The sequence below is a fragment of the Diadema antillarum genome, unplaced genomic scaffold, assembly GCF_040938485.1.
Source record: "Diadema antillarum isolate AM-2024a unplaced genomic scaffold, OU_Dant_1.0 scf00000011, whole genome shotgun sequence".
Lineage (NCBI taxonomy): Eukaryota > Metazoa > Echinodermata > Echinoidea > Diadematoida > Diadematidae > Diadema > Diadema antillarum.
This window is the reverse complement of record NW_027270900.1, coordinates 1,014,282-1,265,000: the sequence shown is the minus strand read 5'-3', so window position 1 is coordinate 1,265,000 and position 250,719 is coordinate 1,014,282. Positions and strand designations below refer to the sequence as shown.

The 250,719-nt window shown below is 38.5% G+C and overlaps 5 protein-coding genes across 6 annotated transcripts; 2 read left to right on the top strand and 3 right to left on the bottom strand.

Moving 5' to 3' along the window:
* Nucleotides 1-7,843: 7,843 nt before the first annotated feature.
* LOC139720541 (protein polybromo-1-like) lies at nt 7,844-60,861 on the bottom strand. The gene is made up of 37 exons (XM_071631897.1): nt 60,776-60,861; nt 59,991-60,146; nt 58,830-58,927; nt 56,895-57,042; nt 56,103-56,335; nt 54,756-54,948; nt 50,429-50,707; nt 49,180-49,367; nt 48,290-48,662; nt 47,098-47,262; nt 45,835-46,029; nt 45,032-45,163; nt 43,893-44,074; nt 42,721-42,889; nt 41,624-41,791; nt 40,906-41,120; nt 40,223-40,352; nt 39,389-39,547; nt 38,113-38,238; nt 37,182-37,243; nt 36,495-36,633; nt 36,048-36,227; nt 35,467-35,625; nt 34,594-34,751; nt 33,774-33,946; nt 32,904-33,331; nt 32,300-32,416; nt 28,901-29,183; nt 24,961-25,002; nt 21,506-21,560; nt 20,907-20,999; nt 19,877-20,109; nt 18,026-18,223; nt 15,169-15,252; nt 10,173-10,296; nt 9,262-9,489; nt 7,844-7,880 (listed from the first exon to the last, which is right to left on the bottom strand). Exons 2-37 carry the CDS (start codon nt 60,105-60,107, stop codon nt 7,844-7,846), a joined length of 6,063 nt encoding a protein of 2,020 aa, XP_071487998.1. The 5' UTR covers nt 60,108-60,146; nt 60,776-60,861.
* Nucleotides 60,862-64,724: 3,863 nt separating this feature from the next.
* On the top strand, nt 64,725-91,764 carry LOC139720663 (leukotriene A-4 hydrolase-like). Its single transcript, XM_071632021.1, has 17 exons — nt 64,725-64,912; nt 67,108-67,250; nt 67,838-67,958; nt 69,620-69,688; nt 70,082-70,239; nt 70,635-70,707; nt 71,335-71,475; nt 73,675-73,698; nt 74,345-74,527; nt 78,157-78,304; nt 82,224-82,324; nt 83,251-83,327; nt 84,849-84,903; nt 87,457-87,552; nt 88,513-88,595; nt 89,381-89,485; nt 91,383-91,764. Exons 1-17 carry the CDS (start codon nt 64,754-64,756, stop codon nt 91,501-91,503), a joined length of 1,857 nt encoding a protein of 618 aa, XP_071488122.1. The 5' UTR covers nt 64,725-64,753; the 3' UTR covers nt 91,504-91,764.
* A 5,209-nt stretch (nt 91,765-96,973) lies between these two features.
* Nucleotides 96,974-147,413, top strand: LOC139720653 (S-adenosylhomocysteine hydrolase-like protein 1). The gene is made up of 13 exons (XM_071632013.1): nt 96,974-97,200; nt 116,634-116,798; nt 119,797-119,884; nt 121,124-121,224; nt 132,029-132,226; nt 133,341-133,517; nt 136,450-136,649; nt 138,068-138,138; nt 140,498-140,592; nt 141,623-141,721; nt 145,047-145,194; nt 146,418-146,538; nt 147,178-147,413. Exons 1-13 carry the CDS (start codon nt 97,078-97,080, stop codon nt 147,182-147,184), a joined length of 1,593 nt encoding a protein of 530 aa, XP_071488114.1. The 5' UTR covers nt 96,974-97,077; the 3' UTR covers nt 147,185-147,413.
* A 9,359-nt stretch (nt 147,414-156,772) lies between these two features.
* Nucleotides 156,773-164,690, bottom strand: LOC139720643 (DNA-binding protein P3A2-like). Its single transcript, XM_071632003.1, has 8 exons — nt 164,414-164,690; nt 163,451-163,565; nt 162,914-163,040; nt 161,859-162,167; nt 160,183-160,437; nt 158,737-158,886; nt 158,236-158,347; nt 156,773-157,411 (listed from the first exon to the last, which is right to left on the bottom strand). The coding sequence occupies exons 1-8, from the start codon at nt 164,526-164,528 to the stop codon at nt 157,173-157,175; spliced, it is 1,422 nt and encodes a 473-aa protein (XP_071488104.1). The 5' UTR covers nt 164,529-164,690; the 3' UTR covers nt 156,773-157,172.
* A 26,598-nt stretch (nt 164,691-191,288) lies between these two features.
* Nucleotides 191,289-249,245, bottom strand: LOC139720628 (uncharacterized). 2 transcript variants are annotated; one of them, XM_071631986.1, is made up of 7 exons: nt 249,137-249,245; nt 234,607-234,664; nt 201,215-201,593; nt 196,300-196,369; nt 195,452-195,584; nt 193,095-193,254; nt 191,289-192,425 (listed from the first exon to the last, which is right to left on the bottom strand). In XM_071631986.1, the coding sequence occupies exons 2-7, from the start codon at nt 234,633-234,635 to the stop codon at nt 191,298-191,300; spliced, it is 1,899 nt and encodes a 632-aa protein (XP_071488087.1). In that variant the 5' UTR covers nt 234,636-234,664; nt 249,137-249,245; the 3' UTR covers nt 191,289-191,297. The 2 variants fall into 2 exon arrangements, with proteins under 2 accessions (XP_071488087.1, XP_071488093.1); XM_071631992.1 differs by lacking the exon at nt 249,137-249,245 and adding an exon at nt 236,914-237,059.
* Between the last annotated feature and the right edge of the window lie 1,474 nt (nt 249,246-250,719).

Genomic DNA, 250,719 nt, shown 5'->3' with positions numbered 1-250,719 from the left:
TTTAATTTGAATGTAGCGGCAACTGTTAATATTTGAATTTCGCGCCAACTGTTAAGGCGGGAAACTGGCTGACTGTGGGTACCATACATGTGTGAGTCTGGATGGGGAATTTCCATACATGTATGTATTGGCTGTAAGCAGCACAAAGTAATAATTGTGACTTAATTTGAATGTAGCGGCAACTGTTAATATTTGAATTCTGCGCCAACTTTTAAAGTGGAAAACTGCTTGACTGTGGTTAGGGAATTTATGTACATGTGCTGAGCCTGGCTGTACAATTATGTCCATTCGTGCTTGTATTGGCTTTCTAAGCAGACAGCTAAGAGTGGTGATTTAATTTTTATGTAGTGCCAACTGTATAATTTCGCGCCAACTGCAGAGGAAGGAAACTATGTTAGGGTTAGGGTTGGGCTTCGGTTAGGGTTAGGGTTAGGGTTTAGGGTTTGGGTTAAGGTTGGGGTAAGGGTTAGAGCGTTAGTGTTAGGGTAATGGGTTAGGGGTTAGGGGTTAGGGGTTAGGGGTTAGGGGTTAGGGGTTAGGGGTTAGGGGTTAGGGGTTAGGGGTTAGGGTTAGGGTTAGGGTTAGGGTTAGAGTTAGGGTTAGGGTTAGGGTTAGGGTTAGGGTTAGGGTTTAGGGTAAGGGTTAGGGTTAGGGTTAGGGTTAAGGTTAGGGTTAGGGGTTAGGGTTAGGGTTAGGGTTAGGGTTAGGGTTTAGGGTTTAGGGTTTAGGGTTAGGGTTAGGGTTAGGGTTAGGGGGTTAGGGTTAGGGTTATGGTTAGGGTTGGTAAGGGTTAGGGTTAGGGTTAGGGTTAAGGTTAGGGTTAGGGGTTAGGGTTAAGGTTAGGGTTAGGGGTTAGGGTTAGGGTTAGGGTTAGGGTTAGGGTTTAGGGTTTAGGGTTTAGGGTTAGGGTTAGGGTTAGGGTTAGGGGGTTAGGGTTAGGGTTATGGTTAGGGTTGGTTAGGGTTAGGGTTAGGGTTAGGGTTAGGGTTAGGGTTAGGGTTAGGGTTAGGGTTAGGGTTAGGGTTAGGGTTAGGGTTAGAGTTAGGGCATTTGCCAAGGATGAAAAGTGCTAGTTAAGAACCCAAATTTTGTGTATAGGTAGTACACCTGCTAGTTAGTAAATTCCCAAAATTTTGGACCTTAACTCCCATAACTTTTTTTTTGGCGCCATTTTGAATTTTTTTGGGAAAAATGCTAGGGTTAGTATTTTTTCAAAGAAATTTTTTTTTAAAAAATGCTTAGAATTGTCTGAAACGTGTAAAAAACACATTTTGGGAAAAAAATTTTCCATAGGTTTTGTACACAAATTTTTTTGTGGGAAAACCCCATAGGCTTAGTACATATGTACAAAGCCTATGGGATTTTCGGACTAGGGTTAGGGTTAGGGTTAGGGTTAGGGTTAGGGTTAGGGTTAGGGTTAGGGTTAGGGTTAGGGTTAGGGTTAGGGTTAGGGTTAGGGTTAGGGTTAGGGTTAGGGTTAGGGTTAGGGTTTGGGTTAGGGTTAGGGTTAGGGTTAGGGTTAGGGTTAGGGTTAGGGTTAGGGTTAGGGTTAGGGTTAGGGTTAGGGTTTGGGTTAGGGTTAGGGTTAGGGTTAGGGTTAGGGTTAGGGTTAGGGTTAGGGTTTAGGGTTTAGGGTTAGGGTTAGGGTTAGGGTTAGGGTTAGGGTTAGGGTTAGGGTTAGGGTTAGGGTTAGGGGGTTAGGGTTAGGGTTAGGGTTAGGGTTAGGGTTAGGGTTAGGGTTAGGGTTAGGGTTAGGGTTAGGGTTAGGGTTAGGGTTAGGGTTAGGGTTAGGGTTAGGGTTTGGTTAGGGTTAGGGTTAGGGTTAGGGTTAGAGTTAGGGGGTTTCACACTTGGTGACCTCAGAGTTAAGAACCCAAATTAATAGGATATATAGGCCTAGTAGAGATATAGATAATCCCAAAATATCAGATCTTAACTCCGCGTAGTCTTAGCTCCAGACCCTTCTAAAGTTACCATAGGTTTGTACACAAAAAGTATTTGAAAGCAGCTAGAAGCTAGACTAATGTTAGTTAAGGACTCAAACTCTCCCAAAAGTATGTTCCTGCTCTAAGGTCTTGTATTTGATAGTTTCAAAGTTTAACTCCCTTTAGTCTTTTCTCCAGACGCTTTTGAAGTTTCCAATTGCCTCCCATAGGTTTGTACATGGAACAGATATAAAAGCGGCTGGATGCAAGACTGATATTAGTTAAGGAATCAAACTTTTCTAAAAGTATATGATTTTCCCAAGGTTTATTATTTGTTAGTTTCAAAGTGTAAGTCTATTTAGTCTTAGCTCCAGACCCTTCTAAAGTTACCATATGTTTGTACATAGAAAATATATGAAAGCGGCTGGATGCAAGACTAATATTAGTAAAGGATCTAAACTTTCCCAAAAGTATGTGACTGCCCAAGATCTATTATTTGTTAGTTTCATAGTGTAACTCCATTTAGTCTTAGCTCTAGACCCTTCTAAAGTTACCATAGGTTTGTACATAGAATATATATGAAAGCGGCTGGATGCAAGAGTAATATCAGTTAAGAACTCAAACTTTTCCAAAAGTATGTGACTGGCCCAAAGTCTATTATTTGTTAGTTTCAAAGTTTAATTCCAATCAGTCTTGCTTCCAGACGTCTTTAAAGTTTTATGTACATTGGCTATGGAGAAGTCGAAAATTTTTCGAAGTCCAAAAAACCCATGGATAGACTTTGTACATGAAATTTTGAAGGCGGCTGGAAGGAAGACTAATCGTTGTTAAGCATTCATATTTAAGGGAAATATTAGGCCATGAGTAAATTCTTTATAATATGTGAATTTCAAAGTTCAATTCCAATTAGCCTTGCTTCCAGACGTCTTTAAAATTTCTTTTCATACCTCCCATCTGCTACTCAACAAAATGACAAATGAATACTTGCATTTTTTATTTGAACTTTAGAAACAATGATTAAATATGAATATTTACTCACAATGTCAATGATGGAGCCATCTGTCGCCACCTTCAGGATTGCAGTAACTCCTAGCATGTCCGCCTTCGGTTGGAACGCCCTTTCTTGTTTACGAAGGGTGTGTTGTAAGTCGCCATTCAACATTATCCATCCATCCATCATCGTCAGGTCGAGGCCGGAGTGTAGCTTCGAGGTAGTTTAGACAACGTGGCGGTTTACTTCCGTGAAATGGCTGAACTCGTTCTCACCCTATCGCATCCATGTTCAATTAAGGCGAATACATAGTTGTCTTCTCCTTCGGTCCCGATGACTCCCTAAAGAAATATGAGACACAAAAAATGGATTTGAATAAGTGGGATTAGAAACAAATTGTAATCATCGAAATAATCCAATTGAATCAATAAATCTGGTCAGTTTATCGCTTACTTCATCATACTTCGTCACGCTTCGTTATACTTTGTGATATTTTGACCTAATTCATTTTAAATTTGTGTCAATTTAGCAAAGATTTTTTCTTTTGTCTGATGCTATTTTACTGACGCAAAAGGGTAGTTAGGGATGGGATAACAATGTAGGTTGCAACATTTCAAGAACTCACTTCTATCCATTCGCCAAACGCTCTCCAAAATTCGCCGTTTGCCATGATTTGGTTGTGGTTGGTTTCTTTTATCACTTTTCCACCTCTTCTGACGTGGTGCAGTGTGTTACCCAAATGTTGTCGAGACCAAGGCCTTCGGCTATATTTAATACAAATAGAAAAAAAAAATAAGTGTAAAAAACGTGTAAACAACCATTAGAATTGTTTTTCCTATAGGTTTTTCACACATTTTCTCAGTTTGTTCCTTTGAATCTTTCTTTTTAGAAAATGTTGGAAAACAACTTTAAAGAATAATGTTAGTATGCACATGTATAAATTGCAATAATGCCCTCTTGTGGCAAGAAGAATGTAGTTTCTACCTCATATTGATATCAATAATTGTATTAATGTTCACCCCAAACACGTAATTTCATTTGAAAAAAGTACAATATCATACATTACCCGTGCACGGTTTCTCAACCAGGAACTTTTGGATTCCCCCACTGAAGGCAGCCAAAGGGTAGTTAGTGAGGACATAATGCGTTCAGATGATGATGACGATTGCTGTCCCACAAAAATACTTCTGCTTAAACTGAGCACTCATAACATTGTGATTTCCAATCAGGATGGCACTGTCGATATCCCTGTTGATGTAGATTCCCGCCATGTTGGTTTGAAATACTCTGAAATACAATTTGAATTCCAGTTATACTACTTCCAATTAGGATGAGACTTGGGTTTTGACTGGCTGATTGTGTTTGGGAATTGCCATACTTGTGCTGAGTCTGGCTGGGGAATTTCCATACTTTTATGTATTGGCTATCATGTAAGAAACACAGCTAGGACTTGTGATTTAATTTCAATGTAGCGCCAACTGTTAATACTTGAATTTCGCGCCAACTGTTAAGGCAGGAAACTGGCTGACTGTGGCAACCATACATGTGCTTAGTCTGGCTGGGGAATTTCCATACCTGTATGTATTGGCTATGTAAGCAGCACAACTAAGAATTGCGATTTAATTTGAATGTAGCGGCAACTGTTAATATTTGAATTCGCGCCAACTGTTAAGGCGGGAAACTGCTGACTGTGGGTACCATACATGTGTGAGTCTGGATGGGGAATTTCCATACATGTATGTATTGGCTGTAAGCAGCACAAAGTAATAATTGTGACTTAATTTGAATGTAGCGGCAACTGTTAATATTTGAATTCTGCGCCAACTTTTAAAGTGGAAAACTGCTTGACTGTGGTTAGGGAATTTATGTACATGTGCTGAGCCTGGCTGTACAATTATGTCCATTCGTGCTTGTATTGGCTTTCTAAGCAGACAGCTAAGAGTGGTGATTTAATTTTTATGTAGTGCCAACTGTATAATTTCGCGCCAACTGCAGAGGAAGGAAACTATGTTAGGGTTAGGGTTGGGCTTCGGTTAGGGTTAGGGTTAGGGTTTAGGGTTTGGGTTAAGGTTGGGGTAAGGGTTAGAGCGTTAGTGTTAGGGTAATGGGTTAGGGGTTAGGGGTTAGGGGTTAGGGGTTAGGGGTTAGGGTTAGGGGTTAGGGGTTAGGGTTAGGGTTAGGGTTAGGGTTAGGGTTAGGGTTAGGGTTAGGGTTAGGGTTTAGGGTAAGGGTTAGGGTTAGGGTTAGGGTTAAGGTTAGGGTTAGGGGTTAGGGTTAGGGTTAGGGTTAGGGTTAGGGTTTAGGGTTTAGGGTTTAGGGTTAGGGTTAGGGTTAGGGTTAGGGGGTTAGGGTTAGGGTTATGGTTAGGGTTGGTAAGGGTTAGGGTTAGGGTTAGGGTTAAGGTTAGGGTTAGGGGTTAGGGTTAAGGTTAGGGTTAGGGGTTAGGGTTAGGGTTAGGGTTAGGGTTAGGGTTTAGGGTTTAGGGTTTAGGGTTAGGGTTAGGGTTAGGGTTAGGGGGTTAGGGTTAGGGTTATGGTTAGGGTTGGTTAGGGTTAGGGTTAGGGTTAGGGTTAGGGTTAGGGTTAGGGTTAGGGTTAGGGTTAGAGTTAGGGCATTTGCCAAGGATGAAAAGTGCTAGTTAAGAACCCAAATTTTGTGTATAGGTAGTACACCTGCTAGTTAGTAATTCCCAAAATTTTGGACCTTAACTCCCATAACTTTTTTTTTGGCGCCATTTTGAATTTTTTTTGGAAAAATGCTAGGGTTAGTATTTTTCAAAGAAATTTTTTTTTAAAAAATGCTTAGAATTGTCTGAAACGTGTAAAAAACACATTTTGGGAAAAAAAATTTTCCATAGGTTACTTCTACACTACAAATGGCATTATGATAGCATTACAGTGACTATTTTCTCAAAAACAAAAACAAAGAAAAAAGAAAAAAACAACATATACAGAATGAGACACTACACAAAATCAATTGTATGTCATAAACAGTACCAAGGACACAATAATTAGATTCACTGTACATAACATAATGAAGAAAACAAACGATCAAACAAATTGAAAAGTAAAGCATATCGAGTTCAAGAAATTTCCCATCCTGAAATTTTCCCACTTTTCCCCCCTACATCAGGTGAGTTGAGTCTATTTCTGGTTGATTTCAGGAAATTCCTATCTCTGTGTCTATTTCTGGTCAGGATGTGGCTTTTTTTTGGACATGTTTCACAACAGATGTCAAACGTTGATTTCTGCATTCCTTGTCTGAATTTCCTGCAAAACTGACGTTAGTGAGCCAGATCTGGGGCGGTGATTTTTTTGTCTTGCCTGCAGGGGACGAGCGAGTGTGCAATTTTATCCTTTAGTACCAGACCTCAAATTGAAAACAAAAAAACAAAAAACAGAAAACAAAAACAAAAACAAAAACAAAAACAAAAACAAAACAAAACAAAACAGACAGACAGGAAAAAAAGTGCAACCCGGATAGGAATTGCAGTAAACTTCTAAAATTGCAGTAAACTTCTAAAAGGAAGAGCAAAAGTTATCTTTTGTCACAACATGCCTTGACTTGTGTAGTCATGATCACTGTCATGTATTTGTATCATCCATTCATACTCTGTAACAGCAACACAACAACAGTACAAGCTATCGTATTTCCCCTTAATTACCTCATTACGCAGTACAGAGTTTCAGCTTGAAATGACAGAAAGATGAATTTGAACAAAACAAATTTGGTCGATATGTGATGAAACTTCATATAACCATGTTTTAAAAAAAAAAAAAACCTGTAGCATACAAAGCAATATCACCATTAAGAAGTCTCTCTCACTGAGTTGGCGCACACGTGAGCAGGGAAGTTCTTAACAACCATATTCCTTTTGCTTTTGGTTTCATTTTGTCTACCGAGGGACTGAGAATCACAAACCACACATCTCTTCCGAAAATGACATGGAGACAGGTAGAAAGACTACCACTCTGGATTCAATAAAGTCAAATCTTATCTACCTATCAAGGCTTTATCACAGGGAAACACGAAGTGACCACTGTTAAAGGTGGCCACTATGGACAGTGTGGCCTGAGCTTGCAATTTTGTTAACCATTGTACGTAGGTGGCTGCTATTGACAGGTTAGTTGTGACACAGGTTTAACTGCACAACAGGAGAGGTACTCATCTTTCTTTTTATAAAAAGGAGAACCAGGTATCTAATCATGTATCAACATAGATAAAATGCAATATCAACATAAATTCAACAAAGGTTACATAATGGTACAAATCATTCCTATCTAGGAACTGATTTGTATTTTCAGCACAATTCATATTCAGGGCAGTCACACATTTGTACTTCCCATTACATATCATGCATATTTTCTGAGTGGAATGTTCAATACTTCTGAGCATTTTAATCACGTAAATCATAGAAACGTAGTTATCAACATGTAACGAAATTTTCTCGACTCATCACTTCGCGCCACTTTACGCATTGCACTGTGCGACAGTAAATGCGGCAGATTTCATCATTTATTTTGAGATGAATAGTGATTGCATTATCAAGGCTATCGACAACATCTAGACATTGAAAACCACAAAAGGTTCCGTAAGGCAAGCAGGGAGATACTTCTGTTCCACAAGCACCTCAATGGACACAAGCAAATCTCATATCAGTAGAGCTTTTTATATTTTTTCGTCAGGACGTAAAATGATACAAAAGATTTCTGGGAGCCTCTTGGAGAATCTGAGTGAATTGGTAACATAGTGTTTACTCTTCCACTCCCCAGCATTGAATAGTCCCATAAACTTGCGCTGAAGCAACTGACATTCCAGCTTTGAAAGCGCATGACAGGACAATCGAGGCAGGGGTGCTGTTTGAACGTTGCATTTCAGAAGATGGTGCTGAGATCTCTTCCTTGTACACGTGGAATGTCACCTGTCATCAAAGCGCAGGCTGTGCGCCCGTGTCCAGAGTTTGGCTGACAGGGAGAAAAACAAAACAATTCAACATAGAGCTTTCATTTTTTATCATGTCGTTGTCAATGTAGAATGTTGAGTAAGTGAAAGTCCTATTCTCATCTTGAGCACAAAGTACATGTAGTTGACTTCATACTCACTAGAAAGTACAGTGAAACAGTGCAAGCACTTTGCTGCATTTGAATATCGACTATTAAAATGTCTGTTTTAACAGAACATGCTTGCATGAAACTACATCATGTGCAACACTTAACTGCATATGAATACATTAATATGTTCAATTATTTGTACACACACAAAGAAAATGAAAGAGGAGAAGGAGAAGTGTGACAGCTAGCTAAATTCAATTTGGATGTGCTTCAGAAATACATCAGGATGATATTGAATTTGGTTTGGAAATAATAATTAATACAGAACATGAATAAAAAGACATCTCTTTTGGGTGCTAAATCAAGTTTCTGCATCATTTACATTTTTGTGCATGGCTAGCTACAGCTAATTAGGGCTCTACTTTCATGATGTCATATGAAGCTTTTCCCCTCCTCCCAAGAAGAAAAGAAAAATCAAATAAGTTTGGTGTACAAAATAACATTTAAAAAAATGAGTAGCATATTTCAGTGGGTAAAATGTGTGCTATCCTGCTTCACTGCATCACAAAAAATACAATTAAGAAACTCATGATTTATGATGGGGGGGGGGGGAACAAAAAGGAAGAAATTCTTGAAGTTACACTTCTGGAAGCTCAATACACAAAACTAGACAAATGGTCTCTAGTGAATACATTACATGCCTTTCACCATCTCACCATCTTGTTTCATATTCAAACAGATATTTTCTGTTTCCTGATTATCCAGCTATACAAATGAATATATGGAAACAGATATTTTCTATTTCCTGATTACCAAACTACATGACTGAATTATCTGTAAACGATCACATTTCTACAGCACAACAAACAAACAGGAAGCATCTAAATAGGACATTACCTTTTTTTTTTTTTTTTGACAACTGCAGTGAAATGAAAGATGCATATCAGCAGATTTAAGCAGATCAACCAAAAGGGCTTTACACATAAATTTGAATGCCATAAAGGCACATGTTGAGATGACTCACAAACTGACTGGAGTCTAAAATTTTCCCAACGACTTAAAGTTCCTGTACTGCAAGTATCAGGTCATGACTCTGACCTACGTCGATCTGTATTTTCTAAATGTCACCCACAGAGACACACAGACACACAGACAGACAGACAGACAGACAGACAGACAGACAGACAGACAGACACACACACACACACACACACACACACACACACACACACACACATACACATGAAATAACAAGGTCCTCCCAAAGCTGAGCAAGGGAACTCCGCACACTTACAACTGGAAAGCCTGTGGCATCACGAGCGAGTCGTTCAGCATGACGTCCCGCATCTTCCACAGGGCGTCCACAATGTCGCCCTCTTCTCCCAGCACGCCCTGGGCGAACCAGTGGCGGGGCAGGCGGGATTTCTGCTGCTCTGTCATGGCGACCGTCTCCTTGGCGGCCGTCAGGTTCTGCTTCCAGTCGCTGATGGTTTCCGACCTGTTGTTCAGGCCCTCGATGTACCTGAGAGGAGGATAAATAATGAGGAAGAAATTCGGTATCATTCTACAGGAATACAGAACCATGCTAAAGCTTTTTAAGATGAATCACAGTTTATATGTGACCGTACCCTTAGAGTTTACCTCGGGAGTCCTTTCATCATGATTAATTCCTTGCATTTTTAAAGCAATCTTGATAAGATTAAAAAATCGACAAGTTGAAGATTCACTGACCTTTTTTTGTCCTCCTTCAAAGTAACATAAACTTCTCAATATGCAAATGATATGCAAATGAGTGTAACACAGCAGAAAATTACACAAGGTTTACAAGAGGTGCTATCTTTTTATATCAGTAAGAAGAAAATAATTAGCAATCCCAGCACTTCCCTCTGAGTTTAATACATGCTCCATCATAATTGTTGTCATGACAACTCATGATGCTGTATCCCACTCTTCATTTCCCTTCATCCCTAATGGTCTCACCCTGCCAGTTCACACTGTTGACTGTAAGTTTGAATTATCACTTGATTTTTCATGTGGTCTACCCACGAGAGACTTGAGAATAAACATAGAATGAACACAAGATTAGAGTTTACGAACGTATAAAGCAGGGAGAAAGTCTGCATAGTCACGCTTTGAGGTTCATATTGCTCTTTCAGATGGGAAAAAAAAAGAAGAAGAAGAAGGAGAAGAAGACAGATGCCTCACTTGATGTATGCCTCGGAGTGCAGCAGTCGTTGTGTCTTGGGCGGGGCAGGAACGAACATGGGCTGGGGTGGGGCCAAGGGAGGGTACTGGGCGGGTATGCTCTGCTGTCCCTGAGGTACGCCACCTGATGGAAGAACAGACACACCCCATCCCAACAACACCATAAGTTAGGGTTTGTTTGTTTTTCCTGTACAGTAATGTTATGATGCAATATGTCAAAGGAATGTTGGGAAAAGACACAATCTGAAAAGAAACAGACCTTTAATACAGACAACGTTTGGGTTCCATTTCACAGAAAGTTGCTATGGTAGCCACTCTTGCTGCAATGACAAGTATCATAGTAATCCTGCTTCTGGATAAGCTGTTGCTGCAAGAAGTTGCCATCATTCTAGTACTGATTGCAGCTGACAGAAATGGTAGTTGAGTGACAACCAATCACCTGAAAGTGATGCAGCTGCTACTACTGTAACTGAAATTATTATTGGGTCTTGAAATAATGGTAAAATCCTCAATGGAATGAGCCCTCGGCGAAACATTCGAATAAATATTTGACATCTCTCATTCTTTAATGGTTTATGGTAGCACATGCTGTGCATGCCCTAGACATCTTCATATCTATACCAATGCAACCTTCCATCTCAAAACAGCAGAAAGTCATCAGATACACCTTTTTTGATGTGTATAAAGTTTGGACAACTTTTTAGAGAATAGACTTTTAGTTTTGATATCATGAATAGCTCATGAATCATCAAAATCATCAAAATTGGATGATATGAACAAACTGAAACAGTGACAGAAAATAAATGCTGCGACATTTCTACTTTTAAGAAAGGGCTCTGAATTTTAGGGTCTTTTGAATAGCAATGACTCACTCTCTATTGTGCGTACACACAATAAAAGGGGTTTAAATCGCCATAGCAACTGCTACAAGAGATTACCGGTATCTGTCTTTCGTAAAACTTGGCACACTCATCAAGTGAATTCTATAACTGGAAAGTATCAAAGTGGTTGCTTAGTTCTAATAGGATTTTGATCATGTAAAGAAAATCTGAGTAAAACAACATAAAAACAGAAAAGGAAATTGGCCACTGCAACACTTGACCGTCCCCCCCCCCCCCCCATAGCCTTCATTAAATTGTATGACACTGTAACTTACTACAATTCTCGCTATCGCCAATGACGTAAAAAGTACCCGGATGTGGCTTTTTCGTCAAGATTTAGTGCACTTGGTAGCAAGGGCACTTCCGGTGCGGGTCATAATTTGCACAACGCTAGCGTGCGCGTACGTGTACCTTACCTATAGCGCAGCGCCGACCACGGATACTAGTACAGTAGGCCGTTGTACCGCCCGAGCCAGTGAGTGGCCAGGCCTGTCATACTCGTACACTGTAGTCCCCGCCGCCGCCGGCCGGCCTTGCATTAGCATGCACCACTGCTGCACCCTGCGCATAAGCTAACACATACCGGTACGGCGTACATCACAGATCAGTCATCTCTGCATACCCTGAAAATATGCTGGAAAATATTCACCCACGTGGATATACAGTATATCGTCATGGAATGCCCATCTTTTTTTTTTATTTGTTCTCTGTCGAAATGTCGCAAACACAATCGGGAACGAACAGTGATCTCGAACTTATCCTGTCTCCGAAGCAATTTCTTCCAAGTAAGTACGTACAATGTACGTAGGCACTTTAGGCCTACTACCTAGTGCTACTATAATACTACCACTACTAGTAAGTCGCGCGTGCATGTACTGCGCTGTGGAGTCACCCGCAAACTTCACCCACGCGGCCACGTCACGTCTCGCATGCCAGTAAGGGTCCTATTTCTGCAGATTTTTTTCATTTATTGTCGTGCGAACAACACATGGCAGCTTCGCAGCAACAACCAATAGTCGTATTAACAGCAATTTCTTAAGAATGGAGAATTTTCAAATCATATTAAAGCTGTAATTCAAGTCGAGAAAACCGGAAGTACACGTAGAATACAGTCGGTTGTGTGTGTAAATAGCATTAGTCACGTATCACGCGCGTACGAACGGAAGTGACTTTGCTACCGGACTATCCCATAATGCACCGTAAATGACGCTTAAATCAACATCCGGGTACTTTTTACGTCATTGGCGATAGCGAGAATTACATGGTCTATTATCGCCTTAACACTGTTGAATATTACCACAAGATTTCTCTGGGATAACGAAACCTCGTATTTGTCATTTCTGTTGCTAGCTCTCTGGATGAAAGGAAAACTTACATCAAATTTCAATGCTTTCCACTGCTGTAAAGGAAGATTTACACTGTGGTGCCACCACTATAGATTATCGAATGCAAGGTGTTTGTTTATTTGTTTGTCTGTTTCACTTTTCCATCTGAGAAGATGGCTGGATAGCCCATATTCAGCTGCACTACACTGGTCTCCCATGGGGTCCAGCTGGATGTGAAGCAGGTATTACCCTTTCAGGGCTGATAAAGATTGCAACACTACAACAAATGCATTTCAGACATTGACTCTGCAGGATTATAAGCTCTGTGGTATCAAAAGCTTTGGGTATAGAGTGCAAGTTGGGTGTGCAATGCAGACACTAGCAAACATACATGTATGGTGTGCCTCCATCCCCATCTAAAAATATATATACCAGGTGATAACATTCTACAAGATAAAAGGAAAGGATGTCTGTTGGGATTTTTCCCAAAACAGAATAAGAAGACAAAGTGTGACAGACAGTCTTTCGTACATTTTTTCTTTCAGACACAGAAATTGTGCAACACACAAGTCAAATTCCACAGCAGATCATACGTTCAAGCCAATACAAGTCTTCGAAGCTCATCAAGGGGGGAAATAATTTTTAAAACCGACATATAAACAATCAAATTTCCTTCACGATGCACATACATGCAAATTAATTGGCCATAATGCACAGATGGCAATGCTCTCAAAGCTACAGTAGTAGCCTCGAGGTCTGGCAATGCGACAAACAGCAAAATTTTGACAAGTCCCAAGGTCTAACATCACATGAATACTAGTGTGAACTTCCAACTGCAGTGACCTTGTGTAAAGGCTCAGTCTGTCAAGTCTATGATATCATAGTCAGTCAAAAATCTTAGGACAGTTTCTCGCGATGCTGATTTTCACACAAAGGACTGTGTCTGGACCCAATATGAAGGGGAAAAAAAAAAGGTAGATACAAACAATTCAAGTAAATTGGAGAAATATGTTGAAGACGTGAGTCAGTTTTTTGAAACGTATCAACTGATATACAAAAATCAAGAAAAAAGAAAAAAGAAAAATTCAAACAAAAAAGTAACAGCTGAGGATAGGACACCCACACCCAATCACAGATCAGTGAACTTGTACCCGTGGGGCAGCTTAAATGAGAGCAGAAGGAAGAAGGCGGGGGGAGAGTTCTGCCCTCGTTTCAACTTTTTTGGCACTCCAAAGCTTGAGATAACATCAGCGATGACATTTCTCTTACTTAGTGATGTTCCGAACTACTTCAAATGATACAGTCGCAATGTTCATGTAACCTTGCTCTTTTTTTCTTATCATTTAATTATCAATTCATGAAATTCTTGTTTTTCCTTCATGACAGGTACCCTGTATATTCTATATATTACACAATTACATATCATATCATATATACAACCTGTAACATGATATACTGCCCCGTAATCCCATTTTCTGCACATTCTGCAAAGTTTCAGCTTTCTGACTTGGAACAAAGTTTCAAAAAAAAGAAGAAACAGAACAACAAAAAACTAGAAATGTCGCTATGCAACTGGTATGCCTCCGCCATAATGCATGATTTTCCTAATAGGTCTATAGTACATATGGACAATGTGAGATTACATTTTCACAAAATTGGAAAAATATTAAAATGACATGTTTGTCACAAATGTGTTGAATGTTCACCTTCCTTGACCTAGGTTTAATAGGATGAATAGGAGAGCATGTATTTGGGGATTTTAGAACTTTTACTTGACTTTGACCCTTTCATAAGTTTATGCATTGAGTAATTTTCAGTGTATGGAGAAAAAAGTGCAATTTCTGTATTGAATAGAAAATTGTTACCATTTTCATCTGGCCTTTGACCCTTGACCTTTGACCCTAAAATTCATAAGAGAATCACTGTCAGGCAAAACATGCATAAATATGTACTATTAAAGTTTCAAGATAACTTGAGCCACTTCCGAGATATGGAGGAAGAAGTTTAGCACTTTCACTTGATCTTTGACCTTTGACCTTTTTTGGCCAAAAAAAAAAAAACCTTCCCAGAGAATCTCTATTGGGTTATACATTGTACATGCATACACCAAGTTTTAAAAAAATAATCCTGCAGGCGTTGCATAAATATGAGGGAAATAGTAAAATTTTGAAGTGTTGCCCTTGACCTTGACCCCTGACCTTTGACTCCATGAACCCAAAATTCCCTAGATAATCACTGCCAGTCAGTACATGCATATATACTATGTTCCATGAAGATACTTTGTACCTTGAACTATTTCCACGATATGGAGAAAAAAGTGAAATTTTAACATTTTACTTGACCTTTTGACCTTTGACCTCATGACCCCAAACTTTCACCAGAGAATCTTAATTGGGTAATACATGTATACACTAAGTTTCAAGAAAATATCTTCAGGCAGTGCATGATATGGGGGAAATACTGGATTTTGAGCATTTGACCTTGACCTTTCGACCTTTGACCTTGCGCATGTGCACCCTAAAGTTGATAGGCACAACTTCACCCCCTAATATCCATACATTCCAAGTTCCATTAGGATACCGCAAAAGGTTTTTTATTTCAATACGCTGTCCACAAAATTCATTACGGACGGACGGACAGACGGAAGGACGGACAATCCGAAAACATAATGCCTCCGGCACCAATTCGTGGCGGAGGCATAAAAAAGATAGAGCAGAGGTGTTCCTCTCCGCCAGGACCTTTCAGAAAGCCGTAACCGGCAGCAAAAATTAAAAGGCTTGGACATCTCACCTTGACTATAGGCAGGGCTGTGGGCCCCAGCATGCGGACTCATTGCTTGCCCCCTAGCCATGCTGTACGGGCCTTGCATCATGCCTGACATAAACAACAACAACAGTGACATCAACAAACATAAGTCAACGATGCAGCAGAACAAGTGGTGGGGGGGGGGGGGGGGTGATGGTGGAAACAACATCAGTGTAATTTAAAAAAAAATGCACAATCATTCTTATTAGGATCACTATTTGGGGTTGCTTTGGAGAAACATGGAGCAACATATCACTTAAAAAAATATTCTATACACAACAAAACAAGTTTCAATCATTTTTGGACTGCACAGGGGATAGCACTGTTTATCAAATGACAGCATTAAACTTTTCATATATGCAGCTTAAAATTATCATACAAAATACTACATTTTAATCTCATATGAAGCATGTTTCAGGCTCTGAACTGACTGAAGAACAATTTCGTTGCTGCAGGGCTTACTGCAAGAGCAAGCTGACTGTAGAAGAATAAGAAACATCTTTTTAAATGATGCATTCTTTAAGTTTTTTATTAGAGTTCTTATTTTGATGTGACACAGTGACTGCGATACATATATGAAATACACATTATCACATCTTTTGGGTCTGTGAAGCGCAAGTGTTTGCAAAATTGCCTGAATGGATGTTAAGCCCTTTTAGGGTTAAGCCCCCCTAACTCTGATTTTCCAGGTCATTCACTACAGCATGTTAGGAACTTGTAAGAAAGAAAAATATGTCCAAAAACAGATGGAAGTTAAAGGCAAATATGAAGTTGGAATTATGCCTCATAGTAAATATGGATACAACATGAGCATTTCAGCTGTGTTAAAATGAGTTAGTTTGCTGTCTATGAACCCTGCTTCAAAACCAAAACCTAGTTGCAGGGAAGCTTAACAACAAGAACCCCCCCCCCCCCCCCCCCCCAAAAAAAAAAAAAAAAGAGATAATATCGAAAGCAGCCTCTTAATATTGGACAATACCACAAGCATGTTTATTAGAACTGCAGTCACAGCTTAATACTTGCATTTGGAGAAAAAAAAAATGCACATATGCACACACAAAAAACTAATATTACAGAAAAAATACTGCCTAAGCACTTACAACAGTTAACATAATTTTGTAAATTAGTTGCTCTACACAAAGCCACCATTTTGCTACAAGAGGTCATACTGTACACAGGGCGGAGTGGTACAACAATTATGCCAGCAGAGTTACAGAGTGGCTGGTGCATCATTCCATTCTATGTTACACAGTTTGGGGAAAACAACAAGCATATCCAGTACAATAACAAACTAAGCTTTGTGGGAGCACAAACCAATATCCTGCTAAACTTATCACGAACATATTAGAGTTTGTCCTTCTGGATATTCCTTATTTCTCTGGTAAGCAGATACATAAATAAAATAAACACACAAAAGCGAATATTTGGGTTTATCATGTACATCTTGAGAGAAGCCTCAAATTACTTTCTTGACAGCACAAGTAGTCGTCTGTATTCTCTCCAGAGTAAGATATCCCTCGATATCTCACAGGAATCATTTTCATTCAAATTGTGGCACAAAGGTAAAGAATGCAGCTGGATACAGACAATTTTTGGAGTACATTAAGCACAGCGATTGTGCCACTGATACAACAGAATTAAAACAACTGGGCTCACAGCACAAGCAGGCTCCTAATCGCTGAACCTGAACCACTTGACTCTGACTGATTTGAATTCATATGTCAAATACACACGAAAACAGAAAGAAATCAAAGTAATGGAAAGTTGTCTCAGTGATAAAGACTAAAACGTACTCTGCCTTAAACAGAAAAATATTTGGGATTTTCATATATTTTTGCCTGTGCATGTGTGTGTTTGTGTGTGTGACTAAAAAAGCATTATAAAGTAAATATTTAATAGATGAATTAAATTAGAACATAATTATACGTGTATAAACTTATTTGTATGTATGAACAAATAATAATTGCAACAAAGCTGTAGATGAAAACTAAACATCTTTCTATTTCTAAGAGAATTTGATGATAACTCTGCACCATTTAACGTGAGAAAGAAAGGATACTTTGCATCAAACTAAAATGAAATTTGGAAGCAGCTTTACATACGAACCCAAATATGGGAGTAAAACCACACAATATATTAACAGAATGATCAGAGGTCGAAATGAACACCTTGAAAACTCTCATTTATTAATTTCTTAAGCTTAAAGTTCTATCATTCTCCCAGGAAACAAAATATCAGTATAGCTTTTGACTAAGAAAACAAGTGAGCAAAGCATATATGTTACCTAAACAGCTACAATGATGAACTGCTCATACAAGAGAAAGTACTGGTCTAATAATGTCCAAACTATGATGAAAATGCATTAGTCACAGAAATTATTCCCATCAACTGCACAAACTACCCCCAGTCTCCCTGCATTTTCTGACTTGACAAAACTGTTTAACTACCTTTTTTTTCTTTTAAGACAAAATGACTGATTAAAGAGAAGAAAATAAATAAATGAATCACTGGTAAAAGAGCTGCCCCTCGCACACAGTTTATAATCTTTCAGAGTTAACATTTCAAGTTATGAAGATGCTGCTGCAGTTTAACTGTACCAAAATTATACCTTTTCACAAGTGATTGTCACAACAACATGTGCGCAAACACACACAAACACACACACACACACACACACACTCCAATGTATAAACCTCGAACTCTGTTGAAATGTTAGGAAAAAAATGAAGTCTGCATTCAAGTGAATGTGTGAATTAAAGATGAAACAGGAAGTTAGTGGTGACCCCTCACCCCCAGGGTTCAGAATGTGCCCTCCACCATGCATTGGTGCGCACACACTCACCCGGCTGCTGCTGATGAGGGGGGACCACGCCCATGTGGGGAGCGGGAGGGGGGTGCATGACGGATGAAGGGGGGTACGGCTGGCCCATGGGTGGGAGCATGCCGGGCTGGTAGGAGTGCATGCCCTGGTTGTAGGGGGAGCCATGGGGGCCGCCGTGAGGCACGGCTCCGCCGTACATGTCCCCCTGTATGGCATAGCCTGTGTCGGAGGAGGATGAGGTGTTCAAACTAACTCAAACAACAAAAACAAATTTAATACCCGTGGCTAACTCAAACAAAAACAACAAAAAATCTTTAATACCCATAGAAATATCCAGAGCTCTGCATACTGTCACTGGTAGCATATTCTATGAAGCCTTCCAATTTCCTCATAAAACTGCATTTTCTATCCATGATTTTGTCTCTCTTTCTTTAAAACACTTCCTTAATTGGATAATAAACAATTGGCACAATATGTCTGCATACAAAATGACAACAAAAAGCACAATATGACATTACATTAATCCCACCCATACTTCTTGGTTTTTTTCATTTTAAACACATTTAACTACCCTCTTCACACTTATCTACCCTCTGTTGATATGACTGATTTTTTTTTCCCTGAGTACTTAAAGGACAAGTTCACCTTCATAAACATAAGGATTGAGAGAATGCAACAATGTTAGTAGAACACATCAGTGAAAGTTTGAGGAAAATTGGACAATCGATGCAAAAGTTATGAATTTTTAAAATTTTTGTGTTGGAACCGCTGGATGAGGAGACTACTACAGCTTGTGAGTCATATGCGTACAACAGTATAAAGAAAATATAAAGAAAATTCAACATATTTTCACTTTTTTCACATAATAAAAGAGCACTTGACTTGGCTCCTTCTAAAGGCAGGGGGAATGATATTACCCATAACATTTGTCGGTAACGAGTCGGGGGAATGTGAACTTTTTTCATAAGATGAAATTTTGTGAAATTCTCTTTATATTTTCCTTATATTGTTGTACGCATGTGACATCTAAGTTATTCACACACTGCAGTAGTCTTCTCATCCAGCGGTTACTGCACAAAAACTTCAAAAATTCATAACTTTTGAACGGATTGTCCGATTTTCCTCAAACCTTCAATGATGTGTTCTACTAATATTGCTACATTCTCTCAATCCTTATGTTTATGAAGGTGAACTTGTCCTTTAAACTATGCAGAGCTCTGTTCCACAACTCAAAAGGGAAAAAATGACAACACAAAATATGTCAATAATTGAAAGCATTGGCAAAAACAAATGTATAAATAAAACAAAAAACAAAATCAAAAGTACAACAACCTTCAACATATACTTGCAAAGCTTAGTGTACATATTGGGAACAGAAATATGAATTTGGGATCAATAATCAATATCTCAAGTGTCGGGCGGTCATGCAATATCAGTGTTGAGGAATGCATGCAATTACAAGAGGCTGGCATATTAAACATCAAACATGCGCAATGAAAAAGAAACCACAAACAAATGATGTCATAACCTGTGTGTGTCATTTTACGACATCATTCAAAAATAGAAAGCATGCAAATGCATTATAAAGCAAAAGTAAATACTATCCATGCACAACCAAACATCAATTTCAATTCCCAATTTCTCCCAAACAAGAGGACAACCAATCATACCGACAATTTAGAACAGAAGCAAAAGTAACCCAGATGCAAAATTTTTTCAGTTCTTTTTTTCTTTTTTTGCAGTGAGATATGAGATATTTGCACATAAAATCCACTAACAAACAATGTTAACACATTCACACAACTTCACTGTGAGATCAGAAAAACAGATTTAAAAAAAAAACAAAAACAAATATATAGATATATATCACGCAGGTATGATATGCAAATGACACCCTGGGCTGTTTGCACAGCCTCCAAGAGATCTTGTGTAGACTTCTAACAAAAAGAGACATCTCTAAATTACCACCGTATGATTGGTTGATTTGTTGAGTTGCCATACCGACAGGAGTGGGCGGTCCCACCACGCCCATGACAGCACTGGAGCCGGGAGTGGAGGGCCTCACTGCGTTGGGCCCGTGAAGGGCCTCGCGGGAATAGTAATTCCTGGCACAAGAGAGACACAAAAGTATTAATTCTGAGATTTTCAAAACTGGAGAACATCAAACATCATAGTGACTCTCAAGCGTATCCCTGCACTCCCTACTAAAATTATGTGAAGCTAAAGCTTTGGAGTATCTTGAATCGAGAGAACTGGATATGCATGAACACAGGCCTTCAAACTTATCTCAGCAACCTACTGGAGTTCATAATTCTGGCACATTTGGCGAAAACTTCAGAATAATACCACATACTGCATTGAAGTTCCTAAAAATTTTCCTCATGGAGAGAAGTATCTAGCATCTGTAATGTGGACTGACAAAGGCCAAAGAAAGAGACTCATCCCAATATTAGAATGAATGAATGAATGGTCTGCAATTATAATTGGTATACATGTAGCTATAGTATAATGGAATGCTTGAAATTTGCATAAACATAAATTGAACAAATTGCTGATAAAGATGAGAACACAAAAGCCTGTATCCTATTAACAGTCTGGCACTGCAACTCCTCAGCAGCTTAATTGCCCTATGAGTCCATGACTGTCCATCTCAGAAATCACTGAAACTGCCCAAAGCATAGATAATTAGGTCATTGATAATGATATGGTTACACACAACTATATATACATGTGAGAATATAATATGTTTGAAGGGTACAGAATTACAAACATCATCATCAACAAACAACAACAACAACAACAACATAATATGGATGCGTAGCTGTTCAAAGAGCTGGACCAAGAAAATTAGCAACAGGAGACAGAGACCATATACACCCAAAGGCTTTTTTTTGCAGCTCACCTGGACAGCTGATGAGGGTAGATCATCCTAGCTGAATGCTTCATGTGAACCTCCTTGCAGTGTCTCACCAGGCGAGAGTAGACAGGGAAAGGTCTGAAACATAGAATAGTACCAGAAGACTTGAAAAATGAAATGGTCACAATTTGCTATGTGCCATGATCAGAGTTTATACTTTGTGATAAATTACTTGGAATCATTATCAAACATTTGGTTAGCTAGAAACGTTGATTCATTTGGGAGCATTTCCCTGTTTCCACAAAAGGTTATCTTCAAAGTGTTCAGACAAAATGGAAAGAGAATACCCTGTGCCTGTACCCCTGGACAAAATGCTTCATAACTAGCCTTGGCACATTTATAGACCAGCTAAAATGTCGAAACTACAACTGTTTTTCCTACAATGTAAAACTACGAATAAGGAGCCATAAGCTTGCATGTGAACATGACATTGACAATTTTCTTCATGTGATCTATGACCTCAAATGTCCTTCTTCTATTGACATCTTGTATGTTGGACATCTAGACCCTTTGAGCTCTAAGAGAAACAATCTAATAGCATCATAATGAAGTGTGACGCTGAAGTCACGACCTCCCAGGCTTACTGATTCTTCTTGAAGCGGGTACACGTCCTCCAACAGCAAAGGAAAGAATTTTCTCCTGGAAAGGGATAAGCATGAGAAAAAACAAAGCATGTATTACACACACAAAAGAAAGAGATGTAGAAAACGGTTGTCCAGTGACTAAAGTAAAGAGATGGTTCCCACATTCATTTCATTTGACCTTGCTATAGTTTGAGCGAATGACATTTTTTTTTTTGGGGGGGGGGGATTTTCCTAGTAATTGTATCATTTGTATACATTTGTAGTTGATCCTGTAGTATATTCATTTGAACAAGGCAGGCAATAAAGCTATCAAAACATAACAACCAAAATATTGAACATCATCTGACAAGTGTACAAGTTTCATAACACATTTTTCAAGCCACAATACAAGAAGACACTCAATGGACAAATGCATATAAGTTTAAGGGGAAAATAGAGGGACATAATGACACAATACCCTACATCTGATTTGAAAATCATTCAAATTTCAATGGTAGAAAGTGCGCAAGGTTGCTACAATATCCAGCCACATTCACAATGCATAAATCTAACCACATTTTTGGTCATAAGTGCACTTAAGACTCTAATAGCGACATTGTCCTTATAAATATATATATATATATATTTTTGCATCTACACCTGCCAAAAACACCAATTTTATCAGCACATTAGAAATACACTTGATGGGGGAATAATACAGTTACAAACATTTTCTCTAAAGTATGCCTTTAATGTAAAATCATGGTCAATGAAAAATCTCTTGCCAAGTGCCAAGATTATATGCTCTTAGAATTCATAGATTTTAGATTATTTACATTTGGGACACACACATTAGCTTCATTTGGTAAAGGTGGTGAAACCATTGATTTCTTTTTTTGCATGTACAATGAAATCATCATCTACTTTCAGCCAAAAGTTACTGCAGACCACTTTGCTCAAACAGATGAGTCAGAGAAACTCTATTCAGATCATAAAACATCGCTGACAAATATTCTTCATTATATTGGTGTTTTTGTTTGTTTGTTTTTTTTCGAGTAATCCACGTCCTACAAGTTTTGTTTTACAGTGGATTACTCTTTTCATTTGCCATATTTATTTGTCTTTTTGTTACAATTGCAAAGTGTGATTAACAGTTGAATTGATAAATGCATCATGTTGTATTATGTATTTCCTTTTATTGATGGAAATAAAACAATTGAACCGAATTATGACGACTTACATTACTCCTTTTACAGTCCTTGAAAAAGCAATATTTTTTTTCTTTTCAGCACAGGTGATGTATTGATTACTGCTAGCACATTTGAGGATAAGAGTTTGAAGATAAGCTGGAACATAAAGTAACAGTAGGCAGCATGTATACAGCAGGATGTTTCTTTTCAGACATACTTCTGCCTAGATCTTGAGGTGTACTGAACTGGGGTCTGTTCTGTCACGAGTTAAAATTAATCTCATTGATCAAAATTGATTCCATTTGCAAGTCTTTGGCAGTCCAGGTAATAAGGAAAGATCAAATCAAATTAACTCTTGATGAAACATAGGGCAGTTCAGATATCATGCTACACACGAGCATCATGATGCAATAATGACTTGGGTGTTTTATTGATACATGCCAAGCACACGTAAACAAAGAAATCATGAAATAAATGAATGATGATGACCAAAAAGAAAAAAAAGAACACACAATGACTTTATGGCTGTAACACACTGTACTCAGAAACAACAAAACAGCGAACTAAAATACACAAACACGTTTCACAAATTGCGGCAACTCCCTTGTTCGCATGGGATGATTACAGATTTACTGCAGACCCTGCTCAGAAACTGTGCATGAACAAATTAAGCATACAAAACCAAATATTCTACCTATTGTATTTAGGTGTGAGAACAAATATTTTATGAATAATCAACTCATAAATAGTTAGTGAGCAATAAGTGAAAGGAAAGTAAACATTCCACAGATGGTGTTGGTTATGCATTCATAATTTGTTAAATTGTGGTGAGATACAAGCTAAGTTCAGACAGCAATCCTTAATTTCGAGGATAGGCTAATGTAACTTTGAGGATAAGCTCGTAATTAAGTATGAGGCGCCAAGTGTCGTATGGTCTCTTTCGTCACCAAATCAGTCATTTCGTCACAAGATGACAATTTCGTCAACAGAATGACAATTTCACCAACAAAATTGTCATTTCTTGACGAAATGACTGATTTTGTGACAAAAGAGACCGCGCAAAACTTGTCGCCCAATACGTACCTTCGAGCTTATCCTCGAAGTTAGCTTCTTCTCGAAATTAAGGATTACCGTCTGAATGTAACTAATGCCTTCTGGTCATTCAAGTGTTTCATACTCCAGATGTCAGTAGGAATATGAGATTTGCTGATGAGGAATACATATTTAGTTCATCGTTATAAGAAAACACTTGACCTTGTGTCTTATTTCATTAGTTAGTTTGTTTTATATGAATAATACTCTTTGTTACAACACCAACCACTGAGGAGAAACTTAGACATTTTGAATTTTTTTCCCTTAATCCTCCGGCATTAGTTGTTGAGGAAGGTTTGCAATATCTATTCGTCAATCCTCAATGCTTTTTTTTTTAATTATTATTGGATGTTCCTGAAAATAACACAAAGAAAAGAGAAAGACAGAAAGAAAGAAAGAAAATATCTGCAGTATGCATCTGGGTTTATAATTCTTTGTAGTTGATTTTGACTTCCTTTAAGGGAGAATGTGCACCATATACATCATCAACAGTTACATGGAATGTTCGCTTTGTGTAATTACGGTACAGTTTTAACAGTGCCTATCTTACTGTAGTTACGGTCCTAACAGTGTCTATCTTGCCAGTGGTGTAAGCATTGGACAATAATCACACTAATTTTTCTGTTCTCCTCCACAAATGAAAGTAAAGGGGAACACATCCCAACCCAAAGGCTGTAAAGCCACCCTGAAGAATACTAAGCTCAGAGGGAGAGACGCTATCCAATGAAGTGAGAGCTGGTGATTCTGCTAACATTGGAATACTATATTGTTGTCTTTGGCAATCAAATGAGAAAATGATGGCTTGTTCTCCGCAATATTTGCTACACCAAGGACAAGGTGATGACAATGTTGGTCATTTCTGCACAGAGCAACATGAAGTAGAGGCAGTGCCATTTTTTTGCTTCATGATACACATGTAGGAAAGACAATGAAGAAGTCAGGTATGAGAGTTTTCTTGGGGTTTTTTACGATCGAAAGGCAGAAGGTAGAGTGTAGGAGGAAAGACACACACGCACACTCAAAATCAAGGTGTAACATAATCAATGCTTCATGAAGAGACTTTGGGGAAGGACAGAGAGAGTGAGAGGGGCATGCGAGGGTAACAGACACTACAAACGGTGCACACTTTGACTGAGGGTGCATGGGCGGTGCAACACTAAGAGACAGCAGGAGAGATGGGGGGACGAGACTCACGTTTGGTGGTGCCATCGGTGCCCTCCACGGTGGTGGTGGTGCCTAGTTCAAAACAACACAACGTCATAGTTAAAAGGTCGGCTGGGGGCTAACTTGCAAGTCAGCGCCCACCCCTTACTCCAATCCGCATTCATCTTGGGGGAAGGGCGCTCAGTGGTGAGATACCTCAACACCCAGGGCCATGGCTGCTATACGGAGCTGCGATCCACTCTCTGGTGTTGGGTGTGTGTCTTGGAACTCACAGACGTTAAAAGAGTTTAATCCTTTCAGTACCGGGACTTTGGACAGTGTGTACAACACTATGGGGTTTCATGTGCCAATCGGCATCCAAAGCACATTAAAGGTTAATGTGATGACATACACTGTACAGACACTGATCCTCTCATACAATCAACACCCAGAATCTACTATGCCTCTCACAAAGAAAGAAGATGGTAGTTTGTAGTCCACAGAAATACCAACAAGGTTCCATCTTGAAATAGCATGCACTTTGGGGCCATTACATGGGGGAACATAGGATTTTGGATACTTACATGCACGAGGGTGAGGGAAACTGGATAACAATGATACAGCAATGTATTTGGTACACCCTAGGTAAATCGGTTACCACTCTACCACACTGGAATTTATGGTACGCTCGCTAACCCTGCAGCAAATTTGGTGAAGGCTATTAAACAACGCATTTTGCAGAAAAAAAGACCAACACCCTCCTTTCCATTGGTTGCTGCTAGCAGTGTATCGCATGCACTGCAGGCTTCAATTCTTATTATTAAGACTTATCACCAAGAATACAGCAATGTGGCATTCAATTTGTAATGAGTTGCTGAATTTTTACTTCATTTGATTTTAATCATCACTCTAATCAATTTGTCACTTTCTTGTTGAAACAATAACAATGCCAGTTATTTAAAAAATAACAAAAACATGAGCAAAACTAGCAGAGTACTACTTCAACTATTATTATCAATAACTATAAAGATGGTGATGATGCTGATGAAATTAATATAAATAAAAACAAAAATAATGATACTACTACATCTACCATTACTTTTATTATCATTATTACTACTACTACAACAACAACAACTACTACTACTACTACTACTACTACTACTATGCTACTTCTACTACAACTACAATGTACTACTACTACTACTACTACTACTATGCTACTTCTACTACAACTACAATGTACTACTACTGCTACTACTACTACTACTGCTAATAATAATAATAATAATTATTATAATAATAATGATGATGATAGTAATAACAATAGTGATAATAATGATAACAAAATAACTGATAATGATACTGACAACATTTGTGTCAAAACTAATGATAACAATAATATTTGTATCTAGCTACAATATACTGGCTGATAGCAAACATTGCATGCCAACGCATCGCTTTCTAGGCTGGATTGGGGGAGGAAGAGGAGGAGGAGGAGGAGGAGGAGGAAGAGAAGGAAGAAGGAGGGAGGTCTGGAGGAGGAGGAGGAGGAGGGAGTCGAGGGAGAGGAGACGAGATGCACGGGACAGGTGACACGATGGTGTTTACCTGCTTGCTTACCAAGAGACTCTACAAAGGAGAATTCCATCATCACCCGATGGAGGTCGATGTCGGAGGAGAGTGAGGACAGACAAGAATACAGAATTTCCTTTGGTCATTCATTGCCACTCCCAAATCTCCTTGTCTCTCAAAACAATTCAACTTTAACACACTTCAGGGATCATATCCTAATATGGATTCTTTAAAGGGACTGTACAGTACTGGTTGAGGCGAGGATTCAGCTTGCAACATTTTGCGAGATATTTAGAAGCCAATTCTAAGAGAAATCAAAAGTTCATTTGATGAAAATCGGTTTTGAAATGACTGAGTTTTTTTACTTAAAAACAAGGAAACACAAAGAGATCCTAACAAAAGTCATGGCCTGTCAATTTTATTGGGATTGCGTTTTTGAATATCTCAGCCAATTCAAGGCCAATTTTCATCAAATGAATGTTGAATCCTTCTTGGAAATTACATGCTCTTTCATATTTCATACGAGTTTCTCACTATCTCACCAAAAAAAATGTTAGAAACCTGAATCCTCATCTCAACCAGTACTGTACAGTCCCTTTAATGTGCCAACATGGATGTATGGATGCACAAGAAGTCAAATTTACAACCAACTGGTGAGAAAAAAGTTTTGATGACTTGATACAGAATCTAACAGAAACAGGATAGTGTGAAAGAGATTGGTAGGTCTGTAAAATCTCATTATAAAATAATAGTTAGTAGCATTATTTTAAATTACACATATACCCTGACAGTGCGTGGAAGTTATGGATGTAAGTAGATTTTATCATCACAGTACTTCAAAGCACTGAACATGAAACATGAATTATCAAGCTGCTTGTTTGCTTGGTATAAAAAATATACATCATGTATATAGGGTATAAAGAGGCCCATAGTTTGCCCTGTGCTATATACTTGTACATGAACATGAGGACTTGAAATTGAGTATTGGATTTAAATAGAACTCTGATTAATAGATTGATAACTTTACAAAACAAGATATTAGCTCTAGCAGCCTTGGTGCTAATAATGGCATGCAAGAAAACAATAAACAAGGAGTGACGCATTAGGGGAATTACCAGTGTCAGTTAATCAAATGCATAAATTTTGCCTTGTTAAGGTGTATATGTGAAATAAAGATAAAGCGTTACTATAATCACCTATGTTTAAATTCACTTGCCCGCTTGCTAGGGGCTACTAAAACTGCTGAGCGGGTAAACTGAACAAGTGCTTCCCTGTTCAAAGCAAAAGAGTAAAATATCTTTTGCAATGCCTAAAAATGACGATGAAAAGTTTGTTTGGATGGCCATTATATAGCACATGTCTGATAGAATTCATTCATGTTATATACATCTACTTTACAAAATAAAGAGGCAAACATTATCCCTAAATATGAATGAAAGGTTATCGGAATCGAATTTGGAACTTTCGGGGTAAGTTAGAGGAAGATTTCTAAAAGGGGAATGTCAAACTTAACACATAAGGCTACTGGAGAAATCAAAACAGAAATAACTCTTCTTTTTTCTCCCTTTTAAAAGGAAGAATGCGAAAAAAAAAAGAAAACTGAGAACATGAAGGCATTATAAGAATAGTCTGACAGCTGGACACAGAGACAGACAGACAGACAGACAGACAGACAGACAGACAGACAGAGAGGGGAGGAGGAACAAAGTGATAGAAGAGGAGGAACAAAAAACCCAATATCTAATAAATAGATGAAAAGTTGGGTAGCCGAGACATAACTGGGGAGAACTGACAGCCACTCCAGCATACTAGTCTCAAATGAAAAACCTGAGAAGTGGTGAAATTCAGAGATTGATTTGTCAATGTTGACACCTGAATCCATTCAGATATACAGTGTATTTGGCCATCACTCTTTTCAATGGACTTCTCTTTAATAATACATCAAAGTGGAAAAAAAAAAAGTTTAACTGAATAATATCAATTTCTTCTTGAATGACTGCCTAGACCATGACATCTTGGAGTTCGACCCCGACAATCACCCTTCACCTCATATTGGGCCCAAATTAGTAAGCAGATTACCCTGTAGTACCCATTTACCATGAATAGCAAAAGTTGGACGAATACAGCGTATAAATCTATATCTAAAATAGTTATGGAACCGAAGAAGATTGAAATGGATGAGCGGACAGAGAGACTAAACAATATGAATATATAATGTCTCGGTGACCTTCGAGAAGGGCTGAACAGAAAATTGGGGGGGGGGGGGGAATTGTCAAGGGGAGACAAAATGAAGCTGTAGACTTCATCAGAGTAGAAAGGGAGAAAAAGAAGAGAAAAGATGGGAGTATAGAAAGGTCAGTTCAGACTTTCTGTCCCACTGACCAACAGTGGCCAAGCACACGCAGCCATCACTTACTCGCTGCCCTGAGGTGGCCGCTGTTCTCCACAACGTGGGATATCAAATCTTCTAGGTCCTCGTACATATAGTCGCAGCCGTCCCAGCCGCACTCGTAGACCTGGATCCCGTTGGGGTCCACAGCGGAGCCGTCCTTGCCAGCCTGGCCCGGGGTGGCTGGATCCTTGCCGGACTTGTCCTTGTCCTTGTCCTTGTCCACCTTGGGCACCTTGGGCATGCTGGCTGCGATCTGGGCCGCCTGTACCTCAAACCGTTTCCGCTCTGGCTTGGACAGCTTGCGCCACTGTGAGGTTTGCCAGGATACATCACAGGGTGGGACAAAATAAAAATTGTTTAAACTTACAGGTAAGACATCACATAGGCGTATGACACTGACAAGGAATATATAGCTCACAATGAGTATTATGTAATTATTTCTCTTTGTTATCTCATTTAAGAAAGTAATCTCATTGGAAATATGAAGAAAGCAAAAAATGAAACAGCCTATAATGCAACAAATGTGGTTTATGTGCTTGATAAGGCTGCAATATATCGTGCACACTTAATGCTTCACAGCACTTCATACAACATCAAACTTAATGTTTCATACAAAGCAGTGTATCTCCATGCTTAAAAGAGCTTGTAATGCAGAGTTCAAGCTCACAGACTTCCTGCATGGAAATTATTGATCAAAATTATTCTGTGCCTTTAACGTATTTGCCATGATGGCTCTTATGTTTTGGGAAGATCTAGTTACTGTGAAACGAGGAATGTTCGTGTGCATTTTAATTTTGCGAATTTCACGAGAGCCAAAATCCGCGAAATTAAAATGCATGCGAAAGTTCTTGTCTACACTATATGCATTGAATGTTAGAGGCAACTCACAAAAATTTCATGCCGCAAAAAAGGCCATCAGCTCCAATTCGCGAAAAATTTGATGCTGCGAAAATATCATGTTTTACAGTACTCAGTCTAACTTGGAGCATTAACATATATATCTTTCTCTAGTAAAGGTCTTCAATAACAAGTGCTGAAAATTCATTCAAACAGACCAGTATGCCTCAGGCATAACATTGACACAGCAAATCAACAATGTTGTTGTTGTTTTGTTTTTTTTAAAGCACAGTATCTTTCAGAATGCAAAAAATTCAATACGATACCCCATCTTAAGTCAGTCCTGGAAAATAAACATTTACAAAGTTTTATGATCAAACATGATTGGTGAGTGAGTGGGTAGCACCAAGTCATAGCCCATGCCAGATGCATCGCTGTATAGGAGAGGTGTTAAGTTTGACAGTGACAGTCAGCACCACAAGTTGCACACATAAGGCAAAATACAAAGCAAGATAATGGGCCCACGACACAATCACGTAGGTGGTACAAATGAAACCATGGTTTAAACCATGGACAAAAACCATAGAGCGCCAAGTGTCGTATGGAATATTTCGTTACGAAATCAGTCATTTCGTCGATGAAATGATTATTTTGTAACGACATGACAATATTTTGTAACTAAATGAACATTTCGTCCACGAAATGATAATTTCGTTAACGAAACAGTCATTTTGTCGACGAAATGACCAATTTCGTAACGAAATATTGCATGTGACACTTGGCGCTCCATGGTTTTTGTCCATGGTTTAAACCATGGTTTCATTTGTACCACCTTCGTGAATTCGGGCCAAAGAGTGAAGGAGTGAGAACAAAGAGACAAAGTGAGAGAAGGAAATGATGAAAATGAAGAAGAAACAGATGAAGAAGAAGAGATGGAGGAAAAGTGGAGGAAGAAGAAATGAAGGAGAAGGAGGAAGGAAAGAAGAAGAGAAAGGAATGGAGGAGGATTAGAGAAGAGAAAGAAAAAGAAGTAGAAGACAAGAAGAAGAAGAAGCAGAAGAAGAGGAAAAGGAGAAGAAGAAGGAAAAAAAGAAGAGAAAAAGAAGAAAAAGTAGTAAAGAAGGAGAAAAAGAAGGAGAAGAACAAGAAGAAATGAAGGAGGAAAAAGAGAGGAAGGAAAGATGAAGAAGAAATGGAGGAGGATAAATAGTGGAAGAGGATAAAGAAGAAGATGGTGATGAAGAAGGAGAAGAAGAAAACGAAGGAGAAGAAGGAAAAAGAAGAACAAGAACAAGAAGAAAAAGAAAAGGAAGAGGAGGAGAAGGACAGAAAAGAGAAAGAAGGCAATGAAAAAGAGATCCAACACTGAAAAACCTGCCATGATAGGGTCGGCACATATCACTGAGATCAAAAATCTGTGAGACTTTGACACTGAAGTTAGTTCCTACAACAGGTGCCTGTTAGCAATGCAGACTCTGGGCAGCAAATTACCAGTGTCCTGTTTAACTCTGTCTTCCCAACATCTCATTGCAGGAAATTAGGAAAAACTTAACAAGCATATTATCATAAGACAAGCAGAAAGTTGTTAGCTTGTGGCATCTGCCATTACTCTGTGCCTTCCTTGCTCTCAAACTCAGGACATGACAGAAAGCACAAACCTTTGCACAAGCAGTCTGGTAAATATTATACAATGCCACAACATTACAGAGTGAGGTTGGGTGCTTCAGAAGTGAGAATGAGTAATACTTTGATAATGCATATACACCAGTACTCTCACATAACACACACAAAATTGTGAGTGACACGTACTATCAGACTAAAGTTTGTTTGAATATGTTGTATCTTGAGGCTCCATTCATTACAAGTTGCATTCATGACATGTATAACGGCCAATATCACCATGAAAACAATGTTTGAGGCCTACCGAGATGAAAGTTAGTGAAAAGCGACATCACTGTGTAATTACATTGATGAAAGTATTGATACTGCTGCATCTCGTCTTAAAGGGACTGTCCAGCAGATTCTTTTCAACTTCTTTTGAAATCCATTCTTTTCAACATATGAACACATCATGCTACTCCAGGCATTTAGTTCAGGATGCCCACTAGTGACACGCTGAACTACAAAACTTTATCTTTCTCATAAATGGAATGAAAAAAAAAAATGCATCACAAAAAATGGCACCTTTGAAAGAATGGATGGGGTGAATGCCCCTAGTCAACATAAACACACATTAATCTGATATTACATGTCACCACAAGTTATGAAAGACCACATGCGTCAAATGTTATCCACACAAACACACATATATATAAGTCTCCATGAAAAGCCAACATTTAACAAGATACGGCCGTTACACATTGGTGCAGGCACAAGTACCTACACTCTTCAATCAGTTTGATTTCTTTCACACACACACACACACACACACAAATGTTGACAACTCCACAAAAACCTGTTGGTGCAAACTTTATTGGGGGTGTCCAGGTGTGTGAGAATTGAGCTAGCATTCCTCTCTTACAGTTAGTGGAAGGTGATGTGTTAGTGGGTGGCGTCCTACGTTAGTGTTAGACCTAATCATCTTACTTCTGAGCCAATAATTCTGCTGATGTCGCCAAATGTCATGTCGGGATTACTCTTCTTGCATGCTGCCCGATTCTCACTAGCAAACAAGATGAAAGCACTGGGAGGGCGGATGGGTTTCTGTAATAATCCACAAAAACAAAATCGTATAAACACTGCATGGTCTACATAATCTGTCAGATATGCCTCATATCACTTTTCTGCATCATTGTTGTTGTACTCAGTGCAATCACAAATTACCAAATGCAAAGACATTGAATGTTACTCTAGAGGTTACACTCTTTGTTTCCAGCGGTGCAACATGTTTTGGTTGTTCAGTATCAAATGTAGTAAGCCTTTTTTTTTTAATTTCCATTTCTATTTTGGATAACTTGCTGAGCTGAATGCAGCGGTTGTCACCTGAAGTGGTCAACATGGAGCGATGTGAATATTTTGCTAGAAACTACCAGGGATACAAACATTGGTACATTACCATAAATTATAGCTGTTGGTGGGGGAATGCTAAATACTGCACATGCAGTCTGACTAGATGTTGCAGATTTTGTTGGGCTTTTTTTTTCCTCAGGGATCAATTCATACGCCGGTATATTCCACTCTGCCACCTCACCTCTTCACCGTTCTTCCCCTTGGGTTTGCTCGTCTTCGGGGTGGAGATGCTGGACGTCGCCGAGGCAGTTTCGTCGACGTCGGAGAACTGCTCACCCATCTGCATGAGGGCGACCTCCTCCTCGGCCTTGAGGTCCTCCCCTTCCTCGTCGTCGAGCTCCAGCTCGATCGCCATCTCCATCTCCTCCTCCTTGCCATCGCTCTCCTCCTCCTCCTCCTCCTCCGTCTGGTCCAACTGCTCCTGGAGCAGCGGCGAGGGCTCCTTCACCGGGTTGATGGGCTTCTTGAAGAAGTAGATCTCGTCGTCGATCACCTTGTTGGCTACGTTGTGCCTCTTCAGGCCCTTGATCTTTCGCATGGACTGCTCCACTTCCTTGTACTGGGACTCGCACACGTAGACATGCTTCTCAGCGAACTCCGTCGGTCGGCCTTTCAGGGAACAAAAACAAGATAAAACAAAAATCGCATGGAAATCAGCAGAATATGAGATGACTCACAAAGAACCCCGAATTACCAGTAATAGCCAAAATTCCATTCTTCATGACATCGCAGAACAGTGCAAAAATCCAACTCTGGTTTAAAGAGAATGCAATAAATATCACACTCATCTTTTTATTTTTTCAATCAGTAATACAAACTATCATATTACTCAATGTTACATGACACAAACTACAATTGTGTGATATAATTTGAAATACAACTTAAGACAGCTCAAGTACAACATGTGAGCTAATTAAGTCAGTAGAGAGAGAGACAAAAATGAATTTGCACGAAATTAATTGCACAAAAACAAAAGCTCACACAGAACACACAACACACACACACAGAAATGCATCTCCTTGACCTACACCATCCCCAACAGAAAACTCACTTGCGATGTAGTCCTTGAAGAGCATGACGGAGCACTTGCCGAGCACCTGAGTGATGTGGTAGGAGGTTTCCATGGAGCTGAGGAAGATCTCGTTCTGGAAGAAGAGCCTGGTAGGAGGGTGGACAGTCTCCGATGGGTGGATGAAGACCGGGCCAAAGAAGTACAGGTCGCCACTGAACAGGATGGGGAGCACGTTTTTTATACAGATTTGACTTTTAGTTTCCCACGTCATTTGACTATGATGACATCTCCAGATACACAAATGTGGTACTTGAGAACTTTGGTAAGTCACTGCTCTCATTTCTTTCATCTCCCTAAGGTGCAATATTTCATAATATCTCTTTTATCATTGGGTAATGCTTTATTATGCCCTACCTACTTACAAGGTGGCCTCGGGCCTAAACACATGAATTCCTTATAATCTCTTGCACTGACTATACATAACATTTTTGTTCCTATTGTTGTCATCACACATTCCATAGTGTATCATCCTCATGGTCTTAGATAAAGTTTACAAACAAAACTTGGTGCACCACTAAAATTTCAGTACCAAATCGATACTTGGTAGTAATATCCAAACTTCTCATCAGCCTGAGAGAAAATGCCAAAAGTAAAAATTATTGTGGTCCAAGGTTTGAAACTAGACAAACTCGTCCACAGATAAAGACATCGGACCCCTCAAAGGCATTTACAGAGCAGAAAGACAACAAAACACAAGACATGAAAACATAATCGGAGGTGCAGCTACCAGGGTAAGGAAAAGAAAGGGGGGGGGGGAGGCAGAGGTGGTGATTAGGAAAGTTTTTTATATCAGCCTTACTTTCTGTCCTTCCAAATCTTGTCCATCTTGCAGATGTTGGGTCGGCCCTTGATGGCCTTGATGTAGACACAGTCGCCAAGCTTGAACCAGACGCTGTTCCAGCACACCTGCTCATAGTAGGTGAACCCTTCTTGGTTGGGCATGTCCTGCATGACTTCCTGCAGCACAGAGAACAAACAAACAGACATACAAACACAAACAAACAAAGTCAGGAGATGTGGGATTACTAGTGTGTGTGTGACTACTGATGTTGATCAACAGAAAAGCCCATAGTTTTTAACAGATTGACAATTTGCCCTTCATCGACATAAATAAGCACCAAGCTCTGTTATATAGCACTGTCAATCAGTTGCAATATAAATAACTCGACACAGGAAACTCACCAATTTTGAAAAAGTCCAAAGTTGTTGATGATAAATTCAATTCTATTGGAATGCATTACATATTGTACTGGGAGAAGACCCACCAGTGACATCCCAAATTTGATAAGACCCAATGTAATTCTCTTTTTGTGAGCACATGTCAAGGCACTCCACTATGTTTAATGTTTCTCACTTTGTACCTCTGGTACATACATATATCTACATAAGTATGTGCGTGTATGCAGTGTGCATATAAACATTTATTCGTTTGTAGTTTCTTCTTAAACTATCATGCACCAATCCCTTGCCTCTCCTTGACATTTTGTGATGCCATACATGCGAGGATAATGTGGCTTCAACGTGTTTGTGACATTTGAAGAAATAAGACTGCTTCTCATCCAGCCCTCATCCCTTTCTCAACTTTGTGGCTTCTGAAGCAGAATGAAGACTCTCTGGATGGTCGAGGTGATTGGCTACTCTGCCCAAAAAAGCCGCTGCTCCTCACACGTACCTCTCTCTCTTTGTCAAACACGGGCAGGCTCTCTGTGTCATCAAAGGTCTCCACCGGTTTATCAGGGGAGAATCCGGCAAAGACAGACGCAATCCTGACCTTCGACAGCGGTTCATCCCGGTTAAGGATCTTTGTTGCACCCGGCGGCACAGCCCAGATCTGAAGTTTTAGAACAACATACAAATAATCTTCTATGACAACAAAAGCAATAGTACACTTACACATTTTATATTTTTATCTGCTTTTTCTTCAGCTCTAAAGACACAGATTCTTCTAGTAAATTTGGTTTTGACTTTTGAGAAGTTTGGAAATGTTTATTGTTATCTTGAAACCTTATAATTTCTGTGAAGACATTACCTTGTACAGAGGACAGTATCTTAATGCAGCAGTTCTGAAGTAGTTATGATGAGCCAGTAAAACATATGACAATTTGTAAACTGACTCTTGAAATTAACATCAATTCTACAAGAGACCAGATATCTTATGTATTTGAAGTAACCGCAGAACTTCACAGTAAACTGAATTAGAGCAAAATCACAGAGAGAAATGATTGAAGAAAATTATAGAAGAAATATATTTACCTTGATCTTCTTGAAAGCCTTGGCCTTGGCAGAGTAGCGGGACTCGCAGACGAAGACGTCGTCCTCGTCGAAGCCTTCCGGCTTGTTCTTGAAGTAATCCCGGACAAACATGACGAAGCACTTACCCAGGACGTGCTGTGAGATCTTCACCTTGTTGTAGTAGTCACTTTTGAATACTTCCTGGAATGCAAAATGCAAAGAATTTTAAGTAATTTTTTTTCAGTCTTTTTCTTTTTGTTTCAATGAATTCCCCTGTCTCTTTTAATTGTCTGTTTAAAGTAGCATCATGTTACACACTTCACCAAAGAAAAGCAAAATGTCAGCATCAATCACATAGTTCAGAAATACATGGTACATAGTGTAAATCAAAATGAGCACAGTTTGGCAAATGTTAAGACTTAACCAGGAGAACATGATGCCAACGTTGCACTATGATGACAGCGTTACCTTCTCCAAGAATTTCCTGGTCGCCAGGTGGAAGGTCTCGTTGGGGCGGAGGAACCAGTTGCCGTGGAGCCACACCTCCCCGTCCGCATCCCTCCACAGCTTCTCAATGCACACGATGTGGTTCTTCAGCTGCTTCTCACTGCATGGTAATATTAACATCACGACACAGTGAGCACTTTGACTCGGCCATTCCTGGATGAGAATCTTTGTATAATCACAATGCTCAGACAAGGGACTTGGTGTAGTAATTTCAATTCTTTGCTTCTCATTTCGATGGCACGAATACATCGTTCACTGAACAGGTTTGATTTGCCATCGTCAAATGAATATCTTTGGTGGTGCACCATCATGGTTTCTTGTATCCTGTCATTCCTGTAAGTGATCACCTTATTGCTACCTTCTCACTTTCTGTAACAGAGACTTTTACATCATGAATGCAAAGCAGAATTAGTGCATGCATGCACTGGCATACTGCAGGAGGCAAACTTGAGTAAAATTCAATCAATGGCTCGAAGATCCCATGCCACAAACAACCTCAAACACTGGGGAGATAGCAAACACAGATACACTTTTCATTGTGATTACCATAAATTCACGGGGGCTATACTGGCCAGAAACCACAGTTAGACCACTACAATATGACTAAACAGGTCAAAAGTTTTGAACATGGGGTAAAATTCTGCTCACCTTGGCTCCACGTAGACAAAGTCTCCTACTCTGTAGGTCACTCCATTCACCATCAAACCATCGTCATTCTGGAAGGGACAAACATTCAAGAAGCATAAAGCACAAAACAAGAAGACAAGTTGATGCTGATATTCAAAACCCTTTGCCCTAAATAAATGATCAAAAGTGACTTGATTGCATATCACATCATTAAATCTACATTTTAAAAAAATCTCCTATGAAATATTTGTCATAAAGGGATTGCAATGACTGATTATGAAAGAGTGGAAATCTCTGACAGGGCACTTGGTTCCTCAAGGTACAAATGCAATAAATGTGCAATTCAAAGTATTTCTTGTTGCACCTCAGAGAGTAAAAGAGTCAAAACATATTAGGGTCGCACATTTTCTACATTTCACTCTTACTTGGGTTGATAACTAAATCTGCATGACAAAATAGTACAACATGCGAGTTTTGAAAAGTGACACTTATCCCATTACAACTGATATCTGTAGTACAAGGCTTCAGGGTGCACCACATATTCTTTGTTGGGTATGCATGTGGCCCTGAAAAGGGCCTATCCACTCCTGATGTTTCAGCAAGCATGTTTTTGCCGTTTTCACGAGAATGGCAAGATGGCTACGGCAAGAACGGCAAGGACATGCTTGCTGATACGTCAGGAGTGGGTAGGCCCTTTTTGAGGGCCACATACATACCCAAGAAAGATTATGTGCTGCACTGTAAAGCCTTCTACTACTAAATGTTTTACTGCCACAGAAACCTTCAAAGATTTTAACAAATATCTGGAAAAAAAAAATACTGATCGCAAGAACCAAACTGATGAAGATAAATTACACTTTAGGAAAAATCTTGAAGACACTAGCCAGGGAGTGAGGGTAGAGGAAGAAGGAAAGTAATAGATGGGAGGGAAATTAGTTTAGTTGGGTGTTATACTGTATTTCATCATCAGTGTGAGTCTTACATCATCTTTTTCACCATCTGTCTTGTCGTGTTGGTCATCCATACTGTGGTCCTTTTTGGCATCTTCCTCTTCCTTCTTCTCATTATCCTCCTTTATCTAGCACAAAAAGAGTTCCATCATTAATGGTTGCCAAGGTAACTTAAACCATCTCCATCTGAACTTATCCCTCTCCCATCTACAGCTTCAACATTAAGGAAGTAAGAGTGGAGAGCACTGGCATTTCTGCTGAGAATTCCCACATGCATTTCTGCTATGCCAAATACACTTTTCTTGTTAGCAGTTGGTGATTCAAAAATAAACATTGTCACGTCTGCCAACATTCCCACATCCAAATCAGGGAGATTCCACACAGCAATCAGGGAGATATCTGTGTGTTACATGCATTTCAATGAGCAAAAACAATTCCCAAATCAGGGAGATTTTAATGTTCTCTTATTCAGACATGAACAGATTTTGACATTTTCAAGGAGACTCCTGCAGAATCAGGGAGACTTGGCAGCTCTGCATTGTGTAATCACTGTGCTTCACCACATAACCACATCGAAGACCGGTAACAGTTGAGTTCTTCTGTCATTTTCTTCATGACGTTATGGGACTATAAGACCTTTACAACATATCATTACCTTTTGAATGATATGAAAAAACATCATCCACGTAGCACTCATTCTACTCCCTTGAAAATATCTGATCTTGGCAACCATTGCTTGGTGCAGTGACAAAACCACAACCTCAAGAAAATTACACTTTACTCTGGATTCTCATTTTACACACACGGGTGGAGTACGCATCAGAAATATAGTGTTGTCTTCATATGCTTGTGGTTACGCTTGAATCTTAAACCTTCTCACTAAAAGCCAGTCACCGCAGCATTATAGTATGATATTCACTGTAACAAAAACAATCCTACAGCAGTTACTCAACTAATGCAGAGTAACACACAAAAATATAAAATGTCTTTCTCAATCATGTATTCCTGTTGCAAAGGAGTCTCTCATTTACACTAAAGGTACTGTATATGTATGTTGCATCATTTTTATCCTAACTTTTGTAATCACTTAGGGACATTTATCCTTGTATGCTAGAGTATCTGTAGGCTCCACCCATCTACCAACTGAATTCCTTTGCTTGATCTATTGATCTATCAAGCTTTGGCATCCTTTGGTCAGTCTTTCCTTGCCTGTATTCCATCTGCCTACATCTGCAAATCTCTATACATCCGATGACAGGAATATTAGGTGTTGCGTACCTCTTTTGGCAGTTTCTCTTTCTTCTCTTCATCCAGGTCATTCTGGAGATGTCTGTGAGTGTAGCTGAGGGCGGGGGAGAGCAGGATCTCTCCATTTTTGCAGATCTCGTCTCGGATCTGAATGAAGAATCGCTGCAGCTCCACGGAATCTTCATAGACCTGAAAACAGAGAGAGAGAGATACTATGTATGTGGATAGATGAGACAAAGCTTGAGAGAGAGAGAGAGAGATATGTAGATAGATGAGACAAAGCTTGAGAGAGAGAGAGAGATATGTAGATACATGTAGAGGAGAGAAAGTGTGTGAGAGAGAGAGAGAGAGAGCACAGCTATACTTCATACAGTGATGAATGCAACATGCATCATCAAAACTACTGATGACGATTGAATCATTGGTCAAATCAAATTCTGTACTTTGAGATGTCTGATGATGGCTGCGCCCCCTTGTAACTACTGCCCATACAACAATGAATCTCTGTTTGGGTGGATTTGGCAACACCACACAGTTGTTTTGTATCACTCAATGCAATCTACATGTATTCTTGTTGTCACAGCAAAGACAACAGTTTGCATTGAAGTTGAGAATGGTGATGTCCAAATGTGCTACTCTTACACACTCATAAAACAATAATTTGCAAAGTAAAGCACTCCTCATCAAATGGAGGGGAGGCACCATAGTCATTATCCTATTCAATGCCACACACAGTGCCTAAACTTATTCACACACACGAGCACAGCATACAATCCAAGGGTGCATCAGGTCCCTCATTGTGTAGCTGATAAACACCGCCTCTAGCCCACAAAACAATTTTGACACAAGAAAGGAACTCATTACCTGCGAGTCCGTCCTGCTGAGAGCCCTGGCTCTCTCAAGAACTTCAAAGATGTGGTCCTGGAAGCAGTCCAGGCGCCGGTAGCAGCCGCGGTCCAGGTAGCGTCGGATAGTGTCTAAATCAAGTGGTTTTCTGGCAATTAATACAGAAAGCACGAATTGCATCATTTCCACCGGAAAATAACTGCAATGACTGCTGTCAAGTCAATTATCATAAGTGCAATATCATCAGAGAATTCAATTTTCAGCGGGTGCGCTTCTGCTTTTGAGGTCATTTTCACAAATCCTCCCACTCTCCAGCTGGACTTTGAAATTCTCCAGCTCTAGCTGTGTGTCTCCCATTTCAGATATATTTTCTCCAGCTTAAGATTTAGTTTTCTCCCGTCCAACTATAGATTTATCGTATATGTTCAAAAATACGGCTAAGACAGCTAGCACCAGAGAGCATCTACATGTATAACCCCTGACCTCGGGCCCTGGCCCAAGGATGTCACACTTCACTCCTGTTATATGCGCTCTGTGCATTTAATATTGTGTGCATGTTCATGTAATCAGTATCTTCAATTTGCTAAGGGGTCTAGGCGGGAGAATCTCCATTATAAGAGATGGTTAGGTTGGCATCTCTGTACTATAAAGGGTCATATCTGTAAACGGTATGCGACAATAGGAAATTCAAAAGTTCTTACTTCTGTCCATCAGCATTTCCATCCTTGTCCACAGGTATCTCTGCCAGTGAGTCGCTATAGCAACGGCCCTCCTCATCCTGGTGGTTGGCCACCGACACGAAGAGACTGGTCAGGATCTCTCGCACCAGTCCCTGGACATCGGGCACGCCGGACGCCTCGTCTCCCATCAACACCGTCTTGGTCTGCAGCAGGATGCGCTGCAGCGTCAGGGCATCCTGGGAGGATGGGAAGTGGAGGAGAAGATTGAGAGAGTTTGTAAAAATTCCTTGAATCACTGTCATCAACATTTAGCATTTCATCTACTACAGATGTTCTCCTCTGTAATGGCAGAGCTAAAGCATGCTATGGTCTAAATGTGATACTGTAAAACGAGAAATGTTCGTGTGCATTTTAATTTTGGCGAATTTCATGAGAGCCAAGATTCCCGAAATTAAAATGCCCGCGAAGGCTCTTGTCTACACTACATGCATTGAATGCCAGAGGCACTTCGTGAAAATATGTTATACAGTACAGTGCTCACCAGTTAATCAGGAACCACTTTACCAGGAACTCCACTTAAGTGAAAAAAAAAAATGTGATGTAAAAAATTTTTCACATGTTATTTCCACCACTTTATCAGAACCATAAATTACTTTATTGGGACAAATTCTGGCTGGAACACTTCCATTCCACACAACAGCAGCAGTCACAACCAAATATCACCAGAAGACGTACATACCTTGTAGATAAGCGAGTCAGGTTCGTTGAACTTGCAGGCATTGTCAAACATAAGGAGGAAGTCATTGACCATGTCCTCCAACTGGTCATAGCCCCTGGACAGGATCTTCTGCTGGATGCGCTGCATGTCCATTGGCCGCTTGATGACCTGGTAGTACTCAGGGTATTCCTGCATGGATACAAAGGGAGTTCAAAGGTCATTCAAGGCACAGGTCATACCATCTTGGCCCCACAAATTCACATCCAGACTGACTTTCATATTGTTTCATATATTTTGATCCTTGCCATATTATTGGCTGAAGAGAAACAGTCATCTGACAGATATACTCATGGAACATCAGCAAAACATGGTAGCCATTTTACTACACAGCATTTGATAACCCTTACAGGGGAATGAAACCCAAATACATGTATACATGTGGAATGAGTGAATGCAGCAATATTAGTAGACCACATCATCAAAGTCTGAGAAAAATCAGATAATCCGAGGAAAATCAGATAATCCATTCAAAAGTAATGAATTTATAAAGTATTGGTGCAGCCACCGCTGGATGAGAAGATGACTACAGTTTGTGATGTCATGTACGTGCAACAATATAATGAAAGCCTATACAGAGAATTCCACATGATGTAATTTTTTAATGAGAAGAAGACATCCCTTCAACTTGTTACTGACATATGTCTAGGGTAATATCATTCTATCACTTCTGAAGGAAGTAAGTGAAGTGCTCTTTCATTGTGCTAGAAAAGTGAAAGTATGTTATATTTTCTTCATATTTTCTTTATATCGTTGTCCATACACGACTTTACACAATGTTGTAGTCTTCTCATCCAGGAATGGCTGCACCAAAACTCTAAAAACTGATTACTCTTGAACAGATTATTCAATTTTCATCAAACTTTGCTGATGTGTTCGACAAATATTGTTGTATTCAGTTCACATACCTATTTTGGTTTCATTCTCATCTAAACCAGTCAGACCGCAGGAAGGTTCTTTTACTAATCTGGTACTGAATAGAATACGGGTTGAGAGTTTATTCTACAAATTTTTTGGGATATAATTAGGTGTTTTCCTCCTTTTAAACTCCAAACACTCACATTCTTCGAGGGTAGCCTAATGAAGGGTGGAGAGAGCTCCCTCCCGTGCTGGTCGGTGTAATCCTTGATGGCGTTGAAAAGGTCGTTGAGCTTCTGTGCCGTGGGACTGAGGGTTTTGGCCGGGGAACGCTTCACAGGCGTCTTCTTCTGGCTCTGGGACTTGGGCGTGCTCCGGCCGGAGTCTGCTACAGGATCAGCGCGGGGCAAACCAAAACCACAAGGGGAACAGCATAAAATCTCGGGCTACTAGTACTTCCAGTTGCATACTGAAATCATCTCAAAACTAACTGTGGTTACAGCTGGAAAATCTTGAGGCTGTGTAAAAACCTATCAGAGCATGACGTGACATTTCGATACAACACGAGTTGCTAACTCACATTTTCACATTCTCTAATACATACTTTAAAGGCATAATTTGCCATTTGCAGATGAAACAAAAACCCAGCATTAGTGCTTTAAAATAGTTCTGAAATGTGAGATGGGAATAGAAACAACCACTGTAAAAATTTGAATCAGCAAAATCGATGTTAAGTATTGTTAAATATAGAAAATGTGACCAATAGTTATACTAAAAATGTTTCCAGACTAAACTGTCTACAGTTACGGTTTATTGAGAAAAATATATTTTATGCTTTATTGCAAAAAATGTATTATGTTAGGATGTTTTGTGGTACAACATAAATACACATATGCATGAAATGAAATGTCTTGAACATTTTTTAAGTCACTGCTCCCAAAGGTAAACAGGACCTTTAATGATACACATCATTTTGTATCAACAATTGTGCAGTTGGCAAGAAACTTTAGCTGATGGCATAGGTCTTCACAGAAATTAGTTTCAGTGAACCAAGGCTCTCTAACACCAGTACAATGGTAAAAGCAGTGCATAATGCCACCATGCTAACCTGTTTACTAGCAGAGTGACTTATCATGAAACTACTGTCTACTTGTAAGACATTTCAAGTACGGTAAATCTAATCACGCACAGATCTTCGCTTTTGTAGCATATTGCATATATAATTTTGACCCTATTTTTTTTCCACATATCTTTTTTTCCCCACAAATTTTTCCCATATCAGAGGCCCTGTTTCATAGAATCATGTAACTATAATTTCTAAAAGTTAAACAGTAACTATACTAAAATTCAAGCATACAAAGTCTTGATTACAGACAGGACATTGGGGTTTCTCTTCTTACCTGGTGGCAGAAAGAAGCCCAATTCTTTGCACTTCTCACTTAGAATGGTCTCGAGGAGATTGGCGTCTTCATACACCATGGAACCCTCCTCGTTGTAGTGCCGGGCATTCTCGAACATCAGAGCAAAGTCCTTCATCAGGAAATCCTCTGTCGGGTACTGCAATTTTTAGTGGATCGAGATCAAAATTTTTCCAGTCTGATTCAATGAAATTATGCTTCCACCACCTTCCGTGACATACAAATTATCAGCAGGCAAAAATGGCATGGAAATACCACAAGATGGTCAGTATCATTAGGAGCAGGTAGAGTTTGTACAGGGGAGCTCAGAATACAAATGATCACTTTACAAATGGGCATAAGCAGGTAAGATTATTCAGGCAACTTAAACTACACCATTAGAAATAAAACACAGACCTAAAAAAAAAGAAGGAAAAAAAAAGAATTGGGATACCAAAGAGAACAATAGATAGATATTTAAAATCCTATGACATCCAATAGTCTGACATACATATGGAAATCCAACAAGACACAACAATCTTAACATAATCCTTTTCCTGAGTAACTTCCTTCATGCCTTACTTCCAACTATTTTGATTGACTCGCTGGGAATGTTACTTTATCATACAGATATATCACGAGATAACTAAAGAAATGATAGGGTTGCCCAGTCAAATGCAGAAGAGGGATGATGCAAAACTTCTCCATCCCTTGGATGACTGCCATGGAGGCCCTCACCTCCTCTGCTTCCACTTAGTCCTCCTCCTCCTCTTCCTCCCCCTCATCATCATCATCATCCATCATCATCATCATCATCATCCATCTTCATCATCATCCATCTCATCATCCTCATCATCATCATCATCATCACCATCATCACCATCATCAACATCATCATCAACCAATCATTATAATCATCATCACCATCAAAATCGTTGTCGTCAACATGATCATCCTCATCATCATCATCATCATCATCATCATCATCATCATCATCACCATCATCATCACCATCATCATCATCATCAACCAATCATTATAATCATCATCACCATCAAAATCGTTGTCGTCATCATGATCATCATGATCATCATCACTGCTAGAAGCCGACACTCACCCTGTCGTGCCTGATGTTGCCCTCGATGGTGCGCATGTCGATGGGTTCCGTGATGATGTGGTAGTAGTCGGGATACTCTTTCTTTGAAGGCTTCTCCATGAAGAGACCAATGGGGTTTCTTCCTGTCCCGTCCTGAGGAAAGAATGAGGCCCACTCACATCATAATACATTGATGCATCAAACACACTGAATATTGGCACAAAAACCCACTGCCTTTGATGAAGATTCTCAGAGACTGCAAAATTTTCTGCGGTTTACTTTTTGAATTACTGAACTTCACAATGACTTATCTGAACCTCTTATCATTTTGTCATGCTTCTTTTTATTCGTTGGTTTACATCTTCCAAAAACATATATACACACAGTCATGTACATATTCTCCATTATTTTAGTAACTTGAACATTTATCACTTAAAACATACTTTAAATACATTGATTCATATGCTCTGTAAGGCTATTTATTCATGAAATTACTCATGTTGAAAATGTAGAACATAAACAGCACAATTATTTATCAATTACATGTACTTTTATCTGAATCATACTTCGTAATTTGTATCTCGATGAATCTTAGAGGTACCTATTGAACAATGTACTTGGATTGGCATTATAGTATAGGATGATTACATGTTTTGTGTGTTTTGGAGTTTGCTTGCTTGTAATGTTGCACAGAAAGGTACAGGAAACTACTGCACGCAGATGATTCAATTCATAAAAACATTAGGTGAAGATTCATTTCTACGCCAAATGAAAGTGATCATGTATGTATGCTATGCCGTTAAAGATTTCTCCAAGTGGCTTGCCTGATATTGCACTAGAGTTTGGTAGAGCGTCATCATCTTGGTCTTGAGGGTAGACTCGGCATCGGATCTCCTCGACTTCCAGGGTGGCACCCCGCTCCTTCTCCGCCTTCCTCCCTTTTCACTTCCACTCTTCTCACTTCCTCCCTTCTCACTTCCTCCTTTCTCACTCCCTTCATCTTCACTCTCGTATTCCTTCTGGGGAGAAAAAGAACATATATTTATAAACACATCTATGTTATTATACCACATCCCGCTGATTTTTCTTGCAGGAGAACTGCAATCAATTCTTTCGGAATATCGTTTTGAATGCAAGGGTGTATGCTGCAACAATTTCACAACAAAGGCACGCTCACTATGAGTGTAAATTATATATAATGACTTCAGAGATTCCAAAATCTTACTTAGAAAAAATGCCATAACACAATCATTCTTCACAAAATCTCAAAAAAAAAAGACATAGACTACTTTCAAGGATGAATAGATCTACAAATCCCTAAGAGTTAAAGGAATGATAGTTCACAGTTCAAAGGTATTTTGAGGAAAAAACAGACACACACAAAGTTAGCTCTAAGCAGATGCTGTGCTTGGCAGGCTGTGACTAAGATTACCTGCAATAAGCACCGACTCTTGCATGATAGGCAGTAGTCAAATTTCATTATACTTTGTAACATCCTGATGACCACTGATTACACACACACACACACACATACACACACAAACACACAAGGAAGCACCTCAACATGTGATCGCTATCTTGAGACATGTAATCGCAAGTCAGCAAAATCTTTCATATGATAGTCAATATGTAACTATACACATGGAGAGCAATTATGCTAATCTCTTTCTTACCCATGGTTTCATGTACTGTACTCTTTAGATTTTCCTTTTATTCATTTTTTCATATAATAAGCGACATAAAACATTTTTTCATAGAATTTGAAGTATTCCCTATGACAAAGGAGCTCATTATTAACTGTCATGCCACTGTTTGCTCTAGACCAGCACATGCGACATGTACTATACATTACATCTTAACCCGTTGAGGACGGACTGATTTTGATACAACACTCATTTCCCATAGACACCTGCCCGAATATATACTCAAGACTCGTCCTCAACGGGTTAACAATATCAATTCCACACATACAGCGGGTATACTCTAAATGCCATACATGTATTACATGTATATCTAGGGAGTCTACTTTTTCCTCTCAAAATGTTATATATTTATACATTCTTTAATGACACTATTCTTTAACTTACCTTCACATCACTCTTGTCTAGTTCCTTCTTTTTGTGAAGCATAGCCCTGTGCAGCGTCTCGGCATCCTTGTAGAGCTGTGAGGCGGGTTCGTTGTACTGGAAGGCGTTCTTGAACACCAGCTCCAAGTCAGCACCGAGTTCATTCAGATTCTTGTACTTGTTGATCTGCCGCAAGATGGTCGACAAAACAACAAAATAAAGCACAAAAATTACAGAAACTCAATTCAGTTTTACTTCCTTTTCTTCTAATCTGCCCAATTGCCCTTGAAACAACAATCTTAAAGAGGGCTAGGAGGGATTTTAATAACAGGCGGAAATGGCACGCCAGAACTAGCTCGACACAAACAACTACAGTACTGGGGCAAGGTTTGAAGTGAAGATAGTAGTCAGGGTCACGGTAGCTTGAAGCATTGAACCTCAAAACATCCAGCAAAAACATAGGAAAAAAAGATTTATTTAAAATCTGTTTGAATTTTTGATGAGCACACTAGACTTGCGGTGGCATTGAAATTTGCCAGTGTATATTCACCCGTTCCTCCCACAATTTTCCGAGTGCCTTCAATGCCGCAAAACGAAATTCTTTTTGCAGGGCAAAAGAGAATGGACAGGTCGGTAATCCACCTGTGCGGTGGGCAGTCAAGCGGCACACGTACCCCCTTCCATGGTCAACTACATGTGCTATCGAACAGTGGAAATATCAACAAGGCGCAAGGTTATGAATAGAGCGTGCGCTGATGTGTTCACAAAGTCTTTTGTTATACACAAAAGATGCATCTAAACAGGGTCAGCGAAGTCAATTATCAACTGAGCTCAACCTTGATCGCTATGTACATCTTTACACCAGTTTTACAGCAAAGCAAGCACACTCACTACACTGGAAAAAAGACAAATAATACTGCGATAAATGCAATTTTCATACAGAAAGAAAACAGCTATCGATAGAAGAAACCCTAATCTTTCTAGTACAGCCATTTTTGTGGGCAGCATAACACAAATTAACATGAATTTAGGCCATGAATTCAGGCACTCCTGTCTACATTTTGGGAACCTGGTATACCAGGTTCCCATATAGAACGGGTCAATGTACACTGTGGCAACGGTTCTAGCATTGCCCACTATCATGGTCAGGAAGTGGAAGGGGGAGGGGAATAGATGGATCTACCAAGCTTGACAATTCCTGGTAGCAGCTGACCTTGAGTTTTGACCTGATCTTTGTCAGTGCCAGCGGCTTCTTGATCTCCCGGTAGTAGTCTGGGTAGATACGGCTGTTGGGCAGCCTCATGAAGGGTTCAGACAGCAGCTGGCCCAGCTGGTTGCGGAAGTGCAGCACAAAGTCGAAGAGGACGTGGCGCGGGTCGCCACTGTCAGCCGAGAAGCTGTCGTCGTCCTCGTCGTCCTCGTCGATGTTGAGGGAGCCGCTCGGAGTGGAGGTCAGGGAGGGGCTGAGCAGTCCGTGGGACGCCAGCGACGACCCGATGCTGATGGGAGTGTTTTTGACACTCTCCACGTAGCCTGCCAGGTTGAGGGCTTCGGTGATGGCTGACTGTGCGTGAGCTAGGGCTTGCCTGGAATAAGATTTGTTACGGATAAAATGAAGAGTTTGAAATGGGAACAGTTACAGCAAAACATACCAACAATATTTCAACCAGCAATATCAAGTGAGGAAAATCAGCTTTAAAAATACTTTTTTCGTCAAAAGAAGTCTACAAGCTTTATCGATTCCATCAATTATATAGAATAGATTGTGACTAACATTGATAAATCAGTGCATTTATTCTTTTTTCACTCACTTCAGCTCTAAACAAGAGGAACCAAAATCCCAACTGGAACTTCATAATCATATGCTCAGACTCCTTCATGATTGGTAAAGACCTAATAAAATTGCTGAATTTTTCACTTCCTAAAAGTGAGAATGCTTGCCATCTGCTAGCTAAACAGCTGAAGATGCCAACAACTGATCATGCAGCTTTTCATTTCACCGATTCCTCTCACATCCCTCACAACATAGCCAACATTTAACCCCTTAAAATAACTACGGCATTGGAGAAGCTACAAATGTACATATGTACAACCTCCACAAACCTTGCTTTACTCGCATGGTGGACATCCCTGCCCTGGCGCTCCAGCTCGGCTTTCTTGGCAACGATCACCTTCTTCAGCGTGACGGCATCCTTGTAGATCTGGGAGCCCGGCTCGTTGAACGTCTTGGCATTCTTCACCATCAAGGAGAGGTCTTTGTCTAGGTCTGCCAGGCGGTCATATTTCTTGTTCTGATTATCAGGTCACAAGCAAGAGAGGAGGTATTTGAAAGGAAACCATGCCATGATAAATCAAAGTATTGACGCTTCATGTACTGCTGTCTGTAGTCAGGCTGTCTGTAGTCAACTGCAGTCCTTTGCTGACATAGCTTAGTTCTCCTCAGGATTTTATAGAGACAGAATAATCAAACACAGCTTTGGTCAGGACTCTTCATGATGTTCCATAAACCATCTGTACAGTATGCCCCCCCCCCCCCAAAAAAAAAAAAAGAGAAAAAAACTACAATCGCATTTTCGCATCGATAACTTCCCAGTATGATTAAACTGTCTGAATGTTATTTCAGAGTCTTAAACTTCAACATCTTAGCTATATTTTTCCAGAAAACCCCATTCAATTTAGGTAAGTGGTCACAGAGAAATGTGGATCGTTGTAAAGCACATCATGGGTCTGATTCTTCCAAGTTTAGCATTTGGATGCATTTGGAACTGCATATTAATGTGGAACACAATAGACAGAACCTGGAGGAAAGGGATTCCTGACATGCTCTCTAAAAATCCTCATTTCTCTTTGACCACTGAAGCAAATCGGATGGGGTTTTCTGTACAATGTGGGTAATAAGTCATAGTTTCACATACTGACTTTGTATTTGGATTGATTCACTATTTTTCAAAGTTAACATTGTGGAGGGTCCCCTTGGAATCTTTGGGGAGACAGACGGTACATTATTATTTCACCATACAAGGACTACCCTTCAAACAACACAACTTTTAGTCTCCTCTGGTTGCCACAAGCTGACACTTACATTTACCAAAATTATTGATAATCTATTTTAAATGGACTATACATTTTTCAGTTTCATTTTCTATACACAAGGTCATGACGCGACACAATAAGAAAACTCATTGTAACTTTTGCAAAAGCCACATTAACACAAAACTTGTTATCCAACTGCAATGTCTTGTTCAGTTCAAAAGAGGAAAGCAACTATTGGGATGTAACACTAGAGAGGGTAATGGCTCAAATGGAATTTGTCATTTTCTGTTCAATTTCAGTCATCCGTCCTCATTCTCACCTTTATCTTGACAGCGATGTCACACAGGTCGATTGGATGATCGATGATCTCGTAGTAGGCAGGGAATTCGTGTTGCCGCGGCAGCTTGCGGAACATGAGACTGACGATGCGTCCCGTGACATCGCGGTGACCCATGACGGCGCTGAAGAGGATTTCCAAGGGGTCAGAGGGGTCGTCCACAATGTAGCCACTTTCCTCCACTGGACCCTGGGGGGCGGTGTTCACTTCGCTCCCTGCCCCACTGTCAGCCATGACTCCTCCACTCATGCCTGCACCCTCCTGTAAATAGAGAAACAACAATCAATATATATATCCAAGAGCAGCGCTGCAAATTGCAAATGTTTTCTTGGCAGTGCCTTTCCTCTACAGTAGTGTTTCACATTCACAAAGAACTTGTATCTTAGGTTTGAGTTTCTTCAGTTTGTCTCCCTCTATAAATGAATTTGTATATCCACAAATTTTCACTTGTAGAGGGAGACAAACTGAAGAAACTCAAACCTGAGCCTTCACCCCTCTGAATAATATCTTTCTTTCATTTAACTTGTATCTTAGTATTATAATCTGACATTTGTTGTGATGAGAGCTTGAGCTGAATCCCTCACAAGCTCAAAAAGCAGTAATAGGACGACTTAAGTTTTGCTGCGGGCAAACTACATGATACTACACACAATGTCAGCTCAAACACTGAACACATATTGGTCAAGACACAGTGCAGACGGTATAAGAGATTGGAAAGGCCGCAAAGAGCTGTCTACAAACTAAATACCACGAACTTTGATGAAAAAAAAAAATATGAACAGAATTTGAACAGTGTGGAAACATTAATTGCATACAAACATGGTGCAGCCATTGGAAGTATTTTAACTTTCAAATAAACTCTTTCTCTTCTCTACATCAAATTTCTCATCAGCAGTATGAAATACTAAGTTAAATTTGTCAATGGTGTGTACTGAAAAAAGTGCCAGAAGAGATGACAGAAAGCTTGGTTGGAATGTGCACAACTCTCTCTGGCGGACATACTTGGTGATTTGAGTGATGGCTAAAACTAGTGACGAAAGCTACATCGAATGCCAAACAGTCCAACATCAACACATTTAAACACAGCGTCACAGCTAACTACAGTCAACCTTACTTAAGTCGACCTCACATAAGTCGAATAATCACCTAAGTCACAGGTCTTTTCAAGTCCTCTTCTCTTTATATTCTATTGAACATATAAGTCAAATTTTCTGTAAGTCAAAGCCATTTCTTCAGTCCAAATAGATTTGACTTAGGTAAGGTTGACTGTACTTATTTTGTATCCATACATATGTCTGAAATCAAATCTTTTGGCTGGACAATGAATAGAGAAGGAATATTTCTTGCAGTGAGTCTTATCTTTGATATTCAGCGAGCAATAATATCTTTGGGGTTCTTTGCTTTCTTTCGGTACATAAAAAGGCAGCCATATGGAACAACAGTGACAAAAAACAGTATATTTAACACATACAAGGCAACACCAAAATATCTGATATACTGATATACAAGAAAATCATTTTGAAAAATAGCAATAAACTGCATGTAATAAATGTGTGTTCAACAGCTGAATACTGTATATGCCTTAAATTTCACGATGTTTTTATTTTCACGAGTTTCGTGAGTTAGGTGCTATTCACAAATTAAAAGACACTTGAAAATATTGACTCTGAGTCCGATATTTAATGTGATGTGCATGTATACATTTCTCTCTTCGGTACTTAACTCCACGATCACAAATTTAACCACTCCCAAAATCGCAATTTGCAAAAATTTAGACTCGCTAAATATATGGCGTATACAGTAAACTGTGATGTAACAGGGCTTGTTACATATTGGCAAAACATGGATTTTTTTTTCATAATTCATTGCAAAATTGTTTCCTTTTTTCACTTTTTCTTTGCAAATTCACTAAGCTAGGATTTTACAGCAGGTTGCGGTTAATCTTGAAGTATTCCCCAACGTAACATTACATGAAAATTCAATTAGTTTTCCTGCAGGGAGCAAAGTTTCCATTTCAACCAAAATTACCAAAGTGACAACATATTAGTTTTCAAAGCAGTACAAGACAAACATATTATTTTCAAAAAAGCAATGAAACATTGTTTGTTTTCATGCTATGAATTAAGATTCGCAGAATTACAAGAACCTTGGAGTGATAATGCAAGAAATAAAATGCCAGCGTTGAATGGTGATTATTAAGAGAAGCATGTTGCACTGTGACTAATGGACGAAGATACAAATTGCATTGCATATATCTTCGTACCACTGGCCATAAATAAGAAATGTCTGCAACAGTCTGAGAACTTGTGGAGCATTTTGCTTGTTTTTTCTACTAGGTCACTGTGACCAAAATATCTTCTACATGAATATTTCCTCAAGTGCATGCAACATTTACATTTACCTGTCTATATTAAAGTGAACTATGACTTGAACTATCCACAAGAATGTGACATTATTGCTACATCACAATTAGTGTCATTTTCTTTGTTACCACCCTGGATAAAAAAAAAAAAAAAAAAAGTTATCCTCACTTCTTGCCCACACATCCTCAATGATAAATTATCAGTAGTGACACTAAGTATTTAAAACTGTATAGCTACGTATCACAGAAGGCATAAAATCTTTACGGCATATTGGGGAAGACGCTTTCTCATAAGTGCACATGGGAATATGATTACAGCATAGATACTACAATAGGTTTAGGATCAAAGTGAGCGAGTAAGGCAAGTGTTTTGATGATTGACCATGAAGAGGGAAAGGAAGAAGTCTGCTTCATGTTATTGAGTACTGCATATCAAATCATGATGATTTATAGCCGTGCTTCTCCACTTTTTTTTTTCAACCCGAGGTCCACTTTGGCTCCTACAATTTTTTTTTTTTTTTTTGCCCAGTAAAATCAAATATGGATCTTTTTTACTTCACTTTTGGCTGACATCGTAGACCTGGTTGAGAAACGGGGATTTAAAGTATCATAACCGCAGTGATGTGAACACAAACTTCACACAGCTTTGTGCTACTTATCTTCTTTTTCAGTACCGGTATGACACTTTCTGAGGTAAATACAGTCTTACAGGTATTTCTCATCTTTTATTTATCTATTTTCTACCTTACTTTTCATAATGCAATGCATGTATCCCCACATCACAATAAGACAGTACAAAATCTCTTTAGAAATAGTGCTGGTTTAGATTTGACTTGCAATCACACACACAAAAAAAAATCATCAAAAAAATACTTTTGACTAAATGGAAAACATTTCTTTAATACATCAAATCACAATTTACAAAACTATTTGTTTACAATTGTCTTTTGTGTTAGTGTTTGCTTTTGGTTAATTGAGGTCGTTTGAGAAGCTGACCCTAAAGAAACTCATTTACTAATGCAAATGTTATTACACTATTATACATAGAGGCTGCATATGGTTGTTGTATTAAATGGAGCAATAGTGCATTGACTTTTTCATAGTGATATGAATGATGGACCGACAGCAGGTGGGGCTGAACTAAAAATGCCTAATAATGGATGGTTTTTCATTCTCTTTTGCTCTCTCTATTTATCCCGACTGCGTAAATCATTTGCCCATATAGCAGTGAGGAAAGGATCCACAACATTTAACAGGTAAATGCCACTGTACTTCATGTGCACCCAGAGAGTAGTAATAATTGCTGGTTTAGCGAGAATGTGGATTTGTTGCACCTTCGATTCATATGATTACATTTAGCCTGAACTAGCCGATGAAAAACAAATACATGCATTACATGACATGACATGAAATTTGGCATTCAAATCAAACTAAAAACAAAAAAATAGAACAATGACCCTTATAAAAGGGAGCAGCTCATTCTGCACCATCCTCAATTACATGCAGGGAGACAGGAACCATTAAGGGAGACACAACGCATAACACACAATTGGAACTTCTTCACATTCCACAGAACACTCCTTCCATATAAATCAGTAGTACCCTCCATTTGTATGGCATGAGAACACAGCATGAGAGGAGAGATGTAGGTATATGTTTGTTCGCTTGCTTTCTTTTTTTTAAGTGATTATCGGTAGCATTAGTGATATACCCAACGTCTCCAAAACATTAAGTTTGCACAAGAGATTTTGTCAATGCTCTGCCCCCTTAAAAATACATAATATTTGACAAAATACTTCAGCAGGTCAGTTTCATTTGATTGCCTTTGATTGCTTTCTTTTCTTCCACTTTTTTTTTTATACAAGACACAGCACAATGTACAGACATGGGTGACAACTTTAAATACAAAAAAAAACAATAAACAAATTAATGTGACTGATGTAATACCTGACCGGCAAACCTAGACTCATACCCAGCCACTTGGAAGGCTGGGATATGAGGCTGAGAGTACTCCCGTTTCTTTATGAGGATTATGGGTGCTTTCGGGGGCTCCACTGGTTTGTACGAGGTGTGGGGCCCCACACTGGCACTCAGCTGCTGGAGCTGAAAAAATGGTACAGGTGGTGGGTGACCCAGCAGAATTAGCAGTAAATGTGGCATGGAGAAATGTGGAAGAGAAATCATTCATTCATATTGTCATCAGGTGACAGATGCACGTTGCCATCTTTCGCTTCAACCTCACAAAGAATTAAAGCATGGCAGTACTTTGATTGTGGAAATAATTTGGTGTCATAGAACGCATTCTTTGCATTTATTTCAATTACAGAAATGGCTTTTAGTCTGCTCTTTACCGAAACATGACCATCAAATGCACCTCAAGTTCATCTCCAAGTTCTACTACACAAATTTGACCAGAATTAGATTGGCTTTAAGGAATTCCTTTTAAAACTCAAGACAATAAAAAGAATGTTGTTTCTCTTGACTCATCAGTTGTATGATGTTTCATTTCAATAAACGAAAAATCAAGACATATCATGGCATGCAAACCTTTCATAGCTAAGCTACAATAAACACTGTTATGTGAACAAATCACACTGGAATTTCACTCTCTAGATTAGTATCTAACGAGCAAAACGGAAGTTAATAGAAGCATCCCAAGGCACTGTTACTTCTTGAACTTTAATATGATTTCAAGAGGGAGCCAAGAATTGGGATTGGCAACATCACAGAAATAGTTGTACTTTACCTTACTGTGTGACTTCTTGACGTAATAAATATGCTGGCCACAAAATGAAAGAGGAACACTGACAAATGATGTGATGTTTAATGGTTCCTAACGGTTGCAGTCATCTCTAGCAAACCCTCCCAACTTCAACCAATTTTATTGAAAGATGACATTAGGTGTAAGGATGGCACAGATCAACATTTAGGTCAAACTACCTGCTACGTATAATTCATAATCAACAAAGGTATTATTTTTTCCCCCTTTTATTTCATTTGAATACCTTTCACATCCTCTCATTGCATTCACACAAATTGGTAGAAAATAAGATTTTGAGGATTTGGACTTATGTCTGGGAATTCGGTGTTATAATGACCCAAGGAGTCATCATTTCAAGCTGAAATCAACGGCTTTTTACTTGATACATTTATCATGTTTGGTATATTAGTGATTTTACTATTAACTTAAAGTATACACATACTATTAGCTCACAAAATTGTCCTGACCAGGAAATAAGAGCACACATATTTCTATCACAGACTCTACAAGTTTACAACAATCAGAACACAGACTCTCTCTCTAATGTCATTTTTCTCGAGTAAAGTGCAAAAGTGAACGGCAGATAATTTGGGGTTGCACCTTTTAGTAAACAACCGCCAACAAGCTGGTGTCTCTTTCTCACCTGCGGTTCTTCGACGGCTGGCGGAGGGTGTCTGCGGGCCTCCGCTTCCTCCAGTAGTTCTCGTCGTGACTGGAGGAAGACCGTCCAGAGCTCGTTGGCATCCCGGTATTCCTGCGAGTTTTTCTGTGGTTAAGAATACAATCACTCACTAAATCAAATGGTCTTCACATCATGAACACACTTTCTTTATGCTGTCCTTTAATATCTGAATTGTTAGGCAACTCTTCAACAACAACAACAACAAAAAGGTTCTATTTTTTTTTTCACTCCTCTGAATAATATCTTTCTTTCAGGTTCTATCACTTTTAACTATTAAAATCTACACCCAATAATGACTACTTCTTTAACAGCACACGACGTATGTACAAATCCTTGTATAATAAGGGTGAAATGAGAGTGCATCAGTCAATATTTTCAGCATTCTGAGTGCATCACTTTTGCTGCCATGAAGTATGTTTAGAGACAATGCATTTGAACTCAAATTGAGGTCTACTATACATGTAACTCTATCTTGCATTTTTGTAGTACTGCACCATGGCTTAAATCTCTGCATAGTACTAATCTGCCGTTGTCCTAATCAATACCAACAAAATTGCACGAGATACGAATCTTGCTCGAAATTTTTGGTTCATCACAGACAGAGGCTCAAAATTATGTCTAATCTGGGCCGACTTGATCTCACCTTGTAGTATGCCTGTGCATTATTCACCATCAGCTCCACATCACTGACCATGTCATCCACTGTATCGTACTCCTCAGTCTTGATCCGCTGCTGGATCTTCAGCATGTCGATGGGGTTGGAGACCACCTCATAGTACTCTGGAGCAGACCTATGCGTGGCAGAGAGGGGGTGATAAAAGTTATTCCATTTAGGGGTAGTAGGCTTCTATTGGTAAATAATCAATGCAGGGGGGGGGGGTTCTTACACAAATAAGAGCCAAGTGTAGCTTTCAATGATGACTCAGCTCCAACAAGACTTATTTAATTTATGCTCCAATACCATTTTTTCAGTAAAACCTTTGATTGACTGAGGAACTGGTAAAAAAAACACCTACATACTAGTAACCAAACTCTCAAGTACATGCATGTATGAAGGACTTGAAAATGCCTCAGATGAATAGATGAGAGGAAATTTGAGCAACAGATTCATTTATCAGTGTCATACCCACAGGCAGTCTGATTGAAAGCTGGCTTTGAGGAATGTATGCTTGTGTGGGGCATTGTGTATATAAGGTTTTACAGAACCAAAGAGGATCTTTACAGGCAAACTTGAAGCTGTTTTATACCAGACTCTTTCCCTCCTATTCTTGCACTGCACGCATGTTTCACAGTTGCACACTCTGTGCCTTTTTGTGTTTGTTTTTCATCACAATGAAAACTTTTAATTTCATTTTTTTTTCAAAATGAATGAAATGCCCCACAGGTCTACCTGGTATAAAGATACCTTGTACATGAACAGAGGCATTGCATTCATAGCTACTTTGTGATGTTAGGCATTTCAAAATATTTCGGAACCTACTGTAAAGATACAGAAAACTGCTTTAAAAACTTTGCAAGTTCACACCATGGTCCAGTTGGCTTTTGAAATAAAATAAATAGAAAACAAACTATTAGATCATGAGAGGTTTCATCAAAGTTGGACCTTAAGCAAGAAAATTACAGAATTTCACAGTTTTTTTTTTTCACCAAACACCAATATCAGTGACAACGTGGAGGCCATTTCAAACGTCAGCACAAACCTCACACTGATCTAAAATCTAAATGTGTGAATGTTCACTTACGTTCCCATTTGCCATGCAATTAATGTTTTTTTATGTTCTTATTCTAATATAACTATGCACCTCTTCTAATTTTTGTGTTGTTTTCATTAATCTGTGAAAAGGTGTAAAACTTTAAAATTCCATAACTTTCTTATTCTAGGTGAGATTTCTAATTACAAGTAAATTTCTACCTAGACCCTTTCTGTACCGGGGACTTTGGATACTGTAAAAGTGGTTTCTTTCGCGTACAGATACTTTCGTGGTTTCCATCAGTGCCGACTTTTTCGCGTGTGTTTAAATTCGTGGTCGGCAAAATCTGTGAATTCAGTTGGCAAAAACTGTTTTATTTTGCACATGAAAACCCAAACTATAATCCAACAATTCTTTTATCTATTAAATAGAAATTAAAAATAAATGCAGGCTTACCTGAAATCCCGTCTCTCGAGTACTGCATGACATGCTTGTACCTACATTGCGCGGTATCGCTGTGTGTGTGTTGACCATCAATACACTCAATGCGCGAAATCTTCATGTGTGCATGAACGCAATAGCGTTGTAACAAGCAACAGTGTTGTAACAGGCGGCGAGTTCAAAACATTTTCGCGTGATGTTAAATTCGCGGTACAACCTCAAAGCGCAAAAAGTGCGAAAATAAAACCACCGTGAAAGAAACCACTTTTACAGTAGTGTGTACAATGCTATTGTGTTTTCTGTGGTAATCGGTACTCAAAGCACACAAAATGTCTATGTTCACTTGATTTCACTTAAGGTGCTAAAAGTCAACTTGAACATGATGTGGGTCAGTACTTATAATTCACTAGATCCATCTACTGAGCTAATAATGAAACTTCACTTGCCTCCTCTTTGGTACTCGAATGAGAGGTTCACAAACTAGCCGTCCTTCTTCATTTTTGTGACTTCGGATAATTTCATAAAGCTCCTGTATGACTTCACCCTGTGAGGGAACAATCAAATAACACAAATTAACATTGCATAAACATATTTTCAGCATAAATATCATTATTCTCAAAAATTCAGAATGAAATGTTCATGAGCACTGACAAATGCATTCCACAAATACACCTCATTATTGTGGGGGAGGGGGGGGGGGTTTGAGAGAGAGAAAAAAAAATAAGACTATTTCAATTGTTTTCCTCTATGGCTTTCAAAATAAGCAAACAATTTGAACTATTCTACACATTTCCTTTTATTAGAAGACAGAGTGCTAGACACAACAAAACACCAGCCTGATGTTCATGATTTTCACAAATGAATTCACAGCAAATTTGCTCACGATTAACATTGACAAATGTGTTCAATGAATAAGCACTGTATTATTGAAAATTCAACAAATTGCACCTCAAGTCTTCTCTCTGGCCTACAAAAATAATTCAACAAGAAAAGTACACACTTCAAACACTTTGTTATATGCATGTCATACAGAATGACACGAAAGACAATATGTCAACAATTACCAATTACCACAATGATTGATGACAACAGACCTCGAGAAAAACAAAAGCGAACTAGTTTCTACAAATTCAACATAATTCTATTCATTGCATTTTCAAACCACAATGATTTAACAGCATCAGCTATTAAATGTTGTTGTTGCTGTTTTGGGTTTTTTTGACTTGAAGAAATAATGATACAATCAAATCTGTCTATAACAGCCACCCGAGGGAGACAAAAAAGTGGCAATTATAGACAGGTTCTTTAACATGCTTTTTCTCTCAGAGATATTTTTTTTTTAGTGGTCGTATATGGCAGGTAGCCACCATAGACAGGTGGTCGCTAAGACAAGTTTGACTGGATTATACTATGGGTAACTTTAAAGACACTGCAGTATGGTGATTTTCTTTGAATTCTGTTTTGATTGATCTACTTTCATTCCCATCTTAGGTTTTATTGGTTTATTGTGTGATACATACATACAACTGTAGTCAAACCCTTCTGGTAGTACAATGTGACACAAATGAGCAAACAAACAAAACCCAAGACACTGGTGGAACACGTACAACATCCTGGACATTTACGGATCTCTTTCTCCTCTTAATGGTCAGGGTTGTTGGTGACGTGTGAGGTTCATCGTCATCTCTTGCCTCCGAGGTTGTAGATCTGCGACGCTTGGACATCTTTGACCTACACCTTCTCTTACAATTGATGGCTGGAATCTGAAACAGAAAAAAAAAGAGGACTTTGCTAATTTTTATCACCCATCATCCCTGAAGTTAAAATCAACCAATTTCATTGCAACCAGACTTCAATTTAAGGACTGCACTAGCTTGTCGTCATCTGCTATTGCATGCAGTGTGCTGAGCAAAACACGACGTCATTGCTCATGACTGAGTATTGTTGAACGGTGGCAGTGCGAACCGCCGCGTAGCCATCATAGGCAAAGTGTTACGAGTCCGAGGTGACAAACATGATGACGATGTCATGAATCCAAAATCAATGCGATCAACGTGCGCTGCTTTGGGTTTTGGATCCCAATTGGAACAGCCGTGTAGCGACACTTGTGTATAGCGACAGGGCTGTGTATAGTTAGCCTGCTGCATGCTGCATGCCATGGCCAACGCCATAATAACGGTGATAACAAGCCACAATAGCGTTTCTAATATATGCAGGTACTAAGTAGTTCAGAGACACAAAATGCAATTCATGGGACTATGTAAACCTGCCACAACTAAACAATGCACAAAACGAAACGCAAACGAGTACGGTAAAATTACGAGGAGATATGATTACATACTGCTTTGAACAAAATTTTTGAGTTATGTTTACAGATTTCCATAATATTTACCTAATTCAAGGCAATCTGACTCCTATTTATGATGAATAGACTCTAGTTCTTGACAACACCGAATACTGAACAAAGACCCGCGATCCACGGAGCATCGGGGTATAAATGTTCCACCTAAAGCTGGCGCTATTGGGTGAATGTACAAAAAGGATGTCGATCGACCCCCTTTTCAGTCTCGGACGGATAAAACAAACACAAAGCTAGCCAGAATTTTCACTGGTTTTATGAAAAGTTAACCCAGATACAAATCGTAATGATCCACTCTGCTGCCCACTCTTCAAAATCATTTATTCGTCCATTAACCCACCAAGTGGCATGAACACATTGATGCCGTGTGCAATCGTATTGCCAAAGGTATTGGTATTTTTTTTTATCATCTGAGGCATTTCTCTAGATATATTCTGATTACGTTATATCATACTTTATTTATTTCCCATATCAATTATTGTGTCAGCTAGCTGTGCATGCGCTTTTGCGAATATTACACGTATGCACCATGGTGAACCAGTAAGAAGCGTGTCAAAGTGTCTCTCTATTTGTCTCCGATTTGTGTGCTGTGTGCGTGCATGAACATATGGCCTAGTCCAATGGAAATGATTTTTATAATTATGAAAAAATTGTTTTTATTACAGAAAAAAAGCTATTCGAATAATTTCCGATGTATCTTTTAATGCTCACACTTTACCTCTTTTTTTCTCATTTGAGGCTTTTTAATGTATATGATATTAATAGATATAATCTTGTGATTTTCATGTATATGTGTTCAAAAGGTTTATTACCCTGTAATATTTCTTCTAAATTTTTATTGAATAGTAATGTTTATGTTTATAACACCCGTCATGTTAATGATTATCATTTATGTTATGTGAGAACAAACATTTCTAAGAATACAGTTTTTATAAAGGTCCATTAATATGGACCGAAATACCATTTGATTTGAAAGTGAAACCGTCATTGAATAGTTTTAAAAGACGTTAAAATTTTTACTTTTGAATTCATATGAAGAGTTTGTTCGCAAAAACCGATAAGTCCATATTTACCAAATGGAGATATTTGCGATTATAGGACAAGAAAAATAAGGAGAATAATAAGAAAATTTTTGCTTCTTTTGACCATAACTTCAAAAATGTACCTTTATATGTAGTGACCAATATATCGTTTAAAAGGTATTATTTTGTACTTTATGGCAGAGACCGTACTTCAAAATCTTCAAAAATTGACTTATGGAATATCGGTTTTTGCAAACAAACTCTTCATATTCTCATTTAGAATGATTATTTCAATTGCACTTATATGTCTTTTAATCTGTTCTTTTATCTGTCCTTGTCTTTTCCTCTTTTAGTTCTATACTATACTCCCGATATATCGTACACCGTTTTTATGTTTTCTAGAGGTCAGCGATTCACAAGGCTTATTGCTCTTCTCTGCTGACCCCCCCCCCCCCCCATTCACATGAATTTATACATCGTTTTTGTTCTTGTTGTTGTTTTGTGTATGTGTGTGTATTTCTTTTGATATTCTTACATTTGTATCTAGTTGTTTTCAGTTTATGAATTGTTTGGTGATTTTATGTCGAATGGAAATAAACTTATTGGTGCGTTCAAGTCCAGGAAACCACATTTCGGCCGGGGGGGGGGGGGGGGGGGGGGGGGGGCTTGAGCCCCAACTTTTTTTTTTTGGCACAATATATAGGAAAACATTGGGTGTAACGGGGATCCAGTGTATCCACTTCGTCCCTCCCCCCCCCCCACACACACTTTTTTCTTTTACCCGGGAAGTGGCACCAGAAAAAAAAAATGTGGTTAATCTTCAAAGTTGCTGATTGAAAGTCGTACAAGAACGATTTTTATTTTGCCAGCTGATGAAACCTTGAAGTGGGAGTGCAGGATAAGGCTTTTTTTTTCTTGTCAGCTGAAGAATATATTTTTGCTTGTAAGCTGATGAAACTCGAAAGTGGCACCAGAAATAGATACTACCCCCCTCTTTTTATGTGGCGCCGTGTCTGTATAATATTCTGTACACATAAGGTGCCTTATGTTTTTATTATTGTTATTGTCTCTATCATCACAAAAGATATCTCTTGGAGATCAACGTCACGTCTTGTTCCATCCTGGAACCTCAGACTTCTGTACTCTTGTGAGATTCTTGCCTTCCTGAGTAACTGCTTTTTGAAGAGTCTGCACTCGGTCGGGCACATACCCAGATCGTCCAAGCAATTTCAGTCCTCCAACTACAATAGAGACTACCTTCGTTCCCATATTCCACAGTCGATCGGTGAAGACCTTTGATAAGCTCTTGCCCAGAATTAAATCCTGGTAACTGTTCTATCTTTTAATTCTCCTTCTCGTCTACTCCGCTGTTTCTAAGTACAGCGACATCGATGATGATGTACATCTACCGTCAAAATGAGCTAAGCGCCATTTTTAAGCATTTCAAAGTAAGTCCATCCATTAAATAGAGCAAAATTAAACCTTTCCGGTATTATATCTCACTGGTGACACAACAAGGAATATGTTATCATTAAAAATATTCTGTATTTTCTTATTATTTTCTTTGTTTTTTTAGCAGCTTTAATCACAAATATCTCAACTTATAACAAGAATGGAGTTAGCTCGTTTTGTGATAAAAATCTTCTCGCAAATCCCTGACCCAAAAGTACTTATCTTGCTCGAAACAATCATACATGGAACCTATTTCAGTTGGAATGTGGTTACGATCAAACAAACTCTTTAAAAAGACCAAATTTATGTTATTTAGTAACATCATCGCCGCTACCACTTTACCTAATGATATGTGTTTTGACATAAAGTGTACCAGTTGAACTTATTCCTTGGTTTAATTACAGACCAAACTGCTCACTGAAATTCAATTGATATTATTAGTTATTTATAGGTAATTAGGTATTAAGGTATTCTGAGTGACATATTCTCTGTTCTCCCTCCCCCTCTCTCCCCCCGCTCCCCCTCTCCCTCTTTATCATAATTTAGTGTAACAATCTGCAGTTGACTTCATGATATAGTGCCTTTATTCTTCTGTTGTCAACTTATTACAAAATGGAGCAAGATATATGTTGTATATAACGGTGACACAACATTTTTGTTCACCGGACTGCGACAGTTGCTCCGGTCTAAGTTTCTGCAAGGACTTGGGGTTAGGTTAGGGTTGTGATAGGGTTTAAGGTTTAGTTTGATGTTATAATACTATGAATAGAGTTCGAGTTACAATATTGTAGGCAGACTATGTTTGGTTTAGCGTACAGATATTTTATAGGAGAAAATGTTGTATGAGTAAATATCATCATATGGAACCGCAACAAACGATCTCCCTGAAAGTGACACCACTGAGAGATATTATCATGGTAAGTTGAAATTGTGGATGTATTACTATAAATCCCTGTTGTTTCTGAAAGACAGGGTCAAAGAACAATGAAACAAATGGAATAATCAATCTACAAAGCACCCAATTGGTTTGAGAGCAGTATAACTCCGTATTAAATTCTGGACAATCGAGATCGATAGGGAGAGAAAGAGAGAGAGAAAAAAAATCCGTACCGGTAATCTATTTCGCCATGTAATCAACTTGGATCACATGACATATCCTCAATGATTATATTAGGGGGGTCAAGGTTCGATCAGGGAATATTGGTCCTCCTTGTCCTTGGTTGGATGATCACCAGCTGCTTTAATTGCAGTTCGATCTCAGTAAAATTATTTGGGCGTCACAATGTCATGAATGTGGAGTTTCGACTTTGATAAATATTCATGAGGGCAAGCGACCGCCTCTTCGCTCAGGCTACCGGCTCTCTGCACCCACCGCTCTCACGTGCTACCTCTGCACCCGGCACCACTCGTGCTTCCCCGCGATCGCCGCCGCGCTGCGCGGCTGCTTGACCATCACCATCCCTTATGATACCCACCGCCCACCCAGTGCGTGCGCTAATTCTACACTCTGCTGAAAGGGAAATGTGAATTCGTCAGAATGGCTGACAAACGAAGCGACCCAAATTCACTGTCCGATCCATCAAAGGTTACCACAAAACATCTATCAATTGAATGGAATGTGGATTTTAAGCGGAAGGTACTCACTGGATCTGTGAAACTGTCGCTGGATGTTCTCCAGGACGGTGTTTCCAGTGTGGTAAGTGTGTCAGAATTTAAGCAGTGCATATTTATGCACGTATGGGACTGAGCAATGTACAGCTTACAGGACAAAACAAAAAGGAAGTAATCTGCAATAAAACTTTGAAACTGATTCTAATCTCAATGAATGCGGTAAAAAGGAGGTTATTCAGGATTTGGCAATCCAAGGATGTAGGGGCCGCACACAGTTTTGACCTCAAAATGACTCAAGTCATATTGAGGTCAAAACTAAGCTAAACTGTGTGTGGCCTCTCTTATTGCAGGATGGGTGGGTCAATGCAACTTTGGCCATATGGATGAAATTATTGCATTCAACATCGCTGAGCGCATGCACAAATTATGAATGGCGGTTCAGGACTTTGAGATTTGCTTGCTAAATTACTGATCATATGAGTACATGCGTATTTCTGTCTGGGAGAGGCACACATTCTGCTGAAATTAGCTAGCAAATCCAATGAATCGCTACCAAAAGTAGGCCTGATCAGGGTATGCATGCTGGCTTTTGTAATGTCTATCGGAATGGACCCTGTACCTTGTACCTTGTAGTAGTTATCCCCAAAGACCTGTTGCTAGTAGCTCGACTTGTGATTAAATTTGATTCACGAAAGTTGCGTTTGATATTTGCATACAAAATCAAATGTCCTTTCAGCAATGGACAAGTGTTCAAATACAAAGTTGCTCACGATTTGGGGGACTTGCATTTGAATTTTTGAGTTCACGAAAGTAGGCTAAAGAGCGTAATAGATGCCAGCTTACTGTTAGAGTGGCTGGCTAATTTCAGAATTTCAGTAACGGTAAGTTTGTGTGAGTTCTGTAGGCATTACACAATATTTGTGGCAAATGTTACTAATACTCATTGCTGACTTTGGTTTGCAATGACATCTCTCAGAATTTGAAAAATGTCATGATACATTTCTGTAAGTGTAACCTAAAATGTTATTAAGTGCCATTTTCAGGTCAAATGGTGCATGGTCCCTAAACCCCTGGATTGCCCAGGATTTTATGTTGAATTTTGCCATGATGATTTGTCATCAAATCAAGTAAGGACATAAAACAAAATATGGACTTTGCTTCAGGTACTGATGGCTCACAAAATAGTGGTGGATCCTTTATTTTCTGATTGAGTTTGTATTTTGATTCATTTTGTTATTGTTATGAAATTGTAATTCTAAAGGCAATAGTTCTGTTTTGCTGTCTGAGGTCTCAGAAATTTCTCATGACTTCATTCATTCCAGACAGTTCACATGATATTCCTAAGTTAGCTACCGTACTGCTAAAGGGATGCTGGCTTTAGCATAAAGCTTCCTCCAACCCCAAATGGCAAAAGTACTAAATGAAGAACATTCTCTCGAACTATCCAATTTTGCAGAATGGATGATGTTTTTATCCAGCAGTTAAGCTGCATTGCAGGGCTGCCAGCTTTCTCACAATTAGTGTGAGACTCATACAATTCACCAAATTTTAACTGTCTCACTCTGACAAAAGAATTCTCACACTGAACCCCAAAAACAGAAATCAAAAAAAGAAAGAAAGAAAAAAAGAAAGATATGTCCCCTGAATCCCTGATAATCCAAGCATTCAACATGCCCAAGCCCAAACCTTTGAGACTTTTCTACAGGCACACTCTATGCATGTGTTGAAATCTTTACTGAAGTATGCACCAGAGTGCACCATCTAACTGTCAAAGCTCCCTCCAGTGGAAAGGGGGAGGGGGAGGGAGGTACTCTCCTTCCACACCATCCTCACCTCTCCCCCCCCCCCCCCCCCCCCCCCCCCCCCCCCAACCACCACCACCACGGTTGCTTCAATCCCTCGGGTTTGGTTCACTCCCTCACAATGTCTCAACCCAAACTCTCACTCAAGGTTGGCAGCCCTGCTGTATTGTGCATCTATGTGACTATTATGTACTACATGTATTACATTATATTTTTTAAGAGTGAAATGTGAGATACATATTTAGTAGTAAAATGTTCTTACATGTATATGAATGAGAGGAAAAGTCCATGACTGAAAATTGTAGGCGAATATTGCTGAAGCTGGAGAAATGTTGGATATTGTTTTGGACTAGAGTCTAGAGATGCTACCATGTAGGTAAGAATTGGGAGACCGTTTTGATCAAGTAGTGGCTGCAAATGCTGCAGTTCTGCTTCATTTACAATTCCATAATTAAATGAACCCACAACTATCTTACAGGTTTTAGATACAAGTGAAGAGCTGACAGTGTCAGAGGTTATCAATGATTCGTCAGGAGAGAAATTGACCTTTGAACTTAAGGAACCCATCGGTGCACTTGGCTCACCTCTGTCTATCAACTTACCATCATCTGCGCAAGCCAAGTAAGTACAGTAATCTGTGTGTGTAAAGAATGGTGCCCAGCTGGCATGTCACTAAGCACTCTGTAGGTCTAGTTCTTATGTGAGAAACAAATTTTGCTCTATTAATTGTTGCTGTTATTAAGTCATTCTTGAACCTATCACTTGTTTCTTTCCTCGTGAAAAATTATCTGGACTGGATCTGGATAGTTTCGTCAGCAAAATATCCTCTGCAGACACATCCATGCTAACTTCATGATGTGAGAAGTGCATTGCGTGTGGAACAACATAGCTGTATTGTTTTGACTTTAACGAAATATTTCCCAGAGGAATTGTTTACATAATTTGATGAGGGAAGATTGTTCCAGTCCCTTACAGTGGCTATGAAGAATGGATCTTGAAATTAAAACCTACATTGAAAGTAGTTTGATAGCGACTGACTTCTGAGGAATCTTTTATGCATTTGTGTCTAGAAATCTTAAAGTAAGTCTTGTGCCTTCAAATAAAACAAAATAAGTTGTCATCTCCAATTTTGCTCAACATATTTTTTTTCTTCAATCATTTCACTGCACTTGGAGATAACTAAGTGTCAACTTGATTTTACTTTCCAGGGGATCCCAAGTGTGTATCAAAGTCATCTATGAGACATCTTCCTCAGCGTCTGCTCTAGGATGGCTTGAACCCAGTCAGACTTCAGGCAAACAACATCCATACCTCTACAGCCAGTGTCAGGTTTGGTGCCTCCCTATCCAGTCTTTCTATTCATTTACCCTGTTGTATGATGCAGTTTGTCTAGAGCACATTTGTTATCATTTTAGCTTCACAGGTTTTGTGTTAATCAAATTTCACCTGTCTTGAGCAGTTTTCTCTGTCACTGTGCTACCCCAATAGTATAATGACTGCAGCAGGAAAGACTGAATGATGTTAAATTAGAATTCACTTTATCCACCCTTACCATTACTATCTCTGCGAGGGAGGGTATGTTCTTGTCAGGGTTTGTTTGTTTGTTTGGTGTTTTTTTTTTCATGATAACCCAAAAAGTTATTTATGGATTTGTATCAAACTTACAGGAAAGGTCAATAATGACACAAGGAAGAGGTAATTACATTTTGGTAGTGATCCTGGAATTTTTATGAAGTTTTGAAGGATTTCTTTAAATCTTTTGGTAAATAGGGTCAGTGAACTTTGGAGTTCAAGCTGCGCGTATTTGAGGTTTGCCTACGCACACTAAAGCGCATGCCATGTTCGAGGTGTCGCATTGCAGGAAGCTGATTATGAGGAGGTAAAAACAAGGCTTCTTTATCATTGGGAAAGTGGGCGATTTTCACCATGCATTTATGGGTAGAAATGAGCTGCTTGCGGGAGGTCTGCATTTTCCAAATGCTTTTCTAGTTTCAATATTGCTTTGCCTGCGCCGCCATAGATATTGATCGATTTAGAACTGATAGGAAAACCAAGGTCTATTGACTTTTCACACCTTTTCTCACACAAACCTAAATGGTTTCAATGTGATATAGGAGATTATTTATGCTCACGACATGGAAGTCAAACTGTCAAAGCTAGTGAGTTTCAGTCAGGACATTCTGGAGAAAAGAAATAGCACCTGCCTTGAAAATCTCGAAGAGACAATACTTTCTACTTTCCTGTGGTAGTGTTTGCCTCCAGGTCAATGAGATGGCCTTGGACAGAAAGAAACTATATTCGATTAAAATGGGAATTCAAGTCAGAAATAGACCAAAGCATTGACTTTGTTGTCATTATTTAAAATGATGAATTTGAATCCTTTATCACAAGCAACATGAAAACCCATTAAATGTATGATAGGTATGTTTACTGCTACTCCAACCACAGTTTTAGCTAAAATCGTACTAAAATAATGCTAGTACAATTTTACCCCAGGTGTGAATGTATAGTACTGGTAGGTAAATTTGCTGCTACTCCAACCACAGTTTTAGCTAAAATCTTACTAAAATAATGCTAGGACAATTTTTCCCCAGGTGTATTATGCTGGAACATGGCTTGACATTGGTAGTGGCCTGGTGGCCCGATGGCATGATGGCCCGGGCCACTAAAGATTGATGTCTGGGTGCCAAATTTATCTTTTTGTAGCCCGATCAGGCAACTAAGATTCAAAATAGATTGCTACCTTTACTCTTATTTCTGACTACTACATATCTTTTTCGGGCCATTCACATTTCAGATTAAAAGATTTTTGTGGCCCAAAACAGGCCACCGGACAAAATAGATAGTGTTGAGCCCTACTTGAAGTAATGCTGTAATCTGTGTAGAGCGTGGAATATGCTTACCACAACATAGAGTGGACAACATTGATTTTGTCAGATGATTGGTGTGCCTGAGTTAGCAACAGGTATTCTTTTCTCCCATTCCTACAGGCCATCCACGCTCGAAGTATTCTTCCATGCCAAGACAGTCCATCCGTCAAGGCAACCTATGATGCTAAGGTAATCAATCAAACAAATCAGACGACTGTTCCTTAACCACGCTGGGTCTTCTTGGTCAACTCAAATATTTTCACTGACCTTAATAACTTTGTAGAGGTCATCTGCATGATTGAAAACATGGGAGGTAATGAATTTGAACAATTTGAACAATTTTGATTCATGAAATGTAATTGTAAGTGCAGAGAGTCAGTGTAAAGCAATCTTTACTGCCTGTGTAATAAGACATGAAAAGAGCAATCTATACCATTGATTTAGCTACTAAATAATGATAGAAATAATTATAAGATTTTGCTAGCATATTGCTAGCATTCCTACGCATAGACGAATCTAGTTGGGTTTACGCTGCAAGTGTCTCTCACATGATTCTCATTTGTATGATGTGTTTATATGAAGGTGACAGTTCCCCGTGACCTGGTGTGTCTGATGAGTGCCTGTGGGGAAGGGGATGAGCCTTGCCCATCAGACAGTGCCTGCAAGATCTTTTCCTTCAAGCAGATGGTCCCCATGCCAAGCTATCTGATAGCTATTGTTGTTGGAGCACTGGAAAGCAGGTGAACTTCTTTGACGATATATATTCTTTCTTTTTTTACTCTAGTGATATAGCTTCCTAAACAATCTAGTATGCGGAGTGTCTTAATATTGGTCAGGATATTATGTCTGATTGTGCTCAAGATATGGGCTGATGGTCTTGATGGAAATACTGTGCTGTCAATTTTGTAGATCAACCTTATACATGTATAGTCACCCTATTTTCTGGTCATTCAGTGTTCTGTTGAATCAGAGTGTTATAGATTTGCTAACTTTGTATTCATATGTCTCCATTGAGAGACAGCCAATGTTGTTCATGTATCCTAGGACTCACAACAGATCAAGTGATATGTTTCTGCTGTTTTGTGAGAATCATGTCAATTTTGATGCTTGTTAACTTGTCCTTGTTGCACTCTAGAAAAATTGGTCCGCGTTCAAAAGTATGGTCTGAGAAGGAACTCATTGAGAAGTCTGCATACGAGTTTGCAGAGGTAAGCTACAGGTTGTGTTTTTTTTATATATTGTCTTTCTCCTTTCTCTTTTGAGTTCATTTTGAATACTCTATATTGCTCCAGAAAGCAAAGTATTGTCAATTGTAGGTTTTGTCAGGTATCTATGAGAGGTTACTTCAATTGTGAGACAAAAATTTATTACTTTTTCATGAGTCTCGAGGTTAACTCTTTTGTTACCAGAAATTTCCTATGGTGAGTCAAGAAAGTGTTTATAACACACATGTTCCATTATCAAGAGATGGCACATGTCCAGCAGTGATAACAAACTTTCATATATGCATAGTATGTGCACTTTCAGTTTCATAATCTGGGAGTATTATTTTAGTTTTTCATGAACTTAGTTCAACTTGGATATATTCACCATATTGGATTCTAGGTGTGGATTGAGTTAAGGCCATTTGTTCTGAAATCTGATTTAATAAAGTAACAGTACAAGGCATATTTGACCTGAACATAGAATGTGATTTTCATGACAGTTAGATGCGCATGCCATTGCATACCGTTGCTGTAACATCACACACATATTAGAATAAATAGTGATATCTTTATTTATTTACAACCTTAATCATGTGGAATGCATGAACTATGTTACATCTTCCTCTACAGACTGAAGAGATGTTGTCCACTGCAGAAGACCTGATGGGGCCCTATGTGTGGGGACAGTACGACCTGCTAATCCTACCCCAGTCATTCCCATATGGAGGAATGGAGAACCCCTGCCTCACTTTTGTCACGCCCACTCTGCTGGTGAGGAAAATATTACTTTGTCCATCTATTCTTCTTTTGACTGAACTATATCCGTTGAAAAGTTTGGGTTTGCTTGTCATGTGCATTGGCAAGGATCATGTAACATGTTCTGTGCTGTGTTTATCAGTGTAACTTCTTCACACAGAATTCCTGACACTTGCCTGGTCAATGAATTGTGATGATGAAACGATGGTGCCTGTTGCTTAAAACTTTTTTACAGGAGAAAACTAACACTATCTTTGACACATTTTCCCCCCTCTGTTAAAGTCAGTGGCAGAATCATACTTACCTGAGGTCTCAGGTTGAAAGTTGTATGCAACAGATCCCTGGTACTTTTTATTGTGTAACAAACAGTATCCTTCCTATGAGACCTTGGCATTGTGCAGCTGCATGGCTTTGTTTATTACCTCCGCCAAGGGAGGAGGTTTTATGTTTTCATTACTATTGGTTTGTGTGTTTGTGTATTAGTTTGTCCGTGTGCAAAACAACTCAAAAAGTAGTTAACGGATTGGGATGAAACTTGCAGGAAAGGTTGAAAATGACACAAGTAACAAACGATTAACTTTTGTCAGTGATCCGAGAATTTTGGGGGAATTTATGAAGGATTTTTGATAGTTTGGCAGGTAGGGTCAATGAACTTGGGAGTTCAGGCTGCACGTACTTGAGGTTTGCATGCACGCACTAAAGTGCGTGCTTTAGTTTCTGCTAGGGCGAGGCGCGTTGTCCAGCTGAGGGTTTATGACGTAACAAAGGCTTCTATATTGGGAAATTGGGCGGCTTTCAGCACACAATGCTAGTAGTACGTTTGGGTGGATATCACTGATCTCTGTGGAAGAACAAGATCAGTGGTGGGAATGCGCTGCATCCCTGGCGGAGGTCAGAGTGCTTCTCTAGTCTTAAGTTGCAGCCAAGTTCATGGGGAGAATCATCCCAAAGCTGATATGTTTTTTGCTCCACAAGGTTTCGCAAAAGTGAATTTGCACCTGAATAATAGATGATTATACCCCCGCCAAACGAAGTTTGAAGGGGGTATATAGGAATCAGCGGACGGTCGGGCGGTCGGTCCGTTGCAAATCTTGCGTCGCGAACTACTTCCTCAGTTTTCAACCGATTCCCATAAAACTTGGCACAGATGTGTGCCTTGTGTTGTAGATGTGCAAGACGTATTTTTTGACAGTACCCAAAAGTACGTTGCCATGGTAACGGCATATTATGGGCAAAAATGGGTACAAATCTTGCGTCGCGAACTCCTCCCACAGTTTTTGATCAATTTTTATGAAATTAGGTACAGATGTTCATCTGAATATGTTAATGTGCAAGACACATATTTCCGCAGTGGCAAAAAGTGCGTTGCCATGGTAACAGCATGTTATTGGTAAAATATAGGGCAAAATGCTTCATGGCAAAACTGCTTCATCAGTGTTCTTCCAATTCTCAAGGAATTCATATTGAATGTTTGTCTTAGGATATAGGTCAGTATGACACATTTCTTGACAGTGACAAAAAGTATGTTGCCATGGTAACAGCTCACATATTATGAGCCAAAATGATGGAAAATTTTGTGTTGCAAACTACTTCCTCAGTTTTTGCCCAATTTCCATGAAACTTGGTACAGATGTGTGCCTTTGGTTGTAGATGTGCAAGACGCATTTTTCGACAGTACCCGAAAGTACGTTGCCATGGTAACGGCATATTAATGGCAGAAGATCAAGGAAAGATCTTGCGGATTTAACTACTTCCTCAGTTTTTTGACCAAAGCTTATGAAATGTTGTTTTGACCAAAGCTTATGAAATGTTGTTTGGCGGGGGTATAACCAGTCGCTGTAGCGACATTTCTAGTTTCAATGAACATAATTTGACACTTGTCTCATGAAAACCTAACCAGTGTGATGATATCCACATAAATTCATAACAATTGAAAATCAATCACTGTTAATGGATCAAAGCCATGACTTTTCACTTGCATATTTTCTTTTGTTATGTCATTCATTTCTTTGTTTTTCTTTCTGCGTTCTTATGATACAAATTATGATAAATGAAATAAGTGCAAGCAGAGTAAATAACAGAAACAATAAATTAAAATCAGTCAATTTTGAGCAGCAAAGGTCTATGCTGCTCTTTGCTAAACTGATTTTCAGCAAGTGCAGGTATGTCATGCGATGTTGTTGTTCATTTTTTTCCTCACTTTCTTTCCTACAGGCAGGAGACAGATCACTGGCAAATGTGAGTATTCTGCCCATTGCTTAGTTTTGAAAAATTATGATCAATAAAGTTGGATTTTCTTTATACTTGGCCTCATCAATTATACACTTTGAAAACGAAAAATTTATATCTTTTATGACTGATTATAGACTGCTTGTGAGTAGATGGAAGTTTGGTTGCATTACCCTGTAGGCTTTCGCTCTGTATTATCAAGCATTGAACATGACTGTAAGCCTGGTGTCTGATTTCACTGAATAACTGGCTGTCTACTGAACAAACTTGAAATTCATCAAAGGCCCTGGGCTTATGCTATTGTGTGTCACCTGAAACAATGAAGATTTTATTATTCTCTCCTGATGAGAAGTCGGCCTTCTATGAATTTCGCTGGCACTGAATTACCTGAAAATAAAGCTCTCTCATAAATATGATACATAGCTATGTAACATCTAAGTCCATAATCATACATTTTGGCAGGATAGCACTTCTGCTATTAAATGGATCTATCAAAAAGTTCCAGTATAGCTTTTTATGTGTGCATTCCAATGTCTTGCAGTGTTGCTTTAGAATCCTCTTTGTGTTACATACACAGCCAATACTGCAGTGTTTGAAGAAGCAATGTGAAAATGTTACAAGGACTGGTATCCTATTTCGATTGCTATTTGCGCAGGTTGTGGCACACGAGATTGCCCACAGCTGGACGGGAAACCTGGTCACCAACTGCAGCTGGGAGCACTTCTGGCTCAACGAGGGCTTCACCGTCTTCGTGGAGAGGAAGATTTTGGGCCGGATGCAGGGGGAGAAGGCGAGACACTTTGCCTTCATCGGTGGCACCAAGGAACTCCTCAATGCAGTGAGTTTCCGTCCAACTCTTAACAAGTTGAGAATGTTGAGGGCGCTATTGATCTGCCCATTGAGAATGACAGGGGTGTGTTGTCACTGGTCTAAATTTGTAGTGTTAATGCCCTTATCAATTTCATGGGAAAGATTGAGAATGCCTTTATCACTCCCTGTATAGGATTAAAAAAAAGAGGAATATTATTTGTCTTTGTTCATCGTAATCATGACATAGACCTGTTTACTGTGTCATTAGTAAAGAGGAAACATGTTAATCAATGGCTGATCATAGACTTTTATTATTGATAAGGCTGGTTATGGTCTAGGCAATTTTCCTGATGATATTTGTCAGTAACGAAAAACTTGAACCGATGAACCTTAAAGGCAGAACTATCTGACTACCCCGGGCTGTACATGAATTAAAACAAGAAAAAAAAAAATATGTAGACCTTGTATCTGCAGCCCCATCTCTCTGGAACGCTCTTCCACTGAGGATCCGATCAGCAGAGACCATTGAAACATTTAAAAAGCTTTTGAAATCACATATGTTCGCATCTTGTTTCGATTGAATTTTCAATGAATTGTTCATTGGTGTGTATATCTCTACCTATCTCTTTCTTCTTTTTCAACCTTCTTATGTACAATTATGACTATGATGTATGCTATTCTTTTCATAATTACGTCCCTCTGCGCCTCAGAATAGGATACTAGATCGAAGGCGCATTGCAAATGCTGTACTTATTATTATCATTCATTCTGCTTTACCAAAATTTTCATGCAATCATGTACATAGTGATTCTATCAATGATCAGTTCTGCTTAACTACATCACTGATGCACCACTTTTAATATGTCATTGATATTATCATATTTGTTACTTCAATTTACTGTTTGAATCACAATTGATGAGGTGCTCTACAAGTGCAGGTGTTGGTTTAATTGTGGAAAGACTATCTCATTAAGCACTGTTGCCTCAAGTCTAGTGGAACAATGTGTTACTTTGTGAGAAGTCTGTTCAAAGTGCCATGAGATTTCAAATTGTTTGGTTTCCCATCAGTCCCATATCTAGTTTTCTCTTCAATGATCACCAAACTGCAAGTGTGTATAAAGATATAGATATCGAGTATAAAAATCAAGGACCATGGTATGTGTAATATGTTTTACATTGGGAAGCCCAATTAGAGCTGCACCAAGGAATATCCCACAGTGTCATCATGCATGCAGGTTTTGCTTTTGAAACCCCAATAATCCATAACATACGGTATATGATGTATTGAATTGCTATTCAAGCAAGCATTTCATTCTTTAAATTCATAAGTTATACCCCGGTCACACAGCACTCCACGTCTGAATCACGTACAAAAAGTTATGACAATCTGGTGGACGTGGTCGTAAGTAGTAATTTTTTGGTCAATTTTGGTTTGGCCGTGCTTTGTACGGGTATGGCCGTTGGCGGCTGTCCACTGCTGAAGCACTGCCTAAGCACGGCTAACCACATCCAGCCACGTGTATGTACCACAAAAATCAATTTGTCAGTGATAAGCCGCTTAACACACGCTATTTCCAGTGATACCAACGCGTAACACGCGTCAGATGACAGTGCACTGCCCGCTAAATTTTCGCGTCTTACTGCGTCTCCCCAAGTTTTAATCACGGCCGGAACACGGATTATCACGTGTGTTTCACGTGTATCGCATGTCTTTACCACATGTGTCACCCGTGGTTGTCCACGGAGTAAAATTTTGAGCTGTTCAAAACTTTTTACCGCGTCCGACGCCATTCAGATTTTTCCCCGCGTCCTGCAATGTCTATAAATCGACCGTAGCTCGTCTTAACCCTAAAAAGGCCGGGGGCCCCCCCCCTCGACGTTCCGCGCGATGTATCGCTATCGCGAAAAGCTATCGCCGCGACGTTTCATGACTTTTTTCTTTCGAGTCTCCCGCATTTTTTGACACCAAATTTGCGATGCCCGGGCGCGCGGTTCCAAAGTTGCGCATAAATATGTACGTGCATGTCAGACCAAAAACGTGAATTCATGTACAATTTCAATGCAAATTGTGCTTACAGGCAAATTTCATAAAAGCATCATTATTTTGGTGTTTTATTGATTAAAATCAAGTAATAACATATATTCTTGTTCGGAACAATGTCGCTGATAAATTTCATTGAAAAAACAATGAAAAACATAAAGTCGAACAAACAAAGAAATACATAAGAAATTCAAAAAACAATAAAATACTTAAGAAATTTTTTCTGATGGCACAATTTTTTTCTCTTACATTTGCTAAGGACACTAAAAAGAATATTTACACAAAAAATATGCCTGTTTTAAGCTTTATTTAGTGATTTACACCAAATTGTCTGATTTCATGCATCATTATGCATAAATTAGCATAATTGCATAAATTAGCATAAATGACAATTAACTTCATGGTACTTTAGATTACGTCATAGGCAATGTGTGGGCCAATTTTCGTTGCGGTGGACGGCTGAGATCTGGAGGGGGGGGGGGCCTGGGAGGCCCCCCCCCCCTTTTCTCTTACATTTGCTAACGACACTAAAAAGAATATTTACACAAAAAATGTGCCTGTTTTAAAGGGTGTGTACAGTTCTGGTCGGGGTGAGGATTTAGCTTTTAACATTTTGTGAGATATTCAGAAACCACTCTATGAGATGTCAAAGAGCATGCAGTTCTAAGGGGTATCAAAAGTTTATTTGATGAAAATCGGTTTTGAAATGGCTGAGATCTCCAAAAACAAGGTGAAACAAAGAGATCCTAATAAAGGTGGGGCATGTCGCCTTTTATTATTATCACTTTTGGGGATATCTCAGCCATTTGAAAACCAATTTTCATCAAATAAACGTTGAATCCTTCTTAAAATCACATGCTCTTTCATATTTCATAAGAGGTTTCTCATTATCTCACTGAGGAATGTTCAAAACATGAATCCCACCTCAACCAGTACTGTACAGTCCCTTTAAGCTTTATTTAGTGATTTACACCAAATTGTCTGATTTCATGCATCATTATGCATAAATTAGCATAATTTAGTATAAATGACAATTTAAAAAAAAATTAACTTCATGGTACTTTAGATTACGTCATAGGCAATGTGTGGGCCAATTTTCGTTGCGGTCGACGGCAGAGATCTGGAGGGGGGCCCCCCCCCCCGGCCCTATCATCTACCTAAATAGCCCGGCCTAGTTAGGGTTAAACTCGACATCAATGCGAACAACATCGTCTGCTTCACGGGAGACCTCTTTTAGATGGGTTTTGGCCGTGATTAAGCCGTAAAGCGCTGTGTGACCGGGGCTTTAGCATAACATTCGCTACTTGCTTTATCTGTACATTAGGTGATGGATTATGGCTTTGAGCACAAGTTCACCCAGCTCATTCCGCCCCTAGAGGGCGGCATTGATCCAGATGACGCTTACTGTAGGGTTCCCTATGAAAAGGGCTCCTGCTTTCTTTTCTACCTGGAATCACTCATAGGCGTCAAGGGTAAGAAGCTGAAATGGCCGATGTGCATGTTGAATAGCCTGCACACTAACCAGCAGCACTGTCATCTTGGTGATAAGCCATTTCATCATAACTACAATCCAATTCTGTCTTGTTATCATTTTACTTACTGTACTTGTATATCAGGTGATGAAGTATGGCTTTGAGCACAAGTTCACCCAGCTCATTCCACCCCTAGAGGGCGGTATTGATCCAGATGACGCGTTCAGTAGCATTCCCTATGAAAAGGGCTCCTGCTTCCTTTTCTACCTCGAATCACTCATAGGCGTCCAGGGTAAGAAGCTAAAATGGCCGATGTGCATTCAGCCTGCCACACTAACCAGCAGCACTGCCATCCTGGTGATAAGCCATTTCATCATAACTACAATCCAGTTCTGTCTTACCATCATTTTGGTCTCTTGAAGATAACCAAACATTGGTCTTCCATCAATTGTCTCTTTTTTGACTTTGCTCATCCCCCCTGTGGTCACGCTCCATTACTAACAGATTTGTAGATGTCCTCTAGTCTTAACCCAAGCTGCTCGTAGCAGTGTAAAGGTGGATATTTTCGCATGACTAATTTTTCGCGCTTGGCTGGGTAAGAAGAGTTTTGCCTGTTTTTAATTCCGCGGAATCCAGACATCATGCACAGGAACATGTGGCAAGCAAAAATGTTTGTGTGCTTTTATTTTTGCGCTAGTTTCTGTTTGCGTGAAATGCGCAAAAATGTCCACTTTTACAGTGCTCGGTACTTTGACCATTCCACATCGACAATCACAATTTTCCAACTTCATTTCTGCAAGACCCCAATCACAGATCCAATCAAGTCGTATCAACAAAGAATAGTGTTTAGTTTAATGACAAGTGTATTGATACCGGTAAACTGTGCCGATACTGCTGAATTAATGGGTGTGTAGAAATGGATGGCACAAAGTCATGTGACCACCAGGGTTTGTGAAAATGTGTCAGAATTGTGATTTTCATGTTGAAATGGCTTATCACTTTGACTGCAGCAGTTGATATTCTTCTCATTGAGATACTAATGCTTTCCTTGATTTGGTGTTTCATATGCTAATTTGTGTTGTCGTTGCATGTTTATACTTCTGTTGCCTTGATAGATGGAGAAATTCGCAGACAGCCCTCAATTCACTCAATTGATTGTGCCACTAGAGGGCGGTATAGACCCCGATGACGCACTTTCCACAATAGCGTATGAGAAAGGTTCCAGTTTCTTGTTCTATCTGGAGAGTTTGGTCGGATTGGCTGGTGGGTTTTCATTCTTATAGAGGTTCAAACAGCTAAAGGAAGTTGACAGAAAATATTGCATTTTCACATGTCCTTTCTGAACGATGTTTACATGGTTCTAGGATTTTGATTTTTAAAGATTTTCAAGTCATTTTAAGGATACATGTTGAGAATATTCTGTGAATTCTTGTCACCATTTCATGCCAATCTTTATCACATCATTCAAATTATGAGTGGAAAATTATAAATTGATCAATTAAAAGATTGGTAGATATTTATTTCAAAAATGTAAGCCAATAACCCTTAAGCCACAAACTAACTCACTAAATTTGTCTTTGATCAGCATGGTAAGTTTTGTGAAGTGGCAATGCTAGTATCAGTGAGCTTGGCAGATTTTGCTGCAGGAGAATACCGTACTTGAGGACAGTGTTTGCTTTCCTTTGCCCATGTAACATTGTTCCTTGTGTTTGTGTTTCTTGAAAACCTTGAAAACCTGTGCTATTAGACATTAAAGGGACTGTACAGTACTGGTTGAGATGGGGATTCAGGTTTATGACATTAAAAAGTGAGATAAGGAGAAACCTCTTATGAGATATTAAAGAGCGTGTAATCTTAAAAAGGATTCAATGTTTATTTGATGAAAATTGGTTTTCAAATGGCTGAGATATCCAAAAAGGTGATAATAATAAAAGGCGACAGGCCATGCCTTTTGCTAGGATCTCTTTGTTTCACCTTAATTTTGGATATCTCAGCCATTTCAAAACCGATTTTCATCAAATAAACTTTTGATACCCCTTAGAATTGCATGCTCTTTGACGTCTCATAGAGTAGTTTCTGAATATCTCGCAAAACATTAAAAGCTATATCCTCACCTCAACCAGAACTGTACACACCCTTTAAATGATTGATTCGTGTTAAGGACTAAATCTCAAAGAGAAAATCATATAACAATATTTTTATTATGATACGGCTGTTGATTCTATGTTGACATTGGTATGATTGTAAATGTCATATCACTTTCGTGACTATGCTGAAATTTTTGCTTATCAGCTGTGCATGCTCCTCTAAATTGAAATACAGCGTATTTGTGTAGATAGATGCCTCTTCAATGATTTAAAACATGTCCTCAGCAAATGTATATGCAATTATTAATTACTAAATCAATTTACATGGCGTTATATAATAAGAACCTGATGTTAAGCACCTGGTATGCTGAAAGGCCCCAAGCTGTCATATGCCAATATATTTTGATGGTTCAGGTTGTAATATAGAATAAAGAAATTTCATTATTGCTATAGGGCATGCAATTAATTCAATGTAATCATATTTGTTTAGTATACAGAATACAATTTCTTCCAAACCCAACAAAAATTTGTCATGTCATAATTCAGGTTGGTAAACTGTAAATTTGTTACATAGACAAGCTATGTTAGGAATGACATTTGATAGGAATTATGTTAACTTAGGGAAATCTTGTAAGTAGCGTGAGCTCCTTTCCCAGTATATTAGCACGTTGCAAATCCTGTTGGAAATCTGCACTCTAACATTGTTGATCTGCATCTATATTCTTATGTGGTTTTTGGTACGCTGGCAACATTAACCCAAATGCAAAGTAATTGATATTTGCCATTGCAAGATTAGAAAATGTGGATACAGTCAATATCCAACAATGATATATTAATTGCTTTGGTATATTCATATCTAATTTAGGGATTGGGAAATGTACAGATTCATTGTCTTCATTGTAATTGTTTGGTAAATGTCCATGTTTTAATCTCTCAATATCTTACTCTTTCCAATTCCATGAATTAATCAGTGTGAAGAATGATTATAAATGTGGAAAAGCAAGATACAAATGACCAAACTGTCAGACATTATTGTAGATTTAAGACAAAAACATGTGGAAGAGAATGAAGTCTGCCTTACTGTACCTGACATGCCAAATTCTCTCCAATTAAAATTTATTCAAGTCTGTAGAAGGTGATAAAGGGCCAGAGAAGAAAATTATAAACCCCAACATCAAGAGGTTCAAAAGCTGTTGCCCAAAAACAAAAACAAACTAATGAACCCAAAACAAAACCCCCAGATGGTGATATATGGTTTTCTTTCCAGACATTTTCACTTTATTAAACAGTAAACAAGGTTTGCAATATCATGATGAACTTAACACGATTTTGTCCTGTAATGTTCAAGTGCAAATAAACTGTGCTCAATCATCCTTCCACAATTACCCCTTCCAATTGAACCAGAAGAGATCACTCAAAAGAATACATTTTGGAAATAGCCCCATTTTTTCTGACCAGTATTGTCTATTTTATGATGAGATCAGTAATTATGATACATCTTATTAAAGGACAAATCCACCTTCATATACATAAGGATTGAGAGAATGCAGCAATATTAGTAGAACACATCAGTGAAAGTTTGAGGAAAATTGGACAATCCATTCAAAAGTTACGAAGATTTTAAGTATCTGCGCAGTCACTGCTGGAAGAGAAGACTACTACAGTGTATGATGTCACATGCGTACAACTGTATAGGGAAAATAAAAAGAGAATTTCACAAAACTTTACTTTTTGAATAAAGTGCACATTTCTTCGACTTGCTATATATATATGGTATATATATGGTATATATTCCCCCTGCCTTCTGAAAGAGAGAAGTCTAGTGTTCTTTTATTATGCTAGAAAAATGGAAATATGTTGAATTTTCTTTATTCTTTCCTTATATCATTGTACTCATGTGACATCACGAGCTATACTAGTCTTTTCATCCAGCCGTGACTGAGCAGAAACTTCAAAAATTCGTAACTTCTTAATGGATTGTCCAATTTTCCTCAAACTCTGACTGATGTGTTCTACTAATATTGCTGCATTCACTCAATCCACATGTCTATGAGGGTGAACATAGGGTCTTGATTTGGTGGCATCATCTAACCATATTATGTATTGTAATCATTCATTTTGCAGAGTTTGAAGCATTCCTGAAATCCTACATTGAAAAATTCAAGTACAAGACTCTGCCTACCCAGGACTGGAAGGACTACCTCTTAGAATACTTCCAGGAACAGGTATTCTTGTGCAAGTCTTGTTGCAAGACTACCTCTCAGCTCTTTGCTTTTGCAGTTTGAAAAATGTAAAGCTGTATTCGAAGAGAATTGACAATGTTTCTGGCGTACATATTCACTTTGAATGGAAAATGCCATAAGATTAAGCAACATTAACAATAGCTTTTGCAATATTTGTAGACGACTAATGTAAGTATGTGCATGTTACTGTAAAAGTGGCTTCTTTCGCGTACAGAAACTTTCACGGTTTCCATCGGTGCCGACTTTTTCGCGTGTGTTTAAATTCGCGGTCGGTAATGATAGCGTTGGAACAAGCGACGAGTTCAAAACATTTTCGCGTGATGTTAAATGAAGCGCGAAAATAAAACCACCACGAAAGAAACCACTTTTACAGTAGGTACCGAAAAATAATGACAAGCTCTGCTAGATGATTTATTACTCATATTTCATCTTTATCATGATCTATATCACCCACAACATTTTTTCTACCTAATTATCATTACTTGGTTTAGAAATGTTAAGTGATGATAATTTAGAATTATTAAGGGGACGAGAAATGATGAGCTGTGTATCACATAAATTATGTACTTTTATGTTATCATTTCCTTGTTTCCATACCAAGTAATGGAATACATACTCGTAGTAGACAAACACATATGTGTATTGTCTATTTTGCGCTTTATGGGCTGCATCTGTCTTGGGTCAGGACAAATGAAATGATATGTCATCATTAGTTTGCACTTATTTTTTTTTTTTGTGGGGGATTCTTTTTATTGTTTGCTGAGATGAAGATAGATTTTTATCATAAATGTGTATATTGGTGTCATGCTGGTTTGAAGTGGGATAAATTGCATTCAGCTTGTATGACTTGTGTATGTGCCAATTTTGGTTGCAGCAGTTATTTGTTTTGTCCCTTGTCCCTATACTAGGCTACTGCTGGTGTGTTTGACTGTGTAGAGTGGGACAAATGGTTCTTTGCTCCTGGAATGCCACCTGTCACACCAAAGTAAGTACCGGAACTCTGAAATCTTCTCTTTTTCTGTTCTTCATCTTTTATTCTTTTTGTCCTCATCCTCCTTGTTTGAGATCATTATATTCTTTGTTCTTTGCTGTTTTTTGAAAGATTTACAGAACAAAGAATGGTGAAACTTAAAGGCAGTAATGTGTCATGAGCATTTCTTCTTACACCTACTCTTTAGCTGCTGCTTGTGCGTGCGTGTGCTTGCTGTCAAAGATTAAAGCATATCTCTTCTCATATGCAGGCAGTTAATGAATAGAAAGAGACTTGGTGATCTATTATACAAATATCGACTGCTGCAGAGGGAGATGGTAAAACTATTTGCACCGAGGTGATGTCTCAACAGTGCTATGTCCCGAGACGAAGTCGAGGGACATGGCACTGTTGAGACATCACCGAGGTCAAATAGTTTTACCATGGCCCGAAAGAAAGCAGTCGATATTTGTTTTATATCCCTCTCGAGCATTTTACTAGAGTAATGACGGTTCCCTTTTGGAAAAGTGTGCAGGTTTCGTGAACGATAAATCTAACGTTAGGCTGTAGCAGTGCAGCAGCAGTGCGTGCAGCGCGTAGCGAACGACACCGCTGCGCTGTTGTTGATTCCTACACACGAGCTACACTACAGCGTGCAAAACTCCGAAAGATCGAGGAGGTCCAGGACTACGTTAGAAGTAGGCCTAAAGCGGCTTCGTTACCCAGATCATCTTCAAAATCGGTTTTAGTTTATTCCTAATTCGTACCTGATATGGTGTCCTCCTGCGATCATTCTTCCGTTACTGGAAGCAGTCACTTTGTCAATTGAGCTGAATGCATTGATCACGTATCACACGTCCACACGTTACACACCGACCGGTACCCACGCCATCGCACCACACAGATTTCTGTAATGCTGTCGCACATCACATGTCACACCGCGCGCTCTCTTAGCGCTAGCTAGCTAGCTACAAGCCACAGGACTGTCGCTCAAAAGTATCGCTACTACGCGCACTGCGTACATTCTTAAGTGAGAAATGTAGATATCGATCACACGATCACGATGGGTGCAAATCGTGGATTCCCAAAAGTACTATATCACGCTGGCTAGTAACCAATTGCACCGCATCCAGCTGCTCGTAGCTAGCTAGTAAAACTACACCATGTTCGTGCTCTGTACAATCCTATGGCAAGAAGCTTTACATGAGGGATATAATATGATCTATCGTATGTAAGATCATATTTTTCCAAATAACAATTTAGTTGTCCTCATCAAACAGCTCTTTCTTAGGAGACTCTGACCCTCTTTATACAGTGAACTCCCGTTATAATGAAGTCCTCAGGACCGGCATTTTTCTTTCGTTATATCGAAATTTCATTGTAACCGAACAAATAAACAATAAAAATACACAGAGTGGATAATGGCTGTGGTCTGAATTTTTATTTTGTTATAACCGTGTTCATTATACTGGGAATGCATTGTGTCTCACACATCTTCATGTTTCGTGTTTGTTTGTTTGGTTTTTTTTTTACTAGGTATGACACAACCTTGAGTGACATGTGCACCGAGTTGTGCAAGAGATGGGCTGAGGTAAGGAGGCAGTGAAATGAACACATTAGACGGGGCTCGGATTAGATGTGTGAAAAATTGCAGTATCAAAAGTGGCTTTGGTTGATTTTACTAAATGCTGTGAAATCAATGCTGGTATCATAACTCTAGAAAGATGACAAGTTTCCAATTTCCAAATGTTCGGAGATACAGCTGGCCAACCAGTGTTTGATGCAAGCCCCTCTAAGCTACTGTAAACATAAATATTTTCATGCGATGAATTTTTCGCACTGGGGGGTTCAAAAACATATTCGCTGGTTCTTGAATTTGCACTGTACAATTGTTACCTGACTCAAAATGTGGTGATAAAATTGTGAAGATATTTTTGCACTTTTTATGCCTCCGCCACGAAGTGGTGCCGGAGGCATTATGTTTTCGGGTTGTCCGTCCGTCCGTCCGTCCGTACGTCGTAGCGTCCGTCCGTCCGTCCGTCCGCTTTCGTTTACGCGATAACTTGAGTAATATTTACTGGAATTTTACCAAACTTGGTCCAAGTATGAAGTATGATGGGGCAATTATTTGATTAGATATTGGGTGAAATCAGCTAAAGGTCAAATGTCAAAGGTCAAGGTCAAATCATGAAATTGTATCCGTTTAAGCGATAACTCAAGACTGGATGGAGCAAATTTTACCAAACTTGGTCCAAGTATGAAGTATGATAGGGCAATTATTTGATAAGATTTTGGGTGAAATCAGCTAAAGGTCAAAGGTCAAGGTCAAATCATGAAATTGTATCCGTTTACGCGATAACTCAAGACTGGATAGAGCAAATTTCACCAATCTTTGTTGGAGGATGATGTGTGATGGGGCAATTACTTGATTAGTTTTTCAGTGAAATCGGACAGAGGTCAAAGGTCAAATATCAAGGTCAAATCCTAAAATTTATCTGTTTACGTGATAACTCAAAACTGGGTGAAGCAGCTTTCACCAAACTTGGTCCAAGTATGATGTATGATGGGACAATTAGTTGAGTAGACTTTCGTGACATTGGCAAGAGGTCAAAGGTCAAAAGGTCAAGGTCAAATGCTACAAGTGTTGCAATTTCCCCCATTTCTATGCAATGCCCAAAGATATTTTCTTGAAACTTGGTGTGGACATGCACTACTGCGTAAAGATTCTCCAGAGAGAGTTTCATGTCATAAGGTCAAAGGTCAAAAGGTCAAAGGTTAGGTGAAAATGTTGCAATATCACTTTTCTCGCAAATGGTTCAATGTATCTTTGTGGAACTTGGTACATACGCATGTACTGACTGGCAGGGATTATCTAGGGAATTTAGGGGTCATGGGTCAATAGTCAGGGGTCAAAGGTCAAGGTCAACTCCTCAAAATTTTACTATTTCCCTCATATACTAGTATATGCAATGCTTGCATTATTAGTTTCAAAACTTAATACATGCATTACCTAATGGAGATTCTCTGGGAAATTTCCAGCTAGAAGGTCAAAGGTCAAAGGTTAAGGGTCAAAGGCCAGGTTTCAATACCCCTCCTCCGAAAAAAAAAAAAATCTATTTTGTACTGTCATTACACTCTTTCTTCATACTTTGGAAATTACTCAATGCATAAACTTATAAAAAGGTCTATCAGAATTCAAATAAAAATTCTCAATTCCCCAAATATGTGTACCTGCACTCTTAGAAAATTATACCACACCCAGTTCAAGACATTTCTGACAAACTTGTCATTTCAATATTTTGCCAGTTATGTGAAACTGTCATGGATCACACATTGTGAAGACATTGTACTTTACGCCTATTGGGAGAATCATGCATTATTGCGGAGGCATCAGTCGCCATAGCGACATTTCTAGTTTGAATTTGCACTAACCAGAGGTAGTGCAAAATATGCAAAGATTAAGATGTGCCAAAAAATTCTGCATTTACGGTAATGCACAGTGTGTCTTGTTAAAGTTATGTTGACATGCTATCTGCTAATTGTTACAAATAAAGTGTAAGATGTTTGCTTTTATATCCATGTTGCATTTTTCTTTTGAAACCATGTTTATTATCCTTGTTTTGCCACACACTGCTGCACTGTATGGGGCTGTGTGCTTAGAAGAACAGTCTATTTTAGTTGTAAAATCTACAAACAGATTCAGCTCAAGACTATTTTTAACAGAAATCGTGTGGTGAAAAAGTAGGAATGCAAATAATGTATTCCCTTGATAATTGTTGAGCAATGTGCTTTTTCTTTATCCTGTGATTTGTAGTTATTTTTTCTGGGGGTAGAGGCAAGTGTTGTAATTGTTGTATCTTCATTTATTATTTCTATGCCTATATGTATGGTGTGTGATTATTCACTCCTGTCACATCATGAATAGGGTGTATGTGTTTTTTTTTTTCTCTCTTTTTTGGGGGGATGGGGGTACACTAAGGTTGTGCATTGTACCTGTAGAGTATGAATCTGATGCAGATTTTCTTGACTGCAAAAGGTCATCTGAGCTGTCTTTTAGAAGTCTCAGATAACTATCAACACAATGTTGTATATACGTGTATATGATGACATGTCCCCTTTATTGAATATCTGCATTGCTTCCCAGGCATCTGAAGGTGATTTTGGACAATTCTCATCTGATGACCTAACATCGATGTCATCCTCCCAGGTTCAGGAATTTCTTGCTCAGCTTCTCCATGAGGTTAGTCTGGGGAAAAGTGTACCTTTGAAAACAGAAGTATATAATATACAAATATTCAGTGTCTATTAAAGTTATGGTTACTAAGTTGCAAGTTTAACCGTTCTATTTAAAGACACAAGTTTATAAAGTGGAGTTGAATGGGACGGTTAAACTTGCACCGAATGTAATATTCGAATCGTCGCATGAGTGATAAAACATTGAATATTTGTATAGTAAAACACACAATATAGGCCTTGTCTAGACCCAAATAGATCTAACATTAAGCCTATCTAGAGGGATGACTAACAGTAAAGCCCAGAACTTGTTCTGGCCCTAAGTTTTAAACAGGTGTGTATATGCATTAATGCTTTACGATACACAAGTTCAGTGTGTCCTAGGATTTATTCCATGGCTGACTCGCTTGATTTACTGTTCAATAGATGTCTACTGCACTGCCATTAAGAGTGAGCGTGGGACAGTAGCTGATTCTTCTGAATGTCATGTGACCCTCATTCATCCAATCAGATGGCAAGGATCTATACATGTGTAGTGTTGTATAAAATGAATGAATCTAAAGATTGTATTATGTTTACCTCATCTAAAGGACAACAAAATACAGTAAGCATTTATGCTATTCATACTAGTGCTGTCCTTTCAAAGTAAGAGGAGCAAAGACAGGAGCCTCTTATTGGATAAATGTTAACATGTGTGCAAAAGAATTAAAATGTACAACGCAGTGACAGAAACAATGAGCATTAACTCCTTGTGTTTGTATGTGTGCATACATGTACCTGTTTTAAGTAGTCGGGTAGTGGATTTGGAAATTTTGAACTTTTTTACTGTGTAGCTTTTCAGTTGGAAAAACGTTGATTGGCATTGCTGCTTCTTTCCACATGTGTGAACTGTACTGTAATTAACTGTTATCATGCAATTTATGACATTTCTCTTTATCCTCCCCCCCCCCCCCCCCCCCCCCAACAGAAACCACTGACTGCCAAACATATTCATGCAATGCAGGCAGTGTATAACCTGGACCAGAACCTCAACTCTGAAATCAGATTTAGGTAAGAGAAAAGTATCCCGAATATTCCCTGCTGTCATTTCAACTGCTACCATGTGTAAAAAAAAATGTTATATGTGGTAGTCTAGCCATGTGTCCTCAGTGCTAAATTCATTGCACCAAAGTACATTGACAGCATAGAAATTTGCAAATTATCAGTCAATCTATGTTCAAATAGTTACTTTACTGTAGAATCTAGGAATCTTATATGTAATTAATTTTTGCTCTGTAAATTGTCATGATGATAAAAACTCTAGGTCAGTGCAAACCATTTGAATACAGGATTTTACTAAAGGTTGCGGTATAGCTATTTTTTTATTTAAAAAAAGATAGAAACTTTGAAGGTAATACTTGTGGTGTGTGAAACATTCTAAGACTTTGCAAAGCAAAGTCACCATCTTTTCATGGTAGAAAGTGCCCTGTAAAAACTCCAATTGACAATGTTATTGTTATCATAATTAGTGTTGTTGTTGGTATTATTAAATTTCATTCTCAAATGTGGTGAATTGATGACTAATTCAGTTAGTGTGGCAGATGCGAAGTTATTCATTTGTAATCACAATTAGCATTCAGGTCACAAGTTTCACATCACTGATAGTGGGAGATGCCCTGGACATATTGTAAAAAGACTATTTTAAGTTTGTATGTTTGTGTTAAAATGCAAGTCTTGCCTGCCGTCTTGTCCCAAATTTAGCTTGTGCTATTCTGTTACCTGTAGGTGTAATGCTCAGTACTTTAAAAATGCTGGAAAGTGACAGTGATGTGCACATCAAAATGATTTGGTTCTAGATGGCTGAGACTGAAGCTTCGGGCTGGTGATGAGTCTGGCATTGAGGGCGCCCTTCAAATGGCTGCGGAGACTGGTCGAATGAAGTTCACTCGTGTCCTTTACAGGTGAGAATATATCTTGATGTAGTAACCATTTTCAAAAGTTCAAGCTATTCAACATACTTTTGAAGGTAGTTTTCTGTGCCAAACCTTCTAAATTCCATGTGTTTTCTTGTAAGGTCGTAAAAGTGGCAAAGCAGCAGAATTTGGGGAGAAAAGCCAACAAGCAAATCCTGATTGAAACAGGGTACTGTTGTTTCATATTAGATGTATCTACAGTGAGCTGTTGTTTTTTTATGCCTCCGCAACGAAGTGGCCGGAGGCATTATGTTTTCGGGTCGTCCGTCCGTCCGTCCGTCCGTCCGTCCGTCCGTCCGTCCGTCCGTCCGTCCGTCCGTCCGTACGTCCGTACGTCCGTCCGTCCCGTTTTGTTTTTGTCGATATCTCAAGAACCGTGTGGTGGTTTTACATCAAACTTGGTATGAGGGTATATCCTTGGGGGATAATACTTTGTGTGGTTTTTAGGGTCACAGGGTCAAAGGTCAAAGGTCACAGGTTTATTTTGTGAATTTTTTTTTTTTGAAATTTCATGTTTTTCTCCATATCTCGCAAATGGTTCAAGGTATCTTCATGGAACTTAGTATATATGCTTGTACCGATGGGCAGTGATTATCTAGGGAAGTTGGGGGTCATGGGTCAAAGGTCAGGGGGTCAAAGGTCAAGGTCAACTCCTCAAAATATCACTACTTTCCTTAAAATGCAATATGCCTGAAGGTTTTTTTTTTTTAAACTTGATGTATGGCATGTATTACCCAATATATATTTTTGGGGAAGTTTCTTGCCAAAAGGTCAAAGGTCAAAAGGTAAAAGATCAAGTGAAAGTGCTAAAACTTTTTCCTCCATATCTCGAAAGTAACTCAAGGTATCATCATGAAACTTACATATTTATGCATGTTCAACCTAACAGTGATTCTCTTTGGAAGTGTGAGGTCAAAGGTCAAAGGCCAGGTTTAGATAATGCTATTTTCCCATTTGATACTGAAATTATACTTTATCTCAATACCTTGAAAATTACTCAATGCATAAACTTATAAAAGGGTCAAAAGTCAAGTAAAAATCATCAGTTCCCCAAATACCTGCACTCTGACATTTTAATCATTCATCCAATTGAACCTAGTTCTAGGAAAGTGAACATTCAGCACATTTGTGTCAAACCTGTCATTTTAATATTTTGCCAATTGTGTGAAACTGTCATCACACTTTGTCAAGACATTGTACTATAGACCTATTAGGAGAACCATGCATTATGGCGGAGGCATATCAGTAGCCGTAGCGATATATCTAGTTTTTTAATGACATACGTGCTTACAAGTATTTTACAGCAATAGGATGCTGCTTGCTCAGAGCAACAAAAAACTAATTTCTGGGTAAGTGCAAGAAATGGCTATTTGTTGTTAAAAGTGTGTAGCCCTTTCCATTTTGCCGATTGGATGTGAGAAACATTGTTAGCACACATGAGCCAAAGGCTCAAGCGAGCTTTTGCATTCATTCATCGTCCATTCATTGTTCATTTATTTTTCATTGTCCGACATGCGTCGTCTGTTGTCTATCATTCTGTTAAAACATTATCATAGTTATCAGAGTGAATTCCCTGGAGTGTGTTTGAGGGTTCCATGTCATTTGCTCCTGTGCCAATTGCTCCCATGAAATACATGTATCTGCATGCTAAGCCAAACATGAATTCAACCCACAAACATAAGCCTATCCCTAATACTGATCGTCACATTACACAAAATCTACAATCCTATCGAGAACCTAAGCCTTACTCTAACTTCTTGGAGAAAATAAGACCGGAGCAATTGTGGCAGGAACAAATGTTGTGTCACCGTGTTTGCGATGTTGAAAAATGCAGCCAAGTTCAGAACTTGTTATTAAACAAGGTCAAATGATCTCTACCTTGCAGGGACTTGTACGCCATTCCCGATGCACGGCAGAGAGCCATTGACACATTCCTGGAAAACAGGGGCACCATGCACCCCATCACAGCCAAGACAGTGGCCAGAGACCTACACCTTGAGGGTTAACAGACCAGGCAGCTTGATCACTCCATGTGGCTCCACACGCATATCTCCTTTTAGTTACATAGTCTTCATTTTTGGCTTCAATTTTCATTTATATGACTATTGATCAAATTGACAAGCAAAATCAATGATAACTGATTTTTTTTTTTTCATGATGAGAGGTGATGTTGCAATAGGATGTTAGTGCATCAGCTTTATGGATAACATTTGAGGAGATTACTAACTTTTTGCTTTCATTTTTCACTTCTGTACATGGCAATAGTAGTGAGGATTCGCAGTGATATGTAGTCACATGTTTTCATCTGTGCGTCAAGTATTTTACCTTCACTTAGCTCATTTTATGATCAATTTTTCTTGCGTGAAGTGTTCATAGAACGCAGAGACCGTTCTGAAACACTTTTCATAAGACATTTAAAAAGAAATGTTTCTCGCACTACATTTGATGCCTCGTTGTATGTTAGTACTGTAGACGTGATCACGAATATTGGATCAGGAATATCAGACACATCTCTAAACTGATAGGTAGACAGTACAGTTACACAATGAAAAGCATTTTTGAATGTGATTTTACGCTTTATTTTCCTTGCCAGTATAAGCCATTTGAAAAAGCTTAGCTCTCACTTAAAATAGGAGTGGTATTTGTGTAATAATGCCATGTCATTATATTTTGTCATTTTGCTTTTGCAGAAAGAGGCCATTCATAGTATGGATGATAATGAAACAAACAATCATAAGCCTTCCTTTCCAGTCATAAGGAGTTAAACCAACTACTGTAAAAGTGGATAGTTTTGCTTGAGTAATATTTCATGCTCGTGAGGATAAGACGAGTTTCGTGTGTTTTTAATTCCGCGGAATCAAGACGTGAACTACTGGAACATACTGTATTGCAAGCAAAAATAATTGTGTGCTTTTATTTTCGTGCAAATTTCTGGTTGCATGAAATGTGTGAAAATTTCAATACCGCAAAAATGTTACAGTATATGAACTAACATTGCAGAAATGTGTCATGCTCTTTTCACCAGTTTAGAGGTAGTCTTCATTGTATTGTTTGACTTCCTGCGTGACATATTACATTTATGTAATATGCTTATGTGCATTGCAATAACCATCCCTGACGTGATGTGAATATCCACAGATAAGTTTATTTTTTGACCTGTCTCATCTGAACTTGTTCAAAGCAAAATCCATGCTAGTGATGACATACTAACATGTGTTATGTAGTTCATCCCTATTATCAAAGAACCAAGGACTGTGGAGATGGAAGTGTTGATGAATGCTGGCCACTTCCTAGCTTTGGAAGCAGGGAGTGATATATGAAATATGCACTTTGAATTCAAAGATTGTTGAATATTTAACAAAGTGTCACTTGGTTCTTACGGCAGGTCTCTACTTGCCTGTTCTCGTCTACGTTCAGCTGCAAATTCTGTGAAATAAGAATACTATGCAAAATAATGTGGAGGCAGGGACTACACTTGATTGCAGAGGTGCTACAATCACATTAATGATATTTGATGTTGATTTGATATAAATCTTCCGTACAACTGTAAATGGTCATGCCTGTCATCTGACACAAGCTCCAATGTCTGAACCATACAACAATTGTAGTTTTGTTTTCCCACAGCAGAGACGCCACAATACTCAGTCACTGTTGGTGGTACAAACGATAACTTCAGATTTGTAGTTCTTGCTTGTTAACTCTATCTTAACCCGTCGAGGGCGGACTGATTTTGCTACAACATGCATTTCCCATAGACACCTGCCCGAGTATACTGGGGACTCGTCCTCAGCGGGTTAAGGCGCTAATCCCATCTGTTCCATACAATAAGCCTTAAAGGACAAGTTCACCTTCATAAACATAAGGATTGAGAGAATGCAACAATATCAGTAAAACACATTAGTGATAGTTTGAGGAAAATTGGACAATCGATGCAAGAGTTATGAATTTTTAAAATTTTTGTGTTGGAACCGCTGGATGAGGAGACTACTACAGCTTGTGAGTCATATGCGTACAACAGTATAAAGAAAATGTAAAAGAAAATTCAACATATTTTCACTTTTTTTTGCATAATAAAAGAGCACTTGACTTACCTCTTTCTAAAGGCAGGGGGAATAATATTACCCATAACATTTTGTCGGTAACGAGTCAGGGGAATGTGTACTTTTTTCAAAAGAGGGAATTTTGTGAAATTCTTTTTATATTTTCCTTATATTGTTGTACGCATGTGACATCTAAGTTATTCATACACTGCAGTAGTCTTCTCATCCAGCGGTTACTGCACAAAAACTTCAAAAATTCATAACTTTTGAACGGATTGTCTGATTTTCCTCAAACTTTCAATGATGTGCTCTACTAATATTGCTACATTTTCTCAATCCTTATGTTTATGAAGGTGAACTTGTCCTTTAAGTGGTGAAGAAGCAAACTCAAGTGATAGTTGTGTGTATTGTTTATACATGTACCATTGTGATGGGGTTGTGGTTCTGTAATTTCATGTAGATAAATCAAAAGACTTTTTCAGGTTTATCATAATTTAGATGAGATTGGTGAAATGCACATATTAATGTTAATTTTGAGACAGGATGAACTTTTTTTTTAATCAAAACGAAGAAAGCTTCAGGGGAGGTGTATAGCAAATCCCCATAGGCATTATGTGTACCACCATACTTTTATATGCACACCTTTCAAAGTCTGAGATAATTGTTCTGTATTGATGACATAAGGCATCAGCATTATAGTCCTCTGATTCTCACCAAATACTGATGACCAGCAAAACTAGCAACTGATATTTGAAGTGAGATCATGTAAGAGAACTTCCAGTTGGTTAGATAAGATATGATTCGATCATTGTACAAAAATTACAGTTTAACAATGAATCATGCACTGTTCTGTGCCAGACACACTGGCCAGTGCTTAATACACAACTGTCATGATCTTGAAATATTGCTCCAACTGTTGGGATGTGGCACAAGCAATAGCAAAATGTAGAATAGCTGACTGTCGAGGGCACTGCAAAAGTGTTTCCTGTTAGGAGCAGAGAGAAAAATATCAGAATGAGGAAAGCATGCTTCAATGCCAGTTTTGATGTCTTAGAGTCATATGTGACATTCAATTCGTAAGGAAAGTGTGATGACATTGCAGCAATTACCAATACATACCTCATTAGGTCAAATAATGTTTCCTTGGAAGGTCAAATCCTAGGACCAGTTAGTATCAAATCTAGTGTTTAAGCTGTGAAGATATACAATGTAACATGTAGTGGCTCACCACATTACTTTGATAATCATGTAAGAAGATTGGCAAGACTAAACCCTGTGTAATAAAGAGTTTGAGGGTGATATCAGCCATATCTCTGATGATAACCATTTGCTGAAGAACAACAACAAATACTGACAGCTTTCTAGGACTTTTCTTATAGAATACAAGACCCTGCTATCTTTTAGCATGTTGCTTCTTTGCCAAAAGAGATTTTGGTCCGCACAATAATTGTTTACATAAGTGATAACTCATGGTCATGTTACTTAGAAGAGTATTTTCATGTGCCCAAATGGTTGTAGCATGACTTCTTTTTTTTTCAATTTATGAACCAAATATGCAAAAGCTCCTATTTACTGGTCATAAGTGATGAGGTAAATGTCATGTTTTAGATTTATAACAGCCTATTTCTGTGCAAGACTTCCACCATGTTGTGCAATTCTTTGCAGAGTTTTAAGTGTGACCTCTGTTCTTTGCAAAAATATGACTTGAGTACAGTTGACATCACTTGCTCTTTCAGTCAGTGCCTCATAACACCATTTTGCTTTTATTCTTAATTTGAAGGAGATATGGACTTTTTGATGGGAAAATAAAAGAGATATGTTTTTTTTTTTTCAAAATCAAATGTTTTTGTGCAAGGTCAATTTCCCATTGAAACTCTGTTGGTCACGAATAAATAAGTTTCTGCATCGTTTCAGATGCAAGACGTTACATCTTATTATTGTTTCTCTGTCTCTGTCTCTCTCTCTCTCTCTCTCTTATTTATACCCATGGTGTGCACTTGTTCATGATTATGATACAATAGTATGAGGCCTTTGTTGTTGTTTTTGTGTATATGATTTCTTGACATACTTTTAAGTAGATACTTGGATCGGAGAGTAAATTTGAAATGTATGACAGTGTGTCCCCGGTATGCAATAGACAACTGGCTCATGGCTTTCATCAGCTCTACCGAGGAGGTTCAAGAGATTGAGTCATAACAATCTTGTTCCCTTTGATCCCATCTTTGTTGCCACCACTCAAAATTATTTGAAGTATGTGCCAAACTAGAGCTGCCCCACAGATATGAAGACAATTGATCCGTGTAATATTGCATAAAGACCAGCCACTCTCTAAAGGAAGATCTTTTTGTTTTTATGATAGAAATTACTTTTCATTTCTTATAATAGAAGAGTGGTACGTACTGGTAAAGACACAGGGATGCGTGAATAAAAGATTGTGTAAATATGAAATAAAAATAAAAATTACTTAGTTTTACTTGTCTTTACACTAATCTGACATTTCAATGAATAAAGAACTTCTACTTGTATAGATTATACCATATCGGGTTTATTTGTTGGAAGTGATCGGGAAAATAACATGATCAACTTTTCAGTGAAGGCACAGTTTCATATCTTTTTACAACATACAGCTCCGATTTACCCTATGGCACATATTTCTGGATGGGATATACTTTGTTTTGTATGCTTTATCATTAGGTGATAGATAAGCAAAATATAGCCAACATTAGCACTCAAAATAATCTTCAGATTGCTCAGAAAGGCAACAGCGTTGAACCTCGACCATCAATGGCACAAATGCCCCTGTGGAATTCTTTTGTGCATATCCATAGAAAACTGACAACTGAATAATTACAGCCAGCTGGAACTCCATCTCTTTAACCTCCTTGATTGCACAGATGTAGAATGTTGCGTAGTAGAATGGAAGGAAAGGGTTCAACCCCGGCTGCCTATTCGCCCGTGCTCCTGTTGCCTAGGATTTAGCATTAAATTGACCGCCTTTCAGAACTTTTCGCCAATGAAACAAGTTTTGTGTATGCTGCTACTCTGTCATTGGTCAGTCGATAAAAGCGTCAGCATTGCGTCGGTTGTCAATCTGTTGCATTATTCATTACGATTAGGTCGTCCTGCGGTCAATGGTTTCGAGCGTACAACGAGCAAGTTATCGCGATCCAGCTTTTACCACGACACGGTCCACGCGATTTTTGGGTGAACGTGCGAAGAGCATGTGTGGGAGACCGATATCAGCTGTAGCACTGCGTTGTAGCTCCCTAATTTACTATTCGGCGACCGGTGCGGTATACGGTAGACATCCGTTGCATTCATTGTGTGTATCAATATCGTAAGAACTCGTGCCAAGTGCGTAGCGAGAAGGTCCATGCGTTCTCTACAAATCGGGACGTGCTACAGCATTGCCCAACATAGCTGTTAGATATCAGCTTGTATCAATAAATCTACTGTATTCTAAACATCGGACTGGTGTGGCATTTTTGCCCGATTCTGAACTGTAATTGTGAATTAGGTGTACATTTTCCCAAGAGAAATATGGCTGATGCGGGAGCGAGTACCTCTGGCTCGAGTGGTAACAGTGGTGGTAATGGCAAGGTGTCCGAGCGCTCGCGTGCCGATTCGAAGCCCTTGCATCCTGAGACTGTATCAAGGGAAAGGGTAAGTATGAACCTCTTAACTTCCCACCTCCCTGGTATGAAGTAACGACTAAACGGTTAGAAGCAAGATTTGTATTTAGTAGAATCTAAATAGTTGTAGAATAAGAGGAAATTTATTTGCAGATAAAGGATTGTCAGCAATGACATGATAATACTCGTGAAGCAAGGTAAAGAAAATTATATAGCCAAAGGTTACTGATGACTGAGATTGTGAGAAATTTGTGCATCTGGAACTTCAACAGTGGCAATGAGTAAGTCTGCGTCTGTCCTGGCATACTATTCATTATTCAGATGTACAATGTACATGTAGCCTATGGAGACACAGATGCTACCTGTAGCTGTACCACCAATTCATCAGGGCCAGCTCAGGGGGGTTCCTGCTCATAAGGATCCCTCCTCGTGAGCATGGCCGTGCTTGTCACGAGGCCCTCAGATCGGGGCGAGATACTCGTGATGCCCCCTGCCCTGGTCACTTATCATCCATCTCACATCTAACGCTAAATTATGTCGCAAGTTTGCAAGGTGATATTTTTGTTACACACACGTCCACTCTCGATGATAAAAAGAAAAATTTTGTTGGGCTTTTTGACGAAAATTCAGTTTTAATCAACTAATGTGACCTACTGAAACATGGGTGCTAACCGTTACTAACCGTTAGCAGGTTCCCTCAATGCAGGGCTGCTGCACCTATCGGCCTGATCAGGCTTGAAATTTTTGGTACTTTTTTTCTGCAGCTCTTGCCTCTCCATGCACGAACCGGCCCCATGAAAGTGAAGTCTGACATTTTGCAAATATTCGTAATGAATAAAGAGAAAAGTAAAGGCAGAACTAACGTGATCTTATGTGCAGATCTATTCAAAATTACTATTTCACACTGATAGAGGAGGGTACTTGAATTTGTCAGCAAACTAATCACTTTGTAGATATTACGGGTTCACTTTCTTTGTGAATTTCCATGTCCCGTGGCATCCAGCGCAGACACCGTGCAAGCTGTACAATAAAACACTGTTCACAGAAATCTCCTCCTGTGCGTGCACATGCACAAGCTTGATCTGCAAATCCCACAGCTTGCATTGCTTGCATGCTGTCTCTGCTGGATGCAGCGGGATGCTAGCATTGTGAAATATCGACGTTGACTTCCATGTTATGCAAAAGTACTTGCTCTTTCAAGCGATTGCGGCATTTAATACTGCTTCCATAATCTGAAGCTAGTATTATAGACATCTTCTGTTATGCAGCTTATCTTTCGAGTAAACAGGAGCTAAAAATCAATGATTAAGTATAAATGATTTGACAGCAAGGTGAAATAGAACTAGTATCAACTACAATGAAATTGCCACTTGTTATAAAGATTGTTAAGAATAATGTTCAGGTAAAACTGATAATTCAGCCTTTAATGATCTTGCAATGTGAAAATTACAATTCTCACCATTCTCTTCCACGCTATGCACTTTAATGGCACTTGATGGCGCTCGTGTACGGCTACCAAACCGTATTGCGAAAACTGCATCCTATAGGCTCTGCGGCTCTGTGTGGGTGTGCGCCTCACAGGCAGCCCCAATGAATCCGCTCCACTACTTGTGACTCTTTACTTGGTTATTTCTACTGATCACCTTGTACCAGGCCCAACAGTGTATCCGTGGCATCCATCTGCATTGGTTTGTTGGTTTGTTTGTTTGTTTGTGTGCACAAGGAACAGATGATGACACTTTTGTAGCGATCGAAGAATTTTTATGGATTTTTGAAGGTTTTTTTAAAATCATTTTGCAGATAGGGTCAATAATGAACTTGGGAATTCAAGCTGCGCGTATTTGAGGTTTGCATGTATACGCGCTCTAAAATGCGTGCTTTGCTTGGGGCGAGGTGCCGTGCAGCTGGAAGCTGATAACATACATTGTAAACAGAAGACTTCTATATATATTGGGAAATCAGACGATTTTCAGGATGTGTGTATGGGTGGAAATTAGCTGCTTGGCGGAGATCTGTGCTCTCAGAGTGCTTTTCTAGTTATTCATCTAATCTCATGGGCACTCAAGTGTAGAAAACAATCAGTCTGACATTAGTAGACCTTGTGCAATTTCCTTTCTCTCATACTGTATGTCGAGGGTTGTGCCAATACTGGTGATGTAATTGGCATCTTGCCTCCAACTAATTTCTGTTAGCCTTATGTGTTTAATATTAGATTTGTCTTGGGAGCATGGTGGTATACAGTAGTAGATTAGGACCCTAGACTCACAGGGGATCCTGAACTTGATCCCTGTATACTGTTTACATCCTTTGTCAAGATGTTGACCAATAAAATTTTTGATCCACAACTTCAAATAGTACCCTGTACGTAATTCTAATGCAAATAGTGTGTCTTCTTGGCAGAGCAGTACCTACACAGGGGGGCATAAGAGGCTGCCCTGGCTGTACTGAACTGTCGCAATATGCATAGCTGCCAACTGTAGGAGGCACTCTGAAACATTGTACCATACCTCTTCATGTGCTGACAAGAGAATAAAACTTTCCTGATCTGGAAATTATTTCCATCCATTTCTAAGATCATGTACATGTATACTAGTCACACACAAGTACATGTAACACAAAATGTGACAAGTTTGTACTGATACTCGTTATGGTACAATGTATATACAATGTATATATCCCTCTACACACAAAAGATGAGTCTGTGCATTTATCCGAGAGTGGGAGATGGTTTGAATGAAAGTAATGAAATACAGGTATGAGTAGGAGTTCGACAAAACAAGCAAAGAGTAGAGCTACAGAGTATAAAAAAAAACAAGTAAAACATCAACATTTCACATAATAGACAATATCTTTGACACCTTAAAAATGCCATGTACATTGTACCTGCAATTCTCATATCCCCTATGGCTTTGATAAGAAACAAAAGTCCTCATAATAGTTTGCAGAAAAAAACAAAACAAAGAATTCTCTTGAACTGTTTTGTCAAAAGGGTGAGTAATAAAGTGTCTATACTGTTCTGTCTTGATGAGAGGTAAGAAATAAAATTTTATTGAGAAATGTGAAATCAGAGACTTTACACACAGACACATGGAGAATATATCGGATACGACTGTGAGTGCACTTCACAGGGCAAAGACTACTACTCTGACACATTGATAGCATGCCTTATCAGATGACTTCCTAACAATCAAATTGTCGTTAAACTATTATCAAGCATGCCTCGGGAAGAGAGCGGCTCAAATGTTCACTGATGCTTATTTAATGATTCATTATGTTCACACATGTGGATGTCTTTAAAACATGTTCTTTAACAACTCAGAGGGTACCTTGGAGGATGGTTCATGTACATTGTAGTTTAAAGCACGCTACAATTGTAAAGGTCTTCGGCTTACCATTTGCTTGTAGTATGCATACCAGTCATTTGCCAACTTTGGATTAAATGACATGTTTTTACAAGTAAGACGGAACAAAGATGGCTTTATTGAATACTCTCTCTCGTTTTTCAATTTCCCCACAAGTATCCCTTCTTGTTCTATATAATATGTTTGTTTCAGATTATGTGTAAAGCTGTTCAGCCAAAAAAGAAAAATACCAAACAATCAGAACAAAAAAAACCACCCAAAAAACAATAGAATGTATGTCATACGTGATCATTCAACACTGTTGATGTAAACATGTTTTATGCTATAATCCAAAAGATAAAGTTTCTTCATAACAGATTTGTCAGTGAACTGAAAAACCTTAGCTGGAGATACAGTGAATATCAAACTGCCTTCAGATTTTAAGGAGTGGCAGTCTTCAACAGATATTCTCATTCTCATATTTAGGAATGCTCCTGACGTTGAAATATGACATTCCTATGGCAGTGAAGACTAACCAAGCATCAAGCTTTCAGTGTTTCCTTTTGCTGACATTTTTTTTTTACACATGTCTCAAGCATTCAAAGAAAGTCATCTTTTCTCGAAAATAAAGGAGATTCTTTCATTCTTAACGACACTGCCTCCATACCACATTATGGATGTAACACGCTACAGATATTATAGTGGAGATTTTGTTGTATGTGTGCATGTGACAGAAATTCAGAGGGCTTACAATGGAACTGACTCTCCATCTTTTTTTTTAGTACCGTCCCGCAAGTATTTCTTTGCAAGTGCATATTCACAGTATTGAATTATACATTGTAGTAGCAGTATGCCTCACTTGCAGTAGGAATGAAATGAGGCAGGAAATAGCAATAGTAATAGTATTGAAGGCAGGTCCTTTCTGAATGACTGTGAGCCTATCCTACACAGATCCCTGGCTCTAAGCCAGGGCAGGGAGGCTCTAAGCCAGGGCAGGGAGGCCCCTGCACTTCCAACCCACCTCGTTTAGCTTAAAGCTGCAGTCTCGTGCGTCTGTGCAGACAAGATTAACAGTATGTGAGAAAACTACAATTAAAACCCAAACATGAACAATCCTTGCCTGAATATGTCCAACGTAACCACATAACAGAAGTGGTAATGTCTATCTTGCCTATCCTTGTTCATGTTGCTAGCCAGCATTATACAGTAATTATCTATTTTGGAAACTTGTACCAATAACTATTCCCCGCAAACTTTGGGTAGTTTTCCCTTGAGATGCTTTTTATGCCTCCGCCGGAAGGGTGCCAGAGGTGTTATTATTTTGTATGACTGTGCTTCAGTTATAGCAATTCTATAGCTAGAGGGATTACAGTCACAGAAGAAAAAAAATTAACAAAGATGTGTGCTTTTTAGTGACAGTATTTATTTTGTGATCATGTTATCTGAGACCTCACGCTGTATGATATAAGCAAGAAATATCTTGTATCTGGATAGGAAATAATTTTAGGACCAATATCGCATCACTAAATGTTACAAAAGAGCTACACACCTACTGGTGCTGCCTAGCATACATGTATAATGGCCTTCTATGATTTTTGCCATATAGACATAATGCATAATTAGCTGTCTAAACTAAAAAAAAGAGTAAATCTTGTCTCTGCTGATGCGTTAATCGATGTTGTTTCCTTTTGCCATTGGAAGACCTCAAAATGGGCGTTAGAGTTCATACACAGAAACAGCACAGGATCACATATGAGTGTAATCAAACAAAGTGTAAAGGGTGATGCGGTAGAACATAGGAGGCTATCAAATGATATAGCTATCACTAAATTTTTGAGGAGCTTAGTATTCAAGTCACTTCCCATTTTCTACCATGTTCTCAAGCAAGGCATGGTGCACATGCTCATGGCCATTGTACACATGTACACATACAAATTACACCAGTACTGCTCACCTGACACTGAACTAACATTGACTAAAGTGAAAGCAAGACCCACAGATGTAGTTGCAGGTTTCAGGAATACCAACATATCGTAATGTCTTTATTTTATCTTTTTAATTATTATCAATGTGAACAAGAAAAAAAATCTATTTTAAATACTAATGCAATGTATACATTACACATAGGAATGGCACAGCACAGCACAACAAAGAAAGGAAAATGCTTCATACTGATATGGGCTGGCAAGAGCAATATGAACTTCTGCTTGTTTTGTTTTGTTTTGTTTTGTTTTTTAAGGACAAATTGGCTAGAACCGTGGGTGCGGTTGGCTGCATTTATAAACAACTTTCATGTTTAAATTGCGTTTTAGTACCCACTATCAAAACGCCTTTGCATTCTCGAGTTGTTGTTTTTCTTGCGTCTGGTCGCGAGTCCATTTGGAGGCCTGTCACTGTGCAGCTCCATTGCTAATTTTAATTCAAGGAGGGAAGATGCGTAGTTGGCAGGGGTTGGCGTGGGGAGGTCTGAGCTATAAAGGGATTTCAAAACAACTTTGTATTTATCATATGTTTCTGGCTCAAACGTGTTTACGATAGCCCTTTTCATGGCATTTCAGAAATGCATTTCTAACCCCATAATCAAAACAGCTTTGTGTTTATCAACTGCCCCAAACTCCCTGAAAGTTGTTTGGAAACCTCAATTCTACACCAGAATTGACATGGGTGCAATAAATACATGTACACTGACAAGTGCAGTGCAAGGAATTTGCTTTATTGAGCAACCCTCCCCAAGAACAGATTTGGGTCAGTTCCTGTCAAAACAAGGTTTTGAAAGCATTACTTAGGCTTTCGGTCTGCTTACAAGTACAGTGTACAGGTGTGTTAAGCATTGAAGAAAAACAGTAATAACACTCGATGATCTAAATATACATTGTATATATTTTCATCAACTTCGCTGGAGAGGAGCTGAGAGGTTTCTAATCCATGTGGCACTGAATCACACAGCATGTTCTATGTTTGTGAAAGGATGGACGCCTTAGCTTTGCAATCATGTGGGGCCTGAGAAACTTTTGTTTTCTCTATTTCCTTGTAATTCCCACAGACCCTTTTGAAATGTTTTTTACAATGCCGTGAAAATACATGTAGCATATACATGTATATATTGAATGGTTTATTGCCACTTGGTCAAATATCAGATGGTCTACTTCCCAGTTTGTCTGACACCACTACGGCTAAACTTATCTGGTCTACTATCAATTTCGTCTAATGCCCGTTTGGTCTAATCCTCACTTGGTCTAATGTCCAGTTTGGCTAATTATCATATCTAATGACCAGCTGTTGTTATTGCAATTTTTACTCTGGATTTTTCCCATATTGTCTAATAAACTGGGAGTATTAGACGAAATGGACATTGCCCATCTGGAAGTAGACCGACTAATAGATAATGAGGCTAAGTGGCAATTGGGCTAAATGGTCGTTAGACGAACTGGTTGTAGATGAAACAGGGTAAGACCAGGGAGGTGGAAGAGAGACAAGACCATGTGGGTTGAGACTAAATGGCCATAATAGACAAAGTGGGAATAGACGAAGTGATAAATCACGTATTGAACTACACAAGTAGTGAAACCAAACAGGGGAAGGAAGAGAAATCTAGATCATGAAAATGTGTGTACCGAGATAAGCAAGCAAAATAGTGTGTCATACACGGGACAGACAGATGCATCCATTGATATTATAAATGGAGAGAGAGATCTGTACCATACGAGGCACACTGTACATGTCCATTATATTTGGTGTTGTAGGTGGGTAGGTACTACATGTAAGTGGGGAAAGAGAACACATTTGGTGTGGGGGAATAAGCCTCTGTGTATGTGTATGTCGTCCTTTTGTGTGCATTTTCATTTCGCAAATTTCAGGAGAGCCAAGATTTGCAAAATTAAAATGCATGCAAAGTTCTTGTATACACTATATGCATTGAATGCCTGTGGCGATTCATGAAAATTTCATGCTGCGAAAGAAAGCTGTTGTCTCTAACACGCGAAAATTTCAAGCTGTGAAAATATCGTGCTTTACAGTACTCTTCCAGAAAGCTTCCTCTTACCCCGTTGAGAGTCCCCCTGTCTTGGAGGACCTCAGGAAGACACCCACAAGACATGCCAGATGAAAACAAGTGTTTTTTGTTAATACTAACTCAGCGGGGATAAGAGAGACCCCGTTTAGAGTTCCCTGGTTGTCCAGTGTAAAGTCGGCATGCTTATACGCTTCTATGGAAACCAGTGGGCGGGCGTTTCTCCTTGAGACAGGTGGCAGTTTCTCGTGGGCACATATGTGCACTCCGCCACAAACAGTTCCGGTCACCAGAAGTGTGTGCCATGTTCATGCCTGTTCACGCCAAGATTGTTTGGAGTCCCCCTGTCTGGCATGAACACAACACAACCTCTAGTTTTGAATGAATTAACATACTTTCCAGTTAATCGGGTACTCCGCTTTTTAATAATGGGGTAAAAATTGCTCTGCCAGACACTACCCGAATAAGCACAGAGTACTGTACTCAGCAATACCCTTGCTCACACAGAATCCCTAACCTACGCCTCAATATTTGTGTATGAGGGTGTGTTTGTGTGTGTGTGTGTGTGTGTGTGTGTGTTACCTTTGATTTCTTATGGCATGGAAAAGACCGTATAAAGAGAAATATTATGTATCAAGATTATGAGTTTGGGGGTTTAAGAATGACGAACTTTCGGTTATTTGTTAAGGCACAACGTATTATGTGGCTAAAACGCCTTCTACATGTATATGGAGAAGAAGAAGTTGGGTGGAAATTATTTTTTGACTTCTGTTTTAGTACAGTAGGAGGTAGATTCCTGTTTATGTGTGACTGTGATTCATCTATCATGACAGATAATGTACTACCTTTTTATTCGGAAATATTGAAGGTTTGGCTCGATATCTATAAATATAGGCACTTGGAAAATGAGGTTGTAAATCCAATAATATTTAATAATAGGAGTGTACGCATAGCAGGTAGGATGTTTTTTCATAGAGATTTATTTGATGCAGGAATAATTACAATACAAGATATATTAGATAACGGTCATTTGAGATCTCAGTCACATTTTCAAAGTTTGGGTCTTGGTTTTAAGGTAGAAGAATTGCTTAAACTGAATGATATATTTAATGCTATACCCCAGAAATGGAAGGACTCTATGAGAGCAGGTACACTTCAGCAAGTTGATTCCACAAACTTTGACTTAAAATTGATTTTTTTTCTGGTCAGAGAGTAAATTTGCAAGTTTTAAAATCGAGAAAAATATATGAGGCTATGGTGGAAGATTTACAGTCATCTTATGTTTTACAAATTAAAGATGACCACAGTAGCTATGATTATACAAACAAAGAAATAAAAGATCTTTTTATTAAACTGAGTAAGTGTACATTGATAAGAAAATATAGAGAATTTCAATTTATGATGTTACATGGCGTAGTTTACACTAAGGAGCGTTTAATGAAGTTTGGTTTTGTAACAGACAGCCTTTGTTCCTTCTGCCAACATGAGCCTGAAACTTATCTGCACTTATTTACACTGTGTTAAAGTGAAACCGTTATGGGAAATCATAATTAATCATTTTGATATAAATGAGTTAAGGAATATGGATTGGAGAGATATATTTGGGGGAATCTTGGGTTATTCAAATAGATCAAAATGTGTAAATACTTTGATTATCTTAATAAAATACATTATTTTAAAATCTAGAACGGGAAATAAGTTACCCACTGGAGAAAAGATGCAAAAGATTATTGTTGAATTAATAAATGAGGAAAAAATCCTTGCAACCAAGGCTGGGAAGCTATATGTACATTTACAAAAATGGGAATATTTTGAGACTTCGTTGAATAAACCAGTCTGAAGCTACGTGCAACGTCTGTGACTTTTATGAAAATAGTAATGTTTCCATAGTATTCCACTCTTTCTTTTCTTCATTTTTTTTTTTGTGTTTGTGTGTTGCATGTGTACAGATAGGGGTGGGGGAGGAAACAGGAAGGGAGGGAACTGGTGGGGGTGGTCATAGGGACTCAGGAAGGGATATGAGTTAGTAGGTGGGCGGGTATTGGTTGATAAATAATATGGTTCCATTATTTATTACTGTATAATTTTGCTGCATAATTCATTTGGATGATTATTAAGATTAATGCTAGAAGAATTGAATTATCACTGTTAAATTTAAGCAATTTTTTTTGAGAGCATATAGGGGAAGTGACTGTATGTAAATTGATAATTGTTCATGAAAATGTAATTTTTGTTATGTCATTATGTACAGCAATAGCAAATTTGCTATTATGATCACAAATGTATATTTTCGTCATTTCAATTGTAGCAAATGAAAATTGTTATTTTTTTTTCTATTACTTTGAATGGAACAGAATAAACATCGTTGAAAAAAAAAAAAAAAAAGTGTGTGTGTGTGTGTGTGTGTATGACAAAATGGGTAAGTTTATATCCAAGAGGAAATGCGCCATACTGGAAGCCTCCGCAATTAAACACATGTTGTACTTGATACAAACTACACATAGAATGAAACATTTTATTGGACTCTTGTATTTTTTTATTTGGGTTTGTCAGAAATCATATATATTGTTTTATGGTCATAAAAGGCGGTTCCTCTTGAAGCACAACAAGCATATTTGTTCAAGTCCCCCATCCTGCTTTGCCAACAAAAAGCCAGCTGTCTATTTAATGTGCTATATAAAGAGTCCTACTGTCGTCATTGGTAACAAATTGGGAAGGAGGGGGGGGGGGGAGATCCTTAAAGAAAAAAAAATTAACCAGATTTATTATGATTTAATGGAATGTTTACTTTAGATTAGCTGAATACACAGATTTTCTTTACTGCCAAGTTTACCTGGATGAGCCAAATAAAAAAGAAGCAAACGCACACACACACGATGAACAATTGTCAATATTAACTCTCAGCACATGCAGGACTTGCTTGATTGTATTTTTATTTGTTGAACCTTATCATTTATGATTTGTTGTAAAGTCTAAATGATTATATTGTATTGGAATTGACACATCTCTTCTTTTGAGACCTCGAATGAAAGAAAAAAGTGGCATGGTACAGGGTTGTCTTGTCTTTTTCTTTTTGTGCTTCTCCAAAACTGATCATAAGAAGACGTGAAGTGATGACATTATTGCTTCATCAATTTGCAAAATGTAACTTTGACCAATGTCATATTTCATGAGAAATATGAAACTTGTAAAATTCCATAACTTCCATGTGTTAGAAATTTATCCAAGTTCAATATTTCAAAAACTTCTACAACTCTGTGTGTTAAAATCTAAATTTTCACAGTCAGCTTGAACCAAGGCATTTCACTTTTTGGCGCAGAGTGACCATGGGCAACGTGGAATTTGTAGAACTGTGCATTATACAGTAGCCCGAAAAAATCTGAAGCCACACTATGATTTTGTTTTTCTTGAACATTTTGGAAATCGGCAACCTGATGATGACAGTGACCAAAACTGTCTGTGATGTCGTCGTAAGAGGGCTCCATTCCTGGTGCGTGCCGCAAGCCAAGGACAGCTTTGGGATAGATGGTAATTGACTATTTCTGCGGTCCCTCTGTGTTCGGCAGGGGAACGTTGAATGTGCGGGTGAGCATGTTGTCCAAACCACACACGTCCTGAAACGCCTGGTCTGCGCCATCTGGCACAAAGTTCCATACAGGATACACAGACGTCTACAGTTTGCACTGTAGACATGACTCTCTTTTAAAGATACAACATACACTGTAAATAATGTGCAAATGTATGGTGATTCAGGCAGATAAACATACGAAGTACTGTATGTGCCATGTTGTTCCATCCTACCAGTCTCCTTTATAAAAAAACAAACAAATAAACAAACTTAGAAGAAATCTGAAAAAATCCAGAAATTTAAGAAGAAGAAGCCATGAATAGATGCATCTGTAAGACAGATGGCTAGATAAAGTGAATGCATACATGAATGAATGAATAATAAACTGGATGTTATTGTAATGAATAAAATGAGTAAAATGGGGATATGCTTGAAATGCAGACTGAGGTGAAATTCAAATCTCATATTGCTGAAAGACATTGTTAGCTTGAGCAACATACATTGTAGTTTTGTTGTAGCACACATTGCAGGATTTCCAAAATTTTCATGTTACATTTTAGTAGACCAGGGCACCATTTCATAAAAGATGCTAGGATGGCAACTCTTGCTAGAACGGCAACTCCCAGTAGCAACAGCCAATCAGGAAGCTGGATTCTTGTCATTACTATGACAATTGCCATTCCAGCAAGAGTTGTATCGTATCAACTCTTTATGAAATGGGACCCAGGTGTTCTTGGCAGAAACTGGATGACATCTATTTTATTTTATCTATTATTACCTCTGCCAAGGGAGGAGGTTACAATGTATGTTTTCATCGGCGTTGGTTTGTTTGATGGTTTGTTTGTCTGTGTGCAAAATAAATCAAAAAGTTATGAATGGATTTGGCTGAAACTTACAGGAAAGGTTAAGAATGACACAAGGAACAGATGATTAAATTTTGGTTGGGATCCTGAAATTTTTATGGATTTTATGAAGGATTATTAAAATTTTAGCAGGTAGTGTCAAGGCCTCTGGGAGTTCAAGCTCCGCATTTTTTGAGGTTTGAATATGCGCACTAAAGTGCGTTCTCTAGTTTCTGCTAGGACGAGGCATGCTGCACAGCTGGAAGTTGATATAACAAAAGGCTTCTATATTGGGAAATCGGGCGATTTGCAGCATAAATGCACATATGGGTGGAAATCACTGATCTCTATGGTAGAGCAAGATCAGTGGTGGAAATGAGCTGCTTGGTGAAGGTCTGCACTCTCAGAGTGCTTCTCTAGTTTTGACTTTATTTGTCATGGGAGGTGGCATTTGATGAAATTAAAGTATTTGCAGAAGAACACTGATAACTAATAAACAAAGTAAAAAAAAAAATCAATATCTTGTATCCTATTGAAAGCTTTGCACCATTACAAATGATTCTACAGCAAAATGCCTCCCTCCCATGACATGCAGTATGCGCACGTGCGTCGACCCAAACTGATATTCAGAGAATCAAAGCCGTAGGACAATTGTTGCATAGACGTGTGGTGCGTAGGATTACACGTTGCTGGGAGTGTTGTGCGTCATGAAAGGTATGCGACACTTGTCTCGCGAGTCACGTTTGAGAAGGATCTCATTCAAAGGCAGCATCTCCTTTCAAGTAATATTTGATATGTGCCCGAGGGCGATTTTATGGCTCTGTTGTCCATACCTCTTTTGTCTGATTCTCTGCCTGCCCCTATAAATCCCCTTGTTGTCATAGACTTATTAATTAATTTCCTGTTATTGCCTCCAGACTGAACCTTCTACAGAATGGCAGAAATTGGGGACAGGCTCTCCTGGAGAATCCACAAGAAAGCTGTGTTCACACATGCACAAATCACTTATTTGATTCAATACGTTCCTCGCACAGAAATGGTATTTTAAGGCAGCATTACATGATGATGAAGAGGTACCATATAGAATGATGTTACAGTATTGCTGTGGAAAAGGCAGACATGTTAGTGAAGAAACAAGAACTAATTGATCAAAAGTTTGTAGTTTTCATCTTTAGTATCAGCCTTGCAATTACTTGCGTGAAAAAGAACTTTTACACTCTGAAAGTGCTATTTTGCTTTCCTTCTGAGTTTCGTGAGCACAAACCATGACTGGGAGAGCATTCATGAAGTTTGGAAGGATGTGAATTGGGTTGTGATTTAATGGCCAAATTATCTCATGATCGGCAATCAACAAGTTCTGACGCACACATCCCTGATGAAGTAAAAGGTTGTCTGAGCAACGGTGGTAGGCAGAAATAACCACAACTCTTTCTGTTCCCCATTATGTGGGTTGTTCGCAAAGCAAGCACATCCTGCGCTGTCAGCACACAAAAACCATCATCACTGGCTTGCAGATCTATGCAGTCCGAAGATTATTGCAAGTATGCACTTAATGAGCTAGGTGAAATGTTCATCTGAAATTGCAGTCATTCATTGATTTTCGCTTTACGGTCATAGTCTTTATTCAATGCTGCTGATGATTCCATTGGTATTGAAAGTTCTATCCTTATCATTATTCCTTCAGTAGCGTGATATGACACTTTGAGTTTCTTTAAGTCTCTGTTTCTTTCTCCATATTGTTTAAAATAAATGAGTGATAGAGTAATGCTTTATTGCTGAATGTTATCTAATTACATGTACGTAGCATTATCATTGTAAGTCAAGTAATTACTGACTGATTTAAAACAAAAGAACCAAAGTAAAAAATACAACCCACTCAAGTTTACATAGAGAGGTAAACAGTGTACTCACTTTGCTGAAATTTTCTTTGTGCACCAGAGGGATTGTATACATATCATGAATAAGTATAATTCATGTCTTGAAAGACTAGAGAATGCATGGAAACCCTTAATTCTTTTTTTTTTTAATGTACCATATTTGTGTTCAAGTATTTTCAACTGAATTCTTTGACTTTTGGTCATGCTGCTGGATGAGAATATCATATCAACTGTCGTGTGCAGCCTATGGTGTGAGAAGTGTTGGTTAATGATTGTTGATACACTTTCTAGCATGTCTCCCACGATTCTTCTCCAACCCCCACCCCACCCCCATTCTCACACATACACCTACACAATGTTATTTTCTCATGTTGGAGCAGATTGACCTACTTTGATCTCTGCATTAATCATGCTATGATGGCATATAAAAACCTTGTAACGTGGATACTGCCATTGATATGAAAAAGAAAATAAAAAGAGAATGTGGTCAGTGTTGGCCATGCTCCTGTCATTATTGGTACCTTTGACTAAATGTAACAGAAGGTCAAAAGCTGTCAAGTGTGGCTTCCATGGCTCCTGAGATGTAATTTCACAGAGATCATTAAGGGGGAAAATGCTCCCGTCTCGAGTACTTCTCATGGAGCACATCCCGTCTGGGTGACGATAATCAGCCTGACATTCCCTGCCCTAGCCAGCTGGTGTTGTTCACTTCCTGTTTTGTAATCCCCGCATCTTTGAGATTGACGTGGGTTCCTGCGAGGGGCTCTCCTACATTTTACTGCTTCCATGTGGCACTGTCCCTCAGTCTCTTCCACGCTCGTCTTCCACTCGAGCAAAAGTTTTTAGCTGTGTGCGCAGCGAAGTAAAAAACACCTTTCTTCTCTGACAAGAATTTGGCGGGGCTGGAGATCTTTTGTACATTTTGCATTCAGTGAAATCTTGTGCTTTACCAGTGACTTCTTGCTCGCCAGTGACTCTGTCAATGCTAGGCTGATTCATAAATTCTGTTGAGATGGAGTCTACTCTCACCAAAGAAGATAGCAACAAGCTGTGTGCCAATGGTGAAGCAACAACAGTACAGGTACATCTTGCTGAAGCAGAGAGTAGCAAGATTCCAGAAGTCACCAAAGTCCCTCCCTGCACACCCGAGGTCAGTAAGAAGGCGGCAAATACAGAGTCCAGCGGCATCGACAAAGCCAGCACTGATGCCTCGCAGCTTGTGAGCACAGAGGCCCATAAGGATGCCAGTGCAGACGTTAATAAGAACACAAATACACAAGCTGGAACTGCCGCCTCTCCCGGGCCACCCAAAGCAGAGGAGACAAAAGTTGCGCAGGAAGGGAAGCCCGAGGTCCCCAAAGATGTGTCGCCAGAGATCACCAAAGATGTGAAGCCGGACATGTCTCAAGGCACCCAGCCAGAGGCTCCTAGAGACGCGAGACCGGATACAGCAGCAAAGGACGTCAAGCCAGATGTGCCAAAGGATGCGAGGGGAGATGCCCCAAAGGGAGATGCCCCAAAGGAAGATGCCCCAAAGGGAGATACCCCAAAGGGAGATACCCCAAAGGAAGATGTTCCCAAGACTGTTGGTCCCGCTGAGGGTGAGAATGAGAATGAGGAGGTTAGTTTGATGTTCTTGGATGTTGCTATCTTGGTTTAAGTATTTAATCCATCATTGGCCATGGCCAAATATGATGCAATTAGGATAACTTTTGCTTTGACTTAAGTACATAAAAATGAAAGTTTTTAGCATTGATACACAAATGTTACCAAGGAGGGAGTAACACATAATAACAGCCAATAGCTTCGAATTTTTCAGACATAATTTTCCCCAATAACAATTGTGTACAGTTGTAGTTTGCAGTACAGTGCACATTATTGAATGATAAATGTCATTGAAGGCGATAGAGTGATCAACTTAAAGGGATAGTACAGTATTGGTGGAGATGAGAATTGGGCTTTTAACTTTTTGCAAGATACCAAGAAAACACTTATCATATGGTACAGAGCATACCAGTTTAAGAGGAATTCAAAGTTTATTTGATGAAAATCGGGTTTGGAATAACTGAAACATCCAAAAACAAAGTAAAACAAAGCGATCGTAATAAAGTGTGGGTCCCTCACTTTATTAGAATCGCTCTTTCTTGGATATCTCAGCCATTCCAAAACCAATTGTCATCAAATAAACGTTGAATTCCTCATAGAATTACATGCTCTTTCATATTTTATAAGAGATTTCTCATTATCTCACCAAAAAATGTTAGAAACCTGAAATTATGTCTCAACCAGAACTGTACGATCCCTTTAACTTGTCACGCACATTTATTAAATTGATTTATTGAATTCTTTTGGCTTCTGCAAACCCACTATATAATGGCCTTCATCTGATATCTTTCTTATGAATACTGATATCTCATCGCAATATTTTCAGGCTTTGGAATTTGGTATTTTAAGATAACATTGAAGAGGTGTAAAATGTACAGTATTGTCTTCCAAAAATGATGAATTCTTTTTGTGTGATTTTATATTTAAATGGAGACAGCATTTGTTTATTTTTCTTACCAGAATGAATGCTGTGAGGCTTTATTAGATGTCATGATACAGGCATGATGATATTACAGTTACTGTAACAATGAGGGAGTTAAACCAATTAGATACAGTATACCCACAAAATGTTGTAAAATGCTCAAGTGTACCCTCAAACATTGCAGTACAGTCCTGAAAATCATGTTTATTGACTATGGTTATAATTAGGCCAGCACTGTTTTTTTTTTTTCTCTAGCTGTAATATGAGAGTGCTTGCGTTAAGTGTTGACTGCTCAAAGCTCTGACCATTCTTAAAGATGTTGCTGATCATGAAATATTATTTTTCACTATATTTGTTGTGAGTAAAAACAATCATAGATCATCTGTCAAGAAAACAAGGCAAAATGTGAAAGCAAATGTCTCTTCCTCTGTATTGCAGTGTGACAATGAATTTGCTTTTAAATTTTATGTTACTATGTAACAATTGTTTTGAGTTTCAGAAATTTCTTGAGTCGATTGATATTCTTGAAAATAACAGTGCGCTGATTTGTTGCTCGAAATATTACATTTCGTTGCAGAAATGGGTTGCATATTACCCTTGATGGGAAATTGCTATGTAGCTTTATCTCGAAAAGGGAAAATGCTTCTTTGTCATGTGGTATCAGTGGTTCTACATACAGTAGCCAGCTTTTTTTTTTTCTTTCTCATAAGTTCTCTCACTGGTCATATATATTTTGTGAGTGTGTGTGTGTGTGTGTGTGTGTGTGTGTGTGTGTAAAATGTAACACTATCAAAAATCCCACATGTATACCATTTATATACACCTGTCAATAGCGGCCACCCAAGGGAGACAAAAATAAAAAAATGACCGTTATAGACAGGTGGCCGCTATACACAGGTTCTTTAACAAGCTTTTTCTCACGGAGGGCATTGTTATCAGTGGTGGATTACGACAGGTGGTCACTACAGACAGGTTATCGCTATGACAGGTTTGACTGTATAGTGCTGTGTACTTCGCTATTCATATCAATGTTAGTAGCAGTGTGAGGACCTATATAAAATCAGAATTGTTCATTCTAGGTCTTCAAGAATACTGTATACGCTGTTATTTTCTTGTACAGATATTTTGTGAATGAGGAGGTCATGGACACTTTCGTGAGATGATGTTTTCGCAAATTGACACAGAGGTCTTCATAAGTACATTATTTGCTTAGCGCATGGTAACATTTTTGCGTGTTGTTAAATTCGCTGTCAAACTGTGGTTCGCGAAATTCACGAAAATTAAACCCTCGCGAAAACAACAGCTTTATACACAGTAGTGACTTGAGGTATAATGATGGCTTTTTCCTGAGCAAGAGGACATTGTCAATTTGTGGAGAGTCAACTAAATGTCTCTGTCGAGATTTGTGTCATGGTATAGCCAGTGACCGGCATGAAATGTTTGACTCCATACAGAATTGGTGTCCTACTTGAGACAAAATTTTACATTCAATATATAAAGCTATCTTTACAATATTGTAAAAATACAATAGCACTCTAATATTTTACAAGATTTATCTTCTCAATTGTTCTCTAAATGTCAGCCCCTATAGAAATACAGCTTGAAATTCTCTTACGAAACACATCACTCTGTAGAGTTTTATGGCACCATCACACAATTTACTGCATACACAGACTGTTGGATATTATGCAAAATATTGTACAATCCTTATATAATACCGAGGTGATGAAACTTTCAGAAGAAGAATATTCAGATTGGGAGAGCATGTTCCAGTTTAGAGTGAACCTCTTACTATCTTGCATTGAGATTATGACACACCATATACAATAGCGCACAGTATGACCAGTGAAATTAGTATTGCTCTGTGAAGTGTTGATAGGATTTCACTCTTGCTATTGCAGCCCCCCAGGGAAGAACACATACATGTGTATGTACCACATTATGTATCACACATATGAAATGTGAAAAACAGACCAGCTCAGAGGGCAGATTATGGATTGCTGAGAGGATTGAGGGAGTGTGTTCAGCGTATTATCCACTATGGCAGGTTCATCTCAAGTCTGGGTCGGCATGAGTTGTGTAAGAGAGAATTGCAGATCAGCTTATTTTCTTTTTTGTTTGTGATACAACCGTATGGAGGCAAAGGAATATTATGGCCTTTGACAAAGTATTCAGGACATGATTAATATACAGGTGTTTGAGAGAGAATATGAAACTTGCAAACACCCTCATGGAGAGAGAGAGAAAGAGAGAGAGAGGGATAGATGGCAGAGGGAAGAAAGACAGCAGGAATAGATGGTTGTAGACAGTTATCTATATTCAATACATGTTGGGATGTACATGTTGTTTGTATGTTTATGTGTACATGTGTCTTTCTCTTTTTTTTTTTCTTTTTTTTTGGGGGGGGGGGATATCTTGCCAGCAGGTTTTGAACCACATTTGTGATGAAAAACAGTACTCTCACTAATTATTACATAACACATAGAAAACTAAGATACCAAGGTGTAATTTCTGCATAATTCATGTGCACATGTATGGATTTCTTTCAGTCACATGGTTGCTCACTTAAGGTACAATATATATCATGCATATTTATCATGGGCTGTTTTTTCAAGGAGGAATATATTCATTGAGTGAGTTCTACATGTTTAGAGGCATACGGAAAGAGGACGGTTGTTTGTCCCAGTTCCTTGGAGATTGAGTAGATTTCGTCTCCCATGCCCCTCACTGTGGCCAGAAACCACTTTACTCTCGTTTCCTGCGTGTAGATACAGCAAACTACGGTGCAATGTTCTCTTGAACAAGGTGATGTATGCAGTCTGTATCATGTTGTTATGAAACAGATGAAATGTGCGCGTCTTCTGCTTCACAGGGAGCTGGAGGAGTGATGACCAAATTCTGTGAGCATGATGGATGGCCATGAACTATCATCTGCATCATACGATGAGGTCATTTTTGAATTGAATGTACATTCAAATTGACTGAGTGTAAGCTGTAGCCAAGTGTACTGCCAGTTCTCAAAATGTTTAGTAAAACTTTCCTAGACTTTTTATTTATATATGCTGTCACATTATTAGCACAATGACATTAAGTTGTGATGCCATTCATTGGTCGGAAAGGGTAAAAGTATGTAAGACATCTTTTGAAGGCACACTACGGTTGGACTTAAGCAGATGGATATGATAAAGTGCTTGCAGACCTGTAGGGCTGCAGAGATATCAAGGCAGACCACATCATTACGATAATCAATAAACATTGAATAACATATTCATCCCATGTTTTTGTTTGTGTGTGTTCCAGAAAATCACCTTCCAGACGGGGCCACCTCAGGCTGCAGCCGGCGGGAGGAGGTACAAGAGGCGCTCCCGCTCCCTCTCCCAGTCCTCCACCGACAGCAATACGTCGGAGTCCTACTCCAGCTACTCGGAGGATGAAGACGAGATATCTCCTCGAGTGAAGGAGCAGGTGAGTGGCAGGTCTTCCCTTTGGACCCAATTAGTGCCAGTGGGCCTCTCGCCCCTCCGCTAGTACCGACGCTCCTAAATGCGTGATATTTGGAAAGTCCATCCCAGATTGGAATATCTGAGAGGAGCAAGGGTGCTTGGTGGTTGTTTACATGGGTATCGTGTTGTGTTTCAGGAAATGTCTGCTCAAAAATTAGACAAGTTCACCAGAGATGCCAACTGTTACTCTTTTACATGTTTTGTACAGTCTTTTGCAAAAAAAACAACAACAACAAAATACTGCAGGTTTCATGGAAAAATCTGTTTTCCCTGACTACAAGTAATAAGTCTAATGCGTGAAAGGTGGAAATACTGTTTTTACACCAAAACATGCCTTTTTAGCCCGAGCAGAATATTGCAATGCTATTTACAATGTTGGCATCTGTGGTTTGTGCAGTGTTATGTCTACAGATACACATGTTTGGAATGTACATTACAAAAATCTTCCCATTGCTTTTGCAGAGCTATCAAGTTTCACACATTCTACTCGAGGATCCCTGAAAAAAAAAGACAAATGGATACATATAATTCGTATTTTTTTCCCTTCAAAAGAAGAGAATGTGGATACCTCCCTAATTTGGGAATTCCTTTCACCAATTGAGATGCATTTCACACACGAATATCTTCCTGATACTTGCAGAGTGTTGAACCCTCACCAATTTATATGTCAAAAGCCCAGCTCACAAATTCTTCTCAAACTGCATGGCGCATCATACAATATCATGATCATTATTGATAAGATTCTAAACGTTTCAGTATATGGGGAAAGCAAAATAAGCAAAGGCAATCATGCAAGTTTACTGCACGATTTGGCATTGTTATTTTGAGGCTGATGTCGTATAAGAAGGAAATGAGTTTTTGTTACACACATTGTGCTCCTTTGATATAGACTCTCTTTCCAAGCCAGCTACAATAACACCTACAGCAAAGGGGTACATGCTTGCACACACATTTCATGATGGGCTTTCTGCTGTCAGCTGTATAGTATTTCAAGATCAATCTCAGCTATGTGATATGAGAATACCTATAGGTGCCGCGCATGGAATACATCATGAGGGAGGTGGATGTTACTATCACCAAACATTCCCTCCCAGTGCCAGTAGAATGAATGGGATGGTCGTTATCTGCTCCTCTGTATTTCTCTTCCAATAAGATGCATTGGTATGGAGTACAGATTCACATGAGCCAATGATTCTGTGGTTGTCTGAGATCTTAGCTTTCTTCGTTTATCATTCCTCCAAGTATCTAATTTTTTGTTCTTTTTAGAGTTTTAACCTCGGAACAGTATTTGTTTTTAAGATAGTTTAGAGCTTATTAGTGTAGAACTGTGAGTTGATTATGTCTGGGGATTTTTTTTTTTTTAAATTTCTAATATCGCTTGTGTTTCCCTTGAATGCAGACACCTCCCAGAATCATTGAGACAAAGAAGTTTAGTTCAGCTGGAAAAGGTTATGAATTCAGCTCTTCAGTTGAATATTGCAGCTAATATTATATGTATTATATAAGACAACGACAAAAAGCACTCTTCCCTCCCTCCCTCCCTCCCCCCCCCCCCCCTGCATCTTGTGGTGGTATAGACTATTGTCTTTGAGTCATCGTCTGTGATGGTATTCCATATATTGCAAGGCTTTTCTACCCTTATGGCATCACACGTTCAGTGGTGGCAATTATAGTGCAGCACCTCGCCCTGAATCTGTTTAATCACGAAAAGTCAGTGTTGTGCCAGACGAGGCTTTGCAAGAAAGTAACGCCCGACGCAAATACATGTAGTTCTCACCCCCCCCCCCCCTTGGGTGTTCCACATTTACACATTGTATTCTGGCTCACCTTGGGCAGTGCTGCACGCATTTCATTTCTGCAGCATGCAAGTTCATAGCTCGCCTTCAGAATTGATATTCCCTGAACCTTACCCTTCTACCATACTATTCATAGGGAAGATGTTCTTCAATATAGAGCTCTGCATTATCACGATTTGGGATGGGGGTGGGGGAGTTAAGGGTATAGTGGTGGGACAGCGTTTTAGACTTAAATTCTGATGGCAGATAACTTTGTGACGTCTGCCAACTTTTTGTATAGCTATGTTTCCTGGCCCCGAGCCATGGCCTTGTGTTGCGGATTGTCAGGCTTGTTACCAACTACTGTGACTCAGTTTTGAATATCATCACATCGAGGGCACTAGCCTAGATTTTGAGGATCATAAAATTCTATATGTTTGATAAAGTCCACACTAGCACAAAAAGAGTGATTAGGAAATCATGCTGACTTTTCAATAATTTATCCATTTTTTTTTTTGTTAGTATTTGTGCCAGATTGTTGATGTATGTGCCATCATTCTGCTGAAGGTCGCAAGGTCTAAAGTCAAGTCAGATTCTAAAATTTCAGTACATGCAAGAACAATAATATCTTTGACTGCTATCTGTCTGAATACAGGCTATGAAAGGATGGTATGATAAGACAATGCATTGATTGGATTTGAGGCCAAAGCTTCTTGCAGGTCAGGGGTCAAAGGTTTTAGCAAATTAGTTCTCGACTGTCACAGTTTCAGCAATAACAACAGAGGGAATGTCAGTTACCATTGCCCTGTCAGCGGAAGGAAAAATTCAATTTGCTGTGTACCATAAGCTCATTGTACCACAGTCTGGAATCACTGGTAATGATGCTACAGTCCATGTTATTTTCCTTTACTGTCATACTCTGTTGGACAATCCCACCCTTTCATATTATTATTTAGGAAATAGGAATGGATTAGAAATCCAAACCAACAATCCTCGACAATTTACATCATTTTGTTTCAATATGTGTTGCTGCTGTATACTTAACAGAATAGATGGCACTACAGAGGCACAACAGAACACCACCTTTCTAGCTGGAGAGCTTACAATAACGCGTGTAATTCCTAAATGAATTTTGAATTGCTGGAAAATAACAACAAGTAAATGCCAACCTTTCTGACCTGGCAGAAAAACTCCAAGGGAAATTCCGACTTCTGCGTCAGGAATATCAAGAAGGCTGCCTTTGGTCGCCGAGAGATCGAGATCGCAGAGCAAGGTAGGTACTATAAATTATGTTATAAATGTGGGAGCCACTAATTTAATTAGTTAGGGAGACATGCATTTGGCAGGGGCTGCCATGAACTCTTCAACCTCCTCTGTTCTCAGAAGGCAGAGTGTATGCCATTTCGAGCTTGTAGATCGTTAATCCTACCAAAAATTTGCCACTGGTGTTGTAAGAATTGTGTGGTAATGAAATTCGGTTATGCTTGATAACACACTGTACAGCACATACAAGGTATGTTGTTTTCCCAAGGATACTCAACAAGAAACAATATATTCAAACAGGAAATGGCTATCCATACCTGTCTATGTCATGTTGGCATTTTATGCAGATGGGGAAAAAACAACAACAATAAAGCAACTGAAGCTAAAGCAACTTATCAATGTATTTGTCATGGAATGTGGCTAGTGCGTATCAGAAAGACAGTTTGCAGTAGGCTATGTCAGTGTAATCTGTTCATTTCTGTTTATGTTTGGTCTATCCCTGAGATGAGCTGTGAGTTTTTTGTCCATAAGCAGGTTACTATAATCAAATGCACTAGAAAAATGATGCAGAAAATGACATGAGAAATACAGTCAGACCTGGATTGATGGCAAATTACACTGATTTTCAGAATGCCACCTTTCCCCACCACATCAAAATCTACATCTTTGCATTACCAGAGTGTACTTCAACGATTTGAAAATTTGACCCAAGAAATATGTGTCATTGCTATTAGATATGAGTCTGGTCTAGTCTTTTAGTCTAGGACTCTTTCAACTTCACAGAGACTAGCAGTAACATACATGATGTCCTTTGGCCTGCAGAATATCTTTCCATCTTTTTTTAACTTCCACTTGATACCTTGGACTGTGGATACAGTGAAATAACACAAGTTCCTCTCGAGAAACTTGTGTGCATATATTTGTTTCCCAGATAAAATTGTGTTTCCCCTGGACACAGAGTATATCAAGAATCAACATCACCGGTGGCCACCAAATTGCAAAAAAAAAAAAGTTTATCTTTTGATGGCCTTATCGGGCAGATAAAATTCAAAGTGAATTTGATATCTACTCTTTTTCGGGCCACTACGTTTCTTTGTTGGGGCACAAAAAAAAAATTCATATTCGAAGATTTTAGCATCTCAAATGGGCCACCAAAGAAAGAAGTAAATGTCGAGCCATGGTATACCTGGATCTTGCGCATGATTTTATTTTTGTGTTTGTGTTATCATTTTTATTTCTTTCCTCTCAGAAATGCCAGGGTTAATGTTGCTGAGAAACAAGGTTGCTGGAGAGAAGCCACTCAAAGGAGCTAAGATCATTGGATGCACACATATCACAGCTCAGGCAGCGGTAAGATTCACAGTTTGCAAACTTTACACACACACACACACACACATATATATATATATATATAATATATATATATATCGTCGCTGGGGCAACAAGACCTCGTATCTACAAAATGTCAAATGTTCAGGAGAGCAAAAACACGTGGCAGCCAAAGCGCACTGTATCCAATGGGATAGACATTCCTTTGACATGCTGTGGTGGCTTCATTTTTGGGGTAAGACATGTAGGATTTGGACAGGACATCACTTAACTGATTTTCTGATCATTAATCCAAAAAAGTCATTTTCACCAAAATTGTAGATACAAGGTCCTGTCACCCCAGCGACGATATATATATATATATATATATATATATATATATTTTATTTATTTATTTATTTATTTATTTTTTTTTTTGGGGGGGGGGTTGTTTGCAGTGGTTGCATTCTTCGTTTGTCCATTTTCACTCTCACAGTTTCAAGCACTTTTTTATGATTGCGAGAGTACCCTTTTATCTACCAGGCTTTCCCAATTTCCCCCAAAGTGCATCTTCATATGTAATGGGCATACGCATACATGCATTGAATTCTCAGTCAACCTGTTCCTTTGTTTCATAAAGGATGTCCCAAGTGAGGGCAGTCGATGAAAAGAGCCGGAATTTTCCAAGTATATATGCACATTTGTTCATCTGCATGTATACTGTAATTTTTAGTGTCGTGAAGAAGAGAGACAGTGTTTGCGGGGTCTTCGTTAGTATTTGTTTCCTGCAAATGGCCACATACTGTAAATAAAGGTACATGTATGTTGTGCATGTCCTACCATTGCTAGGATGTTGTGTAGTAATTCAGCACATCACAGAAGTGATATCTCCTCCCACCTTATTTAATGGTATACCTTGAAATCAATATGCGTGTGTGAGACAGTTTTGACCGTGAATGACATCATTATAGTTTGGCAAGAGTGCCAACTTCTTGTGAGAGCTCTCATCGAGTGGGATTGTTGACTACAAAACCTTATAGTAGTGGTTTCTGTAGATGAGTTGAATGTGAGAATAGAGTCTAGATCTGCAGTGTCTTTTTAATACATGTTCCACATCATAATTAGTGAAAGACTGTATACAGCATGCATACTTTTTTCCCCTCTTTGTTTTTGCCTTTCAAATGGTAAGGGCTTAAAAGGATTGTGTAATACATATGTATATTTTGTCTCTTGTCTGTAGTTTATGAGGCCTGTAGTTAGCAGCCAGGCTGACTCCCTATGATTTTGTGATCTTACATGTATTTACTGGTACATACTGTATGTGATCCAATGAGATAGCAGAAGGCCTGGTAATGAATTTCGATATGGCCAGTTCATTGTTCCACTTTGTGCATATATATTCATGTAGGCAGAACAAGGTCATTTGCATTATCTGGCATGTTAGTTTTCAAATTCACTAAGATATTAAAGCATCTGTGATGTGATGATTATTCATGTAACCCATTTGAATGGTGCTTTGCTAGCACATTTCACCTGACAGCAAGCCTGGTATTTGGCAATATTAATCCAAAGAGCATGTTTATAATGCATTCAATACTAAACAATGAAATGGATGCCTACCAATGTGTCAATTGATGGGCCATTCTGGTCACCTGGTATATAACCAGTTCAGTCTTTGTTTAAACATTAATTCTGTAAATTATTACTTTGGGCAAGCTTATGGAGTACCTATTGCCAGTGTGCCTCTTTGTAAACAAGTGAAGTGCCTAACCAACTGAAAAAAAGAAAAGAGAAAGGTCATTTGTACTGATGTGCACATGAGCTAATTGTGAATTGGCTTATTGGAGCTTGTTATTAAACAGAGGCCATGACAACTTCTTCTTGATAATCGCTGATGTGAGATACTGTGGGAGATGCAGGCTTGTTCAAAGAATGTGGAGGATTATAAATCAACTCCCATTCCATAGGGTTCACTAAACTTTCCATGTGCACTTTGCTCTTTTCCAAACTTGTCATCATGCTTTTGTGTGATCTGTCTCATGGGCAGTTTAGTGAAGTGCTTAGGGGACAAACAGGTCACCCGTCTTTCTTTGATGACATAGTCGGGAGCTTTTGCCAGCGAGTGCCAGGGTATCGAAACCAGAAGGACACAGCTTATTTAACCCTCTCGACACTACGGCATCAAAATGCCATGGTTGAGATACAGAAACAGTTGGCTGTTGGTAATGACAGACTTAATGAGTGGGATTTCTGGGTCCCTGTTATTTGCAATTCCTCCCATCTCTAGTCGCCCACTCCGAAGCCTGAGTGATGAGGCCAGGATTTCACCTGCTGTTAGAACAGACTGGCTCTCCGGCTACCGTCAGGCTATCACAAATGCATAATGTAATTCCTCCGCAACCAGATTTTTCTGAATCTTTTCGCAAAGAAAGGACAAACTGTCGTGTGGAGGATTTACAATGATGGATACTCGCTTTATGCAAGACTTGATGCAGCTCGACATAATTTGACTTGAACGATTTCATTGAACCCCTCGTCCCATCGATTAAATGACATTTATTGGAAGGTACATGTACATTCTTTTCCCTTGACTTGTTTTAGTCCAACATAATATAGATTGTTAGAGATGAATGGGGGGGGGGGGGTGGCAATGTGATATGAGTGTATAAATGCATCTGATTAAACTTCACAGGTATCTCTATGTAATTTCGTGGTGGTGATTGTCACTCCAGTTGAGAGTGTTAAAGATGGCATCAAAGTGGTAATTTATGTAGCAAAGTGAAATTCATTCAGCAAAGAAAATTGTTCTGAATGAGCACAGGGATACTATAGAATGGCGGGGGTGGGAGGAGGGATGAAAATGATCAAGAAAGTTGAAAAAATAGATATATGTAAAAGCCAGAATATCATCTGGCATCAATACTGCAGGGAGCTCAATTTTTCTGTGCTGCTCACTCTATCACTCTATCTTGTGTATGTGCCAATCCTTATTTGCTTACTAATGCAATAGAGCCAAAATGTGATTTTTTTTTTTTTTTTTTGGGGGGGGGGGGGGAGGAGGGTAATTCTTGTGCCTGTATTAGATTTCCCCTGTCATTGATAATCTGACAGAATGATATGTTCTCTGTATTATATCTTGATTCCTATTGAAGAATTGAGCTTTTCCTTTGTCTTGAGATTGAAACAAGATATTTCATGAACTTATGCGTGAAGAGTAAGACCTACTGTAAAATGAGGAATGTTCGCTTGCATTTTAATTTTGCAAATTTCGTGAGAGCCAGAATTTGTGGAACTAAAATCTGCATGAAGTTCATTGTCTACGCTATAATGCATTGAATGCCAGAGCCAATTCACAAAAATTTCATGCTGCGAAAAAGGCTATTGGCTCCAATTCGCAAAAATTTCTTGCTGTGAAAATATCTTGCTTTACAGTAGTCTGTGATCAAAATTGTAAATCCCATGACTATCAAGAAATCTCTTTTTGTTGTGTTTTTCCTTTTTTTTTTTGTTTTGTTTTTTTTTGTTCAGATTCTTTTAGGGCAGTACAGAGTGTTGTGAGTTTATGGATCCTTTTGCCACTCATGGTACACATTTTGGACACACTGTCATGTTTTGTGAGACATACATGTAGGCTGAGTAAATGATGCCAAGTGCCTGCCATAGATTGAATTGTATGGAAATGAGGCAAACCTACCTATGGGGCAACCAATGCACATGAAGAACTCTAGAAATCAGTCATTACTGTATCCTAAACACATATTATGTCAGTCGTACAATTGCCATTGCCCAGAGCTATGGAAACTTGTGTAGTCTCCCAACAAATGATCAATGCATTTATACTATCATACAAAGGTGTCAATGGTTACCAAGATTTGCTGAGTATCTGGTTGGTGCAGTAATACTCGGTTCAAGTGTTATCACATCTGCAGGAAGTGATTTAATAGGCCTACTGTCTATTGATATCTTGTTCCATTGTCAACACAAAATTGTTTAACCCACATTCTGCCCCACTGGGTCATTCTGTGACAGATTAGACCACCGAATTGCTGAAAGGAAATTCTCATGCAGTTTCCTACAGACTCCATGTCTGCTTTGCATGGTTAAGGGTAAAATAAAAAAAATAAATTTTCTGTAGCAGTTTATAGAAGACTGTTTCTACAAAGGTGGTTTTATATTTGAATTCGTATATGATTGTCTGCAACTGAGCACATTGTACATTGTACCTGTTTGATATCGTAGGCCTACATTGTATTGAACTTATCTGAATGATCTTACGTTGCACATCTTATTTTATGCTGGACGATTAGTAATTTTTCCAATCATTTATAAACCAACTTTTAACTACTCAGAAATAGTTTAAGATTATTAAGTCTTGGGTTCACAGTGCAGGTTATCATAAGTTGTACACAGCTGTGCCATGCTGTAGCTTGCACTTGTGAATAGAATGATAACAGTAATGCATGTATGATTTTGATAAATATATTGACGTGTGATAAGATATCAGCTTATTGTTTGAGGTTTTCTGTTTTTACCCTGGACAAACATGATACCAATGCACATCCTAAGAGTAACAACTACCCGAAACGTGTAAACATACGTATAATACTTAGGGGTGACTGGCACTGTATGTAGGAGGTTAAAGGCATAATTTACCATTTGCAGATGAAACAATCCAGCATTAATGCTTTAAAATAGTTCTTAAATGTGAGTTAGGGATAGAAACAACCGTCACAAACATATGAATTGGTAAAATTGATGGTAAGTATTGTTGAATATACTAAATGTGAACAATAGTTATAATAAGAATGTTTCCAGACTAAACCGTCTACAGTTACAGTTTATAGAGAAAATACAGATACATCTCCTTATATTTTAGGCTTTATTGCAAAAATTTTATATGATACTATAGGATGTTTTGTTGTACAACAGACCTACGCAGATATGCATTGAATGTCATATCTTTAAACTTTTAAAAATCACTGTTCCCAAAGGTAAACAGTACCTTTAACTATACAAATCATGTAAGCTCTTTTGTCTTCAGTACAAATACGTGGTACATGGTACTGCTTGCCAGGATGAGACCAAACTTTACTGTGTTATCATTTCCACGAAATTCTGCTGTCACTTTGCTCTAAGTCCCAGTGTGGTGTATTGTAAAGCAGCTCCATATGAATTTGAAGAATGTTCTCTTTTCTTAAGATTGTGCCATGGAAAATTACACTTGAACCATACTCCAGCAGTGTCTGAACATTGGAATTGTTTTGACACCTATTTACAGTCAGCATATCTTTTGTGGATAAGACAAAACAGTAGTCCGTCAAATTATCCAAAATAGTAATTTGTTGGAACTACAAGTACTTTACATGATCTTAAACACATTTTTGTTATGTCCATCTTACCAGATCTGACAGTTATCTCTTTCTACGTATAATGCCTACAAGTATAAGTTGGTCCACCATGAGCACTGTCTCTATTGCTACCAAACACACAGCCCAGACTTAGTGTATATTGTACCAAGTTCATGGCTTTCAAGTTTACAGAATCCATCCTGCATCATTTGAATCTGGAGATGTAATGAAATAGAATGAAAGATCTATGATGTGGAAACAGAAGTGGTAGAGACTGGTATTACACCCCTACAACGTTGGAATCTGGAGCTGTAATGAAATAGAATGAATGATCCGTGTGGAAACAGAAGTGGTAGAGACTGGTGCAACATCCCTACATCATTAGAATCTGGAGCTGTAATGACATAGAATGAAGGATCCATGTGGAAACAGAAGTGGTAGAGACTGGTGCAACATCCCTGTACATGGCCAACCTGTCCTCAGCTTCCTCCCCACTAAAACACATTTATAGGACATTGGGGTAGGAAAAAAGTTAAAGCAGAAGCCAACAGATGGTGTGGTTGCCATGACAACATGCACATTTAGTGTGGAGGGTAATTCGCTTTGCTTACTTCCAACACAGGCAGCTCTTTGTCTCTTTGTTCCCTGTGTCCAGTGGTGGCAAACTCCCTTTAATAGGAATTCACCCCGCTGCTGTGTTCTCTGCATCTTGTGGTTTGGGCAGTAGGTTTGTGTGACTCCTGTGGAATCTGTGGTTTTTTAAGGCCAGTTTCGATTTCAAATGGCCACTGCTGTGCAGCCTTTTGATGCAGTTCTCTGAATGGTCAGATTAGTGGCAACTCATTTTCCATGACTAATGTTAACTCCAAACAATTTCCATGCACGTAAGAATTGAGACCTGAATTAGGGGAGCATATTCCAGTCCTCTTCATTCAGTGAGGAAAACAGTTAATTGGCAAATAAATGACATGTTGGATTTTGTGGTACAGGAATCATATTCAATCTTGGTGCATTCCAAGTTAGTGTTGCTGCCTTTTATTTTGTTTTGTTCGTCTAAAAAAAACAAGAAAACATTTATAATGAAGAGGATCTCCTTTAAGATTTGTAATGCCAGCTAAGTTTCTCTTTTCCTAAGATTGTCCTGTGCTGGTGAGTAATTGCCAAAGGGGGGGGGGGGGGGGGGGGGGTAATTGCCCTGATACGGCTAAGATGTTCATTCTGGGACCCTTTTGAAAATAACGTTTGTATTTCTTTTACCTGAATAAAAGATTTAATACTAGTAGTGACATGATGATAATGGCAAGGCCCTTCATAAGAGCAAAAGTAGGATTACATGTACGAAAATTAGCGGGATACAAATCTTGAGATTTTTGCCTGTGTAGACACAACAAATCCCACCAATTGACACAATCAACATCGCGCTGCAAATCCCACCAAATCTTGCACTTTTTTTCTGAATTATCATGATAATACGCCTTGCAGTGACCGTGTGAATGCTTGACCAAACAATCTTGAGATTTTATATCCCATCGTTCAAAATGCACATCACAACAGCACGTGCACCACACCACTGTGCCATACAACCAAGGGCGAAGAGAAGCTTGTGCAGTGAAGTGCACGTACTCTGTGTGCCAATTGGCGGGATATCTCTGTCTTGGAAAAAAAACTCAAGATTTGAATTGCGATCATTAAATCTAGCTATTTCTGTCCATGTGAGTGCTTGCAAAAATCTGGAGATAGGGATCGTGATCGTTATCCTGCTATTTTGTATGTGTGAATGCGGCTAAATCTACCATCTGTTACTCTGAAGAGGCTAGCCATCAGGTAAATAACAGAAATGGTAATGATAACAATAATGAAGATGATGATGATGCATGCAAGTCATGTTTGACAATGTTTTTTCTACACTCAAATTCCCAAGCTTGGTTATTGCAGACTGTACGTATTTATATTGCTAAGCCGCGATGCTGACAGAAGGTGACATGTGATACACGCATGCTGGCTCATCGCAATCCCAGCCTTGATTGGATTCCGGGCATACAAGCACCGCCGACTTCTTCATGAGCCCAATTTTGGAAACTTGAGCTGGAATTACAAATTTTAGCAAATCCCAGACGGATATTTGGAGAGTACCCCTGCGGGCGTGGTCTCGATATCGCAGCCAGGGGCTCACCCGGCCTGTCCTTCCCAACATGATTTGTTTGGATTTCCCACAAAAGGAGCCATCCCAGGCAATGCAGAGTAGAAGAAGGAATGAACTGTATGTCTATGCAGTTGTTATTGTTTTTAATTGTGAATGAAGGAAAGAGAATTAGTCTGTTTTGTTCAGCATTTGTAAGATTTGTAAAAAGTCCATTGTTATCATTTGTGAGAAATTAAGCGCGGCATGTGTTGTCTTTAGATTAGAGATGAGAGGAGGTCATCGTGCATTGGGCACGTTTGCTCATCATGTTGCACCAGAAGAGACAACAAAAATAGTGCATTGTCTGTCATGCAAACCTCAATTGTGTGGTCTGAGACAAGGGGGACTTTTAGAAATGTAATAAAGCTTTGTTTGTGTCTTCAAATGGCATGGATGGACTAGCGGATTAACAGCACACTGTGTCACGTCTGCAATGCCATTCTCACCTGTGGAATGAATGAAGGCCTGTCTTGTCAGTCATTGCTTAGTCAGAATGATGTCATGGAGTGACATGTCCTTATCTTGATTGATGGGGATCTACAAAGGAGACATGGTTTGAAACATGATTGTAAAGAGGACCACTTATAATGATATGATGTCAGCTGGAAGAAAATTGGGGGCGGGGGTGGTTGAAGATCAAAGATATGGCCGTCCTGGCTGATGTTGGGGTGTGACAGCATGTGTCCCTCCGTACCTGGTCCATGTATCTCTGTATTGCCCCCACTTGTCTGCTCTGCAAAATGATCTTCAAATAATCTCCATTTAAAACGTCCAATCAATTTATCTTTTGATAAAATGGGAATGTTGTAAAACTCTCGTTGTCCCTCTGTGAGAACAGGTTGACATTGTAAGAAACCTTTTGGTGCTTATTGTACATAAAAGGAGAATGAAACCCCAATGTGTGAATTGAGGAGATGCAGCAATTTATTTGAGAACTATGTTTTTTGCAATAAATTTTTTGAAATGAAATTCATTTCCAGCGCCATGAAAGTTACATTCAACACATTGCCATCCCCTGTGAAACCCAGGACAATTTTCCATATCTGCTTCTCAGTCTCAGTCTCATCCAAAATGATCCAAAATGTCTTCAGTATGATTGGACCCCCTCCCCTTTCTTTACTATGAACAAACAACAAGAACAAAGTGAACATTCAAATAAATGAGGAGTGATACTTTGTTATTTATTCAATTTGCTCTTGAACACATGAATAGGATAAGGTAAATACAACATTTTTTTGTGATTTTATAGATTACAAATCATCTTATATAATGGTAATTTGACATCCACGAATATCCTGTATTTGTCTGCAGCAAGTTCTTTATATACCGGTATTTTATATTTCTTCTTCTACATCTGGCCTACAAAAGCACATTCTTTGTTGGAACTTTTGATACACTGTCATTTCATTTGCTGCATAATTATGTCTGTGACGGCTTCTCTACTTGAGTACATATTGATCAGCAAGTGTGTATGCTTGGGCTGGCTTGTACACCAAAGAAACTTAGGATGATTATGTGACATATGTACATGTGCTTGAGACTGTTTTGACAGCAACCCAGGCATGCAGGGCTTTACTTGTCTCACCTGAGACATAGGAGACCTGCAAATGAAAGGATCAGAGGAATATTGAATCAGCCCCCAGACAGTTTCCCCTGGCTGGAGTGATATCAAAGCTAGATCAATGCTAGAGCGGGTAACTGGGGCTTTAGCCAGTGGCATAGTGTGGGACTAAATAAACCTGCTGCCGTGATGCGTTGACACATTTGTTTGGCGTTTCTTTCAGAAGCAAGCATTTCATAATATTTAAAGGGAGTAACCACACACCCCTCTTTAGCGAACACAGTCATTTGCTGCCAGGTTTTATTCTAAAGATGTCACTTTGTTTCAATGATTGAAGCATTTGATCAATATTCATAGCCTAAACTATCAGTGTCCTCAAAAATGTAATAGTGTTGGCTACGAGATTCAGTTCACATGATGTTTTTTTAAGTAATTTTCCTTTTGAAAGAAATCTTTCTGAAGTCGAGAAGTGTAAATGTTTACTGTTACAGGTAAGTGGAATCTTGTAGCCTGGTTTACAGTGTACCACATGAACTCACTGTTCATGCTGTCCTCCACTCTGCCCCCCCCCCCCCCCCTTTTTGTGTAGCAGTCGAGAGCCACTACCTTTAGAATTCTTCGTGGGGGTGACTTGCACTGTATAACTTCCTGTGCAGGTGTTTCTACCCAGATAATGTTTCTGGTCATATTGGATGTAGATTTGGGTCATTTGTTTATATGCCAACATCACCTCTCTTCCAATGTAATATACCTCTCTTCTCAAATTTTGATGGGAGTTCTTGCAAAATCTGCTTGCTTACGATATGTATGTCATGTATTATTTGACTGCTTCTCCTACTTAGACTTAAATGTGGCATCCTCTGCTCATTTGTCAGTCTATGTTTGAATCAAGAGAGCAACAAGTATTTCACTACTCGAGTTATGATCTAGATACAATGTGTACTTGCACTTTACTTTCCAGCGTCAGTTTTGTGCATCTGTGCCAGAAGCACTTTGTTTCCATCTGGCTGTCCATACCTGCATGTACTGTATTAGGTGACATAGAAATTAGGAATAATGTAGTTTGAATCAAAGGTGGAAACCAAGTATGAACTTGTGCCATGTTTTGTAAGCCCAGAAAGTACATTGTACTTTCAAATGAATTGGAACAACAAAAACAAAAGAGAATAGCCTTTACACATTGTGTTCAGATAATTTGGGGCAAGATGAAATGCAAGGTCGTGCATGTAGGTCATGGTCAAATTATAACAGACTAACTTGTGGTAACTTACACATGTACATAAGACTTGAAGCCTGGAATTCTTCTGTTTTAAGTCAGAGGTCAAAGGTCAAGATGAGACTTGAAGTATACATTATATATCACCTGCAGTAAACTTTGAAACCATTGCCAGCCAGCAATTGAGGAAAAAACTGATACAGTCTGTATGATTTCATGTTCTGCAAATGCATAAAAGTGATTTTCAGCATAATTATCATAGTTCAACTTTGTTGGCTCATAAACCCTTGTATTGTGTAGCCATATCTATGTATGTTTTCTTTTGTGTGGAGTTTGTGACATATTGATATATTATGGTAATCTTAAGTGATATTCAGAAATAGCATGTGATGGTAAGATGATATTCATTTGATGGGAGTCTACATTTACATTATGATAATATATTTTTGTGAAAGTGTCTTAGAGTATGACCATGTTGCTTTAAGGACTTCTGACATGTTTTTTTTTTTTTCTTTTAACTTTCTTTCTGCCTTCATTAGGTTCTGATAGAGACCCTGTCTGCCCTTGGAGCCAACGTGCGATGGTGCGCCTGCAACATCTACTCCACACAGAACGAGGTTGCCGCGGCGCTGGCGGAGGCAGGCTTCCCGGTGTTCGCCTGGCGTGGTGAGACGGAGGAGGACTTCTGGTGGTGTATCGAGAAATGCATCCTTGCGGATGGGTGGCAGGCCAACATGGTATGTGTAGTGAAAACAGCTTCTTGAGAGGAGGGGGGGGGGGGGGGGGGGGGCATGCATCATGCTGTGAAAGTGGATATTTTGTACAATTGATTGTGGGATTTTTCAATTTTTTTGTTTGTGCCCAGTAAAGTTTGATAACTAGACATATATACTCGTCTTTGATCTTACTTGCGTACAGTCAAGTATTCCATTACTGGTGATATGAATTTTTGTGTACAAAATGGGGTAAACAAAGTATTTGCATGGATTTATGTTAATTGTTGTGCTTGGTCACATGGATTTATGTTAATTGTTGTGCTTGGTCACATGGATTTATGTTGATTGTTGTACTAGGACACATTTTGTCAAGTGCATGAATATTTCCAAGCCATGAACAAGTACATGACAGTTCACCTTAGTTGCAGTTCAGTTATACCTTGTATTTTATGGACTGGTTTTATATATTAAAATCTATGAATCTATTCTTACCAGAGGACCCAGAAATGAACTTTTCTTCAGTACATTGTTAATAATGTATCAAAATTCATGGATATCTTTCCCTGAATAGTACAAGCTGCACAGGTTATCTGTTCAGAAACAAACCTTTATACAGAAGGTTACTGTATGTATGACTGCATTTTTGAAAAGGATAGGCTGCCAATTGGATTTGTCAATAGTTGCTGTATGACTGGCAAGCTTTGAAGAAACAAGGGATACAATTTGAGTTTGTAATGGAATCATGTGATTGGAGTGTGCAAAAAATTTAGATACTGGTATAATTCCTACACAAGAGAGAAGAAAGAGAGAGCAAAAGACACAGACAGGTAGACAGACAGACAGACAGGGGCAAATACAGACTATATATATCTTTGGGCATGTGTTATGGGGAACTTTGTGAACCCTTATATAGTAGAAGACAATATATTTTGTAGTACTTGTGGTGAAGGAGAGAAGTCTTGAAGGTTATTGTCCTACAGGGGATGTTCATTTTCAGAATGTTTGTCCTCTGAAGTAAAGCAGTAAGGACGGGAAGGGGTCAGTCCAAAGGGACCATTGAGAGTCTATTCAGAGGAAAGGTTTATGCCAACCAACCACAGCTCTCTCGCTAATCCTGCCATTTTGCCGCCTCCAGATCCTTGACGATGGCGGCGATGCGACCCACAGGATGTTGAAGAAGTGTCCGGAGACCTTTAAGCTGGTCAAGGGCATCGTGGAGGAGTCTGTCACGGGGGTCCATCGGCTCTACCAGCTCTCCAAGTCTGGCCGCCTCAGCATCCCTGCCGTAAACGTCAATGATTCTGTCACCAAGGTAACAAGAAGTGTGTGTCTACAGCGTGCAATATTTTTAAACCAGCTGTCAGAATTCACAAACTGGCTCCTTTACACTTTCTGCACACGTAAATCGGGAACAGACTTTTGATCCAACTGAGTGATGTTCAGGCCCCCATGGTCAGCTGTTTTGTAGCACCTCGAGCATCTCTTAATGATTAATTTATGGACAAAATGTCCTTTTGAAGGAATTTGCTGAATCTTGTATGCATAGAATGAGGCATCAAAAAGTGAGGAACAAGCTTTTCACAAACCATGAAAATCCTGCAGGATGTTTTTTGTTGTGTTTCAACTGTTTTGAGATGGAAGTTGATAGAGTCAAGTAGCACAGACAGGAGTTTGATATGTCACACGACTAAACCCGACAGACATTTAGCGCTAGATGTCAGAACAATCTCCATCAGTGCAAGAAAGACTTGATCTGCACCCCTCGGAGCTCCCATACATCAGCATCTAAATACTCCTCCGGGAATTAGGAGGCTCCGTTTCCATGGTAAATATTTCCTACTAGAGTTTCTGTCGTCAGGAAGTTCGTTATTTTTCCACGGTATTGCCGAAAGTGAGTCAGCGGGGGTTGCGTCTGGGTGAGAGATGTCCTCCGTTTCATTTTCTGGCTCGTCAAACCTACAAATTGGATGATAACATCTCTCCCTTTCCATAGTATCTGCACAGGAAATTGTATGGTTTGGTCGCATCAAGTCAAGTGATATGTCTTTGCTCTGCATGTCTCGGGGACAAAGTCAACTGAATTCCTCCCGTGTGCTCTTAAACTATCCTTTGTGGTCATATTTGGGAACTGTAACAAAAGAGCATGTACAAGATGAACAAGAAAGAAAAAAGAAAGGGAAAAAAAGAAACTTTATGGGTCAGTTTTGTTCTGAGTGCCCCTTAACTCTTATTCAGAATTAGTTACCAACGTTCCAGTTTGATTGGATGTTCTTTATTTGTTACAAAAGATTTCATGACAACAGTCTGCTGTGCTGTGTTTTGAATCACTTATTGAAAGAATTGATCAGCAGGGAGGGAGCATAATTTACAACAATAAGGAATTGGACGTAAGATATGACTCTGCCTGATGGACGTGGTATAATCGGTAGAAAGTGCTTGTAACCCTTTGTGTGTTTTTGAATACCGATTGGCACAGTAAACCTCATGGCTTTGTACACACTGTTTGAAGTCCCTGGCACCGAAAGGGTAAATATGTGCGTATGAGTAGAATACAAATTTTATACGAAATAGTAGAAAGAAGAGCATATTGCGCCATCCGGGCGTGGAGTTTTGAGAGGGATGTTGTTGTTCTCTGGTGAAGGAGATGGAAGCACTGAAGGGAGATAACTTCCTGTCAGTCAAATTCTGAAATGTCCGATGGCTTTAAAGGTTTTGACAGTGAGTCGAGGGTTGCTTTGCCATAATTCCCATCTCTGTCATCCTTGAAAGACGTCGGGAGCTTGACATTGGAGCGGTCGGAAACGAATTTGATCCCCATCTGAATCACTTCCCCCCCCACCCCCCTCCCGATGTCCCTCCTCATCTCCAGGGCAACAGTAACCATGAACTTTATGTCATGACAGTCCATGGAAGGCCCAGCCTGGATGCTGGCCAAGTTGATTGGACATGAGAGATGTTTGAGAGTCTTACACGTCCAGTTTGAGGCCCACTGAATATCAGATGACTTCAATATGTACCAATGAGTTTAGTCTTCAGTATTCATTTATTCAGACCTTGACCTCTTGTTTTTAATTTGTTTAGAATGATAGCTTGTGCATGGCATTGCTTAGTGCGATTAAACTATATGTCCAAGTGTGTAATGCAACAATGAAGGATCTGCACTTATTGTGAACTTTAACTTCAGCTATTGTTTCATTGTTTTCCGAAGTTGGATGTGTACAATTCGTGGGGTGCCCGTGCATTGGCCGCTAACGCAATACAATTTGTATTGCATTAGCGGCCAATGCACGGGCACCCGACGAATTGTAGATACTATCAGCCCCATTTACACAATCTATTGCAAGTTGGTTTTGTGTAATCCTCTGTTTTTCTTCTTCCATGTAGTGTCCAATGCTGGGCTACTTAAGGGATGGGTTATAATAAGGTTCTCGTCATATTTCTGTGTTCTATCCAGTTTTAATACCATTTAATTGTAAATTCGTCCATGCACTGTATCTGGTATCAGTTGAAGGCATTTTTGGTCAAATATGAGCAGGTGTAGTTTTGCAACCCCACCACTAAATCAGGGCACCGTTTCATCAAAGTTGTCAGCGCTGACAAGTTGTCAGTCTCTGACAATTACCATAGCAACAGTCAGTGACCGAGGCTTCTCAGCCAATCAAAACCAAAGATTTTACTGAAATTGTCAGAGGCTGACAACTTGTCAGCGCTGACTATATTGATGAAACACCCCCCAGGAGGACTTGCAGGTCCTTTGTCCTAAGTTAGGAACTGTCCTTATAAAAAAAGAGGTCAGAAATGTACAGGTAGTCATTCATATACAGCAGGAAGTTCAGTACATGATTCTATACATCACACACTTGATGTGCAGTCCTGCAAGAAATTTTAGTCTAATGTTGTTTATTCCTTCATACATGCAGTTACTGAGACTTGCTGGAGGAATGGAATGCTTCCTGCTACATTTTGTAGAATGTTTATTGAATGCTTCCGTATGGTAAGCTGAATTTTAAACGAAACATCTGTCTGTTAGATCTATTTGGTGAAAAGTATGTCCTATTTAACTGATGTCATCTTGTGAAAGTGATAAGTGATAATATGCCTTGGAAATGCTGCTGTTATATTGCCCCATTCTAGCAAGAGTTTCAGTTTATCTGTGTTTTGAACGAATGGCGATGGCTGTAATGTAATGTATAACTTCATGAAATCACCTGTCCCTACTGTATGCTATTCCCTTTTATCTTCAGGTCAAATTTGATAATCTGTACTGTTGTCGGGAGTCCATCCTCGACTCCCTCAAGCGTACCACCGACATCATGTTTGGCGGCAAGCAGGTGGTGGTCTGCGGCTACGGCGAGGTCGGGAAGGGCTGCTGCGCTGCCCTCAAGGGCCTAGGATCGATAGTGAGCGTGACGGAGATTGACCCCATCTGCGCCCTCCAGGCAGCGTGAGTTCTCTAGCTTGTAACAACCATGGGATGCAGTGTGTGTGTGTGTCTGCTGTTCCCAGCCTGTCTTCAGAATGTACACGCATGTAATAAAACCAGGAAGTGTAGATGGCATACACAGCCATTGATGCACACAGGGGACTGCATTGCTTAAAAGGTCTCCCCCTGGATTCCCAAATTTGATTCACCGTTGAGTACAAGTGTATTAGAAGAATCCATAAGGAAGGAAGGTGCACAGGAGATTGGAGGTTTACTTACTTACACAGTAGCTTTTGAGCTGAAGTTTCTAGGGTTAGATTCAATGTGTGTGTGCTGTTATGAAATCTCTTGAATGCAGAGTTGCCAAGTCTCGTGTGTTCTGGAGGAGACTACCTTAAAACTTTTTTTTTTCTGTCATGTCCTAACAATAGAATACCAAAACCTACTTGATTTTGGTATCATTTGGGCCTATTGAGCTGCATGGAATGCACAAGTATCTTCCTGATTGCTCTTTGAAATCTCCCTCATCTTGATCTAGGAGTGTTAGCAGCCCTGGGTATGAAGTCTAACAGACAGAGCCAAGAAGTGTTAAGTCATGTTGCTGCCCATTAGCAGGCACATGTTTTGCCTTCGTAGCACATGTTGGAAAATATTTCAAACCAAAAATGAAGTTATCAATTTATAAGACAGAGTTAGAAGATTCTTTGGAGTGTTGTTCATTTCCACATGTATGAAGTCAATGTATGAGGAGAACTGTGGTCTATGCCCTCACAAGATTTTGCTTTTGAAGAGATGTCTCGTGCAGTCCAAAATGATCTTTGTGTGTTTTCTGTGTGCTAACCTGATTATTCATTGAAAACATATTGTGTAGGGAATATTAGCTTTTAGAAAATATAGAGCAAAATGATGCCCTTGAGTCTGATTTACAGTTGTAGATAGAAAGACGCACCTCATGTAAGGCATTGCTCCCTTCGTGTGTATCAGCATTAGTGAACAACTGCCTTGACAATCAGTGTGATGGCATTTAAAAAATAGTACCATTCAGGGTTCACTACTAACTTTTTTCTCTGGTAGCCCATTTGAGTCATTAGAATTTTAAAGTCTGAAATTCATGTGGCCCGAAAAAGAAATGAAGTGGCCCAAAATAAAAGGAAACAAAGAATCCACTTTGAATTTTAAGTGGCCAATTGGGCCACCAAAAGGTAGCCTTTTCGGAAATTTGGTAGCCGGACATCAATATTTAGTGGCTCCAGGCCACCACTAATGTGTAGCCCTGCTATTGTTGGGTGTTATATTGCTTGAAAGGAAACTTGCTGGATGCAGACCTCATTTGATGAAGTTGATCTGTGCCAGTGTTTTGACATCATTGAAATGACAGATTCTAGTGAAGCTCTTCTCTAACATACATGTATCTTTTTGTTGTCTTTTCCACTATACAGCATGGATGGATTCCGAGTCGTGAGGATGGACGAAATCTTGAAGACTGTGGATGTATTGATCACTTGCACAGGTATGGGGAGGAAGTTCTTTCCATGTTCAGATACAGATGTGACAGTTTGCTTGGAATGTTCTCTGTATTCCAAGCAATTCACAGATACTCGCATGGCACCAACTATCTTACAAATTGTACTGTATCGCAGAGCTAGATTTCACAAGTCAATTGATGTTTTGTTTATATCGCTTTTGTTTTCCTTCCAAGCATTCCCCTTAGTTATCATGCATGCTGTAAGCGGGTTGATGCACACATTACTACTCATACAGCTTGTTGTGATGGTATAGTGTTTTATTGGTAAGCTTGATAATTCGATAGCATTGCCTGCAGACAAGAGGTTTTGGTTTCACAGCCCGATCCATCTCGTTCTGCAAATGTTGTTTGTTGGTATGGTGATCCTTCTGTTAGGAGGCAAAACACTCTATCCCTACCAATCCAACGTAGAGTGGAAATCCTCTGAGTGAAAGATTCGTAACTCATGCGTATACATTAACCCTGACTGCACTTTGTTCTACTGTGTCTGCTTGGGCACTTTCTTCACCAGATTGGCGGAGATTTCCTTAAGCTAACTGGCATTGAATAGAGATTACTTAATCCCCTTAATCTCTGTTGTGTCATCATGTAGTCTTCCTATTCGTCTGAGACATTGCTATGCCTGAGCGAGCCTGCCCGCTTACACTTAGTTCAGGTTTTGAGGAATTACCTGAAAACTGATGCACAAGCACAGCAAGTTACAACTATGTAAGTGCTTAGGCACATGAACAGTTCACCAGGTTGCTGGCCAAGTTGTCTGTTTCACACAGTCACATTTCTATAGATATAAGAGTGAAGCTGACCCCCCATGGTTAACCCCATGTGGCTTGTTACAATAAATGACATCACCCACTCCCGGTATACCATAGGACTGAAGAAGTTGTGATATTAATGAAAAGAGTAGCAGGAGCATTGCAAACTAAGGAACAAAGGTTGGTTACTTGCGACGGGAAAGGTTGCAGCAAACTCATAAATGGAAGCTAATGTTGTGTGCCTTTCTTTTGTGTCCTATGTTGATGCTCCATATCATTTATTGAGCTTTTTCCAATAACAGTTTATGAGGTAATCTGAAATTTATAGGCCCTAGAGACATACAATTTGGATGTGACTCATCGGATTAAAAGGAGCTACAACTTTGTTGGTACTTCAGTTGAGAGGGGAAAAAAATTATGTCAATAACCTTGTGTGTACATTGACTCTTTGTCACACTATCTGTATTGTTTTGATCACATTTATGAGTAGCAAACAGGGAGGAAGGAATTCTTCATCTGCTATTCATGGTTGAAAATGAAGCGTTCATTGAAATAAAGGTCCTCTTATTGGGGTTTAAATGGTTATTTGGAGGAGATGAGGTGTTCCCTGGGCTGTAATTCTGGAAACGCTTACAATCTAGACATTTTTTGTAGATTCATTCCTAATATATATATATACACCAGTATATATTTTAGGCAGATGGTTGTTCAGAAAATACGTGTTAGTGTTACTTTAGCGCATTTGTCATATTCTACCTAGATCCAAGTCAGATCAAAATTTTATGCAAAAGATTCTGCCAGTTAACCTTTATTCTAACAGGACTTACGAACTACAAACAATGCCCAGAATTAACATGAAAATGATTCAAAATTTGTGTAAATCCAAGTGTGCTACTGGGCGATGAAGACGCAATGGACGTGTCAGTACGTGCAGACGTAGTTATTAAAGTTGATTGAAATTTCTCTCAGAATACCACTTTGGGAAAAATGTTACATGCTTATTTGTGGAAAAAGTTTGTAACTGCATAGCTCAGGATACAGCAATTTGGAACTGAAAATTGTCTCTCATTTATAGACTCTGTATATCAAAGTCCATTCTAAGGCCCACATCATAGGGAGATATGCATTTATTGTAACCAGTTTCAACAGTTACAATGGCAGTGACTAAGACGCTTACTGCAGGTTGTCTGACTGCCTGCCATATTTTCTGCAATTACTACAATTTGCAATTGTTACAAAAATTGCCTCGTGAAACTGGACCCTGTAGTACATTTTGTGCCATTGCTTCTTTCACAAGTCAACATCTACTGTAAAACCAAAAACATTCACAGCATAAAACTTTCACGAATTGGAGCTGACTGCAGCCTTTTTCATCTCATGAAACTTTCGTGAATTTGCCTCTGGCAATCGATGCATTGTGTAGACCTTTCGCACACCTTTTTACTTTCACGAATCTTTGCTCCTTGCAAAATTCGCAAAAGTTTTGCGCACAAGAAAAGTTTCTGGTTTTATGGTAAATGCAGAATACGTCCTGGCCCAAGTGTTGTTCACCTCTCTTTATTCTTTCCCATTTTGCTTTTGAAAACTGATAGGAAACAAGAATGTGATACAGAGGCATCACTTAGATAGACTGAAGAACGGATGCATCGTCTGCAACATGGGCCATTCCAACACTGAGATTGACGTGGTAAGCCACCAGCTCACTACTCATTGCAAGACTTGTTATGCTACATGGATTATTCTTTGGCAAGAGGGGAAACCCGTCAGATATGATTCAGTTTTCACTCTCATTAAGGACAAAATTATGGTGAACTTAGTAAAATAGTGGTGATTGCCATCATGTGTAGAGCTTGACTTGGATGGCAGTGTGAAGACCAAGTTTTTGAGACTTCATATTTTTTTGAGTATTGTTGAGTTTAGCGCAACTGATTGACAAATTGCCCTTCATCGACATGAATAAACACTGATTATTCAATATTTGAGTACCGGTAAGAGCCATGATAAAATCATGGGCATACATACTTTGGGTGAGATGCCCATGATTTTTATCATGAGTATTACTCCAACACTGAATCATCCATTGTTACCTCCGCCAAGGGAGGAGGTTATGTTTTCATTACCATTGGTATGTTGGTTGGTTTGTTGGTTTGTTTGTCCGTGTTCAAAATTCCTCAAAAAGTTGTGAACGGATTTAGATGAAACTTTGCAGGACAGGTTGAGAATGACACAAGGAACAGAAGAATAAATTTTGGTAGTGATCCAGAATTTTTTGTGGATTTTATGACGGATTTTCGATATTTTGGCAGGTTGGGGCAAGGAACTTGGGAGGTCAAGCTGTGCATGTTTTAGGTTTTCATACGGGCACTAAAGTGGGTGCTCTAGTTTGCGCTAGGGCGAGGTGTGCCGTGCAGCTGAGGGTTGATGAAGTAACAAAAGGTTTCTATATTGGGAAATTGGGCGATTTTCAGCATGCATTAATACATATGGGTGGAAATCACTAATCTCTATGGAAGAACAAGATCATTGGTGAAAAATAGCTGCTTGGCAGACGTCTGCGCTCTCAGAGTGCTTCTCTAGTTTTTTGTTTGTTTTTTTTACTTTGATGAAGGGCAATTTGTCAATCGATAGCAAATAAGAACAACTTGAAGCAAGAATCCTTACCAGTAATATGAATTGTTGAGTTTGTCAGGTGTATTCCTTTTCTTCCTGACATACAGGAGAGTCTTCGTACCCCGGAGCTCGTCTGGGAGAGGGTGCGGGCTCAGGTGGATCATATCATCTGGCCAGACGGCAAACGCCTCTTGCTCCTGGCTGAGGTAAGTTCACAAGCATTTGCAGCAGCGTATCCTCATCTAACACCCCATCTTCTTATGTGACCTTTGCATCACAAAACGACCGAAAAGAAAAAAAAGATAGTGACCAGGTATGGATTTCGAGGTATGGAGAGACTGAAAAATCAGACTCCAAGCTTTAAAATGACCCATAACTCAATACAAATGGACTCTCCTTACCCATCCAAGTAATGGAAAGAAAGTACTGTAAAACCAGAAACATTCATGGCACAAAACTTTTGCAAAACCGAGCCGATGGCCCTTTTTCACGGCACAAAACTTTCATGAATCGCCACCGGCATTCAAGGCATTGTGTAGACAAACACGTGTGCATTTTGCTATCATGAATTTTGGCTCCTCACGAAATTCGCGAAAGTTTCATGCAGTCAAAAATTTCTGGTTTTACAGTATATCTACTTACAAAAGAAGCCTTGAAGTCTAGGGTTTATTCAAGCATTTAATCTCACCAGGTGGTTCTCTGTGCAATGAATGGGGGCAATAAACAGGATACCTTACTCTGTATTAACCTTTATAAGTGATTATTAACCTAAGCCGAAATTTTGCACACATTAAAAACAGTCTATTCATGACTAATGCCAACTTTCAACCGAAAAGGAATTATTAACCCTATAAAGCCCAAGGGGGGGCACATTGTGCCCCCCCTACCAGATTTTCGTTTGCCACTCCTTCGCCCTTAATCCGATTTCAACCAAATTTGGTGACTTTTCCTAAAATCTTATTGCGAACATTTTTATATATAATTTAGCTACATTTGATGTTGCTGGTTGCCATGGCAACCATAAACTGACAACCATGTCAGTCAGATTTTGGATCTTTTTTCTGTTCCCATTTCATTTAATAGCATTACAGTGTATGAAATGGGTGTTTCTTGGCTGAAATTTGTTGAAGGAGCAAAATTTGAAGTAATTATGGTCCTGGAAAGTTTTTCTTATTATTTCCTTTGTTTTTATGTGACAAAGGCATAAAACAATAGATATAATAGAGATAATTGAAAAATATAATATTTTCTAAAGATTGCCCTTATATTTTGAGTGATTTTGATTCCTTCACCCAAGTTATGCCTCTTATATCATTAGTTTATCATATTATCAATTTGCAATCTCAAAATTCCAGTATTATGCAAATATGAAATGTCAAAACTATACATGTACCCATCCCAAACATTTCATCTCAGGTCTCATAATGTATCACTATGTTGATATGAATAGTGCCCCCATGTGGTGACCTTGAGAAATTTCAACCATAACAAATAACAAAAGTCCACTTGCTTATCATTTGTGGCAAATATGAAAATGATTGGTCTATAATAAGACATATATAATGGGGATAAAGAAATTATACAGAAAAATCATGCTTTTAGCATATTTCCTATGTATTTCTTTATATTTTGGTTAATAGCGCCCTCCATGGATGACCTTGTGAAAATTCAAATGTACGGTCATGTAGATTATGAGTTACTCTACCCACGTGCCAAATATGACAATGATACATCAAATAATAAAAAAGTTATATAGGGGGGGCACAATGTGCCCCCCCTTGGGCCTGCGAGGGGTCAAAATAGCTTGGGCTTAATAGGGTTAAGACATATTTAATCACACAGACTGAAATAACATTTTTTTGAAGAACCACAGAAAAAGACAATTTCCCATTCATTTTATAGTCCCAAACTATAGAATTATGAAGAAGAAGAATTTCTCTTTTAGAAGATATAGAAAACTGAAAACTGACTAGGTTGACCCATTTCACCGATTTTGAGTATTTTTGTAAAATCAGGTCATGTGACTTTTTGTTGGGTTTTGTAATGCATGGTCACACTTGTACTGACTGTCTGTCAACTCAGTTCTTACTGGGCAAGCAGCTTGGACTAGCAGCCAGCATTAACCCGTTGAGGAGGGACTGATTTTGTTACAATACGCATTTCCTATAGACACCTGCCCGAGTATACTTGGGACTCATCCTCAGTGGGTTAATGTTGGTCAAGTCAAAGTCTCTGCGTGCATAGGGCTGGGTGAAGATTAGTTCATGAGTTACTGTGGGAGATGGTCGATTTATTACAAAGATACGCACTGACCATTTCTTTAGGGCAGCATGTGTTGATCCTGGCTTTGTCTTGGCTGAGGTTGCATTCTATTGAGATATTTTGTTCTTGACTCATCAAGATTAAATATGAAGATCTTATTACAGTGTCTGTACATTGGGACCTTTCATTCGGCATTCTACATTGCAAGTCCCCTCCTGCGTCCCTCGTACTTGGTACATGCACTATATCAGTGCTTTTGCACTAGAAGATGCACAAGTCTGGTAAAAAGTGACTTAACTAGCATCAGTGCCCCGTGACAGAGCTTGTGTGGCCTCATGTTAAATCCAAGCCTGTTGTGATTCTAGTCTCTTTCTTTTTTTTGTCCACTCAGAATACACCATAAGCTCCCCCTCACACAACCTCATTCTTTTAGCCTTGGCTTCAATGCAACACTGCAGATGAGACAATCGTATGCTTGCTTGATGCAGTCAACAAGCTGTTTTCTATCTTCATTTGAATGTAGCATTGGATTTGTTGGATCTGTTTCAATGATGAAGGCAAAGAGAGTCTCAACAGCATTTTGGCCCCACCAGAACACCTGTCTTCATCAGTGGATATTGATGGCTCATTTGTGAATCATAATGTTCATGTCATGGGTAGTATTGTATTTTACTGAATAGGGATAGACAAACGGATTACTCAAACAAAATCACAATAAAATTGAAGTTTGTATCAGTCTACAGGGCTTTCGTATTAAGCATACTTTTAAACTTACTTTGGCAGCCAACTTTCTGTAAAAACCGCCAGTCCATGTAGGCAATACATTTATTTCAGAGCATGTTACGTGTTGATTAACCTGTCTGTAGAGACCACTTGCCCATGAGCACCACTTTTTCTACCCCTCCATGGTTGGTCTTTTATGCACAGGTGACATTGTATTTTAACATCTTTCTCCAATGCTACTGTAAAACATGATATATTCGCAGCATGAATTTTTTCGCGAATTGGAGCCGACGGCCTTTTTTGCGGCATGAAATTTTCGCGAACTGCCACTGTCATGCAATGCATATAGTGTAGACAAGAACTTTCGCGTGCATTTTAATTTCACAAATCTTGGCTCTCGCGAAAGTCGCGAAATTAAAATGCACGTGAACATTCATTGTTTTACAGTATCTGTTTGTATCCATAGTCCTATTTATTCCCGCTATTTCTACATTTCAATGTGTTCGAGTTAAATCTGCACCTTCCGTGTGATCTTTCCGTTGTTAGGGGCGTTTGGTGAACCTCAGCTGCTCCACTGTTCCCTCGTTTGTGGTGTCGATTACAGCCTGCACCCAGGCACTGGCTCTCATCGAACTCTTCAATGCTCCTCCGGGGCGCTACAAGCAGGACGTTTACCTCTTGCCCAAGAAACTGGGTAGGTGTTAATAACATCAGTTCAGCTCTATTCCAATAACAATTACATCAGATGAAAGCAATGTTAAGGTACCATTTGAAAGAAGTGGTGTTGGGTGGCACCTTGAAAGGCAATGGCTTGTCTGGCAAGTTGTACTGTATGCGCCATATATTTAGCGAGTCTAAATTTTCACGAATCGGGACTACCCGACGATTTCGCGAGTAGTTAAATTCGCAATTGTGGAGTACTGTACTGACCGGAGAAATATATATAAGTGTGCGCCACATTCCTATTGGGATCAGAGTCATTATTTTGGCGTGTCTTTGATTTTCCGAATAGCACCTGACTCGCGAAATTCGCGAAAATAAAATATTTGGCGTATACTGTACCATGCTTGCCCATCCTTTGGTACGTATGAATGAAGGTTACATGGGTTTAACCCGTTGCATACAATAATGATGTTTGCCATGTGGTGACTGCATGGGAGAGTAAGATATCTTGAAGGCAATGTGTTAGCTTTCTATGAAACTGATGATTACAGTATGTGAAACATAAGACATATAAGATGTGAGTAAAAATAGACATACAAGGCAAGGTGTATCTAATATTCTTATATTCTCATATTTGTATTCACTCAATGCTGAAAGGTACAAATGTACACAGAACAGACTTATGTTTTCAGTCCATAAAATTGTGAGTTTTGATTGGGATACATGAGAATCATATGTGAACAATTCTGTGGCATAAGCTGACATGATCTCTTTTAAGTGAGAGAACGGACCACTAAAATGAATGCTTAGAAAACATCCGAGCAATCCTTTCTCATAATAAGACAAGTAACATCACTCTCAACAATTTTTTTTTCAATTAATGCAACTACAGTGTAGTTGGCATCATAATGTCTCATGTAGCTTTTTAATGCCTGCACTTTGATGATTAATTCATCATACTGCTCAAAAGACTAGGTATCCTTGAACTTAAAAAAGCGTGGTAATAACGTCAAGGAATTTATCACTGATAAGATAAGTGATGTATACATTGAAAATGTTCTTGCTGTATAATCAGTCACGCCTGTCCAGGCAAAGTTAGCAGTGCTCGAGACTCAGATTAACTCTGTCGTAACCTGTAGCACCTCTCTGTTCATGCCATTTTAGTGGCATCTTGAGATGGTGATTCGGAAGGGGTCAAATAACCCCCATTTCATGTGACATGTTCCACCTGTTTGACTCTTTGTATTTTCCCAGATGAGTATGTGGCCACTCTACACCTTCCATCATTTGACGCCCATCTCACCGAGCTCACGGATGAGCAGGCCTCCTACCTCGGACTCAACAAGAGTGGACCCTTTAAGCCCAACTACTACAGGTATCCCCAAATCATGAGTTGTTGATGGAAACCACAATGATAACGTGCCTCAAAACAGAATGTTGTGTAGAGTAGAATAAAGATAAATGGATAGATAGATAGATAGATAGATGATAGATAGAGATAGATAGGTGAAGATAGCTACAGATAGATAGATGGATAGAATGATAAATATGTCGATTTTATACAGTTGTACTTTTTAAAGGATCAACGTTATTTCTCATTAAATATCACCAAATTGAAATTTTTAAGACAGTCAGAAAGTTTCTCTAATACAAAAATATCATTGCTAACTCCCTCTGAATAGTACTTACTCCTCTGGAAATTAGATGTGAAATATTTGAGTATTTATAGTCTAAGATGAGCAGTTGGAAGGTTGTCAGGCACGGACAGTTAAATTACTAACTATACAGTCAAAATGGAAAATTAAACAGCTCACATACTGAAAATGGTCAGTATATTTTGCTGTCTGTACCTAGGCACTCACAATTTGGTAATTTTAGAGTACGAGAGTTTAATGTTAAATGTTGCATTTTAGTTCAATATGTTCCTCTTTTTTTCCCCCATTTATGGTATTTGATTGTGATATTGTCTTTGTTTTTGCTTTGTTTTGTTTTGTTTTGTTTTGTACCAATACAGATACTGAGGCATCATCTTGGCAAAAGTCTGGTCCTACCAGGTGCTGGTCAGTAGGGCATCACAACATGCATGGCCACTGTCCGCAGCTTCATGGGGAAGCAGTGGAGAGGTACAGGCAAGTTGGGAGGAGGGTATTCCCCAGTAACCATAGAAATATACCCACATTGAATATAGTCTGGTTTGAATGATGTAAAGTCTTTGAGTAGAGAACCCAGTATTATCATGTGATACACCATATGACTGAAAGTGGCTGTATGTATGTGGACGAAGGATGATATATATATATCTATAATCATTGTATTTCGGTAAGAAGAAAAATCAGATAAAATAAAATGTGTGTGAATTGATCCACGGAAATAAGAGTGGATGCAATTATTCATTGTGTCTGCCTCAGTGAGAAATGTGAAAGAAACTTCATAGCAATACTAAAATATACTTTGTTGTACATGTACATGTGAGAATTGATGATTAGAAAAGTAGATCATATATTGTGAAAAAAAGGAGAAAACAGAGTATAGAAGGGTAGTTTTGTATGCCTGTACATAGCTCCGAGAAGCTTATTCTTCATTGTGGTTTTTTGATGTTGTGCAAGTAGTTTGGGTTGACATAACATGTCAAGAGAACAATTAAGAAAATATTGACTTCTGATATCTTGTTGCAAACACAACTTGATCTTGTTATTAAGTGTGGTAGGCCTTCACCTTGCACTGATGCCGTAGTCAAATATGTGAGAAATATGTGACTGAGGTATTATTTTCCCTAATATGGATTATGTAGATTTATGTGAACATGTATGTATATGGCACAACATACGCTAAAAACAAGTTCCCAAGGAAATGCATTCTTTTTCTCTTTAAACTTAGTGGAAGTATCTGATATCAACCTTGTGTATCTGACAGTTTGTGTTCATGAGAATATTGAAATGAATGTATTATGTCAGCATAGGTTGTGTTGTTCTAGCATGTTCATGTATCAGTCAAGATTTAAATTCTATGGTAGATTAAGTAACTTTTGTCATTGAAGTTCACATACAAATATGAATAATCACAAATATAAAAGATATTAAAAGTGATATGGTGATATATTCATATAAATGTCAACCCTTCGCCTGTAGTAGATTCTTCCTAAATATTTTTGGCAATGAATTTGTAAACAATATTCTCAAGCATTCCGTTGATTTGAAGTGTTTTTCATTAAATTGATTGCAGATGGTATTTGACTGAAAAAACAAACAAACATACAAACAGTCTGCTAGGCCATACATTTAGGGGTTTACAATCATATAATCACATTTAGGGAAACTCTTTCCCTCTCTATATCTGTCCTTGCAAATGTGATCCAATGATACCTAGATGTATAATCGAGACCCTTTTTGATCATGTATGACTCTCAATAATTCTTATTGTATAGAGGACTGTTCTTGCTGGTTGGCGATGTTTTCAATACAGGTGTATTTTCTCCTTTGCAATGTCTTCATTGATGTTTACACTGTATAATGGGTGGAATGAATAGCTGCATTTTGTCAAAATGTTTACCATGCTACGTAGGGAAGTGCTCTGTCAAGTCTGATGTGGAAAGACCGTAAAAATATGAGTTATGTCGATGCAGAGTATAGAATACATCCCTTGGAAATGTAGTAGGTATATATTCCAAGTTTTGATAAATTAATCTGTGTGTATGTGTGTGTGCTATTTGCGTGCAGAATATTCATATTGTTTGTTTAAGCACAAGGAGCGTGCATCTATAGCTCAAAGTTCTGCTTGCACATGGCGTGAGTTCCTATTTGTAGGTGTTTCCCCTTCTGTAGGTTTCCATCATTCTGATTTGGCTAAGACAGGCTGTATGCTTTAATAAGTCACCTTGTGAACTGATGCTTTGAACACTGACTTATGAGCACAAGAATATGTGGTAACTCTAGCCAGTGTTACAGACTGTAGGTGCATATTATAGAGCATGAATTTTGCCTAACATATTAATAGGTTTAAAAAAAAAGAAGATCATAGATGACTATGACAATAAAAAATGTCTGTCTTTTAAGGTTTTTGAAGGATTTTTGTTATCCTGATTCACTTTCCTGTCATTTTCAGGTAGGAAGGCCACTGAATTTGGGTGAAAACATATATGTTCATGCGCTGATTTATGCAAGGAAAATCAAACAATATTGGGTTTTCCTGCCATGTTGTTTCTGTGATATGCTGTGTAATTCAAGCAGCCTTATGCAGTCCATCGAAGATCTGTCACCAACTTGGTGCAGCTGCTACACAACCCCTAGTGCATTCTACTTAATGTTGAAAACATTACCACTGAAATTCCATTAGAATCTGTGTTTCATGTAAGAGAAGATAAAGCACCCTATGATATGGCAACTTTTTCATTTCATTTCAGTATTAGCAAAGCTGCTGCTTGTGTATTGATTGACATATATTGATGTTTCTTTGTGAGTTCATATATACCACTGACTTTTCTTTATTTCTTGCCATCTTTGTGTCGGTTATGCTAATGAATATGATTATGTTGTTTCCTTTGCTGGACAATTATCCTGATGAAATCAGCTTCCCATTGTTCAAGAATCATCCATCTGTGTGCCCATACACACTTAGCTGGGAAACAGAAACTTCTGCATTTAGTGAACTTTTTGGCACAAATTGAACGTATGTAGGCCATTTAGTAATGAAATCTGCAGTCTCCAGTATTAAATATCATAGTGTAATATGAAGTGATTTTTGTTTCTATATTTTGAAATTGATGTTGAAGGCAGGAGACAGAAATTATTTTGTTTGTCGAGGAGAGATACTGTTAATGAAGTGTGTTTGCTTCCCTGTAATAATGCAATAGGGTATATGATATGATAGTTTTGTGTTTCTAGTCAAGAAACAGGGTTTGCTGGGCTGAAGTCATTCCACAATGCACTGCAAGATTTAGCAGGTGTTGGCTTCTTCTTTGTTGTGAATCCAAGGACATGTGGTTACACATAAAGTTGTGCAAATGTATAATGGACCTACTACACATGGACGCTCATTGCTCATTATTTCACGCACCCGTTTTCTGTTCAAAAGCGTGACAGTGATGTTATAAACATGCTTTCCTGCTTTGATCTCATCAGAACTGCTGACATCCAGCCTGGATAAAGACAACACAGTGCTTTGAGGAATAAAGTTTTTCTCACATTGTTTCAGAGTAAACATGGGTAGTGGTAGTAGATGGCATGTATGTCTTACCATCATGCAGCATTACATGCATGTCCACAAGAATTCACTTCAGTAATTACCGATTTTGTGACAAAAATTTTTTGCACGTTTTGAGGTTTGCTGCTCCCCATCACCCTTGTTTATTCAAAGGGAGTTAAATCTGAAAAGGCACCTCCGGCATATAAGACGGAAATTGCAATCATTATTGTCCAAACATCTGAATGTACTCATCAAGATACATATGATCAGGAGGCGGCAATGATAATGGATCAAAGGAAGACCTCTGTTCATAGTCCATAAGTATAGTAAGTCCAATGTTGTATAAAGCAGGTAAATTTTTTCACAGTGAGCAGTTTTTTTGATGTTTGTCATCAAATTTTTCGTCTGTTCGTTGTATATTAAGAGGAAATCTATGCTTTTTCGTAGTACAGTGGACTTCCGTTATAATGAAATCCTGGGGACCAGCAAATTTCTTTCGTTATACGTGTATCAAAATTTCGTTGTAACCCAACAAATAAACAACTAGAGAAGCACTCTGAGAGCGCACACCCTGCCAAGCATGCAGCTCATTTCCACCGCTGATCTTGTTCTTCCATAGAGAGATCAGTGATTTGCACCCATACGTACTTATAGCATTGTGTGCTGAAAGTAGCCTGATTTCCCAATATAGAAACCTTTTGTTACGTCGTAAACTTCCAGCTGCGTGGCGCGCCTCACCTTGGCAGAAACTAGAGCATGCACTTTAGTGCGCGCATGCAAACCTCAAATTCGCGCAGCCTGAACTGCCAAGTTCAATGACCCTACCTGCCACAATATCAGAAATCCTCCATAAATTCCCAAAAAATTCTCAGATCACTACCAAAATGTAATCATATGTTACTTGTATCATTCTAAACCATTCATGCAAGTTTCATCCAAATATGTTGACTACTTTTTGAGTTATTTTGCACAAGGACAAACAAACTAACAAACAAACAAACAAACCAACGGTAATGAAAACATAACCTCCTCCCTTGGCGGAGGTAATAAAAGAACGTAGAACCGATAATTTTGCGACCCAGATTTTTATTTCGTTGTAAACATTATTTCGTTGTAACCGTGTTCATTATAACAAGAGTGCACTGTATACGAGTGCCACGGGACACTCATACTTATAATTTCCAAGTCTGGCAGTACAGTTTATCGATGTCATTGGTGATTGTATTTTGCAAACTGGAATTTTTCTGTTGTGTAATTTGTGCAGCATTTATAAACTCAAAACTTGATAGTTACAGGGGGTCTGAAATTTCCATCATATTCCCATCCTCTCACCTGCTTAGCTACCGATGTTTGTTAATCTCAGTAGAGATGGCTGATTTCTCTGGAGGACCTTGAAAGTCATGTTTATAGTCTAGAAATTATCTTCCTCAATTCCATGCTCTTTCTGGTGTGCAAAGTTTGATTAAAATTCCTTCTTTTTTCCTCCCAAGTGGTGAAAGTTAAGAAAGGAAGAAATGGCTCATCTTGTTCATTTTTTTTTTGCAAGAGTAATCATTACATGCACACTTCTTCTTGGAATGCTATTGTAGAATCTTAGAATTAAGAACAACACTATTATAGAATCTCACAACAAAGAAAACTAAAAGTTATAGATGAAATAAGTGTCACTTTATGGAGCAGTAATGCTCTGTTTATGTCTGTTTGCTACCTATATTTGTACATGTTTGTGCTATCTGTCCAAACAGGAGTGTGCTGAAGGTATAACTAGCATCAGCATAAGAAGGTGCTCTTTTCTGTGATTACCTTTGGAGTAGACCTTATGGTGAACATATTTCGTCGCTGGGGTGACAAGACCTTGTATCTCAAATTTTGGTGAAAATGACTTTTTTGCATTAATGGTCAGATAAGCAGTTAAGTGATGTCCTGTCCAAATCCTAGCTGTCTTACACCAAAAATGAAGCCACCATGGCATGCCAAAGATAGGGCTCTCCCATTTGATATAGTGCTTTGACTGCCATGTTTTTTGGCTGTCCTGAACATTTGACATTTTGTAGATACGAGGTCTTGTCGCCCCAGCGACGATTTGTACTTCATTGTAAAAAAAAAAAATGTTTCTCTTCCAACACTATCGCACAAATAGGTCTGTATTCAAATCACATGTTGCCTCAGCTGTACCTCTTTTGGCCATGAACACTTTTTGGACTATTATAGCATTATGAAATAGCAGTTACGCCCCTGGAAATTACAATGTATTTTGTCCTGAACAAATTTTACATCTCGAATGTAAACATACAGTACACCTTGCCTCCAAAAAAACAAAACAAAGACAAATCTATTTGGACTGATGATATAGCTTTGACTTTGAGAAAATTCGACTTATGAGGGATTAAAATCAATAGAATGTAAAGAGGACTTGAAAAAAAAAAACCTTGTAACTTTGGCGATTATTCGTCTTATCTTCCTCGACTAAAGTAAAGTTGACTGTACATGTATTATGGAAGTTTTTTTTTTTTTTCAGGGTCTTCATTGGAGTATGCTGACTTACAGGTAGGTTTACAAATTGTGCAGGGATGATGACTACAATGTACAGTTGTATTGTAGTGGAGGCAAGAGATATTTTGGGAAGAACTGTTCCACATGTTCAGCAGGAACATAATTCATTTTTGCAGACTGCTAAGTGTGAAAATACATGTACCTGCAAACTTCCATTCCCATCAAGTAAAGGAAAATAGCAACATTAAGAATTTCTTGATACTGTAGTACATGTACTTTGAGCAAAGATTCTTTTTTTGTTGTTGAATAATTTCTTTAAGAAAAAGTGTACTGAAAGTTCAGATAAAGTGTATATACACTAATGTGCAAATCCCATGTGTGTTCCAGTGAGCTTTTCACCTGTGCCACATATAATTCTCTGAAGATAATATTGCTCATTCAAATATGAGTATGCTTATGATCCTGGGCCCTTTTTGGCATGTATGTTACCTAGTATTGATCTATGTTGTGAAAGCGCCACATTGCCTACCTGCTTTTCAGAATTGAGGTGTAAGAAAAAAAACTAAAGAAAGAAAAAAGGATGATGGCTATGTTACAATGTTTGTAAGGTAAGCCTAGTTTGTAAATGCAGTTTTTGCCAGATTGCATGTAAAGCCTGCTTTAACATCTGTTGAATGTGTTATGAAATACATGTATGTCGTAACTGCTTAAAAAGAAATACATTCTGCTGGAGAATCAGCGCAAATGTACAAGGTATGGAACAGTCCTTGTGTGAATTCTTTGCTTTCATGGAGTGAACCAGTTCAGCGTGAGCACGTCTTTCAATCAACACTGAATCCTTACTTGGGGGTCAACAGTGTACATCAATGCGCGTCTGTGTGCGTGCGCTCTTGTCTGTGGTGTGTGTGTATTGTGAGAGAAAGCATGTGAGCACAAGGGAAGGAAATTACAGTATTCTCCGCATAATCGGGTAGGCTCGAGCAGAACTTTTTTACCCAATTAAGCGGAGTACCCGATTAACAGAAGAACACGTCTCATTCACAATTGACACACACAACGTGTATGTACATTCATTGTTCACTGTACCAAACACCTACACTGTATGCTTAACACGCGTGCTTGCATGGCACATTTTACATACCTTACACTTGCTCAGTCACAAGCAATAATATACACTCTTTTTATGGACAAATATGTCTTCAGAAAACTTTGTCATTTGACTATAGACTCCTCGCTAACACACAGGCATTTTCCGAAATGAATATGTCTCTTTGCGTGCAATAGTCACGTAGAACGTCGGGTTACTTTTCGAGAAGTGACTGGGGAAAAGCAAAATTATGGAGCTGGTGCATGGCCTGATTTTTGTTGCAAACTTCTCGTATTGTGAATGTTGTTCCGGAGCAAGGGAGGAGCGCAAGTGTGTTCAACTCCTGTCTGTCTATGCTATTGCGAGTGCCAGCAACATGTGTAATGTTCGTTTAAGTGTGGCAAGTCGGTACTGGTACATGTGTTTCCATGTTTAATCACTCCCCAAATGATCGGTCTTCTTTGCAAATTAAGCAGAGAATGCGATTAGCCGTGGAAATAAAGTGTCATACACAGTATCTGCGATAAAATATAGGTAGAAATTAGATTAGAGGAAAATTATTTACCCATTTACAATTTTGTATGCGGAGAGGCAACCCGATTACCAGGTAATTTTAATGTGCGATAGAACTGATTTTGACATTACTACCAAATTAAACAGAGTACCCGTTTAAGCGATACCCGATTATGCGGAGAGTACTGTACTACCTTCAGTGAACACTGAAGCTCATTCTGTGTTTTGCAAATCTGGCTTCACTGAATTATTTCCTGCTTGGAGCAGCCCTTCACCAAGAGAAGTCTCAACCACAAGATTATGTCTCAAACCGCTGATAACAACTTACATGATGTAACAGAGACGGTACTGCAAGAAAGTAGGGGAAGTACATGTAGACATCTCAACTCGTAGGATAAAGAGCAATGCGTTTACATGTATCTCTCTTCTTTCTTTTTTTTTGGTGGATTTTAGTATTCAAGATGTGTTACAAGATCAGATGAATTTTGATAAATCACTCTTTCTGTTCTGTCAAAATGTTTTCAAATAAATAGTGATAATGAAAAAATTACTTCAAGCCATGCATTTTAACTGAATTCTAAAGCAATTGACCAACATCAAACACACACACACACAAAAAAAAATCATAATACATGTAATTGTAATGATAAACAACACATTGCATTGGTTCCTTTTGCATGGTTTTATGGCGAGCTTTTATTGTGCATAATATATTACCAGTACAAAAAAAAAAGAACAACCTGTGATCACAATACAAAATTCATTCATTTGCATAAGTCAACAAGTGCACTCCAACCTTCGAAGTATTACATAATTCTCTTATAGAATATTCTAGATAACACTTTTCTGTACAACATTTACAGATCACTCGACACAATTTATCTAGGCCGCAGAGTTTAAAGAACTCGTCAACACCCAAGACGATTTCATAAATGTGCAAAATCACTGTTTTGTTTTGTTTTGTTTTTTCAACACCCTACGTGCATCTTCATACAGTCCCTGACACGATTGATCTTAAAAGAGACAAGTAAATTGTCAAAAAAAGGATATCAAGCCGAAGAGGAACAACTAAAAACATGACATAAATCCCTGAATAGAACCAACAACAATTAAAGACATGTACCTACATGTACGTACTCCCTTATATGCATGGCGATCTTCCGGAAGAGGGGGAAAGCAGTTATCTTTACCTAGAACATGGTGCTAGAGCAACAATGAAAGATGATTTGACTCTTAGATTACAACTTTGATCATCATTTCTGGATGCAACCTGTACATAAAATACAATTTTAAATTAACTCTACCATCATCTGGCCTGCAGACCTGAGTTGGAAAACAAAACAATCTCTTCACACATTATTAAGGACCTGTAAGAATGCTACAATCACGACTCGTAGAAATTCCATATGTCAGAGGGATGTGGGAGTTACAAGTTCATTTCAAAATTTGTCAGCTTTTAGAGTAAAAATTGAAGTACAAGTGTTTATACATGAGCAAGTGTGAACAAATTTCTGCCTAACTACAACACTCTTTTCACAATAAGAGGGGCCCCGAGATAAAATGTTTTACACTTGGATATGAATTTAAAAAACAAACAAAACAAAAGCAGAAAGGCTTCAGTGATATTAACCACAGTCAACTCCAAGCAAGTCAATCTCTACAGGACTGCAGAAAATGCATTCACTTTGGCAATATTTGACTCACGTATGCAGATGAGAGGCTCTGCATATAATTTGGGACTTTTCATTTTCATCAATTAAGCCGATTACTCGACATACACGGCGTCGACTTTCGCAGAGTTGATTGGACTATAACATTGGTGCGACATACGAACATCCACAGATATTAGGACTGATGTAAAATCAAGAATAGAAAGGGAGGGTGGGACAAGGTGAATAGGATGAGTATCCAACCCAAATGGCAAGAACCACATACAATCTTATTAAAGTTACTCTCTTTTCTGCTTCGTTAAAACACCAATAACCCTTAAAAAATCAATCAATCAATTCACACTATGATTGACAACAATCATGAGCTATGCAAGATTTTCTGACAAATTCCTAAAGTGCAAATAATAACCGTCTTAACATGTGCTATCCCAACTGCTGTACATTGGGGGGGGGGGGGGGGGGGGGGGTGAGGTATCTCCCAAATGGTTGAATTGATTAAAACTTTAACTAATATCTGGCACCTGTAACTGTAAAATCATATAATGTATTGTAATGTACAATTGAGAGCTCAAGCACATATGTCTTCCAATATTTTTTTTTTATATCTCCCACAAACACAACGCATGCTCTCTCATTCTTTCCTTGTATGCACTCATACACACGGGCACTGTCAACCTGGTACCAGTTGGAATACAGAATAGTTAAGAAAGTTAAAAATTTGAGGATAATGCTCTCAGTCTTCTGCAACCTTGCAATGAGTTTGACACAAGGTAATGCTTACTCCTGATGCATTTTAAAAGCCATGACAAGGCCTTCGTTCATCGAACTTAAATGACACAAAAATGATAAAGGCTGAACACATTATATGAATGTGTTTAGCAGCAATCTTAAGCATCAGAATACAATACAGAGCAATTAATTCCTGATCTTGCATGAAGCAGTCACAGAGATAGAAGAGTGAGTGCTTTAGTTAAATCATAACCACCGTAACCACCCCCTTTCCTCTTGTACTTAGATCCTGCGACAGATAAAACCAGCTCATGTACACTGCCTATACATGCCCTGCTATGTTTGCTGGTCTTGAGGGACAGTGTTGACCACCACAGTGGCCACCTGAGACGTGATGGGTTGCGCCTGTGTGGCGATTGGCTGCCCTGCTTGGATGGCAGAGGCGTTTTTGATGGCTGTCATGGCAATGGGGGTACCCTGCTGCGCAGCGTGGGCCACATTGACGTTGGCAATCTGGATGGGCTGTCCGTCCCCTGTCACAACCGTCTGGTAAACCGATGCTGGAATGACGATTCCTGGAATGTGATGGCAGAAGTGGAAGAGGGTGGAATTTAAAAAAAGCGAAACTTTGGCAACGTTTGAAACATTTTGCAAAATTCATTAATTTCATTTCATCAAATCTTCAGTTTGCTTTCACAATCCGTCAGCTAGACATGCAATGCCTCTGCACAGAGCGCAATTTAAGTGGGCTATCATTTGTCACTTGAACTTGAAGGTAGTCTCGCCTTAACATTTCACACAAAAAATATACACAGCATGTCTCCTGTTTGTCTGGATATCACTTGTCTAGGGATCACTTCACACCAAGTCAAACTGCAGTCTTGTCACTATCTGAACAGCTGGCATATGGGATACATGATCAAGCGGCTTGTTCATTGTACCATTGTATCAGAGAGGGCAAGAGTTCTCTTCACAGAGTGAAACTCAGAAGGATCCACTAGTTGAATTCTCATCACATACATGGTCATTGAGCAAGGAAGTGTTTGTAACAATATAAATACTAAGTACCCTGAACCCCATTGCTGCTATCCTCTGCAGAGTTTAAAATGTATTTTTGACAACAAACCTCAGTTTGGTTTGAAAATGGGATTTCAACATACTAAGCACGTGAAATCCAGAAGTTTCATATGACACATAGCTATCCTGTACAAACAGAATTCATTTGTATGAAGAAAAGTATACTATGTATTACAGAAACATACACTTGGCAGCCCTATAATCCCAGTTGAGTGAGTGTAATTCACTATCATTACTGACATGACCTTATTTTTTTTTAATATAGCGACATGACATGTGCTAAAATTCCAGTGGCCATATAATAAGAACGTGGCATCTTTACCCTGAGCTGTACCATCTTGGACTGCTTGCAGTGAGCCATCACTTGAGAGTACGAACTGCGTGCCCTCAGCCAGCGCTGTCACAGTGTGGGTTCCTTCTGTGGTCAGCTCGCCCTAATGTTGTTGGGAACAATATACATTGAGACAAGGGGATTAAATATCAACAGAAATTACTCGGCAATGTCACAGATATCCCCTTTGATTGCTGCAACTTTTGGGATGAGTGATAAGATTAACAACAACCGAGTGTAAGCCATTCCTGCAGTATCTATCCTCCTTTATCATCCAGTCCATCCACTTCATAGATTGAATGGAATGTTATTGCTTGCAGAATGGCATGTCTTCAACTGGTCATGCAACTGCAGGTACTATGCAACACACCCTCTTCCACCCCCCCCCCCCAAAAAAAAAAAAAAATTCTTCAGATCCTCTTGTACACGTAGCTTAATCCATGTAGATCATATCTTGTACACATCCACACTGGTAGCAAAGGAGGTACATACCTCCGTGCCCTGAGCAGCAGCAGCCACCTCAGCCAGTGTCTGCACCGCCTGCGTGGCCTCTGCCTGCTGGTTGCCCAGGGGCTGCTGGATTTGCAGTGGCTGTAGCCGGACCTGCTGGATGGCCTGCAGGTTGGTCAGCTGCTGGACTTGCTGTGGTCCATCACAAAGACAGAAAGAGATAGGACTCAAAATTTGAATGTATATACCACATGCATGACCCCACCATTATCAATGTCACATTAAAAGACTCCATTCACTGAGCAAATATACTTTTGTCTTACAAAAGTATTCTTTGACGTGACTACACATTAGCAAGAAAAATTCATCAACCCTATATCTGTTATTTCTTGTTTAATTCTGGTTGAAAGTGGTCCTTTGTCTACATTGAGCTGTATCAATGGTGCTGCTCAACAACACTTTTAGACATGAAAATGAATGGAAATCCATCCAGTGCGGCTTTTGCTATCATAACACACATAATTAACGCTTATTTATAAGCATTACTTATTTTGCACATGCTCACAATAAAAAACTGGCCTCAATGCTGGCATGTTCCTCCCCTACTGACTATCAAGTAATATGCACACAACAAAGTTATTTCCCCACTTTTGTATATCTAGTGATTTCAACTGTTCACAGAATGCAACGCTATGTGACTCACCTACAGTCCTGATCATTTATCAAACAAAAAATAACAAATCCGTCCTGTGATAGATTCATGTTTGAAATGGTGTATCAGAGAGGGCAAGTGTTTTCCTCCTTACACATATTAAATGTATTCAGAAGGATCCACTAGTAGATAACATCATTCACACCAAAATAAGCTTTGTCTGTATCCCTCACCACGAAGAGTAATATGTGAGCCGGGGCATATCTGCCTTGTCAATACACACACTGTACATGAAAATGTGGACCTCACTCAAATGGCTGTGCTTTTATAGGATGAAAATATAAATATTGTAGATAGATCTCACTCTGTGACAAAGCATTCTTGGATAATGTATGTACTGCAAATTTTGACAGGACATTATGGACATCCACACAGCAGATGCACAAAAAACTTTTAAGTTTAATTAGGATAACTCAAAATATTTGTAAGTAATGCTGTCGAATAAAATTGATTGCGGCCAGGACGGACGGACAACCCAATGAGCCAGTTCGTAATTAGCTCAATTGCATGTTGGTACAAATGACCTTTCTTTTTTTCTCTGTTGGTGAGGCACTTCACTCTTATTCAAAGCAACATAGAGAACAACAAGAGAATAAACGAAAATTACATTTAAAAAGATTACACAAAAAAATAAGCCAATTTTCCTGGAGAAAATCATAGAATGCTTTCCAAAGACAATGAAAGTATAAATGTAAACAACCAAGTGAATGCATGGCAACTCTAAAATCATCGACCAGACAGAATGCCCGTATGATCACTGCCATGTATCAACATACCGTGACATCTGCGAGTGTTGCGACTGTGGCCCCCGTATCGACTTGGATGAGTGAGACAGTTCCGTCGGGGTTGTTGATCGTGTGGACTACAGCATGCGATGGGAGGAGAGTGGCTGTGGGCAACTGAGTCTGGTGGTTGGGGGTCGACTCCATCTCCTTGTTCTTGTCCTCCAGGAACTCTGGTAAGAGGTCATCACGCCCGTGATGCTTGTAGCAGTTGATAACGATGGTACGCAGTGCATGGGTCCATGATACCTGCAGTCAGCAGTAAATACAGACAATGGTCAAGTGGGCACATTACTCTCAAGTCTCCCAGGATTACCGATTGGCCACACCGCGAACCAACCAATTCAAAGTACAAAGGAAGGCAAACAGAGTAGTCTACTATAAGACTCACATATGGTCATATTCTTCATAAAACTAGTGCTCATTTTCAGCAGGTTCAAATCAATGCTAGCCTTCTAAGTTAGTGGCTAATAAATACAGAAGCTAGCAAACACTCTAGCCAGTTAGTGTGTAAACTATTCAATCAAATTTGATAGAAATAATTCAAACTGACATTGAATATCAATTTTTGTTTTGCTGAATATCAACCAAGGATGCAATGAACAGCCCATGGACAATCTGAGCACATTTACAGGTCACTACAGCTCCAAAAATGGGTTCAAAAGAGTCACAGTTGGTACAGAACTAAAGTCACAGTAAAAACTTGCATTTTAATGAATATAAGGAAACACAATCCCTTTTGTGATCTCTCTCACAAAGGTTGCAGCATTATTCCCTAGTTTAGCACAATGGTTCCTGCATGCACCTACAGCATTGCCGTTGTGGTCTTTTTTGTTGTTGCCTAATTTTTCACATCTGTAGTCTTCTTTTTGAAATGTATTGTTTTTTGACCACAAGAAGAAGCAGAAAAAAAGGAACAAAACCTGCAGCAAGAAGTGCTTAATAGACAGTAAGTGTTCCTTGGAGTGACACTGGCTAGTTTTGGCCAGCAGGTAAACCTGTAGGCTACGTTGTATGTCGACTGGTAGATTTGCTTTTTCCCTTCTTCTGAAGGGAAGCAGATCCTTATATTGAACTGACATACAAAATTCTGGCTAGCTGGACTCGTCAAAAGTAAAACCTACTGCACAGTCAATCGGGCTCAACCATGCAGAAAATAAGCAAAATCTTTGCTAACTGCAGCTATGTTGATAATCTGGTGCATCAGAGAGGGCAAGTGTTCTCCTCATGAAATGAGTTCAGAAGGATCCACTAGTTGTGTTAACATCATTTACACCAGATTGTCAATCATACCACAGGCACTACTAATGCTAAGCTCTCGTACCAGCCACAGTGCCAGCTTGTGGTAACCTGCACAGGTTACACTCAGAACACAACAAGAGATAGACTTCTTTGAATTCAATGGACTTTATGAACTTCTTTGTGTGGGGGAGATGTATTTTAAAAAAAAAAAAAAAAAAAAGAGAAGAGAATCTACATTTGTATATCACCTCAGGAATGGTCACTGAGAAGGTTAGTAAATTAACATTTAACCACACATGTCTCCATCAATTGTATGCAGAAAAGGAAAATAAGGAAATGACGGCATGGTTTAAAATGAAAAATCCCTCCTTCACTTCATCAGTACTGATGATAGCATGTTGATACAGCTCGTACAGTAAGTAACTCACTTTTCTCTTCTCATCCTCTGTGCGGACATCACTCCTGACGTTGGCCCAAGGCAGGTCTGACGGCCACCAGACTGGCCTACAGCTCTCCTTACCCCACCCTGGCTTCCCCCTGCCCGTTGAGTACTTCAGCATCAGTGGGATGAAGGCCCGCAGCTGGGCCTGGGTCATTTTGTTGACCGGTGTCGGGATGCCGTCTATCACAAGCGGTGGGAGTTCATACAGGTCAGAGTTATCGATGGTCTGCTGGGGTGCCCTCTGGGCTAAGGCACTGTCTAGGTCTTGAAGAATCAGGGTCTTCATGTTTCTCATCTGTCGAAAAGTGTCACAAATGAAGTAATATATCTCTGAAAGGGAACAGTACTCCAGAAATGAAGAAACACTGGCAGATGTGTCGTGGCAGAAGCATGCAAACTTGTGGGAAAGATGTTACACAACTAACAGGGGATAATTCTGCAGGAAACAATCTGCTTTATGTGGAATTGAATCTTAAAGACCCATGCTAACATTTGCAGATGAAAAAAGCAAAATAAAACAAAACCCAGCCTTAGTGATTCAAAAATGTTCTAAAATGTGAGTTTTGGGATAAGAACATATAAATATTAATCAGGATAACTACTGTTAGATATACAAAATGTGAATTATAGTTTTTTAAAAAAATAAAAAATTTCTAGAATAAACCGTCTACAGTTATAGGTTTAGTGAGATTAGAGTTGCCTCCTGATACTTGTGCCTTTATTGCAAAATTTTTGTTCAGTAAGGTGTGTTGTGATACAACTGAACTCTACAAATGCATCAAATGTGTTAATTTAAAAAAACTTTTCATCACTGCTCCAAACATTAAATAGTGGCTTTAATGAAAGGGACTTGCACTGTTACAAAATCTCAGATACTTTTGTTACCATACAAATACCAGGGTGTTTGTCCACAAATTATTTTTGATGCAGAATGTGCCACCTCAATACTTCTTCAATTTCACAAGGCATGTCAGTTGAAAATTCGTGCGACAACAGGAAAGCCCAATGGGCTTTTCTGAAAACACACAAGACTAAACTTACAATGTTTTCAAGGGGCGCAGCTCCAAAGACTTTGAAGTTGCCATCATGTTTGCCAGGGGTACAGGTCACGACGACAGCCTGCTGCCCAACTCGTGTCGCATACTCGTCAATTGTAGCTTTTAATTTCCTGCATCAGACACAGAACCAAGGATTTACATAGAAAATGAAAATTCTTCACATTATGATGATGATGATGATGATGATGATGAAACAACATTTATATAGCGCTATTTATCCGTAGAAACATTCAAAGGCGCCCGGCTCCCACAATGTGTCACAAATCATTTACAAAGTTGCTGGAAAAGATAAGTCTTCAGACATTACTGCATTTGAATGCTCTTAACCACATATCTACAAGACACGTAGGATATTAATCATATATCAATACAGACAATGACAAACAATTCATACAACAAACAGTGCACTCTTCACACAAATATGAATTGCCCTGTAGCAAAAGCAATTCATGCATTCAGCACACTACCAATACAAGCACTCGCTCCATTTTCACAAGTGTCCTCTCGTTTCAATACCCACCTGAGTAACCTTGTTTGCTGACGGCGGCGAATGGACGGATTGGTTTCAAACGAGTGTGGCCGCTTGCGTTTCTTCCCTGTAGCAATGGCTGCTGCAGCAGCTACACCAATTGGACCTACATTGTATACACATCGCATTCAATGCAGGAAGATATGCGAAGTATGATTTTAAGGTCAATTCATACTGCACTTTGCAACATAAGAACTTTGGGACAAAGTTGCGCAGTATCAAACAGCATTTGTAATCCTGATGGTGCTATTGACTAATACACATTACCATATTTTGCACATGCTGACAATGCTAGCATGTTCCTCTCCTTCTGACTAACTAAATATGCACAAAATAAAGTTATTTCCCCACGTTTGTGTATCTAGTGATTTCAAGTGCCCACCGAATGCAACGCTATGTGACTCACCTACAGTCCTGATCATTTATCATACAAAAAATAACACATCCGTCCTGTGGTAGATTCATGTTTGAAATGGTGTATCAGAGAGGGCAAGTGTTTTCCTCCTTACACATATTAAATGTATTCAGAAGGATCCACTAGTAGATAACATCATTCACACCAAAATAAGGGCATAACTGAATTGTCAATAAACATATTGTACATGAACATGTGGACCTCACTCCAAATGCTGTGCCTTTTATAGGATAAAAATAAAAATATTGTAGTCAGATCTCACTCTGTGACAAAGCATTCTTGGATAATGTATGCACCGCAAATTTTGGCAGGACATTATGGACATATCCACATAACAGATGCACACAAAGCTTTTAAGTTTTATTTGGATAACTGAAAATGTCTGTAAAGTTATGCTGTCAAATAAAATTGATTACGGCCAGGACGGACGGACAACCCTTAACATTATGCCTCTGCTGGTGACACTGCGTGGTGGAGGCATTAAAAACAAGAGCACAATGCATGTCATAACATGATTCAGATTGAACAAGTTGACCTACCAGCTGCAGCCAACTGTGCTGAGACGTCATCTGTCATGCTCGAGTTGAGCAGATCAGAGTCATCAAATGGAGTGTCTGGTGAGGACGGCTCGCTGATATCCTCGCTAATCATCATGGTGGCTCTCGTCTGGGGTCAGTCTCTCTGCCTGGAAAGAGTCGGATGGAAGAGGCATTGCATTCAATAGATCCTCTTGCAAAATGTACAAGTCTTCATAATGTTGTGCAAAGCATCAAGACATGCTCTTTGTCTTTGAGGATACAATTTTAAATCTTGTCAACTGGACAATGATTATCAAGAGTACTAAGATCACCATCCATTTTGTTTTTCTCCCTGTCAGCCAAACTCTGGACACGGGCGCACAGCCTGCGCTTTGATGACAGGTGACATTCCACGTGTACAAGGAAGAGATCTCAGCACCATCTTCTGAAATGCAACGTTCAAACAGCACCCCTGCCTCGATTGTCCTGTCATGCGCTTTCAAAGCTGGAATGTCAGTTGCTTCAGCGCAAGTTTATGGGACTATTCAATGCTGGGGAGTGGAAGAGTAAACACTATGTTACCAATTCACTCAGATTCTCCAAGAGGCTCCCAGAAATCTTTTGTATCATTTTACGTCCTGACGAAAAAATATAAAAAGCTCTACTGATATGAGATTTGCTTGTGTCCATTGAGGTGCTTGTGGAACAGAAGTATCTCCCTGCTTGCCTTACGGAACCTTTTGTGGTTTTCAATGTCTAGATGTTGTCGATAGCCTTGATAATGCAATCACTATTCATCTCAAAATAAATGATGAAATCTGCCGCATTTACTGTCGCACAGTGCAATGCGTAAAGTGGCGCGAAGTGATGAGTCGAGAAAATTTCGTTACATGTTGATAACTACGTTTCTATGATTTACGTGATTAAAATGCTCAGAAGTATTGAACATTCCACTCAGAAAATATGCATGATATGTAATGGGAAGTACAAATGTGTGACTGCCCTGAATATGAATTGTGCTGAAAATACAAATCAGTTCCTAGATAGGAATGATTTGTACCATTATGTAACCTTTGTTGAATTTATGTTGATATTGCATTTTATCTATGTTGATACATGATTAGATACCTGGTTCTCCTTTTTATAAAAAGAAAGATGAGTACCTCTCCTGTTGTGCAGTTAAACCTGTGTCACAACTAACCTGTCAATAGCAGCCACCTACGTACAATGGTTAACAAAATTGCAAGCTCAGGCCACACTGTCCATAGTGGCCACCTTTAACAGTGGTCACTTCGTGTTTCCCTGTGATAAAGCCTTGATAGGTAGATAAGATTTGACTTTATTGAATCCAGAGTGGTAGTCTTTCTACCTGTCTCCATGTCATTTTCGGAAGAGATGTGTGGTTTGTGATTCTCAGTCCCTCGGTAGACAAAATGAAACCAAAAGCAAAAGGAATATGGTTGTTAAGAACTTCCCTGCTCACGTGTGCGCCAACTCAGTGAGAGAGACTTCTTAATGGTGATATTGCTTTGTATGCTACAGGTTTTTTTTTTTTTTAAAACATGGTTATATGAAGTTTCATCACATATCGACCAAATTTGTTTTGTTCAAATTCATCTTTCTGTCATTTCAAGCTGAAACTCTGTACTGCGTAATGAGGTAATTAAGGGGAAATACGATAGCTTGTACTGTTGTTGTGTTGCTGTTACAGAGTATGAATGGATGATACAAATACATGACAGTGATCATGACTACACAAGTCAAGGCATGTTGTGACAAAAGATAACTTTTGCTCTTCCTTTTAGAAGTTTACTGCAATTTTAGAAGTTTACTGCAATTCCTATCCGGGTTGCACTTTTTTTCCTGTCTGTCTGTTTTGTTTTGTTTTGTTTTTGTTTTTGTTTTTGTTTTTGTTTTTGTTTTCTGTTTTTTGTTTTTTTGTTTTCAATTTGAGGTCTGGTACTAAAGGATAAAATTGCACACTCGCTCGTCCCCTGCAGGCAAGACAAAAAAATCACCGCCCCAGATCTGGCTCACTAACGTCAGTTTTGCAGGAAATTCAGACAAGGAATGCAGAAATCAACGTTTGACATCTGTTGTGAAACATGTCCAAAAAAAAGCCACATCCTGACCAGAAATAGACACAGAGATAGGAATTTCCTGAAATCAACCAGAAATAGACTCAACTCACCTGATGTAGGGGGGAAAAGTGGGAAAATTTCAGGATGGGAAATTTCTTGAACTCGATATGCTTTACTTTTCAATTTGTTTGATCGTTTGTTTTCTTCATTATGTTATGTACAGTGAATCTAATTATTGTGTCCTTGGTACTGTTTATGACATACAATTGATTTTGTGTAGTGTCTCATTCTGTATATGTTGTTTTTTTCTTTTTTCTTTGTTTTTGTTTTTGAGAAAATAGTCACTGTAATGCTATCATAATGCCATTTGTAGTGTAGAAGTACATTTGTAGAAAGGGGGATGTACTGTACTGTTGACATTACTTGGTGTTTCATTTAAATGTTGGCAAAATGAATTTATGCTCATAGAGTGTAATATGAGGAAGAAATTGCTAATTTACATGTACATGTTCAGTGGTGACAGCCATTAGTGCGTATGCAACTTTTCAGGACAGGAATGTGGTTTTTGTTCTTCTCATTTAAACTTTGATTCTACTAGCATGTCACGTGGGGACCAAATGACTTTGGGACTAGCTTTTGGATGCAAAAATAACCCTTTTGCCTTCAGCGTGTCTATGTTGTCAGTTGTCATAGTAATGGCCAATCAGCTTTCAGGACTTCAGCTTGTTGCCATGGTGATGGTAGTCATAGCAATTCAGTGTAGAAAGTCTCTTGTGCAACACATTCACAGGCTTGTTTCATGTTAAGTTCACATGTATTGGAAAAAAAAATGAAAAAAGATGATAGGTAGATGCATAGGTAAGACACATGAAATTTAGAATAATGAGGAGAAAAAAAAATCATGCCAAAGGTAGAATGTTTAGTGAATTCTTTAGGACATGTAAATAATTATACACAGAAGGGTGAATTTGCAGGTTGTAGACTGGTGGATATTTTTGTTATTTTGTACAGCTATTTATGAGCACCAAACCAGCTTTTTGTCATTGTTGCATCATTGTATCTCACAAGCCTTTGTTTTCTTTGTTTATATTATGAATGGTGCATATGTGTGTGTGTGTGTATTCAATAAAGTTTCAGCTCAGACAGCTCATGCGCGGAATTTTTGTGAATATTATGAAAGCGAGAATTTGTCTCAAAGTCTTTTGGGTCGATACAAGCATGTGGCATAAACAACATTGCAGCTGTAAATGTGTGGAGTTCTGTCTGTGATTGTGAAGTAGATTTGTGTGGGAAGTCGGGAGAATTGGGAAAGAAAGGAAACAAAACGAGTAAAAAAGCAGACAAACAGTAACACAAATTGTGCTCAAAACGTGTGGGCAGCCACTGGCATTGCCCTTTTGCCAACCTGCATGGTGTTTTTATGACGCAAGATGTATACAAGGATGAACAGAAGGATGTGTTTGACAATACCAGGATTGGTTGCAATGGTCTCGCATAATGGCTACGCAAAGGTCGATAATTTGATGTATGGAAGATTCTTGTTGAGCATGATAAAAGAAAGATAGCTGTGATTAATGGTACCATAATCATGCTTATTTTTCCAAAAAAAATATTTCAATTGCAACATCAAATAAACTTGAACTGTACAGTCATTTACATACATGCACGGACACGTGCATACACACACCCACACAATTTCTTTTAAGATGTCAATTCAGGCCCTTCATGAACAATAGGAAGAGAGAGAGAGAAAGGAAAGAGAGGGGGTGTGTTTGTGTGTATATTTGAGGTAAGAGAGTGCTCATGTCACACAAATAAAATGATAGTCCTTTTCATATGCCACTTGTCTCTCTGATAGAACATATGCACAGCACTGATTAGATCACAATATACTGAAATGTCAAGTTCAGGATATGATTCACTCATCACACGTGTTCTGTCAAAGCCTTGCACATGAATATTTTGATTCTTTCCTCTTTTTTTCTTTTTGACATATTCATAAAGACATGATTGTAAACTTGTTCTCACTGTCATGAATTTGTGACAACGTTATTCATAGACAAACTTGAATCAGTTTTATATCACAACTTTTTGTAAACAGATCGATCAACTATCCTTTGTGAATGATGCCTTTCTTAAAGGGACTGTACAGTACTGGTTGAGGTAGGGATTCATGTTTTGAACATTCCTAAGTGAGATAATGAGAAACCTCTTTTGAAATATGAAAGAGCATGTAATTTTAAAAAGGATTCAACGTTTATCTTATGAAAATTGGTTTTCAAATGGCTGAGATATCCCCAAAAAAAAGTGATAATAATTAAAGGTGACAGGCCATGCCTTTTATTAGGATCTCTTTGTTTCACCTTGTTTTTGGATATCTCAGCCATTTCATAACTGATTTTCATCAAATAAACTTTTGATACCCCTTAGAATTGCATGCTCCAGAGCTACCAAGTCTCGCGCATTCTGCGTGAGACTCGAGCATTTAGGGTCTGTCTCATGCATGGCACCCATTTTTCTCACGCATCGGGTGAAGTCTGCAATTTGGGCCAAAAATAAGGAGCATAATAGCTCAAAGGATTAAAGTGATAGTTGCAATTGAAGGTATATTTCTCCTTTGTCTTTCAAAATTAGTAAAAAATAGTCACTTAAGTATGCACCAGATCGCATCATTAAGAGCTAATGATTTAAAAAAGCTCCCTACGATGGACACCCCCCTCGTTAGGGCGCGCATGCGCGCAAGCGCCGAGATGCCGAGTCATGAAAATCTCACTCATAAAAGTTTTTTGAACTTGGCATCTCTGATGCTCTTTGCCATCTCATAGAGTGGTTTCTGAACATCTCACAAAATGTTCAATGCTAAATCTTCACCTCGACCAGAACTGTACACACCCTTTAACTTACATGAAATGAGGAAGAAAGAGATCTGTACAAAAAGTAAAAAAAAAAAGTACACAAAGTTGTTGGGAATTCTCATGTCCCCCAAAGTCTTACAGCTGGTGTTGGAAGATGTTGATTGGCAACAGAGTAGCATGTGTTAAGTTTTCAATCAAACTTGCTCGACTTTGCCAAGAAATGTTAATCTAGACCATATTTTCATTTCCCATTATTATCTCTTGTGTGTGTGTGTGGGTAGGGTGGGGGTGGGGATGTACTGTATGCTTCAGGATATCTATAATAGTTCGCCTCATGTAATTGTTGAGTTTCTTGTTTAAATTTTAGTTAATCATGTATCATGTATTTATTTCAATTTTAATGAGATAGACAAGCTATATGCAAAATTACTCACAAAAATATATCACAAATCATCACATTGACACATAAAAGTTCTAAAATGATACAGATATATGGAAAAGGGAGCTAGTAAAGATAATAAGTTGGATTGTGTTACCCCTCTTCCATTAAACAGTATGATAGCTGAAATATTCCATTAGTATGTTTAGGTTACGTTGAATGTGATGCGATGTGTAAGTAATCAAAGTCAACCTCAAAGATGTGTGTCTCGTAAGAGAGAGACCCATTCCATTTCCTTTTATCAAACATTCTCTGCTTTATGATCTCCTTGAGAATTTATGAGGTGCTTCTTCAGTAGATAGGAAAACACAATCCTATAGCCTCATGCTTCACTGAATATATTATTTGCATCACACTACCCTTCAAATCCAATGAAGGCTTGACAAATGTTATGAGACAGCAGAAAGAGAATTCAGAGAATGCAAGAAAAAAGAAGAAAAACAACTAAGGAATGCCTGTGGCCTCTTGGCTAGAGTTCATGCCCCCCAATTTTTCCCAAGATCTGTGTTTTCTTATGCAGTTCCCTCATCAGCAATCACTCGTGTTTGGATTAAGTGCACCGAGAGTAAACCCCAAGATTACAGTTTCCATATTTACCCACTGGTGTACTTCAGACTTCAGTGAAAGAGAGCAACATGACTAACAACTTCCTGAAATCATGTCGCATGAAGTGCCGAACACTCTATCATCACTCACTGTGCGGCGCTATATAACTTCATGGTTTGAATTGGGAGAACTGCCTGGCAAAATATGATTGATTCATAAATGTTCGTAAATGTCATTGAAAGTGTGCTGCGCACTTTATAAGGCAATGGAAGGTCATAGAAGGGATCTGGATAATGGTATTGAGAAATTTTTGAAATGAAAGAGCAGCCAGATAAAGGAGACTGCTCACGTCCAAATTCTGTGAATTGATACTTAGCAAAAAAATTGATAATAATAATTGTGATTTATGAAGAGTCCATTGTGTCCTTTGAGAAACACTATAGAGCAATAGATAATACAAGGTTCTTTTGTAGCCACGTGATTTTAATGGTTGAAAGCTTTTGAAAGTACCATAGTTAAGTGCAGCAATGTCAACAGGGTTTTGAGTTAGAAAAACAAAATCAAAACTATATGCAGACAAAAGCACTCTACTGTCATAAACCTGAGTTGAGAATGAATTGCTAGTGTATTGTGTGGCACATTATTCTCATATTCATTATATGAGGAAGTAAACAATAGCTATGGTTTACTACAGATATAGTGTTAAAAAAGTTGTAATCGTACCTTTATATTCACGACACTACCATGGTGTGTACATTACATGACTCATACAGGAATATAAAATCAATGTAATTTGACAAATGGATATTGTTTGAATTAAAAAATGTAGGGTTTAATTACATGTTTGATATATTACTTCCCATTGTCTTTTGTGTGATGGACATATATGATGGTCAGAGTCATAAGTTAACTGGCCTGTTCCCTGAGTTATGCAAGTAAGCGTCAACAACGACCGTAAGGATGAAAGAGATAAGCAGGAACAAAAAGACAAAGATGGAAAAGGGAAGAGAAAGAAAGGGAAAGGGAATTGAGGTGGAAAAAGGAAGAAGAAAGAAACCAGAAGAAGGGAGGAGGAAGGTAAAGGGGGTTGAGGAGGAGGGAAAGGAACATACAGTGGAGGGAAAGGAAAATTTGAAAATGAAAAAAAAAAAAAAACCCAAAGCAAAACAAGAAGGACTAGCTATTTCACCCAAAGTAGAGATTGGAAGGAATTTAGTGCACTAAAACTGATCTCATTGGTTTTTTTTTTTCTACTTAGGTTTTCATAAACAGGGTGCAGAATGTATTGCTTAAATGTATTGGTTTATATGACAGGATTTCCATTTGTAAAAGAATGTGTCATATCAGAGATACATATTGGCCTGTTAGAGATATCTGTGAAAGGATGAAATATGTAAAGAGAGAAAGATGCATGCAGACAGAGGATTTTTTTTGTGTGTGTAAAGAAAAACAGTTCCATCACTGTTGCTCCTGCGACAATTGCTTCCATGAAATATCTGCAGCTAAACCAAACATAAATTCTACTCACAATATAACCCTAATCCTCATCCTAATTCTATTAATCCTCATATCAAAGTAAACCTAAAACCCTACCCTAACTCTAACCCTAACCCTAACCCTAACCCTAACCCTAACCCTAACCCTCAGTCCTTGGAGAAAATAAAACTGGAGCCTTTGTCATAGGAGCAAATGTCATGTCACCAAATAAAACTAGAATTAGACTTATAATACACTCTAGAACAATCCACAAAGACAACCATTTCCATATCTACTTTATGCCCAGATAGACACAAACATTGGCAGATATCTTTATTCATCATCTTTTTGTGATATGTCAGTAAAATGATTCTAAGTTAGAAAGGCTGTGATATGTTTAGTATGGCTGTGTGAAAGATGATGGTACACAGAGTTTAAGACTATACCACCCATCACAGCGCATCTGTGAGAAGACAGATATTGCGTCTGCACATGAAATGCATTTCAACTCTTGGTTTACCATTTGCAGATGAAGCGAAAACCCAGCATTAGCGCTTCAAAATAGGTCTGAAATGTGAGTTAGAGACAAAAACAACCAATGTAAAAATTTGAACCAGTATAATCGATGTTAAGTATTACCAAATATACAAAATATGAACAATAGTTTTAATAAGAATGTTTCTAGACTAAACTGTGTACAGTTATACGTATGGTTTATTTAGAAAAAAAATCTCCTTAAATTTTAGGCTTTATTGCAAAAAAAATATATATACCTGGTATATATATATGGTAGGATGTTTTGTGATACAACTGACCTACACATATGCATCAAATGTGATGTCTTGAACATTTTTTAAATCACTGCTCCCAAAGGTAAACAAGACCTTTAAACCATTCTGTGCAGGAACCTGGTATGGCCTGCGTATTACGTCTTTGGGCATTTCAGAATTTAGTATGGAATGGGTTAATGTTGGATAAGACTGAAGGCCTCCAATAATAACAACTGATGCAGCTCTTTTGAGTAGAGGAGGAGTGGGTAGGTGGGGGTTTGCAGAGACTCCAACCCAAAGCACCTTCTGATCTGGAGATTCTCCCGCCTGAAACCCCTAGCAAACGGGAGACTCCAAGTTGATGTGTGCGAAGAGCGAAATTCCTAGGGTTCTAGATGCTCTCTGGTGCTATCTAAGGCTTATTTTTTTCAACATACAATAGCAATAAGTAAGAAATCCTTTCCAACGGGAGACACAGAGCCAGGGCGGGAGAAAATAAATCTCAAACGGGAGAACGGGAGACTTTGCAAAAATGGGTTTTCGGAGGGAGATCTCCCGTCGAAAACGGGAGAGTTGGAGTCTCTGGGTTTGCATGAGGATGGGGTGGGATGTGCAACAGATATAGACAAGAGGAATAGTCCAATTGAGCTATAACCTCCTAATCAGCCAAGGTTTGATCATTTGTGCCTTTACTGCATACCTCGTTTGTAAGGCAAAATGGTGGCAAGTTTGTGTGGAATTATTGCAAATTTAATACAAGAATGTACTGGCAGAAGATAATGAAGTTACTATATATATGATGTGCTAGATAGTATACCAAACATATCTCACTTACTAGCAGGCATAGGCCCTATTGATAAAGATTTCCATGTCTCTTCACATAGCTTAATTTCACACTCATATCAAAAGACTTAATTATTATGTGAACTGCAATGTAATAATACAATAAATCAAGTCGTCCTCATCAAATTTAATTGTCATGGCTGACATTTGACACATTCATAAAATTCAATTTCAGTAACTGATTCATGACCTTGGCATTAATTTGATGTAGTCTTGGACCGGTGCAAATCCGATGCAGATCATTCAGTATATCTGGATTTAGCCCACAGAGTATTATCTATGGAGTTTGTTCACTGCCAGTTTGATGTCTGAAATTAAAATATGCAACCAGCAGTCCTGAATGAGTTGTTTAGATAGTCTAACGCAAACCTGATCTCAGGAAATTGCATTGCTGTCAAGCAATATATTATGGTGCTCAAATCTTATAAGCTCATTTGTTGTTGTCATGGGTTGTTAATTGTTGTTCTTTTCCAATTCAATAAAATATTGCTGCTGTGAGTCAGACATCCACTAAAGTATAGCCAGGTGCCCGCACCTCGTCAGGGGCCCGAATACCGTCACCCCGCTTAAAATCGTTTTGAGCGCACTGAACAAAAATGTATGCCCGGGACTGTGTTCTGTACGCTTGAAACTTGGCAGGACTACCACAACCAAGCAAATTGTGGTGAAAACCGAACAGTTTTTCGCGAAAATCTGAAATTTTGATAGAGCTATAGGAATACGTGTTATATGTCACCCGCACGCATCTTTTACGTGTATGTCTATGGGAACATCACGGTCACCCGCACACGTCTTTTACGTGCTAAGTCTATGGGAGAGCGGGTGACGAGTTGCGGGCCCCTTCCTTAGCGCGCAACTTTTTCGCATCGTTCGCCTTTGACGACGATAGCTGCAAATTTTCAATATCGATCAGTGAACTTGTGATTCCATTGGAATTTTCAGTATTTTTCCTGTATGCGAGTTGGATTTCAAAGAATTTCAGTGGCGAAATGTGATTCAATTATGGGCAAACATTAACTATGATGAGGTGCGGGTCACCCAAGTATACTTGCAGTGTTTGACTAACCATCGCATAAAATCTTGGCCCCCCAAAATCATTACATAGTGAAACCTGAGTAATATTATTATCTCTGTGATGACTGAATGAATACATTATAGACATATTTTCCCTACCCACCCCCATTCCAACACCTCCTTGCCCTTAGAATTAGTGCCCACCAAACATCCAAACTTGTAAATTCTGCATCTAAAACAAAAACAAATTCCTGGTAACTAAAGATGCAATATGTTAAGAAATAGTGGAGTCTATTTTGTTTCCACACCTGCAATAAAACACACCATGACTATATCATGCCATCACTTTGACACTAACTGGGGTGGGGTGGGGTGTGGGGGCTGGGAGTGCTGGCTGAGGAAATATGAAGCCCCGTGAATGCACACACATTTACATCTAAATTAGATGTGTCAATACTTCACACTGCATACAGGATTAAACCTTCCCATATAATAATCATTGCATTTTAGATTTGGGACATACATTTCTGCAGATATGGCAAATTCTGTGGAATGCAGCTGTATGATGGCATTTGCTTGGTAAATACATTTACAACATGCCCTTTATCCATTGGTACTAGCTTTCTGCACAAAATTCTCCTCGGAGTGTACATTATGCAACAAGCACAACTAGCACAAGCCTGCCAAGCAGATAGAATTATGTTCATATACTCTCAACTGTTTACTTTTGATTGTGTGTATCTTGCAAAAAGTGATCGTGAGATATGTTGACATATGCAGATAAATGTAAGAATTGTAAAGCATGCAATTGTGACAGGAAGGGAAGCTACTTTATCAATAGTGGTAAAAAGGAGAGAATAGAACAAGGGATCAGTGCATGTATACATACATGTATTATGCAGCACTGTGTAATGTGCAATGCAGTATAGAGATATTAATGTCATTTGATTAGGACCACTGCAAGGGAAAAAAAAGATAATGTGACAGCTTCAACACTGCAATACTGACCACTATGAGACATCTATAGAATTTTTATGACTTTGGCTATCTTCTATAATCCTGAATTTCATTTCTTCAACATCAAGATACACATAAATACTTGAATGATGTGCCTTATTTGTGTCCGAATTCTAGATTTGTGCTTCTCAACCTTTTTCAACCCAAGGCCCACTTTGGCTCCTATACAAATGTTTTCCAGGCTCATAGTTAGATGAAACATGAATTAATTTTTGCATTTTATTTTTGGCCGACATCATGGCCCATTGGTTAAAAAGAAAAGTTCTAGATGATTTTACATCACACCTAGATCCTACAAGACCATATGCAATTGTAACAGGAACAAACCACTTTGTGGACATACTTAGAACTTTCACAACAAATCCTCAACATCCCTATAGAGATTGCCAACACTTTGCTCGTCCTATCGCATTGATTTAAGAATACAACATGCCATGTTGGCCGATACAGATGAGATGAACCTCAACAGGTGGATGCAGGTCGAGCGACTCAAAAGAGTTGGGGGCCATTCTGATGAGTCATTCATGTCATGGTAACAAAAATGATGATGTTGGTGACAATGATAATAAAGATGATGATGATGATAACTCTGATAAAAATGCTAAAATGGTGGTAGTAGTAGTAGTAGTAGTAGAAGTAGCTAGTAGTAGTAGTAGTTTTAGCAGCAGCAGTAGTTGTAGTAGTAGTAATGATATTTATAATAATGAAATAATAATAATAATAATAATGATGATAATACTACTACTGCTACTACTACTACTTCTACTACTACTACTACTACTACTAATAATAATAATAAGAAGAAGAACAACAACAACAACAATCATCATGATAATAATACATGGTTATAATAGTTTTAAGAAGAATGATGATAATGAATATCATTATCTTTAGATTATTATTATCAGTAGTAGTAGTATCATAATCATAATCATGATTATGATTATGATTACAAAGTATTATTATGCTCAGTCATAATAACAATATTCATGATAGCAAGTCTCATTCAAACCTTTGATGCTCTATTCAAGATATATGCAGTGCACAACTTTGTAATATGGTTGTTGGAGGCCTTCGTGCAAAAGATCAAATTCATAGGACTACTGTGAAGGATATATGGATCCCTTGAGTTTTCAGTTTACCTACTCAATCAAATATCTGTCAGAAGCTGAAGCGATTTTCTTGTTTTCAGTTTGTCTTTGTCACACCATATTGCTTATTAGAACACTTTGCCTATCTATTGGAAACCTTGGGCATAAGCTTTGAGGTTTCTACCAATGAACAACACAAATGGAAAGTGCTTTTTTTTTTGCCATCACAATCAAATCAAAACATTTCCTATTCATGTGTATCCAACAAAGTACAATTGTCTGGTGAAATAACCCATAATTTGCTAGTGCAAGAGCCGGCAAGCCAATTCTATGAAACTGAGAGCCGGTTCTATGGGCACTCATTTCTCTGCCACCACATGGGCAGCTGTTCAGGTGGTCCCTTGTATGGTATGAATATTCATGAGACCCCCAGGGAATGATAAGTCACCAATACATGGAGCGGACAATGAGACTGCTAATTTCTACTTCAGACTTCATTTTGTCTCGGTCTATCCATACCTCAGAGGAACTAATACCTTGGGGATAATGTCTCAATTTGCAAAACTAAACTCAAAACATATATATGTGTGTGTATATAATTATATGTAATAGATAAATATTTATGTTATAATCATAGACATATATATATATTGTAGTTGCTCCGCGTATTGGCAGTACTAGAAATAGCAATGATAATGTCACAACAGAGGAATGCATTGAATGCCAATCTTGATTTTAATTAAAAATCCGAATTTTCGGGGGTCCTCCCCCTTCGTCAGGGATGACAGTGCAAATAAATGGAAAAATTCATTCGCACTGTCATCCCTGACGAAGGGGGAGGACCCCCGAAAATTCGGATTTTTAATCAAAATCAAGATTGGCATTCAATGCATTCCTCTGTTGTGACATTATCATTGCTATATATATATATATACACATATATACCTATAATCATATCTTATATGTATATATAATACATATAAAACATGAACACACACAAACACACAAATACGTATACAACAATTGGCCAAGTTGGATTTTGGGTGTTACAAATAACATCTTGTGTGGGTTGCAAGTGAACTGCAAAGTTCAAGGTAGGATGCTTGGTTTATTGTGATTGCCAAAGGTCATGACATGTCAAAGGGCATTTGTAGAGGTCGTGTGTTTACATGTTTGAGCCTAGTCAGAGCTGAACGTTTGATTCAGCTGTCGCAGAGATAGAGAAAAGAGAGAAAAATGTGCTTTTCAGCCACAAAATATTAGAATATAGTTAACTGGAGAGAAATATGGCCCATTAGAATGGACAATACAGATTGGATCAGCTCCTTATGAGGGGAGTTTTTCACTCATTGTTGATTTTATATCTTTCATGTGTGAAGCATGTTGCTGGGATAATATCACCTACAAATCCATTCCAACTATTATACACAGATCTCAATGCCTCACCAGGACGGCTGATCAGCATGGAGTGAGCCCATGGCCTAAATAGACTGTGTGGGGATGACTCAGTTGGTAAATATAAACCAGTCGCTATGTATGATTTGCACTGTGCGCCTCGGAAAGTACACTTTCATCTTGGGGACATCCTCAGCATTCAAATAAATCTTGGGAACGATCCATGCACTAGCTTTGATGACAGGGGAGCTGGGCTGCTGGTAAACTTCTGAGTCTTTGTGGATGCTAAGTAAAGAGTTTATACACTGTACTTCAAAGTCTGCTGGAAATTGTTCAAGTTGGCCACTTAATAAAAATTGATGTCATTTTACAGGATGAACTTGAAGCTCACATGGGAGGAATTTGAACGTATCAATTACAAAATAGTGGTATATGATATGATTTATGTATGAACTGATTATATTTACATATACATACGTGTACATGCATACATATATACTGTAAAACCTCGTATGTTCGTATGCATTTTAATTTCGAAAGAGCCGAGATTCGTGAAATCAAAATGCACATGAAAGTTGTCTAGACCGTTTGCATTGAACAGAGACCCCAACCCCAAGCACCTTCTGATCTGGAGATTCTCCCGCCTGAAACCCCTAGCAAACGGGAGACCCAAGTTTATGTGTGCGAAGGGCGAAGTTCCTAGGGTTATAGATGCTCTCTGGTGCTATCTAAGGCGTATTTTTGCAACATACGATAGCAATAAGTCAGAAATCCTTTCCAACGGGAGACATTGAGCCAGGCCGGGAGAAATTAAATCTCAAACGGGAGAACGGGAGATTTTGCAAAAATGGGTTTTCGGCGGGAGATCTCCCGTCGAAAACGGGAGAGTTGGAGTCTCTGATTGAATGCCAGTGACACTTTACAAAAATTACATGCCGTGAAAACGGCCGTCGGCTTCAATTCGCGAAAATTTAGTGCAACAAAAAAAATCTTGCTTTACAGTACATACATACACATATATACATATATGTCTATTACATGTTATTATGTCATTATCAAAGGACAAGTTCACCTTAGTATATGTGTGGATTGAGCAAATGCAGTAATATTACTAGTACATATCAGACTGAGAAAGTTTGAAAAATGTGAAACATATGAAGAGAATTCCACTAACTTTTATTTCCTTTTGAAAAGTACACACTCCCTCAACTTGTTACTGACTTATGTTAAGGGTAATATTTTTCCCATTGCCTTCTGAAAGGGGTAAGTCAAATGTTCTTATCCGAGAAAAGTGAAGATATCTCGATTTTTTTTTCTTCATTCTAGTCTTCTCATCCAGCAATGCCAGCACTGAAACTTAAAGGTCCTGTTTACCTTTGGGAGCAGTGATCTTAAAAAATTTCAATTTATCATATTTGATGCATATGAGTAGGTCAGCTGTATAACAAAACATCCTATCATATAAAATTTTTGCAATAAATCCTGAAATATAAGGAGATATCACTGTTTTTCCCAATAAATCATGTCTGGAAACATTTTTACTATAACTATGGTTCACATTCTGTATATTCAACAATACTTAACATCAATTACACTGATTCAAATTCTTACATTGGTTGTTTCTATCCCTAACTCACATTTCAGAACTATTTTGAAGCACTAATGCTGGGTTTTTGTTTCATCTGCAAATGGTTATTAAATTATGCCTTTAAAAATTCATAGCTTTCGAACAGATAGTCCAATTTTCCTCAAACTTGAACTGATGTGTTCTTCTAATATTGCTGCATTCACTCAATCCACACACAACTTGTCCTTTAATCAATCAATCTATATCATGGTATATGATTGTCTATGATGCATCTGGCAGCCATGCACATAATCTAGTATAATGCATTTTGAGGTCTGTAAGGAGTTACATGGCTACTACCTTGATATGAATGAAAAAAAAAGTAATCTTTATTGATCAGTAAGACTATCCAAAACATGCTCATTGTTTTTTAAAGGGTGTCTACAGTTCTGGTTGAGGTGAAGATTTAGCTTTTAATGTTTTGCGAAGTATTCAGAAACCACTCTATGAGATGTCAAAGAGCATGTAATTCCAAGGGGTATCAAAAATTTATTTGATGAAAATCGGTTTTGAAATGGCTGAGATATCCAAAAACAAGGTGAAACAAAGAGATCCTAATAAAAGGCGTGGCCTGTCGCCTTTTATTATAATCACACTCTTGTATATCTCAACCATTTGAAAATCAATTTTCATCAAATAAACGTTGAATCCTTCTCAAAAGTAAATGCTCTTTCATATTTCATAAGAGGTTTCTCCTTATCTCACTTAGGAATGTTCAAAACATGAATCCCCACCTCAATTATAACTGTACAGTCCCTTTAAAGTGACTTGCGTATAAAAAAAAGAAATTTGATTTAATAAAAAGATGAACTGCGAGTAATAAGAACCATCTTCAAAAATTCACACACCCAAGCTCCCATCAACAATCATGACAGACAAACTGACATACAACAATTATATCACATCTTTTCCAAAGTCCACGGACATCTTTTCTCTTTTTATTTTCATATTGCTCAAACTGACACATATTCACATCACTGTTTTACAAATGACACCAGTTCATATTTCTAGCTAATCCTACCGACATTTCTCTTTTTGATATTCAGCTACCAAAGACACTAGCAATTAACAATCATCAATTCTCTGACAAGTGATCCTTCGTTTACATATCCAGAATGTGATTATCTGGAAATATCATTCCAAACATTTAAATGATCATCAAAATCTGCAGAAATCTCTGCTGTAACATAGTTAATCCACAGTCTACAATACTACATAATCACTAGAAAAATTCTCACTCTATCAAATCGTCTAAATTGTACAAAATCATTTATGTCTACAATTCATTCCAAAATGTTTCAGTTTGATTTCCGTGATTTGTACAAACATACATGTACACAGAACATATGACTCGGGGAGTACCGTTGTTCAGTTTGCGACAAGACTAATAAATACAGTACAGGTTTGGTCATGTTTGTAAGTCATTATTCTAGTAGGAATCTGTACATTTGAATTAAAAAAGAAGAAGAAATTAGTAAAAGTATTTTTGTGAAATTACTTTGAATATTACAGTACTCTGTCATGAGAATTTCACAACCACATTCTAAAATTACTGGGATGATGAGAGACAGAGTTAAGAAAAGAAAAGCAGCATATGGAGGCGTACCATCTGTCAAATATTATGTAAAAATTACGCTGATTAAAAGGTCATATTTGTTCATGATCAAAGCCACAACACACATTCACATTACAAATTCAGTCCAGAAAAGGTCAGCTGAAATATAAACAGTGCGTCAGAATGGCAAAGTGGTACAAAAATAAAAAGGACGCAAGTTGCTTCATCACAAGAGAATTAATCATGTAATCCAAAAAACAATCTTGGGTCTGCGTGAAAGCAGATTTTAAAATGCCAAAGTACCATCTATATTCATCGTTACCACAATAAGTGGGGGTTATATTCACTCTGAACAATATCATCCTATATAGGCTTATTGTATCTTGAATAAAAAAGTGATTAATGATTAAACAAGCATTATTCAATGCACTCTGTGCATCTAGTCACTGGAAAAATAGATGAAACAAGCCTATATCACACTGGCACTAAACAAAGACGCATAAAATTTGGTGAATCGAGAAATATCTGGCAACACACTTCGTTTGGCCCCATTTGTATTCCTACAATGTATTGCTCTCAATTACACACTCAAAATAGAGAAGATGAAAAAATGATCAAATTACTTCAAACAATGGTTAAAATCTACTGTATGTAAGACACTTAAAATCCCTCTCTTCATTTAAATATCAAACATCAATAAATATAAGTAGTTTACAACCATTGAAACTAAGACAAAAATACACCAAGAAAGTGAAGGAAAACCAAATAATGAGTGATACAAAATACATTTCTCAGCAGATGATTGTCCAGAATCTGTCATAACGTCTGGAGTGAGATTTGTGTGCTAGTATGTACATGATATTGGGAAATGTGAAGGGAACTTTGGCAGGGCTTTGTGCATTATCTTTGACTATAGCAGCCTACATGCATCTCCATCTCCAGTGATGGTTCAACTGTTGCGTGCGCACGGGGCGATATAATGGGCTTGCTTGGGGGGGGGGGGGGGGGTTCTTTATAAAAAAGAAAAGAAAAAAGGACTGATTCTGTGGTATTTCTTACTTCCCCCCCCCCCCACACACCCCACAAGGTTTAAATTCAAAGGAAGCTTCGCCTATGAGATGAATGCACATGGAAGAGATGGTATTGCACAAGTTTGAGACGACAGCTCTACGCATGACTGCCTACATAGCAGAGTAGTAATCCTTTTTTTTTCCCTTTACCTCGCTACACTGACAGAGCCATTGCCTAAATTGAATACAGCAATTTAAATCTCATAATCACATCTCATAACTATCGGAGTTGTTTACTAGCTGACAGATTTTGAGTATTGTAAATTGCAGGATATGTTGAGCACAACATACACAGCTACTGTTCAAATCCAGCAAAAAAAAAAAAATCATTTAGCAAAAATTGCATTTCACAAGGCAAAAAAAGAAGAAGAGCAAAATAAGATCAAATTCCAATGTTTGGTCAGATTTAAATGACACTGTAACTAATCAATTTATGAATCCATCAGTTATGATTGTATATGACAGCTAATAATGGATTTTAAAAAAAAAGCTAAGCCTTGAATATGCATAGATTTGTGTTTGTTTGGTTTTTTTTTTTTTTCAAATAGGACCCACCAGTACAAGTTCACACTTACACACGCAGGAAGATTAAAACTACACTTCCAAACCAATAACATATTGCACAGCTTGGGATGCCCAGTCTCTACTGTTAAATAGTTTTTCCTCATGAGAGAAAAAAAAAAGAAAACCAAAATTGAACAATGCAAATGACTGCTTTATAGAGATGATAGAAAATAGGGAGGGAATTTAAAGCACAATAACAAAGAGCACTAAAAAAAAATAGCAATAATAATGATGAGCTGAATATTAGCCATATCTTGCCACCATTTGTAGCGTTACATACAAACACATCGGACAAAAGCACTCCCTGCAACACATACACTGAAATATGTATGCTCTAATACAGTAATTCTGCATATACATGCAATGCACATTGTGGGGTGATATTTACACTGCGCAAATGCTATTAGGATGTCGGCACAAAAGGCTGGCTTTTCAGGTCTCTTGCGTCTAGAGGGAGAAGAAAAGGGGATGGGGGGGGGGGGGGGAGGAGGGGGGTCTTGGGAGAATAATAGCAGGCAAATAGAGGTCAAGCTATAGAAAACAGTCTGACCTCAGCCATGGAAACACACTACTAGAGTGAGAAGCCTTGTGAGGCAATAATCAAATATAATTTATGCACAAACAAGCAATTTGCTAGTTTAAATATTGGATATTATCCTTTCTCTCTGAACACCTCCCCCCCCCTTCCAACTCCAGAAGATGAGGAGATTTTGAGCAATCATATTATCTAAATATGAAAGAAAGTCACATCAAATGCCATTCAGTTCAAGAATGAGATGGTCAAAGCTATCACCCTTGATGATAGAAACATATGCGGTACAGAAATATTGCCTGTATGCAAGTCTTTAACAGATGGTTACTTAATGGTTGCATATGGTTTGCACAATGATCCAATGTTGCCAAAAGGAAAAAAAAAAACACTGAATGATGCCAAGCATAAAATATTGAACTCCTCGTCACTACATGCATGTTTTAAGATGGGGAATATGCCAATGTCTTCCATAAATTCACATGGTATCATTTTTCTGTCACCCGTTTCATATCAGTGCTTTCTCCCCAACCCAAAATTTTATCAAAGAATGTCAAGACCTTACTGTATGAACATCAGAACATTTGTCTGGGGCACTCTCCCTATCTCATATCCCAGTGACATTGATTTCCAACCAAATTGTAAAATTAACCTTCAAATATACATGATTCTGTCCAGAAACATGAAACAAATTATTCAGAACTGGAAAACAGGTCAGATTCCCCCCCCCCCCCCACATATTTTGCTGTCACAAACAAAGTAAAAAGAAAGAAAATATCTTCACAGCTCGATAGCATACCAAGGTGTTCACTTTCCCATGTTCTGAGTGTAGCCACACAACTCTACACACAAGCCAGTCACGAACTAGTTGAGATCCAGAGGTCCGATAGCGTTAAACCAGCGCGATTGTATATTTGAACTGTGAACCAATCATGCCGCACAACGATTTATTTCAAGCACAACATGCATGTTATTTGCCCACACTTTTCTTGGCAGCCCGGGCTTGCTCAGCCTTTCTATATTTGCCGCTAAAGGTCTGCAAACACGCCAGTCTTAAGCCTTTATCATGAACAGCACACAGACATTGCAACAATGGACAGACAGGAATTGGAAGGAATAGAAATATACTTGAGATGGTGTAATACAGCTCTGCTTCCATTCACAAACAAGATTCTATTTGCCTCCGTACATGTCCCTTGCATGAAGAAGTACCATACAGCACACTTGGAATACATTTCTTACATTTGAGCAAAAAACGAGGAGTTACAAAAAAATATGGTTAGAGAGGGAAAAAAAACCCTCTCACATATATGCATTCTCACAATAGCATGGATCTGCATCCATTGAAAATAACTTTCCCTTACAACCATCCATTCGTGAATGCTAACGATAGCAACCATCGCAAACATAGATACATAGAATATGCGGGGATCTTTTTCCTTAAATCAATTTAATGCATGAATGAGTCCATAGCGTATCCAGCTTCGAAAAAAACATTGTTGTGAGCAGTAACTATCTCTGCTCCGCTGATGGCTTATTAGGCACTCCGAGAGTCAATTTCTCTCTTAATAGCTGCCGTCAGTGAAACCTTATAAAGCCTTCATTATGACATTTGCAATTGAGTGCAAAATTTCCATGGCACCTCCCATGACCCCGTCCGTACACGACTGGCGCGCAGGCCCCCGTAGGTGAACAAAAGACCAGATTGAGCCGAAAGACTAAATGCAATTACATAGAGCTAACAAGGGGCAGACTCAATCTCTGCACACACAGCATCACTGTACACTGCCGTCCCCACACCCCCACACACAAGTGCGCTATGCCATACATGAACCCATTATGCCGTCTCAATGACGACATTCGTGAGTGTTTGGTTGGCGAAATTGAAATCATAATTGTGCAAATCTACGAGCATACACAGGCATTAGATGCTTCTACAGTGCCTTTTCTTTTCTCTCTCACTCTCACGCTCTCCCTCCTTCTCTCATCCCTACTCTCCACCTCTCTCTCTCTCTCTCCACTCTCTCTCTCTCTCTCTCCCTCTCCTTCTCTCTTACTCTTTCTTACTATTCTGATACAGTAGATAGCATTTATGATGATGCCGTGCACTGAATTGCCAGCTTTCAAAAAAATGTAATATCTCCCAATTTAAATCTCCAGAACCTCACTTGTAAGTGTCTCCATAGGGAGCACACATTCCACTGTGAAACAAGAAATTCCAGAACAATATTAAACCACAGTTTGGTCATTGTGCCTGGAAAGAAAAAAAAAAATGAAGGCAAGCACAGATTTATGACATCAGCGAATGGATTCATACGATACAAACAAATTACCAGACATATTCATTTCTATATAATGAGAAATAATTAGGCTGAAAAATGAGCAAATTCATAATGCAATATAATCAATGATATCATGTGCGCAGGAATAGTTCATATTATTGAGGCCAGAAGGTTGTTATGGGTAACAAACACTAAGAATCAGACAAAAAAAAAAAATTGATGTGCAATATAGCATACAAGTTCATGCGTTCATAGCAGGCTTACCAAAATAGTGCATACTTATGTATAAATTGAATGCCCACTTACTGGATTAAGAGAACCAGCAAATCATCCTATATTTTTATATAATGCCAACAACAGGTTGTCCAGAGAAAGAAATCTACTTGGATGAATACCACTTGTGGCCTACACTGTACATGTACACACATCTACCATGGTATCGACTACCATTCAAGGTGACATATCGTGACTAAAGAGGGCAGAACACAGTGGGGCAGTCTTGTCTGAACTCCACAAGCGAGGCAAACTTCAACGTATAATCGACAAATGACAACGTTTAACCGCTCGGCGTACAAGTTCTCCCCCGCCTGGCAGTAGGGCCCCAGCACGAAATTTTGACCCAAAATCGAATTTTGGTTTGAGACATAATTTGACAGAGTTTTGAAAGCTCTTTCATATGATGTAATCATCATTTTTGGGATGATTTTTTTCGAATGCGCAACCCTTAGGCCCTTCTGCTGGACAGGCGATGAAGTAATGATGTTTTGACAATAAGCGGCTGCAAGCAATGAGTTCCTTTGAACTAACATATTTCATGATCTGATGGCTGCCATTACACATTTCATTTACTCAAAGACATTTTGAGAGTGTGCAGTCTGCCAATCATGTACGGCAATCTGAATAGAAATATGCTAAGTACGACTTCTCGTTGTTGATACGATAACTGCAAAAGAGGAAAAATGGATCTACCTGTAACACGTGGCACTGCCTACTTGAATTGACAGGCATGTAGTGGGCTGTGGACGGGAAAGGATCCTCCTGTTATTAAAAAGCTGACAAATTTTGCAACTACACAACCATACATTCACTCTACATGACCCACACTAACTCAGGCAAGTCTCGGATATTACAGCGCATTCAATTTTTTCTCGCTAGCTCAAAAGAGGGATGACCTGAATCCACCAAAAACTTCCAAAGGGCTCAGGTAACCATGGTTACGAGTATGACGGGGTGTCACTTGTTGAGTTAGAGGAAGGTATTACTGGATACAGCTACTCTCTTCACACAATCTGACAATGTGAAAATTAGGTTTGCTGTATGACAGACTAGCATACAAATTGCATGCATATTCATGAGCCTGTAGTCCATCACACATCTATTAAAAACAACAGGAACAACAAGAGTATTGTGACCATGCAAACTTTACCAGCCTCTAATAATATCAAATTTCTGCAAATATTTAAGTTCCTTAGTCAATATGGCAGGATATGTGCCCTTTACACATGACAGGTAGCCAAAATGGGCATCAAATGGACATCCAGAATGGGTAGAATGCAGCATACATTATATAAATAGCACTTGGCTGCATATGTTTCGACTACAGTACATTACACAAAATATGGTTGCCTTTTTTTTTTTCACATGCTCCAGAGGGCCCTTGCATGTGACATCCTGAAAAGGTTACAGACTAGAATGGGAATATGTGAAACTGGCTGTAAAGAGTTTGCTGCAAGAAAGGCATCTGTGCATAGAGATGCAGTTATGAGGAATTACGACAACTTTGTTGGGAGGACGGGTCTACTATGATGAGCAAAAAAAAAAAAAAAAAAAAAAAAAAAAAACCACCTAAAACAAACAATACAGCAATACAAATCTGTGTGGTTTACATCTACGCCTCCAGGCAGTTAGTATGTTAACACGGCTTTCTGTCGCTTAATGTGCATGCAAAGGTATGCATACATGTCGAAGAGAGAGGGTTCTTAAAGAACATTTTTTTTTTTTTGTTGTTTTTTTTTTGCTTTTGTCTTTTTGTTTTTGAAGAGAGATCTATCTATAAAAGTATTACTTCCCCAACATAAAACTAACCTAATGAAAATAATGTTAGGGTCAGACCACTGAAAAAAGTTTTCGGGGGGGGGGGGAGGGGAGAGGGTGGCAAATGGTGACCACTCCCCAAACCCTCTTGCTACAAGTGTACTGATAAATTGTGTCTCTATTCATCATAAATAATCATTGTGAAGTCCAAATATGAGGGAGTTTTTATATGCTTATGAATAGCGATTGCTAGGAGCAAACATTGTTCTCATGTCAACATTGATCCGTTAAACAGTTATCATTACCATTTCATTTTCATCTTTCATTGTTGCTTTGGCACAAACAGATAGTAGAAATATGCTTGTTTCTAAATATCCCAAGAGATGCTATACTCGAAGCAATAAACCTGTACATGTAACCTGCAATACCCTGCCAACACCCATACAAAGGACCTGTCTTCCCTCAAACATTAAACACTCATGCTCAAATTCTTTCCAACCTCTTCATTCCCATAATCAACAAATCTCTCCCTTTTTCCCCCTACTTCCTTGAAACACCTTACATCCCGCCCATCTTATCGAATCTGTTACCCTGTACTATGCAAACATTGCACTCGCTTTGCATGAAGGAAAAATGCAAACACAATCAAAATGTGGCCACGCACATTCAATGCAGAATAAATACTTGGTAAAATGGCGCATCTGAAACATATACAATACCTTTTGACGTCTGAGGTAATTAAAGCAAGAAGGTCTGAATAAGAGGGATTTGGGCGGGCAGAATGAGGAAATTAACATACACACCAGCAAAATGCACAATACACTGAAACAAATTTTATGACTGTTTACTTTCTCTTTTAACTTTGGTGTGAAAGAAGAATAAACAGAAGGGGGAAGGGAGGAGGTACACTACAATATGACATTCAAGTTTACTGTAATGTTTCATAGCTGGAATATTAAACATCTTCATAACAAGCTAAAAATTTGAGGTAGCACAAAATAGCTATCATATAAGCAGCATATTAATGCAGTGAGGATCACACTGGACCCACCTTTATCAAGCTCTAGCAGTGTCTAGTAGCTGTACTTTGATATATTTTCGAGTGCGCCGCCATACACCGTGTCTAACGAATTTTTGCCATGCACAGTCACGACTACCTACAATGGCAAAACAAACATTTGTGTCAACCAGAGTGGAGCGATCATCCACATAAATACTTATGACGAACACTTCAATACATATTAATACTTTCATTATAATAATCACTCTCCAGAACAACTTTTCTGTCAAATGAAAAAAAAAAGAAGAGTATGATTGATGATATCTATTTACATAGCAGAAAATTAGAAGAGTGTCAAAACATTGAACAAATTGTAATAAGCTCGTGTTAAGTGGTATGTCCATGCAAGGAAATCACGTTTTTGAAGTTCATCAACAGGTGTACACGAAGCTTCAGTCAATATAAGCAGCTCTGTCCAATATCTCGGCAAAATGGTGGAGCAACATAGAAACAGACGTGTTATGGCACTAATGGCACAATGTTTAACTCTGTCGGACATACCTACAAACACAGTGAGGAAAATTATCTAACAGGCTTTCGACCCCGGAGAGGAAGGGGAGAAAAAAAAATCACCCTGGCAGAATTACCCTTAAGCAGCTACATCATACGGCATCATCGTAAGTAAAGATTAAAATCTACGCTGAGGCATCACAGTGCCATAGGGAGAATTTCACTTACATCCTAGGGTGGACAGCAGCCTCTCCAGTGGAGGAGAAACGAAGGTGGTCATGTCACTAAGAATGTGACGCACTCCTCTCACCTATCGGGCCCCATTACAAGACAGGGTTGTTACACCATCAATAAAAATCGACCACCGTCAATCTCCTCTGTCCATATTGGACTACACTTGAGTCATTTTTCCATTTCAGCGTCGAGTGCTAAGTGTTACTCATGGATTTTTCTGTCTTCGGTTTCATTCCGTTGCTTGTGTTGACTCATGAAAACTTCATCATTCATAGTATGTAGAAAGGAGAGGAAGAAAGTAAAATAGGAAGAGAAAAGGGAAAGAACAGACAGAATGTGTGACAGTGTGAGTGTTATTGTGAGAGGTTCACACTGTATTTGCATGTGTATTAGTCAGAAAAAAAAAAGTTTCCCTGTATGTATGCGTACAAGAGTGTGTGCTTGCAGATTGTGGCATAATGTGTAAGCAAATACTCAAGTAGCACAACAAGTTATTGACGAGAGCTGGAGAGTCAAAAGAAAAAAAAAAGACCACTCTTCAAGGTGTGCTTTAAAGCTTGCTCACCAAGTGAGCATTTGACCTCTCCCAGCCGGGTTCAAGTACGCGAGATGTCACAGGCTGCGAACTCACGTGACACAGGAATAACAAGCAACGCAAAGCAGCCCATGAGCACAATCAGGGCGGAATTTCACCGACTTCTTTGTGACGGCAAATGGAAACTCTTAGCTGTCTTGGACTTGGCACGAAGTGAAATGTTTGATGCAGTAATTAATGGCTACATCCACTGGAGTTAAAGTTTACGCAAGTAAATATCAATACTTTGCTTGGTCACACGAATTCATGGCAGTGATGGTGGCACTTCATAATACGTGCTGCTGAATCCAAACGCTCAGGGATGACACTTTTGATGTCAAGCTCAAGCTAGATAATTAGCCTACTGTATAAAAAGTGGATATTTTCGCGCGAGTTATTTTTCCCAGTCTGCTGAGTAAGATCAATTTTGCATGTTTTTGGATTCTGCAGAATCAAGACATTATATTGTTGTATATAAAACACGCAAAGATATTTGCATACATTTATTTCAGCACTAGTTTCTGGTCAGGTGAAATGCGAAAATATTTCCATGATGCAAAAATGTCCACTTTTACAGTATTAATTTGCAAGAAAGACATAACACCACGTGACCAAAGTTTTGAAATACAACTTGGCTATATTTTTGTTGTTTCTGTTTTATTTGCTGTTTTGTCAGAGCAAACTCTCAACATGGTTTATTCCCATGTATTTTGCCTGGCTCTGATTTGGTTTCAGCGAATTGACAGGGCTCTACTACGTCCCTGATTGATGAGTAATTACTGCCAGGGTACCGTGCAAACAGGAGTTGTATGAAACAATTTGACAACAGACAGAAAAAAACTCATGTTCTGCCAATCTGACAAAACACACACAAGGTGATGGGCATTTTGAGCTACCAATATAATCATCCCATAATTTGGGTATGACTACAAATCATTTGTAGCAAACGTTGCATAACTAAAAGAGGGTGATAATGCATTCATAATTGCTGGTCCTAGAGTGTATGGTGTTCGGATCATTCTTTTTAAATAAAAATGTCATTCATACGAGTGACCCGATTAACAATGATACTAATACTCTCCATGATTGACACACATATGTAACACTACAAAAGCAACACAACGCAAACAAATTTTGCAACACATGATTGTTTGGTACATACAATTCTTCAGCATATCTACTTTTTGAGATGATCTGTCCTTGTGCAAACAATAAGTCCATTATGTGAGTTAAGGAAAAACATGATTAACCTTGAGGGGGAAAAAGACAGAAAAAATTGGAAACATACTTTTGAACCATTGATGGAAAGGTTGTGTTCGTTTCAAAGGTTCATAAAATATCCTTTGCTTGGATTGTTAACTTTGGATTGGAGGGTTGGGAGTAGGGGTAGCTTACTGCTCTACATGGTCCCTCCCCCTGGGTTGGGGCCCTGTTGAGGGTAGCCTGGGTGGCCAGCTGCAGGCAAGTTTTGGTAGGAGGACTGGTTGAAGCCGGGCATCATCGGGTTGCTGGGGCTGGACCTCTCTTGCAACGATGGCATGGGGATGTTCTGGTGTTGCGACGGCTGCGGTGATGGCTGCTGCTGCGGCGGCGGTGGCTGGGCTGATGCTGAGGGCGCGGCAGGTGACTGAGATGGCGGCATGGGCGGCGACTGCTGCGGCTGACGTTGCTGAGGTGCGGGCGGAGGGCACTGGTTGTTGCTGAAAGGTTGGCTTTGTGGTGGCACTTGGCCGGGCGGTGTCGCTTGTCGCTGCTGTTGGAGGTTTCGTAATGCGGGCAGCATGCCCTGGTTATTGATAGACGGTATTTGGTCCAAGAAATCGTCCATGAGGTCCAGCATGCTGGGGTTGTGGACATGCTGCACATCATAGTGTCCGTAATTATGAGACAAGGGCTCCTGCTTAATAACAGACATACTCTGACCTGAATTCCAGCCAGATGAACATAACGTGTAGTCTCCGGCCTCCTGCTTCACGCTGAAAGAGTTCTCGGACCTCTGCATCGGGGTGAACCCCGCCCCGCCCACCCCCATCTGCTGGGGTGTGGGAGGGGACATGATCTGTGGTTGTGGCTGGGATATGTGGTGGTAGTAAGGCGGTGGATTTGATGGCATACATGGCCTGTCGATGCCCGGCTCCCTCTTGATCTCGACTCCCCCGTGCATGGGGTTGGGGAACCCGCAACCCCCCATACTGCCGTGGAATGCTCCGTCCACCGGTTCCGTCTTCACTCCCGGGTGGTGGGGGACCGGAGCTGGCGGGGGCAGCTGCTGCTGTGCTTGCGGCGGATGTTGCTGCTGTTGCATGTGCTGATCCGTCGGCTGCTGCTGTTGCTGTTGTTTCTTCTTACTCTTTGACTTGACGGGTGTGGGAGGCATCGTTTCAATCGGAGGTCTCCTGATCTCCGAGAGGGGAGTGCCTTTTAGTTTGTCCCTTAGTTCTTTCAGTGTGATGTAGAAGGGGACTTTGTCTTGGGCTCTCGGAAACTGAGAGCAACGTGCACTGGATGAAGGCATCACATAGACGACCTTCGGAAGCAAACAAGAGAGAAATATGATATACTCACTACCACATTATTGTAGAAATATCCAGCATCTCTGGTGGATATTTGGTACGCAAGTTAATTCTAAATGTCTGAAAGCAATGCCACCGATATTAAATTGTGATCACGTTTTTGATGAAGAAGTCTTTAACTGCGGCCTTGCCCGATTTCTCGACAAAATAAAAAATGCCAAATATGTCATCTGCATGTATAGAGTACTTCAATAATTTGACACTGAAGAGAGTTAAACTATATTCCAAGAAAAAGAAAAAAAAGAAAGCAAATAACAAGGTATAACACAGAAGCACATACAAATCCTTTGAGGAATTCGCTGGCACAGGCAAACATAATTTCTATTCATACGCCACCAGGGAAATACACAAAGTACGCAGTCAACATTACATTCTCCACACAAGCAAACAAATTCATACCCCACAATGAAGTAAGCAGTCATACAGGCATGAATCGAAAGAGGTAAAATCGGAAAGACCTCAATACATATTTCAAAAAATGATTTTAAATTCATAATTCTTTTTCCTTCTTTTATTCTATATTTCCTTGTTTTACTATTATTTTTTTTTTCTTGTAGAAAAAAAAAATGGAGTGCTTGTGGCATCTTGGACGTGAAGGTATGAAAAAAACTGCTGATACTCACTGTTTCTGTTCCAGGGATGGTTTCTGGCTGACGGCCGACTTCGAAATCCTTCTTACCACTGTAGATCTCATAGATGCCCTTGCCATTAAAACAAGCAATGAGTGGCCGGTACTTCTGAATCTTTTCGACGACAATCTTTGCCCCCTCTTTGATCTCTTTCCTGGGGTAAGACAGCACAGCCATCAGGGGTTAAAGGTCACACAATAACGTAAACAATGCGCTATAAAATTATGGGGGGGGGGGGTTTCAAACGGGGAGAAAGCTTGTGAGTGATTTCTTGCAATTTGGGGGCTTGACGTCTTCATACCCCACTTTGAAAGACATAAGTGTTTTTCTCAATTTTTTTTTTTTTTGATATTCAAAGAATGCTATAATTCTCAATCAAAATGCATTCTTGTTGAATCCTTACACATTCTCTTCAGTAATCTGCAGGGGTAATATTTAGAAATATTCAAATGGCTTTCAAACTACATGGCTACTGGTACTAGCTTTTGTATCAAAATTTCAATCAATTTTACATATAGGTATAGGAAAACTTTGGCAGAATCTGCTGATTATCATAATAGAATAGAATCCTTGCTCTCTTCTGACCAACTCTGGTCACCGTGAGCATGAGAATTTTATTCACACAAATCTCTACAAACGAGGACGTTTGATTGATGTGTGTGTGTGTGCATGTGTGTGTGTGTCTGTGTGTGTCTGTGTGTCTATGTGTGTGCGTGCACGCATTCACACAAGACAACATGTCGTATTGAGTTGAAAACATGTTTGTCTGCAGAATGTGACATGATGAATTATAGCTACACTCTTCATGGAAATAATATACTGCTAGCCAGATATTTACACACTTTACATGCCCATCAGCACGGAGGGGATCTCGTACGCAGAGCTATACACTCCAATTATGCATGCATCTCGAATACTGGGCCAATTAAGGTAATGGCATATATTTGATAATACAGATGTTTATAAACGATCAAGTGCGCCACTGCATAGCAGATCTACGGCTGTCACAATAAACACGCCACTGCCATTGCATTAAGGTGTTTGTGTTGCAGGAAACACTTTCAAACCGTTTACGTTCCTCATTTACGTTTTTCCTTTACGACAAGGAGCACAATGCATTTAAGTTGTGCAGACTGCACATTTATTGCATTTTAATTCTAATACTATGTGACAATTTATACCACTGTAAGCAACAGATGCACGTTGGCCCTTCAATCTGTTCCATTCAATCAACAAATATGTACACATGAAATGCTTGCAACATTATTCTAACTCTCAGAAGTGATATCCACCCAAAGTGTATTACATACAATGCACTAAAGAGCAGTGCTGTCAACCTTAGAAACAGCATTGTAATAATTGAAGACTGAAAAGGCATATTATTTCTGGTGAAAAACAGTATTTTTACCTTTCCTGCAATAGACATGAGTAATAGCATAATTTGGGAAAAACAGTATTTTCCATGACATCTGCAATATTTTCCGTAACATCTGCAGTATTTTTTGGCAAAAACAGTACAAAATATTGCACAAAAAATAACAGTTGATATGAAATCTCTGTTGCAACATGCAATCAATTTGCAACATGAAATCAATTAATAGATTATCAGAGTATCCTGAAACTTCAAAATATTACATGAGCATCAACAACTTATCACAATCAAAAGGAGTCATACTATTGAGAAGACCGTTCAGGGCAATGCTTTCCTTCATCTTCTTTTCATCTACTTCTAAAATTAATGAATTTCAATTCAGATCAGAAGAATGAAATTCCCCTTGTATGTGGGGGAAACAAGTTTTACTTCCTAAAAATAAAAGAAAAGTGCCATTAGAAAAACAAACAAAAAAAAAAAACCTTAAAGGGATAGTATAGTATTGGTGGAGATGAGAATTTGGCTATTAACTTTTTTTCAAGATACCAGGAAACCACTTACGAAATAGTACGTAGGATACCATTCTAAGAGGTATTCAAAGTTTATTTGACGAAAATCGATTTTGGTATGGCTGAGGCACCCAAAAACAAAGTAAACAAAGTGATCGTATTAAAAGGTGGGTCCAACCTTTCATTAGAATCACTCTTTTTTTGATATCTCAGCCATTTCAAAACCAATTTTCATCAAATAAATGCTGAATTCCTCTTAAAATTACATGCTCTTTCATGTTTCATAAAAGATTTCTCATTATCTCACCAAAAATGTTAGAAATCTGAAGTTAGGTCTCAACCGAAACTGTACAATCCCTTTAAAACAATAAGACTTCCTTTTTTGTGTGTGCATGCACTGGGAGTTTGTTTTTATTTTTTAGTTGTAATTTGGCTGAAATTTGATCCACATAATTACGTTGAGTGCTCACCTTTTAAGATCCGCACTGCCCCTTGTTGTCCTACCAACGATATTTGTGAAGCCCACGCCAAAGTCAGGTAACCTTACATCATCCATGCATGTCATTGGTTCCGGTACCAGGCCTGATAAGTATAGGCATTTCCCTGGAAGAAAATTGAGCGTGCCAAAAGTGGGTTATTAGAACAGATAAATTGGCCACACGGTTAACGCAAGCAAACTCAACGATTCATTAAAAACAATGCGGAACGAAGCACGGCCGACTTTCTTCTTGTCAAAGAGGCTGTGATCGATCTAAAAACACATCACTGTGTTCTGTTGGCATGCATAAAATAACCCTACTAATGATGAGAAGCTTAAAAACAAGCAAAGTACAACGCTTACACAGGTTTTTTTCCTTGCAACCAATACCAAGCATTTTAACAGAAGACGAATATCTATGATATGACTCTATAAATTAAGGTCTTGTTGGTATGAACTACTTCCCTTCAATATACTTGGGTCTGAATTCAAGACTCAAGACTAAAAGAGCAATTAACAAGCCAACCCACTTATCAAAATGACATGTAACATTAATCCATATTGTTTTGGGGGTGATCATACTGGCAATGAAAGGTTTTCAATCAGTTGACAATTTCTTCTCTACCTTGTGAACATTCATCTTGCTTTTAACATTCCATACAATAATTTCTGAGGCAGCCTATCCTACATGACGCAGCTTGCTCTTTTTCGACAAAAGAAGGAAATGAGGAACATCTGCACATAAGCACACATTCACAGTCCAAAATGTCACGTCATTGCCTACTCGCCCGGCAGCTATGAATGGCAAACCTGTGCCGGGCTGATATTAATGCGACTTACAGAAGTGGTTTCCAGGGCCCGCATAATGGTGGCCCTTGTACGCAGCCATCAGGCCCGGGTTGATACCAATCTATTCAGATGATGGAACAAAAAAAGAAGGTTGGGGATAAGGGTAAGGGGGTGGGGGGGGGGGGGAAAACAAACAATAATTCAATGTACATGACACATAACAACACTCAACAACATCATGTGGAATTTGAAACACTGGTCAATACCATACATACAGTACTGTAGACGGCATGCCTATCTTAAGTACACTGGAGCATGGGAGCAATATCCATAATATGCACAGATCTGTCATCATTTTGTCAGATGTAACCAACATTCAGTATGCAATCCTACTCCATGGAAATGCTTTTCCGAATGAATTACAAATTTGAATGAAAAAATACAACAACAACAACTACTACTACTACTACTATTACTACTACTACTACTACTACTTACATGTACTACAAAGTACTACTCACTAATACTACTATGAGTACTACTACTACTACTACTATTAATAATTCAAACACCACTTATAATAATAATAATAATAATAATAATAATAATAATAATAATAATAATAATAATAATAATAATAATAATAATATCAATAATAATAATGATGATACAACAATAACTAATACTGAGAACAAGAAGAAAAAGAAAAACAGGAAAAAGGACTTGTAAGACATAGTAGAAGCATGCTTTTGAATTTAGCATGACTTTTAAAATCTCACATTCAACCCATACAATGTATATAAAAAAACCCACAGAAATGCAAACAAATACATGTATACAGGATCAAATGCAACTGTTAAACTGAATCATTCTATAAATCAAGCCACAACTCTGCACTGAAACAGGATATGATAAGGCATTTAAGGTATCAAACAGATATTTGATGATTCTCAACATTCTATTCTAAAACATTATGTGAATATCAAAGCCAAAACATTGTTTACATATATAATGCAAGCAGAACTGTTGATTATTGCTCTAAAATGTACATGTACACGATTTTGTATGCATAAGAAATGGGTGAAAAATGTGGTAATACCACAATTTCAGTTGGGTAATGATGAAAATGTGAAATATTAGCCAAAAAGGTTTACCGAAAGTCCACAATCTCAGAGTTTATCCCATTGTGGTTGCAACGTAATTTTTCATAATCGAATATCGGTAATCAACAAATCGGGCCAGAGTGATATATATATCCATCGATCTTCCGCGCTAGCAAGCAGCTTGTTGAAAAATATGATTGCAAGGGCACGATCGATTGTCACATTACGTTCTACCTTCCCACAATGCTGAACTTGAGGTTAAAGGGAGGGCTCTTCCGGAATAAAAGTTGTGTACACTACATGTACAATCGAAATCATTCTACACTTTTGACCTTAAAACACTCCAAAACGACTCATCATCCTGGCAAATCGCATCAGCCCGGTAGGTTTCTTGGTACTCCCTTTTGATGTATTGGAAGCAAATTCCAAATGATGGAAGATGAATTTTGAGCCCTTCAGAGTACTATGTTTTGGCTTTTAGAAGTGCATCCATATCTTAAGGAATGTGAGCTTTTGGTTTCTTTTCTGACACACAACAAAGGTGAGTTCCGTCTGAAGTTTGCCTCTTAAAAAGTGGACTCTGTATGACATAAGAGCCAGGTGCCACATAGTGTCTCACAAATTGATGGAGAGCAGGGTGAAGAATGAATTCAGAACATAGTCCATGGGCCAGGCCAGATATTGGTACCACCTGAGGTGGCAAACCTTTTTGGTGTCATTTTGTTTGTCGGGCATAGATATGCTTATCAAGCTATGATAGCATTTCCAAATGAGTAGCTTAGTCATAATAAATGAATTTTTAACCAATTTGGTCTCGTTTTTATCTCCCTATACTTCTGAATCGAAACTAACCGCTTCACAAAGAAGAGCACTGTCTTCTGTATGTCCACAGGTGTTCTGTTGTAAACGTGGTGTGCTTAGTCTTTATTCAAGGCAGGGAAGGGAATATCCAAAGGTTATGATGTTCACAGGGCTTAGTCTTTACTCAAGACGGCGAAGGGAATATCCAAAGCTTATGATACAGTGTATAGCCCTTTATCTATAAAAAAAAAAGAAAAAAAGAAGCAATTCCTCGTGAATCTTACCGTATTTTTGAATTATTTATCATTTTCCGGTGAAAACGCTACGGTGAAAACGCTAATACCACGCCAATGTCGCTTTATTTCCATCCAACAATGAAAGATAATGCTAAAACAATGTACCGGTACACTACAATACATTATAATAAATAATATTGTAAATGAACAGAGTGATTTTTGTTTAAAACTGATGTATTTGTTGAGAGGGTAGTACAAAAACAGTATAGATAATCCCTTTTATTAGGGACTTTAGATATGATAACGGTACATTGTTCTAGATAAAGACTAAGCGCACTGCGTGACAGCTGTGGACATCATAACCCTTTGGATATTCCCTTCGCTGCCTTGAATAAAGACTAAGCGCACCGCATTTACAACAGAACAACTGTGGACATACAGAAGACAGTGCTCTTCTTTGTATAGCGGTTAGTTTCGATTCAGAAGTATAGGGATTTAAAAACGAGACCAAATTGGTTAAAAATTCATTTATAATGACTAAGCTACTCATTTGGAAATGCTATCATAGCTTGATACATAAGCATATCTATGCCCGACAAACAAAATGACACCAAAAAGGTTTTGCCACCTCAGGTGGTACCAATAACCCATTTGTCAGGTCTTGGCCCATGGACTAACAGCACAGAATTTTCAGTTGCTTCAGTCACATTGTTACAAGTATGTCTGCTGAATATTTTCTTTTTCTGTCCAGAATCACATACTTTTTTCTTTTTGCTTCTTTTTTTGGCTTCAAGGAGGAGTTACCTTCATATGAGGAGGGAAGCTGAAAGTACAATGGCTACTTCTGTCCCCTCAAGGTGGAATGAAAATAAACATCATTTGGGTCAAACTTTGAACTTCAGTGGCCTGCCTCCACAATGTACACTCTCTGAGTATGCCTTCTGTGTACCCACTATGCTCAACTTACATACAATGCAGGATACGAATATACAATGCTGGAAATTTACAATTAGGTACAGGTACACAACACTGACGCACATCTTTATTCTCCAAAAATGTATGAAGCGATAGCCCAAGTCAAATGGATAAATGCTATCAGAGAAGTATTGAGAATTTTTCAATGTGTCACATGGAAGGAAATTTGGTAATTAGGCAGTGAAATACACATACATGAAAAGATAAATGGATTAAGCATTCACAAGTAAGATCATTTTATCTTTAAAAAAGTTCCACCATCCTGTTGCATAAATGACATAGAATGACACCTTTGAATGCAGCACCTGCTGCTACCATGGCAACCATGAAAAAAAATGACTGGTGGGAATTGTCCTCTAGTTATTAAAGTATGCATTTCTTACAAAAAGAGTTAGAAGTAAATATCCTGTGAAATTGTAAGGAAGAAAATATGAGGCAAAAAAAAAAAGTATTCTACACCTTAATTTTTCTCAGCTCATTTTTTAAAGGTCAATACTGTGTGACCACAGGTAAGTTCTGCACAAACTAGACGATGTTGGGCTTTAGACCTGCAACGTTAACACTAAGATGATGGTAATTAGGCCCAAAAATGGTGTTCTGCACATACAAGAAACAGCCGATTCCATTGTCTAACTGGGGAGGCTGCGTGGTTTTTACGGCATTCGTGTCGGAAATCTAAAGTTCGCTATTATTACACTTGTAAAATAATTGTTTACTGCTTTGCTACAATTGTAGGTTATCTGAAAAAGGCTGACAAAAAAAAATTATGGCTGAAAGTAAATTGGTGTTATTTGGGGATTTAATGGTAGATGTTACCCTCTAGAAAGCAGTTTGGGGGATCAATGAGCAAGATACAATGTATGACAATGGACCAGTGAAAATTTGAATATGCAATATAATCAAAAGACAGGTGACAGATTGAGTAGTGTCTGGCGACCACACCAAAATACCTGTCTTGGTCAAATAATTGTTATTTCACTCACACACAATCTCTACATTATATACTATCATTAATCCCCATACACTAATTGCTTCTTACCTGTTTACAGCGCTTTTCATACTTTCTTTGGAAACTAAAACACAGCCTCTCTGGGGTATATTTTATGTCCAATGCTCAGCCGAATCTACATGCAATATCATGGGCACTGTGATAACGCATGTCATCATCGGACCAAATCATATGACATAAAGGTAAGTGAGGAGAGTGTGAAGGGAAATTTCAGACCAGTTAAAAGTTCGTCCAAAAAGAGAGAGAGTACATTTTTATAAGCACAACAGTGAAAATTTGATCAAAACCTGATCAAAAGTAAAGAGGTAAATAACTTTTAAAGATTTGCTAATTTTTGTAAAACAGTTCTCATACAGTTAATATGAATATGCAAATTTATGAGTGAGCTGATGAGGTCATCACCTCACAATTTGCCATCGTATGCAAGAGAATGATGAAAATTCTTCTGCTATAAAAGTGTAAAACACAATGTTATTCCTGGCTGATTAACTTCAAAATAATGATTATGCGGATATATTGGGATATGAAACTGGGGCACTATTGTGATTGAATAAAAAAGATCTGAAACTTTCAAGATTTTGTGTACACATTATATGACAAGTTGTGAGGTGATGACATCATCAATTCACTATATGTATCATATTGACAGTTCAAGGACTGTTTGTGAAACTGTTTGTGAAAATAACAAAACTTCACAATTTCATGACTTTCCTGTTTAAATCTTTATCCAATTCTGATCAAATTTTCACTGCTGTGCTGGTAAAGTGTTACTCTTTCTTTTCAGACCCAACTTTTAACTGGTCCGAGTATATATCTCCTTTAAAGTTTTAAGATGGACTTACAATGACAATGTCCAGGTTTTGCACCAGGATGTCCGGCAGTGTGCGCTTGACCACCTCCTCCTCGGGCATGCCGTTGAAACGGTCCACCTTGCGGCGGGGCTTCTTCTCCTTCAGCTTGTCCGTCAGCTTCTCCTGCTTCACCTTCTTGCTCACCTTCTGCTGCTCCGGGGGCGGGGTCTGGATGACCGGAGGAGGGGGCACGTAGTGGCCCCCTCCGTTGTAGGGCATGGCAGCCGGGTGGTGAGGGTGGTGGGGGTGGCTGTAGGGGTACGTGTCCGGCGGCTCGGCCTTGATAATGGGGTACGGCTGCTGGGGCTCTGGCTTGATGACCGGGTAGTCCTGAGGCTCAGATTTAATGATGGGATGACCAAACCCTCCACTGATGAGAGAAAAGAATATTCAAACATTGATCAATTCAATGATTCACATTTTTGAGACCATGCACTTGGTCTACCAAAATGTTGTTGCTGTTGTTTTGATAGAAAAAGAAAAGAAGAGAGAAAAAAGTCGGACCCTATTTAAAATAATTTGCCCCAGACAGTACTGACACTGACATACAAAATTGTAAGACGAAAATGAACGACAAAGAAAAAGTATCTACTGCAAATATCACAAAAAGCCTCATGTAATACATGCCAAACAAATGTTTGTCATTGTTGAAATTGTCCCACGTTTGCATGGAAAAAAAAAATTGATAAAAAAAAAGAACTTAACAGAGACAGTCATAGTGTTAAAAATATCCTTTGTCAATGGACAAGATGACCTGTACACCCGTATAATTCGGATCAGCAGTTTTGACTCTGCAACCCAGGTTATCATCATACCCTGGGTTACGCCATTGTATCGCGCCATCTTGTGTTCGTAAAGACGTACACTTACACACAGCTTTCACTCATGGAGGCCAAATTTGAGCGCAATTGGCAATACCGATCCAAATGCCAATTCATCCCTGTTATGACATGGTCACTGTTACAATTACAAAAATCATCATAAATTCATATATTTTTCCCCCAAAAAATACTATTTTTTAAACAGTAAATTACAAAGAGATGATATACATGTATATGCACAAACTTGGTCCATGATTACTTATCTTGTGTGTGGACAGATAATTCAGATTGTAGGGGGTACTAGTACTGTCGAGTGCTGTTGTTGAGCATTGCTGCTGAGCCATTATATGCATAAACTGCCTAGATGCTACCACTACTACCAGCTGTATTCTGGCAGGGCACTAAACATTATACATGTTCTGTATACTGTAAAACATGATATATTTGCGGCACGAAATTTTCGCGAATTGGAGCCGACGGCCTTTTTCATGGCAAGAAATTTTCGCGAATTGCCTCTTGCTTTCAATGCATATAGTGTAGATAAGAAATTTCGCATGCATTTTAATTTCGCGAATCTTGGCGCTCGCGAAATTCGCGAAATTAAAATGCACGTGAACATTTCTCGTTTTACAGTAGAAGCTTGTGCATAATCAGAGAGAGAGAAAAAAAAAATCAAATTGTGGGGTTTATTTGAAGTATTAACATTCACCTCATGTTGTGTTAAGGTAGCTAACACAACAAAACTATATTGCATAAAGCACTAAAAACAATTTTCACCCATTTTTGATAACCTAGGGTAAAGCGCTATAAAGTTTGTAATTTGACAAAATGGCAAAATTTTATTTGGAACACAAGGAAAATAAATAATGCATCATTTTTTGGGTTTTATCTCACCTATAGACAGCCAACTGTGTAAGCTTGAAATATTCTTTTCACTCAAATTCTGTATTCTTATTGCATTGTACCCACAGTCAAATTTCGGCTACAGTACACTGTACTGTATTAAGTTCAGCATAAGTTGAGACTACTAGCACTTGAGACTGGACGTTCACCATATGTTTTGTAGACTAACTCCTTGGAAATGCAGAGCAAATGTCATAGCATAGAGACTGCTTCCATATGAACAGTTACAGGCACTCTTAAAGGAACACTGTACTTGCTTACAACAGTTCAATGATGTTAAGTACAAAAATGTATCAATTTGTATAATGATAATGTGGTGTAGTTTTAACAAGTGCAACATATCACATCCTGTGGTAATGCATGACTTATGAGAATTTAAATACTGGCAGTATTCAAAATAACATTTCATATGTTTTTTTTTCTCTTTCTGCCCCTATACAATTCATTTTTAATGAAAGCATTACTTCATAACAATAGCTGACACATTTCTGAGAATGTGGTTTGCATAGAACTAGAAATACACTATATGATTCTAGAATGTACTTTATAGAATGTATCCTATGCAAATACACCAACCTATTTTGCAGTAGAACTGCACGCTAATGTTCTAAAGTATAACCTGTACAAACAATTGTATGCACTGCTCCCTTCTTTACATAGGACAGATGCTAAGTACTGTATCTTCAAAATGCTTTGCGCAACTATTTGGAAGTCACATACTAAATTTAATATTTTTAAAATTCCATGTTTATCAATTGTGTAATGTCAAAGGCATGTACCTCCTCTCTTCCGTATGTACAGTCAAACTCGGATACCTCGACGTCGGATAAGCCGAATATCACTTACCTCGGGGGCAAAATGAAAGTCCCGATTGTTCCTATGGAGTTTCCGTGTATTAAAATTCGCGTAGCTCGAAAAAGATAACTCGAAGTTCGGTTACCTCGAAGGGAAATCTAATGTCCCAATCTTAATTAACTTATTGTTTTTCCCAGCATGTTGCTCGAATCGAAATTGCAAACATCACTCAGCATCTCCGATTAAGCGCGCGTGGACAGCGAAGACATGTCCAAATGTTTTCACACTCGATTGTAAATATTCTGAGACCAGAACAATCGCGCGCCCAAGAAGAAATACCCGATACACAGCTGACAAGGAAAATCCCCAACACCTAATACCAACACACGTACATGGTATGCACAATAGCACCCGTGCCAATGGAGTGCTTTACGATAGCACTACGCGCTGCCTCATCATTTGCTTTTCTTTAACCACTGTGTTTTGATTTTTGATCGAGACAGTCATACCGTGCGCGTAGATTTCCCAACCGTCGGGGCGCACCTGCTTACGTTGACAGTTATATCTTTGCCATTAATCACGCTCCACTGTCAAAACATCAATCTCCCTCGTAGTGCCTTTTCTTAAACTATTTTTTTTTTGCCTTTCACGAAGTTTACTTCCCCGAGAACGCAAGCACTGAAACTTTTTTTTTTCCAGCAATGCGATTATGAAAATCTGGAAGTATAGGCCGATCACAATGAAGAATAGAATACACAGGGCTCCGCACTAAGTTTTATCGGGCCACCAATATCATTGATTTTTATTTTCTGGTGGTCGAAAGTAAAATCTGGCGACAAAAAAAAAATCAGGAAAAACATTAGAAAAACGAAATCGGTCCTACTAAATATAGACAAATTAATATGTAGCATTATTGAAGTGATACAGATGCCCATGTCTAAAACAAATGAATAGAAAATTCAATCATCTTACTCTGTGTTTAAAGATTTGACAAATAGGTGTAGAGATTATTATAAAAGTTGATGCCCATATATTGAGGTCAAAACTTACGTTTGAAATGAGAAAATGGGAGGATTTGCTGACATTTGTTAGCATCCGACATTTGTTTTAGCATTGTAAAATGCCGAAAGTTACCGTTATTCATTTTTAAATGTAAAAGCAAACAAGCGACATTCATTTTAGAATCTTACGGAGCTGAATACTATCCTAATCCATTTCCAAACGTGAAAGCAAACATCCGCTATTTGTTTTAGCATCTAACTGAGCAGATTAATACCATTAATCATTTCCAAATGATAAAGCAACAATCTGTTATTTATTTTTGCATCGTACGGAGCAGAATATTACCGTTATTCATTTCAAACATCCGACATTGATTTCATTATCGAACGGAGCCGAATGTTACTGCTGTCCACTTCCGAAAGTGAAATGAATCATCTGACAATTATTTTATCATCGCACGGAGCCGAATGTTACTGTTTTTCATTTTTGAACGTCAAGGCAGACATCAGACATTTTGGACCATGAAACGTATAGCTGAATGTTAGTGATATTTATTTCGAAATGTACCGTAGCAAATATCCAATATTTTTTAATCATCGTATGGGGCAGAATGTTACTGCAGTTCACTTCCAAAAAAATATGCCAAACGTAAAAGCAATCATTCGACATGATTGTATTTTAGCATCTTCCGGAGCTGAATGCTATTGACATTTACTTTCGAACGTAAAAGCACACATCCGGCATTTATTTTATCAGCGTACGGAGTTGAATATTATTGTTATTCACTTCAGAACATCAAAGCAAACATTCAACATTTATTTTAGCATCTTCCGGAGCTAAATGTTATTGCAATTTAGTTTCGAGCGTAAAAGCAAACATCCAGCATTTATTTCATCATTGTCAGGAGTTGAATATTATTGTTACTCTTTTCCGAACGTCAAAGCAAACATCAAACATTAATTTTACCATTAAACGCAGCTGAATGTTACTGTTATTTATTTCGAAATTTAAAAGCAAACATCATACAGTTATTTTAGCATCATATGGACATGATGGAGCAGAATATTACTGCTATTTTCTTCCGAACATAACAACGATCATCTGACATCTATTTTAGCATCTTCCGGAGCCGAATGCTATTGCTATTTACTTTCGAAAGTATAAGGAAACATCCGACATTTATTTAACCATCGTACGGAGTTGAATGTTATTGTTTTTCATTTCCGAACGTCATAGCAAAAATTCGACATTTATTTCAGCGTCTTCCGGAGCCGAATGTTATCCTTATCATTTCCGAACGCAAAACCAAATATCTAACATTAGTTTTAGCACCATACGGAGCTGAGTCTTATATCGTTATTCATTTCCAAAAGTATGAGCAAACATCCGACATTTATTTTAGTATCATACCGAGTCGAATATTACCGTCATTCATTTCCACAATTAAACGCAAACCTCTGACCTTTATTTTAGCATCTTACGTAGCCGATTGTTACCGCTGTTCATTTTCAAAAGTAAAGGCAAACATCCGACTTTTTTTTTTCTTTTTTTGGTGGCGCGATCGGGCCACCAAAATCTTTATTTCTGAAATTTTGATTTCATTTCCGATTTTCACTCAATTCATTCATATAAAAGTTGATTCAATTCAAATTGACAAGCATGCAAATAATCAATAGGCACTATAACAGACACCATGTTGAACATCGATAAACGTCGAACATCGATAAACATTGGATAAGTCGAAGAAAATTCGACGTACGCGTACCTCGAAATTCGCGTACGTCGAACCATTTTCTTCAGTCCCGACGAATTCGAGGTATCCGAGTTTGACTGTATTTAGAAGGGCCATGGAGTAACAATAGTGTCAATTTCATCACCACAAAATCAATCAATAACGATAACAATTTCCTTTTTCAGAGAAACCGGGTCACCGCGCTATTTCAGCCGACTGGCTGTCACACGCAACCATCTGTTTCGATGGGGAACCTTGGCGTAATTTGTTTAGCAATATTTGCTCTACTGCCACACTGCCTCTGACATTTTGTCAAATACAAATGCAAAAGGCATCTGCGACTGCACCATGTGTAGGGCCGACAACATGATGCACTTTGCAAACTACGGGAGAAATAGATAGTCGATAACATCGATGGTGGTGCAATGTGGACTGTTCGTGAAAAAAAGAGAAGCTCAGAGAAATTGAGCGTTTGATAGGTACTTTAAGATTCGTGGGCACATGCCTTAAACATCATACTCATTACTCGCATCCTCTGGGATCTGTGTGTCACAGTTTAGTCATATTCCTCTTTTTACTCAACATACTTCAAGATGTGTCACATATATATATATCTCTCTCTCTACACACACACACACACACAAACACACACACACACATATTTATCTATTCATTATATAGATAGATCTATAGATAGATAGATATCAAGATGAACCACAGATGAATGTATATGCACAGATCTTTGTATGAGTCAGATATTCTCAAAATGACTACTGTAAAACATATATTCGCGGCATCAAATTTTCGCAAATTGCAGCCAATGGCCTTTTTCGCGGCATGAAATTTTCGCGAATTGCCACCGGCATTCAATGCATACAGTGTAGACAAGAACTTTCACGTGCATTTTAATTTCGCGAATCTTGGTGCTCGCGAAATTCGCGAAATTAAAATGCATGTGAACATTCCTTGTTTTACAGTATCACTCATTCTCAAACTCTATGATCCCATTTGTATGCATTTTATGTACAATCACTTTGAAATACATTTTATCTCAAGTTCAATATCAATGACTCTACTTTTAACTTAAAAAGAAGTGGCTGAAATTTGTGTGAATATTTTACTATGATGCAAATTTCCATAAACTTCTGGTTACAGGGACTCTTTCTCATTCACTTGCTGAAGACAATGTGATGTAAAACAACCAAACATGGATATGGGACCAATTTGATCTTTGTTGTTGTTTTTTCTCATATATAAATAGTATCCTGTCAGTAATTCAATCATCAAAGTGTTTGCATTGCAATATTTTTTTTTGTCCTACTAGCCTGCATCAAATTCAAATTCATTTCACCTAAAAAGATTTGTCCAATAAACTAATAATTGATAAACCTATGAATTGTTGATTCAAGGGTTGTAAATAGTTTCAAAATGAATTGTTATCAAAATCATACTTCAATATGATATATACTTTTTTTCATGGAGGGAGGGAAGATATATCTTAAAAATATTTCTATGATACTTGCTGCTTTGCCATCAGCATTTTTCTTCTTCTCAACAAGTACAAGTATATGTTTTCCTTTCCATTTTGATTTCTTTCACTGTAACACAATTCTTTTTTTATGTGTCTACATCTTGTTACCTCGCCTGCTATCAATATATCATATCTCCTCCCTCTTTTTCTCTGTCTGTCCCTGTCTGTCTTTCTGTGACACTAGCTCTTGTCTATGACTATCTCTCCTCAATTTTCTGTCTCATTAATAATGAATTGGGGACAGAAATAGACTGGGCAGGAATCATTTCAGTGTTTGCCTTTCCTGTTAGTCACAGATGTTGAATCAACAATAGTTAAGCTCTTTAAGCGCTCAGTCTTTCCCCCACTACCTGTGTCTTCAACACTGCACGGAGTGACAGGCGGAATGACGACGACTTTCATGTGCATTAGCGCATGAACATGCAGAAAAGTGTAAGCTAGAGTGTGCGTGTACACGTCTGTTTGTCTGTCTGTTTGTGCGTGTGCTTCTGTCATCTTTACCACATTATGGGACAGGTGAATCCACTGCCCTCGGGGCTAACTGCGTCTCACAAAGTACAGCTTTTAATGAAGTGTCGGCACACTTTAACATCGCAGACAAGGTGTAATGTGTAGTAGCACTGAACTCTACAACAGTCCAAATGCCCAGTGGCCCAGGGCAAGTAAAATTTTACATTCAGGCAGGAAAAATGTATATTTCACTAACGGAGGAAAAAAAAGAAGGAAAGATGAATTAGCTGCCTGTATCAGACCAGCAAATGGATATGAAGATTACATTGTACTTCTTTCTTTCTCCATCCCCCCCCCCCCAACTATTCGGAAGATGCCCAGTATGTGATCTAACTAATACTGTAAATGCTCTTCAACATTAATATTAAAGTTCCCTCTGGCATATGTGCACATCTTGACATTTCATACAAGTTTGTTGTTCCTTATATGATAAACAATATGTCACACATTTCCTCATCAATACATTTGCCTGCCTCATATTCATGCGTGCTTACATTCTAACATTCTGTCTTGAAGGAACTACTGAAATATTTTGTTCGGGGCAGTCTGCTTGTGATTTGGGCATGCACTCTGTGTTGACTTTCCAAGATTCATTTGCTCAAATGAAGATATTAATTTTTACGCGCACAAATATACTGAAACGTACGAGAACTCTGAGGGGCCTTGTAGCATCACTCTTTTCCTACAGTCTTCTTGAGTCAATATATCGCATGATTATATACATTTTTGGTACAGTTTTGTGGCTGAGGCTGATGCTGAATTACACTATTACATATAAAACTGAACAAACAAAATCTAGCTGTCTGTACAACACACCAATACTAAACAGCAATGCACGGCAATAATCCTTCCAGCTTACCAAATTTTATAGATCACATGATGTCTAATTTTGAAAACAGCAAACGCCTCGGTCTGTATCTCAATTTTCTTTGAGTATTCAGTTTTCTTATCCTATGTTGTAGATGGTAATCTTTACTGCCAAACCTGCCTAATGCTATGGTAATCTTCTCATTATAAACCTTGGAGGTGTTAGATTAAATAAATTTTCTTTTGCAATAGGGCTTTTTACACTTGTGATTCTTAACCCCGGACTTTCTCTGACCCAGGACTATCGTTAGTCCCGTACCAATTTTTTCAGCTTTTTACACTCGCCAATTAGTCCCGTACTATCTCTTGTCCGGGGCTAAGGAGAAAACAGACCTTTTTACACTCGTATTTCTTAGCCCCGGACTTTCCAAACCACATGAATATTCATAATTACGCTGTGTACTGTACACGTACACGCACGCTGCGGCAGCACTTGATTGCCTCGTTTCTGATTGGTCAGTGAGGGTCGGACTTCGTCTCCGTCGCTTAGCCCAGGATTATTTTTTCGTTCTGTTTACACTCACTTGCTTGGCACCGCAATTGCGGTGCTAACCCCTGCTATTTTGCAGGGCCAGATAGTACCGTACTCTCGGTGGGGCTAGCCCACTTTGGCAAAAACGAGTGTAAACAGAAAGTGGGCTAAGGATAGTCCCGTACCAACGGTGGGGCTAAGGCCCCCCCTTAGCCCCACCGTTGGTCCGGGGCTAAGCAAAAATTTACAAGTGTAAAAAGCCCTTTAAATGACTGACACCAAAAGCTGTACATACAACACTCTTCTAATGAAAACCTGCATATTTGCATGTCCCATCCCATTAGACACAGAAGATAGTCGAACTGCTAACACCAGAATGATTTAGATGTACCGTATACAATACCACAAGTAAAGAAAATTTCAGTGTCAAATTCTGTTAATCAAATAAGAGGTTTATTTGAAAGAATGTTGTCATGTTTGTACTACTGTCATATAACTTCTAAGGGAAGCAAAGATGTTTTAATTCTGGATAAATTATACTGTGTATACCCTTTTTATAGTCATCTGTGCTACAGTACCTTGACTTATATGAAATAATTCAAATGTCTACTGATTTTGCAGTTGCATGGTTGAATAAATAATAACTAGCCTGATAACAGCCAAGCTTAAAAAAAGAAAGTGGACAAAAGAGTTACCACATTCAAGCTATGAACATCAAATCATACATTTGTTGTCATAATTAGTGCAACTGATATCAATCATCATTTGAATAACTGGAAACAGGGAAACTACAATTTGTAATAACATGGAAAGTATACTAAATCAAAGGAGGAAAATTAATCAAACTACTGTTTATTTCCACTCCAGTGAAATACATCATTCTACTCTGCTGCCTGTACAATAAAGAATCCATTTCCTATGATATTAGCCATTTAACACTGAATTTTATGGTTATTTGAATTATAAAGTGTATGGTTTAATCACAGTCACTGCATCATGAAAAACACAAGAACTCTATTTCTGCATACAGTAAGACATTCCAATGAAATAGCAGCTACATCATTCAAACCTTGTCATTCTTTGACAACGACATAATTTAAAAAATGAAAATACACAAAATGAAACTGCACAACATAAAGAGCAGCAATCAATTGTAATTGTACAATGCAGTGGGAAAAAAATGTTATCAATCAAACATGCAATTTCAATAACAGTTATTCACAGTGTAGTCAAATATAACAAACAGCAAGAATTCAACCTTGTATAATTCAATTCTCCAATCTTTCTTGGCAATAGGCACTTGTATGCAGAGCACTTTATTATGACAAATCTAATACATTCTTGTTCCCCTGTCTATTTTTACAAAGTCGAGGCCACCCATAAATCAAGTAATTTCAAATGCACAGTTATTGCACGAGAAAAATCAATAGCTAGTTGATGGATATTTTATGAGCAAGCCCAGAACAAGACAAAGGGAAGAGTGTTCACATACAAAATGACATACACTGTGGCAATGCCAAAATGAGCAAAATCCACGTGGAATGACAGCGAGAAATCAGGTGCACGTAGTCAGTTACCAGCAATGAAAATTAATTTGAATTCCTCCACAGAGAACCAAACTTGAATGTTTAAAAATGAAATATGTTTTGCTGCTAAATGCAGTGTATGATTTCTATACTATCTTGACTGTTATGTTACATGATATAATACAAATGATTACATCCATACAGTGTACATTACACACATACAACTTATTGCTCATTCATTTAATAATCTACATGATATACTGATGGTAGCAATGTCTTCATAAGAAATCCTCATGTTGCCACATGTACCTCATAATAGGAGAAGACTTGTCAGTGTGGGATGACATTTTGAGATAACATCTGAAATATATTATGTTTCTTGATCATTTCATCTCTTACGTTTTTAGATTAGATACATCACTGCCACAATTGGGGTAGAATAAAGTAAGTAGAGTCATATCAAACATACAAGTACTTATTTTGTAGTGTACACACATTCTGTGTTATTGATTGTCAGAAGATGACGGTTGCTAAAGTCAATCAACTACTATTCCAGTCAGGGTCATAATTAGCACTCATTTGGATGGTATACACCATCACCACTTACAAAATGTATGTTTTAGGCTTCCTGTGCAGATACTTCCTGCTTGCTTGTTTGTTTGTTTGTTTGTTTGTTTCATTTTCCACAGTCTGAGAAAATGGCAGGTATAGCCCATATTCAGCTTTACTAGCTGGTCTAGTTGGATGTGAGAGGGGACTACTTCACTGGGATTTATGCATTGTGCTCTTTGCGATGAATGAATGAAGCGGAATCTTTTATGAGCATGAGTTGTGACTCTTATACCTCTTTCAGTAACTCATGCATTTTTGGCCAGCTCCTGGCCTGAGCTAATTTGGCCCGCGCCAAGCAGTAAAAATTGCGTTCAGTAACTATAGCAGAGCCGCGCTACTTTTATGATGACCCATTCATGAACTCGGCCACGTAAGGGATATAACTACCATGGTAACTGAACGCGCACTCCGGCAGAGGGCATGGCCAGGTACTGTATAAGCCGAATATTTCGCGAAGTTTTTATTTTCGCGAATTTCGTGAGTCTGGTGCTATTCGCAAAATTAAAGACACGCGAAAATATAGACTCTGATCCCGACATGAATGTGATGCACGCGTGTACACTTATCCGTTCAGTACAGGACTTCATGATCGCGAATTTAACCACTCGCAAAATCGTTACGAAGTCCCGATTCGCAAAAATCTAGACTCGTGAAATGTATGATGTATACAGTATTTGTAACTTTTGGCCCAAGCCTGGCGCTGCTATCATTCATAAACTCTTTGATCGGCACCAGGCCCGCGCCTGACCCGCGCCTGTGGTGCTAGCTTCGGCAGCGCCAAAATAGCCCGCTCCTGGCGCGGGCCACTTTGGCCCAACCCATTCATAAACTCAAAATTGTATGACTTAGCTCGGGCCTGGCCCGAGCCAGAGGAGTTACTGAAAGGGGTATCTGACACACGGGACCTCCATTTTATGTCGTATCTGAGAGAGAGAGTGTTCTGCTTCTTACTACAAGGGACAATATGATTTCACACAACATTTCTCAGTTAGAGTCGGGAATCGAATCCAGGTCCTGTGGATCTGAAGGCAGACATGCTAGTACCGATTAAGCCAAGTCATCATCCTACACTGCATTCAGTGTAGTCAAAGAGTTACCATACAGATCACACGCATTAATGTGTCACAATTAACAGTTGTAATAAGCATGGCACCCGCAGTATAAAGGAACATTACAGAAGAATTAACCTTGATCAGACAGACATTTTGGCACACGGAAGTGAGGTGACGCTGACGTACAGATCAGGGGTATGTGTTTGAACACAATCCGACAGATAAATTTTACGAGCTGCGCATCTAATCTAATGGCAAATTCAATCACAATTTATATAGGAAAGTACAAAAACATTTCATGATCTGTGCATCTCAATGTGGCGTCACTTGTGTAGGTGCAGAGAACTTCCTTGTTACACACTGTGAACATCTTTTAAAAAATTTTTTAGCATAATGGAATAGCACTTGACTTACCACCTTCACAAACAGGGCGAATGATATTACCCACAACATAGGTCAGTAACAAATCACAGGAGCATAACTTATACTTTTCATTGAAAAATTAATGAAATTTGTTAAAATCTCTTTTTATTCTTCTTTACACTGTTCCACTATAAGTACCCTGTGATATCAACAATTGCTCTAAACTTTTTTTCTCAGCAATGACGGCGCAGGGATTTGACCAAAATTTTGAAGATTCATAACTTTGGAACAAATTGTCTGTTTTTCCTCACATTTCACTACTGTGATCTGCTGATATAACCAGAGGGGGAGGAGGGGTAACTTAGGTGGTTATTTTCTGAACTTAAAACACTGGCTAATAGAGGTATTTCACTCATGATTTAAATGCCCATGGTGGAGATCGATCGATGATCATTTGGTGACCAGCAAACAATGATTTTCTATAAAAAAAAGAACCCACCAAACCCTAAAATTTATGATTGATAATTTTAATGATGTGCTCTCAGTAAAGATTTTAATGCAAGATATAGGGCCTACATGGTAGGTTAAGATATCCATGATAAATTTTATTAATTAATTAATTAATTTTTTAAGAAGGGAGTGCAATGTATCGTACCGTAAAACGGGGTGAATAGGGACGGCGAGGTGAATAGGGACAAAACCGAGAAAAGTTTTTGGAATGTGCATGTTTCATATTTGCTTGAACTTTTTTTCCTACTTTTATCACAGGATGGAAGGACCATCCAACAGTGTCCAGAAAGTGGTCCTCCTGATGTGAAAAATTTTTTAAAGGGTACAGGAGGTCCAAATAAAAAGTTTTCAAAAAATCACAAAAAAATCAGGGCGGTCAAAACTTTTCTGCTCCTGTGGCCATTGATTAATGAAATTCGCTGAAAATGTTCATGGATCTAGCCTATTAGGTCCTACAACACACCTTTAAATATGAAATAATTATTCCTACAGGAATTTGTGACAGCACATTTTTTCTTCTCTTGGGCAAAAAATCAGTTAGACTGGGGTGAATAGGGACACCATGGTGTCGTTTGATTGGCCCTTTAAATTTTCTGTGTGATTAACTATTACAATGTCATAAATTGCTCTGAAATGTTTGTTATGTCCAGCTATTTCCAAAAGTGTGAATTTTTATTCTAAATCTCTTGACAAGAGAGCAATAAGATCTTTGGATATGTGGCTTCACTTTTGTATGCATAGATGAGAGTGAACTTTGCTGTCTTAACCCTAACTTGGGGAGGAAGGGTATGGGAACCCCGGCCCCACCCACCCTCTTGGGAATTTTTTTCACTGCCTAAGACAGGCTAGGACTTTTCCACTTGTATTTCATGACCCTTTTCTCTGTCTTCTGCATGTTTTAATGCCAATAACACATCTGTTTGGGTCAGACCCATACTATAGGTGCCAGCTTATAATTGTTGTAAGAACTCCCAAAATATCCCCGACATCATAAGAGTCAAGTTACACTGAATTTAGAGTGTATGAATAAGATTGTACATCATGATATGCCACTACAAGAAGAAGTGGGTTAATATTTGAGTGCAATTCAATGGATTAGTAAAGTTTTGACCTACTTTTCAATCTTAACCTTTGACCTGATGGGTCACATTTTTTCATATTAGCTAATATTGTTGGGCTGTTGCAATTTTTGTTAAAGATTGATTTATTAATGCAATAGATTGCTCTTAAATGTTTGTATATCATTTTTAAACTCTGTAGTTGTTCCCTTAATCCAATTCATTGGATGGATTGAAAAAAAAATGCCTCCAAACAGCTTTTTTTGGATCAAAAATAGTGTTGTCCCTGTTGACCCCAAATTTGGGGTCAATAGGGACAGCATCATTTTATCAAAAAACATACTTTTCTCCCAAATATTTTTTTTTTTTCACAATACCAAATTAAAGGTATTTTAGGTGGACATAAAATCCCCACATAAGATTGAGTCTCTGGGCTGCATGAAAAAAAATACAATCATAATAACTTTAAATTTGTCCCTATTCACCCCGTTTTACGGTATATCAAAGAGAACTGATGCATTTACAGTTGTATAACAGCACTATAAAAGCTACATACACATACCCATATCATATGCATGGATATTTGAGAGTGTATATCTGCATTTTAATGGCATTTCCTGACTTCTTGCCTTGCATGGCTACAATAGCTTGTACACATGATAGGCCTAATTCAGATATCACTTTAACACACAGAAAATCACTCACACAATCCACACACACACAATGCACACCGAGACTCGCTCAACACACACAAAACACCCATACACACAACAAAGGCCTGTACTCGCTAGCAAGCTTTGCCCTTGACATACAGCTACTGAATGCAATGTAAGAAATCACTGATGCACATTAAATGGGCCTTAATTATGTGGATCGTTCAGCTGGAAAATGGCAGAGCTGCTAATACAAAGGCCATTACATCCTGAACAAAGCTCATGATCGGTGCTCCACTAAAAACAGTAACAACCTTGAAGACAACGGTTACCTTGCATCACAAATTTATATTTGGACCATTCCACTTTCAAATGCCTGACTAGTACTTTGCATTCTACAGTCATTCACATACACTGTACATGTACATTATGCACTTGCAGCAACATACCTCGCATCCATATTGATGCAATTTGCCATAACCCTTTTAAGTCATATGAAAATTACTGAGATTTTCTAGCACATCTGACTAATACAAGAGTACCATCGGCATTCAAATCGTTCACTTCCGATCACTATACAATAGCTTCCTATGGAAGGGATGGCCCTGTGTATGTGCTTCAGAAGTAGACGTAATCGTATTAGCTAAGCATAAGTACATGTGTAGTTCAACATTCACATTTAAGTTGAAGTGACATTTGCCAGGCAGATCAGTACTGTAATGGCATACACCTGCAGAGAAAATCAATCGAACTTTTAACAACCCATCCAATATTTGTTCCCCATCTTGTGTAATACATTGTCTGATACATGCTCAATGTTTAACAAGATTTGAGACTGATCAATGAAGATGTCTTCTACAGTACAGAAAGAAGAGAAAGAAATTTGTCATGTTCTTTTGCATGTAATCCCCTCTTCCTCTCCCCCCCCCCAAAAAAAAAAATACAATTGAAGCAGATTGTTATCATTAGAATTGCTGGGTAACATTTCTCAGAAAACAAACAAACAAACAAACAAACACCCCAAAAGGCTGTCAGTGCGCATTATGAAGATATGAGAATACCAGCCCTTAGTCTTGATCACCGCAGCATATTCCTACAATGCATGGCATTCAAGAGTAATGTGCATTGCACTTTATTAAAGGGACTCGATCTACATTCACATTGGCCTGTATTCATGAAGGTGGTTCAAATTTAGTCCATGGTTTATGTACATTTCTTCTGCATAAATGTGCATGACAGATCACACACGCCAGCAAATGTCATATAATTGTAACTGTTTGTTGATGCTTGTTTATGAAAGGTATGTCTATTTCAAGCTTATTTTAATCCACGGACTACATTTAAACCATGGTTTTGATTTAAATTACCTTTGTGAATATTATGGGCCTATTTGTTCACGCTAACTTTGATGATCAGAATAAAGTAAAAATGAACAAACAAACACAATAACAGAAGATTGGAAATTTCATTTACAGCACATACACTACAATGAGAGTGTGACTGATGTCTGCAGTTTTTATGCTTTCATGAATACTGGTCACAGTCACATATATTTGATGCGGTAACGACACAGTCACCTATCAGCTCTCATATATAGTTTGCATTTTATGAAATAAAACTGAAATTTATTTCTTGCGAATAACTTAGTGATTAATTTGATGCGAAAGCTTTTAATAGAAAGTAAAGCCTTGACTTTTGTTTTGGACTGCTCAATTCAACTTTCATTATTGTTGACTGTACTCTTTAGCCAGCTTTATCATAGTGACGAGTTCTTTTCACAATAAAAAAATGATATACTCCTGGCTTTGCTTTCAATTCATTGTATCTTTTAAAGAGCAATGAAAAATTTAGGTAGGATGACAATTATTCTGTTGATATGACTATAGCTCAAGGAACCTTGAACTGTCCAACACAATAGAATGAGCAACATACATTGTATATATAAATATTTCTATTTGAAATGTTTGACACATTCCATCATATCATTAATTTCTATAAACACAATATTTGCAGGATGCTTTTTTTATGTTTATTCTCTACCTTTTATCAAATATGGAACCAGTTACCATTGCAAAATCTTATTCCATCTTCAAAAACTTTAGAAATGATCTATTATGTTATATACATTGTATATAAATATAATTATAAATATATTCTTGACACAAAAATGTACAGCAACAAAATTGAACAGGGATTATTCAGTTGTACACCTTACAATGAAGCAGCGGCGGCACTACAGCAAGAACTAATTGTATTACTGGGCTTGGACAGTTCACGCACATATTGAAATGTTTTCATAGCAGTGACGTGTATGACATTTTGCTCTGCGCGGGCAATCATTTCCAACACATCTGCATAAACAAACACTGCCTTAATACAATTAAATGATTCAAGTTGGGATCCCAGTGCCCCACTCTGCACACGCTCAGTAAATGCCATGTAGCATTTACTGTATTCCCTGCACATCCCAACAAACTGACTAGAGAGGCTCTCTGTTTTTGTCTTCCAGACATCTGATGACTTGATTGATGTCAGCTAAGGAACATTGCCGTCGGGAATGCAGAAACAGAATACATCCAGGCAATGAATGGAACAGTCAGATGGTACATTGTACACCCACGCTCGTGGAGAGTAGTAGAATTGAACTCACGCACTTTCATCAAACAAAATATATATTTCATTCCATATCTCTCTCTCTCTCTCTCTTTCTCTGATCTCCCTCTCTCCTTCTGCAGCTCTGAGCTGCATTAATGTTGATGGTCATACTGATATGCCTTAATTGTTTTAAAGGGATATTCACAGCAGGGGTAAAATTTCCATTTAAAAGAAGGCATCATGTTAACTCAATATACCTGCACATCAATACAAAAATCTGATCCTCAAGCGTTACTAGACAAATGACCGGAAAATTATGGCCACATCACAATCAACACATTGTGCTACAATGCTTTTTCATGGGCAATTCAAAGCAATCATCTGGGTCATGTGAGAACATATATATAATGCACTTCTTGTACTGTAAGGTACAATTGTACTTGTTTCCAAACTTGATTACAATTTGGTGATGAAGAATGTTAAGTACTCCTGTCTGCAAAGAAGCATCAGACTATACCTGTTGTTGATATCTATTCAAATACAACCAAAAATTACAGAAATGTGATAAGTTCAAAGTAATCATATCAAGTATAATAATCATATCAAGTATAAAATACATAATATGACTGTCTTAGTAATATCATTAATTATGCAACCTTTGAAATGATGATGAGATGCCTATGAGATGCCACGTTTCATTTAGGCTCTATATCACTTGATATCAAAGCATTAAACACCTTTCCTGATTTTTTGTCTCGTGTGCTTGCTATTTTTTCAGTTTCACCGGAGTCTTGCTACAGTCACACTATTTTCCTTTGAATTATGGAATAGCTCCCTCACTTGGGTTGAGTTAATTCCTTCATATACCCAAATGCACTGCAATGGGCATTTATGTCTTCCATTTTCTTTCATGAGTTCTTTTGGCACTACCGAAGAGATGGTGTACATTACAAACTCAGAACCTACCCAGCTGGCATGAAGTAGACACTTCACACGGCAGTGCTTCGTTCTGAGCACCCTAGCTGTTCCCTTTAACCCTGGCACGATGATTCATGTCTTAAGTAGTTCCAACAAGGCAGCAATAAGAAACCACAATTTTGGCTTGTTCACACTATAAGTAGTGCACCAATGACATCCGAAATCATGTATGTGTGCTGAAAGTAGTCCCTCATCCTAACACTTTCACTTTCATTCCATCCCCCCCACCTCCCCCCCCCCATCAATGGAATTATATTTCAGTATCACCTGCTAGCTATCACTCACCCTCAGAAAAAAGATCATATTGGTGATCATGCTGTGTTTTTTTTTAACAAAAACAAAATGGCAATGGCAATGGTTAAAACAACTTTCTCCTATTAAAACAATTGCTTGTCTGCAGATTGAATGACCAATTCCATGTAAATATCAATGATCAATCTGTACAATTCCTTGAAAATTGTCTATGCTCGTTGAAACTGATTCTCATTGCATTAAGAGGACTAAATTCTTTTTGAAAATCATTTTTATGTATGCCCAGTTTCATATATCACAATGTGCTGAATTTTGGTTAAAAAAATGCTAGCCATTTGTAAAAGTTCAACTTAAAAACTATGGCTCACAGAGCATAGCCCTAGCAAAGCCCCACAGTTTAGACTCACTATAAGTTCACATAAGCTTGAAGAGAATGCTATAATGCTGGTCTCTGAGTATGCAGAATGTTCAGAAAAGTTCAAAATCATTGTAAGATTGAAAGTACACAGAGTCTTGACAGAGCTTGTACGACACAAATGATCTAGATCTCAAGCAGTATGTTTCACTTCATGTGGTTCTTTCATTCACATCATCAGGATTTTCTCTTGCCAAGAGATCCTCAAGTAACAGAATGCCATGATTAATTTTATACATACTAATATCATTCCTATACTATCTCATGGAAGTATTCCATTTCATACTTTTCATCCAATGAAGGTCAGTCTTAACTTTCAAGGGTGCCAGTAGAATTCACAGATTTCAGGACACTATTCAAATGTTGATGCATGGAGTTGTTTAGTCAAACACAGTCAGGAGCAACTTAATGTTCTGAATGGATGGGTGGGGAGTGGGAGGGGGGGGGGGGGAGTGGAGGGAACAGGAGGGAGACAGTATCAATCTTCCTGCTCTTGGTAGGCTCTAGAAATTATAAAGATGAACCCAACCCTAGGATTTAGCTTTGCATTTGCTGTTTTTTTTCTTCTTCTGATTATTATTTCTTTTGGGGAAAAGTGCATGCGAGTGTGTGTGTGTGTGTGTGTGGGGGGGGGGGGGGGGTGCACCACCCTGTTCAAAGACCCATGATAGCTATCCACAGTAATACATAGTTCATACTTTATAGTTTAAGAATAAATTCAATAGTGATGTGCACACACTAAGTGAAGCCAGCATTACCCATTGGCATCCAATCATACATTCCCCCCTACTTGACAACACTCTATGTCCACTTATTGAACCTGACATCGACAATTTCAAGGCGTACGTACAAGTGAGAGTAATTTGACTGTATTCAGTGGCACAAAACTCACTGCCACAGAGTGCCACCCGGTATGGGTTTCCCCTCGAGCATCGCAGCGGTTACGTCCATCCAATACCTCGGGGCCAATCCATCTCTGGCTACATCATGCGTTCCAAACCAATCAATGCCAGTCATCTTTAGGGTCGGACCTGTTACCTTGGCTTTCTGGCGGCCATGATATGAACGCACAATTTGAATGTACTCCCGAACTATCAATTACACACGTCATTGCATGGCAATTTCATGTTCTCCGGTTTCTCTCTCCACAAGCCCCCCTAGCTGCCCCATCCCCCCCCCCCCACTCACACATGATGCAAAATTAATTTCCGTTCCGAGTACTATTAGTGGCAATTTCGTACACTGAACAGCCAACAACTGGGTTAATTGCGTCAGTGCATTATCTTTGATAATTTCATTTCATCACTTATTCATCGATTGAAGTAACTCTCTCGTGATTTTGCCGCAGCTCAACCCAGTACATGTATATGATTATCGCTTTGTTGCGCAGCGATGCTTTACTCGTAATGAAAGAAAAATGCCTTGCATGTTCCCTTTTGGCTAAAAATGCCTCTGCTCTGTGCATATAATGAAAGTGACACATTTTTTCTGCCACACAGAAGAATGCCCTGACTCAATCTACAAATTACATTAGTAGCAATATTTCTACAAGAACAACCTTCCTAGATTCCTGTACATTCACTTGTCTCTCCTGTTGTCATTTCTTTGGGTTGTTGAATCTCTTTGTTCTGGGTAACTCAATTACCTTACCTTTTAATTCTCTGTTGCAATCACACAATTTTGCTCTTAAACTGAACGTAAAAAGTGATATCTAATTTTCCACTGGTATATATTTTCAAAACACTTTTTTTTCCCCTCTCCACTTCACTAATTTCTTGAGACTTTAGAATCCCTTCGTTCTGGGCTTACCTCACTGTCTGAATTTTATAACGCAATCACATGCTGATTTTGCTCTTAAACCAACATAGTTGTGAAGAAGAGTTAAAAGGAATATTTTCCCAGCATCTGGTGTGTTTATCATGGCACTTACAACTTTCCATAACTCAAAGAGATTGATTGCTCTAGGGTTCAAACCCATTTTATGTATCTTTGTTGATGCTCACTAACACTGTTTGTGTATAGTAGGGTTGGAAAATCAGTTTGTAATCACAGAAGAGACTTTGTAAATAGGCATTTGATACAATGTATGTTTTGCTGCAAGCTGCATTAGGGCAAAGAGACAATTTATTTATTCATTTATTTAATTTTTTTTCCACGCAAGACAAAGAGGGGCCCCATTCCAGAGCATTGGATATGAAATGTTATACTACAAAACTATAAAAACAGTATATCCTTGCCGAGTATGACATCTGTTCTTGATCATACAAAAACTCCTACGTCAAACAATACATGGCATCATATGTAATGGAACACTGTAGGTCCCCGGACTCTGAAACAGAAATCAAATGAACATGGGTAGCAGACAAACAATGGACCTATTCACTAAATATTTTCAGAATTATTCATGGTTCAGCTTTTATGAGTTGCATCGATCTTATTTTTAGACAGATGGGTAACAGTTTCTGACTGTCATAAGTAACCTTTGTTACGATATGTTATACATGATTGTGTAAATCTGAATATTAGTAAACTGGTCTTTTCAACGGTACTATTTTGCACTTTATGATAAAACTAAATAGTGCCTAGGTGTGTCTACTAATCACAATATCTCAATGACTCAAGGTTTACTATACAAGTTGTGCTCATACAATAATCAATGCATTATGGTTATACCACTGAGATGTTAATTTATCGAATGCATGCACCTGACTTCTGATGATCAAACACATTATCACCATACAAAAGTGTACCTACGTACAGAATGCAAAAAAGGGGGGGGGGGGGAATGTGACTGCACAGTACCCTACAGATGTTGTACAATGTAGATCCTTACCAGCTCTTCTCATACACTGTAGCCTATCACACAGCAAGTGCTTCCAATCTCACAAATGTACAACTGTACATGTAATCACAATTCTGGAATGAGTTTCTCAAAGTGATTAGATCTATAATACTGTAAAACATGACATAATTGCGGCACAAAATATTTGCGAATTGGAGTCGACGGCCTTTTTCATGGCATGAAATTTTCGCAAATTGCCACTGCCATTCAGTGCATACAGTGGAGACAAGAACTTTTGTGTGCATTTTATTTTCACGAATCTTGGCGCTTGCGAAATTCGCGAAATCAAAATGCACGCGAACCTTCCTCATTTTACAGTATACAGAGTGTACAAGCACTGAAATGGATCTCTTTATGACTGCTAACTTCAAACATCATTTGGTACAATGACTGTGTCACAAGCCCTGTGGCCTGTCAATCAAACGAGCAACTCTCCTCAAACTGTGAAACATGCAAGACTACAATGTATGTTGGTGGATGCACCATACCTGCGCGTGTGGAAATGAATACAAGGTCAACATACATGTAGGCCTCATCTGCTCAATCCTGTATAAGATATAAGAGGTCAAACCAGACTACAAACAGTGTATCCACCTAGTCACTACTGTAGGATTAATTGAGCTAGGAAGTCACTTTTGGACCACTCTTGGCCAAACACGACTGAGGACAAGTCCTGCGTATACTCGGGCAGGGGTCTATACGAAATGCATGTATATTCTATCAAAATTAGTCCGTCCTCAACAGGTTAAAAGAGAAAATGTTTTTTTACGAAAAACAGATACGAAGTTAGCTGTCATATTTACACAAATAATCTCATGGGTAAGATGAAACATACAATTCTAAGCACACTTAAAAACAACTTTATTTGTACATTTCTGTACGTCTGAAAACTCTCAGTGTAAATTCATTGTTCTTTAAAGGCAAGCTTACTTGTGGGTCTTTGGAGATGCTGCTAAGAAAAAAAACAACCAAAAACAAACAAACAAACAAACAAACAAACAAACAAACAAACAAACAAAATGCTACTCATGAATATATAGGCCTACCTAGTTCCTTGATCATGGTATGTACAATGTACACAGTTACTGTTATCTCCACTATACACTTTCAGAAAAGGGCTATACCAGCTGAGGAAATACAATGTACTGTTGTACTTATACATGTAAGCCCCATAATGTGCATACAAGTAAGTTTTACAGGTTGCTGACTGGACCACAGAACATCAAAAACTCAGATGAAACTTTCACCTGATATTTTGGTATTGAATTCCACTAAAAACGGAACAAAATAACACACCCAACTCCTGTACCAACCCTCCCCCACTTTCAGTAATTCCCAACATCCCTACAAATAAAAAAGGAAAACACACCTGCCACCTATCATTCAATGCACGGAGCACCAATTTGAGATGACAATACAAATTTCACCCACTGCAAAATATCGAGGGGCATCTTACAGCAAATTACTGCACTGACCCTTTGTGTACATGGACAACACATACTGCACAGGCACATTAGGGACCAGAGCCTCCCCGAACCCATTCATACTGTATATATCACGGCATACGGGAGAGGATGAATGAAATGCACAAAGCAATTTTCCTGGGCAGGATCTTGTTAATTACCCTCGCTGCACTTGACACAGGGGAGAACAAAGGGGGTTAACAGGAATGGTGAAAATGAAATTTACCTGTACTCGCAGGCAAGGTAAATAGAAGCAGGTGTCCAAAGTTTAATTCCCTTCGTTGACACTGCATTTCTCTCATGTTATCTCCATCCCTCCCTCTCCCTCTCTCTTAAATTGACTCATCGCTTGCAGGATAAATGTGGCACTTCATTCTAAGCATGAATCTTTCCCAACTATAATCCAACATTTGCCATAGGGTCAAAGACTTTGAAGCTTCCCTCTTTTTTTTTTACGATGTTGTCTTTGCTTTTACAGATGCTGAACATTTTTTTTTTTTTTTTTGTAATAACTGATGACATAAAGGCACTCTTGCTTCAAATCTGCAGTATATCAACATAAAAGACATAAGTTCAGGGCATTACTTTGTCAAATCAAACATCATCAAGGAGGCTGATTTTGTGTAATTATGTTGGTACAGTGCATGTTCATAATCAATAAATACACATATATTTCTACAGCTATGACCATACTCAAATTAATGCTTTGTTTGAAAACAGACACACTGCATTAATCTACACTTGTTGCTACATTCTCCTATTTAAAGTGGGTTTTTTTAACCAGAAATAATTTTACAGCATTTTTTTGCCTAAATTAGAAAATGATCAAAACATCACAAGAACAGCACTTCAATATTTCATTTTTTTTTAAGGTAAAATAAAGTTTCTGTATTGAAAATTTGTTCACCAAACTGACTTCTGTTGGTTCGGGAACAGTCCATTTCATCAGTTCTCAGGGAAACATTTACCCTAGAAACTGGCAAAATTCAGCAAATAATTGAAATCCAAATGTGCCACATCCTGTACAGACACAGACATGCATAATGCAGGTGGAGCAAGGATCATTTCTTGGGCAACTTGAAAGGGATTACACTATACATCCTACATTGTATGTACCAACAGTCATTTGATTGTCAACAATTTGAATGTGATTTTCTTGTCCAGATTTGACTTCTTACAGCATTTATGGTTCTTCCATATAGTAATGAAAGAAAGACAAAGTTGTAACATTTTTCCCCACCAGTGGTTTGCCAAAGTATACTCAGAATGTAACACTTGTTCTCGAAAGGAAATTAGATAAAAACAGGGCACATCATCAGCTCACAGGAAATTGCCTGGACACTCTTTGGAAGGTTGCGATAAGGGATAGTGGACAAGAAGTCCAACAAAAAAATGTGAATCTCTGAACATGCCCATAGATAGAAATTCTACTGATTATATAGGCCCTATGCATGTCCACAGAAGGCAAAAAATATCCTATACTTTTTTTTCTTTATCAACAAAACCATATATTCAAATCAAATCTTGTTTTTCAGGAAAAAAAAATAATTTATACACCCTACAGTGAATACATGACATTTCATTACTGCTTTACACAGTTGCTTAATTCCCCCCCCCCCCCACCATATCTGAAATGACAACTAGGTCAGGCATCTCCGGTAACCCAGTTCCCATCGGCAATGAATGGTTTCATATCAAAGCTCAGCACCTGCAGGTTAACTTCTTTAACACACTTGTACTGTCAATGCAAACGCCTCGCAGTAGGTATGTACAGCATGCGCCGCAACCTAATTCAAGCTACCTAGCTCAGCACACCATTCAAGATGAAAAAAAGAAAAAAAAAAGAAAAAAGAAGAGTCTGAAAAACGGTTGTGTTGTTTTCCCAGCAACATTTCTATACCTTCATTCCATGTTTTCCTCGTCAAAAAACACACACATGCACCTTCACATAATACACTTCCATACATGCACCATACACAAATGTACACACATACAACCAATGTATACACATACTACATTGTATAGACACAATATGGTGCACTTTACATGCCCCACTGATGTGTGCACGTGCACACCAAGCTGTAGTGTGCTGATGAATGAGTCACAACATTTCGCATAAGATTATAAATTTGCCAGTCATTCATGAAAAAAGGTCACCGATTGGCCTCCTCCCATATTCAATTTCCTCCTCCAATCTGGTGCCACAGAAGGTGTCACACGACTATTATTCCAGCATTTAATGACTTTCACGGCATTTTCCTTGCGACATGAGAAAATCTCAAGTATTTCAATGCATGATGCACTTCATTTAGTGCGATGATATTTGCCTTTTTTAAAACAAGAGTTCTTGCTAATATATAAAAAGATATATTGATTAAAAAAGAAAGTCCAGTGAAATCATTTTTGCCAATTGAGTAATATCTAGAATTGTTTACAAATCTCTGAATTGTACCTTTAAGACAAAGTAACAAAAAAGGTAGAAGATGGGGCAGTCACCAATAAATTTCATAGCATCATCGACAGTAATGATGATTATTATTATAATTATGATACTTAATAATTATTAGGATAATAATAAAAAATTCTACCAATAACATTGTTTGTATAATTGTAGGGATATCTTCCAAGTCGAACAAAAATGTAATTATGTTGACATGTATGTAGGCTCAAATATGTGACTCTGCTATGTACTAGTATCACATGCTACTCCTGCATTATAATGATTCTGGAATCACTATGTTGATACAGGCACTGTACATACTCCATCACTGAAAGCAAAGCACCACGAAGAAACAGAACAAGCAACAAAAAATACAACTGCAATCAAGAAATCACATCTCTTTCATAACATATTCTTTTTAAATTTCATATCTTCTCTTTAAATAAAATCATGTTTCAGGAAGAAAACATTACATAGTAGCAGTACACAGTCTGATTTATTAACAATCTAGAAAGGTATATTTTGTGATTGGGGTCCAATACTTTTTGTCACCAAAACTACATTGTAGGTATAATCTCTGATAGAAGGATGGGCTAATTCTTGCAGGTGAACTACAGTACATGTGTCAGCGTCGTTTCTTGCTGTTTTTCCTTTTCTTTGAAAAGAAAAGAAAAAAATATCCATCCATGAAGACCAAGCCAGCACTCCTGGCAGCACGCGGGGCAATGATCCAATGAGAGTTGTTCAACCTTGTCATTATGGCGCTATACACTACACATGTACAACACTCGAGAAGATTAAAATATGTCTGGAATATCAGTTTCTCCGCGGTGGTATTGATTTTTGCCCATCTACTTACGCATTTTATCAATCAATATTGCTGAGGCACTCGTATTGTGATTTCTGTCCCTATTGCCTTTGAACTCATCCTGAGTGCTTCTCAGTGATAGCTTGATTGCACAAAGCCATACACCGCAAAACGCAGCACAAATTTTAGACGAGGAGCAAGGGGGGGGGGGAGAGAAATACAATATCTGAATTTTTAATACTGTGAAGTTGTACAATTTACCTATCATCATAGCTCTTTCTCTGAAACTACAAGTGTACATTAATTCTTCAAAGAATGATTCATGAAAGACAACTGATGGGGGGGGGGGGGGGCACTCAACAGTACAGGTGACTACTAAAATGAATACCCAGTAGTATTATTTGAACATTACTATTTCAATCTCATTCAGAGCAAACATTCTATTTGCCAATGAATGAGGCATATAATACAGCACGTGTCAGCTCACAAGGACGGATCCCAACCCGAAGAAACTAATCTGAACAATCAAGAAATTGCAATTATGCATTCAGTTGAGTATGACTAATAGATACCTGACGAATGAACCCCCCTTCCCCATGCCCACTCATTCCCCCCCCCCCCCCTTCCTTTGCAAGAGCGACTACAGAATCGGTACATTGGGGAACTTGTACTTGAGGTTGCTACAGCAAAAGCTGGTATACCTTCTGCATGATAACAAATCGATGAGGAAGAATTGAGATGAATGATACAGGTAAGCTAGCTTTCTCCCTACACGACGGCACACGTGACTTGTATCTCTGGTGATTATTGCATTTATTTGCCATAATTTCCCTTGGGTGTTGGATCATCGCGGGACCTCTTGATATCGATGAAACAGGAGCTTGTTTTAGACGAACAATAGTCGGAATATCAATCTCTGAAACTAATACAAGAGTGGATCATGCGGAGAGGGAATGCAAGTAAACTGCCAATGTTGGATAAATGTAAAAACAGCAAACCCTTAGTCTCACAAATCCCAGTCATACAGTCAAACTCAAACAATCGCCACAGCTTGCACTGTACTACAAATTCAGCAAAAATCTAAATCTCATATTATATCAGCAAAGAAGTTTATAAATGCGTACCTTGTACATGACTTCAGGAGGTTATGGGGAGAGTGACTTTTTCCCCAGTAATGCAATTAAATAATTGTATATTCTTTCATTTAATCAGAAACTCCAAGAATGTAAACTGCATCTTTTTTTTTTACACAAAATCTGTAGGATGAATATTCCTTTGTAAATTTGGTTGTAATCTACTTTTTAATAGAATTCCCATGACTATTCGACTGAGTCAGTCACAATCAAGGTGTCGCTAGAATATGGCAAAACAATTATTCAGATGCAGTGTGTACATGATGTATGTTGTTAGCAAATATACAGCATGTTCCAGCAACAAAATGCTCCAATGTCATCAATCAAAATAGGTCCTTCATCATTTTTTTAAATGAATTATTTAAGTAAATTGAAATTTTTCATCATTAGCTCTATTTTGACTGGCTAATGAAGGACCAACAGAAATATCTGTAATCACATATCACCAGCATGAAGGAACCACTATAGTATTGTTCAAACTTTCTTTTTCTATTAGAAATTACATTGTAGGCCTATTAAAATCTAAAAGCAACTTGCCATGTACATGGTTCATTTCGCTTATGGTCATCATCATCTTCTTCAGTGATTTCAGTGGGCTTTTTCTTTTTTCTTTTTTTTAAGAGGAAGGTTAAGGATCACTATGTAAAAGAATTGAAACAATGTTTTGAAGAATGAATTTTTTAAGTATGAAACTGTCACACACTAAGACCTGGAAATTGGCACTGCTACTGAAGTGCATGTACAGCACATTGTTTCAAGTCACACCTGAATACAGTATATGTTTTACATGAGTACGGTATGTGTCAGTTACAACACTGTGTAACTCACCAGAGTCAAGCATTATTTCCATTGCTGGTTACAGTTTGAAAACACTACTGTACACATTGAAGAGGGATCAGCAATTTGCTCATCAATTTTAGTGGTAGGACAGACTGTACATAAATTCCAAACTCAAAATTTGTATTCAGATATCCAACAATGCCATCACATTATGTGTTTCTGTGCAACCACTTTTAAAGCTAGGACTTTTGGGTATGACAGTTGTAAAACTAGAAATGTCGCTACAGCGACTGGTTATACCCCCGCCAAACAACATTTCATAAGCTTTGGTCAAAACAACATTTCAAAAGCTTTGGTCAAAAAACTGAGGAAGTAGTTAAATCCCCAAGATCTTTCCTTGATCTTCTGCCATTAATATGCCGTTACCATGGCAACGTACTTTCGGGTACTGTCGAAAAATGCGTCTTGCACATCTACAACCAAAGGCACACATCTGTACCAAGTTTCGTGGAAATTGGGCAAAAACTGAGGAAGTAGTTTGCAACACAAAATTTTCCATCATTTTGGCTCATAATATGTGAGCTGTTACCATGGCAACATACTTTTTGTCACTGTCAAGAAATGTGTCATGCTGACCTATATCCTAAGACAAACATTCAATATGAATTCCATGAGAATTGGAAGAACACTGATGAAGCAGTTTTGCCATGAAGCATTTTGCCCTATATTTTACCAATAACATGCCGTTACCATGGCAACGCACTTTTTGCCACTGCGGAAATATGTCTTGCACATTAACATATTCAGATGAACATCTGTACCTAATTTCATAAAAATTGATCAAAAACTGTGGGAGGAGTTCGCGACGCAAGATTTGTACACATTTTTGCCCATAATATGCCGTTACCATGGCAACGTACTTTTGGGTACTGTCAAAAAATACGTCTTGCACATCTACAACCCAAGGCACACATCTGTGCCAAGTTTTATGGGAATCGGTTGAAAACTGAGGAAGTAGTTCGCGACGCAAGATTTGCAACGGACCGACCGCCCGACCGCCCGACCGTCCGCTGATTCCTATATACCCCCTTCAAACTTCGTTTGGCGGGGGTATAATGACACAGTACTAGGTCTAATGTCCAGTAATACCAAAGAGGGGAGGGGCTGAGTGCATGAAGTATGATCTTATCTTTTTTTTTAAATTCAACATCATTTGTACACTTGGTACTCACTCTGTATAGAGTTTGATACTATGTACTCAGACACACACACACACACACACACACACACACACACACACACAGATTCATACATATCTATTAACAATGTGAAATGAATCAGTGAAATATCTTTAATGATGAAGAATAATTGTCTAATCAGGCTACTGTACTTGCAATAATCCTATAATACCAAGGTGAGTATCCCCACACCCCAAAGCTAATCCCAAGGCATGGTCCACCACCTCCCCCTGTCTTCCTGCTCCGCCCCTCCTCTCTCCATCTCGTCTCTTCCCCATCTCACTCCTCCTCCCCCATCTCAGTATTGACAACAAACAGCCAGCGAGTTGCTCAGGTAAGGCACCAAATTATCTGCGCAGCCAGAGAAGAGGCGCAGGAAACCCGATCAGTTGTCAAACAATGGGAAATAACCTGGTATGAGAAGGATGGGAGCACACACTCACACACATACTACACACAAGCATTACTCTGCCTGAACACCGGGGCAGAACAATCAGAGAAGAGCCCTCAAACACGGAAAATGGAAAATTGCTGGCTGCAAGAAATAATGAGATTTCAGCAGGTCCAGAACAGATTGGCCGATAAGTGGGCACTCTCGTGTAAGGCGATACTGATTCAATTTTGCGGACAAATTCTTCTGGATATTGGCTCAATTAATTTAGCATGCCCTTGCCTGATTAAAATAATTTGGAGGAATGTGCAAAATGCAAAAGAGAAAGGCTTTGCATTTGCGTGTGTGTCATAATGCAAATGACAGCATAGAACCATGTAGGCATGTAGTTCACACACGACATTTGCACCTGACTCAGGGGCAGGTCCCCTGAAAACACATACGAAGTGAACACATCAAAACGGAAGACCAACTTAAAGTCCCTGGTCCTCACTTGGACATCATTCAAGCATGGCCTTCAAACAGAAATCAACTCACTCTACTGCATATAACGTAAAAATAAAACGATATATATTTAATCTATGGTAAGGAAATTAACATGAGGTTGGGATATTACATTGTAGCATCAATCCAACAGAATGGTTTCACAGGATACAATGTGTACAATACCAATCTTTATGCATAGTTTAACCTTGCTCGCAGCTCAAGAGCAATGTCATTTGAGAAACAGACACTGTAAAAGTGGAGATTTCTGCAGTACAGCAATTTTCGAGCATTTCGCGAGACGTGAAATTACATTGTAATGCGAAAGTAAGGGTGCGCAAATTGTTCACTTGTTATGAGTTATGCTATATCTTTGATATCAAAAGAAGTAATGCAGGGATATGACTTTTATGTTATTTGTGGTTTTCTTCATTTTCCCTAGTCCTGTAGTGAGTGAATTTCGTGTTGTAATGCAGATCAGATACCTTTTACTGTAGTATGGATCATGCTGCCGAAGCCCTTAACTGATGTGGCTGCGGTCAGCTATTTGAAGTGCTAACTCAATTGTCGTGACCCTCCACAAACTTAAAGACACATGAAATTTAATCTTGTCATGAGAAGCACAAAAATCAGTTGTACATATTAAAATGTCTGTTTCTACTAAGTAATTTTCGGATAGGACTTTCTAGAACTTAAAAAAAAAGGCTCCTACTTTCAGAATATTTGCCATCTCTTTTTCAAAACTGAATTGTATACGTGTGGTACGACAAATTCATTCATGATTCTCTATCGATGATGACATCAGAGAGAACATTTTACACTCATCAGCTGGGGAAAGCTAGGGGAGCATTTTCCATTTCCCTTGAAAATATAATGCTATTTAAGTGAAAACAAGACAATTACCCTGAAATGTACCCCACACTTCTCATCACTTTGCATAATTTTGTTGATATTTCATCACTGAAAATCTGGTAGCACTCTGGCTTGCCACAAGTGTCCACTTCCGCCCCTGTGCACACCCATGCTGTGCATGTGACTTTGATGCATTGGATGAACCTCACTGACACTTCATGACAGCAGTTGCACAATGTGTAACCTGAACTTACAGTCAACCAAGGATCGCCTTCAGTGGAATACTGGTAATTTAAAGAAATGCAATTGCTATGCATTTTCATTACCAGTATTCAAAATTCTGAATGATGACTTGTGATTATTATACATGCATTCCTGGGGCTCTTGATTGGAAGACTGTACAACTCACAGATGCTTCAAAGACCTGAATGTAAAACAATACATTTCCCCATTGGAGAAAAATTGACTTTCATCTCTCTTTTTTTTTTTTTTTTTTTGACAGAGATTAATTGAAACGATTAATTGATATGATATTGACTTACCTGCATAAGTAAGTCCATTCTCATCAACTTGAAAATAATTCAACATTAAGATAATGATGTCTAAGCTTTCCAGGTACACTTAAAACAGAACAAAACTGCAAACTTACAACATTTTAGAAATATTGCGAATTTCTGGCACCTAGCTTAATGTGCACGAACAAGTCGAGATTCTTTGGCTGTGTGCATACTACTACTTTAGATCATGGATGATTAGCCGTACACAATTTGTTATGGGGATTCTCGAACATATCAGAGATGGCCAGCCTTCCTACACACTGTACTCCATGGTATTCCCATACTACCAGGTCTATAAAGTGAAAATATGTAGTACTTGTGCACCTGCAAAACCGTCGATTCTTGCTCTGATATGTACTTTAATATGTAAAAGAAATGTGTGAAAGAACACCGTGATAACAAAATTACTGATGAGTAATGACATAATATGCGAAATGTTAATCAAAAACGTTTGCCGGAAGTACTCAGTATCACAGCTTTCCTGATCGTGGTTGCTATGTGATGGTTTACATTCAATCACATCGATTACAATATATTGGGTCATAGCGGTAACCACTGCGCGCGAGAGTGAAATGCATACAGCTTGCTCTGCATGCGATTCAATACTACTGCTTGGACGTGATTCAATCATCACTGTACTCGCAGTGTTCTACAAACCCACTGCTGAATGGGGAGGGCGCTTCCAGAATAAAAGTCAGAAAACCAACTTTTATTATTTCATACTTTCGATCCCCAAATACTACAAAACAACTCGCTATACTGGCAAATTGCATCAGCCAGCCAAGTTTCTTGCTAGAATTGTCTGATATATTGCAAGCAAAGTCCAAATGGTGGAAGATGAAATTTGAGTCCTGCCGAGTGATACGTTCTAGCTCTAAAAGTCAAAGGCCAGCAAATGGTACTGAATCATACTTTGTACATCCACATCATAGAATCACAGGTGACAGTCACAAACAAGAAAGCAATATAAGCTATTAAATGTCCATTTCCCTCAGTGAGGCTGAATCACTCTTTAAATAATTTCCATACCACCTTCAAGTTGGCATTAATAAATTGATTAAAATCAGATGGAGAAAGTGGTTGAGAATTTATCAAAATCAGACAGAGGGCAGTTGTGGAATTTCGAAGTTTCCCTTATCTTTACAAATCAGTGATACTAGTTGCAACCACATTGCCAAATTGGCAGAGGTGATGATGTCATCACTGCACAAATCTCCAGAGAACTTTACAGAAACCCTTGCTAAATTTCCCTTTCTGACATGAAATCAGAATAAGATGTATTCTTTGCATGAAATTGGTGTGATCTTATGATAACCCAGCAACAATGATTTTTGTTGTTGTTGTTGTTGTTGTTTTAAGGTGGGTGGTGGGGGGGGGGGGGCAGGATTGATGAAAAACATGATTTCAATATTCTTGTAGTACAAACCCCTAGGAAGATTGTTGGGTGATGGCAACGTGTTCTCTTACGATTTGTGCGTACTCAGTAAAACTATGTGAAACTTTACAATTCCGTAACTATCCTATTTTACATCATAATATTATGATAAAGATTTCAACAATTCTGTTCATTTGATTGTTTGTGGTCTATTCATAAAGAGCCAATCTGAATATGCTGTGGAAGTGCACTCCAAATATGAATCCAAGTTTTCGAAATCACATCTGATGCTTTTATCTCACAAATTGACAATCCTCTCAGTGCATAAAAAATGGATGATACAGAGTCATCCAGCTCTCTCATTTGATACTTACTCATCAGCAGTGGCTCCATAATAATTCATAATTCCAATAAATCACTCGACAATCAGATCTGTATGCAAAGAGATGATGAAAAAAAGAGAGAGAGGTATATCATGAATACTGTTCTAATGAAACAGGTTAATGTTTCCTTGCATGCAAAAACTACAAACGGAGATTTAGAACAAATTCAGTTCTTAAAATGTCACATCAGCAATTGCATCAAGTAATAGTCATCTGACATTTCAATATAGGGTAATCACTTTGACAGAAGTTAAAGTGGCATGCTGTCGTTAGCACAAGATATATCTCAAGGTGGGATGAAAAATCGAAACAAACATTTCAAGCATATTATATACTAGGAGAAGGAAAGAACAGCTGTCCAACCAATTTACTCTAAATTGAATTGCTAATTATGGCCTCTAATTGTACTACTTTGGGATGCCTTGGTAATATATCTCATAAAAATATCTTCATTTTTATTTAAAGTGTAGAACTTTCGGATTATGATAAATTCTCTTCATGGTTATGCCAGGAAGGTACAACGCTTGTGATATGTATTTCAGTTTCTTTCTGGATGGAGAGGGTGGTGCAAATTATTTCAAAAGGTGAGTAATGTTCTCATCAATGAAAACAGCATAAAATGACATACCAAAAATAGCTATGTGCCATTGTACAATTTAGCTTTAAATACCTGGCTACAAGAACAGTAGAATTTACACTGACGCAAATTTCATAGCGGGGTACAAATCTTTAGATTTTTGCTCTTTCAGTGGACAAAAATCTCACAAAATAGTGCGATCACCATCGCGATCTACATCCCAGGAAATCTTACAATCATTTTGGAATTATTGTGAGAATTCGCACTGCAGTGTGTGTGAATGCTGGAGCAAAAAATCTCGATTTTTTTTATCTTGTCATTCACAACAAATAACACAATACATAGAGCACAAAACACAAGGGCAACGGTCACCATTTTGCTAGATTTCAGGATATGAGCAGGTGGTCAACAAATTTTTCGCGATCAGCAATATTTTTGCGTACAGATATTTTCGCGAATGAGGAGGTCATGGACATTTTCGTGAGATGTTGTTTTCGCGAATTGACACAGAGGCCTTCATAAGCACACTATTACATGTACAGTACCTTAGCGCATGGTGACATTTTCACACGTTGTTAAATTCGCGGTCGAACTGTGATTCGCGAAAATTAAACCCTCCCCAAAATATCAGCTTATACAGTAGATGACTGAGCTGTGATTTTATCAAATGTTGCATGCATGCATGTACAAGTGTACGCCAGTGAAGAACTTCCGTACACCAATACAATATATAGTCTCCTGCACAAAAGGATGCACAGAGTGCGCACTTCGATTCCTGTCATGTGATCCATGGTAGCTTTGATGGGCACTTACAACATCCAATTCAATATCTCCATCATCACCATCTCCCACATGTGCACCAATCACAGGGTGATTCATTTCTCTCTCTCGAGTGTTCTCTACCCCCCCCCCCCCCCCCATCTGCAGCTTTAGTGGTAGGTTGGATGCACATCACTGTATGATAAATCTTATAGATCTCTCTGTGAGGATGAATATTTAACCATAGTGATGGCTGCATAACGAGTGTCAAAAACAGTTTCCTCATTTCGAAGCAGATCAATCTCCACTTTGTAGAGACACATTAAAAAAAAAAATGCACACACAACACACAGAAAAGACATGGATGCCATCATACCATCATAATCATTAAGTAATAAAATCACACAGAAATGAAATCCATGCTTTTAATTGCAGCCTTGGGATGGACTTGACTGTACACTGTATATCGCTGAATACCAAATGTACAACGTGTACAAAGTAATGTCTTCTGCCACAGCAATTACAGTATAAAGAGCAAATGTATCTTTTGAGGTGCATTGATATGTAATACTACTAGACAATACACACAAAAACTGGGGAACATGCTTTGTTTGAATGCTGCTCACTTCTACTATTCCAGGCACTGCAGTATGAAATGTGTTGGTGCAAGATGATTTATCATCATGAACACTAGAGAGTGGTGCACTTTGTATTCCTCAAACTGCATTGAGCTCACATGTATGCAAATCAGAATCTCTCTCCCTCGAGTTTCCTCAGCGGCACCTGCACATACTGCCCTGAGAGCAGCGCCAGCTAACATTGTTAGAGCACGCCACACACTTGTACCCGCGATGAACGACAACACTGCGAGCCACACTCTTCCCACCTAAACAAATCACATTAAGCTGAATGATAGGGGGGATTTTCTGAATGGATGGATGATAAAATTTGGCACCTCTCACCTCTCGTCTCGCCCGAGACTGTACGTCTCCCACTCATGAATATGGCTCCAGCTCCGCAAATTTGTTGGTGATCAACAAAGGCTGGATATAATGTCTCATTCACTGGATTACGAGGGCTGCTATCAACTTTGTACGTACTCTCGACGATTCGCAAGAACAACTCTGAACAGCTGTTTCTCGTGTTCCAAAGGATGTACACTTTCTCACTTGAGAAGATGCAAGCCATGCATACAAAATTTTCCTCGAAGTGACTACCGGTATACATAATTTTGGGTGGAGTAAAACTTGTGTAATTGTAGATAAAGATTGCGTAATGCACTTTTTATAGCACTGGGGGGCATTTCATGAAGCATTTTGTCTGACAAAGTTGTCGGAAAAATTTGTTCTCAGCCAATCAGATGCAAGGATTTTAGTAGCTTGTAACAGTTTGTAAGAAAAATATCTGACCAAATCGCTTCATGAAATGCCCCCTGATCAACAATTTCTCTATGACAAGGGGTTGTAATAACAATGAAAACAATGCAAATCAATTCATCTCAATCTACTTTTCATTATTAAACACCACCAGGAATTTGCCATGCCATGACATCCAGCTCAGAGTAATGACAAAATTAAAAAAGTTTAAAGCACAGGCTCAAATTGAGAAAAGACATCCCACTTACAGTATACATCTTGTAGGGCCTACATTGTACTATCAACCATGCATACCATATCAAAATCTAAGAAATACACGGAAACTGAAAGAGCAAAAGATGTAAACCATGCAAAAATACTTTAAACGTTAATATGATAAATGCAAATACAGCTGTACTTATTTAAAAAAAAACACCAGCAAAACAAGAGTCTACACAAGTAAGGAAAAATTTGGACAAACACAACAATGTACATGATCTACTGCCACTAAGTGATCATCAATAGCATGGCAACTTTGGAGCATACACGTGTAAATACAGCTGTATTGTATATGGATCACAACATATCTCAAGCTTTTATTCTGATCATGGTGGTTTAGCTAAGATATTAGCAACAAATACTTTTGCTATCCTTTGACAAACACTGTATTAAATTCAGCTCTTTCTACATATATTTATCATTTTTATTAGTCATAGCTGGATCCAAGTCACTCAATTTTTACTTCTTTGTCTGTACACCATGTCATTGTCATTTATATTCATAGCATCAACATAGTCGAATATCTTCTTTTATTTGATTATCCTTTTTAATTTCAATCACTAACATGGAACATGTTAAAGGACATGTTCACCTTCATATACATGTGGATTGACAAAATGTGGCAATAGAAGTAGAAGACATCGGTGAAATATTGAGGAAAATCGGACAATCTGTTCAAAAGTTGTTGATTTTTTTAATGTTTCTGTGTAGTCACTGCTGGATGAGAAGACTACTACAGTTGATGATGTCACATGCATAGAATAATATAAGGAAAATATAAAAAGAATTCCACAAACTTTCATTTTTTGAAATTTCACATTCCCTCAAATTGTAACTGACATATGTTAAGGGTAATGTTACTCCTGCCTTCTGAAAGAGGAAAGTTATGTGCTGTTTTATAATGCAAGAAAAATGAAAATATGTTAAATTTTCTTTATATGTTCCGTATGTCATTCTATACACCACAAAATGTAGTAGTATTCTCATCCAGCAGTGACTGAGCAGAAACTTAAAAAACTCGTAACTTTTGAACAGATTGTCCGATTCTACTCAAACTTTTATTAATGTGTTCTACTAATATTGCTGAATTCTCTCAATCCACATGTTTATGAACATATATACATGTAGGTGAACTTGCCCTTAAAGATCTAGCACTGCCGAACAGACTTTCTCAACAGAGGTTTGCAAGAGACATGCAGTCAACATGTCTCTAGACAGAGCACTTGCATGAATTTGGTTTCACTTTTTTCCCAAACTGATAATTGGGAGCTGAAAATGTTCATTCAAAAGCCTGAATTAATTATGACGTGCTTCATTTTCAGGCATACTTGTACAAATTCATGACTAAGCAAAATCTACTTGTACACTACCTGCAGCTGTTCGTGTACAGTAACCCAGAAACCCAACTCCTAGTGGCAGACTTTTTATAAGTGAAGTTCATCATATCACAGCCTGTTCGTCACACTGAAAGGAGGCTGCAAGGAAGGCTGTTATTTGTTGCTATCACAATGTTCAGATGAGCTTAAAAGAATTAAGACAGGATTTAAAACTGATTTTAAGATTAATTTTACAGTACACATACAGTTGTATTACACTGAGTACAAGCTGTTCAAAAGGAATGGTAAGGAACATCACGTTATGCTGCACATACAGCTGTAGTGTGACAGAATGTAAATAGTACAAGTTATCTAGCCATGTTGAGACCCACATCCATCTGAAAAAGCAATATTGCCCGTTAAGTGAGTAATGCTCAAGAACAATACTTTTAAAGCATATATTCATGTAATAGGGTATACCTAAATTAGGACATTGTTTACTTACTTTTCACTAATACGATGATTTAAACACATTGTACACGATACTTGCAGAGATGCCAAGTTCCCCCAATTTTTATGAGTGAGATTTTCATGACTTGGCGTCTCGGCGCGCGCATGCGCACGAGCGAGGGAGCGAAGCAACCAAGCCAGGGGGTGGGGGGTGGGGGGAGGGTGTGGGAGGGGGGTGTCCCCCCTCGCACAGGAGGGAGCTTTTTCAGTTTTTAGCTCTTGATGGTGCGATCTAGTGCATACTTAAGTGACCATTTTTTACTTATTTTGAAAGACAAAAGGGAAATATACCTTCAATTGCAACTACCACTTTCATCCTTTGAGGTATGGTCCCATTGCGTGAGAAAATGGGTGCCATGCGTGATATCGTGAGACGGACCCTAAATGCGAGAGTCTCATGCAGAATGCGTGAGACTTGGTACACACTTGTGTAGCTCTGTACTTGCATACTTAATCATTCGAGTCATGGGGAAATGAAATGGAATAGGTGTGTGGAGATACACTGTATATCTTCCTCTGGGTCTCTGTTCCTTCTACAGCTGTAGCAACAGTCTTTTGGTTGATATACACTGTACCTTGTATTTTTGATCGACATTTAAATTATATCCAAAAGTTCTCATTTCTTTTTATTTGCAAGAGAATTTTTTTTTAAAATACTTTTACTCAGGTTTTGCAAAGAAAATGTAAAGAAAATCATCTGGCAGTCCATTTCGGGATAACAGAGAGGTCTAGAAAAACGATGGTTGGATAACTGAAGTCGGACTGCACATACACGTACGGTATAGTGTACATACCTCTATGCTACCAAACTGAAGGAAACTTATGGCAACTACTGTAAAATGAGGAATGTTCACATAATCTTTAATTTCGCAAATTTCGCTAGAGCCAAGATTCACAAAATTAAAGTGCAATTTTTGTCTACACATTATGAGTTGAATGCCAGTGACAAATCGCAAACTTGTCATACCATAAAAAAAGGCCACTGGCTCCAATTCACAAAAGTTCATGCCACAAAAATATCTTGCTTTACGGTAGGCCTACCATGTACATTTGTACACATTGGCAGAATTTGTTTGTTTGTGTGTGTGTGTGTGTTGGCAGTGATTATAGTACTAGGTGCGATGCTTCAAAAATTGCCCCGACTTATCATGCAACTTTGCCATGTATTCATGAAAACATTTGTGCAGCTACATCCAGGCAATGGCCAAATGACATTTCAATTTCATACGCTTTCCACAGAAAGATTCATGAAGCGTCTCTGCAAAGCCTGAACCATAAAATCAATCACATTTGTGACCCTTTTTTTTTATAAAGCCGAAATGGAAATTGTATTCTCCTCTGACATTCAAACCAGGCCAATACAAGTTTGATTATTGCTTTGTAATATTCATATATTATTTTCATGCAGAAAAGAATGGGACACATGAGCAAATTTTCATGATGGAACTATGCCTGCCAAGTATCTTCTCAGTCCTCCAATCACTCACATATTTGTTCACATTGCTGAAGAAAGGCTTGTTGTACAGGACTGATGATTTACAATAAAATTTCAACTTTTGCAAGGTTCAACTTAATGAACTCATTCTTCTACCTTAAATTGACTATTAAGCATACTGGGTACATACACAATATTGAAAAAAAAAATATTCACAAAAGATTGTTTGTGGATATTCTTCTTGTGACTATGGCACATAACAAGACTGTGAGAAACCTGACCAAATCGTGACATACACACTATTCCTGCCATCAAAATTGTTCTAACTCAAGTCGCAGATTTGGCCCATTATACAGGCATGTGTAACTTTTTTTGTGTATAGTGATCATAAAATCCTACTACAGATGTATGTTGCAAACATTCAGATTACAAACAAGAATTGGTTATTCATACTGTTAGTCTACATGATTTGAAAAAAAAAATCAAACACATCACTACAATGGTAACTATTGTTTAGAACACCCTGGCAAAAACAATTTTAAGTAAATCCCAAACACATCAATTAAATCTGTTTTAGATAAGTGCAGAGACTCCAACCCCGAGCACCTTCTGATCTGGAGATTCTCCCGCCTGCAACCCCTAGCAAATGGGAGATTCCAACTTGATGTACGCGAAGGGCAAAGTTCCTTGTGGCCGAGGTCCAGCTCTAGGGTTCTAGATGTTATCTTTTGCTATCTATTAAAGGCTTGTTTTACAACGTACAATGACACTAAGTAAGAAATCATTGCAAGCGGGAGAAATTAAATCTCAAGCGGGAGAACAGGAGATTTTGCAAAAATGGGCTTTCGGCGGGAGATCTCCCGTCGAAAGCGGGAGAGTTGGAGTCTCTGTAACTATGTACAGATAGGCACTATCTACATAAATGTCTGCTCACTACACTTTGCAGTTTGATCAAATATCAAGAAAGGAATAGAGGAAAATGATAGACCTACTGTTCTGAAAACTGACATATTTCAGCCCGAGGCAGGGCAATAGTCTGATGTAAGCAACCTCCCTGAAGTCTCCTTCTCAAATTCTCGACTCTCTCAAATCTACCTTTGACTAGACCATGCCTCCTACTACTGCCACATGTCATTATCTCTCTCTTCTCCGAATTAGGGCAATAGAATAAGATCTAGTTTCTCTCCAACAAAGAAAAGCCACAGTTCAGACTGGCTTGACCCTGAACCCTGCCCAGAAACGGTGTGTGGCCCTATGGCCTCAGAGTTCAGAACATGACCTTTTGACCTCTCCACCACAAATCTTTCAGGGGAGTCGGTCGTGGCATGCGTAAATTTGTGTGTTTAAGATATGATTGAAAAGTGCAAGCGACTGCCAGACTCATCGGCCAGCTGTGTGATTGTGGCTGACAGCCCCACTTCATGCTCAAAATGAAGGGACATTTAACGGGCTCCGCTTACTTAGTGCGCACAGATGCCGTCTGGCAGTACAAATTGCGTTGCACAGGCATCAAAAGAAGTATTTGATGCCCGTAGAACAATCAAAGTGACATATGATTTTATCATCCTTTGTCATTGATATGGCTGGTATATATAGTGATGTATATGAAATAGAAAGGACGGGTATGTATCTAACAAAGTGCATGTTGCATTGTTTCACACATGGACCAATGTGAATGTAGTTAACCAATATCTCGCACATATACAAGAGTCATATCTTACTGTATATGAGACAATATTCCATCCATTCCAAATCTTTAATGAATTTCCAAATACTAATTAACTAAAAAAGGGAAAAAAGCCTCACTTCTTGAAATCATTACATGTGTATGCATCCAGTTACTAAATTGCCATGGTCCAGCATTGATGTCTTAATAGGAAAGTGCTTATAATCACACTGTCTACCGGGTACTATGTAAATCACTGACCCCCAACATTACTTTCTATTATTTGTTAAACAGTTACCTAACAAGTTACATGAAATGATAACATCAGCACTACAACATTCTTAAAATAGGATTGTGGCTTCCACTGTATATCACTGGTTAGCAAAAAAAAAAACCCAACAAGAACAACAAATAAGAGAGAAAAGAATATGACATGTATATACTCTACAATTATGTACACTGCAAGAATTTCACAACTTTCTTGTTTTTCCTTATTACCCTAACCCTTATTACCATGCTTCTCTCACTGTCTCCTGGTAAAACTACAATGAAAGGTTGGATTTTCCACAAAGTCTTCCCTAGTTTTATTCTGCAGACCCATATTAAAAATGTATGTACTGTCTTTTCTGTAGCAAAATGCTCTAGAGAATGCATTGTCTTTCATAGAAAATGTGGATGTATAATAGGTAGGTTTAATTTGACTACTTATGGACTTTCACAAGGTCTAATGTGTTTTTTCTCCTTTATTTTTTTGTTTGTATCTAAAAAAATCTCAATCCTCCTTGCCTTCAAAGTTCACGCCTTTGTTCATGCTCCACTGCCTCCATTCCACCAATTTTTTTCTGTGCTGTCAATCCTTTACGGCAATTTTGGCTAGGTCTACAAATTGATAGCTTGAATTGCTTTATATTTTCATAATGTACAATGTACTGTACATATCTACATAAGAAGTTCAGCCATCTCCGAAATAAAATGGCGGATTGAATAGAAGAGCTGTCACAAACTGTAACAACAAATAGAATGTTGTGAAATCATGTTCCATGTGTTACATTCACTCTGGGACTGCATGTGCATACTGTCTTGAATCTCAATTTGAAAGGCATAATATTTGGGTAATACAAGTTATGTAGCATGAGTGGGTAATCACGAAAGAAAAGAAAGCATGGGTGCAGAGAGAAAATAAATTTTGTAGCTCTTTGGACACAGAGTAATGCATTGTGCAAACTCTGTTAACTTTTGTCTATTGAATGTTGAATTTCTGTACACCCCCCCCCCCCCTCCCCCCCTAAAAAAAAAATTAACCTTTCCCGAAAAATCACCAACCACTGTACATGAAGTCACACACTTACGAAACTGACATTGAGAACATACACACAAATCGGACCATTATGCAGAATTATCACTTAGCCTGAAAGTAATTTTGTCTGAATATCAAAGAATGCCCCTGCATTTGTGGGACCGACTCTCCGCTCTCAGCAGTAATACATATTGAGTATTCATGTACAAGTCACAGAATGACCCAAAAAGTGTAAATACAAAAGACTGTATGAAAATGCAAACAAGAGTTACCCACATATTTATTCCACAGCTTTGTGACTCATACTGGATATTTGCACATTGATACAATGTAGATGGAATTCTCTCAAAAGGCTGTGCAGCTGTATACTTCGTGGCTTCAATATTGATTCAAATATATTTAAAGGCAACATTTCTCCTTCATCCATTCAAATACTGTACAAACTTTGGGCTTTCATCACGCGGTCGTCAAATTGGTAAAGCCTAATAAACTTGCCAGGTAATTGAGAATGGTAAAACATAAATTGCTATTCTTTCTGCTCGCGTAACACTTAGGCCTATCTCTCTTTCGTTAAGATGGGTAAGTATGGTAAAACATAGTAAAACTACGGTACATCATGTGCATATCAACTGATATGCCATAATAGTCACTGTCTTACTTATCTTAAAATACAGCTGAATAACTACAGATTTACAACTCTAACAATAACTGATGTAGTTTGTGGATCAAAACAAACCCTGATAAACTACAATAACAACAAAAGAAGAAGAGCACTGGGTGTGTTGTTGGCTACAAAATGTTCCCCCATTACGTGCAGTAAGCCTTACTTCCTTTGTCTGAAATGTGAAGTGGCTGCACAGTACAGCAGCATGCATGAACCTGCTGTGATATCAGGAAATTCTCATCTTAGCAGCTGTTGCTAAGAGATATGTGAGTATCTTGAGTGTGCACTTTGGATCACAAATGACCTCCACGCAATGTTTCTCTCACAATTCTTCACAATTACAAAATTGTATGTCATGAGCTGAAACTTTGCTCAACCATAGACGGCATGGAAACGTACATATTCTATACTACAGTGTATGTGTGATTTCAAGAGAACTGCAAAATAGGTTGTTGTTTTTTTCAAGGAATTATACATTTGTTGGATAACATTGCTATTCAAATAAAATTGAGACTATCAAAACATACATGCAGGTACATGTAACATGAATTCCCAAAATCTAAATGCATACAAAAAAAAAAAAAAAAACCAAAAATGAAAAAATTAATATGCAAAAGTTCCATCAATTGAATGTTATAACATGTATAATTTCTGCAATGCCAAATGTTGTGTATTGTCTATTCAATATCAACTTTCTTTTTTTTTCAACATACCAATGGTATTGAATTATAAAGCAAACCAGAATCATTTCAGGGTGTGTTATGTAAACCAATGTTAACATCAACAACTACAACAGTCAGTAATTGTATACAGTGTACAAGGTATGTGTACAATTTGTAGGCCTAACAATTTAAGATACCATTTCAAATATAGGCCTTGGAGGCCAACAGAAACAATGACCAGAAAAAAAAAATGCTCCAGTGAATATACACATAACGGTCACCAACACAAAAATATTCACTGTGGTATTATTAGATCTAAATTACACAAATACTTTTATATTGCACTGCACCACCATCCACATGCATCAATGCTTCAGTGCACTTTTAACAGGTCAAATGCAGTGCACACTGCACTGTACAGGCACATTAGACCGCACTTTTGTCGTTGGCGGACAAGTGTATTCCATCAAGGTTCAATCAATTCCAGCTAAATGACCTTTTGCCTGTTTACAATGAAAACTTCATGAATAACTCATGGGAAGTGTATTGCACACGTGAAAAATCAACATAGGTCATCTTATCAAATCATCATAACTTACAGTATATCTGATTAAATGTAGATCCTGGTGTACATATTCATATGTCTACATAATATACAGTGTACACTGATGATAAATTTCCCAAACAACAACCTCAAAAAGAATATACACTGTAAGTGTTCTTCACAAATTCCCCCTTAAAAATGAAACTAACCACTACCAGCCCGCCCCCCCCCCCCCTCAAAAAAAAAAGGTTATCACTGGTCACAGTGGAAAATTCTGTGGCACATGTTACTACTTTGTATATATACCATTTAAATTTACCAGTAGTTCTCCATAATACAAATGTAAGTGTGACAATCAGAATATGCACCTGACAACATACTAACATTCTCACCTAATCTACCAGTGTCTGGAAGGGTCTTTCTCCCCTTGAATGGAAAAAAAAAGTTCCTCACAGATCAATTTTTATTCATTATGCCTCTACTATGATGAACTTTGTTGAGGAGCATGGAGGTTTTACAAAGGAAGAATGCTTGCTTTTAACCAAATGATGTGTAAAGCCTTTGCTTTGTTTATAAACATGGCAAGTAAAATATTCATTTTATTGTCAACTGTAGGTCTCAATGATTTATAAATCAAAATTCAAACTTAAAAAGTCAAGGAATGATGAAACTTGTATAACTCAGTATGTATTTATCAAACTCTATCTGCTGGCCACAAATACATACAATGTACCAGGTACCATGAATGAATTTCTACCAGTTACTGACACCAGTTTTCCCAATAATTAATTCTCTATTTTGAAACAGAAACTTAGGTGACCAGCTGAAACTGTGATGTGTGATTCAGTTCCCCACTCTTGAAAATGTCTATCACAGGTACTACAAATTTCAAAATGTATAATTTCACATGCTCATCCTTATGAAATGTTGCTGTCTTTGAAAATTTACACTTACTCGTTTACATGTTGCACAGCAAAATGTGACGTGCTCTTCAGGGGGTGGGCTTTCACAAGCCCAAGTTTATAAATATCTGTTTCATTTTTTTTTTCTTTCGGTGGGGGGTGGGGGGAGGGCACATTACAACTACAGCCTAATGATGAAGTAGCGTACCTCTTTATACACTGAATATATGATTCTTATCTCATTTTCATACGAAATTCCCTGAAAGTGCAGTTGCACTCCTCCATATCACATTTATTCAAGTCTCAAGTTGGCTTTAATGAACAAGGTCAAAGCAAACAAACAGAATATTACAGGTTTCATCAAAATTAGACCAGAAATAGAACAATTATGGAAATTTAAATTTCATATTACAATTGTATGTTCCCTGACCTTTCAAATTTTCACTTCATTTCCATTGTGGACTTGATTACTTCAGTAGAAAAATATTTCATCCTTTGCATAAATGTTACGGATTATCTCTATAAGAAAGCAAGACTTTTGGGGGGGGGGGGGGGTGGTTCAGTTGCCAAATCATCGACCAAACACATGATCTATGTCTTCACAGATGGGAGCATTGTGTGTTGATGATATCACTTCATCTTTAATTGTATACTTTTATTGTATCTTCAGGTGCTTGAGACTAACATCTTCATGGGTGTTTGCAGAAATCATCTTAACCCATTGAGGATGGACTGATTTTGCTACAACACATATTTCCCATATACACCTGCCCGAGTATACTCGGGGACTCGTCCTAAATGGGTTAAGGATTCTGTGACTCTCATAAAATTCTGACTTCTATGAAACATCTCCTTTATCTTATTTCTTTGATTTTACTCTATTCACTGAAGGTACAAACCTCATCTGGACATGGAGTGGAATTACACGCAGAAATCCTAGGACCTGTTTACCAAAGCAGTTTACCAAGCATTTAAAAAGCATTTGCTTTTTTTTTTTCTTTTTGGTCTTTTGAATGGCACAAAAACACTGTTTTTGTACATCAAGAAGCTGCTCTCTACTAAAAATAGCTTATTTTTCAACATAGGACTGGTTTTAGGTAATGGACAATTTTCTGTATAGTTTGCGTGATGAATTGTCAAGGTATGCTGGCTTCAGAGAGGATTCTGAACTATTGGATGAATGCGACAATTTCCCCTCAGCGATTGCTTGTTTGTTTGTTGTTGTTTTTTCTCTATCTCTCTCTCTTTGTCACTCTGGAATTGACAGAGTGAAGGAGAGAACAAACAATTATAACAACCCACCAGCCATGAAGGGGAAATTACCACATTTGTCTCACAGTTCAGGAGCATTGTGCAGATGCCTAGCTTGTACTAGTTGTATCGTGATGAAACATCAGAGGGGCTGGCTAATTTCAGCCAGATGATGTGCGTTCGCTGTGTATACACGTACATTCTTCTACGGTATGGGAAGCAGGAAGCAAATGGTGACTCAGTGATGTGATTTCTGGAGGCATCCAGCACTATCTGTGGCAATAATCTTATCATTTATACTCGTAGCCAAAGTTGGGTATGGCTTGCAATAACATTGTTGAGAAGCTCAAACATGTCAACTACATTTCTGCAACCTAAAATATCAAATGGTGTCATTATACGGTCATAACAGCATGAACAGTGAGTGGCATGGACCCTAAACCCCTGGATATTGCCTCAAGTTTGATTAAAACTCTATACTGCAGTGATGATATAGGGTTGCACAATAATGCATGAATTGCATTCACTGATCACATTCCTCATGCACCATCAACTTGAAGCACTATCAGTGACAGTAGATCCGAATTACACAGATCTAGACCTTTACAAAAACAGAATCAAACTTGAATTTGATAGTAATATTATTGGTGATTACTGAGGAGAAAATATTTTTCATCTTTTACAAATTAGAATTGAAAAGCTCACAATGGGACTGGTGGAGAAAGGAAATAAATTTTACTCCCCATATCCTATATGCACTGTTGGACTACACTACAGTTGTACATCCACGCACATTAGGATAGAAGTGAAACAATTACAATTTGAGTGGAATGATGTTGTGAACAAACATTTCAATCAGTTTGATGATCAACCTTTCCAAGAAAGTAAGTGACTATCAGCGTTTTCAACCTGTCAAGGGTTTGATACATTATGCATCAATTACCAATTTGCAGGCATAGATAACAAAGCCATGTGTTCGATCTTGCACAGTACAGAGACCTATTGCCACCGCAACGCACTTGTACCACCGGCGCGGCTTGGCCGCAGGGGCCACATAGCCCGATACCGCTGTACGTTCGTGGACGTTGCGGATATCAGCTAAAATGCTCGAGTACACAAGCTCTACGAAGACAGCGCACGCTGGCACTATGATACACGGCTAAGCTGCGGGGACCCATTGTATGCTTTCTCCGCTCGCAGCCGAGTCGCCCAGTTTCGTTCAACACTTTGTGTCCCGTGGGAATCTACACATTCTACCTCAAAATCGAGGAAAATTACTCGTATCATGTAAACTGTTACTTTACCTTCCTACTGCTGCTTGATCCAGAGGCAAATCAGTCCGTTACGTGAAGACAGAAGATATCGCGTACACGATTATAATTGCGATCTCTGTGATAACGTAGCAGCCATTTTTAAATATCCTTTCAGCATGTAAATTTGTGTTCAGAAGAACTTCACTGCCATTGGTCAATAAAACTGTGCACTGGGCTATTTCGCCAATAGGCTTTTGGAACAGATACATCCACTAGATGACTGACAATTAAAGTAATTATGCAAATTGCGAGAATAATAAAGCCCTATGGTGACACAATTATACATTCATTTCTCTTTATGGAAGTGGAAAGAAAGAAAGATTGTCTTTAAAAGCAAGAATGTGCATATATTCTACAAACTCATGTAAAATGACAGGAATTTATTAGGAATGAGCAGAGAAAGGGAGTTATTTCACTCAGACTGTTCTACACCGTAATGTACAAAATTAATATTTTCAGTTTTTCTCCTTTTTTTCGTTATTATTATTATTATTTGTACATTTATTTGTTTGTGTTTTTGTTTGTTTGTTTGTTGTTGTGTTTTTTTTTTGGGGGGGTGGGGCTGTTTGTGTCTTTCGTTAGTACTGTAGGCACTTATCATGTTCACTACACAAGTTCATTCTGAAAATCTTTGGTTAACTTTGGACAAATGGAAATGGGTCCGGTGATTGTGGGAAAAAAAACTAAAGAAAAACAAGAAACAAAAACAAGAACATACTTCTTTTAATTCCATGGCAAGAACAACGCATGAAGACAAGTGAGTGGAACTCTCAGAAGAAGCTCCTCCTTCCCTGCTATGTCGTCCCCATTACTACATTGTACAATCTAGAATCATAATCACCCTCCACCACCACCATTACTGATGCACATACTCTCTAGAAAAAAATCGAGTGAAAATATTCACTCTTAAAGGAGTGAATACAAAAAAAAAGGTGAATTTAGAGTGAATTTAGTGTGAATTTTGAGTGAAAATGTTCATTTTCACTCGTTTTGGAGTGACCTCAAGGATCACTCCAAAATCTTCGAGTGATCCCTGAGGTCACTTCAAAATGAGTGAAAATGAACATTGTCACTCAAAATTCACTCCAATTTCACTCTAAATTCACTCTTTTTTGTATTCACTCCTTTAAGAGTGAATATTTTCACTCGATTTTTTTAGAGAGTACAATACTGATTGCTATAACTAATTAGGCCTACTATTTAGGCCCTACTACTACTGCTGATGTTGCTAAAAATCGATGATAGAATACAATAACAATAATGATAATTCACCTGTTCTTTCTTCCATCATTGTTATGACCACCCCCTTCCCCCCAAACGCCCTCCTTCTATATAGACTATTGTTAATATTGATGAAATACCCATATTGATGATGGTGACGACAACAATGACAAACATAGTGGAGACGACAACAAATTAATAATTATCAGTATTATTTTTTTTTCATAATGATGATGATAGTATATACATGTAGAACAAAAAATTAAGAATTGTAATGATACCAATTGATTTAAACGACTTTTACTTCTTATACTCCTATACTAGGACCTATTATGGTTGCATGGCATTTGCTC

Coding starts and splice junctions, on each gene's coding strand:
- LOC139720541 (XM_071631897.1), bottom strand. CDS start 60,107: ATGTCCAAGCGTCGCAGATCTACAACCTCGGAGGCAAGAGATGACGAT. Junction 41,121..41,623: donor CTGACTCGCTTATCTACAAG/GTATGTACGTCT, acceptor CCATCCTCCCAG/GATGCCCTGACGCTGCAGCG. Junction 10,297..15,168: donor CAGCCCTGCCTATAGTCAAG/GTGAGATGTCCA, acceptor TTCTTCCATCAG/GTGGCGTACCTCAGGGACAG.
- LOC139720663 (XM_071632021.1), top strand. CDS start 64,754: ATGGCTGACAAACGAAGCGACCCAAATTCACTGTCCGATCCATCAAAG. Junction 70,708..71,334: donor CTGCATACGAGTTTGCAGAG/GTAAGCTACAGG, acceptor CTTCCTCTACAG/ACTGAAGAGATGTTGTCCAC. Junction 83,328..84,848: donor ATGCCACCTGTCACACCAAA/GTAAGTACCGGA, acceptor TTTTTTTACTAG/GTATGACACAACCTTGAGTG.
- LOC139720653 (XM_071632013.1), top strand. CDS start 97,078: ATGGCTGATGCGGGAGCGAGTACCTCTGGCTCGAGTGGTAACAGTGGT. Junction 136,650..138,067: donor ATCTGCGCCCTCCAGGCAGC/GTGAGTTCTCTA, acceptor TCCACTATACAG/CATGGATGGATTCCGAGTCG. Junction 145,195..146,417: donor CCTCTTGCCCAAGAAACTGG/GTAGGTGTTAAT, acceptor GTATTTTCCCAG/ATGAGTATGTGGCCACTCTA.
- LOC139720643 (XM_071632003.1), bottom strand. CDS start 164,528: ATGATGATTAGCGAGGATATCAGCGAGCCGTCCTCACCAGACACTCCA. Junction 163,566..164,413: donor AGCACAGTTGGCTGCAGCTG/GTAGGTCAACTT, acceptor TATACAATGTAG/GTCCAATTGGTGTAGCTGCT. Junction 160,438..161,858: donor CAGAGGATGAGAAGAGAAAA/GTGAGTTACTTA, acceptor TGCTGACTGCAG/GTATCATGGACCCATGCACT.
- LOC139720628 (XM_071631986.1), bottom strand. CDS start 234,635: ATGAATTATTATGGAGCCACTGCTGATGA. Junction 201,594..234,606: donor TATGGAGCCACTGCTGATGA/GTAAGTATCAAA, acceptor TTCTCTCATCAG/TGGAGGGTTTGGTCATCCCA. Junction 196,370..201,214: donor AAAACCTGGACATTGTCATT/GTAAGTCCATCT, acceptor TCATCTGAATAG/ATTGGTATCAACCCGGGCCT.